Raw genomic sequence first — 285,370 nt, forward strand, 5'->3', positions numbered from 1 at the left:
GTATTTTTTAAGTGCATAAAATTAGCGAAAACTTCTGAAATTCGTGAAAATAACATGCATCGTTAATTTCCTTTATAATATAGATAGGAGTCTACGCGCGCTCTGATTGGCTAAAAACCTATGTTTTATTTATGGGTTAGAGACTGTTGTGAGTGTTTTGTTGACAAATACACGCACGCGCTGGCCGCACAATGAACGAGAAATTTTCAATACTGCACGAGGCGTAGCCGAGTGCAGTATTGAAAATTTCGAGTTCATTGTGAGGCCATCAAGTGCGTGTATTTGTCAACAAAACACGAACGGACAGACTCTAACCCTTTTAATATACAATCTGAGTACACTGCATCGAACTGCAAGCGATCATCGACTTAACGAACTTCAAACAACAAACTTAATGTTTAAAAATAAGAAGTGTAGTAGTACATAATTACACTGGATTACATCAAAAATATAAAAATCACAAATTAGCCGTACAGAAATAAAGCTTAAAATGGTTCATAGAATCGTTCATCAGCTGTGGTCGTTCATAAATACAGTCAGCGAGAAGCTTGTTCAATGCAAGTCGATGGCTTTCACAATCAAGCAACTACAAGCAAGTCAATCGCACACAAAAATGTATTTATTAAGCTGCAGTTTACCTTTGAACATGAAAGCGCTTCAAGTTGTTATCCTCTTTGATTTTGTTTGGTATTGGATCGTTGATAATTTGAGGAATATATTTTTCTTCCACTTCTACAAGCCTTGAAGCTGAAGACATTTTCAATAATGCACGATTTTTGTGCATTATTGTCAATACTGCACTGTCGGAGTTTGCTGACGACAGGTAAAGCAAAATCACGTGATCTATTTTAACCAATTGCGCGCGTGGATTTTGGACAGTGAACGAAGATTGTATATTAACAGAGTATAAAACATAGAAAAATCATGTTTTATTGTTTTTCGTCAGCTTTCCTCGAGTGCTTCGCGCGTCGTTGACTGTTCGTTGGCTATAACCACTCGTATCCAACAAGGGCGAATGGAATAATTGTTTTATTAAATTCCTTTTTAAGTATAAATCCACTGGACATTTCATTTTGATGTAAACGAAGTGAGGCGGAAAAAATTGTGGCGCGGTGTCCACTGCTTGAGTTGAATGAAACTCGCAAGGAAAGCGAGCGAGAGAGTTTTCTTTCGAAGATTTTCTTCGACAATCTCCTCTTAAATCGTCTATTCATGCTGGAACTTGATTGTGACAACAATTAAGGTTTACGGGAATATCCGAAGCAATAGCTTTTCTGGAAATTATACGCCTTGTTCAAGTCGAACGAAGCAAGGGACGGATGTCATCCAGACTACTATATTATGCTGAGACGAAATTCAGCGAAATTGCACTCGGTGCAGTCGGTGAAGTTTATCGAAGTTCAAAAAGACAAGATCAAGATTAAAAGGTAACAAACTTACCTGAAATGCTTAGCCTTAGTTTACGTCGAATACTGAATGAAATTGTGTCAATTTTCTGGTCTTCCCGTAAACTATTTTCTGCTTTTCATCTTTGTTTACTCGCTCTTGTTGTACATATTTTTAATTAAACTTTTCACTCGCGGTGTCTAAAATCTATATCATAAAGCAAAGAAAGAAGCCTAAGCCATATTGTTGAACTGTCTTTTCGTATTCTTAGTTTTGATGCTGCAAACACATTTAGGATTGACCATTTCGCTTTTTTTAACAATGACTTAAGAGTATTTTGTTCCGTTATGCAATAATTTCTGTTGTTTGGAAATGCTAAACTTTCCTAAGCTTGGTGTTCTATGTGGAACAATACTATTATGTCATTCCCTTGTTGATGATAAAATTGAATTATCGCGTGCACACTTAGAATTTGCATATGACACTGTCTTACTAATGATATTTTATTCAACTACAAATACAAAAAATATAAATTTTTAGCAATTTAAAAGGAGGCCATAAGGTTAGCCCTATTTAGGTCCTCTGACTACTTTTCCACATAGCCCCCTTGAATTTCTTTTTTACTGAGTTGGTTTGATTTTCGTTATAAACAAGATTACCTCGACAGTTTTTACCTGAGACCCCGAGTGATTGAAAGCGTAATAGAATGACAAAGCACATTTCTGGGTCAGTCGTGCATAATGCATCAGTCAATTGAAACCCCGGCCCCCCGACCCCCGGGACTTAGCGGGGATTTAACGCGTCCAAAGCCGGGATTTAACGCACTTTTAACGGCGCATTGGCCCCGGCCGGTGGGCGGTGGATTTAACAAAATGTCAGTAGACCGGGGCCGTGGAGCGGTGATTTAACAGCACGCGATCGCCTGAAGCGGGGAATGCAGCCGGGATTTAACATAAAGGACTAAAATGTTTTTTCTCAAAATGTTCGCTCTGAAGAATCCGTTCTAAGAATTAGTCTCCACCCTTCTCCCTTGATAAAGCCTTTCGTGACGCCTGGGTTTGTAATTAATGTGTTCGCACGATAAAAATAGACTCCTTGTACTTGGAATCTGCCAAGAAAGTAGTTTCTGTTTCTGAGATTTCTCGTGAATTATATCGTAGACGGTGAAAGCTGTTTACTTTTAGAAGAAATTCTTCTATTTTGTCTCTTCTTTCGTCCCACATCAGTTGAAAAGACGTCGTCAATAAATCGTTTCCAAAGGATAGGCTTATTGCTGCTTGTCTGAGTATTTCGACTTCTATTTTGGCCATGAAGATGACAGCAGAAGCTGCGGCGATTGTCGTGCCCATGGCCGTTTGATGTGCTTACAGATAATCTTTTCCACTGGAACGAGCGTTCTTGAAAGATCACACTGAGCATCTGTCTTAAAAACCTGTTAGGTACGGGAGGGTTTCCTTGATGAAATTCTTCGTATGCTTTACATACAGTGTTAATGAGACAAGGAACGCCTTTTTAGGCTGTTTAGGTATGGCAGTGTAATCTTCTCAATGAAGTTATTAAAGTCTATCGCACGAAGCCTGTCACTGTGCTATCGGCTGAAGTAGATGGTCAACAAAAGCTGAAATACGTTCTGTAGGGCAATCACACCCCGGTATTATGGGTCTTCCGGTAGGCGTGTTCATAATGGCTACTTTCTGGGTTGAAATTTGACAAATTTGTGTCTCTGACCACGAAAAACGATTTTTGATAGGTTTTTGGCGGAAACAAACTACATCAGGTTTCTTTCCTACCACATAACTATATATGGACAATAAATGAAAGAAATAGATTTTTTAACTTTTGCAACGAAATCAAGATTTTTGTCCGGTTTTTTCCTGAAAGTCGATTCGGATGCCCCCGCTATGCAGGGCTTTTAACAGACGTCTTGGCCCCTAGGGCGGGGAAATAAGCCGGGTTTTAACACTTGGTACATGTTAAATTCCCCGGTAAGTCCCGGGGGTCGGGGGGCCGGGGTTTCAATTGACTGATGCATAACATGCATGTATTAGTTTTTTGTCGAGCCGGCGCAACTACTGAATTCACGGGTCTGCCTTTCCATTCACATACAAGTGGCGGTTAAAAGTGTTTCCCTTAAGAGAAGCATGTTTTCGACGCTACTGATAACGTCCGCATTCTGTGCGCTTTTGCCTTTGGTGAAGTCACTAGCAGTGGTGGAGTCAGTAACAGTGCCCACAAATTATGGAGACATCGAAGGTGTTACGACTCCATACCCTGACGCCACTGGCCAGTTCAAGTCTGTCAGCAAGTTTCTTGGCGTCCCTTTCGCCGCTCCGCCGATTGGAGAGCTCAGACTAAAGCCACCACAACCGCCACAAGAGTGGAAACCGAACGTTCGCCAAGCGAAAACGCATGGGGACGTTTGCTGGCAAGGTGACGACTTTGAATTCTTCCTCAAATTATTCACTCCTGTTTTCTCACATAGCGAGGATTGCTTGTATCTCGATGTCTACACCCCGAACGTCAGCTTGAGTTTACCCGTACTGGTTTATATTCACGGTGGCGGCTACGAGGGCGGTACATCACGAATTTTCCCCAGCGATATCTTGGCTTTGTACGGTGTGGTAGTAGTTGTGATCCAATATCGTCTCGGTCCATTTGGTTTCCTCACAACCGGAGATTCGGCAGCCCCTGGAAATTTCGGGATGCTAGATCAGGTTCAAGCACTGAAATGGGTCAAAGAAAACATTGAACACTTTGGCGGAGACCCCGAGAAGGTGACCATATTTGGAGAAAGCGCTGGCGCAACCAGTGTTACCCTACATCTGTTTTCTCCGCTATCAGATGGACTCTTCCACCAAGTCATTGCAGAGAGCGGTGTAGATTTGACTCCCTTTGCGATTCAACCCGTTTCTTATGGCCTTCGTTTCGCCAAAGAGCTCGCTGAAAAGCTGGATTGTATTGCAAGCGACCACGAAGCAATGGTCGCCTGCATACGCGAGAAAAAAGGCGCGGACATACAGAAAGCTTCTGAGTCAACAAACTATCGGTTCTATGATTATCTTCGCTGGGCGCCAGTTGTGGACAATCACTTTCTTCTTGACACGCCTCATAATCTGCGAAAGAAAGGAGAATTCAAGAAAGTGAAGTTGATGATCAGTTTTAATAGTCATGAGGGTTCAACCACTCTTGGTGTGATGGCAAAATCGTCTTTTGATTTGACAGATAGCGTGGACGATGGAGTGAGCCTTTCTATCTTCAAGAAATTTGTAAAACATCTTGCCTATGCTAGAACCAACTGGACCAACGGGTGAGTTGAAATGATGTTTTTGTGTTTGTCTTAGCCATTTATTTTAAATTGAGGTCATTGGACCTTGTGTGAAAACAAATTCATGCTTATCCTAGGAATCGTGGTTTGAATAATACAATTTAACATATATGTAGCGTAATAAACTGCTACTTGAAAATTCAATGAAGGTGTTGGTATAAATAAGAAGCCACTTATAATGGCATGACATTGCTAAAAATGTACTGTTAAAATCAGTAATCATAAAAAATTGTAATTTCACTTTCAACCTTGATAAAGCCAAATCAAGAGACTTCTACAATCTCTTCATTGATAAAATTCACACCGGAGGTCCGACCGGTCCCAAAAGATGGAGTGAAACACTTTCTTTAAATGATGAACATTGGGCAAAGATATTTAAATTAACACGAAAACTTTGCATGGAAACGAAACTAAAAGAATTTAAATTTAAATTGATTCATAGAATCGTTGTGACAAAGAAAGAACTATTCAAATACGGTATTAAAACAGACGATAGATGCTGCTTTTGTGGGGAAAAGGACTCAATCAACCACACTTTTATTCACTGCTCTTTTACGAAATCATTCATACAAAAAGTCATTCTGTGGTTTAATACAACGTACAATTTACAGATCTCTCCAACAATAGAGCAACTTTTATTTGGAATTACCTCTAACTTATATGAGAAAAGTATGACCAACAAATTCAATTACTTTACACTACTTATGCGCTATTATATCTAAAATTGTAAATTAAATAATTAGCCTATTGTCCTCCATGACTTTGTGAATGCTGCACAACAAAGAGAACTAATTGAAAACACCGTTGATAACTCAGAAACCAATAGAGGGTAAAATATCTCATCTCTCCTTAACGTGTAAGGAGTTATATTGTAAGTAACAAAAAAGAGGAAGAAGATTGTCACCGTAGCTGACTAAGTAACTAAGTAACTGTACATAGAGTAGTTAAGAAAAGTAGGGTAATTTGTAGTTTGTGTTTAAGTCTGCGTAGTATTGTAAGTAATTGTATTGTTGTGTGTTATTAATAAAAAAAATAAAATAAAATAAAAAAATAAAAAAAATAAAAAAAAATTGTTCAAATGTGGTTTGGTTACGGACGGATATGACAGTAGCGGTTTAAAACTTTGAAAACGTCTAGCAGACGTTTTTAAATTCGACATTTATTCCATCTATTCACACCTTTTAGAATGGATTATGCCTTTCTTTGTTGTTCAAAGGCTTTGTTGCTGATCACTAAGTGCACCCTCATAATTCTATCATAGTTAACACTAAAACGTATACGAATTCCCTTGATACTGCCGCTTTAAGCAGCTCTACATTGAGCAGGTGAGCACAATAGAGATGTTTCGCATAGCTCCACTGCCTACGCAAATTAGCCACTGTAGTTGAAAACACCTACTAAATAAGCAAGTTACAAATTAAACAATGAAAGACCGTTTGTTGTCATCAGTTCAACAGCTCTGACAATGTGAATTGTCGATGAGAGTTTGACGAACTCTCGTTCTCGTTTGGCCCTAGTTAGTGATTGTAGATAAGAGTTGACGAAAACTCTCATGAGAGTTGACTCTCATCAACTCTAATCCTTGTTTGGCCCAGGCTTTACTCCAATCCTATCCATTTCTTTCTGCCTTTGCTTACCTTTTGTAACAAAATGGCTTTGTTTCCCGTTCTTTAGAAATAAAACCGGTGACCTCATCGCGGACGCGTTGGAGTTCATGTACACCCCATGGCCTGACAGCAGTGATAAATACGCATTGCCATGACAATGTTTCTTCATGTTGGACTTCTCGTTATTTTGGCGCTGCATGTTCTGAATTTCACATGTAGGACCTCACTAGGATGTTATGACATCCCTAGTTTAAAATTAACGTTGCTTTCTAAAGGCTTTTTAAGGAACTATGTCACGGATTTAACAGATTTTTGAACAGTCAAAACTTATATAAAGGCTGAATGAAACTTATTTTACGGGGTGAAAAGTCTACTGATTAACCGGCCGCACGCTTCTCTTTAGCAGCCAGTTGGTTAGTTCCTAAAACAACAGTCATTGCTAACGTGACGACTCAGTTAGTGTTTTTGTATTGTGTATTAAACTGATTGTTTTATTTACTCAACTGAAACTAACGAAATGGAAGTTTGTGAAACATAAGCTAGAGGAAAGGGGACATTGATAACTGTCATCTCTTGTGAGTCAAAATGTGAATTATCCCCAAGTACATCACTTATGCAGCTAAGCAAAGAATGGTACTCACGCCACACATGATGACAACACGTACCTTATTACATGAAATTTTGGCGACACTTTAATTTCGCGAATTTCGCGATTCCAAAAAAGTCGCGAAATTAAAGTGACGCGAACAATAAGTGTCGCGAACATAACATGACGCGAAAATTAAGTGACTCACATTTTGTCAATAATTAAGAAAAATAAGTTTAGTGCCACTGAAGGATGGAATTACCAATCTAAATGGACGTTGTCGTCAATTGACTCAAGAACAATAACTCATGCACGTACAAGCATAACCTACTTGTAGACATTAGCTGCTCAGCTATTGTCGAGATTTAGTCCCACCCTTGCTTTTTTGTTAATTTTGACGTTATTTTTTCATTAATGAAGTCGTTTTAAAGGAAATGTTAATTGTATCTTACTCAAAAACGCGAAATTAAAGTGATTCAAAATACAAAATTTTCGCAAAATCGCGAAATTTAAGTGTCGCGAAATATGCCCACCTTAAAATCGCGAAATTAACGTGTCGCGAAAATTTCATGTAATAAGGTACTCAGTATTATAAGAATATAACGAAACACCATTTTACGACGCGAACGAAATCTACGCGTTATGAAATGAACGCGAATTTTCGATGTTTACATGGATTTTATTAAAGCAAATTTGATGCTCTATGCGTAATAACGTCTACAGCAACCTTCAATTTTCACAAGACAAAACAATGCCCAACACGTCTAAAGGGGATTATGTGTTGACCGACTTTGATAGAAAGAGGTAGATGGCATGTATCTTTGCTGGAAATAAAGGTGTCTTAAAATATTGATGCTGTTACAAGTAATGGCGTATAATTTTTAAATGCATAAAATTAACGCAAACTTTTGAAATCACGTTAATAACATGCTTCGTTAATTTTCTATAATAAGGTATGACAACATGTTGGTGAACTAGTTGTCCGTATTCTTAGTTTTCATTCTGCAAACACATTCAGGATATTGCTTCGGCAGTGAGAACAAGCAAACTTTTTAAAATCGCTTTTTTCCTTTGAAATAGACGTATTCCTACAGAAAGGACCATGTCTTCAACTTTGACAATCTCGCTATTTTTAAACAATGACTTAAAAGTATTATGTTCTTATGCAATAATTTCTATTGTTTGGAAATGCTAAACTTTTCTTAGCTAGGTGTTCTATGTGGAACTGAGAGGACTCAATGGGGTGGTGGCTTTTACGGTTAACGGTTAAAGTTTTGGCTTTTTACGGCTAAAGATTAATTTATTTACCTAACGGTTTACAGAAGTTAACAGTTAATTTTCATTGTTTTAAAAGTTAAAAATTAATTGCCATTATTGAACAACATATTTTAGGTCTCAGGGCCATTCTGGGACGATGAAGTGAACTAGTTTGGTTTATTTATAATTACTGACCAATTTTTTACGTTTAACATATTTTACGGCTAACGGTTAAAATGTTCCAATTTTTACGGCTAACGGCTACATTTTTGGCCGTTATACCCCATTGAGACCCTCGAACAATACTGTTTTGTCATTCCCTTGTTAATGATGAAATTGAATTATTGCATGCACACTAAGAATTTGCATATGACACTGTTTTACTAATAATACTTTATTCAAATACAAAAACAAAAAATAGTATTTTTTAGTTATTGAAAAGGAGGACCATGAGGTTAGCCCTATTTAGGTCTTCTGACTACTTTTCCACACAACCCCCTTGGATTTTGGCTGTTTGTTTGGCTGGCGATGTGAACAAGATTTTCTCGACAGTTTTTGCCTGAGGCCCGGCCCCGAGTGATTGAAAGCGCAATGCATGCAAAAAATGACAAAGCACATTTTTGGGTCAGTCGTGCATAATAGCATGTATTAGTTTTTTGTCGAGCTTGCAACTACTGAATTCACGGGTCTGCCTTTTCATTCACATATAAGTGGCTGTTAAAAGTGTTTCCCTTAAGAGAAACATGTTTTCGACGCTACTGATAACGTCCGCATTCTGTGCGATTTTGCCTTTGGTGAAGTTAGTAACAGTGCCCACAAATTATGGAGACATCGAAGGTGTTACGACTCCATACCCTGACGCCACTGGCCCGTTCAAGTCGGTCAGCAAGTTTCTTGGCGTTCCTTTCGCCGCTCCGCCGATTGGAGAGCTCAGACTAAAGCCACCACAACCGCCACAAGAGTGGAAGCCAAACGTTCGCCAAGCGAAAACGCATGGGGACGTTTGTTGGCAAGGTGACGACTTTGAATTCTTCATCAAGATATTCACTCCAGTTTTCTCATATAGCGAGGATTGCTTGTATCTCGACGTCTTCAGCCCGAACGTCAACATGACTTTACCCGTGCTGGTTTATATCCACGGTGGCGGCTACGAGGGCGGTACATCAAGAATATTCCCCAGCGATATCTTGGCTTTGCACGGTGTGGTGGTAGTTGTGATCCAATATCGTCTCGGTCCATTTGGTTTCCTCACAACCGGAGATTCTGCAGCCCCTGGAAATTTCGGGATGCTAGATCAGGTTCAAGCACTGAAATGGGTCAAAGAAAACATTGAACATTTTGGCGGGGACCCCGAGAAGGTGACCATATTTGGAGAAAGCGCTGGTGCAACGAGTGTAACCCTACATCTGTTTTCTCCGCTATCAGATGGACTCTTCCACCAAGTCATTGCAGAGAGCGGTGTAGATTTGTCTCCCTTTGCAATTCAACCCGTTTCTTATGGCCTCCGTTTCGCCAAAGAGCTTGCTGAAAAGCTGGATTGTAGCACAAGCGACCACGAAGCAATGGTTGACTGCATACGCGAGAAGAAAGGCGCGGACATACAGAAAGCTTCCGAGTCAATAAACTATCGCTTCTACGATTATCTGCGCTGGTCCCCAGTTGTGGACAAACACTTTCTTCTTGACACGCCTCGAAATCTGCGAAAAAAAGGAGAATTCAAGAAAGTGAAGTTGATGATCAGTTTCAACAGTCATGAGGGTTCAACCACCCTTGGTGTGATGGCAAAATCATCTTTTGATTTGACAGACAGTGTGGACGATGGAGTGAGCCTTTCCATCTTCAAGAAGTTTGTAAAACAGCTTGCCTATGCTAGAACCAACGGAACCAACGAGTGAGTAGCAATGATGCTTTTGTGTTTGACTTTGCCGTTTATTTTAAATTGAGGTCATTGGACCTTGTGTGAAAACAAATTCATGCTTATCCTAGGAATCGTGGTTTGAACAACACAATTTACATAGCGTAATAAACCTGCATTCCAAACTTAATAAAATACCTAATTAAAGGGACAGTGTCACCCTGAGTTAGTGCTACTTGAAAATGCAATGAGGGTGTTGGTCATAATGGCCTAGCTGACATTGCTAAAATGTACTGCACTAATCATGAAAATTGTTCAAAGATGGTTTGGCTACCGACGGATATGACAGTAGCGATTTAAAACTTTTAAGATTGTTTCCGCACAATTTTCGAGCAATACAGGCAAAAATAAAGTTACCAAAAAAGCCCTCTTAGCATGGCAACAGCTTTAGTACAGCTAACAAAAACCTGCCAAAAATTTAGCACTAAAGCTGACCCCGCGAGAGAAAAATGGATTTGAAGTTGTCTTTATTTCAGTTAAAGCGGACGTTTTGCGCCAGTTCAAAACAAAATAGCGCGCGTTTTATACATTTTTCGAGGTTTGACTTTAATTTTCTCGAGAATGCTTTAGAATTTAATTGCGGGGTCACTAAGACAAATGAATTTCGATGAGATCTTTTAAATAGTATACAAAATGTTGCCGTGCAATGAGTAGATTTTTGGTACTTAATTTTCGCACTCATTGCTCGAACTTTGAGCGGAATCCGTCTTAAAACGTCTGACAGACGTTTTCAAATTAAACATTTATTCCATCTATTCACACCTTTTAGAATGGATTATGCTTTTCTTTGTTGTTCAAAGGCTTTGTTGTTGTTTTTTTTTTTAATGTTTTGTTGTTTATCACTAAGTGCGCCCTCATAATTCTATCAAAGTTAACACCAAAACGTAAAAGAATTACCGTAATACTGTCACTTTAAGCAGCTCTATATTGTGCAAGTGAACACAATAGAGTATCTATTTCGCCCGTCTTACTCCAATCCTATCAATTTCTCTATGCCTTTGATTACCTTTTGCAACAAAATGACTTTGTTTCCCGTTCTTTAGAAATAAAACTGGTGACCTTATCGCAGACGCGTTGGAGTTCATGTACACCCCATGGCCTGACAACAGTGATAAATACGCACTAAGAAGCCAACTTGTGGACCTCATCGGTGATTATATCTACTTTGCACCAAGTCACGAGGTCGCCGATATTCACAGCAAAGTCGCTCCGGTGTACATGTACGAGTTCGCCCATCGGCCGAAAAACGCCAGCATTTACCCTGAGTGGATGGGTGTGGTTCATGGCGAAAACGTGGGTTTCGACTTTGGAACTCCGCTTTATTTTCCCAATTATGACGAGGCCGATAAAAATGTCAGTTTGTTTATAATGGCAGCATACGCAAACTTCGCCTGGTTCGGCAATCCAACACAAACGCCAGTCAGCGGTGTCACGTGGGAGAGGTACAGCACGAATACCCAAGCTTACCTGCGAATTGATGCTCATCCCAAGATGGAGACGGCGTTTGCTGCACGTCGAATGGCTTTTTGGAATGACTACTATCCTAAGCTGCAGGAAGTGAAGTTTGACACCGAAAAAGAAGTACCTAAGGCTGGTAGCTCTAATGTTGCCATGACAATGTTTCTTCAGGTTGGACTTCTCGTTATTTTGGCACTGTTCTAAATTTCACATGTAGGACCTCGCTAGGATTTTATGACTTCCTTAGTTTAAAATTAGCGTTCTCAGTTTTATAAAGGGACTATGTCACGGATTTTAACAGATTTTTGAACAGCCAAAATTCATATTTGTGTCATAGGAAACTTAAAAATAATGGTCCATTATTATAAACAATTGATATTTTAGAACACTAAAACTTTTTAAAGACTCGTTTGGCTGCGGATGGCTCGGATGGAAATGTATTGCAATTTGAAAACGTTAGCCCAACGTTTTCAAGTTGTTTCCGCAAATAATCAATATTAATAGCCGAAGTTTGATTTCTATCCCCAAATAAAAATTATATTTTCAGTTAAATGTTCAAAGACAATGTTTTTCATGGGTAAAGTTGCCTACCACTTACATCAGAACAGTTTAGACCAAAAATCTGCGAAGTCTTCGTGACATAGTCCCTTTAAACTGAATTTTTTTTCACGTAAGTCCTAACAAATCAGAACAACGAAGTTGTATTGCGACAAAAAACAAACCAATAGACGATTTGCATGATGACATCAAATGACTACAACTACCAGAATCCTTTTTTTGTTTTGTTTTTTCTCTTGCTAATTAGAGCAATTGTTATTTAAACCTCCAATTAGAGAAAAATGAATTTTGGTAGTTGTTATCAAAAGACGACATCGTGCAAGTGTGCTATTGTACGTCAACTGAGTCACGCGACTTTTCCCGCGCTATTCAGCGAGTGCGCGTTGAAACTTCCGTTAAGTTCTCATTGGTTCATGTTATATTAACTGTGTAGTGATTTTAAAATTGGTTTTGTGATAACTTTAGTTTGAGTTTCACAACAATTTTTCCAGAAGTGCTTCATTGTGTATAGGGTCGATTTCGAACAACTTCGTTCACAATGTCTTTCAGACATTCAATTTCAAAATGCCGGGCACACTGGAAGTGACCGCCATTTTGGAGTAAAATGATTAAAAGATCTTGGGACGAGATTGGATTTCGAAACTGAAGGCACTTGCTTTATTCATTATATTCTATGGTGCTTTATTCATGCAAGTTTTGGGGAATTCGCTTATTTGATTTAAGTATAAGACCATTCTCGTCCCCATAGCCCTTTCGTTTCTCTTAGCCGGCTAGGCCTTGGCACGAGAAAACGAAGGGCTCTGGGGACACAGGAATTCTAGTCCTAGATTCTAGGACTTCCGGTCTTTATATATGTAGTCATGACGTTTTAAAAGAATGTATGAGAGAGTCGTTACGTTTTCGACTTCCGTTTAGGAATTCTTTGTTCCAAACAGCCAATCAAAACAATTCGAATTAATTCAAAAATCCTATGTCCTCAGAGCCCTTCGTTGTCTTGTGCCAAGCCGACTAAGAGAAACGAAAGGGCTATGGGGACGAGAATGGTATAAGACTCAAAGTGTCCCCGGAGGGGAGAATGGGAGGAGTAAGTCTCCCATATGAAAGGTACGCGAATGCTCGTCGGAAAATTTGAATATGAGCTCCTAAAGGGACCAATCAAATGTGGCTCAAGCTTTTTGACCACTGAAAGATTCCACTTTTCATGCCTTATCGGTCTCTGGATAGCTGCCAACACAGTATGACGGCGGAATGAGTCCCTAATTAGATATTGACGGCTTAGATATTCGTGTTCTTTCCTGAACACCTTAGCTAGACCAAAACCCGTAATTTACACCACTTAGCGAGATCACGAGCATCGCCGTCCTTTGTCATTTTCATATGGGAATACTCCTCGAGGAACAAACCCACAAATAAAGTAGCACATATCACAAATCTTGTAAAGGACCGTTACGGACAACGTAGCAATATGTTGTTGCATTTGCATCACGTACAATAAGTGTAGTTTAATAAGACAAATGCAAGGTCAATGCTTATAAACACCAAAGAAAGGTTTTTTCGGGAGTCTGTCAAAGCCAAAAGCCATTTTATTAAGTGTGTTATTAAAATTGTTCCTTGCAGAAATTTTGACTCTTGAATTTTACTGGTTTGTATGTTCCATAAGCTCTCACGGCACGTGACGGATAAGTTTTTTAACCTGTTTAGATCGATGTTTACAGTTTTCTTAGTTTAATGTTTTGGTCTGGACTTTAAAAGGAGCAAGGTCGAAAAGTGAACCAAGATTAACGATGGGTGTGACTAAATTAGCTCTACGCAACTCAATCAACAACATTCTGAAGACACTCGCAAAGGCCCAGGGGGGTACTCCGACTTGTAAATAACGGGATGATCGAATGAAGCCAAAACTCAGGACCCAAAAAAGTCCCTAAGTCTTCCGACATTAACCAAAAAAATCCCTGGCCCAAAAATAACCCCTCCAAAAAATCCCTTTTTCAAATTACCCCTAAATTGCCAGGAGGGGCAATAACGCTCGAGTTTGATTATTCATCATACCATAAATACACCAAGGCCACTTAAGTTTGTTTTTAATACCCAAAAAATCCCCTATTTGAATCAAGTCACCCAAAAAAATACTTGCCAAATCTTCCAACCCAAAAAAAAACCCGCAATCGAAAATTTCAAACCCAAAAAAATCCTTCGATCATCCCCGTCATTTACAAGCCGGAGTACCCCCCCTGGGCGCAAAGGACATTTTGAACTAAACGGTCAAATAGTACCGTCCGCCATGTCGGTCCGATGGCAAGCTACGCACGGACACGTGCAAAACACTTCGCTTTGCTTCGGCTGCTTTGTTCGCCTTGCTTTGGAGGCTGTCGCAATTCTTTTGTGCAAAACTACTATACCCATGCCATACCCTATGATGGTTTGCGCATATGTCACCAAGCAATATCGAATTTCATTGAAGACATTCCTACAAAAAAATCTCTAGCTTGCTCATGAGTTGTATATCTTGCGGGAATGATGACGTCCCATTTCGAACCCATTTCGTGACTCGTAAATAGCAGGAACTATAAGGTTTGGTATCTAAAACTGGTCCTTGGGATGTTTTTTTTTTGCCATTTAGAGAAGTATAGGATCTGATTCAAGTTCAGCTAAATGAAGTAAAGCATCCGAAAACATAATCAGAGAGCTAGTTTCCAGTATGGAAATCGTGGAAATCCAAACAGTCCCGGGAGGGGGGGGGGGGATGACCATCTGAAAACGACAGGGATGCGTGCAGAAAAATTAACCCTCAAGAGAGAACAATCTGGGCGTGGCTTTGTGTTTTTTGGCTGTCGTTACAACAGCTGTAGGGCGATCTTTGCTGACGTCATTGTTTACATTTTGCCTCATTAACATACAACTTTGCGTAAAGAAGGCATCCTGCTATACACAAAGTGACTTCAGATATTTAAAGAGCTTGTGAAACTTAATTATCAGCGAAATTTTCAGCTCTTCGTGTGTAATATGTAAAAACTTTAAAATTTCTGGGTGGCAAAAACGCTTATGAGGCCATACACTCTTTGTAAAATATCAAGTTTTTAATCCTGCGTCACAGAAAAAGTATTTAACAGGCACCGCGGAGGGGGAGGGGCTGGTAGGGCCGCGGTCCCACCACTTTCTGCGTTAAAAAGAAAAATAATTAAAACAAAGAACAAAGAATTGAAACAAGTTTTTCAATATGATAAAATTATTTTCAATTGTCAGCCCACCCACTTTTCAAAATGCTCCGCGGTCCCTGTTTAATACAACGGGGTCAAATTTATAGCGAAAGTTAATCGTACCATGTACTTTCAATTTTCAGATTTGATATTTTTGTAGCTCGATCAGAAAGTGAAGCGCTTATGCTAATGACGCAAATATTGTAAACGAAGATTCCTCTATACAATACCAGTATAGTGCCAATGGTATCAATACAGTACTTTGTACTGTATTGATACAGTACAGTACCAATATAGCGCCTATGGTATCAATACAGTTACGGTATAGTGTCAATGCAGTGAAAATATAGTATTAATACATTGCTCAGTGCAGAACAGGGGTGACTGTTGTGCATTGGGACCCAGATCCTCGTATTTGGAGCGGGTAACGCCTGACTATTGTAGTCAGAGAACACGAGTTCCGATGGTGGAATAAGACGAATAAAAGTTGATCGTTTGGTTCAATCCGGTTTAATCCTCCTTTATTACCGACCAGTTCGGTACACAACAGTGGTAACAATAAATGAAGTCATCAACTGTAGAGTTCAGATTTGTATGGATGAGCTAGACAGAAGGCTAATTAATGTTTGTTGCAAATCTTCAAGGGTTAATTACCCAGGGGGGGTACTCCGGCTTGTAAATGACGGGGATGATCGAAGGATTTTTTTGGGTTTGGAATTTTCGATTCTGGGATTTTTTTGGGTTGGAAAATTTGGCAAGTAAATACGGAGATTTTTTTGGGTATTCAAAACGAACTAAAGTCCGGGGCCTTGGCGTATTTATCGTATGATGAACAAACAAACACGAGCGTTCAATTTTTTTATGGTTTTCTTTGTGTTATATTATTGCCCCTCCTGGCAATTTAGGGGCAATTTGACAAGGGATTTTTGAGGGGGTTATTTTTGGTCCAGGGATTTTTTTGGGTAATGTCGGAAGACTTAAGGATTTTTTTGGGTCCTGAGTTTTGCCTCCATTCGATCATCCCCGTCATTTACAAGTCGGTGTTCCCCCCCCCCCCCCTGGGGTTAATTACAAAGTAATGAACTCCTCTTTCGGAAAACCTCATCGTCTAACACCGTTAATAGTACCACTACAGGGAATCCTTTTCGCATTAATTGCAAATCTTCATATACTTCTAGATGTTTAATTTACTTGTACATAAGCTTACATAGCAAAATGTATATTTTGTAAAAAGCAATACGTAGGTAACAAAACCCAAAAGTTGCGTGACCGCATTACTGGGCAAAGAAACAGCAAGGAGTCCAACCTTAAAATTCATTCAGATTCACATAATTTAAGCTTGTAATATTGAGACATTCTTCTCCTGAGAAGTTAAATGAGTTAGAGTCCACAAGCAAACGAGATTAACTTTAAAAACTGTTCAGCCCAACAGTATTTCAAAACCCATATCGCAATCCGTTTCAGTTTTCTTCACTTTTGGCCATCCGCATGTTCTTTTGTATTTCCTGTTCACCGAATTTGAGGGCCATTTCCTATGCCTTAATTTGGGTAAAATCCGCATTAAAAAAATTCTACACGTGCGTACATTCCTTGGCCGTTCTTTGCGAAACAACAACGTAAATTGAACAAACTGCGTATTTTTGAGGAACGTGAACGACGACGGCCTAATTTTCGAATTTCTCTTTGGGGTTGAACGCACTCTTTACATATTCAGTTGGAGCTAGTTCCTAAACCAAGCGCTGCACTAAATACATCTGGATAACACGCGATATTCTCGAGTCAAAAAATAAATTCACTTTTCACTAGGCGTTCTCCTGGGCGTCGCGGTTGTCATAGCTAAAGCTCCCTAAATAGCTATCAAGAAGTATTCATTTCGTGCTGAGCCCCTGTTTACTTTATTGCCATTTTTGTGGCACTGAAAGACAGGTTGTAACTCGATGAATGGGTCATAAGGTAAAGACGGTGAAATATTGCGTCAATTATAACATCATAAAGACTAAATAAAACGTGATACCTTGCTAGCAGAGGTCGATAGGTCGGGCGGAATAGTTAAAAGCATTTCTTACATGACGTCTTATTGGAAAATCAGCTGCTGATATGAGCAGTTGTGTTTGCAGTTACCTTAAATAGCTTTTCGTTGCAGTTGATCAATGCTTGATTCCGAAACAGACCTAACAAACGTTCAACCAACAACAAAGTATTTAAGAGGCTAGATTATGTGTAAAGATGGAGACAGCATGATCCGTTTATCCTGAAAATCCAATTAAACTGCAATTTAAACCTGTGTTCACAACAAGCCTATCTCGGGAATTCTACTTATGTGGTTAACCCACACGAAGATCTTGAGTGGTTTTCAGTCTGGGATGGAAAGGAGGGGGGGGGGGGGGGGTGGGGGTGAGCTACTTTTACCCTAGTACCCCTCAAAGTTCTACTAGTTTATAGGCATGTATATAGCACTATTGCGCTTTAAGGGTTTGTCCGAAAAGGCATCAAAGATAGGTCGAAAAGCCATTAAGTTCTTAAAATAGATAATTATCAGTTATTTTTAAGACTTCCTTATAACCACAAAGCTTCAACAATACCCGGGCAACAATACTACGACTTACTTTACTGTATGTCAACATGACCCCCTAAAGGCTCAATTATTGGTTGTAACCTTTCCCCCTCCCTTATCTTAGAATTAATGTCTTCAAAATAATTGCTCACATGTCTAAAGTTCATCAGCTTCTTTGACAAAACAAAGCAAGCCACACGCTTCTAAAGTCCACGTTAAATGCTTCAAGCTATCACTACTTAACCCAAGAGATAAAATCTAGCGTGCCTGTATAAGCGCAATCGAACTATTTTGTTTTCACAAGAATGTGGCTGTCAAGTTCGAGAAAAGTAATCACAACTTAATAGTTATTCATTTTATCATGAATGAGATGTTATTTATAGTCGATGATGCTCTGTTCTTGTTTGTATTACGACCATTAAGTCCTCGACTTCCTTAAATAAACGACTACCAACATTTTATCGGGTTATCTACCTAGGGTCAAGTTTTATAGTTCACTACATGCTGAATGAATCCATTAGATGCTTGCGACAAGGTGGAGATGAATTGAAACAATCTGTCGGTAACTTTTCATTTACGAACGGGAATGAACTAAGCTTAAATAACCGGTAATTCGCAGGTGTGAGGTTGCAAATTAATTGACTAAAAAGTCAGTGTTATTTTTTTTGTCCGAGGCCAGACAACGTGGAACGCAAGGCTGTCCACATTACAAGTCAACAACGATGGAATTCTTTAAAATGTCGAATATAGTTTCCTTTTTGATAACCATTGCCCTCCATTTAGTGATATCTCAGGGTGACGAGGTTAAAGTGACTACAACATATGGAACGATACAAGGAAACATTCGTAGTTTCGCAGACATCATCAGGCCTATCAAAGCCGTGGACAAGTTTCTTGGGATTCCTTACGCTGCGCCGCCAGTCGGCGAGTTACGGTTTAAACCACCGCAGCCACCACATGCTTGGAAACCCGCCATTTATAACGCCTCGTACTTCAGAAGCGTCTGTATCCAAGATCCTGAGTACAACAATTTCTTCTGGCCAAATCTGTCGATTTCACAAAGCGAAGACTGCTTGTATCTAAACGTGTATTCGCCTCATCGAAACCCGGACTCAAAAGAGCTCTATCCAGTCATGGTGTACATTCACGGAGGAGGATACGATGCCGGGACTCCCGCTGTAAGCCCCGGGGATGTGATCCCTTTATGGGGTGTCGTACTGGTGACTATCCAATACCGCTTGGGCCCATTTGGATTCATTACTTCGGGTGATTTAGAGGCCCCTGGAAATTATGGCATGCTGGACCAGATCGAGGCTCTGAAGTGGGTCAAAAACAACATAAGGGCCTTTGGAGGTAATTCTTCGGTGGTTACCATATTTGGAGAGAGCGCAGGAGGGTCCAGTGTTGGCCTTCTGCTCTTGTCCCCACTCTCGAAGGGACTTTTTCACCGTGCAATTTCAATCAGCGGAGTGGACCTCTCTCCGTTTGCTATTGGCTCGACGGAAGAAGTGACGAAACAGAGCGAAAAGGTTGCAAAACAAGTCGGCTGTTCCGTGGAAGATAGTAGTAAAATGATCAAGTGTCTTCGTTCCGTTGACGCGTTAAAGTTTCCAGTGAAAGAAGTTAACGTATGGCGACCTATAGTTGATGGGAACTTTCTCGCGGACACTCCAACAAACCTAAGGAACAGTGGAAATTTTCATTATGTACCATATATGGCCGGGTTTACAAGTCGGGAAGGATCCTACTTTTTCCCTGAAGTCCTCGACCATGTGACGCATGACAATTTCCGTTTATATACAGAAACAATATTTTATAACATTGGCAACAAATACGGGCAAATGCTTGATGGAGATCTTCCTAAATCCCTCCTAGACGCGATAACGTTGTTGTACACACCTTGGCCAGACCAAAATGATGACATCAAGACAAAAATTGGAATGGCAGACGAAGTGGGAGATTTTACCATGACGGCTCCAACTCACACAGACCTGGTCCTTCACAGCAAATACGCACCTGTGTTCATGTACGAGTTTGCCTATCGCTCCAAGCTCAACCCCAGCCCCTGTTGGAAAGGAGCCGCTCATAAGGATGATACCCCGTACGAGTTTGGTTTTCCTTTAATGAACTTGACTGTTCTGCAACAGTACAACGATGTTGACCGAAACATTAGCGACATGTTGATCACACTGTTTACGAACTTTGCCAAATATGGAAATCCTACACCACAACCTATGCTTGGTGTATCATGGGAAGGATTTAACTCGAGTCACATGGCATACTTTCGTATCCAAACGCAGCCGGAAATGGCCGCCAAGTACAGGCCAACTAAGATGGCGTTCTGGAATGAGTACTATGAGAGGATGCTGGTGGAGCCACCTTACACATGCGAGTCCACATCCAGTGCTCTTAAAAGTTGCCTGAGTTTTTATTGCCTTGTCGTGTTTTTATGTTTCTTTCTGTTAAACGTTTACGTTGTTCTTACTTAAAAATAACGAGCGTTGCTACAACGTTAGTGTTAGATATGTCAGGTATCTGATAAAGATACAAGAGATTAGGACTCCGTGAGACAAATGTAGCAACAAAAAGACTATTAAAAAATTAGTTCTTTAGGTCAAAACAAACAAACACTAGCGATAAGCAAAAAATATAATAGCAATTTTATTTGAAAAACAAAGTGTTAAATTTTAACTGCGTCTTTTTCTTGAGACATGGAAACCTTAGTTTGAGAATAAAAACAGGAGTAGACTACTAGTGGCATCTTTGCGCCTTGTCCATGTAGTTGAGGCGTGGTATTATTCCCCAGACAATCTGTGTCCGTTAGCAGCGATCTGTGACGTTAACTGGTCGGAATGGTCTCAGAATTAAAGAAGACTGTGCTCATGAAAGCATGTTCTTTGTTTGCCAGTTGTTGCCATGTTTTGTGACGTAGAACTTGGTTCACATTCGAACGCCATCTCAAGGCGGAGATGGGCAATCCTGGACAAAAGTAGTCAGGAGACAAAGGCATTTTCCACAAATTTCGCTAATGTCTTGACTTGCAAGCGGCAAAAATATTTAATCACCATCTCCCATTACCGTGTCTCGTGGGGTTTGCAATTCACCAGACTTTGTTTTCACAACAGAACAATTTTAAAATGGGGTAGGGGGAGGGGGATATTTAAAAAATGAGCTGCGGTACCTGTGTACGTACCTCGACAGTTTTGTACAAGATTTTGTCCATGTACACCGGTTTCTCAATTTTTAGTGCAAATCTCGATCATTTCGTATCTAACGGATTACACACTTGTCCAAAAGTTCACGATTTCTTAACTATTGGTTAAAAACTCCATGTTCCCCTTGATTTTTCTAGCTTTTCAAACGTTTCAAACGTTTTTAAACGCTTAAAGTTTAAGTTTTCGATTTATTTAAACGCAAGGCGCATCACCAACTTTGTGTCGAAAAAGCGTTCAACCAACGCTGGTAAAGTCCTTTTCGTTAATTTGCAAGAGTGGTTAATTTTCTAAGTGTTTCACTTTTCCGCCTACGCAGCACTGAATTGTAATTTTTTCTACATCTTTTTGTGGAGAAGTGACCAAAATATAAAAGAGCACTTGGGAGATTACCATGCTAGTTTCCTTAGCAATTACGCCGTCCATGCATAACCGCGGGCTCAACCGATATTCTTGAAGAGTACGCGCACGAGTGTAGGAGGACGTTATTTTCTGACGACAAACTGAGGAAAGGGTTGAACTGTTGGAAATACTTACTAGACGAAATCCCAAAGTCGAGGAACGAGTAGTTATTTACAGCTGCATTTAGGGTTTGTTGCCTAGTAATCCTTATTAGTCATTTCAGTATGTATTATCTCTGTACATTTTTACGAGTCTTCTTATTTTGTCTCTTAACAATATATACTATTTATCACCTTTCGGTGTATATTATTATTCCCCTTTTTTTTTTTTTGTTATACACACGAGCCTTTAGGGGAGTGTGTATAAAAAAAAAATAAAATAGGATTGGTATTTTATATATAATTTATTTTTTTTTTTTTTTTAAAATAAATAAAAATTTTTTTTTATAAAACCCCCGCGGGGAGATTATAATATTTTTTTTTTTTTTTTTTTATGTATATATAAAAATTATTTATTTTTTTCCACATTTTTTTATCTGGGAGCAGAATAGCCAGATATATTCCAGAATATTCCCAAACGAACGCACCCTTAGTCGATGAGATTCGGAACTTTCTTAGTTGCACAGAGCGATATGACTTTCATTTGCAAGCACACCCCGTAAGCTGTTTCCCCGTTTCAACTAAAAACACCGGGGAATGAAGATAATGTACTTACGGACACGAGTAAAGCACCGTGTATGACATCTTTCCGCCAATTGTATTTTAAGGTCTCTAGTACTTCTCTTATTCTAGAAGGTACATTTATTTTAAATGAAAGAAAGAAAGCAGGAAGAAGGATTGAAGGAAGTTAGAAAGGAAGACAGACAAAGCTCCGTATTTCTTGGGGAAACTCATCCTCAGGGAAGAAAAATATTCTATAGTACCTTTAAAATAATTTTATTAACATGATGGTTTAAAAATTGTCATTAAAACGAACTGCTCGTAAAGGTCTACTACAGTCAACTCTCTCTAAAACGGACACCGACGGAACGGCTCCAACTGTCCGTTTTAGAGAGGTGTCCGTCTTTTAGGGAGTTTAGTAACAGTAAAATGACTGAAAAACGGCAGGGACGGGACCAACACCAGGTGTCCGTCTTACATAGGTGTCCGTTAAGAGAGAGTTGACTGTATACCAATTCAGTTTCATGATAGATGATCATGACGCTACTGATTAAGCATTACCGTACAAATTCTCTACACATTTCTTATAGTACTAGTTGGGAGAATTTGATGTTGTAGTAACGCCGTTAAGCCCGATGTCAACATACAAACTCTCCACACTAGCAAGTTTCCATACATTTGCTATAGTACTTGTTTGGAGCTGATCTGGTAATGTAATAAAACTTAGTATCCCTAACATTGACTTACAAATTCTCCTCACTGTTCTCAATATATTTCTCAATTAGCTTGGTGGGAGAATTTAATGTTGAATACTCAAACCTTTTTTTGGTAAACCGTAGCCTGCGAACAGGCTCCCGAGTGAGGTTTCTGCGAGCGAAGCGAGTGGAGCCTGTTCGCAGGCTAGGCAAACCGTTGTCATCTCATTTATTCTGTTAATTGCATGCGTAGTTTATTGTTATTTTATTGGAGAGGTAAGATGCTGGCAATTTCTTTTGTGCTGAAACTCAAACGTTCTTAACGTTCATTTGTAAACCGCCTTAATCTTTATCAGTCGAAACGATCCTTGTTTATTTTCGGCTTTTTATTTCTCCGTTGGTGTTTTACTTCATTAGAAAACTATCATTTCGATGTTTCCTTGAATTTGAAGGTAATCAGAACAATAACTTAAAATACCGTGAAATAGCTCCTTTAAAACAAAATTTCTCGTCCGAGAAAATTAGAAGGAGAGATCTGGCACAATACTACATGAGTTAGATTACTAAATTACACCGGTGCGGCAAAAAACGGATCAGGCGAATGCATTATATAAGAATTAAAGCTTCAAGTTTTGACAAAGAAGTTCAATGCTTTCAATCAGAGAAGAATTTCCAAACATAATGTAGACTAAGCGTCGAATTTTTACTAACTGGGAAATACGACATGAGTAAACCAAATACCATACACGTAAGATAAATTTGTTTTTATGTATATCCTGACTGGAACTTGAAATGCATAAATTGAGCATTGATGTGCGCGCAGAGTCAAAATAAAATAGACACTTATCCGGACAAACAGCAGGAACTATAATTTTTTTTGATTTTAAAATAAAAAACAACTTTTATGATAATTATAATGGAGATTATTTTGATACCAAGGTGAGGTCGCGCTAATTTTTGGCGATTATTGAGTAAGAAAATAAAAATATTCTTTTACAGATGAAATCTTAACTAAATAACGAATAACGATGAGGTCTGATCATTCTACATATTAAACTTAACTGGGAAATAGAAATGAGGTTTCCTCAATGCTATCCGTATTGTTTTTGGCTTCCTAGTTTTTCTTTTGTGTTTTTACAGTTATCTAGCAGTTGCACTTAATTTTAAGACCTATAGTTGTTTATAACAGAATCGCTTTAGCACTCTAAGCCAGAGTAGCATCTTCTGCTTGACAGAGACTTGTACCCAGGGTCTTCGTTCTCTCTCACAGACCAGTGGTCACAAAGCACTTGACCGCTGGCAACGGAGAATGTAGGCTCTGGGATGTTATTCGCGTTCTAAAAAGTATTCATATACCAGTTGTTCAAAACACGATTAAGATAATCCAGGATGGGGGTGAATTTTTTTTATCTCAGTTTTGTGACCTTTCGGTGAGGTTTTCTGTTTTTGTCAAGTTGTTTTTCCTCCAAATTTTTGGGTCGGATAGCAGCTCTTGAAAGGTCTTGCATAAATAGCTCGCTACCCTTCGAGAGAACAATATAACATATAAACAGAACAGAGAAGTATCTCTTGCGCCCCAAAACAGTAGCAACTGCTACACTAGAAGACCAGTAGAATAACAAGCTTACGAGAACTGCTAAACAACTGCAGTTTTCTTTTTAGCTAATCTCGAACTCTGCAAACATTAGCTTTGATGCCTAAAACCTACCAAATAAATTGTAATCCTGGATAAGAGTTAATCGGCTTTCGAACAACTGGATCCAGATAGTCTAGTTCTAAGGCTGCAATATACCTATAAAAGCCTCGAATCGTGATAATTATTAATACTTCATAAACGACGCTTAAAATAACAAGGACACGCCTACAATGTAAATGAAAACAAACGAAATGATTCCTAATCGCTTGCCTTCTGCTCCTCGACTTGTCCTGGCTACAATGGGACATTTATTCTCCTTTAACAGCTGTTTGTAATACTCACGCCAAAACGCCATTTTGGTTGGCTGGTAGTTGATCGCTATTGTCGGTTGCTCTAGAATCCGAAGATAGGCCAGGTGACTCTGGTTAAATCTCTCCCACAGGGCTCCTCTTACTGGTTCAGGCGTCGGATTACCATATTTGGCAAAGTTCGTGAACAGCGTTATGATCGTGTCGCTAAAGTTTCGGTCGGCTTCGTCGTAGTTTTGAAGAACGGTGAGATTCATCAACGGAAACCCGAACTGGTATGGCGTATCATCTTTGTGTCTTACACCCAGCCATTCGGGCGAAGGGTCCAGTTTTGAGCGATACGCGTACTCATACAGGTAAGCGGGACTCTGCTTGCTGTGGAATGTCAAACTCGCGTGTGCAGGCTCCGCGACGCAGGAGTCAGTGATAACATCCGAAAAGCCACGCTTCAGTTTAAAGAGGTCTTCAGCATACGGCCATGGCGTGTTCAAAAAAACAACCGCGTCTATCAAAGAATCGGGTATCTTTGTTTGGGGTGTCCACGTCTGTCCGTATCTGTGGACGATATAGGTCAACGCAAAGACGACTTGTTTTCTGAATTCTTTAGGCGTGACAGCATTGATTTGGGATGGAAAGAAGTACGCGCCCTCTTGACTTGTGAACCCGGCCATGAGTGAGACGTGGTTGAACCTGCCAGATTTTCTCAGGCTCTCAGGGCTGTCTGGAAGGAAATCACCATCCACCACAGGTCGCCACACATTTGCCGTGTTAAGTAAAAGTTTACGAGCTTCCCTTGAACGAAGACACGCTATTATTGCAGCGCTTTCATCTGTGGGGCATTTAAGCTCTTTTGCCAAATGTTTTGTGTGTTTAACTGCAGTTGTGTTAGAACCAGTTGCATAAGGAGAGAGTTCGACACCACTTATAGCAATAGCCCGGTGAAAAAGACCCTTCGAAAGTGGGGACAGGACGTGAAGTCCAACGCTGGCCCCACCAGCGCTCTCGCCAAATATGGTAACACTTGATGGGTTTCCGCCAAAGGCTTTAATGTTTTCATGAACCCACTTCAAAGCCTCGATCTGGTCCAACATCCCATAATTTCCGGGCGCCGCAGAATCACCAGTTGTAACGAAACCAAACGGGCCCAAACGATATTGTATGGTGACCAGAACAACTCCAAACAGGGGGATCACATCTCCAGGGGATATTACAGGAGTACCAACTTCGTAGCCTCCTCCATGAATGTACACCATGACCGGGTAGGTTTCACCGGCCCCTGAGCTGCCATTCCGGCGAGGTGTGTACACGTTCAAGTACAAGCAGTCCTCGCTGTCTGGGTGGGAGAAGTTCGGCCAGAAGAGTATGTTGTAATCACCGGGTTGTATGCAAATGCTTCGAAAATACGAGGCGTTGTATATAGCTGGTTTCCAAGCGGGGATTGGTTGCGGAGGTTTAAACCGCAATTCGCCGACGGGTGGTGCAGCGTACGGAATCCCAAGAAACTTGTTCACCGCTTTAATGGGTTTGTTGATACGTGTAAAGCGACGGATAACTCCTTGAATTGATCCATATCTTGTGCTAATGACAACTTTGTCATCTGTAGACTGGACAAAATTGGCGTCACCGATTGTAAACACGAGGAAAGCTGCAATCAACATTGCGTAAAATGCCATGGCTCTGTCGACCTTAGTTAGTGCAGATGGCTGCAGCTGGCTGGTTAGATCCACATCCAAGGAAAGAAGACCTTGTCTTGACGATTTCTTAATATTCCGCCTAAGTCCGTTGAAAGATCACTTAATTAAATGAAATTCGAAAGTAAAAAGCCGGTCCGATGACACGGGTCCTTGCAAGGCCTCCGCTCTGTGGAATTATCAGAAAAATGCATGTTTGCGTTATAAGCACCAAGTAGGCGGAGACAATATGTCAGCTTTGATCAGGTTATCCAAGTGCTAACATAGAAGAATTGTAACTTACCTCTGTTGAAAAAACAGCTAAGGCTCCAATCTGTATCCACTTATCAAATGCTAGACGAGCTTAGAGGGAAAAGCACCTTACTCGATGTTTAAGAAAACACCGATTGCTCAGCCAATCCAGTTGGAAAGCCTATGAGAAACGACAAATATGCGTTTATCGGCTCCTTATGATAGGCAAATATATTAAAACAAAGCATGTCGAACAAAAATATACCATTGAAATATTTGGAACACGCTCAAGCATTACGTCTTGGAAAAGCAATGGCTTAAAAGGTCATTTAAATACAGTTACCAAACTGTCAAAACAATCTTGGACAATTTCACTCGCAGACTATTAGGTACCATGTTCAAATTTGATTAAAATAATGATATTCCGAACCGAGAGTTTTTACTTTTAACAGAAAACACAGGGGCGATAATAATTAACATTTTTCGCAGCTAATTTCGGAAGCACTTGATGAAGTATCATATCTTTTCATCAGCAAGAAAATTAATATAGCATTTCATTTACTTCACCAAGAAGCTAGTGCCAAATCTATCACGGACAACAATAGAAACAATGAGCTCTCGCTTTGATCTGCTATGATAACAGAAAACAAAAAGAAAGCTCGTTTCCTGTGACAATTTCTTCTAGATTAGTCATTTATTACTTAATAACAGTCCATAGCCAAAGTCAACAAAGCTTTTCCACGCGCGAAAAGCTAAGAACCCTAGTTATGCAAATAGCCCTTAAGATTGATTGACACAACACTGTGCTACATTTCAGCGGCTGCTTTATAGTATAAGGTCCTCAAAGAATTGATTTGCTTTTAAAAAAATCAATTTGTTATTTTCGAAATTGACTTTGTTGACACCTCACATGGGCTTTAAATAATTAATCTTTCCGAATTCAAGTGCTTCATCAAAACAGCAGCAGTTTTATTCCTAAGGAAATTTACTCTGGAATTAGAACTACGCGCGGTAAAGTGGCTGCGTTCTCTTGCAATACATGCAAAAGACGACAAACTGTTTCAAAAAATTCTTTTTATAATTGAATTCTTTTTCTCTCGTTCATTTCAAGCAACAAACAAGTAATGGATACCCTAACATTTACGAAGCCTGGTGTTTTAGTTTTTGTAAGCTCTTGTTCTAAAAGAGAATAATTTAAACAATTTCACTGTTAATCCCTATTTTCGGAAAACGCAAAAATCGTCGAGCTTGTCTAACTTTCAGATCTTTTCAAACTCTTTTTACTAGCACAACACGTTTACAATCACGCGTATTTAATAACAATTTTTCCCGAGGCAAAGTTTGAAGTCTTTCCATATGTTGCCAGATTAACTTGATCGCAGATAAGCTCCAACTAATCATAAATTTCCAATACTATTCTTCGTGTGGCGTCAACAAGCTTTTCCGGCTTTGCTTCCATACAAAGAGCCAGAAACGTGTCCGTCACAATATTCATTAACAGAAAATATTTGATTCTTTGAGATAACAGCGAAATCACGGAACATGTCTCTACGTAAGTGAATGTGTTTCGCGCTTTGTGTTATGTTGTTGCCCCTTTTAACCCAAGATTTCAAAGATAAAATTTGTATAAGCTTGCAATATCTGTCAATGTAGAAAGATCTGGTCGCAAACAGTTAACTTGCAAGCGCTGAAAACAACCTTATAAAATGTCATTAAAATATGCCGTTGTTCTTAGAAAAGATTATGTCAATTCTTTCGCTTTAAGTCCCTGATTAAGATATATTAAGACTGAAAACAGTGCTATTTAAGATCTGGTTTAGTACGCTCCCAAGAAACAGACATTGAGCAAGAAAGATCTATGAGATCTATGGAAAATATCCAACATGGTTACGTATCATTTTGTAGGTCGAAGACCTTGAGGGGCTTAGCTAATTTTCAAATACAGTTGCGAAACGAATAAAGGATTAAACAGCATATTAGATATCGCAAACGACATAATGTCACATCGGCTTTGATTTTGTTTACTTTTCCTCAAATTATTGGCTAAAACAATCAGAAAATGGAAAAAATTCACGCGTTCACAAAAAACGCCAAACTGTTCACTTTTTATATCACGTACAAGCGACAAACAGCAAATGGCCAAACTAGGGATTTTGTTGTTCGCCGAAAAACAAACGTGATACTATGAATAATATGTTTTAAAACTTTCTTACAATATCGTGATAAATATAGGACCTGTTTAGCTAGTCCGTGAAAGAAATAGTGGGCATATCAGTGTAAAAACCGAGACAAAAATAATATAATTACACCGGCCCGATACCTGAATTGCAACGTTCCTTTCAGTGCCATATATTTAATATTTTAGTATTATACAGGTGTATCTCTTTGAAGTTTAATTGAATCGTAAAATGGCCGTCATAGGTTTAAAGTGGAAGGCATCACGAAATTTTAAGATTTTTTAATGATCTTTAAGATGCTTATAAAGGAGGCAAAAATGATGGGTGATTAGAGGAATTAAAAGAAATAAAGACTAATAATAAATATGAAAAAGTAAAGATTAGTGGAAGATTTAATGTTAAATATTTTGACAGGTTCTAAGACTTAAATTCTATTTATGTACATTTTTCTTATTCTATATCTGTCTTAGTAAACTTTAATCAAAGGGATTCCTAAAAAATTCGCCATTTTATGCTCCTTCAATTGTAGAGAATTAATTTTAACGAGAACAGTTTTCCATGGGCATCGGCCGTTAAGTGTGTCGCGAGTTTAGAATGCATAGAAAACGCCAGTCCATGATATGGATTTTTTCTTTTCAGATCTCAGAAGATAATTCTCCTTGCTGACCATTGGTCATTTGTTTTATGTAAGTTCTGAGAATTTGACGGTTAATCAAGATGGTATTCTTCTCTCTTCACCAGTCCTTCGGGTAATGAGGTCAATGTGGCAAGGAGCATGAACAGAGACAATAGTCCACTCCAATCTTATTTTTCTTTTCTCTTTATCCCCACCCTTTATTACAAAACAGCAAACATTCTGTGCTATTAAAAAGCGCACTTGCGTCTATATCTCAAGGGTTACCAACAAAATATTAGGACACAAATCTGTGGAAGAATTTCCTTGTAAGAAGTGCCTTAGACGGAAATACTTAAGATAAAGATATAAATAAACAAACGCACACGAAAACGTCCTAAGTTTAGGCTGCGGAGATATTGCAAACGTATTTGCAATTTCCCTAACCATTGCTAAAATACTTCATTTGGTTGGTATTACAAAAAAAAATTTTTGTTTTGTTTTGTTTTTCTTCGGCCATCACAGAGAGCAATTCTTTGCCTTGAAGATCCTTTAAAGGTAGGAAATATAAAGTTTTCTTATTCTGGGAAATAAAATGCTTGGTTCTATTATACTGGTTCAAAGCTAAAAAGACACCACTAAATGTCAAACAAGCTTTGCTTCACGCCATTTCGTCTCAAGTTGAGAATGAATATCACCTCTAACCGTGAAAGAATTAATTTTCAACAGTTTGAAATTTAAGGGAATGGATTTTATAGGAGAAAGGAACCAATCCGTCGTCACTTATTAAAAATGAAAGTTAATAAAGTCTCGTTATCCTTGCATTCTTTTGCGGTATCCGTTTCTAATTAATTTTGTGAAGTAACTTTTAAAATATAATGCTAAACGGAAGCTGCGAAGACGCTCGTGCGAAAATCTTCTAACACTGACCACTGTGAGATTATGAGTTACTCATATCAGAAAAGCAAAAAAGGGCCACTGAGGGCCACCAAATTCGTTGCGCTCTATTATACGAGAAACGAATCTTCGTTGCTGGAAATGGCTCCAATTTTTTTGGTCTAAAAATACTGTACTGCGGCAAATAAATCCCTGAAATGCAACTTTCTTTGCCCAATAAAAGTGGATCTATTTAGCAAATTTATTCAAATAGACTGTGTGACGGCTGAGTTATAATAAAATCTATTTTCAGTTTCGACAAACACTTCTGAATACTTGCCATGAAACTTTTGCCTGTCTTTCGTCTAGAAGTCGTGAAACAGGGAAGAAAGAAAAATCGCCTAAAAAAAACTTCAAGATGCAAGACAGGCAAGAGGGCACAGCAATGGAAAACGTAAGTATACTTTGTATATTTACTGAATTTTAAGCATAAATACGGCAAAATCAACCCACTTATAACAAAGCCTTATTCTTGGTTTTCACGTGACGTCATCAAAATTCTAAAATCCAGAATCGCGAGACCCTGCCTTTTTATCCTTCACTGGCTATTTGAAGTCCTTAATATATATCTTATTGAAGGTTTTCAGCTCGATAGCATCCGCCGTCTTTAAAATATAACATTTTGAATTTCGAAGTTTTGCGCCACACGACATCAGAATGGCCGCCTGAAGGCTGTCACGTATGCTTAAAAAGAATGCATCTTCCTGTGATTTTTAACGATCTAAACAATTGAGGTTTTACAAGAAGTGTTTATGTGAATGTTTATGTATTCACGAAGGTGAACTGACCGCTTTTTATAGCAGAAGTGAATACCAGATGTCTTCATTGATTTCCGGCGGCCATCTTGGTGCCCCTTGACACGGACTCCAGCATGGAATTTCCATACTGTGCTCTCTAAATTTGTGTGGAACATTTTAGCGGATAACTCGAGTACGCAATACCGTACAGACCTGAAACTTGGACACGTAGACTATCTAGTAATTTTCTACAACCTGTAATATTCTTGATTTTTTTGACTCAATAGCTTTGGATTTATTTTTTGCAGCGCGTGACAGTATCGTTACTTGCGTGACAGTGAAAACCAGCAATAACATTCTCAACGGTCTTACGGTTACGCAGCATCGATTACCTACCGCCGCTCAAAACGTGAGCTTGGGCTGCCTGTGGGCTGACAGCCACAGAAAAATTGGAAACTTTTTAACTTGTTACATTGATTCCTTATTCTTTTTTTAGAATCTCTCAAGAATTGGAAAAAAGTTATCTATTAAAAAAGAAGGAGTGACTGACCATCAAGAGAGATTTGCAAGCAAAGTAACACAACGGCTATCAGCCCTTAAAAAGTTTAGATTTCTTCCTCGGGAAGTAGAAAACTTACCTAAACCGATGCAAACTTCCTTCAACTTCTGCAGAAAACTTTACCAGACGCAGCCACAAAATGTACGCCGTCTTACAACAATGTGATTGGCAGCCGAACGGGGCTTGTTTATGCAATACTTGATGAGTAATCCTTAGACTTGAAAATCATGACAAATGAGATTTCAGCCAGCAGTGCATGCTCAAACCGTTGAGCACGAATCAAACGTTATTGTCCACGCGTGTCACATGGCGTAGATGCGACTGAAAATTGAGCGCGAGACAATTTTAAAAAATATGGTTCCAGATGTTTTCTCTCTCCTATTTCTCAATTTAAATTGAATTTTCACTCGAAAAGAAGAAACTAAACCCCTGGGACCAGGACATTGTTCCAGCCTCTAGGGGTAACTGAGTGTTCCGAACCACCTTTCCTCGTAGGTCTAGTCTGGGACCCAAAGTCGCCGTAACTTTGGGCGACTTAAGGCGACTTTAGGCGATTTTAGCTCATTTTGTTCAAAATTACGGGCGATTTTGGGCGACTTTAGGCGATTTTGGGCGACTTTAGGCGACTTTGGGCGATTTTGAGCGACTTAAGAGAAATTTTAGGTGACCTTTTAGGCAAATTTAGGTGACCGACCTAAGTACAGTTGTTGTATACATGTACATGGGAATCATCCTGGTACACCATAAAGCATCGTTACAGAAAATATCTATACTTAGAGCGACTTTGGGCGACTTTAGGCGATTTTGGGCGATTTTAGGCGACTTTAGGCGATTTTGGGCGATTTTGGGCGACTTTGCGCGATTTTGGGTCCCAGAGTAGGCCTCCTCGTCTTCACCCTGCTCTCTGATTTTGTTGTTGTCGGAAAGGTTGAAGTGTTCGTAAACGAAAAATCCTACTTCTTGGTAGTAACAGTAAGGGACTGGTCAATAAGTACAGGGGGCAGGGGGGGGGGGGGGTGGGCCGGAGCAGAAAGGGGGTGGGTCATCAGTTTTTGAGCCCTCGAAAAGGGGTGGGTTATGTAGTTTTGATCTACATGTAGGGGGTGGGTCATCTTATTTATTCACTAATTTTTAACTGTTATAGTTCCAAGAAAAGTTGTATTCATCAGTATATAAAATTGATAAATTTCTCCGTGTAAGCAGTTTTAAATGAATTTCTAGCGATTTCAAAAGGCCCAAATATAAAAATTTCCCGGGGGAGCATGCCCCCTGACCCCCCTAGATGGCTTGTAATCATATCATCAATTTTACCTGACTCTCTTCAACCTGCATAGATTCACGCTGGGCTTTAGGCCTTTTAATACCAGTAAACTCTTTTCTCAAGCAATTTGCAAATATGAATGATGGACAGTGGTTGTATTTTATGTTATTAATTTCTGTATAAAAATATGAACTCTTCAATAATTGATTATGAATTAATATCATATACTGATTCAGTTTTTTGCATATGTTTGTGTCTAAATTTCCCTATGGACTTTACACAGAAATATGTGGAAAACTTACAAAGGGCTAGTATGAGAAGTGACAAATTCATCCTTTTTTGGTGTGTCAAGAAATGGAAAAAGACGTACATGGAACAGCAGTGTCAAATGTCTATGTAGGGAATTTCACTTTAAAAGCTGAAGTCAAATAAAAAATCTCCAACCCCTAACAGATGATAAAGAAATGATAGGTCCCTTGATTTTTTTTAGCAAAGGGGGTGGGTCATGTAATTTTCAACCCCCTGTCAGGGGTGGGTTAGTCAGTTTTGAGCCAGACGGAAGGGGTGGGTCACAAATTTTCGAGCCACCACTTTTCCAATTGCTCCGGCCCACCCCCCCTGATACTTATTGACCAGTCCCTAATGGACAATAACGTTTGATTCCGACAGGCAACTCAGTTTTAAAGAAACACAACGTGCATAAGCACATTGCAATCGAAAGTATAGAAAGCTGTGGAACCGGTAGTAAATAACATAGTAAATGGTTCGGAAACCAGCTGGAGTCTAAATTGTTCGTATAGTGTGATCCTCTGGGTGAGAGTAGTTGTAAAAAGAACTGTTGTTAGTGACCGACGATTCCATAACATGAGTGGACGTCATCTTCAGAGTCAAGTTAAAAGTTGTTGTCAGTCGATGATGCTGTAAGTCTGCTTCGTTGAAACTGATTGGCCAGTTAAGCCGTGATGTTATTGGCCGTAAGACTCATGTAAAGCTTGTCAACAGTAATTGGTCAGTTTCGATCTTTCTATTGTTAGTCAAATAAAGTCGTTCTGTTTGAGGTCCGTTTGTCGGTTTTGTTTAAGTTGTGAATAAGTCATTTGTAAAGTGCTGGCAGTTGTTGAAATTTGTTGATAGGCGTTTGGTTTGTTCTAAGTTCAGTGTACGAGCCTTCTAGTGAATAAGACTACAAAGTTTCCTATCGAAATAAAACAAAGTTAGTTTTCAAAAGCAATCCGCTATAACGTGTTACTCCTCTGCTTATCGAGTGTATGAGCAATAAAGAGGAAGTTTTCTACTTGCAGTAATACAGTTTGTAGAAAACCCCTTTGCTGAAGTTAATTCGCATAAATTTTTTCATGAACCCCAATAACAACCAATCAGGGTTGATTCAGACAGTGCCTTATGACAAGCAACCAATCACAGCACGGTTAGGCCTTTCTCGATTATGCTAGCATTTTTTTCGGCATTTTTTGGGAAAACGAGCATTTTTTTCGTTTTCAAAAAAGAATTGCTAGCATTTTCTGTCACTTTTCATGACTGTGATCCAGATTTTCAGCACTCAGAACTCAGAAGGATAAATAATCCTAAAGTTTCACAATTTTGATTACATAATTTGATTGTTTTCTGTCTGTTTCGACTGTTTGTGCGTTGTGTTACTTGTGTACTTGTGTTGTGTTACTGGTGTGTGTGTTTTTTTATTTATTAATTTTTTTTTAAACAAATATATTTTTTTATATATTTTTTTATAAACAAACAATTATTAAGTATCACCTGTTGTTGATATGAGCATGTAATGTGAGAGTTTGTACGTTTTGTTTGAAATAAAACAAAGCATTTTTTGGAATTCAAGTGGCATTTTTCAGTTAAGGAAAACAGGCATTATTTTAGCATTTTTTGGCTTTATGCGAGAATTTCTAGTAGCATTAAATGCCAGTTTTACTAGCATAATCGAGAAAGGCCTAAGCACGGTCCCTGAATGGAACACCATAAACGACGCCGTAGCACGGATGTCCCTTTTCCGACGCAGGAAGAAAATAGGAGACTTTAGCACACAGACCATTTTTCCTTTTTTCTTTTCTTTTTTTAATATTCAGTAGAATTCGACCAACTTATTTTATGTGTACAAAACAATTTACAAAATGAAAATTTTCTTACTAAAGATATTGTGTATAAACGTCTCGTTTGTATGCAAATATATATTCCCAATAATAGTCAATATAATGGAAAAAGTGATTTGTATTATCTTATTCGTATTGAGGGGCCTGAAGGGGTTGAATGGGAACTGGAATTTGGGCAAATTTTTACTGGGAAAATGGAATTTGGGTCACTGGGACTGATAATCACTAACAAATAAACAATAGAACTGGACTGGGATTTAGAAAATCGCGAACGCAATAGGCTGGGAAATGGGATTTTATACCCGCCTTCAGGACCCTCCGTATTCTTTTTTATATTTACGAATTCTGAATGTTTCTTTAAAACAGCATATAAATATTCCAATTCTCACTGTTGCCGTCAACTACGGTAATCACATTTTGCGATATAGAAAAATATTTTCAAATCGAATAACATATAATATACATATATTACTGAATTAAATAAACATGTTTGCTCTCTCTCTCTGAATCCGCTAGTTTGAGAAGGACTGAGAGGCTGTGCAAATTATTTAGTAATCAATAATAATAAAAACAAGGTGCTTAAAAACCCATTTTACAACGTATGAAAGTCTCAATGCTTTTACGGACGGCTGGTTTATTGGAGGGTAATGCACAAGGCTAAAAGATTATTCGAAAAAAAATGAACATTTAGGTAAGAAGCAAGGCTTCGAGAGCAACTGTGATATTTTGAGGACAGTCTTTCACTGGCAGCCAAGGGCATTATCCTACAGTATACCTGCAAGCCAGAAAAAAATGTGTTTTTTTTTTTTTTAATTTTAGTAGCCTCCGATTAATTTTCACACCGCGCTTTATCGCGGATAAAAGTAAAAAAAAAAAAAAAAAAAAAAAAAAAAAAAAAAAAAAAACTACACTGATAATGATGGCGTAAATGCGGGTGAAATAAAGGCAAGTTTATTTGTATACGTGTTTTGTATTATTTCACTGTGATTTGATCAATAAGCTAGACCTGATAGAGAGGTTTTCACTTGAGTGTCGAAAGTAATTCGCGTTTGCATTAGTTTTGGCTTACTACGCTCAGTAATTAGTTTAAAACTCACTCGCCACTTTCTCAGCCAATCAGAAGTAAAACCAAAACCAATCGTGACTCGCTTGCGCACGTTTTCCCGCGCTTCGTGTCGGCAACATGTATTTGCTTCAATTTTTGATTAGTTCACTGGATTGTCTGTGTCCTTTGTGATTAGCCAGAGTGATAACTTTGGTTTTGGTTTGACGACACTCAATTGAAAACTGCTCTAAGGTGGCTATATTGTTTTGTACAATGAAATCGCGCAGAAATTAATCGGCGGTCTATAAAATCAGGTAACTAATCTTGGCAACCAGCTGGTTTCACAACCTTCCACCAATTGTATGGATACAGATGTTTCATAATTTCCATTCCATTCCTTGGAACAGAGATATTAAAAAATCCGAACTTCACTTTGGGCAGCGGTGGCTCCACCAAACTCGAAGGAAACGTGTGATACAGTTTGTAGTTGATTGGCATGAGCCTTGATTCGACACCAGGCCTACTCATCATTCCATTATAATCGTAAAACACAAACAGATCCAGTGTTGGCCAGGGGCGATCTTTTTCTGACATAACAATCAACGAACTCTGCCACAGTCTACTTTCCACCGACAGTCCAAGCGCTACAAACAAAGCTTTAAATTCTTCAAACGCCATTTCACTGAATTGACCGTCACCATTTATGGCAAGATCTACATCGTCATCCCATGGGAGGGGACCCTCTATACCCCGTAGTGGCCCCCATATGGAACCGTACATCAACCAGCTTTCGACTCCCATGCGTTCCAAGATGGAATGTACTTTGTAAGTTAACTGAACAAGTTGTTCTATTTCTTCTTCGGAGTTCTTGCATTTCGGTGCCAGACCCCAGGGTTTGTTTCCGGTGTAACGTCCAGGAGTGGTGAGGTTTATTTGAAGGAACACAACAATTACGATGAATAATACACCAATTCTGAGTACTTTGTAGTGACGCCGTAATGTGGAAAATAGCTTTCTCTTGAGTATCACAGGGAGTCTCGCCAGAAACAGCCTCTTTAGCTCTGACATGTAGCCGCGGAGTATGCTAAGAAGTAGAAAATTAACAAAGGTTTAGTTGACGGAATAATTGTTATAAATTTTAGCAGAATCAATGGGTACGGTTTGTGACTAAGTCTGCTCTTAGCTTGCGCAGAAAACAATCACACCTGCTTACACCTGCTCTTTTAGTCGCCTTTCTCGTTTCTTCTTGTAGTCAACACCTTGATTTCAATCAATGTGCCTTATTCTTCCAAACTATCAGCTAACTTTCTCGAGACTAAAGAGCTGGATCGGAGTTCTAGACTTATTTCGCTTTCGAGCGATCGAATCAGTTTCGAGGTTTCTTCGAAAACCGGTTTTCAGGGATGCACCACTCGTTAGGCTTATACATATGTACGAACCCCACTAAAGCGGGGTTCTCTCGCGAAACGCCAAACCGGCCAGGAGCAAAGAGATTCGCAGGTTAGTTTAATAATACGACATAACAACACTGCTATATTGTTACGTTGTGTTGTTCACAATTGTCACTAGTGTTTTATGCCTGTGCCATAAAACGCCAACGTAAGGTAGTTTTTTCGTTTGCGTGACCTGGGGCACTTCAAGTCACTTCTTAGGTGCGATTCAATTTTAACAGTGCCGTTGCAGGGTTAATTGTATTGGGATGGCACATCACGAGCGCCGGAGGCGCGAGCTTTTAACGGGGTCCGGTGTCATGCTCCCCCGGAGATTTTCAAATCTGGGGTCTCTAAAATAGCATTTCCAGCTTTCTGAGAGCAGTTTGAAGGGAAAATGGGTGCAAGACTCTTGGTGGAAAATGTTAAAAAGAAAGCACTGGGAAAACACTTATTACGCTTAAAGAATCCAACAGTATCCTAACATTATTACTGTTCTACTCTTCATATTTTTGTTTCGTGTTAGCCAACTTTTTTTTTTTTTGGGGGGGGGGGGGGGGCGGACCCTCCGGCCCCTCCCCATGCTACGGCACTGCGTTTAAATATTATATCCTGCAAAGATATCATTAAAGCCAAATCTCCCTTTGGCCAGCAAATATAATAGATAAATAGTGATAAATTCGAATAGTGAATCAGATTCTTTGCTTCGTGAATTTGTTGAAATTAAACCTTTCATAGGATAAAGAAAGTTACTAACTTTGACATAAGATTCCATGTCTCAGCGAAAAACCAAAAGGTCAACCCGCGTAACGCTTTGTGCATATCAACGCTGAAATTATGACGTGTAAACGCAAGAAAAACAAAATGAGTCACACAAAACGTTTGTGTTAATTTGTGATTGGCCGCTTTTGACAAGGGTGGCTAAATGTTCAAACATTTGTTGGTAACGAAAATGATGGATGGAAATGTATTTGATCTAGATTAAAATGCAAAGTCGAAAGAGGCGGCTAAACAATAAAATATGTTCTTCCAAACACGATGCCAGCGATGCTCTTGTTTGATGAGGGTCTATTTAATATACTCTGGCAGTTTGGCGGTCTAAGCCAATTTTAAGGAGCAGGTATTAATTTAGCAGGTTGCAGGTTGAAAAATCAACTTTTGAGTCTACTAAGCACTCAGGTTAGCCTGAATAGCACTCCGGTTGGCCTAAATTAGCTTACATTGCTTGCGTTTAGCCTTTTATATAATGGGTTTTTTTCAACTTCAACTCGAATAAACGGATTGATTAACTTGCAAAAATACCTGCCGAATTTTGAGTGTCGGTTTGCGGGTACATTTGTATTTATCTGGCGGTTTAGGGTCAAGGAATTTTGAGGGTTTCGGTCCTTTAATAGGAGATAATAAAAGCAATTTGCGGTTTTGGAAAACCAAAATATGGCGGTTTGGGGACTGTACGGCCCCCTAGAATAGCCCTCTTCTTTGATCGTTCACCCGTTACTGGTCCGAGTGGATTCGGTCCGATCCGGTCCGAGTTTTGTACCCTATTCAGCCAGAATAAAAAGCTGTAAACAAGCATGCTTTACATGTTTACTTGTCACGAGTTGAAAAGTAATATCTATGATATTTCAACCCCCACGAGAATTACGCGCGAATCCAAGACTTTGTTTGACATCATTTGCAGCAACGAACCCGCGAGAAAATCAACCATGTGAAAGTAATCTCTGCTGGCTTGAGCGATCATGAATTGATCTGCTGTTCTCGCAAAGTAAACAATGTGAAACATCATCCTAGAATCATTACCTGCCGAAATTTTGCAAACTACGATGCAAAATTATTTTGCGAAGAGCTTAATTCCATGAACTTTGTGCAAGTCTTTTCATCGTCCTGTGTCAACACTGCCTGGTGTGTTTTAAAGAACATTTTACAACAGTGTATCGACAAACATGCGCCGCTTATTGAAAAGAAGGTCAAAGGGAGACTCTGCCCATGGTTGACTCAAGAGGTCAAACGGGAGATGAACTTGAGGGATGGTTTACTTAGGAAAGCTCGCAGGACTAACTGTGAATTGGACTGGTCATCGTACAAGCGACAGCGTAACAGAGTAACAGGCCTTATTAAAAAATGCAAGAGCAAATATCATCAAGATATTCTAAGAGATAGTGCCGACTCTCCTGATAAATTCTGGTGTGCCATTAAAAAGCTGTATCCAACGAAACTACCATCAGAACAAGGATCAGCGTTTCAGATAAATGGAACGAAGTCTACCGATAAGAAATTCATCTCAAATGGTTTTTGTGACTTTTTTACTAACGCTGCCATCAATTTGAAAAGAAAGTCGTTTTTGCTTCGTGACTTTGTTTGGTGCAAACCTAACGGAACGAAACCCCCTCTTAGCAAAGAGAAATTCCTTTTCAGAGCTGTGAAAGAAGCAGATATTCTGAGGGAGCTGAAAAAACTTAAACGAAAGAAAGCAACTGGTCTAGATAATCTGCCCCCTGGATTACTTAAAGATGCCGCAGAAGTCATCACAAAGCCTTTAACTTTTATCATTAACTTATCCCTCGCAACTGGAGTTGTTCCAACCGATTGGAAAGTGGCCAAGGTGATCCCTCTGTTCAAGTCTGGTTCTACGGCAGAAATAGACAACTACAGACCAATTTCAATTCTCCCTACTCTGTCAAAGATTTTGGAGAGAGCTGTTTATAAGCAAGTTGTGACACATCTCGAACGCAACGGCCTTATTTCCGAACACCAGTTTGGTTTTAGATCTAATCGCTCAACTGAATTGGCGGTAACTCTGTTTACAGACTTAATCCGGAAAGAAGCAGATGGCGGGAAAGCTACAGGAGCTGTGTTCATTGACTTAACAAAGGCGTTTGACACCATCAGCCACTCAGTTTTATTAGAAAAACTGTCTTGTTATGGCATACAGGACAATGAACTGAACTGGTTTACGGATTATCTGTTTCTCCGGAAGCAGCTCGTCCAATTTAAAGGAGTGCTGTCTGAACCTAATCCTGTTTTCACAGGTGTTCCCCAAGGAAGTATTCTAGGTCCGCTATTGTTCTTGATTCACTTTAATGACGTCCATCAGCCGCTTCGTTACTCCAAAATTATCACCTACGCAGATGACACAGTTATTTTCACCTCCTCGAAAGACTTGGATGCTATACAACATAATCTCGGTGAAGACATCAAAAGTCTCACTGACTGGTTTAGAGACAATGAACTTATCATCAATCTTAAAAAAGGAAAAACTGAAGTTATGTTGTTTGGAACAGCGAAAAGATTAAATTGTTTCGATGGCAAAGAATTAAACTTGACGGTAAACGGATGCCGCATAAACACGACAACAACCTACAAATACCTCGGCGTTCATCTAGATCCCACACTAAATCTTGACACGCACTTTTTCAAAACGTACAAAAAAGCAGCTGGGAGAGTAAACTTATTACGACGAATCCGTTCTAACATTGATGTCTTTAGCGCTGAACGCATCTACAGGACAATGATCATGCCCATTTTCACTTACTGTGGTCAAAGTACGCTTGGTTGGTCAGAAACACGCAAGCGCAAAATCAGAGACCTGGAACAACGAAGTCACAGGACCATTCTGCCAAATACTACATGTCTCACTTGTGAACTCCGCCTACCCACAGTCGAGAACACTCTAATGAGAAAAGCCTGTAATTTTGTTTTTGACTGCCTACAAGGCAACGTTTGCACCCCTTACAAAAACTATTTTAATTTTTTAACTCATAATCGTGATACGAGGAACTGTAGAGCCACTGTTGTTCTACCTAAAGTGAAACTTGAATTTGCACGAAAAAGTTTTTATTTCTCTGGTGCAAATATTTTTAATTCTTTACCTTTAAAAACTAGGCAAACTAGCACCAGGGTTTTATTTAGGCAGTCTTTAAACGAATTACTTTTATAGGTTAGGTAAGCATAATTTAATAGATTTTTAACTTTTTAACTTTTTATCCTTTTATATGATTTATTTTTATATTGTTATATATTTTTCTTTTTACAGGACCCCTTTGATAACAGTACTCATGTACTGAAGGGTCATCCTGTTTAAAAATTCGATATTATTTATTTATTTATTTATTTATTTATAAGATGCTCAAAGCAACATTATCGAAGAGGTAGCTAGTCCCGGCCAGGGCAATTGGTAATCTTGCCAAAGAAACTGAAGAAATCGAGCGAAATATAAAGTCAGGGAAGTGCAGTGAAGTAAAGTTCGAAAGTAACGAACGTTTCGGAAAGACCCGACAAGTTAATGAGTTCGAGTTCGAGTTCGAGTAACGAGTCGGACTTCGTGACCCTATTCGGCGGAATGGCGGAATGACGGAACGGCGATAGTATTGCCCTAAACCAACAAATAAAAGCTTACCACGAACAAAGGTCAGCAAATTGGAGTGAGCCCCGGTGAAGCTAACAAACTGGTGACGGGCGTACCGTCATTCTGCCGTTCTGCATTTCCGCCGAAAAGGATCACCCCCGAAGAAAGCGACTTCAAATGCAAATTGACTTGGTTATGTATGAGAAACAATGAAAATAAACAGGCAACAAGCTGAACCAAAATGCCCGGGGTGGTCTGATATTTGTTTTAAATGACTCGTATTCAAGACCGTTGAAAGCAATGCATGTTATTTTTCAGCAAGTATCCATTTTTTCTCTCTTTCTATTGAAAACATTTTACTTTCACCCGTAAAATTGGTACAGGTTGCCGATAGCGACACAGCGCCGACGAAAACTGCGAAGTATTGAACAGAAGCTTCACCACCACAAGATATAAATGAAGTTTCTCGAAACGTTCAATTATGCCGCTGTCGTTTTGTTAAGGCCTAGCCTGTCAACAGGCTCCAAAGTGGAGTTGGGCATAAAATACTGATACGCGAGCTAAGTGAGCCGTGAAGGGCGAGCGAAGCGAGTTTAGCGTGGCCCCGCTCCGCTCGCTTGGCTCGCCGCGTCCGCTTGCTTCGCTCTTGTATTTGTTCTTTTTTTTTCTTTGCCCTGCCCACTCGGATACACAATCCGGAAAAAAAAATCTTAATTGTGGAGAAGGCCAGATTGTTCTCGCACGCTTAGCTTCCCAGCGTCTAGTCATGAGTTAGATCAAAATTAAAAACGAAAACAAATCAACTGCGTGAGTGCCGTTAAAGAAGTTGATTATTCACACCTATTCAGAAAAGGTATTCTATACATGTTCGTGGGACAGTCGACGGACCGCACAACTGTTTTTACGCAATAAAATTTACGCTACTGATGGACAACAAACCTCAGTCTAGTATGTTTGTTCAGCAAGGTTCTGCTGCGATGCATTCAACGTTTAAGCCTTCTTCGCCGGCAGACCACGTCGTGCATTTCCTTCATGAGATGAAACATTGTGTGACATTTTAAAACAGAATTGGAGCGAAACTCCAAACAAATCAGCCCGCCCACTGGCTATTTATTGTTCGTTTGACGTACGGAACAACTATTCTGGTATATTTAAATAGCCAACATATTTTATTGTAGGCTGCATTCATTATGTATCCTACAGGGGGGGGGGGGGGGCAGAGGATTTTAGGGGGGGTTCTCAAATTTTTAGAGCAAAAAAAGGGGGGATATGAAAATTGTTAAATATCTACTGGGGGGATGCTTATTTTTTGTAAGATTCTGTCTAGCTTTTGTAATAGTTTTAAAAAAGTGAAAGAAAAAAAAAGATAAATACAGCAGCTGCTTTCAAGGATTGTAAGCAACAAGGGTACCTCTATTATTCTGAGAGACTATAGTAGCTATTTGAAGTTTTCAAGTAGTGTACCTGGCCTGTAGATGTAATGTTTCGATACAGCATAGAAAGTAAAACATCAAAAATGGAAACATTTAATGCAACCTCAGTCTAAGCAGTGCAACTTTATTGAATCAATGAATGCAAAAGAAAACAATGTAATTCAGTGCACAGTTTTATGAAATTGAACAACAAATGTGCACTTAAATGTTCAATGAAAGGATATGAACAATATGACTGGAAAACTATCACGTCCACGTTTGAAAATATGAACAAGCTATACGTCGAAGAACTTAACAAATATTGAGACCATCATAAACTTTCTCTCCTTGGGAAGAAAAATTATAAGATAAGGAGAATAATGGCACATGTCGCACTTGAGAGGAATGATGCTGAACGCCGGAAAATTAGGGTGAAGAGGATGGCAACAGCGGAGATGAATCCGTGGATGAGTGTGATAGTGAGAGTGATGATGATGATGAGGTTGTTGCTTTTGTCGACGAGAGTGACAGTCAATACTCCTGGTAGTACTCGTACACGAGCTGGCAGGCTATCTATACCTAATTTGTGCTACTTAGATTGGCTGGCATAGGTACTGACATAAACTGTCAAAACTCTCTCGATGTTGTTGTTATTAAACATGTCTCTGGAAATCTCAAACATATATACCTTATTATAGGAAATTAACAATGCATGTTATTAACGCGAATTTCAAAAATTCGCATTAATTTTATTGATGTTAACTTTTTTACTATAAGGATTTAACCAGAACCTTTCTTGAATTTGCGTTAATTTTATTACGCGTAAATTTTGTTCGCGTTGTTAAAATACTTCATTATATTCCTATAATAAGGTAGTGTACTATTATACAGATATTTATTTTGATATTTCTTGTGAGGGAGGAGGGGGGGGGTATTCATTTTTCGGCTGATTGCATGGGGGGATTATGAAAATTTGTATGGACCTTGGGGGGGGATATAAAAAACGAGCCGCTGAAAAAAAAAAATCCTCTACCCCCCCCCCCCCCCTGTAGCATACATAATGAATGCAGCCGTAGTACGTTCAGTGAAACCCCGTTGTCAGAAGCGTTAGAGATTGCATTAAATTCGATGTTTTGCAAATAAATTGTGACTGTGTACTGATAATATCGTTATATCGGGAGGAATTTACGTTCGGTTCGCTTAATTCTCAACGTTATATCGGGAATATCGCTATATCGAGGATCGTTATATCGGGTTTCCGCTGTAGTAGAAGCTTATTACTCCGACAGCGATCTCGACTCTGAAACTAACCTGCTAACAGGCGTTCTTGTTTTCTTCGCGGCTGGAGGAAAGAACGCTTGATCGCAGGTTACTCTGAAGCGTGAATGCATGCTAACACATGCAAAAGTCACGCGACAACACATTGCATGCAAATATCAACGTGGGACAGCTGACGTACAAGTATTGGCTGCGGTCACATCCAGACTGCTAACTATAGTTTGGACGACGTTAACTATAGTTAGCTATTTCGGTAATGTGACCGCTTCTCTGTTCGTCCTAACTATAGTTAGAAAATTTACGCCTCGCTGATCCATTACACTAACTATAGTTATACCCAAGCAAGGTTCATGGGTTAGTCTTAAGTTTACAAACGAAAAACCAATCAGAATGCGACAATTCTTTTCGCACGTGCGAGATGAACATAAATTTGCAAAACAAAGCGTCAAGGGAAGGAAAACAAGAAAAACAACATGCCAAGAAATTACATAACATCAATGTTAGCAAAAATTAAGCTCGAATTCTTCGGTTTCTAGCATCCTTACTTCATTTTATTCTCTTCAACGCCGAAATGCCGTGCAAAAATTGAAAAAATAGAGGAACAACTGGACACAAATACGTCGTAGATGTGACCGCAGCCATTGATAACAACATTTTCGATTGTTACGGAAAATAAAACCCTTGAGTTCGCGTTGTTGGTGCTGACCAAAATAAAAGCGGGCTCAAGCGCCTTGAAGACAGGACTGGCAGGTCCTGGTACCATTGCTTTTAAAAGCTTACTGTATTTTTTTATTGTTGATTTTTACCAGAAACAGCATGAAAGTCCTAATAAACAATCAATAACCACTGAATTGACTTAATAAATTCTTTTTAAACCGTTATTAAAAGTGTTTCGTCGGTGGTACGATGCTAAATATTTTCAATTTTCCCAAACTTTGCTGGAAAGTACCTATTTTACACTAGAGTAAGATTTTGATGAAGACTCTATGTTAAAATGAACAATATTTTGAATATTTATACGTAAATCAATATTTTGTTTTCATTTTCCCACCTTTCTACCTCTGTATTTTTACTTGTTAACCCGAGTTAATGATGAATTTTAACAGTGAGCCCCAGTGTTCCTGGGCCGGCAATCAAGTGTTCAATGACAGTAGTTTTTGACTGAAGTAAGCGCGATCCTGTCGCGAGCTACAGAGTACGAGCAATGCCTGACGCGCCCAGAGGAGCTACAATATTTATACTTTTTCAGTTTCACAGTGTGATTTCGCATGCTTCTATTCCGTTGTTTGCGAATGTCTGATTCCATAGTTTTGAAAGAAGCGAAATTTAACTGCATTTTTGCTCATAGAAATAAACAATAAAAGTGCTTTTCGTTCACGCAAAAAAGGTTATATGTTGCTTCCTATCGTGACTGTCGAACCCGAGGTCCATTACAGAATTCGAAGTACGGAATAGTGTAGACACTCAAGAAACGTTTTATCGGCGAAATGCAGACATAAACTCGCGGTTATATATAAGCAAATTTCGTTTGCTTCAAAACGTCCCCAAACAACCACCCACACGGAACAGTTTCACGCTTATCTTGGCTGTGGTAGTAATGAAATAAACACCAACCTTTACCTTTTTGTCCGATGATTGAAGACACTAAATCAGTGGTTCAATATAATACAACAATAACGACCACACACGAACTGAATGTATTATTGAATTAAAGGGACTATGTCACGGATTTTACCAGATTTTTGAACAGCCTAAATTTATATTTATGTCGTAGGAAACTTAAAAATAGTGGTCCATTTTTATTAACAATTGCTATGTCAGAGCACTGAAACTGTTTAAAAGCGCGTTGGCTGCGGATGGCTCGGATGGAAATGGATTGCAATTTTAAAACGTTAGCCGAACGTTTTCAAGTTGTTTCCGCGCGCCTTCAAAGCGGTCTTCAAAACAAAATCAACATTTATAGCTGGAGTTGACGGAGTTTGATTTCTAACCCCAACTTAAGGTTATATCTTCAGTTAATTGTTCAAAGATAATGTTTTTCATGGGTAAAATTACCTACCACTTGTTTCTAAACAGTTTAGACCAAAAATCCGGCTGCGAAATCCCCGTGACATACCGTAGAATTCCGGTTATAAGCCCTGGGCTTATACAACTTCGTAAGGGGTTTTGGGTGGGCTTATAAGCGGAGGGGCTTATATTCGGGAGGGCTTATAAGCGGAATGAAAAAAACGTTTCAAAACGAGCCACGGGAGTGTTGAGGGAAATACGTTTTTAAGTTAAAAACACATAATAAAGCAACATTTAGCCCTATTCAGTACTGTTATCTGGTAGAGGGGGCTTATATCCGGGGGGGCTTATAACCGGTTGTATTTTTTTGTTTCCAGGATGATGGGCCTATAACCGGGAGGGCTTATAAGCGGGGGGGCTTATAACCGGAATTCTACGGTAGTCCCTTTAACGCTAATAGCCGTTGAAGGTTATATCATTTTTATTGCATTTTATTTTTAGAACTTGTGGTAGCCACGGGTTAGGAAGTACGAGCCTTGATAGACTGAAGAGCTGTCTTGTGAGCGGTCATGGAAGGAGAAGACTTTGCACGCTTTTGAGATTGGACCAGAAGCAGGATCCAAGCTTACATTTTAAAAGCAAACACTTAATTGGCGATATCTCAAAAAGGCAAAGTTTTAAGTCTTTAGATTTCTTCCTTGGAAAGTAGAAAACTTACTAAACCGATGCAAACTTCCTTCAACTTCTGCAGAAAACTTTACCAGACGCAGCCACAAAATGTACGTCGTCTTACAACAATGTGATTGGCAGCCGAATCGGGCTTGTTTATGCAATATACTTGACGAGTAATCCTTAAACTTGAAAATCGTGACAAATAAGATTTCAAATTGAACTGCAACCAGGGTGAGACATATTAAAAGTGTAAAATAGCGTTCTCTGGTTTAAAAAGTTAAGAAAAAAATATGAGCTTTCGGCTATTTTACTATAGCCTTTGACGAATGTAAAAAAGATAAAGCGCGTGGTTGGAAATATATGCAAGGGAGGGTGTGAAAAGAATTAAAAACTAAAATACAATAGAAGTGTAAAAAGCTAAAAAAAGGACAAAAACAGACAAATTAAGAATTACAATAAGATAGAATATTGTCTTGGTAACGGTTTGGAGTTATTGTCTGCGCCGACAGATTTCAGTCAGCAGTGCATGTTGAGATTCAAATGCTCAGTTGTCCACGCGTATAAAATTGGCGTATAGATGCAACTGAAATTGAGCGCGCGGCAATTTTAAAAAAGGTAAACTTGAAATCCATGTTCAAATGGCCTGGTTCCAGATGTTTTCTCTTTTCTGTTTGTCAATCAAATTTGAAATTTTCGCTTAAGAAGAAGAAAGAAGAAGCGGAAAACCTCTGGACCAGGATAATGTTTAATGTTTAAGGGGTATAAAGCGTTCCGAGCTAAACTCAATCGCCTTTCCTCGCGTTGTCTGCTGGCTGTCTAGCCCTTTGGCTCTCATATCGTTGAGGCTCCCCAGTGGTTTCAGGGAACAATGGAACATGGCCATTAACGTTTTGGGAACATGAAAACAAAAGGAAGATAAAAATGGGATCACTGGAACAAAAGCGTATTTCTGGGAACAGGGATCAACAAAATCGAAGAAATACTTTTAGGGAACACGTGAATACAAAAAAAATTTTTGGAACATGGACTTCTGCACACAACTGCAATACAGACCATTTTTCCTTGTTTCTTTTAATTTTTTTTATTATATTTAGTAGAAATAGACCAAGTTATTATATGTGTACAAAACAATTTACAAAATGTAAATTTTCTTACTAAATATATTATATAAACGTCTTGTTTCTATGCAAATATATATTCCCAATAATTGATAATAATGGAGAAAAGTGATTTGTATTTCCTAATTCGAATTGAGGGGCCTGAAGTGGAAAAATGGGAACAGGGGGACTAGGAACCACAAACAAATAAACAATAGAACTGGGCCTAGGTTTTGGAAAATCGTGAAAGCAATCGACTGGGAAATGGGATTGTGGCGAAATTTGGGCTGGGAAATGGAATTTAATACCCCTTTCAGGACCCTCTGTATTCTTCTAATATTTACGAATTCTGAATGTTTCTTTAAAATACTTGAGCATATAAATATTCTCAAAGTTGCGATATAGAAAATATTTTCTAATCGAATGACATATGCATATATTAATTAAATGAACATATTTTGCCATGTCTCCCTCTGAACCCGCCAGACTGAGAAGGACTTAGAGGTTGTGCAAATTATTTACTAATCATACCCCTTTAGACGGCTGGTTTATTGGAGGGTAATGCACGGGCTAAAAGATTATTCAAAAAATAAACATTTAATTAAGAAGCGAAGCTTCGAGTGCACGTGCAACTGTGATTTTTTGAAGATAGTCTTCTAACCAAGGGCATTATCCTACAAGATACCTGAAAGCCAGAAAAGAAGGTTTTAAAATTAATTACCCTTCGATTAATTTTTACACCGCACTTTATCGCGGTAAAAAGTATAAAAAAACTACACTGATAATGACGGCGTAATTGCGAGTGAATAAATGCACATTTAGGCATAACTACAGAATACATGGCCACTCTTGAAAACAGATATATCTGGTGGCTCGTTTGTGACTGCCGAGCCAAACGAGCCACTAAATCTACACACCGAATACTTCCACTGCCGAGCCAAACGAGCCACTAAATCTACACACCGAGGAGGCAAGCGTGGCCGAGTGGGTTAGGGCGCTGGTGTTGTAATCCGGAGTTCACCGGTTCGAGGCCTGCCCTTGCCACTAGCTGGATTTGTTTCTCGGTTGCCCGAGTTCAAATCCTCGACCACGCTTTGTATATAGCTAACTGGTCTGCCTCCTGCCAGTTGGGATTTTTAACCCTGTTATGTTCATTTATAAATTATTTGTTTCCTCTGTTTCAGTGGCATGCCTGTAAACTAGCTATCTCGTTGAGATATTAAGCTAAGTGCATGACCACTATAAACACATATTTATTTTTTTTATTTTTTTTATTATACTTCCACTGCCGAGCCAAACGAGCCACCAGATACACCGTCTTCAAAAGTGGCCCTGCATTCTGTAGTTGTAGACCTGAAAAGATGGCTTTGTTCATTTTTTTTTTTTTTTTTTTTTTTGCACTCCCCCATAAACTGGGCGAAGGGTATCAAATCGGACGGGGTATATTGCCTGATACCCGCCGTCCGATTTTGCACCACGTGATGTGTTTTGTCCAATGAAACCGCGCGGAAATTAATCGGGGATTTACAAAATTAGTTAACTAATCTTGGCAACCCGCTGGTTTCACAACCTTCCACCAATTGTATGGATACAGATGTTTCATAATTTCCATTCCATTCCTTGGAACAGAGATATTGAAAAAACCGAACTTGACTTTGGGCAGCGGTGGTTCCACCAAAATCGAAGGGAACGTGTGATACAGTTTGTAGTTGATCGGCATCAACCTTGACTCGACACCAGGCCTACCCATCATTCCGTTATAATCGTAAAACACAAACAAATCCAGTGTTGGCCAGGGGCGATCTTTTTCGGAGACAACAATCAACGAACTCTGCCACAGTCTACTTTCCACCGACAGTCCAAGCGCTACAAACAAAGCTTTAAAATCTTCAAACGTCGTTTCACTGAATTTACCTTCGCCATTTATGGCAAGATCCACATCGTCATCCCATGGGAGGGGACCCTCTATACCCCGTAGTGGCCCCCATATGGAACCGTACATCAACCAGCTTTCGACCCCCATGCGTTCCAAGATGGAATGTACTTTGTAAGTTAACTGAACTAGTTGTTCTATTTCTTCTTCGGAGTTCTTGCATTTCGGTGCCAGGCCCCAGGGTTTGTTGCCGGTGTAACGTCCAGGAGTGACGAGGTTTATATGAAGGAACACAACAATTACGATGAATAAAACACCAAATCTGAGTACTTTGTATTGACGCCGTATTGAGGAAAACAACTTTCTCTTGAGTAATACAGGGAGTCTCGCCAGAAACAGCCTCTTTAGCTCTGACATGTAGCCACGGAGCATGCTAAGAAGTAGAATTAAAATTAACAAACGTTTAGTTGACGAATAATTGTTGTAAATTTTCTAGTGTTTTATGCCAGTGGCATAAAACGCCAACGTAAGGTGTTTTTTTCGTTTGCGCGACCTTGTTGTGTCGTTATGTCGCTATTTAAAATATCGCTTATGTGAACAGGGGCACTTCAAGACACTTCTTAGGAGAGACTCAATTTTAACAGTGCCATTGCAGGGTTAATTGTATTGGGGTGGCACATCAGGAACACCGGAGGCGCGAGCTTTTAACGGGGTCCGGTGGCATGGTTCCCCCCGAAGGTTTTAAAATCTGGGGTCTCTAAAATAACATTTCCAGCCTTCTGAGAGCAGTTTAAAGGGGAAATGTACAAGACTCTTGATGGAAGACGTTAAAAAGAAAGCACTGGGAAAACACTTATTACGCTAAAAGAATCCAACAGTATCCTAACATTTATATTACTGTTCTACTTTTGCATATCTATTCCCCACCCGGGGGCAAGGAACTAAGCTCCGGACTTTTGCATATTTCTGTTTTGTGTTTGCCAACGTTTTTGGGGGATGGGGGGACGGACCCCCAGGCCCCTCCACATGCTACGGCACTGCGTTTAAATATAGCCTGCAAAGATATCATTAAAGCCGAACCTCCCTAAGACCAGCAAATATAATAGATATATAGTGATATATTCAAATAGTGAATCAAATTCTTTGCTTCGTGAATTTGATGAAACCTTTCTACTAACTTAACAAGTTACTAACTTTGACATAAGATTACCATTGTCTCCAGCGTCAAAACACTCCGACCAAAGGGTAAACCCGCGAAACGCTTTGTGCATATCAACGCTGAAATTATGACGTGTACACGCAAGAAAAACAAAATAAGCCACACAAAGCGTTTGTGTTAATTTGTGATTGGCCGCTTTTGACAAGGGTGGCTGTTGGTAACGCAAATGATGGATGGAAATGTGTTTAATCAAGATTAAAATGCAAAGTCGAAAGAGGCGGTTAAACAATAAAAGATGTTCTTCCAAACAAGATGCTCTTGTTTGATGAGGGTCTATTTAATTTAATTTTATTTTATTTTTATGTATTTTGTTACAGGTTGCAGGTTGAAAAAGCGACTTTTGAGTCTACTTGGCCCGCCAGTTGGCCTAAATAACACTCTGGTTAGCCTAAATAACACTCTGGTTAGCCTAAATAACACTCTGGTTAGCCTAAATAACACTCTGGTTAGCCTAAATAACACTCCGGTTAGCCTAAATAACACTCCGGTTAGCCTAAATAACACTCTGGTTAGCCTAAATAACACTCCGGTTAGCCTAAATAACACTCTGGTTAGCCTAAATAACACTCCGGTTAGCCTAAATAACACTCTGGTTAGCCTAAATAACACTCCGGTTAGCCTAAATAACACTCTGGTTAGCCTAAATAACACTCTGGTTAGCCTAAATAACACTCCGGTTAGCCTAAATTAGCTTAGGTTGCTTGCAGTTAGCCTTTATATATATTCTCTTTTTTTATTCAACTTTAACTTGAATAAACGGATTGTTTCAACCTGCAATCTTCAACCTGCAAAAATACCTGCCGAATTTTGAGTGTCTGTTTGCGGGTTCATTCCTATTTATCTGGCGGTTTACGGTCAAGACATTATGGTGGTTTCGGTCTTTAGGAGATAACAAAAGCAATTTTCGGTTTGGGAAAACCAAAATATGGCGGTTTGTACGACCCCCACCCTCTTCGATCGTTCATCCGGGACTAAGGAGCTTACTATTACATAGTAAAGCCAAAATAAAAAGCTGTAAACTGACGAGCATCTGGAGCATGTTTTACATGTTTACTTGTCACGAGTTGAAGAGTTAACACGTAGTAACAATATGCTCAAAGCAACACTAAGGAAAGCTATACGTAAAGTTCGAAAGTAACGAACGCCGGACCCGACAAGTTGAGTTCGAGTTCGAGTAACGAGTCGGACTTGGTGACCCTATTCGGCGGAATGACGAAATGACTTAGCGATAGTAATGCCCTTAAATAAAAACTAGCCGCAAACAAAGGTCAGCTAACTGGAGTGAACCCCGGTGAAGCTAACAGCAAGCAAACGAACAAGCTGAACCAAAATGCCCGGGTTGGTCTGATATTTGTTTTAAATGACTCGTATCAGTCCAAGACCGTTGAACGTAATGCATGTTATTTTTCCAGCAAGTATCCATTTTTTAGGCGGTGACGCCTATATGCTGTGGCCCGTGGACGGGCAATGTTACGATTACTCCAACCGAGAAGCACTGGGAACTAGGCACTTTGTTGTTTACTCAGTTTCGGTACGCCATCTTTGATTGTCATGAGTACTGAATCAACTTTAAGAGCATCCATCGGCAAAACGCGTTTGATTTCTAACGTACAGTTAAACAGAGTTTTGGGTTCAGGGGAGAATGATGTACTGGATAATTGTGAGCTCGCTTAAAGAACTTTTCTACCGTTATACGTGTATTCGAAGTCGGCATACGTGATGGCAGACTAACTTGACTGATGTTGAATTTGACGAGTGAAGGCCGGTTAGTGTCATAACTTTTGAAACCTTTCCAAAAGGGAGACCGATGGCAGCAGTATCTTGATTAGATTGCAAAGGTGAGCTATCTGAAATCTTTGTTTGCTTTGACGTGCATTGTTGTCGATAATATTTAAGTTTAAGTTAATTTTCTTTTCTTTTCCCTTCGCGACTCGCCATCTTCATTTTACTGCTTTTGATAATATTTATTCGGGTATTTATCTCAAGCCATTAAAAACAAAACAGTGACGGTATCCGTATTCCTATTTGTACGAGAAGCCAGAATTAAGAAAGAACTTCTACCCTATTGCTGATTTAGCTGATCTAAAATGTTTTGTTTGATAAGTTGCATAAATGCATGAAAGTGATTCTAGTAAGCGGTGTTGACTTCATTACATTTCAGACCATTTCAATACGGAAATGTCACACAATCTTCAGTATCGACTAGGTGTGGAAATCAATCCTGGGCCTTTCTGTTGCTAAATGACGAAGTTCATAATGATTTAATGTATTTATCTTATCATACTGTAGGTTTGTAATGTATTGGAGGTTCGTTTTGTAGTCAAGGCAAATAAAAATTAAAATGAATAAGAAAAATGCAATTTCTGGGATCATTGTAAAGCGTCATCGCCTGTGCATGCATGTATGCGTGCCGGTTATTCTTTCTATCTATTGAAAACATTTTTATTTGTTTTCACCCGTAAAGTTGGTATCCGTAGCCGGTAGAGACACAGCGCCGGTGAAACTGAAAAACTGCGAAGTATTGAACAGAAGCTTCACGACCGCAAGATAATGAAGTTTCTCGGAACGTTCAGTTATGCCGCTGTCGTTTTGTTATCTAACCTGCGCACATGCTCCTAAGTGGAGTTTGGCGTAAAATACTGATTAGCGAGCTAAGCGAGCCGTGAAGGGCGAGCGAAGCGAGTTTAGCGTGGCCCCGCTCCGCTCGCTTGGCTCGCCGCCTCCGCTCGCTTCGCTCGTGTAGTTGTTTTTTTGTTGTTGCCCTGCCCACTCGGATACACAATCAGGAAAAAGATAAACAATCTTGTGGGGAAGGCCAGCTTGTTCTCGCACGCTTCCCAGCGTCTAGTCATGATTTAGATCAAAATTAAAAACGAAAACAAATCATCTGAGTGCCGTTAAAAAAGTCGATCATCCACACCTATTCAGAGAAGGTATTCTATAAATGTTTGTGGGGCAGTCGACGGACCGCACAACTGTTTTTACGCAACAAAATTTACGCTACTGATTTGCAACAAACCTAGTTCCAGAATCTTTGATAAGCAGAGTTTTGCCGCTGGGCATTCAACGTTTAAACCTTCTTCGCCGGCAGACCACGTCGTGCATTTCCTTCGTGAGAGGAAACATTGCGTGACATAAAATCAGCCCTCCCACTGGCTGTTTATTGTTCGTTTGACGTACGGAACAACTATTCTGGAATATTTAAGAGGAGATTTCTAGAAGAATCCGACAACGTTCGGTAATGCTATGAAAAATTGTTCGCTTATCCTCTGCATGAAGGTAGTCCTTATTAAAACTAAAAACGTTATGTTGTTTTTTTCTTCAAATATTTTTATTTTTCTGAGAAAAACGAAATTTTTGATTTGACATCTAGACTCGTCTAGACTCGATTGAGAGGGTACAAATTGGGTTGAAAATTGACCATTTTCAATCGATTCGTATGTCAAAACCATCACGCGCAGAAAAAAATAAATACAACCGGTCTATTGCATGACTCTTCCTTGTCCAAATAAGCATAGTTTCAAGAGTTTTGGTTTAATCTAATTATTTTACGGTAAACAAAACCAGACTATTCTCACGCGAATTGAAAGTCGGTCGGTCAAAAGAATCGTCATTTTTACTATGTGCCTTATCTCAGAATTCCTTGAGATAAATATATTTCAACTGTAGAAGGATGATACTTTCAAAATATTTAAAGTTTTGTCTGGGTAAATGATTAAGCACTTGTCAAAAAATTATTCAAAATCGTACAAAAACGACAAAAAATCACGCAAGCTTTCGAATGCGTGACCAAAAGTATTACCACCGTATTTGTTCTTTAAATCAATTTAGTCGCAACACTAGCAATACCAAGGCATAAATCATAATAAATATGTTCACCTTTGCTTGATTATGATATCCTGTCCCATGCAATACGTTTTTTTTTCCTGTCATTTCTTCAATGGCTTCCCGTTCAGTTCGCATGCCGCTTGTCGAATCCGTCTGCGACTGGTGAATTTGAAGCAACCACCGATACGAGTTTAACCAAATATGTATCGTCATGATTAACGAGCCCTTTTTGTGTCACTTGATTAAGCCATATTTCAGGTTAAAGCCAGCAAAGCGCTTTCAATAAGCCACTTTGCAGCGCCCGTTGGCACCGTGTATTATTCGAAGTGAAGTATAAATTTGCATACTTTCCAGACAAGCGTGACAGTTTTTATACTTAAGGGGGTGGGGTGGGGGTAGGGTCTTAAATTTTTAGCTGAACCGACGGTTTGAAAGCGTTTGGAGATGAATTGTCACAAACTCGTATTTACTACGTGATTTGCTCAAAATGAGAAAAAAAAGAGACAATCACCATCTTTTTTTTTGTTATTGTTGCTGTTTTTTTTAAACAAACGATCAAGGCGCTGTTTCCTTTTTTTTCAGCTAAGGCAACAGATGACACACTAGGTCCCGGTTCTGTCTCCTCTCGATACAAACAGAAAGTTTGGCGTTTGAAATAAAATAATTTTGAGTCGGATATTTCTTTGTAGAATGAAATAATTAGAAATGTCTACTGACCACTGTTCTGTAAGTAATCTTTTTACCGTTTAGTAAACTGCTAACGGAAGGAAGCATCCACAGAACAATAATTCAATTTAAAGCAGTGAAATAAACGAGACACGACTATAAATAATACCGTATTTTACATGGGAATGTAAAAGAATTTCACAACGTCATACCTGACTCCACGGGAACAAGGATACCAGTTTTGGAATATGACATTTGATATTTCTCTTCCTACACCTCTATCTCCTTTAGAAGTCTTCCCTTTACTGTGATAAGCAAAAATCGTGAGGAACTTTGCATGAACTGGAACTTTTTCGCCAATTCCAAGCTCGGATCGATGAAAGGGACAGATAGTAAAAGCGCTAACATCCTGTTGCTTGTTAAAGATACCTGCTCTAAGGAGAATAAGTTCCTGTTCGCCATTAACACCAGCAAAAGACCAGAGGGACTTATGATTTTCTATATCCTTGTTACATGACAGCAAAGGGACCTCGGTTATTAATTTACTTTTATCGCGTCGATCATACGAGCAAGGACTGCCAACTATCGTTTTAAAAGAAAAAGAAACTTCCATGAGTACACCAAGTGCAGCGAGAACATGTGGAGTTTTCCAACAGTTCACCAGACAACTGAAGGAAAAAGCACTTTACGGGGACTGCGTTGTGCCGGTTGCTCCCCAAATGGTTCGTGAGAAAAAAGAAATCATTCAAACATCTATGATCGAGTTTAGTAAATTACATTAGTCTCGTCTCCTAAAAGTAAACAACGTGAATTCTCGCACACACAAGGTCAATTATTTTACTTTGTTGTTTTGGAGAATAACGAAGTACATAACTGAATTATATGAATATACATTTTGGTTTTTATAGAAGGAGCAACTAGCAATTAGTAGATTATAGACTACCACCAAACCGGAAACGAGAAGCAAACGACTTTTAGAAAGTCTAAATTTAATAGATTACAACACTTTTTCCTGACAGCGGCTTTTTGTCAATATTTTACGGTTTTTCTCTCTTTGATTTTGAGCGTAAGCAGAACTTATAAGTAAAGTAAATCACGTAGCAAATACGAGTTTGTGACAATTCATCCCCAAACGTTTTCACACCATTGATTCATTTAAAAATTTAAGACTCTTCCCTCACCCCACCCCCTAAGTATAAAAAACTGTCACGCTTGTCTTGAAAGTATGCAAATTTATACTTCACTTCGAATAATAACGGTGCCAACAGGCATTGCAAAGTGGCTTATCGAAAACGCTTTGCCGGCTATAACCTGAAATACGGCTTAATCAAGTAACACAAAAAGGGCTCGTTAATCATGACGATACATATTTGGTTAAACTCGTATCGGTGGTTGCTTCAAATTCACCAGTCGCAGACGGAATCCTGACAAGCGGCATGCGAACTGAACGGGAAGCCATTGAAGAAATGACAGGAAAAAACGTATTGCATGGGACAGGATATCATAATCAAGCAAAGGTGAACATATTTATTATGATTTATGCCTTGGTATTGCTAGTGTTGCGACTAAATTGATTTAAAGAACAAATACGGTGGTAATACTTTTGGTCACGCATTCGAAAGCTTGCGTGATTTTTTGTCGTTTTTGTACGATTTTGAATAATTTTTTGACAAGTGCTTAATCATTTACCTAGATAAAACTTTAAATATTTTAAACGTATCATCCTTCTACAGCTGAAATATATTTATCTCAAGGAATTCTAAGATAAGGCACATAGTGAAAATGACGATTCTTTTGACCGACCGACTTTCATTTCGTGTGAGAATAGTTTGGTTTTGTTTACCGTAAAATAATTAGATTTAACCAAAACTCTTGAAACTATGCTTATTTGGACAAGGAAGAGTCATGCAATAGACCGGTTGTATTTATTTTTTTCTGCGCGTGATGGTTTTGACATACGAATCGATTGAAAATGGTCAATTTTCAACCCAATTTGTACCCTCTCAATCGAGTCTAGACGAGTCTAGATGTCAAATCGAAAATTTCGTTTTTCTTAGAAAAATAAAACTATTTGAAGAAAAAAACAACATAACGTTTTTAGTTTTAATAAGGACTACCTTCATGCAGAAGATGAGCGAAATCCCTGTATTTTAAGAATTGCCGCAAAAAACAATTTTTGTTCGATTCTTCTACAAACTTGCTCTTAAATGGGCAACATATTTTATTGTAGTACGTACTAGTAGAAGCTTATTACTCCGACAGCGATCTCGACTCTGAAACTAACCTGCGATCAGGCGTTCTTGTTTTCTTCGCGGCTGGAGGAAAGAACGCTTGATCGCAGGCTCTGAACATAAAGCGTGAATTTTTAGTCACAGATATATGTATATTTTTAAAAGCATGCTAAAACATGCAAAAGTCACGCGACAACAGATTGCATGCAAATATCAACGTGGGACTGCTGACGTTCATTCGTTACATTCACGACCATTTTAATAACAACATTTTCGATTGTTTCGGAAAACAAAGCCCAGAGTTCGCGTTTGGTACTGACCACAAAAAAGCGGGCTCAAGAGCTCTGAAGTTGGGGTTGTGATCATTGCTTGATATAGTTCATGATATTTGCAAAAAACAACATGAATCAAATAAAATCTTTTCAAAACATTTTATCTTCAGGAGTATAAGTGATGGAAATGACAAGCCATTTGAAATCCATTTGACAATGAAATCGATCGAGTCCTGCACTCGAGAAAAAAAAATATATAATATAATTAAATTAAAAAGATTTCATTTCTACACTGAAGCCATCATTGCCTTCTTTCTTATCAGTCGAGTCTTCGATAAAAATATATATTCTTTGCCATTTGCTAACTGCGTTGGAGCCTAATGGCCCATCAGGCCGGAGCTTCTCTGATCCCGATTTCACTCCATTATACACCTGGGTTACGAAAGTTACTTTGGGGGTAAAGTGTCTTTTGCCCTAGAAAACAACATAGTGATCAACCTCGTTCCCAGGGTCTCTCTCGTTTTGCTCACTTGGAGTACAATGTCGCCTTTTACCCTGAATTTAACCTCCGCGTTTGGAGATGTGATAACAGTCATACCATGCACTTTCTGTCGTGTTTGATATATTACTTAATAACCACTGAATTGTCTAAAGAAACTCTTTTTAACCGTTTATGTGTTTCTTTGGTGGTACGATGCTAAATGTTTTCAATTTTCCCAAACGTTGCTGGAAAAGTACCATATTTTACACTAGAGTAAGATTTTGATGTTGACTCTACGTTAAAATGAACAATATTTTGAATGTTTATACGTAAATAATTTTTAGCAATGTTAAATTAGCATGCAAATCAATATTTTGTTTTCATTTTCCCACCTTTCTACCTCTGTATTTTTACTTGTTTACCCGAGTTAATGATGAATTTTAACAGTGAGACCCCAGTGTTCCTGGGCCGGCAATCAAGTGTTCAGTGACAATAGTTTTTGACTGAAGTAAGCGCGATTCTGTCGCGAGCTACAGAGAACAAGCAATGCCTGACGCGCCCAGAGGAGCTACAATATTTATATTTTTTCAGTTTCACAGTGCACGTGTGATTTCGCATGCTTCTATTCCGTTGTTTGCGAATGTCCGATTCGTTCGTTTTGAAGGAACCGAAATTTAACTGCATTTTTGCTCATAGAAATAAGCAATTTTAAAGTGCTTTTCTCTCTCAAAAAAGGTTATATGATTTCCTATCGTGACTATCGAACCCGAAGTCCATTACAGAATTCGAAGTACGGAATAGTGTAGACACTCAAGAAACGTTTTATCGGCGAAATGCGGACATAAACTCGGTCTTAAGCAAATTTCTTTTGCTACAAGCGTTCCCAAATTAGCACCCACACGGAACAGTTCCATGCGTATCTTGAATGTGGAAGTAACTGAAATAAACACCTACCTTTACCTTTTTGTCCGATGATTGAAGACACTAAATCAGTGGTTCAATAGAGATGTTTCGCATAAGACCACTCCATATGCTAATCATCTACTATTAGTGGATTTAGTAGAATTACTCAGGAGACCAGTTTTGATTGCAAAGGAACATGCACAAGCCGTTGTTTTTTGTTCAAGACGATCATTTTCTTGTCAATTAAAATAAAGCGTTCTATTTTGCGCAGAAATGCGACGGGCAAAAAAGAAAAGCAACAACAACAACAACAACAACTAACGGCTGGGCCATGACTCGCAGTCTTTGATAAAAAATTCTTGCGAATCGTGATTATGTATGCGCTCATCCATGTTTCGTGTTACCTCACACAAAATCATCTTTATTTCCGAATTCTTTGTCATATTCCCACTGGAATCACGGTTAACTTTTAATGAAAAATATTTTCAAAACATCTTAAGCTTTTTGTAGTTCACTCAACTTTACTTTTGCGGGAATTCGGTTTAAATAGTCTGAATAGCACAACATGCCTCTGCAACGACTTGTACAACGACTGGCCGAAACCACCTAGGACCACCTAGGATGACGCCATAGGTTTCCAACTGCTTGGTTGTTCTTTTATAACGACAATAAATATTCCGCCCAACAAAGTTCTATTCACCTCCTTTAAACAAAGGAAAGGGTAGTCTCCTGGGTATTTCTGCTAAATCCACTAATAGCGGATCATTAGCATATGAAGTGGGCTTATGCGAAACATCTCTAACAATATAAAGCACAACATTAACGACCACACACCGACTGAATGTATTATTGCATTAAGGTGGCTCGATCGGATTTTTGAGTGACTAACCTTTCAACTTTGAGCAACTTGTACGCCACCGTAAACAATCCGACTGAAAATCGATCAATACAGCTGTACTAAAGAAACATGAAATTTTCGAATGAGACAAGTTTCATCGAAATCGGAGTAACCATAGCAACATAATGACGTCATCACCCAATTTACACGAGACCGATTTTCTTGTAATAGAGGGATAATTTTGAAAAAAGGCTTCTAGATCTTGGACTTGACATAGTTTTCTCAAGGTCTGCGAAATTTGAAGAATTTCTATGAGAGCGTTTTCGAGAAAATTTTGGATGAAGTTTTTAGGTGCTAAAATACAACAAAAACAAAGCAGTCTTAAAACATTATTGAGAAAACGTTCACAAGGTTCGAACAAGTAACATTTTGGCCTTAAGTGAATCTTGTACTATCTAATTACCTTGGGAGAAAATCTCAGAGAAATCATTTCATTTGATTTCTTGAAACGTTGGCTTGAATACGAACTGCTATGAAGTGTTCTTTCGCTCTTTTATCGAAAATGGGCCTTCGCTTACTAAAACTATCGCAAAGTAAAAAGCGCTTGATAGAATTTTTTTAAACTTGGCAGTCAAAAAGAAGAATAAGTATGTAATGAAATGTCTGATTTTCAAAATAATTGAAACATTCTAAGGCAGTTAATTTAAAGCCTTAACTCAGGTAAACATTGCGCTGTTTTTCATCCTACATAGGATCGCTGCCTCATTATCTGTCTCCATTGTCTCAAGCCGCGTGCATTTGTAAATTCCAGTAGATCATGAATCACTAATTATTTATTACTGGAGATTTTTGTGACAATTCTGCCTTGGCCTTGAAACTGTTAGGAGACTGAAGATAATACAAGTGCTTTATTAGCCTATTCTTCGTTGTTATTGTATTTTGGCTTGTTTTCTGTACAGTTTTCGGAAAAAGAGCGGCTGTTATACATATTCAAGATGTGCTGAAATTTACAAATGCGCGGGGTACGACACAATAGAGACTTATAATGAGGCAGCGATCCGATGTCGGGTGAAATACAGCGCAATGTTTACCTGAGTTAAGGCTTTAAATTAACTGCCTTAGAATTTTTCAATTATTTTGAAAATCGGACATTTCATTACATACTTGTTCTTCTTTTTGACTTCCAAATTTTAAAAAAATCTATCTAGCGCTTTTTATTTTGCGATCATTTTAGTAAGCGAAGGCCCTTTTTCGATAAAAGAGCGAAATAACACTTCATACCAGTTCATATTCAAGCCGATGTTTCAAGAAATCAAATGAAACGATTTCTCTGAAATTTTCTCCTGAGGTAATTAGATAGTACAAGATTCACTTAAGGCCAAAATGTTACTTGATCGGGCCTTGTGAACGTTTTCTCAATAATGTTTTAAGTTTGCTTTATTTTTGTTGTATTTTAGCACCTAAAAACTTCATCCAAAATTTTCTCGAAAACGCTCTCATAGAAATTCTTCAAATTTCGCAGACCTTGAGAAAACTATGTCAAGTCCAAGATCTATAAGCCTTTTTTCAAAATTATCCCTCTATTACAAGAAAATCGGTCTCGTGTAAAATTGGTGGTGACGTCATTATGTTGCTATGGTTACTCCGATTTCGATGAAACTTATCTCATTCAAAACTTTCATGTTTCTTTAGTACAGCTGTATTGATCGATTTTCAGTCGGATTGTTTACAGTGGCGTACAAGTTGCTCAAAGTTGAAAGGTATCGTCACTCAAAAATCCGATCGAGCCACCTTAAAGGGACTATGTCACGGATTTTACCAGACTTTTGAACAGCACAAAATTTATATTTATGTCGTAGGAAACTTAAATATAGTGGTCCATTTTTATTAACAATCATTTTAGAGCACTAAAACTGTTTACAGGCGCGTTTGGCTACGGATGGCTTGGATGATAATGGATTGCAATTTGAAAACGTTACGTTTTCAAGTTGTTTCCGCGCGCCTTCAAAAAAATCGACATTTATAGCCAGAGTTTGATTTCTATCCCCAAATAAAGGTTATATCTTCAGTTAATTGTTCAAAGATAATGTTCTTCATGGGTACAGTTGCCTGCCACTTATTTCCAAACAGCTTAGACCAAAAATCTGCGAAATCCCCGTGACATAGCTACTTGAACGCTAATAGCCGTTGAAGGTTATTGCATTTTTATGTTATTTTTTTTTAGAACTAGTGGTAACCACAGGTTAGGAAGTGCGCGGGCCTTAATAGACTGAAGAGTTGTCTTGTGAGGGGTCATGGAAGGAGAAGTCTTTCTTGGTTGTTCATGGCTCAGTGTTCCATCTGGGTGAAATAAGGCCCGGTTCAAACGTCGCGCTATCGTCGTGTCGAACTCAATTAAATGAATTAAGTTCGACACTTAACGCGACTGTAGCTCGACGTTTGAATCAACGTCGCGCCAGAGTCGGGTAGGGCGACGAGCTTTGTCGCGCTACCCGACTCTGGCGCGACGTTGATTCAAACGTCGACCTACAGTCGCGCTAAAGTCGAACTTAAAGAATATTAAGTGTAATACTCCATAATTTTCGAGCTTTTTTAAAAGTTCGCGGTCACCGTACCTCACCGATTTCGCTGAAATTTGGCATGCAGTCTTTTTTAGGGTCCTAACTACCAAATGGATATTAAAAAGTTTCAATTCTTTTTATTTTGGAAAATATCGAGAAGGCCGATTTGAAGCGTCCGTGACGGCCCGCCAACATGGCGAATCGAAGTGTTCTTGTTACTTCGACACTGAACCTGCCGTCACAGTTTCTCGATCAACTTGGTATAGTTATAAAGAACTATCTTTCTTCTTTCTATATATCAAAATAGATTCGGCAAATGTTAGTTTGATCATCAACGGCCAAGAAGTTCGAAGGTATGTTAACGATGTTTTGAACAGTCTCAAATTACTACAAAATGAAAGGCTAATAACTCCACTGTTATCTCGATTTAGAACTAGCCATTTACCATGAACAAAGCTTGTTCATTGGTGAATTGATTCCATTAATAAAAAAATTGGGGACATGTAACCGTTAAGACTAAAAAATTATGGAACCTCTAGTAAATTGGCCATTTCAGCGCCATTTCAGCGGATCAGCTCATTTACCAGCAAATAATCGGGAGAAACATGAAAGGGTTACAGTCGTTTATAATAAGCAGTATTCAGGTATTCTTTGCTTATCTTAAACAAATACATGATCTTTGCCAAAGATATGGCGATTTTTGAGCGTACGATCGTTTCTCCAAATTTTTATGTCGGCAACTATTTTTTATTTGTTGTCGAGATTATACGCTGTTGTTATTCAATATTCGTTTCTCAAGAACTTCTGTTGCTCGCATTTCCCAAATCACTGTTTAAGAAATTGCCCATTCCGTAACAGGGTCATTCTTACTTTTTCTTTAAAAATTACTAGGAAAGCAAGAATGTCATAGAACGGTTTTATACTAGTGAAAATACCTGTCAGACATAACTTCAACTGTTTGTGTTATCTGGCTGTTTTCACAAATATGCAAATTAAGGAATTATTAAAGTGCCTATCTTAAACTATTTCACGCTTAAAGATTCCTCTAAATCTTTTCGCCTACCTTTTGGCCAAACGAAGTTTTGTGTCTCCAGGCAGAATGCTCGTTATCAGCAATGAAAGTCGAAGAGATACAGAAGCTCGAGTAAATTCTAACTGCTGTGAAATGAACATCGTTTGAGCTTGACGTGTATTTATAGATTGCGCTCGAGCTCCGTTAATTAAGTTTATTCATTTGGCGATCAGATAAAAATCAATGAATGATCAGAGTTATTAAAGTCCATTTCTAAGCACGAGAGACACGGAAGTTTGTTTCAGAAGCATTTATGCATAGAAATACCGGTTTATTTTTGAGCGGTAAATCTGCATTTATAATAGCTGGGAGTTTGGGGTGTTTTTTGGTGTTTTTTTTTAGGGGGCTCGGGGGGGGGGGAGGGGGTGTGGAAGTGGTGCCTTCGTATCCTCTTTTGTTCTTTTACACAGTGGCCTGAATTTGGAACAGTTCGGGGAATGGATTATCAATTACTCTTCGTTATGCCATGTCAACCCTTAATGTGGGAGCGCCGCGCCTCAATTCACGATAAAAAATTTATGGCCGCCCGGTCCATTTATGTAGTTCTCCGCCAGGTCTCTCAATAGGCAGGTTACGAGCCTAGTGGCCCATCCGGCCGGAGCTCATACCTGTTTCCGCAACGTGAAGTGACAACGAGTATTTTTTACTCCACCCGAATGGGATGCTATTCCATCGCAGGGTTACCTCCCTTCCCGAAAAGCTAAAGATTGACTGGTAATCATTTTTACACCTGGGTAAGGAAAGGGACTCTGGGAGTTGAGAGGCTTTCCAAAGAACTTAACGCATTGTCCCCCAAAAGCTCTATCCAGGACTGTTTGGTCCAGAGTCCAGCGCAGTGACCATTATTAGGCCATCACGCTCCCCCACCGTGTAAGAAAGTGCAAAAATCTGGTTGTATAAGCCCTGGGTTTACAGTTTGGTACGAAATGTGGGCTTTTAAATGTGGTAGGTCTTATATCTGTGGTTGGGGTGCGGTGGCTTAAAGCGAAATTAAAAAACTTCTTGTTCTCTGAAAAACGTTTTTATAAACTGATTTGAATTACATTAATGAATTAAAGGGACAGTGTCACCAAGATTTAATAAAATTTAAAACTCTCAAGACGGTAACCTGGTAGGAAAAAAGTGGCCTTAAACTTTGATAGTTGACTTGGAAGAAATATATGGGCCTTGAATTGGGAGGGCTTATGAGAGAAAAGGATAAAAAGGGGAATTTCACAGAATCTGCTCAACAGCGTACTCTCGAGCAGCTTTCATTTATCTGCCCACTGTCTTTTTCTCTCTCCAGGTTTTAGTAAGGCCAGACCGCTATGAGTGGATTTACAATTCATATTAACACTTTTTAGAGATTTTAAAATCCCGGTTCGAGCTTTTGGGGGATATTGCGTTGAGTTCTTCGGAAAGCCTCTGTACTATCATACCGTATTTACTCGAATAAGCGCCGCCCCCGAATAAGCGCCGCATTTCGGACAAAAAAGTTAATAAGCGCCGCCCCCAGCGCCGCAGTCCCGATGCGGCGCTTATTCAAGGAAATCTGTTTAACTAGAAACAGAACTACAAAGCAACTCTTAAACAAACTTGGACATTTCTTTCCATCAAAAGCGACGTTCTGCAGTTCAAAGTGCTTGTTTTACTGCTCATTTTTCTATTGAACATTCTTCAGTACAATCTTCAGCAAGAGACGACTTTTGGCAATCAGGGGACCCTATTTTAATAAATGTAAAGGATTAGATTCTTTGTGGCGTCAAACTTTTTAATAAGCGCTGCCCTCAAATAAGCGCCGCCCTCGAATAAGCGCCGCACTGGAGGCGTAAAAAATGTAATAAGCGCCGCGGCGCTTATTCGAGTAATTACGGTAGTCCCTTTCTTCACCTAGGTCGGCGATAAGGACATACGTGATGTAAGTCATGACGCATCACGAGAGGTGTCCTTATGGAGAGGTTCGACTTTAATAAAAAAAAAAGTCTGAGATAACAAAAACAGCCAAGTTCTCACCTGCTTTTTTTTTGTAAAAAATCTGAACGAAAAACATTTGTATCTTTTAACTTGCCCTAAAAAGATTTGATTCGAAATTCATTTCAAATCAATGAGGAAAATGTGTTAGCTTCACTGTTATTATGTTGTTCTTGCCGCGAGTAAGCCACCCCTTCTTCGAACACGATAATTACTGATGACACAAACGTAAAGTCATGTTCATTTCAAAATCAGCTCGCATTATGCTTATTAACAGATGAGCTCTTTTTTTCAACATTCAGAACACTGTGTCAGAGATCTAAAAAGGATTCGGAGGCATCACTCCCCCCCCCCCCCTCCCCCCGCCTTCCTACAACAACACCAAAAAAAAACCCAAACTCCCAGCTATTATAAATGCAGATTTACCGCTAGAAGCCGAGTATTTTTTAGCCGCGTCAGTCAATAATAAACCGGTATTTCTATGCATAAATGCTTCTGAAACAAACTTCCGTGTCTCTTGTGCTTAGAAATGGACTTTAATAACTCTGATCATTCATTGATTTTTATCTGATCGCCAAATGAATAAACTTAATTAACACATTTAAAAGTCCACATTTCGTACCAAACTGTACAACCCCAGGGCTTATACAAGCAGATTTTTGCACTTTCTTACACGGTTGGGGAGCGTGATGGCCTAATAATGGTCACTGCGCTGGACTCTGGACCAAACAGTCCTGGATAGAGCTTTTGGGGGACAATGCGTTAAGTTCTTTGGAAAGCCTCTCAACTCCCAGAGTCCCTTTCCTTACCCAGGTGTAAAAATGATTACCAGTCAATCTTTAGCTTTTCGGGAAGGGAGGTAACCCTGCGATGGAATAGCATCCCATTCGGGTGGAGTAAAAAATACTCGTTGTCGCTTCACGTTGCGGAAACCGGTATGAGCTCCGGCCTGATGGGCCACTAGGCTCGTAACCTGCCTATTGAGAGACCTGGCGGAGAACTACATAAATGGACCGGGCGGCCATAAATTTTTTATCGTGAATTAAGGCGCGGCGCTCCCACATTTTAAAAGGGTTGACATGGCATAACGAATAGTAATTGATAATCCATTCCCCGAACTGTTCCAAATTCAGGCCACTGTGTAAAAGAACAAAAAGAGGTTACGAAGGCACCACTTCCACATCCCCCTCCCCCCCCCCCCCCGAGCCCCCTAAAAAAAAAACAACACCAAAAAACACCCCAAGCTCCCAGCTTTTATAAATGCAGATTTACAGCTCAAAAATAAACCGGTATTTCTATGCATAAATGCTTCTGAAACAAACTTCCGTGTCTCTCGTGCTTAGAAATGGATTTAATAACTCTGATCATTCATTGATTTTTATCTGATCGCCAAATGAATAAACTTAATTAACGGAGCTCGAGCGCAATCTATAAATACACGTCAATTTCAAGCTCAAACGATGTTCATTTCACAGCAGTTAAATTTTACTCGAGCTTCTGTATCTCTTCGACTTTCATTGCTGATAACGAGCATTCTGCCTGAGACACAAAACTTCGTTTGGCCAAAAGGTAGGCGAAAAGATTTAGAGGAATCTTTAAGCGTGAAATAGTTAAAGATAGGCACTTTAAGAATTCCTTAATTTGCATATTTGTGAAAACAGCCAGATAACACAAACAGTTAAGTTATGTTGAGTCATAGTTAAAACCGTTCTATGACATTCTTGCTTTCCTAGTAATTTTTAAAGAAAAAGTAAGAATGACCCTGTTACGGAATGGGCAATTCTTAAACAGTGATTTGGGAAAGCGAGCAACAAAGTTCTTAGAAACGAAATTAAAACAAATTACTGACAACAAATAAAATAAAGTTGCCGACATAAAAATTTGGAGAAACGATCGTACGCTCAAAAATCGCCATATCTTTGGCAAAGATCATGTATTTTTTAAGATAAGCAAAGAATACATGAAAACGTTATTTAAACGACTGTAACCCTTTCATGTTTCTCCCGATTATTTGCTGTTAAATGAGCTGATCTCTGAAATGGCGCTGAAATGGCCAATTTACTAGAGGTTCCATAACTTTTTATTCTTAACGGTTACATTTCCCCAATTTTTTTATTAATGGAATCAATTCACCAATGAACAAGCTTTGTTCATGGTAAATGGCAGTTCTAAATCAGATAAAGTGATTATTAGCCTTTCATTTTGTAGTAAATTTGAGACTGTTCAAAACATCGTTAACATACCTTCGAACTTCTTGGCCGTTGATATCCAAACTCAAATTTGCCGAATTATTTTGATATATAGAAAGAAGAAAGATATTCTTTATAACTATACCAAGTATATCGAGAAATGTGACGGCAGGTTCAGTGTCGAAGTAACAAGAACACCTTCGATCCGCCATGTTGGCGGGCCGTCACGGACGCTTCAAATCGGCCTTCTCGATATTTTCCAAAATAAAAAAATTGAAACTTTTTAATATCCATTTGTAGTTAGGACCCTAAAACAAGACTGCATGCCAAATTTCAGCGAAATCGGTGAGGTACGGTGTCTGACCAAAGTTCGAATCTTATAGACTATGACAATTAAGTTCGACGTTGGCACGACGTTTGATTCAAACGTCGTGCAAAATTGAAGTGAAACCTAATGCACGCATTATGATAATGTAGTCCCGAACACTTTCACAGCGTGGTCATCATCATCATCATCATCACCTTTATTTACACACAATGCTTGTGGGGTCGTGTATTATACTTAATTGGTTACGTGAGACGCATGCGTAAATATCAGTTTCAGAATTTGAAAAATGGTTTGGAGAAATAACTGTGCTCATTGCGATGCCAATTTGAATGTGGCAACGCAAGCTTATATTCAGAGTGCGAAGATGAAGACCTATTATCTGATCAACTCGAAATCAGTACTGAGTCGGAATTATCAGAATGTTCAAGCGTATTGTCAGCAAAATCGAATACTACTCTTCACGATAGGCGAGAAAGAAGGCCGTATGGCGGGAAATGAGGAACAAATTTCAGACACGGACATGTGTTGCTGAATACAGGAAAGCCGCTCTAACCCGGCAGATAAACAGCGACTGTTATCAAAATTGCAACAGTTTCAAAAAGAGAAGAACCTCGGAGAATGGTTCAGCCAGCTTTATAGCCCTGTCAAGCCTCTTGATACGTGCACAATTTTTAATACAATTGAGTTCGACGCGACGACAGCGCAACGTTTGAACCAGTCAGCAACTATTAAGTGCGACGTTTGAATCAACTGTCGTGCTGCAATCGCGCTAAAGTCGAACTTAATACAATTCAGTTCGACACGACGATAGCGCGACGTTTCAACCGGGCCTAATTCTTTCCTGATTTGTTGACCTCAAGTTGGCGAGGCGAAAGCGACAAAAAAAACAGTTTGGAGAATGCCGGCGCGAAACAGGGACTTCACAGAATAAAGTTATTCTGCTTCTGGAAATTCAGTGTTTTGGGGGAGTGGGGTGGGAAGCAAGTCGGCTTGTTCCTCATTCTCGTCCCCATAGCCCTTTCGTTTCTCTTAGCCGGCTTGGCACGAGAAAACAGAGGGCTCTGGGACATAGATTTTTGAATAAATTCGAATTTTTTGATTGGCTGTTTGGAACAAAGAATTCCTAAACGGAAGTCGAAAACGTAACGACTCTCTCTTACATTCTTTTGAAACGTCATGACTGCATACATGAAGACCGGAAGTCCTAGAATCTAGGACTGGAAATCCTGTGTCCCCAGAGCCCTTTGTTTCCTCGTGCCAAGGCCCAGCCGGCTAAGAGAAACGAAAGGGCTATGGGGACGAGAATGCTTGTTCCTTTGTTCTCATGCCGGTGCCTGGATACCGTGACGAAATGCAACCTCGTTCTCAGGGTCTATCTCTCCCCCGCTCCCCACAACTCTTGGGAGCTGTGTGTGTGTGAGAGAGAGATCCTATGAACGAGGTTGACGAAAACAAAAAATGACAATGACAATACGTAAATTTTTGTAGATAGAAAGCCATCGATTGAAAGCTTACCCGGCAGACTGCAGAAAATACAAACAAACTGACAGTGATGGAACCACTTAGATATGTTTGTCTCCTTTTTTTCGCTTTTTTTCTAGCAGAAAATGTTTGGTAAAGCAGTATAGCAGAAATGTATTCTCATTTTCACGGATGTCTGTTTCGGGTCAGTCTTACACGCGAGTTGATATTCCCGAGGGATTTTGCTTCTGAAACGGTGAAGGGATTAAGAGAGGGGGTGTTAATTAGTAACATGTAATAGGATTTTCGTACTCGGCTATGTAAGCTAAACGTACAATCAAACAGGTGCTGTTCAAAAGGATATGGTTTTGCAGAAATTTTGGTCTAGTTTTTTTGCCTTTTTTGTTCGAAATAGCAAAATGTTTAATTTCTCTAGCCTTTTATGGTTGTCACTTAAAAATAAAAATCTGCGATTTAAACACGACGCCTGGGAGGGGGGGGGGGGGGATCCCTATAATGGCCTATGCAGGAAAGCTCTGCTCGAAAGGAGTACCTTTTTCATGGTTCAGGTATATAAAAGGGTAGGGATTTCACAAGTTTGGGTATATGAAAGGGTAGGGTTATCGGTCATTAAAGTATTTAAAAGGGCCTTCAATTAAAATATTTCGAACAGACGCACCTTATGGCTGTGTCATTTAAATTTATGAAAAATTGCATCAAGACTTCCTGTTTTAAGCATATGTCATGTCTTTTCGGTATATGAAAGGGGTACCTTTTTTCAGTAAAAGGTATATATATATGAAAGGGGTGCCTTTTCTGTGAAAATGGTATATAAAGGGGTAAGGAGTTGGACCGTCGGGGCAGAGCCTCCCCGTACAAACCTTTTTTTAGTAGCCCACCCCCCTGGGACACGACGTTTCGACTATAGCATGTCGATTTTTTTGGAAGCAGCGATATTTTTAGAAATGCGAGTATGAGGTTATATTTGAATAAACTAAAGGCCCGTTTACACAGGCGATTTTTGTCGCGGAACTCTATGCAATTTTTGTCGCTCCGAAGATGCATCAAGTCGCGGCGATAAAATCGCCATGATCGCCGCGAGTTTCCCGGGGGGGGGGGGGAGGGTACTCCCTATAATGGCCTACACGGGGAGGCTCCGCCCGAAAGGGGTACCTTTTTCAGGCTTACTGGTATATGAAAGGGTAGGGATTTTACAAGTTTTGGTATACGAAAGGGTATGGAAATCTGTTATTTAGGTATTTAAAAGGGCCTTTAATTAAAATATTTCGAACAGACGCAATTTACGGCTGTGTTATTTTAATGTATTAAGCGCCACGTGAAAATGACAAGAAAACGTCCTGTTCTAAGTCTATGCCATGTCTTTTAGGTATATGAAAGGGGTACCCTTTTTTCAGTAAAAGGTATACGAAAGGGGTACAATTTCTGTCACAAATGGTATATAAAAGGGTAAGGGGCCAGAGCTCGGGGCGGAGCCTCCCTGTATAAAACTTTTTTGAGTGCCCCCCCCCCCCCCCGTGCGGGGCGAGTTTGCACGCGTGAAAACGATGTTGCAGAAGTTTCGAACCTGTTCGAAACTTGATGCATTGTCGGCGCGACAAAAATTGCAAAAATCGCCTGTGTAAACGGGCCTTAAGGTGTGGAAACAACAGAATGAGCACTAAGTAAAAAAAAATTGCGGGAATGAGGTCTGACGAAACTTCACTCTTTCATTTTGTTAGTTTGCCGCATTCTCCGATTTCTCAAACCAATTTTCGTTTCACTTTGAGTTTCGAGAAATCGTTATTCCACTGTAGTTGTTCAAATGGTAAATAACGCTTTCCATTGCAGGGCCGTAACCAGACCTTTGCCATAGACGAGGCAAGATCTTGCTAGGGGGCTCAGGGGCCATGCCCCCGAGAAAATTTTGAAATCTAGAAGCTCTTTCAGATACACTTTTCATTACGTTTTTCTTTAGAAAAATCAATCTTGTTCAACAGGGGATTATTTTCCCAACAAAACATATTTGTTTTTAATTTTGGGTTAAAATCTAGATTAGGCAAGTACCTCATCTTGCTTAGCTCTTGCTATTAAGGCTCTGCATTTAATAAAAAATCTATAAATGAAAAGCGTAGTACAAAAGTTCTGAAAGACGTCCCCCTTCTCTGATGTGTGACATGCAAAAAACAAAACCCACTTGCAATGTACTTAAGTAATACTATTTGTTCATAAAACTTTTTTTTTTTTATTGAAGATTTAAAACTATAATAAATTATTTGAAGGAACGTTTTGTATGTTACAGACGTTATTTACCTGCAAACACAAGTTACCCAGTCCGTCGACAGCCCTATACCCTCTATCGCGAGAGAACTGGACGCCACCGTAATACGGGAGGCACGGCATTCTCGTCCTCATTGCCCTTTTCGATTCTGTTAGCTGGCGGGGCCTTGACACGAGAAAAGAAGGTCTCTGGGGGCACAGGATTTTTAAATCAATTTGAATTTTTTGATTGGCTGTTTGGAACAAAGGAAACTTGAACGGAAGTCAAAACACCACGACTCTCTCACACAGTATATAGAAACATCACGACTGGATACATTGAGACCGGAACTCCTAGAATATAGGACTGCTAATCCTGTGCTTCAGTCTAGAGCCCTTTGTTCCTCGTGCCAAGGCCCCTTCAGCTAAGAGAAGCAAAAAAGGCTATGGGGACGAGAATCAAAGCACAAGAGAGGGTGGAGGCGTTGAAAAAAAAAAAGGTTGACTGCAAACTATACTGTTAACATTCTACAAGTTACATAGTACACTGTTTTTTTTAGCTTATTGTGCAACTCAATAAACGCAAAACACAACACAGTGGAAACCCGATGTGTGGTTCCAGAAAATGTCCATACTCCCACCACAGAGGGGATAGAAAATTCCTGTGTATGAAGCTTAGGACCCCTTGTTTTAATTGGAATTTCCAGAAGGGTGAGGGAGTGGTCTTAGGAAAAGTCCCTTCCGTGGGGGAGGTATGAATAATTTATGGAACTACACAATGTAACAAAGTGCCTCTTCAAACCTCCAAGGGAAACGAAAATAATTAGTTTGAGAAATTGGGGAAAAATTGCAGTGTGTGATTGAGTGAAGAAAGTCCAAGGAAAAATAATTACTTTTGGTTTGAGTTGTCGGGAGGTTTGAGAAATCGCGATTCCACTGCATTTCCAAATTCTATCCCTGAAATCGTTCAATTGTCCCTTACTTAAGCCATTCTTTACGTTTTTATACCTTATAAGTATTATTATTTTTAATTTTTTTCGAGTCTTTTTGCACACCACAAAAATCAAGTAAGGCGGGGTTTTACCTGAAGGCCGTTTTCCAGTGCCTAATATGGGTTTAATGGAAATATCTCGTTCACGTTTCAAGGAATTTCGAAAACGCTTCACGCATCCCATATATCTATGTTTTGTGGTACTTAGTAAATTTTTGAGGGATTTTGGGGGATTTTTTCTGAGGAGATAGTTTTTCTTAAAGGGTAAGTAAAATTTAGAGAAATAAGAAATATTGGATTTTAAAATTAGAATATGAAGTTAAAAATTGATAGACGGACACCAGACAGTCCCCCTGACAACCAGGAGAGCTCTTGCGTGGGGGGTGAACTGTCTGGTGGTGTTTAAATTTTTTTTTTCAATCCCTTCTTTAAACCTCTTTAAACTTCATTCAAATTCAGATAGAACCCCACCTTAATGATATGCTCCTTTAAAAAGAAAAAGAATGAAGACCAAATTTATTAATGATGACAACCTGAAATTTCTATAAAATGTCTACTCGCTTGAATTATTTATAAATGTTTAAAACTGAATTATTTATAAATGGAATTTAAAATTCATGTATGCATACACAATCATTCCCCCTTTCAAGAAGGGATGCTTGAAAAACTAAGATTCCAAAAGCATCTAACAAGCAGTTCAATTTGAAACAATCAAAATCTCGAAGTCAGCTGTAACAGCCTGCCGCTCCACTGACAGTATGTAAAACTGTGAACAGTCCCTGTTTTTCAATGCAGGACTGCAGAATCAATAAATTTCATTAAATCACTGTACATTGTATTTTTTTTTCAAATACCAAAGCTGTGCATTTTAGAAGAAAGGGTGGTAGCACAAGCAGTCACTGAAGAAAAGTCAATTTTTTAGAAAGCCACCCTTACATCACTGGCAAAATTAAAACAGATACATGTTAGCTGGGTATTTTCTTTAGCTACTACATGTAGTGTAGATTAATCCAGGATCAAAAGTTACAATGTAACCAAGGTTAATTTTATCCAAAAAAAAGATGTTGAATAACATTGATAAATTTGTTGTAAGGTATTAAAAAAACTGAATTTGAAGTTTCATTTAATCCTTGATAGGTTTAATCGTGTTTTAAACGTAGAGTCCCAGGATTTGAAATGTGGTTTATATCCTGGATTTTCCACAATTTTTTCCAAAGAAAGATCGTCTGCAGAACACCAAAACACAATCTTGGTTGAAACACTGGTGTAAAAACAAGCCCTGTATAGTTAGCAATTCTGGCAATGGGACAGAATTATTAACACAATTTTTTCGATCAAAGAGCAAAAAACATAGGACTGTTCACAGCTCTTGTGATAATTACATGTAGATCTCAATGCTGAAGCCTGCCTGACTCCGGCAAATGCCATATAACCTGAAAAACCAGTCCATGGTCATAGAAATGCACTAGGATTAGCTCTTGGGTCTTTCAGGTGTCGGTATCGAAAGGCCAAGTAAATTCCCACAAACTGAAAAGGAAAAGAGAAAAATAAGCAACATTATTATTTGTACATCAACACTGGGAGATTACTCAGATCTGAAACTTGGGCCTGCTGGTTGTTTATAGGCTAGATAAACATAGAGCTATCCACTGGACACAATATTTTGACAATATAGTGGAAAACACAGTTTGTTATGCTAATATTTTATCAAGAACATGTAGATAGTGGGACTGGAGATATCTGACCTCAAGCAGATTTGGCCTGATTTTTCTGAACAAGCTGTTGGTAGGTCCATCGCTCGGTTAGTTGGTTGATCAGTTGGTCGGTTGGTCTGCCCGTCAGTCAGTCAGACAGTCAGTCAGTCCATCAGTCAGTTGGTCAGTCGGTCCGTCAGTCAGAGTCAGTTAGTCAGTTCAGTTAATTGGTCAGTCAGTAACAGACAGTCAGTTGGCGGTAAGTTGACCGTGTGGTTGATCAGTTCTGTCAGTCCTGCAGGTGGTCAGTCAGTTGGTTCAGTCATTTGGTTGGTTAGTCAGTAAGATCATCTGTTTACAAAATGAAAATTGACCAAGAGTCACCTAACTTGGTATATTTCCGCTAAAATTTAGGGGCATAAACATTTCCAATCACACAACAAGGAATTTTACAACCACTAGTCTAAACAAGACTCACCATTGTTAAACTGAAGAAGAGACCAATACCTCCCACTGCATTCTTTAGAGTGTCCAGACCATTTTCCATTAAATAGTTGTAGCAAGTGGAACAATCATGGCAGGTATAAGCTTTGACTTTGCAACACTCAAGCTGGAAAGATTGAAACAAATAAAGTGTGTGTTACAGCACAATAATACCGTAATGATTCGATATAGCGCCCTCCTTCCGATAAGCATCCCCTTCCGAATAAGTGCCCTCCTTCAAATTTGTTTTTGTCAATAAACGCCCCTATTCCAAAAGCACCCTCCAAATTTGTGTAAGTACCCCATTCTTATAAGCATCCCTATTCTAATAAGCGCCCCTATTGTGGATAACTGCTCCTACCGCCCCGGCATCAACGTTGAACTCATGAACCTTCACCGTACCGCACATGTTTTAGCAGGTGGGGGTGTTTGTTTTTTTTTTTTTTTTTTTCTCCTATACATGTATATATTTACTGCTAAAATGAACTATTCTTTTAAAAGTAACTGAACTTTCAACAATTTGTTACTGTTACAGTTTCTGTTATTGCTAGTTATTTGAATATTTATTTAAGTTTTGTTACATTTGGTTGTTTCTCAAAAAAATTAAATAAGCGCCCTGTCTCAAATAAGCACCCTCCCTTGAGGGGCCAAAAGTAAATAAGCGCCCCAGGCGCTAAATAGGCCATTTCAGAGTAACCCTTTGCCTCTGTTTCAAAACGAGTCTAGTGCAAAACCATTCATATGAAAATGAATTTTACCTTCAGGTCCATTTTCATGCAAATCAAACTCATTAAATTTTTCATTTGAATGGTTTCGCACGTAGACTCGTTTTGAAACAGAGGAATGGGTTACTCGAAAATGGCCTAGCGAATTATTGCGGTAAGTCATCTGATTGATGAAAGTTAGCTTGAGATCATGGCATCATCATCATCATCATTATCATCATCATTGTTAATCATAAAAATACCTTTTCACATGAGGGGTGATCACTGGTGGAGTTCATGTTTTCAAAGCCACAGCAGTTTCCAAGCCTTTGTACGTCTTGTTTTGTTGTGTTACCAATTGACCCCCAGGCCTTCTTTAATAGCGCATGCTGTTGGCTTGACGTTATTGAAAGTGCCGCCACAGACACAGAAAAGAGGATAATAAATATGATAACCATAACTGCCATAAACTGATGGTAGTTAAGGATAAACACTCATTAGTATAAAAAATATTATTACAGATCAAGTGCATGTGGTTTATGATTTTGGTTGAACATTTTCATACCAATTTAAATGTTATTTTCCTTTGTTTGAGACAGTCACAATGTTGCAAAACAAAGGGAAAAGATTTAAAAATTTTAAAATTTTTTTAAAATTGAAATATTGTAAAATTTTTTGGTAAAAAATTTTTGAGCCCCGAAAAATATTTTTCGGCGGAGAGAAACGACAGGCGGAAATACGTCTGCGTTCGCAGGCTATCGTTGCAGCTGTTGGCATCCAGCAAAAGAAAAATTTTATTTCCTCTTTCTTGGAAGAGGCAGGGCTTTTCCAAGGGAAATAATTTGGCCTGAGCTGGATGCCAAAATTGCTACACTGTATGAGTGAAAACTTTCTCTATTGCAGCTTCAAATTAGTGGCCAAATGGCCAAAAATAGCATAGGACAAGTAGTAGTTTTGAAACAGTAGAATGAAACCAAGGGTGCATGATTTGGACTAACTTTTTAACCCTTGTCTTGCAGACATTTGCAGGGTTGGAAACTAAAATTTCGGAGCACTCGCCATCTGGGCCAGTGACCTTCAAATTGCACTCGCCCGGATCAATTTTCACTCGCCCAGTCTCCTCCATTAAAGAAAGGAAAATTTAGCCCCCCTCGCCCCACAAATAATAACATATACAACATCAATTTTATATCACGTTCGATACTCGTTGTGCCACTGTGGTGATCGATGGCGATACAGACTGCAATATATTTCTTCAATGAAAAATCGCCAAAAATAGAGCTACTCCACAATAAAACCATGAGCACACTTACTTCAAAAGTTGAAACACAGTTATTAATTTGATACCTCTTCCCAAATGCCTGTAGTTTGCAAGCAAAGTGTTGAAATTGTACAGAAAAAGAGGCGGGAAAATTCGGTAAATAGCCATCTTGCCGTGTTTCACGGCTCGGTGGGTGAGTTAGTGTATTTATCACTAGAGGTATTACTTAGCACAAGTACATCCATCATAACAATCACCTAACAAAAGCAATTTTTTGTCTGTTTACGAACTCGAACGCAGCTTTTGTTGGAGATTTCAAAATGTTGGTTAACTATTGGCTTGTGGACAATGAAGATTATGTTGAAGTGAAAGTAAAAGTTACGCTTATTTTGAATAAAATGTATATTCTGGATATAAAAATCGTACTCGCCAAGCCGGGCGAGTGATCCGTGATTTGTACTCGCCCGACAGTTTTCACACTTGCCTGGGCGAGTGTGCGAGTGCTAATTTCCCACCCTGCATTTGTTCTTGATGCATTATACTATCCATTTATAGCCACAGCAATGATAACTTTCTATGGATGTTCACTGTAATGTGATCCAACAAGCCTACTTGTTTGGCACAAGAATTCAGAATACAAACTTATGATACAGCACGCAAAGAAGTGCATGTCCGATATCCCAGGGCTAGTGAACTTTGTGTTTGGGCTAATGGATTTTATCATTCACTTGCCTGTGGGTCAGTTTAGGGAAAATTTTTGAGGAAATTTTGCTTATAAGGATTTTTTTGGGCTAGTGAAAATTGACCAGCTTGCCAAAAGGGGAGGTTGGAAAATTGGATTTCTTTGCACCCTGCGATGATTAAAATAAATGTAAGGATACAAAAAACAGAATAATCTGGTGATGCTTTACTGCTCCATAAATTCCAACCATTGCAATCAACATAATAAACACTCCACATGCTATTGTTCCACCTACTATCGGCCAGCTTGTGAAGAGATCAGTTATTTTTGAATACACTGGTGATAAGATCAGAACAAAGCCTACAATCTGCAAAAAAAATAAATAAAACAATCCATAATAAAACAACCAATATCAATTTTTGTTGTCCTTGCACTATACATTTTTGTACAAGTATGCACTTATCTATAGCTTGTAGGTATGTTTCAAAAACACATCCAAGCTTATAATTTTAACATTTGAGACATTCTGAGCATACACGTTATTATGTGCTTGATTTACACACATGTTTAAACTAGTAGATGCTAAGCTATCAGATTACATGTTGCTTCCTCTGCGTCAGTGCCGTGCCAGGAAACAAAGCTAACTGCATCAACACCATAAACAACATTAAAATACATTGTGTGGTTCCAGAAAATGTCCATACTCCCCCCACAGAAGGGATCAGAAATTCCTGGGGGTGGGAGGGGTCTCAAAGGCCAAAAACTTTAAGGAAGGAAATGTACATGTGGGGGAAAGGGGTCTTCGTAAAAATCCCTTCCGTGAGGAAGTAGAGATAATATAGTTATGAAACTACACATTTTACATTGTGACATCTGCTCTACAGCAACAAGAATGCCTGTTTAATTTGCATAAAGTATGTGTAGTTATAAAAATGTCTCAGGCACCAGGCAAGTTTGACTGCTTCTGGCCGCTTTCTCTCTCAAGATGATTCTTTGTTAATTTTTTGTATGATGTAAAGGGAATTCAGGACCATTCCAATTTGCTTTCAACCCCTCTTACCCTTCCTTAGAAGATGCATAAAAAAAGAGGTAACTGTTTTCTTGACCCGTAGAAAATATTCACGGATTCTGATAGTCAGGAGTGTGCTTTCCTCAATAATTAACTAGCATTTCCCTTATCGTGATCGACTGGGGATAAAGCAGCCACAGAAACTGCTTTGAGAAGACTGAAACCCATCTCCCAGGAAACATCTCTACAGGGGGTGGGTTAATGGAATGGCCAACAATGGATCAATGCAATTGTTTGACTGCATGAAGTCAGTGTTTAGTATACAATAAAATTAAATTCCAATCTTTGTCATTGATTAAACGATGGAAGCTGGCTTAAACGAAACGCACAAATGTTGCTTTTTCTAATAAAATGTCAAAATTATGTTCAAAACAACTTCGCTATTAATCTGTGCATGTAGCTAAAATCGTAGCTTAAAATCTAGAATTCATTGAAACTGCAGGCTTGTGCGCGATCTTTAACACCCCAGGTTCAACAGGCATAAATCACAAGATGGGAAGAGTCGTGGTCATTTTCTGGCTGTCTGCTAAAAAGTCTTCATAAGTTGAAAATTAAGCTTGTAGCGACATGCAACTAAAGTCGTACATAAGCTTACGTATCGTCGTATAGAACTTACAGCAAATCCGTTCGACTTACCATGTATATTATGTTAAAGAATATCAGCCCCAGCCTATAGCAGCTGAACGCCATCGAAGAACTCCCCATGTCTCGTTAAAACACGTTTGCAAAATTCCCGGAAGCTTTCTCTCTCGATTCAAGAATGAACTCACATGATAAAATAATCCAAAATGGCGGTCCTCTCTAGGGGATGACGTCATTTCTCACTAACCAATCATTGTTCGTTTTAGAAAGCAGCGATTCGCGCGGTATTTTCAAGATGGTTTGAGTTTCTGCACATTTCTTCTAATCTTGGATATGACATTTCGCCCACGCATTCGCTTTCTTGTGTAGAGTCACGACTAATTTTTACAAGAAAATACAAAGAATTTCAGCGCTTGTAGTAAGCTCTAACGGAGCAGGTAGGATCGGAAGTAGGAGACGTATTCAGGCAGGATAAACAATGTCCGAATCATTCTTTTTTAAAATCTTGTTTTACCTTGAAAAGCTTGATTCGGGTCGGATTTTTTTATTTTTTTTGAAGAGTCTGTGACTTTTTGCCCGTTTTTGTCCCGGGAGGGTACTCGAGATTTTAAGTGACGGGGATGTTCGAAAGGGGGAAAAATCAAGACCCAAAAAATATCCCTTGGGCTTTCAACATAACCCCAAAAAAATCCCTAGATCCAAAATTGGTCTCTCAAAAGTCAACAGCAAAACATGTTTGTTTGTATTTTAATCGCAGAACTACGCAGCCAAGGCACTTACTACCACTGAAGCTTCAGACAGACAAAAAATCAAAAAAATCGCCTGAATCAATTTTCAAACCCCCCAAAAATCCTTCGATCATCCCCGGCCGTCACTTGTTTTAAAATCCCGAGTACCCCCCCCCCCCCCCCTCCACCTTGGGATTTTTGTACATGCATTTTTAGACTTTCGCACCTTGCACAAATACAAAACATACCCACCCCTCCCCGAGAATTATTTGATTGTGTATCGGCCCATTCTCCTTCGCTCTCATAGTCCAGGGTTTTTTATGCTTGTGTTTACTTGCCTTACATTTATTTTGATGATCGTTCTGGACTAGGCATTTAGTGATACATGAAATTTTGGAAAAATAAAATGTTATTGTCCGTTCTTTGTGACAATTTTGTTATTGTCAAAATTTTCCAATAAACATGGCTGGTAGAAAATGTAAACATTGCAGTACAACCATCCAATCAGAGCTCGTGTTAGAATGCAGCCGAGATTCCGTGCGCACAAACAATGGCGCCGTGCGCAGCATTCCCGGATACAACAAGAGAAGACTTGAAACGAGTCACCAAAGTGGTCACTCAAAGAGAGTGAATTGTGTTCTGTTTTTGGCCTCACGGTAACAAAATATACAAGTTAAGAGTTGTTCCTTTGGCGGCTAGAGGAAGGTAAGTCGTACTAGAATTTTAAACTTACTGGCTTGCTTGGGAGCGTTCGGAAGAGGCCGTTGAACATCCGTTAGCGTTCGGTCATGATAAGTTCCGGTAGGCTGCGGGCCCCCTCAACACATGAAGCAAAATATTTTTTTGTCCATTCATACCTTCGTTTAGCAGGTTCAAATTTTGTGGAATACGTGGCTGTTCGGTTGCTCTCTAAATGAGCTTATCTGTAAGCAATTTTCTATTCATTTTTGCTGTATTTTTCTCGCTAAATTGCGTGTGCTGTTGTATGCGCTCGCCGAATTATTCAAGTTTCCTGCATGCAAGTTTAGTGGATGCAAATTAATAAAGTCATCTGAGGCACTCTGTTGTTCCTCGGAACCTCTATTCGCCTGAAAGTGCCCGCTTAAAGCGCACACTTTTCCGCCCACACAGATTCCAAAATACCGAGAAAAAGTCACCGTTTCAAGCTCCTGACAGCGTTTCTTGTCCTAAATAATAATAAGCTAGACCGTTTTTGAATAAAAATTAATTATGTGCGTTTCAAGGTCGATTCAAGTTCTGCGCCTATTTAGCGATTCGAGGGTGTTTTTACAGAATATGTTCAAACAAAGAGAGCTACAGATATTCTCGGGAAATCTTGAAGTTTCACTACTGTAAGGGTGCGATCTACATCGTCGCGGTTAATGTAATAAAAGGTTTATGTTTGTCACATGAGAAAGGTCATACACGAATTCTGCGAGTCATATGCTATGGACAGGTACGAAATTTTACTTGCTACATGTAGGTAACAATTTAATCTTTTAAAACCTATTTAGCCCGGACGTGATTCGAAACGACGACATCTTAATAGGAAAAGATGGTGATACCCGAAACAGCGTTGCAATTTGTTTTATTCAATGATTCTTATTATGTTAGTTAATTTGCATCACCACAAGCATTTGATTTATCATTTCTCAGCAAGCATAGTGTAATTGTTAAAATGCCATGTAAATAAAAGTGTTATGAGGTGAAAGATTTTTGCAGTATCTCAAATGTCCTACAGACTCAGTTGCTAAAAGTATTGTATTGTATTGTATTGTATTGCTCAAAGCACAGATAATTAGCCAGGAATTACCCTATCCAGTGGATTTTTCTCAACACTTGTCCACTGGAGTGATTTACTGCTGTATCTCGCTTGGGGTTGTTCAAAGGGTGGATAACACTATGCACCAGGCTCCGGTTGTTCAAAGAGCGGATAAGTCCTATCCAGCGGATAAGTCGCTATCCAGCGGATAAAATTTATCCGATTGCGTCAGCTCGGTTGTTCGAAGCATGGATAGTGCTATCCAGCCGCTATCCACCGGATAAATTTATCCATGGCAAGGTAGGTAGTATAACTTTTTATCCACTAGATAAATTTAAGAAAAACAAACATGGCGGTCCGCCGTGTTTATCTTGTTCGAAGTAATTTTACAAATTCTTCAAGGAGGGCGAAAACTTTTCGACGGGAATTCGATCCGTTGCAGACATACACGGATTGTGAACTGAGAGCAAGATACCGTTTTGGTCGTGAAGCTATAAATTATATCGTTGACCTTGTGAGAGATGAAATAGCACCTGATACTAATCGAAACCGTGCTGTGTCAGCTGAGATGCAAGTGCTAATAATGCTGAGGTTCTTGGCGTCGGGTTCTTTCCTTCAAGTGATCAGCAACACATTTCACAGCTTCGATAAATCAATTGTAAGCCGAGTAGTTCGTTCTTAATAACGTCGAGGTGCTGCTCCGCCACCTCAAGCAATAACGTACACTCCGCGGCCGTAAAATTCGGTTTTCTTGGCCGTTTTGTGGGAGAGGGATCGATGTTTTCAGCGTTTTCAGCCATTTTGTTGGTTTTTCCCGCAAACAACGCGCGAGCAGGTCACGCAAGCCTAGAATCACCATAGCAACCGGTTGGATAGCGATTTATCTGATGGATAGTTATCGGCAGCGCTATCCAGGGTTTGTGCAACAACTTTTTATCCGCTGGATAGCCGTTCTATCTGCTGGATAGGCTTATCGTGGGCTCTTTGAACAACCAGGCCCTGATAAATCGCTATCCAGTGGATAGTGCTGTATGTTTTGTCAATACTTATCCACTGGATAGCGATTTATCCAGTGGATAGTGTTATTCTCCCTTTGAACAACCGTAGCCAGATAAATTGCTGTCCATTGGATAAGCGATGACAAAACATACTACTCTATCCACTGGATAGTTATTTATATAGTTAAAAGAATTATCCATCCTTTGAACAACCAGCCAGGACCAGATAACGCTTTCCATAAATCACTATCCGGTCGATAACGTAGCATGTTTTGTTAAGACTTATCCACTGGATAGCGATTTATCCGGTGGATAGCGTTATCCACCCTTAGAACAACTGGACCCTGGTGGTTAACCATGATTCAGGGCTGCAAATAATTTTTCTCACTTGAAAGGACATATGTCCTAATAAGACACCATTTTGGTCGGACAAGACAAAATTGTGGTCAGACATCACCAAAAACAAAAAGTTAAATTTTATTTCCTTATATTACCCAGCTATCACTTTCCTAGCAATCTGTTTGCACTTCTGTTAGCAGTTACTTATTATTATTCGTATTGTTGCCATAAAATGATTTATGGTCAAAAAATTAGCCAGATATCATGTCTGACCACACTTGGAATTTCGTCGGACATGAGCAAGTTTTGGTCTGCCAATGACCGACTGTTATTTGCAGCCCTGATGATTATGTTGCAGTTAATTTTTTTTTCTTCAGGTAAATTTTATTCTTTCTTAGCCATAGTAGGTATGGTTACATGTATGTATGATAACGAGTTTAAAACAAAGGAAGAATAAAATTTACCTGAAGAAAAAAAAATTTACTGCAACAATTATTAATATTCTCTCCTGCTTTCAACCCTCCTTTATAAGTTTTTCTGTCATGTTGGCATGTTCTTCAGTCATTCTTATAAAAAAAGGTTCTCTTACATTTTGTATGCATAAACCAAGAGCACATAATGTAACACCAAGTCTGGGAAACTTAATAATTAAAGAGTTGATGATGTGGTAAATAATAACCATTTCATTACATTTTTACAGATATTTCACCCTGGCGGCAGTATCTTGTTGCGAGTCATCTAAGATGTCCTCATCGTCACCGGTAGCTGAGAACTGGTGTTATACTCAGATCAAAGTCATCAAGTTCTCCTACATGTGGACGATAAATAACTTCAGCTTCTGCCGTGAAGAGATGGGGGAAACATTGAAGAGTTCTACATTCTCAGCTGGAGCTAATGATAAAATGAAGTGGTAGGAAATTTGTTAACGTTTATTAGACTATTACAGTCAATACCATTACACATAAGAACATGAAGTGATTTCTGTGGGAGACATGATGGCCTTATGCTGGATTCTGGAATGAGAGGTCTGGGTTTAAAGAATAAAACCCTGTTGGTGTCATTGTTTTGATGTGTTCTTGGGCAAGGCACTTTTCTCTCACAGTGCCTCATTTTAACCAGAAGGGGTAAATGGGTACCGTCAAACTAGTGCTCAAAAAAAAGAGGCATCTGGTCGTCCAAAATAATGTACAGTCATGTATTTTGTTTTTCCTGTTGGACAAGCAAATTTTCATGCTTACTTGTCCAACAGGCAAGGGCCCAAGAAAGTTGCTGACAAGTTTAATCATAAAAAAAGTACAGTCATGTAAGCTTGTACAGTAATTGCCCTGGTAAGCAAGGTTTGACAGTTGCTTTTCTGAAGGGCAAGCTGGAATTGAAGTTTTTTTCAAGCCCTACAAACTGTTATGGCAGCCTTGCCCAGGGGAAGTAAATTTTACTCTTGGGTATTAATGGAAAATGAAAGTTTGGTGTTTGGTGGGCAAGTGAAATTAACCCCAGTAGTCTTGTGAGTCTGAGTGATGGCAAGAAATATTATAGTGGGGGCAATTAAAACAGGGACGGCGGGGGGGGGGCCCCAGAATTTCCAAAAAAATAGAGACTTACTAAGAGAAGAGTCAGCCCCCCCCCCCCCCCACTCAAGTCACTAGTCAGACAGCCCCCCACTTGGAAAAATGCTCCGCCGTCCCTGTAAAAACTGTAATTTACCTCCCACCAGGCAAGTTTATTTCAATTTTTTTAACATGTAAGTGCACAGTTCTTTAGTTCACAAGTCATGGTGTGCATTGCTGACAGTATTATTTGATTTCACCATTATTTAGGTGTTTAAGAGTAAACCCAAGAGGCTTAGATGAAGAAAGCAAGGATTATCTATCATTATACCTCTTATTACTGGCTTGTAACAAGAGTGAAGTCAGAGCAAAATTCAAATTTTCCATTCTCAATGCCAACAGAGAAGAAACGAAGGCTATGGGTATGTACAGTACATATAATAATAATAATAATAATAATAATAATAATAATAATAATAATAATAATTTTTTTATTATTATTTTTTAAAAATTTCACATAATCATTGAAAAATGTACACACATCAATAAAAAAGATACAGAATTGAAAATCAGCTGTAAAAAAGTTAATAAAATGTCTTTGTAATAATAATAATAATAATAATAATAATAATAATAATAATAGATTTATATAGCACCGTATCCATGGCTCATGGCTCTTTACAGTAATATCACTGATACATATATAGACAATTCACTTGTACTAAACTTGAAATGCTATAGAAAAATAGGTAAGTAAACTTTATTTATGTGTCAAATCATCTTGTGTATGGGAAATCCTATGTTAACTGGGGGACACCAAGTATTAACTAAGACTACAAAATATCAATTTGATATGCCTTTATTACCAATTCCTTAAGTTTTAAATAAAAATAATAATCTGTACATCATGTTTGAAGGTGACATACTGCAGTGCAATGAAAGGGTGATATAATGCAACCAAAGAATAACCTGAATAATAATCTGTTATTGTTGTAGCTGTGGGTAAATACCATGAAACACTTGGGATATAATTTGTACATAATTGTACAATAATGTTTATTGAGAATGTCAGCTGTTTATCTACAGCTGATGCATGCATGTACCAGTACATGTACATGTATGTAATGTAACTGAATATTAGTACAAAAATGTAAATATGATAAGTTAACTGTGTAACATCTTTACATCTGTACACATGTACATTAAAATATAAATGGTTTTAGCTGCAGGATTTTTATGAGACCTTTTGCAGTTGAATTTATATTATTGCTCTGTTAATTTTTGTGCATAGAGAGCCAAAGAGCTTATAGATTTGTCCAAGGTAAAGACTGGGGTTTTAAAAAGTTCATAAGAAGAGACTTTCTAATGGATGAAGCTAATGGATTATTACCCAATGATACACTTACATTGTTCTGTGAGGTGAGTTCCACATGTTATAAATCTATAGAACTTTATGTTGCTTGTGGTCATCACTAAGGAATTAGAAATTCACAATCATTTACCTGGAGCTTCAGCTTGGGGGAGAAGACTGACACTGATTGAAGTTTCAGTATAATCACAAATGAAAATTATCCTTGCACATTATTCGACTGTGATGCTACTGTATTTGGCCATACAAGGTCAAGAGAACACTCACAATATAAGACTATTAATTACACTTCTATTAGTATCATAGTTTGACCAGTTTAGAACAGAGTGGATACAAATAGATTTTTTATTGATAGGGATGATAGTTAGATCTAATGAAAAATGACCAAATTTTTGAACAAAAAAGAGATGCTAGAATACAAGAAAATAAACAGCCAGGCTAATAGTAAATCCCTTATTCAGCAGTCTGACACGTGATATGTTTTTTCTGTTTTTCACCAGTTTGATTTTTATTTCCCGTCAGATTGAGAACAAAGACATGAAAAACAAAATCAAACTGGTTAAAAAAATTTAAACTAAATGTAAATTAAACCACAACATGTGCATGACATTTAACCTGTACTAGTTTCTTGCTGGCTGGAAAAAATACTATGCAAGGGATCCACGCACATTACATGTACACGCATCTGTCAAAACAATCCATAAGGTTTACATGGCGATGTACAGTACATGTATGTATATACATGTAACTATATAAACTATTGATACATTCTTCTATCAATAAAAAATAATAGTAATTGTTTTCAGCTATGTTACAGTCACATTATTAAAAGCTGATTTAGTCCGACTGCGAGACTGGGTGTCGTGTTGACGTTACGTGCACCGTGACAGCAACATGAGTGAGTCCGCCAACGCGCCGGCGTGAGCTGAAACGGGAAAGCGCGGCCACGTGCGAAGGATCTGGCGAGAAGAAACAGGAGGCACGGTGCTTGGTGAGGCCACTACAGCAGCCGAGGCGCAGTACGGACTGTAATTCATCTTTAACTGTTTACCTGGTAACCACATACATGAGCAGTTGCATGAAGAGTGTTTTTGGGGCAAGTTACTAACAAATGCTGTGTTTTCAGGTCAGTGTAGAAGGTGATTCAGTTAATGTATCAGGTTCGACTCATACTGCGGCACTCAAAGTCCCAGAGTGTAAGCTACCTAGACACATGGGAACACTTTTAGACAATGGCACATTCAGTGATGTCACACTGTGTACTAGGGGCAGAGAATTTAAGGCACACAAAGCAATATTGGCTGCACGCTCCCCAGTATTTGGGGCCATGTTTGAACATGAAATGGAGGAGAGTAGAAAAGGACGTGTGGAGATTAGCGACATAGATCCTGATGTGTTTCACGAGATGTTAAAGTTTGTTTACACTGGTAGCACATCACAGCTTCAGGGGATGGCAGATGATCTTTTAGCTGCAGCAGACAAGGTAATATAATGCTTTATGAACATGTACTTGTAGATTGTAGAATTTAATAGGCCTTGTGTTCCTGAACGTCTCCCTCCCTTGGGGAATATCCCTCATGCCTCCCTTTTTATTGACCTTTCTGGATTTGATCCCTGGGGCGGGGTCATTGCATTATGTTTCTGGGTTCAAAAATACTATTTTTCACTGTCACAGTGCCTCTCTCCACTCAGGTATAGAAAATTGTCCCCATCGAAATACATTAGGGGGAACCCGGAAAAATTAGGATTGGGAAAAAAAAAAAAATGTAGATTTAGTGGGGAATTTGTTCTCATTTTTCTCAGAAACAAAGTGCTAACCAGCCAAAAAAATTACAAGGAATTGTTTTACTACTAAATTAAAAGGCACATGCAAAAATTTAAGCATTTTTGAAGGAAAAAAATTTCACCCCCAAAAAGTCACTAAGAATAGTTTTGCACCAAGCTATTACAATTAGTGCATTGGACATGCCATCCAGGTGGAGAGTGATACATGTACATTGTAGCCACTTTATGCTACGCAAACTGGAGATAGCATGTAAGGGCTGGCCTAAGAACTACTAGGCTTGAACACAGACTTTTGAATCCTCTTTCCCTCATATCTCCTGTCTGTGGCAGGGTGAGACACTTTCTCACTGGTTTACTGCAGTGGTCAGATTTTCTAGCCAAGTTTTTTCATTAGTCAGGTTTGATTTCACAAGAAGTTGCCGGTTCACAGCTTTGGCAGAGGAATGCAAACCTGGTAGCCAAAACCTTTTAGTAGCCTTGGCTAGTTGGCTACCGTTAGTCTCGAGCCCTGTATGGGAGCACTTTGTTGCTGACAGCATCATTCCTTGGGGAGTATCCATCATGCCTACCTCCCTCAGGAAGTATCCCTCCACCTATCTTTCCTCCCATGTGGATTGTTCATTATTTTCAGTAATTTTTCTCTATCTATATCGTTCTCTTTTTTTTTTGCAGTATGACCTTGATAGACTAAAAGTTATGTGTGAAGAAGCATTATGTTCAAATCTAACAGTAGACAACGTGTGTGACATACTTATATTAGCGGACATGCACAGCGCAACACAACTCAAGGCACAAGCTCTTGACTTCATCAAAAGGTGATTAAAGCTAACATATAAATGTACATGTATTCCCTGTTACAGTGTAGTCATTACTGAGACTAAACCTCGAGTTGTGAAATTGATTATAACATAATGTTGTAGAGGCAGAGATGAGTAAAAATGACCCGCGTATAAGAACCTAGGTTTTTCAAGTTAGCCTAAACAGGTTCTTATATAAATGGTATTTAGTGTAAAATTAGGCTAACTAGGTTCTTAATTAGGTTCTTAACTTTTGTTCAAGAAATAATAATAATATAATAATTATGTTCAAGGAGGACAAGTTTTATGTAAAGTGCTGTAACTATAATGTGTACATACTGTGTTATAAATATATTTTTGAGAAGATTTTTTAATTCTATATTTTTGAGAACATTATTTTTTTCCTTTGATTTTTGAAAATAAGAACCTGTTTAAAAATTTTAGCCTAAAATGGTTCTTATGTGAAGGGTGCGTAAAAATGAAATTTTAGCCTAACAGGTTCTTAAATGTTAGGTTCTTATACGCGGGTTTTTACTGTAGCATCAATTATTTTCTTTAGAGAACCCATTGTTGTCTATCTGCAAAGAAAATGATGTTGTGCAAGTTGCTCTTCAAAGGAAAAAGGACTACTGTATTGTTTTTTGCCTCAAAAATACCTTAAGTTGTAGGAACACAGAAAGGTTTTATATGAGTCAATTTCTAAAAGAAGTACAAAACAATTTTCCATGTTTGCTCAGAGCCAAAGAAACACTAATGAAAGTTTGTGATGATGTGAAACACCTTGAAATGCTTACCCACTTGTATGGCTTGTGGGTCCCTGTACATTGTGTACATGAAGCATGTTTCATATCCTCCCAAACTTCCACTTGCGTTTCTTTAGCTAGATACTGAGTAACATGGAAAAGGTTTTCTGTTTCTTGACTGAAAACCTGCTGTATTGCAATGTAGGTTTTGTAGCGTCCATCCAGATTTATTCTCCCTTGACCCTTCTCACCATAGCCGTGCTACAGACGTGATGGAGTCAAATGGCTGGAAGACACTCATAAGCGACCACACGCATCTTATAGCAGAAGTATTCAAAGCAGTCCTGGCCTCCACACAGACACCTTTGATAGGACCACCAAGAAAAAGGCAAAAGACAACGTAAGCAGCAAAGAAAATATGTATATTATATATTTAGGATAACAATAATTATAAAAAATAATATTATTGGAACAATCAGTTTTCTTTTTCTTTGACTATTCCAAGACTCTATGGCAAAAGATGTTTTCCTTGGATGATTAGGCCTTTATGTCTTTATTCATCTTCCCTCTTTTTTTTCTTTCCTATGTTGTTTTCTGAGAAATTATTTTCCTTCATCCTACTCGTACCACTAAACTAGTCTCCACATCCAACATTTAATGTTCTGTGTTTCTCTTATATTGTTGCATGTAATTATTATTAATACATTTTCAGTTTCATGCCTGTACAGTAACTGTACATGTACATTCCACAAAATTATTTTGATTTTTTTCGCTTTTAACTGTTCTCAGTCAGGCAAGTTGACAATTAAAGGCCTGAAAGCTAAAGAGTGTAAAGGCCATTAGCTTTTATTATGTCATACAGTCGAAGCTCTTTAACGGACACTCCCGTAAGCGGACAGCTCACTTACGGCCGCCTTGTTTGAAACCCCGTTTACGCTCCCATACAAACTCTGTATTTTTACATTCTCGTAAGCTGACATTCCCGAAGCAGCCGCGGACACTCAGAGATACGACTAGACCTTTGTCTAGAGCTACCGTAGCGGACACCCCAAAGAAAATCCTGTTAACAACCCGTACCTTGTTTTCAATCTACTTCACACGCCGTCGCAAAAGAACAGAAACAGAACCATATTCAGTGTTTGTTTGTCAAATCCACGTCCGGTACATTCGAAACACCACTACATGCATATTAGCATTATGTTAGCTGGGCAGCTCCCGAAGCGGCCACAATCCCCACACCCAGTGGCCACACGAGAACCACCGAGCGGCCAGCCCAGGCGGACACCGCGCCCGAGGGGCGTAGGAGAGCTTCGACTGTATGTCATATGACATTCCCCACATTTGTGCTATGTTCCATGTAGCCTCTAGGGGGGAGGTGGGGATAAACTTACTCATACATTGTTCCAATCTGGGGTAACGTCTCTGAGAATTGATTAGGCCTGGGGTTTTCTGGAGTGATTTTGCTAAGATTTAACATAAAACAATCCTGATGCCAGCAAGCTGGTGAGACGTCTTTGGCCTCACAAGTTTGTGTTGTTCCTTATTAGTTATTACTTTGGTGAGAATTTGCCAAAACACCTCAATGCCTGCCTAAAGGGCTATGTTGCTTTATTGCCCTTTCAACGGTTAATATGCTAGGTAACAATTAAGTTCAAAGAGCTATCCTCATTCATGATTCTAGAAAATTGTTTTCCTTCAATTCATTTTATCGTTCTTTTATTTGCCACCTCCATTACAATTGTGGCAGTCGTTTCATTTTGCATCCTGTTTGTCTAAGCCTTCACCTTTTCCTTTCAATGTCTTTTCTGTACATTTATTCACCATCCCTTGAAATTTAAGGTAGGAAAACTGATTGTTCCTTTCCTCGATTTCCTTTAAAAAGGTGTGAATAATTACAAGATTGTAAAAATAACTAAGCAGTTGTATCAGTTAAATGTACATTAATTTTCAATGCAAAGTAATGGAAAGTAGATCTGTAGACTTAAGTGCTGGCCTCATTATTGTAGTTAAAGTACTTGAGGACGTTTCAAAACGACTTTCATACCCCATTCACACCAAAGTGGAGAAAAACGAACAACGTAAAACTGAATTTTCTTTTTCAGTTTTTATGCAGAAAACAATAATTTTAAACTGTGTTTAATTTAAACACATCCATTAAGCTATAAGCATGCTTTGCTGTGAATGGGTTATTATAATGCACATGTGGTTATCGCGCAACTGTTATCGCACTGTACTGTAGTATCTGGGTGTGTGCGTGTGAGTTAACCCGTAAGAATTTTGGGCAGTACATAACAGTTACATGTAGCCTGTGAGGCCATCATTTGTAAAATGTGGTTTTCTTGTAATCCTTAGTCATAGTGGAGTTTAACTTCTATCCAATACCAGTAGATCTGTGGATTAAAGTACAAACAAACTATTGCATGCAATGAATTTGGGAGAGACTTCGGTAATTTCTTGACATTCTCTGTCTTTGCTATTCTTTGAATGCACGATTTTGGAGTTAAAATATTAAAAATATCTTTGTTTACTGCTATAAATTTCGCTGAAATCTCAGCCTCGTCAGGCATGTTCCGCCATCTTGGATTCCAAGATGCAAGATGGCGGAATCCAAGATGGCGGAACATGCCTGACGAGGCTGAGATTTCAGCGAAATTTATAGCAGTAAACAAAGATATTTTTAATATTTTAACTCCAAAATCGTGCGTTCAAAGAATAGCAAAGACAGAGAATGTCAAGAAATTACTGAAGTTTATCTAATTCTTTTATCGCTTCGACGAAAGACCTTTCTGAAGCAAAATTTGGGAGAGGATGGGACAAAATTGTCTGTAGATGGTTAGTTTAGTAGGTGGAACCTTTGTCATTGTGGTCAACTTCAAGGCCTAACTTTAGCTGCTGCTAGATAGAGGTGGCAGCTAAAATGAAGACCAATATTATTTAAAGGGACTATGTCACGGAGATTTGAAGACGCGTGGAAACAATTTGAAAACGTTTGCCTAACGTTTTCAAATTGTATTCCGTTACCACCTGCGCCATCCGCAGCCAAAAATGCTAGGTAACAGTTTCAGTGCTCTAATATAGCAATTTTTAATAAAAATGGACTATTATTTCTAGGTTTCATGCTACACAAATATAAATTTTGGCTGTTCAAACATCTGGTAAAATCCGTGACATAGTCACTTTAAATTATCACAGGGAGGGGGGGGGGTAATTTGGACAAAAACAACTGGTCTCTTGAAGAAGATGACTGTGCAATTGCTACTTCAGGTGACCGTCTAGCAGATGTTCCACGGCACTGACTGGAGTCTAGCGTGACAGTGTCACAAGACATAAGTGTCACACAAACATTAGTATCCGTCACAAAGAATGAGACCATTTAAGGCAACGCCCAGCTTGGCATGAACTTGTCTAGTTTGTAGCCCTCTTATTGTTCTGCAAATGAAAATTTTACTGCTCCAAACTCAGCTGGTTTGAGTTTGTGAGAACAAAATTTAGGACTGTGTGATACTGTGAAGGATTTTGGGCTGGCCCAAGATTCGAGTTTTGTTATTTGACAGTTGTAGTCGCCATTTTGAATTAAATTGAACTTCGGGTCTCAAGGATTAGCTGCAGGTAAATTCACGTTCTCTTGGGAATCCACATTCTCAATGAAATAGGTAGTTTGGCTCTTGACTCTCAAGCCATTCATTCTTTAGTCTTACTAGCTTTAAGAGTTCAGACCAACTTGGGATAGATCCTGCATGCATATAGTCTCCTAGTCATTTACATTATTTGTCAAAATCATCCGAAACGCTGCTTTGAAAGTAGCGTTGTGTGACGGGTGTAACGATTGGGTAGTAGGTATTATTTAGTGAGTGTTACATGAGTGTGTTGCAGAACGAAATGTTCTTGTCTCAACATTGAAACATTGAGAAGGTGAATATTACATTTGGCATGTGTTTCACCGATGGTTTATGGTGGTAAAGTTATACGCATTGATGTGTACTCGCCATTTTGTAAATAGAATTCTTTTGGGTCACAGTAACGTGACAGAGAAGATTGCGTGACGGTATTTCATAATGGGGCTTTCGTGTTTTGCATTTTAATCGATACAAATTGACAAATTATATTTTTTCATTTGAACTGTATTTCATACTGAAAGGGAACAAGAAATTTTTAAGAAACGTGTTTCTTTTTTTAATGAACTCTCATGAAAAGACCTTCAACTCCAAGAAAACAACGTAAAAAAAATTAGAATTTAGGGTTGGGGATTGAGGGTTATTAGAGGAAGCCCCATATGAACACTGTGCACGTTTTATTCGTAGCTGTAAATGTATGTATTTAACAACGAGATGCAGTATGTTACGTAGAATTTAAACTCCTTTCGATATTTATTTTAGAATTGGAATAAAAAATACTGTGCAATTATATGATGTCTGTGTTAAAAAAGAAAGAGCATCGTAAAAGAAAGCCTTGTTTGTTTTGTTTTGTTTTTTTTTTTTTTTCAGGAAATAGATATTGTTATTTCCGGTAGTTTCTTTCTTATTCCCTCTTTGCGGCTCGCGCATTTCTCTTCGTCGACTTAAAAATCGCATCCGGCTTTCCTCTCCGCGTTTTGTCCATATTTGTCCACCCCCTCCTTATTAGCATGCGTAGCAGCCGTTTCTTTTCTAAGTGCGCACAGCGAACGAAGGAAACTGCCCCCCCCCCCCCCCCCCCCCCCCAGGCGCGCTCGTTCGCTCGAAGTTTCCTTCGTTCGCTGCGCCCGCTTGGAAAGGCAACGGCTGCTACAGGCTAACACCCACCCCCTCCAATAATCCCATAAGCGCTTGCACGGAAATACTCTTGGCCCGGAACATCATTCATTTTCAAAGTGAGCTTTACCCAGAGCGGCCTAATCTCTTAGCCGGGAGGAGAAGGGCTTGATTGGCTAGTTTATCAGGGGTTTTATGATCAAAACAATTTACTTTTTTTGGATTTTAAAGCGGTCGCTTTGATTGGCTAGATTTAAATTCCCCTTGTTTAAATCTAGCCAATCAAATGTGTCACCAGAGCCACCTATTCCTCTTGCAAAGGCCCCGCTGGCTGAGAGGTACTGGCAGCTCCCGGGACAAGAATGGCTGCCATCCTATATCCTCACGCGTCGCGCTTGTGTTTTATTATACTCGCGCGTTGAACATGCACGCAATATAATTAACTGTCCTCCGCGTAAACCGCTTATGTTTGTATAAACAAGAAGGATCGTCTTGTAGCAAGTCGGTCTAGTCTAAAGAATGACCCGCCAGCTAAGCGAACACGGAACACGAAGGGATGGAAGCAAAGTGGCGTTTTTTTTTGTTTTTGTTTTTGTTTTTTTTTGCGCGTTCAAGATCAGTGAATAAGAGGGACCGTGAAAAAACTGTTTTAGTCGGATCGGAGTCACCCAACCTCGTTTTATTGATAAATCCAAGATGGCGGTGTCGGAGTAGCCAAACACCAGAGAACACACTCGGGATGACGAGTTGTTCAACTGGAGATTATTTTCACAACAAAACTTTTTTTTTTTTTTTTTTGAAATTGAGGAGGCCCCTAGAAGGCAAGCTTCATTAACTTCTGTGTCCGAAGATTGCATTCTGGAGGGCTTATTTACGGCAGTTTCTCGCAACTATAATTACATCCTTACTTTGATATTTACCTTCTTATAGGAAATCTAACGCTTCGTGAAATTAGCGCGAATTTCGAAAATTCGCGTTAATTTAAGTAGCGTTTGTTTTTGTTAATTAAGTGGAGCGTTAATTTCTATGACCTTAATATTTTGGCCCCAATTTCTCGATACAGTCTAGACGTTCTTGACTCCTAGGAAAAGGCATTATTTCATCTTGGTGGAAATCTGCCGGTATCACTGAAACTGCTAAGAACGCTTGAGGCGGTCAGATTCCTTCGCTTAACCCCCACGTTTAATAAGGATTAAACGCCTAGTGTTGAAATAAATTGTTCCTGTTGTCTCAACAAGTTTTTTATCTTTGATCGTCGCGTTAATTTCCTTCATTTTGAAATGTTACACCCTCTTTCGCGTTAATTTCCTTTATCGGGAAGTAATTTTTCCTTCAATTCTCGTTAATTTTTAATACCTTAATTAACACAAGCGTTAATTTCCTTTAGGTATATACATTACAAATAGGAAACAATCAATAAATAAAGAACGAGCATAAACTTTGTATCTTTTTACAATTAATCCATAAAAAATCCGTCGGAAAGTCCGAAATTTTCCGGAGTTTAATAACTTTTTGACTTGTACTCGAAATCTTTCTTTTTACTCTTTTTACTCTTATTACATCCTGACTTTGATATTTATATACATTACAAATAAGAAACAATCAGTAAATAAAGAACGAACTTAGACTTTGTATCTTTTTACAATCAATTGATCAATGCATAATGCATTAAAAAAACGTTAAAAAGTCCAGAGTTAAAAGGAGCTTCGTCACAGGGATTTCGCAGATTTTTGGTCTAAACTGTTCTGAAATTAGTGATAGGCAACTTAATCTTTGAATTTCTGAAGGAAGATATAACTTTAATATGCTGAAATCAAGTTACGGCTATAAATATCGATTTTTTAATTTGAAGACGCGCGAAAACAACTTGAAACGTTTAGCCCTAATTTGTCAAGTTGCAATCCATTTTCAGCCGAGCAATCCCCAGCCAAGGACGCTCGTTAACAGTTTCAATGTTCTAATATAGCAATTGTTAATAAAAATGAACTATTAATTTTAGCTTTCCTGCGACACAAATATAAATTTTGGCTGTTCAAAAATCTGGTAATATCCGTGACAAAGCCACTTCAATAACTTTTGATCTATAAACGCAGTCTATCTTTTTACTCTGAATTGCCAATACCTAACTAGCCTTTGAAATAAACTCAAAGCTATACAGAGGCTTGAAAATGTCCTGCCACAACTCTAGGGCAGTCTCTTCGTCCAGTGCTTGCAAGTCAACCTTGAACTCGAAATATTTAAATCCTGGCGGCGACTCCATCTGTAATTCTGTAAGACTTTTTCGCTGCCTCCTCACTAACCCATCCATGCTTCTTTGGATGTAGCGTTCAATTGCTCCTTCGCTTACACAGAATTTTTCTTGACGTTCGAGATGTTGGAAGTTCATCTTGTTCATCTGTGGCACAGCTCTCCTTTTCTCTGCGAGTTTTGTTTGATTACTTTGCAAATCACCAAATATTTTTTCATTTTCTTTTCTGTTCACTGGTATTACCATTTTCGTTTTAAATGCTCCCATTTTAAATCAAGAAGCAACAAATCAGTTTTGAAGAAGTCACAGTAAAATTTTTCACTGAATTGACCACAAAATTGCGAAGACCAGACTGATTGATGTACAAGCTCGCCGTATGCTTTATAATGTCACAGAACTCCTTTTTACGCAAGTCACAAAGCAATCAATCAAACAAACTTATTTCAACGAGAGTAACGCGTAATAATTAAAAAGCTAATACATTTGTCGCCCTCTAACAAATTTGTGGATCTCCGCTAACACGTTATAAAAGTAATAGCGTTTTATTGACGCAAAAAAGGTAAAACGACATAAAAACAACAGTTCTTATGCCGCAAAAGGTGCATTACGTCATAAAATCAACAGAGTTTTACAGAAGCAAAAGGAGTATTATATCATAAAAACAACAGAGTTTAGTTTTACTGACGCAAAAGGAGTATTACGTCATGAAAACAACAGAGTCTCACAGACACAAAGAGAATATTACGTCATTAGAACAACAGAGTTTGACATACGCAAAGAGAGTATTAGGTGGTGAAAATAGCAGTTCTACTGACGCAAAAGTAGTATTAAAATCATAAAAAAATAAATATTCGTGCAAGATTTAGTCAATTCTAAAAGCCAAACTACACAGTCATTTATTCCCCCCCCCCCCTTATTTATACTTGAATTTACTCGATGATGCCATTGTCAGGGCTCATGATTTTTTATTCATGTGGTTTTGTGTGACTGTGTATAAACAACAGCAAACGTAATCTATGCGTACGGACGGACGGATGATCACGTGACAACCGATATTTTTCAGCTGGATGGGTTTACCAAATTTTCTTAGATATGGGGCTCCGCTCGGTGCGCTCGGGATCTCTGCTCATACGTCATAAAAATAATACGCAAAAAGAGTATTACGTCATAGAAATAACAGTTCTACTGCCGCGCAAAAGGAGCATTACGTCATAAAAATAACAGAGTTCTACTGGCGCAAAGAGAGTATTTCGTCGTAAAAATAATAATGTAGTATGCAGTACCTAGTGTAATTTAGTAATAAAGTTAAGTACCTGATGTGAGTATGCAAGGGTAGTGAGTTTGTAAGCTTTCTTTTTAAGTTTATGTAACGGTGTTTAAATAAGATTTCTTTTGAGAAAATATAAACATAATAGAGTTCTTCTGACACGAAAAGAGTATTATTGTCATAAAAAATAAACTACTGACGTGAAAGGAGAATTACAGCTCACTGATAAAGCTCTTCTTACGTCAAATTCAGTTCTGCACACGCACTGCATTTCAGTCCATCATCAGTCATTACCATGGTAACGAAACAAACATTGTAATGTTTTTTTAAGCGATAATCGTTTGTGAGTTTTGAATAAACACACTGCATTTCAAGGAGCATGTGCGACAAAAAAGAGCCAATAGAAATAGCTAAGTTAGCACACGTGACTGCGACAAGTTGCGCAAGTTGTGGCAAGTTGCGCAATCGTACTCGGACCTGCGTATTACGCTCGTTTTCACCTGTCAACTGAATTGCTAAATTTGCCTTTTGAGCGAAAAACATACATACACCATGCACAGAGTATTACGTCATAAAAATAATAGAGTTCTTCTGACGCAAAGTGTATTACGTCACAAAAATAACAGTTTCGCTAACGCAAAAGAGGGTTACTGTTACAAAAATACTACGGACGCAAAACTGGCATCAAAATTAAGCTCTACTGACCTCAAAATGTGTTTTACATAAGTGCTGTACTTTAGATAGCCAATAGAAAAAGCTAAATAAGTTCACGTGACCCAGATCCATTACGCGCACTGCCTGTTTGGCAAGTTACGCAATCGTATTCTGAGCTATAAAGCAAACCTCGCTTGGCAAGTTCAGCAATCGTATTCCGAGCTATAAAGCAAACCTCGCTTGGCAAGTTCAGCAATCGTATTCTGAGCTATAAAGTGTACTTCACGCTTTCACCTGTCGCCTTGTCAAAGACCACCTAAATTGCTGGCTGTGATTTCTCGATCCAGAATGGGAGCGCGTTTAACAAAACCAACGGGCAGAAAAGAAAAAAAAGTGAAATCGTTCGGTGATCGGCAGCGAAGTAGCCAGGAGGGAATGGTCGAGAAACAGGAGAAAGGACGCGTGGGGAAGGTGAACATGCTACAACGTCGAAAGCGATCTTGTTCTGTCATAGAGGAGGATAACAGCAACAACGACATGCGATGCAGCGCGGATGGATCAGCCAGAAAGCGCAAGACTCTTCAAGAATTACACATGGACCCGCCTCCTGGATTCAGAAAGTTCGAGACTGAGGTGGACTGGAGAACAATTGACGAGGGAATTGCTATTCAACTGTGGGAGGATGTTTTTAGGCCACTGTACACGTTTTGAGCCCAGGATACAAATAATAAAGACAGTGAATGACTCAGAATATAGCCAGAAAGGTAACTTAGATTGGACTTGAAAAAAGTTTCTTTTTGTAAATAGAAAAGTGTCGTATGTAAACCAAAAGCTATACTCGATGATAATAATTTTCTTAATTTTAATTTATATTTGTCTATCGTTTTTAAGCGCATTCTAAAGAGTATTTATGCTCAGTGTACTTACAAGAAACAGTTAATTAAGAAATAGTTTAAATTGAAACAGTCAGAATATTTCGGGTGCAAATTAATTTTTGTTGTTGTTTACTTCTATTGACAACTATAGCGAATGTAAGCGGACCTGTTAAGTGTTTATACCCTTTCTCGTAGCCATTTAGGATTTCGGGGTAACAAAAGTACTTCCACCTGTGTTTTTGGACCATTACATTCACGTTTGACAATAAACCTTCTCGTAAAACCAATGTCGCTTCGTTGGGATCTCCTGCCACTCTAAATGTTATTTATTATATATCACACTGTTGTAATAGATGAATGGCAAATAAAAGAATTGAATTGAATTGAATTAAAATCGATAAAGGTTGATTTATGAGTCGATGTCGATTACTTTCACCTGCTATCGTTAACGATTTTTGTCTTTTTACAAGTTGCATGACAAAATCATGCATAGACACAATTTTGTCTTCTGGTCTAGGATCCTGAAAAGAGGGGCGGGGGAGGGGGGTATAAAATACCTATTCCCGACCTATTATTTTCCTGATTTTCCAAATCCCATTCAGTATCTGGAGTTTTGAGAAACCAAGGGTACGAGAAATGGGATTCCGTCAACTCTCTCTTAGAAAGGTGTCCGTCGTATAGGAAGTTAAGTTACAGTAAAATGACTGAAAAACGGCAGGGACGGGACGAACACCAAGTGCCCGTCTTTCAGAGGTGTCCGTTCAAGAGACCAAGAGTTGACTGTAAAAGCAAATTGTTTGCAAGGCTAGTACTTCGTAAAGTACCCTTCTTTTGAGCTGTACATATGAACGTTCTTAAACAAAGTTCAAATATTTTCATTTTTATTTTATTACATCGCTCAGCCCTAAATTTGAGCCTCTCTGTGGATACCCGCAGACTTCGTTTTCGTCGCGTGCTTTCTTTAGCAAATCTTCGATTTTTTTAAAGCAGAACTTCGTTTTATAGATTGAAACTGCGTGACAGTGTGGTCCGTGTATTTCACAGCGAGTAAATATGATAAATAGCTGTTTAAATTCATAAAAAGCAGACAGTTACTGAGAAACAGTATATTTTAAAAGAATGGAATTAACTTGCTTGGATTTAATTTGTTGTCGACGTTCATTCTCGTCCCCAGAGCCCACGATCCTTCTGGTCATCGTGGACTCTGGGGACAAGAATGGGGGCCGACGTTGTTCCGTGCAACTTTAGTTAATGATTTATCCAATAAGTGTTTTCGCAACATGCTTTCTTTGGTTCGTCACGCGATCTTTCCTCCGCAACATATCTGCAGTTTCTTTAAATGTTATAAATCGATTCGGAGGGTGTCAGAGACAGTTTTGTTCAGTTCTCTTTTTCAAGATGAGAGTAGCAATTATCGGAGCTGGAGCTAGCGGCCTTACTTGTATAAAATGCTGCAAAGAAGAAGGATTGGAACCGGTGTGTTTCGAACAAGAAGACACTATCGGCGGATTGTGGTATTTCACTGAAGAAGAGCGCCATAGCTCTGTCTACAGGTCAACTGTGATCAACACCAGCAAGGAAATGATGTGTTTTTCGGATTTTCCAATCCCCAAGGAATATCCCCCATTCATGCATCACCACTGGATCATGAAATATCTTCATCTCTACGCGGAAGCGTTCGATTTGTACAAGTTCATTCGATATCGAACGAAAGTGGTTGACCTCAAAAAGGCGCCCGATTTCGAAGAGAGCGGAAAATGGGAGATCCTCTTTCAAAAACTAAACAGTGAGAATCCTGAAGACGTGAAGAAAGAAGTGTACGATGCTGTCATGCTGTGTGTTGGCCATCACTCGGAGCCTTCATGGCCCAGCTTTCCTGGAATGGACGAGTTTTCAGGGCTCAAGATGCACAGTCACGCCTACAAAGACTTCAAACTGTTTGAGAACAAAACCGTGCTGGTGGTGGGTAGGTAATATGTTCTTAAGTTTTACCCCCGACTGTTTAAACTTGTTTCGCAGAGGACCCCACTCTTGATAGAGACCTCAGTGGATCAACAGATTACTGCAGTATTACGATTTTTTTGCTGGGGTGGGATGTGGACTAAGTGGGAAATTAGTTTTGGATTGTCATACAATCCTCTAAAGTGGGGTTAGGGGGAGGGGGTACTTAAAAATATTTCACACAGGGAGGCAGTTCGCCCCGAGGACCAAAGCCTTACCCTTTTATGCAGCATTTTTGGCAGTGCAAGGTAACCCTTCTGTGTGCCTTTGATAGAAAATGGTACCCCTTTTAGGTTCCTGCAGAAGGATAGGCCCGAATTCCAGCCCGCGCTCCTTCCCCTCGAAAACTCTCAGGGAAGAACAAAGACCGCACTCGAGAAGATGGTGGTAATGGAGCCTAGCAGAAGGAATATACTGTTTCTCTTGTCTACATTTTTCATTTGAATAACCCAGTAAAGTACTTAAATGAATCAACCAGTGGATCTGATCTGTTCGAAATAAGTTGAAAGTTCTTTTTAATGTTGATTAAATAATAACTTTTCTTACGCTATTCTATTCTCCAACTCCTGAAATCCTTCCAGCCTGAAAAAGGTTAGACTGTCCACAGCCTCTCGATTTTTCAACGCAAAAAGCAAACGAAGCGAGGCTTCTTCCGTTTTGCGCCGGCGTCCAGTTCTCTTGCCGTTCTCACCACGCGCTCATCGATCGAAAAAACACGAAAAAATAGAGGGCTGTGGACAGTCTAGAAAAAGGTATCCCTTTCGGGTGGAACCACCCCGTAGAGAGTACCCCCACCCCAGGGCTAATGCCATTAAAGCATTGCCTGATGATCCAAGTAGTGGCTGTAATGAAATTCTGTCTCAAGTTGATTGTGAATGTTAACAGTCACTCTATTTATCTGACCATAGTCCACTTCTGTTTATCAGTATTAAATGTACAGGATAAAATAGAAGACTGTAGAGAAAGGTCAAACTGATTAATGTTTTTTTTTTCTTTGTCCGACGCTCGTGTCATACAGTTGTCTTGTAGAATAATTTCTTTACTGATTAATGTTTCTTATTTTATACATGAGTAAGTTTCAAGTAATATATCAAGCACGAGAGACAGTACTAGTGTTTCATCGGGATATCCAAACACCGAGATGAGAGTTGAAAACATGACGCGCGGCCGAGTATTTTTGACGAAATTCTAGGTCAATCGAAACAAAAACAACGGAGTAAACGGAGAAAAAAAAACCGTAAAAATCTATGCTAATTAAGACCGGGTATCCAAACCTCCTTCACGGTTATGATTTTCTTTGTTTTAACATGACGAGTTATTAATGAGTTTGAGAAGAGAACTTTGACATATTTTGCTGAATTTATTTTAATATGTACAGGTATAGGGAACTCTGGAGGTGACATTGCTGTGGAAGTCAGTCGCCACACACCTCAGGTGTTCCTCAGCACTCGCCGGGGTGCATGGATTGCATCTCGACTGGGGAAAGGTGGGCAACCCATTGACCAGCAGGGTAACAGGAGATTCACATTCCTGATACCCAAACAAATCCGCAGCCGGCTTGTGATGAAAGCTTTAAACCGGAGATTTGATCACGAAGCATTTGGTTTACGTCCTCAACATGCATTCCTTAGTCAACATCCAATGGTTAATGACGAGCTTCCTCACCGCATCATTGTTGGAAGTGTCATTGTTAAACCGAACGTCGCCCACTTTACCAAAACTGGCGTTGTCTTCGAAGATGGTTCCAAAGTGGACAATTTAGATGCAGTAATCTTCTGTACGGGGTACAAGATAGGATTCAAGTTTATTGATCAGTCCATTATCCCTGTAACAGATAACATGGTTGAATTGTACAAATATGTGTTTCCCCCGACCCTTACCAAACCAACTCTTGCAGTTCTTGGCTGCATACAGCCTCGTGGCGCTATTTTTCCCTTGTCCGAGCTGCAGGCACGCTGGGCAACACAAGTGTTTTGTGGAAAAAAATCACTTCCTCCAGAAAGCGCCATGATGGAAGACATCAAGAGGAAAAGACTAGAAATGCAACAGAGATATTATGCTTCAAACCGACACACCATACAGGTAACACAACGTGTCAGCTGAGTCGTTTTAGCAGGGGCACCCAACGTGAAAATTTTACAATAGGTATCGGAACACCGTTTCAGTATACGTTATAATTGACCTTTTTGTGCGATTTAAAAGCCTTATTTTTAAATGCTAAGAAAAGTGTAAACTGTGTATCTTTTCGTATACGCTCAGCTAAACTTTCAATCTTCAGAAAATTTTAGGAAGAGAAATATTATTACGCGAATTTACAAGCCGCTGTTGCCTTCTCGAAAATTGAAGCTGGCCTTTTTTCGTACCTAAAACGACATTTTTCTCTCTCCGAAAACTACAGGCATTACTTTCCCTTGTCACGAAAGTTTCAGTGAGCTTAAGAAATCCCTGAGAAATCTCCAGATTTTCATCACACTTAAATGCAAAAATCGTAGGCTATTATAGGTCTTCCGAACAGATATTCATCGAAACGGTCTGTTGGGTGCCCTTGTTTTAGGGAGGCAGCTGCCTCGTACCCAGGCGCCGCGAGAGCTTTTGGCGAAGCATGCAAAGGGTCAAGGGAAGGCGTGAAAAAGCACGCAAAGGGTCAAGGGAAGGCGTAATCGGAGGCGGGGAGCTCCGCTTCTTTCGCCCTTCCCATGGTTCCTTGCGATTCCGTATAAAGCGGTAGCGCCTGGGTACTAGGCATAAATAGATTGTGCTCGGCAACTTTTGAGCAACTTTTAGCTTTTTGAGCAACTTTTTGTAGTACCAGCAACCTAGGGCAACTTTTACCTTCCTTGGCAACTTTTGAGCAACAAATTGATATAAAACCGATCCAAACCGTAAAAGGTAGTTTCATTTCGAAGGATTTTATTAAAACTGGTTTTATTCGCTGCAACATGGAGCCTGCCGACGGCCATCTTGGTATTTGCTGAAGTCCGAGTCACTTATGGCATCGCAATCAGATGAAATTTTAGAGGACGAAAATGGAAATAATTCAGACATTGACCCCATTGAGGTTGCCATAGACGCTGGGGCAAGTCTAATACCTGCAAGCGCTTCAATTTCAAGAAAACGCAAAATTCACGTCAAAACGACTCTAGAGAGCAAGCAACTTTTCTAAATTTTGGTGGCAACTTTTTGGTATTTGAGCAACTTTAGAGCAACTTTTTGGTATATTGTGAAGCAACTTTTGCTGAATTTACTAGCACAATCTATTCATGCCTACTGGGTACGAGCAGGGCGCCCTGGTACGAGGCAGGGGAGGCAGCGTGATCGAGTGGATGGGGCGCTGGAATCCGGAAGTGACGGGTTCAAATCCGGGTCTGACCGCTTGCTGAATTGTCCTCGGCAGTCCCGATTTCAACTCTTCGGCTACGCTTGTGAATAGCCAAATGGCCTGCCTCCAGCCAGTTGGGATATTTTACCATTTTATCGAATTTTATGTTTCTTTAAAATATTTGTTTCGGTGTTTGTTCTGTTTACATTGGCCCTGCAAACCCCCAATCGGGGAGGGGTCAATTCAAATATACTATTATCATAATCTGCCAAAAGAAAAGCGAAGCAAGGATCTCCAATTCCTATCTTGAAAACCTATTTTTCTCCCTGCATCGACTTGCAGGTTGACTATGTTCCCTACGCTGACGAATTAGCCCATGAAGTTGGTTGCAAGCCAAACCTGTACAAGCTCCTTTTCAGTGACCCCGCCTTGGCTCTAAAGTGTTTTTTTGGACCCTGTACACCAGTACAGTATCGTCTCATGGGACCTGGTGCGTGGAAAGGAGCCAAGAAGGCCATTGAGGATGCTCCTGGGAATGTGATTTACGCCACAAAGACACGCGTTTGTCAGCAGACGGAGGACAAAGGGAGCACAGTCGCTATTTATCTTAAGTTTCTGGTTTTGTTAGCTGTGGCAGTTGCTGTCTTTTTGAAATTTATTGCATGAATTTGTATCGATTCAGTAATTTAAAAGTTAATTAGGTTAAATTCAGTGATTTAAAATTACAGTGCTGCGCGCCGTATCAAATTGTTCTGCTCATTAAAGGGACTATGTCACGGATTTTACCAGATTTTTCAACAGCCAAAATTTATATTTGTGTCGCAGGAAACCTAGAATTAATAATCTATTTCTATTAAAAAATGCTATATTAGAGCACTGAAACTGTTAACAAGCATCTTTGGCTGCAAATGACTCGGATGGAAAAGGATTGCAACTCGGAAAAATAAGAGTTACTTTTTCAAATTGTTTCCGCGCGTCTTCAAAAAAAAAATAGATATTGATAGACGTAGCTTGATTTCTATCCGCAAATTAAGGTTTAAATTTCCTTTAGATGTTGTAGAACAGTTTCAGTTAGACCAAAAATCTGCGAAATCCCTGTGACATACCGATGATAGCTCCTGTAAAGTTTTTGTTTTGTTCTTGTTCCAGTTTGTAAACTGTATAGTTAAGTTTTTAGAACGTTTGCTTGAACAAGCGAATGCATATAGAAATGTTACAGTTTGCAACATGTATGTACTGCTCACTTTTTAGGAGCAGTAAACTATCGATTGTAATGAACTAACAAGTCAATTTTTCTAATGTCATTTTTTATTCCATGTTGTAAGTTTTGCTTTAGTAAGCAACAGACTTAAACAAAAACGTGCATTCACATTTCATCGTCGTTTACGCTTTATTTTCTCAATATTACTGGTGTCAGGTTACCTCGACTCTCTATAAGGCGGACATGTCTCTAAGACGGACAGTCTCGAAGGTGTCCGTTTCAGAGAGAGTTGACTGTATACTTGTTTATTAATCTAATTCATCTTTTCCTTTTAATTGACTTGCTTAGAGACACTAGGAAAATTGACTATTTTGTAGTCTACCATCCAGATTTGTTTTGTTTTGTTTGTATTTTTGCCTCGCCGAAAATCGGCAGGACTTGTAAAAGTATGTTCCACACACTGAGAAGTGAAGATGCGACTTTCCTTTCTTAAAGGTTGGGCTGGAGAAGGAGCTCGAGGGGGATTTTTTTTCATCCGGCACTGGAAAGCGACACCAAACAAAATACAGTTTTCAGGTTTTTTCACTCCAGAGAATGGAATGTTATAACGTAAGGAAGAAATATATGTTCACATGGGATAAGGTGAATACACCTTTACTCTTTACAATCCTCTCTTGTTCAAATGTTCCGATTTTAACCACTTTGATCTCTTTTCCGGGAATAACCATACAGATATGAAGAGTAAGAGGATGTATCTGAAGCCAGTGTTGAACACCTTTAATAAAATTCTTCAAATACAGGCGATATGTACAAACGCTCATGGTTAAGTATCTATGTAGAGCTTTAAGATCAGAAAAAAAACTCATTCTAGTTTTTAGACGTTTCAGTGACTGTTCGACATAACCAGTTTTTAGTGACTGTGTTCACCTTACACCTCTTCGACAATATTTCAAACATGTTTCTGTGTTTGCCTGCAACAGCCTCGAATCGTTCACTTTTAAGTTGTTAAAACAGCAACTTTGCTGTTCTTTCTCTGCGTTGTCACGCAGTGTGCAGGGAGGAAGGATTGCGTGACGAGTAAGCGATGAAGACGCTGAAAAGAACAGCCTACGAGGCCAAAAAATATTGAAGTTTTCCTTTCTTTTTTACAAAGACATAAGTTAAACTGGATAATTCTATATTCCTCCTGACTTTTGGAACTTCAGGAAATTGTCAAATAAGTCTTTTTATTGATTCTTCTCCGCTGGCCTCCTCGTCCTCGTTTTCATGACCTTTTACCTGCAAGGAACAAGACAGTCAAGCTTTTACCTCGTTCCCAGATCTAAACCATCATAAGTGGTGGAAGAAGTGAAAGCTTGCGAACGGGGCTTGCGGAAGATCATAGTTAGCTTTTATTTGCACTTTCTTCTCTTAACAGCAACCGAGTGAGCGCAAAACATCTTAATATAGGCTTTTATATTAACGGCGGAATCCGAGCCTTCAGTGACAGAGTCTGAGGCTTATGGCAGAGATGTTGCCTAATGATGTGACGTAATCTGCTGGCGCTCTGCAGACATGCCATCCTTTGCGCTGCTCGCGCTTTTTCAGAAATATTGTCCGCTTTGAGCGGGGCGGGCGGGACGGCTGTACACAGGCTTATGTACAAATTGTTCTTTTTCTAGTTTCCCAAGGGCTTACGGTGTTTTGAAGCCTGTCAGCGATGCATTTAGTCCAATCAAACCAGGCGTTTTAGTTGCGAGAAATAACAAAGAATCTTGATAGAGTGTTACAGTATGACCAGCTGTACTTCATACTCACTTAATACTCACCAACACCGTGCTGACAGTAATAACCAACATATCCCCGGGAACACATGCAAGTGTTTCGTCTTATACACGTGCCGCCATTTCGACAGTTAGGAAAACAGCGCGCTGAAAAAGATGAAAAAAACGCAATCAATAAATCAAGTGCCAGCCTTTTTTACAGTGCAGCAATCGTAGATATCTTGGTCGAGGCTACATATTGCTATTAGAATGATATAACGCCTGTAGTGTACCCCTAGGGTGTGTGCGGAGGGGAGAAATTCCACAATGTTGATGGGCGGGTGTTGTGCTGGGATCCGTGTAGCTCTTATTGTATGAAAGTTCCTCTGGGGGACTGTACCTTTCTCGCAACTTTTTCCATGCCATCCATAAAGGCAAGAACATTTGTCAGGCTGGTAGCATACGCCGCCATTCATACATGGCTGGTTGCACACAGCTGCAACGAAAAAAAGAGGTAAAAATGCAGTTAAAATCATGTAACCCCTGACTTCGTAGTTCTATTGCTTCGTAGAAAAGATTTACTTCGAAGATCTGTCAAGATCTGTATAGTGTTTCTGATTGGTCTTATTTGAGCCTGAACAGCCAATCAAAGGGACTACTATACGTACACCTTTGTCAGCTCTGTAATGCTATGGTCTGTTAAAACCACAGCCTCCCCAGTCCCTAGAGGACTGCCGAATCTTTTGTAGACATCAATCAGTAAACCGCTTGAGATAACAAGTGAAGTATAGCAAACTAATCATCACAGCAAAGGTAAAACCTGGTTTTCATTAGCGACGCAAGCACAAGCGCAAGGATAGCAGCTCTTATTTCTCCGTGAAAAAGGCTTCGACTCAAGCAAAAGCACAGGCGCATTGCATTTGGATGCTTGTGCTTGTGCTTGCGGCAAGAACAAGCACAAGGGTCAAAATTTGTCTTTTTTGCGTGATTGCGCTTGTGCTTGCGTCGCTAGTGAAAACCAAACTTAAAAGAATTGAAACAGAATGAGAAACAAAGTTGCAAACCTCTTCTACTTGCTGCAAGAATCAATTAGTTTCTTAGTCTTATTTTCAATGTTAAAATGGACAATATTTTAAAACCGCATACCTTGTTGGCAATATTCTCCCGTGAAGCCTTTGGCGCAGCGACACTTGTTCGGTCCCACGCAGACGCCACCATTCAGGCAGCGAGGGATACAGGAGGCTGGGGACGAGAGTAGTCGAGAGCGTCAAAATAAGATAACTTTAGGACATTCAAGGGCAGATTTAAAAAAAAAAACTAACTAACCAACATTTTTTAAAAGTCAATAGCTAAAAACGTTTTTCGTTGGAATAGTTCAGATACTCACGTCTACAGTACGGTGCAAGGAATCCTCGAGAACAGTGACAAACATTTGGTCTTAAACATTGTCCGCCATATTGACAAGGTGGACTGCACAATGCTGCAGAAAAAATATTCAACAGTTATATAAAATATTGTTTGTAGTCAAAGTAAATAGGGTTCATCCTTTTCTTAGACCAACACTTCAAGGACATTTCAAAGACCTTTATCCAACCTTTTAAGAACACGTTATGGAAAAAATTGATGTGATGTCATGAAAGTGCCATAGTTACGCTTACTTTTTCTAAACTCTTTAACACTCGTAAGAAAAAGTAGGCATTTAATCAATAATGAAAACGACAAATTTCAAGGATTTTCAGGGCCTTGAGTATCTTGTGAATACTTCGGAACCATATTCACGTGTCTATTACCGAACATTATAAATGTAGTAAGTGTGGCGAGGTCACTGTATTTTTAAATTCTTTTTATTTATTTTATGTCTTTTATTTACTATAGATAATCTCCTCGAATTTCTTATAAACCAATTTTGAAGTCTAAGACCAGAGCAAAGATCAGGTTGAATATAGTGCAGTCTCTGAACTTTCCCTAGCTTCCGCGTGTTAGGGACTAGACTAAAACCAGATCCAAAACCTGGTGTTACTTTTAAGGCCAGTGTTAATAGCATGGCCTAGCCTCACTAATGAATAAGTTGTTACAAATGTATTCCGCTTTCACCTTTCTCACACTGCGTTCCTCCATATCCGGGGGGACAGCTACACTTGTATGGCCCTACACAAGTTCCGCCATTACGACAGTGAATCTTGCATTGCACTGAAAAGGATGATAAAGGTGTTAACAAACTCAAACAGAATGAGTGTTATATTCGGATTTATACATTCGAGCCGAAGGCGAGGGTTTCTGAAGTCTATACAGGACGGCCACTCATTCTTTATTTAACGTAACAAACTTTTAAATGAATAGATTCATTTTTTTTAGTTATTTTTTTTTTCTTGAACGACCTTATTCGCCAGTAAAATCAAGGAAAATCTACCTTATTGTTACTAATTTTCGCGGGCACTTAATTTCGCGAAAATGGAACAGGTATATTTCGCGAGTCTTAATTTTCGCGATTTGGCCAAAAATACGTAATTAGCATAAAAAATACAATAGAAATTGGTTAGAATTAATTTCGCGAAAATTAAGTCCTGCGAAAATAAGTAACAATAAGGTATGTAAATCATGACAAATTCTGTTTCCGGTTTACAGATATTCTTGGATTCGTTTGTTATGGCATTTTCATTGTTTAAACCTTTTTGACAAAGAAATAACTGAAGCTTCCATTTGTCGCGTTTTTTTTTACTCGTTACAACACTACTCTTTGTTGTCTAACAGCCTGTTATCTTGGTTATCACAAACCTCTCTCGCAGGCATCACCATGGTAACCAGGCTGACATCGACAGTGATTGCGGCTGATACAAAATCCTCCGTTTAAACACGGACGATCACATTGCGCTGAAAACCAAATTAAACAAAATTAGTTGACAACACGGTACACCATATTCAAAGCAAGCTAAAAACAATACAAATTAAAGCCGTCAACTGCGGTTTTCGTTGCAAGTATTGCTACTTCCCTTCCCCGAATGCTAGAGCATCAGAAAAAAACTCACTAATCTATTAAGTCTCAATGTTTTTAGCACTACTAATTGTTAGAAATCGAACAGAAACGTGTAAAAATACCAAATTACAGGACGCCGATTAATTGGCTATAAACAATGCGTGGAGGAGTTGAATTCGGGACCACCGAACACAAATCCATCTAGTGGCAGGAAGGAGGATTTCAACCCGAGACCTCCGGACTGCAAGACTAGCGCCCAAACCACTGGGCCCCGCTGCCTCCTTTAAAGGTAGGGAAGGTACAGCCAGCATTTTGCCCTTTCTTAGAAAGTAGACGCACTGTAAAAGTAAGGTGTACGTTTCTATTTCCATACCTGGACAATCTTGTAGAGAACACTCTTTCACATCAACATTTTGCAGAGCCTTTTGACACTCCTCATTCAGCATACCGTTTTCATCCGAGTAGCTGTTTTCCAGGTCACACATCATCACCCGCTTCCTCTGGCCTTTTCCGCATGTTTTGGAGCATTGGGACCACTCGGACCACGAAATTTCGACTATAGAAAAAAAAACACAAAATGCGCGTGAGATAGGAAAGCATTGACTCACTCGCTATTAGTTCTCTATTCAGCTCCGTGTTGGGCAATGGGTGTGAAAAGTAATGATAATGATGATGATATGATGATGACGAGGAAGAGGAGAAGGATAACAATGATAATGATGACGACGACGACAAATAGCCCTTTTGTATGTTTACGTCAGACTGGCTAGTTTTACCACCAAGCGTCGCATTCGAAGTGCAAGCTTGTAAATTTCTTAACGAACGAATTCCAAAAGCAGCAAAGTTGAAAAGAATGCCCACTTAAAAACTGCACGAAGGTGACAAAAGGCTGAGAATAATTCGCGTAAACGAGGCTTGGTGGTGAGTCTTGAGCTTATGACGTTATCATGCATAGGGCCTATTGATGACAATGATGATGGTAAATTGATGATCATGACGACAACGCAAAATACTCTATATTGATTGGCTGAGTGCAAGAGATATTACTGGCTATAAGGCACCTACTAGTCCTACTACACGACTAGGGCAATGACTGCAGAAAACAAAATGTGTTTTCACGCAGTGCGCACAATTGACGATGTCCCTGAACAAACCTTCATTTTCAGGATCGTCAACATAATTTGGCGTACCGGAGCCTTCTTTGTTGTAAATGTCAGGAGCACCACCACCACTGCCTTCAAGTTCATGTTTGACTTGGTGCTGCAAAGTAAGCCAAACAGTTAGGTAAAGTCTGCATACAAGCCTAGTGGCCCATCAGGCTGGAGATTAATCCGGTTTCCGTAGCATAATGCGACTAGGAGTATCCCCCCCCCTGGCATGGATGAGATGCTAGTCCATCGCAGGGTTACACCCCAGCATTAAATTCGCTGGTAGTCATTTATACACCTGGGTGAAGGGAGCCGGCACTATGAGAGGAAAGTATCTTGCGCAAGGACGCAACATAGTGCCCCTGTCAGGGCTAAAAACCGGACTGCTCGATCCGGAGTCCAGCACACTAACCATAAGGCCACCACGTCTGTGCACACAAGTACAAATCACAATACAATTAGCGTGTGACACTAAGAAATGATTCGCGTAGCGTGACTTGCAGTTTAACATCAGCACTAGCGTAAGAAACGCAGAAATTTTACTGCCACGTCGCTACAAACGCTGTGTAAAGTGAAAACTTGATTCTACTGCATAAAATACTTGCTAAAACAAAAACGGTGTGAGACAATGTTTATTCTAGGTGGTGTTACAGTAGACAATTTTTCGTGCAATCTTGTCGCAGGAAAATTGACTTAGAATGGAATTCTCCTAAGGGAAATTATATAAAAAATGAGTGATAAACAGTATGGAGAGTTAAGATGCTAAAAATTACGGAATGACAAGAAATTTAATTTAATTCAGTAAGAACTCACTGGTTTGAACATTGGAGCCTCGCATTGATCTCTGGACGCGCCGGGATCTGGAACGAAGTACAATTCGCTCACCTCAATCTGCAAACCACAGAGATCCAATGAAAAATACTTTAAATACATACACTTTTGCTCCAAGATAACACAACGAAGAGAAAGACATAATAGAAATGTTATAGAGTCATTTAAGAATAAAATGTTAACCAATAATATTTTTAAAGTGAGTTAATTTATTTTTAAAGTAAAATAATTTGTGTTTCTTTGTTTGATTACTTGCTTGTTTTCTCATTAGGTTGTCTCCCTTCTTCTTTGTTGGTTATTTAGTTACAAATTAAGGTTTATTCTCTGTGAGATTTTTTCTAAGATTTGAGCTAGAATCGTTTGCAGAAAGAGACAATGATGCCCCCTCCCCCCCGGGGGGGGGGTACTCCCTATAATGGCCTATACGGGGAGGCTCCGCCCGAAAGGGGTACCTTTTCAGGCTTCAGGTATATAAAAGGGTAGGGATTTCACGAGGTTAGTATACGAAAGGGTATGGACGCAATTTATGGTTGTAATATTTTAATTCATTAAGCACTACATAAAAATGACAAGAAAACGTCCTATTTCAAGTCCACGCCATGTCTTTTAGGTATATGAAAGGGGTACTTTTTTCAGTTAAAGGTATACGAAAGGGGTACAATTTCTGTCAAAATGGTATATAAAAGGGTAAGGGGGTAGAACTTGGGGCGGAGCCTCCCCGTATAAAACTTTTTTGAGTAGCCCCCCCCCGGGCCCCTCCCCCGCTCTCCCTGATCAAGGTTGTCTTAATTTTTGGATCACATTCAAACCTATATGCTACAACTTTGAAACGAGAGGGGAGGGGGTTAAAGGGGAAATGATTTGTTTTGTTTTTTCAGCTAAGGCATATTTCTGGGAGAGGGTCGACTCAACTATTTCGCAAGTAGTACCAATAAAAAATGGGGAACCCCAATCTCCTCTATAACTATTCAATTTTTAACTTACCTCGTATCTTTCGATAGAAGACGCAAGCAGTGGTTTTCCAACGTAAATTTCACCCAAAGAGTCCGGAATAAGAGAAAACTTTTCCTGCAAGTTCTTGGAACCAATCCTCTTGCAGTCCCAAAAGACCGTTACGTTTCGTTCTTGGAGACTGATACCCAAAGTATGCCATTGCTCTTTGCGCACCTTCACAGCGAAGTCCAGCGACCATCCACGATAGTGAAAAGCAGAGTTTTTCTCAAACTCAAAGCTTACCGAATCCGGTGTTATCCTTACTCCTAAGTTTAGAGATTTACGATAATCGTACATCGCCACAAGGTATACGTTTGTGAGTGACATGGCGCGAAATGTAATGAGAATTGAAAAGTCATCGGGGAAATAGTTATAGTATCGAAAAACTTTAGAAACTGGCATGGACGGTGTTCGTCCATTTTCCACTTTAATGTTCTCAGTTTTAGAGACGGGTGGATTTTGTTCCTCTCGAAGGTGTCGCGTTATGTCCTTTAGACCTGAAAAAAAGGTAACATTTTAAGTAAATAAAACTGCGATTATTTTTACCACACATGTTCATTTGTGAGTTGTCTATTGTTTTAAAATCAAGCAAAACTTTCATATGAAAATCAGTTTTATGCACCGATTCCTTAGTAGCGCCAGGCCTCATTCTGAAAACAGAGCTGCCTCGTGTCCAGGCTTCTTTGTTGGAGCGCTGTCCGCGCGGAGTTGTGGGATTGTAGCACTCCCAATATCTCCCATCAAGCCCCGCGATCCATGTTTCCCGCCCTTTACCAAAGGCGAACGGCAACCAGAAAATATCCCTGATACCACTTTACGCAGAGCGAAAGAAAAATCAGCTACTTGTCTTGATCTAGCTAGCATCGATTTCGCCCCCAATTCTACCATATTACCTGCAGGACTATCAGTAGAAGAACTTCTATTTTGAGCTTAACATAGAATGGCCGGGCCCCGAGCAGTTGGGAGTGCTCGTGCTCTTATTTGATTGGACAGCAACAGTCGGAGATCCTTCGGCAGATTCTACGAAGGTTTATCAACGTCGCTATTATCAAAATGAAGAATGTTTTCTTTTGTCACTAAGCACGAAGCCTTCTCCCCGGCGTATCAAATCGAACGTTCGGTTTTCGAACTCAATCGAACGCAATCGAACTTAATCGAACGATTAAATTCGATTTTGTTCGGTCATCGAACGAAATCGAACTCACAAAAAATAAATGCAAATCGAACAAAATCGAACGTTCGATAAAGTCCGATGACGTTCAATTTAGTTCGGTCGTCGAACGACGCCAAAGCGAGCGGCTTACGTCGTATGAAGATATGATCTGAATCGAGCGAATGTTCAGTTTTCCTTCATTTGATGATCACGGGGATAAATTCCCGGGTAAATGCGTCAATCGATGAAGCCATCTTAAGTTATGTTTCCTTTATTTCCATACTTTTTATGTCAAAATGGAGAAATAATTCTGCCACTAACAACAATAAAAATAGTCACTGATCACAACGGCGTGCACCTCATCCCCAGTGCAACATTACGAAAAAGGTGGAGAGAAGGGTAGGACCGTCGGAAGGAAAAAAGAATGCTGTAGTTAAGGGTATAGAATAATGAATCCGTATGCACGATAGGATGATAAAATAAAAATATACTAATGCGTTAGAACTGCGCGTACTAGAGAGACAAGAAAGTGGCGAGAAAAAATGTATCGCATTGTCGCCGCGGCCTAACAGATAAGTTTAAGTTTTTTTCTGGAGGATAGTGAGCTCAAAATGCCTTGTTAAGGTAGAGTCAAGAAGGCCAGCAGAAGAGCGAAGGAAAGAAAAAATTTATTGTGGTGGAAAAAAAGGTGACGAGTACCCGATTTGAAAGAGAACACTCACAAGTTTGAAGTCCGTCTCTAAACGAAGAAGGTGAAGTAGTTCAAAAGAATGGAGAAAATAATGAAAATCTAAGTTTTTTTTTTTAGTTTTTTTTCGTAGGGAGGAAGAGCAGGAAGAAGAGCGCCCTACAGTTAGTAAATTTCTGGTGAAGTTACGAGAGCCCATTTGGGAAAAAGTATGTAATTGCTTTTGATTTTCAAGCGGATTGAAAAAATTATAGTTTGCATCACAGAGTCTCAAGGTTGTAATTTACTCGAGGCAATGATAAAATGGATACATATGAAATGAAACAACGGCACTTTGCATAATTAGCTATGGGGAAAAACTCGTTCCATTTCCTTTTCGGAAAACCTATTTTTTTTAATTTTAGCCACATCGACGAACTTAATCGAACGCTTAATTCGATTTCGTTCGATGGTTCGGAAATCAAACTCACAAAAAAAAATTGTTGTCCGATTTCGTTCGATGACCGAACAAAATCGAATTTAATCGTTCGATTAGATTCGATTTCGTTCGATAGTCGATGAAAAATTTGTTCGATTTTGTTTGATTTGATACGCCGGGCTTCTCCCATGATCACCATCCCCTCTTTCGTTCGCTTTTGTCGCCTTTCACTTGTTTAATGGTCTTAAGCGCACAGTTTGAGGGTTAACAGGCTTCATGTAAAAACAAAAGAGCGTCCCTTACCATAGCACTCGTACTTGTTACATGTTCTTGTTTCTTTGGTCCAGCCATCGCATTCTTTAGCAAAGCACACTCTTGTGCGAGTTTGTTCTCCTTCGCCACAGTTTTTACTGCAGCGACTCCAGCTCGACCACGGTTTCCAACCTGAGGATTTTAAACAAAGTACTGTTGTAAGAGACAATGGTGAATCAGTGTCAGAGGGTACTCCTTGAAATTTTAGGGTAGTGGTGTGTGGAACCGTTCTCATACGCTACCCTAGTTCTGACCAAAATTTGTATTTTTAGACCTGTGTTAGTTGTGGAAAGTTACAAATGACAGGGGCGGATCCACAGAATTAAGAAAGAGGGGCCGAAGAAATTGTCGCGAGAGGGCAAGTCCCCTCGTGTTTGTCTCGAAACACACGCGAGGGCACGCGAGGTCACGCGAGGATACGCGAGACGACGTGGGCGTGTTCAGACTTCAACCGTTTGAAAGAAATCACAGGATACATTGTCAGAATGAACTGAATTAACTTTTAAAACACTGAAAGCAGTTTTGGCATCCCTAAATAAAAAACAGCTTGAACACGTCCGCTTTTGAACGCTCCGGATGTACGTTTTAACAAAGGTTTAAATTGCGTTTAACAAAAAGGAAATTTTAAACTAAACACTTTCGATGTTTTGAAATACCAAGAGTATTGTTTACAGCGTAACAAAAACTAAAATTGACGTCAAACTGAGAGGAGGTCCGGATCCTCGCTCTTGTCCGCAAGACACAAATTTATCGCATAAAAACACATTCTCTATAATGACTTGATGTGGGTACTTAACTGGTTAACCGATGCGTTTACCCTTTTAAATAACAGCTTGAAGACAGGTTTTCATTAGTTTGCGCGAAACATTTTTAAATGCACCGTATTCATCTATGTTACACTGTTTACAGAAAGTCTACACCACATTTGTCAAAATACCGAAAACGATAGTTTTTCGGAAAAAATGACTGAAAGTCACCAGTCGACATTTCTACTTAGCGCTTGTTTCTTAAACTTTTGCCCCTTGTTAATTAGGTTTCATTTTACAAAGTATTCCGGCTATTTCTGTTGCGCAAAACTACTCATGAAAATGCGCTCATTTAATTTCACATCGTTTGAAAACAAACGCAAAAACAAAAGAAATGAACTTAGAACAATCTTCAGTACAGTCAAAGAGAGGCATTTTGGGGAAGAAACCCCTATTTAGCGTTTTTCCGGAAAGCAAATTAGATTATCGACGCTAATTACCTCGCTGGCACGGTATCATGAAATACTCAAATTTCCATCGAACAGATTTTCAACGCAGATTGAAAAACTCACGAGTTTCCAATTAACTTGTGGTGGCCTGCACGCCCACTTAGCCCTGCAGTCTACATATCGCTTATCTCAGATGTTATCAAGTGAAATCATTACCAATTATTCACCGAAGTGAAGGTAAATAACTGCGGTTATTTACTGAGTGCCAAGTGGGCTGGTAAATATCCGGCAATATTTCCCAGCGCTGAAAATAATTACAATTTGTAAGAATGCAATCGTAGACTGCGAAAAAGTGGTTTTCACTTTCAAACTAAAACAATTCAGTGAGGTCCTTTGGCTGTTTAGGGCGAAATCTTGTGTGATCGTTTAGAGGCCTTGTTAGTGATTTTATGACACAAGCAAAGATTGAAAGAAAGGAAATGCGTCCGCTGAGTGTAACATAGAGTAGTTTATTGAAAGAGACGTTGCAATTCTCTGTCAAGCAAAGAATGCAGAATATTTACCGCCAAACCAAGCGAAAAGCAGTGTTAACACTAATTTGGAAAATAAAGATTGATAAGAAAACTAAAAATGCTGCTTTAGGCATTGATGAGATGACGTTTAGCGCAATGTAAAGCTAAACGCCTGTAGTGAATATGCGTGTGTCCATGGTGAGGCATTTTTCATTAAGAGTCAAGATCCGGTTCTCGCAGCAGAAGTAAATCATTCCGTGACAGTAAAACACAACACCTAATCATTTAGGTTCGTCTGCGCAATTAAGGTCGCGGCCAAGACTCGTTGACTAATTAATCGCTGACTTAGGAGATCGCTACACGCGACAGAACGTTTACGCTAAAACGCAATGATTTATACAGAAAGCACTTGTCTGGGTTATTCCTAGGACTATTGAACTAAACGTGTTTCTGATATCTGGTCTTGCCTTTTTCAAAACGGCTTTTTTTGGTTACAGACAACAATCGAACGTGGTTGTAAATACGTAGGGCGTGAACAACAAACAAAAAGGCAAGTTAAATCAACAGTAGTCCGTCAAGAAACTGTTTAGTTCGAATCGCTACAATCTCTTCTTTTTAATGGAAAATGCTTAGGAGCTTGTTGAGTAAACTAAACGACGTGCTAACAAACTGCTTCTGTAGATCGTAAATTGGCACTCGGAATTGTGTAACAGTTCCAAGGCGAGGTCAGATTCCACAAATCTTAGATTCATTTCCTCTGCGACAATTTTTTTCTCGTTTCTTTACAATAATTGGCTTAACCACATGGCGTGTGGGTGTATTAGAACTTTCTTTGGTATTTTGGCTTTGTTGGCACGCTTTCTTGGCCATGTCTTGGGAATTCTCGTAAGTTACGACGCGACGAGAATAATCAAGTAATATCGTTCTAGAAGTTTGATCGAAAAGCCCTCTACTGGTCTTAGAACAACACTGGCAACTGAATTTGCGTGAACATACAAAGGAGTGCAAAGACGATTATCTCTCCCAAATTGAATTTCCGTCATCTGTAAACAATAACAGTGTATCTAATGCAAAACCAAGGTCATTCAAAGACGATATTGTATATGATACCATAATAAAAACTTCAATAATCTCTCCAGCTATTCCAAGGCGATTGACTCGTGTGGAAAAAAAAGCAGCTTTTAACCGAATAGAGGGGGTATTGCCGGTATTTGATCGTTAAAACGGTTCGCGACGGTTTTGTGTTTCTAAACCACTTGGCAATCGCTGATATAATTTGCTCCTTACACCAGGCAGCTCGAATTCCTTTATTGATAAAGAAGAAGCACTTACGATACACTGATAACAAAACCGCCGGTAACAGATTACTAGATTTGTGGAGAGCGTGAATTGATGAATGTGACCCTTATGGTATCCGTGGTTTTCGTGGTTTTGTTGTACCCACCAGTATGAATCTAACAGAAGAAAAGATTGAAATACCTTAGCTATGCATCCGCCCTTACTAAGCAATCGTCACTCCTTAAAGATCGCCACACATTTCTTTTAATATAAGGTCTAATAATTTGTTGCTAGATCAACGCAATGTGTTGTAAGTTGATAATGATTTTCTTACTCTTGTTTTGTACTTTGGCAAGACAATTTGCCACCCCAGTGCCGCTCCTCTCCGCCCAGGTTGCCTAGGCCTGTTCCATGTTAGTGGGGATTTGCGCGAAGAAAGGCGGGGTCTCCGGCTTACCCTGGTTACTCACCGCTTAGTTCGCGCTGCTCCCGAAACATTAGCCTGTGTACAGCCGTCCGCTCCCGTCAAAAAAATGAGGGGAGCGGGGCGGCTGTACACAGGCTTCCGAAACATCTGAACGCCTAGAACAGGCTACCCGGACAACCTGACAAAACGCTGTGGTTGAACCTGTGGTGGACTAGCATCCCATCCATTGGGAGTAAGAAAATTCTAGTCGCTTCATTCTACAGAAACTGGGATATGCTCCGTCGGTGTGAGTCACTTTGGCCTCAGTGAAGACATTACTGGCTTAACTACGGCCCTTCGTTAAAAGCTCGCTTACTAGGCTTCCATTTTCAAAGAAGACTTGTTATAACGGGGTTAAACTTCCTTGGCTTCTAACACTGAGGTTGATGCGTTACTACATAAGAAATATCAGCCGACCGTGGACTCGGCAAACTGTCGTATCTATACAATGGTAAACGTGTCTCTAGTACAAGTCAATTTTGCAGAAAAATATCCCATCTCATTAATTTGTATTAAAATACGCTGAAAACTACCGTGATTTCTACAAATTTCTTTTCTATTGTTTTGGTTTATTCCAAACGCCGACTGCCAACAAGATCTGTGTTGAGTCTGTTTTGAAGAATTGGTTCATGCTTAGCGTGCGTATATTGAGTTATGGGAAGTTTGGAGAGCACGAGAGATGCGTAAGAGTTGCTCGAGGCGTAGCCGAGACCAACTCCAGCTTCTTGAGTGCTCTCGCGTAGATGTCTGAAATCGATCATTTAACCGGGTGATCATGAATTATGGCACTTTTCAGCTTCATGATACCATCAAATAATTGAAGAGGAGATTTCTTCTGCTTGGTTCAAAACTGTTCGGGGAGTTGAACCGGAATTGAGTGGTAGGGATAATCTTAGGTTCTCAAAACTTCTGATACAGTTAGCAATGCATTAAGTGAAACCCTTGACACAAAAACATTTCACTTCAGCTGTCTTGGGAAGCAATATATTTCTTTTAAATAAACAGCAGGTTTTCCAGGTTTTCCTACAAATCTAAAATATTACGAGTAAAAAATACTGACTGGTATCCTGAAGTTTGGCAGCGCAAATATTAAAAGAATTCTACCCTCTCCTAGACCAAAAGGAAAGTGCTGATTTTACCGCTCAGTTAAAATTAAAACAAAAACTTAAAAGTCTATTCAGTTTCGCTTCAAATATTTAGAATAAAGCAGAAAACGCACAGAGTTCAAGATCAAAAATTGGTGGATGAAATTTCCGCACCCTGTTCTAAAAGACAATCCTTACCCAAAACGGGCGCAATGACACTCAATGGGTCTTCATTTTGTACCCTAGGTCATATTAAAAGAGTTCTGCGTCAATATATTCCCTGTTTTTTGATAGCCTTTAACGAGCTTTAGATACCATGTGGGTGCGATTATTTGAAAACTGAAGTGCTAAGAGTTATCCGATACTGATCATGTTTTGGGGTTTAGCCATACATAGATAAGAACATTCTTGAGGTGTTTCACGATAAAAGGCAAATAAACTGCATGTTGGCTTTCAAACATCGTTAAAGAAAATCAGTGTGGCATGATTTCTACCAAGATTCTAGGTGGAACAGGATTGCTTCATCTGCCAGTGCGCATTCTCGAATTAGAAACCGATGTGCCATGTGGATAGCCGCCCATTCAATAAGAGATAAAATCGTTGTAGATATCTCTTGCCATATCGCGCGGAATTACACTCCATAAATTTCTCATTCAGTCAAAGACATTATCCAGCTTTGGTCTATTTTTAATATTTTTAAGCATGGTTTTCCACAAAGGGTGAACGCTCGAAACGTCAGCTATGGAGGCTTATTTATCTTACAACTACTAGTTGGTAATCATCTATACAGTGCTTTACTAGCCCGGGGGCCGCAGAACAAAACGGGGTTTCTTTGGAAACTTAAAATAACTTTGGCATAAAAGGGCTCGACTTTGTTATGCAATCAAGATGTTCTTAACAAGTAATTTTTTTTTTTTTTTTTTTTTTTCCCCCCTGCCCCCCCCCCCCCCCCCCCCCCTTGTTGTAGGCCGAATTAACCTCTAGTTTCAGGAGTGCAGATAGCAACCTTTCCATTTATCAATATATTTTACGCGCCATCACTTGAAACAAATACACCCTTAAAGCGTACTGATGTAAACTAAAGTTTAAAATGGGCACTTTTTTCAATGTAGAGAAACGTATTCCAATTTTGGGCGTTGTCACATCTATAAAGGCGTCATTTTCTACAAGCCTGCTTTTCTCACAAGGTTCGCATTCATTATATCAGATTGCGCTTGTTCATTATGCAACCGAATTTTTGTTCTAAATTCGATTCATCGCGTGTGTAGCAGTAGACAAAAAAAAAACAACTATGAGACAGGTGCATTCATTGATAAGCCAAAAAGATTCTTTTCCGCAAGCTTTCACGTTCCTAGGTCAAACGTCCGGCAAACGTCAAATTCAATGAAAATTTTCAAGGTTACGAAAAATGCTTTACAACTGCAAACGTGCAAGAATGTTACAGTTTAAACTTACATGCTGCTTTTATCACCAGCAATTTGGTGAACAGACTTGCAAAATGCCTAGTTTACGGCCTGACTTATTTAATTTTTGCTCAATCGGTTCTTTCAGCAACTCAAGACAGCCGATGGTCAAGCCCTGAGGCAGACAAAGCCGTCAGCGACCGGGAACTTGTTTCGCTTGGCAAGAATTCTAATCCAATCCATTAAAGTTTTTTCTTTAAAAGGGAGATAATCTCTTGTATTTCACAGTAACTGTGTAAGGAATGCATCACAGCACAACAGCGAGCTATCGATAAGAATTTAAATTTAGAATTTGAGAGCTGAAGTTTTTTAAAATACCCGCAAAGTGAAACTACAAATGAGAATTGAACTACGACTTCTAAACTATTTTAAAGCTAACTTTTGTTTGCATTGTACCTTTATCGAACAAAAAAATCCGCTATTCTCTTGCGCTTATTGTGTCCTTTCAAGAAATCTTTAGTTCACCATAAACTTCGTATAGGCATTGACTAAGAAAACTTTCAAGTTTTAATTAAAAACATGTCGTACACGTTTTTCTACATTTGTAAAGCGATTCCGGTTCCCTGATCTACCGCCCTAGTGACAGTACCGTATTTACTCGATTTAACGCCTCCGGCGTGTATTTTAAACTTAGCATAGTGAGCCCGGCGGATTTAAACTTAGCCTTATAGTGAACCCGGCGTTTATTTGACTCCTGCAGTTTGAGTCCTATGTTCTAAGCAAGGTTTTTTTATTATTTCTGGCAAACATGTCTGGTATCTGGCTGAACATGGCTACAGCTTATTATACGTTAAATAAATACCAGAGGGGACTATTTTCAACTCCACCTTTATAGAGATCCGGCGTTAATTCGGTACCCGGCGTTTAATCTAGAAAATACGGTAATTGGATTTTGTCGCTTTAACACCGTAAAAAGTATGGCGTTGTACTCGATAAACTAATGCAAAATTGCAAGAATGATTATCGGTCCTCACTGAAGGATTTAGAAAAAATCACTTAGCGAAAAATGATCTCGAACATTCTAAATCAGAATGACAGTATTCAGTTCTTTTCGCTTTTGTTGAAAACCGATCATCGCAACGTGTCTTAATCTATTTACTTTGCGCTATTGTAAAATAAACACTCTATTCCCGCGTTCCTGTGTACTAATAAAACCAAACCGCAGGAAAACTGTTCTATTGTCAAAATAAATTTTCATTAATGTATATCAGTAAAACATTTCTCAATGTTCTCAATCATTCACGACGATCGATTTCGCATAATTCGTACAAGTAATTTTGTTTGCAAAATTTGGAGACAAAAACGCCGCAGTGGCCGACGCTTAGTCTGTTAGAAAGATTATGACGCTTAATAATAATTTGCACCTAATTCTATTCGATTAATAAGATTCACAAATGGATTCACAATGTCCCTGGGCAACGCCTTTAACAGCATAAAGTCTGATGCTGCGATTGAAGACCGCGAAATGTTTACGTGCCACGTGTATATTATATGGCCTAAAGTACAATAACTTTCACTTTCAAGACTGTATTGAGTTTATATGTACATAAATAGGTTTAATTTCGTGCTATTTGAGATACAGTCAAAAAAATTCGTACAGACCAACAGACGACTTATACTAACACCTCTGCTAATGCCTCTATACTACGGCAGCACTGCCTTAATATATTTGTATCATCCCATATCGATTTCAAAATTTTTCCGTCTCTTAATTCTAGAGCAGAAAACACTCCTGTATTTCACGGACCACAGCCGCAAAACAGACCGCAACTATGATACTGGCCCTATTGAAACGTCAAAACCACACTCTTTTTAGATGCCAAAATCGCCTCTTGATTTCCCCTAAGGATCGTAGGACGCTAAACAAAAACAGTTCGAGAAAATGTCGTTTATAGGAACAGAAGTTTGCACGCAACAGGCTATTTAAGACCCATTTAAGGAAGCTCGCGTTTTGCGCTTTTCGATGAAATCTGCTCGCTCAACAGCACGATCAACTCGCACGGTTCAACAGTGCAAATACCCGGCGGTATGCAGGCTCGTGCCTCGGCCGACAGAGCGGTCGGTATGTCGCCACGAAGGTGTTACCGGTTCGTATATTTGTTCATCACCTTAGGATTACACTAATGAAGTTTGAGTTAATCCGTTATGTTGTTAAAGAGGAGAGACTCTGTGGCACCACGCGGTATAAAGAAGGATTACAGTTCGCATCGAGCGTGCCACAAGTAATAAATGTAAATACGGCGGTCTGCGAGCCTACAATTATATTATGAAACGCAAATTGAGTTCGTGGAAAGCGCAAAAAAGACAAGGAATTTGAAAGAAAAACAAACAGTAGCTTGAAAACTGCAGAAGAAAGACATTACTTTTATATCAGTAGGTTTTGCGCTGACAAAGTGCAGTGGTTTGTTAAAAGACATGTTGCCAATCTGTTGAGTCGTACGAAAAGCATGTCACAGCTGCTTAGAATTTCTCAATTAAAAGTACCTGGAATGCAGGAAATTGTTTGTAAACTGTATCAGTAATTGTTTCGATACAATTTACACAAGAGTTTTGTATTCAAATTACAGAGAAAACCCAAATTTCTCGAACCCTGATTTCTCGTCCTGATAACTCGGATCAACTTCACTCAGTCGGTAATTTTGCGCTGTTATTTTGCCACGGATTGCTCGAATTTTCCTCGAATTTTCGAGCCAATTTTCGTTTCCCTTGAAGGTTCGAAAAAACGGTATTCCACAGCAAACTGTTTAGAGATAGACGCAAACAGCAGTGCATGCTTTCAGCTCAATTCTATTGTTTTTGCAGACTCTGGAGTGTTTGAGGTGATCAATTTTCCACTCACCGCACATGCACAAGCAAAACATGACAGCGCTCTCCGCCAATCACAATCAAGTGGATTAAAAACAGATCGTTTTCTATAAACCCATCGCTTTTCCTTATCTCTGTCAAACCACCAAAAATAAACTTTACAGAGGACCGGTGGAACAATTGTTACAATTCCGGAAGTCGCTGAAACAAAATAGCTCTGTCATTCGGTAATAAAAAACTTTTCACTCATAATTTTACCAGAACGTGCGAGACGCTGATTACCAAAGCAAAAGAAAACTGCTCGTGCATATAAAGTGGATTGCGCACTGTTGACAGATTCGCGCGGGAGGCCGATTACCACAAATACAAGGAATTGCGGGAGGGCTTTATTTGTCTCTTCTGTTAGACAAGAAGAGGCGTGAAAAATAAGCCCCCCGATAACTGCTTTGATAACTACAACCGAACGTTTTGCGGTCTAAAGTGTTTTGAATTAAGCTTTGACCTGTAGCACGGCCCTGCTGCAAGCAGGTGAAATCTGTCGAATGATATTTTTCTTACAAAAATGCAATTCTAATCGCAGTGGTGGCACATGTGTTTTGCAACCCCACAAGCACAGATGTTGAAACACTTTCGCTGTTCCAGAACGATTTTGACAGGCTAGAAGAGGTTATATATGACACGTCAAAGTTTACTGTCCCCTTGTAGCTGGCTTGATAAGACTGACACGAAATGTCTTTCCGCCTCTGGCGTTTTGTTTCCTTCTGTCAATTTAATTTGGTTTAATGTCACGTTTGTAGCAGTAAATTCTGCCAAACTCTTCCTGCGCGTAATCGCCTACGGAAAATTCCCGGGAAAATTAAACCAAATCTTTCCGATTCGATGCGCCTAGTATTGACGTTTAGGAAGCTTTCATCACCACCGAAATACATTACAAAAGATAAATGTATCCTAAATTATAAAAGCAACATCATATGTTTTCACGCCATTTTAAATCCCTATTCATTTCCTCGGAGGAAAAGGCCGTGCCTCAGATTTGTCTGTTTTTGACGAAATGATATGCATCTGTTTGTTAATGTTGCAACAGGGGTGCCCTCATCTAAATGATAAGCATTCTTTCACAGGATAATTGAACAGGGTCGTAAGAGAAGACGTATAAATGAAATCTTCATGGCATACTTACCCAGCGCCTGCAATACATCGTCTTCGTTGATAGCCGTAGCTGGGGACGTAGCTCCGAATAAGCCTTCGTAGCGCGCCACGAGCGAGCGAGAGTTCGGCTCGTACACCATAAAAACCATGTGAACCTCTCCAGGATTAACCGGCGATAGACATAACCTTTTCTCGCCAAAGCCATACACTTTAACCAGTGGCGACGGGTGCATTTCCAAGACCTCATCGACGATTTTTCTTCCCTTGAGAATTCTCAACACTTCAAAATCAGCGGCGTGTGTTTGCGAGACTTGGTCGTATGTGTAGAGGTTCACAACTTTACCGATGAACACCACTTTGACAAGTTTGGCGCGTTCTCCAACTTTCAAAGGCTTCCAGCCATCGAGTACCTGGATACAAGGTTTTGAAGGCTTGGGTATTGTAAATAAAAACAATAGCAAAACGGCCGTGATCCGTGGAGAAGAGCAGGCCATTTTCTCGTTGAACGCAAGCAATTAAGGAAACGAAACACACATGCGGCCTCTGCCAAAGCCAACGGAAACGACAATAAATCAACTCGGAGTGTCTCAGTTACATCTGTGAAAATTCCGAAACGTTGGCGCCGTGATAACTAGGTTCATTATGTCAGTTTCATTCATTCACTGCCATTCCAAAATGTTTACACGCAGTGCCTACGGTTCATCCGATCGGAGAACTTCATCGTGAGCCCGTGAGATAAACTGGGGAAGCGATCTGTACGAGATAAGAGAGTAAAAGCTACAATTAATCATCAATTAGTAGGATTTGTTAGTGACAGGGAATCGGCAGGCTGCAATTAATCGACTTTGTCCTCAGGTAAAATTCCGCGCATTCGTGTGGCGCGCTGTTTCGTTAGAGATAAACGGCGCAGTTTTCACCTTTTTACCCCCAATTAACTCGAGTTTCACGCCGCTGGTGAAAATCCTGCTTCTCGATATCGCAGCCTTCATTTTGGGCCATTACACGAGTTGTGATACTCTAAATGAAACTCGCAATTAGCGCGTTCCGAAGCCATGCGTGGCAAAACGTCTCTGGTTCAATACTTAACTACACGATGTGGCCAGTGTGGCACGATGTTTCCAATTGTATGTCAAAGTTAGCGTGTAGTTTTATCACCAAAGAATGTCTCGACCCGTGGAAAACCATTAAACAACCGCTTAACTCTAAGACATTCAAAGTAAACAAAGCCATTCACAGATGTCGAGAAACTTCCATTACTTGAGTGGAGAGCACACGCGCCTTTTGTTTACAAAAAAAGTTAAGTTGATGATCGCGCATTTGTGAGCGACGATCGACCGACGCTTATCAGCTTTTGGGTCACGAAAGTTATGCTTGGCACAGCGCGTTCAGGATAGAGTGGTATCCCCTCCCTACCCCGCTAAGTCCTTTTAGTGCCCACGAAGAGGAACTGAAACTAATAAAATGTCGTTTCTTCTTTACTTTCATAATAAATCCTTTCCGGTACGTATAAACTGCGGAAGATGATGTTTGCGGTCGATGAACGACGGCCGGGAACGACGGACGCCCCAGCTTAGAAGATTGTGGCGCAAAAGCGAAAGACAGAAACTCGAGTATCATCGAAACCCTTCTTCTAAGAATACTGCTGTCAAAGCCACAAACCAGAAAATGAATTACTTGTTTATAACTCTGGAATTAATTTTCAAGTTCACAATTCATCTTTGGAACTGCGCCACGAACGCAATTACGCGCGAGTGCGGAAGACGCGCGCGTGAGATTTCAGCACCTGAGAGAAACGCGCGCGGAATAGAGTTACAGACATTATCAAAACTGTGCTCAAGTGAGTTACAGAAATGGGAAAAAATTCTAGCTATGATATCTGTTCAATTAAAAATTCAATTAAATCACTTTTAAGAGACTATATACTGATAATGAGCAATAAGAATTCGAGATATTGCCTTGTGCAGTTTTTGTGTGCCAATATTTCTACCAAAAACATGATCTCAGCAACCTTAACCGCCAATATAAATGAAGTATCGACTTGGGGTCGCCTTCTTTAACTTTTTAATATGCAGCAACAGGGCTAACATCAAACTTCCCTTAGCAATATCACTGCCTTGTGAAGCAAAAACAGATCAGTGAGGGGAAAAAAATGAAGAATTTGGCATGAAGGTACTGCTCTTTAGCTTTGTTTTGAGTGGTCACATGTGAAACTTTTAAGTTAAAATCACATTGTGCAGCAAAATTAACAACTACAAACAGTAATACATAGGACTGAGTACTGCTCTATAGCTTTCATTTGAATGGTATTACACTAAGATTTGATTCAAAAAGTGTAAACACCTAATAATAAACATGTCCACGGAAAGTACTGCTCAGTAGCTTTTACGTAGCTTTTATTTGAGTGGTCTCACACTCGGGGCTTCCTGATCTACTAATTTAACCCCCGTACAGCATAATTAGCAGCAGCACATTGGAGTACTATTCGAAAGCTTTCTATTGAATGGTCACACACTAAGATTTTTTTCCAAAGAGCTTAATAATAAAAGCCTTTGGCAGAATAAAAAACACAGCACCACATGAAAGTCCCACTCGATAACTTTCATTTGAAATAACACACACTGGGGTTCAATGACAAAGACTAAGAGTTAGGAAAAAATTGACCTTGTACAAGCAAAATATAATAAACGGCAATACCAAATGGGTGTTGAACAAGCATTCATTTAAATGGGTACATACCAAAGTTTGATCCACCGATTTCTAAACAGTTGTAAAACCACCTTGTACAGCACGAAGTGAACATTACCACATGAAAGTACTGCTCGGTGCCTTTTATTTACATGGTATGCGATTTGGGGAGCAAAAGATCAACTTTAGATCGTCTGAATCTAAAGAGTATTGGCACCAAATTTACAAGCTTAGTTACAATAATTGACTTGAGAGTTAATAGTTCATAACAAGATATATGAAAGGATTATACACCTAGCGAAATCCTAATTTCAACAAATGAAACCACTGAAAATCGTTATGTAATTTAGCGAATAGACCACCCTAACGGAAAAGCATGCCTTTAGCCACCTCTAGCGGCCAAACAATTACAACGATACATTGCAAGATCTAATGCTTTTAAAAGGACAAACTGTTGCCTAAGAAAGAAAACTAGACTTCCATTTAAACCTCTAGTAGAAATACCCGTTAGTTTATACTGTATACATGACCTTAACTAGCAAATGGCAAGACGAGGCACTTGCCGCCTCGTCTTGTTTTTACCCCAAAATTAAAAAGAAAATATGTTTTCTGGGAAAATAAATCCCAGTTGAACAAGACTGATTTTTTAAGAAAAACCTTATGAGAAATAATGAAGAAAGAGCTTTTTCAGAGCGTATGGTTCTCCAATTTTTCTGGAGGGCATACCCCCAGAACCTCCTAGCAAGATCTTGCCTCGTCTATGCCAAAGGTCTGGTTACGGCCTTGGTATACCGTTTTTACGATTTGCTCTGCGTCCGAATCTAAGAAGAGTTTGTCCCAAAACTTGCAAGCTTAGTCAGCCTAATGTTATTGACTTAAAATTTAATTCTGCGGTGATATAGGGAATTAAACAGTTTGCTAAATCCCAATTTCCACAAACGAAAAACACTTGAATACCGTAATGCAATTTTGGTAATAGACCACCCTGCAGAAAATCATGCCTTTAGCCAAAAAATTACATCGAACGTCTCAAGGTCAAACTTAAACTATAACAAACTATTTGACTGTAATAAACAATGCCACAGAAAAAGAACTACTCAGTCAAAAACTGTCATTTGAATGGTATCACTATAGAATTTCACGTTATTTGTTTGAGTGAAAAAAAATCTTAAGATGTTTTGGTCGGTCCCAAAAATACACGACATAGTTACATTAATTGACTCGAGAGAAGATATGAAAAGACCACTTTAAAACCGTAAAGCAATTTTGTACCGAAAGGACCGCCCGGCAGAAATCGTGCCTTTAGCCACCTCTAGCCGCCAGATTTTCACAACGACCTTGGACTTATTGTTAAAATACCCACATAATAACTCTTGCCGCGGTACACAACACCTTGGTATGAAAATCCCATCACTTGTTTTTGCCTGAGTGAGTTGACAAAACCTCAGAAAAAAAAAATGAAAAAAATAAATCTCATGTAATCTGGCTTTACGTAGGTTTCCCTTGCAAAACATCCGCATAGAGGTAGTAGGATTGTAGAGGATCAACAAGGGAACGGATACTTTTACGGATCTTTCATCTTGGCCGTTTTTCGTCTGGCAACGGGGCCCAGAGTTCATGCCACACCCTTATACCAGAGTATTCTTTGTCTCGAAATGTAAATTCTCCTAGCTTGTTTCAAAACATTTCTCTTAAAGTTGGTTGTGAGAATTTGGTAATGAACTGAAGAAAACATGCCCTAGTTGTTGAGTCTTGTATTAGCTTGGTAATACAGATATATATTGCAATGATTATAAGATACTGATCTGACACTTGGGATTTCAAGTTTTTTTATAATTTTTACTTAGGATACAGGACTTAGATTACAGAAGAGCTTAGCTGTATTGGTACTCAGACAACTCTTAACCAGTTTGATCTAATCAGCAGGAAATGTGTCCTGTTACCAAGGTTATCTTCGATGCACAAGAGTCAGTTAAGTATGAAGGGGTTTGGGGTCAAAATTAAAACCCAGACTATATGAATAATATCCAAGTAATCATAACATAATTTGGGTTCTAAGTTGACCCTTAAACGCTTAATGACAGGGTGTCCTCTTCTCCAAAACAAATAAAGAGCCACTGATATGTTTGTCTATAGAGCAATAGATATCCTGATGCTAGAAGAAGCTTGAAGGTCGCGGGGGACACCTTAGGCTAATCATTATGCATTTATTTAAAGCGTATGCACGAAGTGCAACGACTGACACCGACAACTCTAACAAACTCTACGAGATATTCATGACTGGAAAAAAATATGGGTGCGTGCACGTGATTTTTTTTATAAATTCCTGTTTCTTTAACCAATATAAAACAACACTTGGGGTTATACGTTTATATAGGTTGTAGGAAGTCTATGAGCTAATTTTTATTCAAATTTGAATGTTTTTGCAACTCAGAGTAATCACAATGATATTTTGCATAAATAATCGTGTCCTTCATAAGAACGCATTGTTGTCACCATAAAAGCATGGAATATAATTACCATAATAACATCTCTCCTTTGGAAACTGATCGTGTTTTGGTCGGGACACCTTCGGAAATCTCAAAGTTTAGACTTTTCCGACAATTTTGTGGCAGAGAATACAGCGCGGATACAGACCTTCATGACTTGCCGAACCTCACTGATTACTCATGACCAGAAGACCTCATGACAGACCCATGACGTGCCGACCCACTTGATACTGCTCGCCTGTTTGACACATGTGATAAGGGTGGAAGACTACAACAGCAGAAGATTCACTAGGTTGTGGTCAGATCGAAGGAGAGGCAGCCCAGAAGACGCTGACCAAAAAAGTACACTATGTACATGCCACCGCCCTGCCGAACCTCAAGAGACTCACAATGTGAGGCGCCTCTTGTTCCTACAAGAGGAGCCCGCCTATGTGGCCTTACTTTTTTTTGACCACTTTTTTTTTGAACCGGACTGGGACCTTTGGGGATAATAAAGTCTACTTCTTACTCTTCTTACTTGCCACTGCAGATAGGTATAAAACTATGGATACTGTAGTGTGTCATAACAAAGGCGGAATTTTAAAAGAGCGCTTTTAGAAAGAGATAGAAGGCATTCAACTTGCTGGAAAACTTTAAATTAAAAAATCCGCTTCTGTTATGACACTCTAGAGGTATTGACTGATTAGTTTTTGACAAGATCACAGTGCGCTGTCTCCTACTCGTTCTGCAAACTCTGCCACAAAATCATGTTCTTCCCAATTTGGCAGTAACGTAGCTATAACATAGCCGTTAGGTACAATCTACCAAATAAAAGATGACATACATAATCTTTTATCTATTCTTTATGTCTCTGTAAAATTTGAGCTTAATCGCACTCATAACAGCCGAGAAATAAACGTTTTAAAAGATGCAGGTCAAGCAAAATTTCGTTTCATGAATTTATTCATGCTGCATGTATCCCCCGCGAATATCGTTCTTATTCACCTTAATGCACTGTTAAAAATACGAATTCTCCTAAACGAATATTGGCCTGCTCAGTTTTGGTTCATGTGCTTTCCTTCAAATGAAATGTTTTTGAGTTGCATGAAAAACACAGCCAAATAACTGAGTTTGTGTTATGGAAGATTACTTGCTTGAACAGTCTGAAGAGCTTTATGACAACAAATTGGCTTATTAATCACTGTACTTTGTACCTATAGGTTAAATACCTTATTACATGAAATTTTCGCGACACGTTAATTTCGCGATTTTGAGGTGCACATATTTCGCGACACTTAAATTTTGCGATTTTGCTAAAATTTTGTATTTTTAATCACTTTAATTTCGCGTTTTTGAGTGAGACGCAATTTACATTTTCTTGGCAATATATTTTGATATGCCTTTGAATTATATAAAACGACTTCATCGAAGGAACAATAAAGTCAAAATTAACAAAAACGCAGGGGGGGGGGACTTAATCTCGGCAATAGCAACAACAGAGCAGTTCTCACAATGTCTACAAGTGAGTCAATTGACGACAACATTCATTTACATTGATTACTGATATATGCGAGTCACTTAAACTTCGCGTCATGTTATGTTCGCGACACTTATTGTTCGCGTCACTTTATTTTCGTGATTTTTTTAGAATCGCGAAATTCACGAAATTTAAGTGTCGCGAAAATTTCATGTAATAAGGTAGTAGATAAAATATGGGCGGGAGATCTGTATGGGCGTTTACAATGGCGAGCAGAAAGGCGAGCCAATGTAAATGGCCATACACATCGGATGCGAATATTTTATTCTACTTAAGAATGAAAACAATAACAGTGAATGCATAGTATTGTTGTGCGAATCAATAGAGATCTGTGTCAAACGTTAATGAATACGAATTACTGAGCAGGAGTTTGTATCAAAAGTTAGTTATATTGTTTGATTTGTATTTTAATAATATAAGATAATGCAGAAATATTATATTGTTACTCCTCACTTCAAATTCTTTTCAAATATTTTATCTTAGTGTTGGTTTATTTCAGTGCAATGTACTTTGTACCTATAGTTTGATATAATAATATAAAATAATGCTCAAATCATATATTGTCACTGCTCACTTTAATTTCTTTCCATAGATTTAATCTTTTTTAGATTATTGTGAGATTATTTTAGTGCAATGTACTTTGTACCTTTACTTTAATATAATAATATAAAATAATGCAGGGATATTATATAATTCTTCTCATAGATTTTCAGGCTGCTCATTATAAATTCTTTTCATATATTTTATCTTAGGTTAGTTTATTTTAGTGCAAAGTGTTACAAATATAAATATCATTTTAATAGGGTTGATAGTGTTTAAATCATTCGTAACTTGAATATGGCAATCACTACAGTGACTAACAACTTTCTGAGACAAACGGACATTTTTAATACCTCTAAAAACATATTTGAAAAGTCATTGTTGACCTGACAATTGAATTTACTTCTTGGGGTAAAATTCCCTACAGGAGTAAAGAATTTGGTATAGAAATACATTTTTCTCATTGTTATTGTAAGATAACTGTGTGTGATTGTTTGTAGATTCGTTGGTATGTAGGTTACGTAATCATGCTAGTTTGTCAGTTAGAAGTTCTCATTCGCAGCATTTATGTAGGCTCATTTATGTAGGTTACGTAATCATGCTAGTTTGTCAGTTAGAAGTTCTCATTCGCGGCATCTGTGTTTTTGTTCACTGACTAATTCAGTCTCGGAAATTTACTTAAGTGTAAATTTTTGTGTTACTTTAGTGTCTGATACATACTAGGGTTGTTTATGTCTGATCTATAAACAAGATGCCACTTCCTATACGTCTGTTTTTATTACTTGTACTCAGAAAGAAATTATTCTGTTTTAGTAAATAATAATCTATATTGTATATATTTTAATTAATTTAGATTTTAGTTTTTAATTTCGGAAATAACTGTAAACTAGCCGTAAAGCTAAGATTTCACGCTAATAAATTCTATCTATCTATCTATCTAATAAAGATGTAATTTTTAGCTCGGTTGTTGAGCGCCCAACCGGTATCTGGGAGGCTATGGGTTCGATTCCCGTCGGAGATCAGATTTTTCTTTGTCCCACGCTCGTGTCATGTAGAATAATATTCTTCACTATTTATCACCGAGCTTAAAATCTACCATCTTTATTATTTACTACAAATTTGATGATTTCTACATTGCTGATCCTAGCAGTATGCAGGACGCGTGTCACTTATCAACCTAGTAAATGGCCTAGCTCACAGCGAGTCTCACCTAGCTCAGTTGGTTAGAGCGCCCAACCGGTATCTGGGAGGCCATGGGTTCGATTCCCGTCGGGGACTCAGACTTTTTCTTTGTCCCACGCTCGTGTCATGTAGAATAATATTCTTCACTATTTATCACCGAGCTTAAAATCTACCATCTTTATTATTTACTACAAATTTGATGATTTCGACATTGCTGATCCTAGCAGTATGCAGGACGCGTGTCACTTATCAACCTAGTAAATGGCCTAGCTCACAGCGAGTCTCACGTAGCTCAGTTGGTTAGAGTGCCCAACCGGTATCTGGGAGGCCATGGGTTCGATTCCCGTCGGGGACTCAGATTTTTTCTTTGTCCCACGCTCGTGTCATGTAGAATAATATTCTTCATTATTCTGTTTTAGTTTAACTGCAGAGTGATTAGACAACAAATGACGAGTGACTGCGTTTTTAAGTGAAGTCTCCGTGGACGGTTGCTCACTAGAATATCGACAGACTATAGATATCAGTATAAAACATGTACATGTTTGTGGCGCAACATTAACAAGTATATTAACACAAGACGCAGACTAAAAGAGATAATCAATTGTGAGGGCAGTTGAGAAGAAAAAACAATGATTCAAAAACAAATTCGAACTAAAATCGAGGTGACTCCATTTTGCTAGTCGTTTAAAATTTCTTTGTAATTGTGCACCAGGTGCAAATGGCGCGAGGGTGGAGCGACCCGACGCGTCCGTCCATAATGGCGGGAAAAACAGATCTTTGAAGTTTCGTGTGTGGTCTGTGTGAGAAGTAAACCACAGTTGGCACAAAGCGTTTGCAAAATGTAACAGGACCTTTGAGTATGAAAACCAAAACATTCTGAGACAAGGAATTAGAAATAAAACATGCATAAACTCAGCCACAGGCCCGATCTAGGGGATAGAATAAACAAGGACACGCGTAACTAAACACCCCAATTATGTCTGAGAGTATTAGACTCATGCCGTGTTAGTTCATGGCTGAACTTTCTTCTCTGTCTTTGATAACAGGAAAAAAATTCTTAAACTATTGGGCTCGCATCCATGATGTTCTTTGTATCATTTGACCTTATTTCGTCAAACAAATGTTTCAAAATCGGCTTCTGCCAATCTTACATTGACGAACTAATTGAACTCAGTAATTGGTGAAGCTAAACGAACATGATTTAAACAACACACGATTCTTCTCCAGTAGTTGCAATCAAAGGTCATTGCTGTTGACAGACTTGTTTGCTGCTTACTAAATTGTTACAAGTTTCGAGACGAATTTGGGCGTTGCTTCAAAGCCCAACGGCCTGAGCACGAAGGGAAACAGGGAATATAGTTCTTTTAGCTTCTTTTTACTGCTTCGACACTGATGACTCACCGTATGTTACACTTTACACTGACAAACGCACAACAACTCTTTCTTTGGTGCTAAGAATTAGATTACGAGTTGAATAGATGTTACTCTAACAGGCAAGCTACTAAACCACATCATTGTCTACATTAAATTAGCCTACATCATTAACAGACACGGTACCTGGTGAATCACAGCTCCGACAACTCCGGAATCAACCGTATAAGGGAAAACTAAACCGTGTAGAAATAATCAACTTTAGACTGATTCTATCCTTTAACAGGGATTTTTGCTAATCTTGCTGTTTGTTTTGTGTTATTTTGGTCTCCCCACTGATTTACGAGGATACATCTCTTAATGGGTTCAAAACTAATCTTGAGAAATATTTACACAGTCAGACAAAGCCCTCTTATACAGTTATTAGTATTAGATAAAATAATTCCTTGTTAATTGTGTGGTTGTGCCTTTACAGTCTGTATTTCCAATATTTGCATAACATTTCATTAAGTTTTGAATCTTTTCTATCGAAACTCTTAGCTTTGAATACCTTCAGTCTTCTTCTAGTGATGTATATCAAGTATTGAGCATTTCTGTGCCCGTTCTTGAATAAAGTGAGTAGGTGGGTGTGTTTAAGTACACCTCAGTCATGTTGGTTCGTTCCTACGCCATTAAATGATTTTTCAAGTGCTTAATTGCGGATTTTTGAAATATGCTGTCGCTTACGTTGTATGGAAATCTAAGATCTTTAGTTCCGGTTTAAGTGTTCTTAGCGGAGAAATTAGAAACTCCTTTAGATAGAGATAAATCAGTATGAAATCATGATTAAGGCGATACCGTAGTCAGTTTCCAATATTCGCATAACATTTCAGACAAAGACACTCTTGGTTTTGTATACTTTCAGGTCTTTTTCTAGTGATGTATATCTAGAAGTGATTTTCAGGTGCTTATTTGCTGATTTGAAATTGTGTTGTCGCTTACGTTGAATAGAAATATAAGATTTTTTTGTTTCGGTTCTAGAGTTCTTAGAGAAATGAAATCTCCATGAGGTCGAGATAAAGTAATAAAATCTTGATTAAGGCGATGCCGTAGTATCCAATGTTCGCATAAGTTCTGACTGACTGTTTCGATCAAAATCAGTGCTGGTTTTAAATACTTTCAGTCTTTTTCTAGTGGTGTATATCTAGAATTACATTTCGATGCATTCCTGTGCCGGTTTTTAAATTAAGTGTGAGTGGATGTGCCTCAGTCCACCTCATTGATGTTGGTTCCTACGCCATTAAATGACTTTCAAGTGCTTAATTGCGAATTTGGAAATGTGCTGTCGTTTACGTTGAATTGAAATCTAAGATTTTTCGTTCCGGTTTAAGTGTTCTTAGAAAAATTGAAATCTCCATGAGATAAATGAATAAAATTGATTTAAGTTATATGGTAGTTTCGTCTAGATATCTGGCATTTATGGAAAGAAAAGCTCTTTAATTACTAGCTATCACCTCAACAGGATCCAACAGCGAACGTTTAGTCCCTGCTTAATATTGCGTGCACTTCTCGTTTCGAGGTGTTTAGTGTTTACTGTGCAGTGGCATCTGACGGGTTTTCCATTGGAGATTCTTTTATTATCCCTTTTTTGTTTATAAAATTTTCCCATAGTAATTTTGCAAGGCTTCAAAAAAACATAATACAATGCTTCAGTAGACCTAACACATATTATCTCGCGATATTACCAATCATGCGACAGACACAAAAGCCAAAACGGACCTTTCCCGCCCTTGCCACCCTGTCACAAGCATCAAGTTTGTCCTAACTAGCTAATTGCATTATTTTAGGTCTTGGGTAATTAACCTTGTGATTATTTTCGTTAATGGTTTTACTTAGAATCTTTAAAAATCCTATGCTTTCCCTTCCTGAGCTCATGAGCAAATCATCTAAGAAGAGCAAAGAAATCCATGTAGGATCAAAATTTGGGACTTATTAATTAAAAGGCCGTAGCCTAATCTGAACAATTCTTGCCGTCTCAGTTCCAATGCGAAAACCGTAATTAAATTTTAACGATATCGGCACGCACGAAAACAGTACAGACAGGACAGTTCGTATTAAAAGGGTTTGAAACAGAAAGCTCAACTAAAACGTGTTCAGAAGAACACTTAAAAACATCCTCAATTTTTTTTCGAACTATTATGTCGATTTCTTTCCGGAAGAAGTTTTCGGAAAGATGGGGTTTAGTCACGTCAGGAGAATATGTATTGGTTTAGTGCAGTTGGAGACATGTTGGACTCTCAGTCAAAACTGATAGATGCGCAGGAAAGATGTTGACAACCCTCTCGCCACTAGTATCCGTCCTTTACCCCACCCCCTACCCCCTACCCCCTTCCATGTCGTAACGTATGTAGGCTTTTATAGATTGTGCTAGCATAATTTTTGGCATAATTGGAGCTAAAAAGCATAATTTGTGAAACGAGCACTGCCACGGCATAATTAGCAATTTTTAGCACTTTTTGGAGCATAAATTCATAAAATGTAGTAAATATGGTGTACTTTCTACAGAAATAAATGAAATTTAGGTAGTTTGTTCTTGCAATGCGTGTTTTAGCTATACAATTGTGATTGTTAAGTCGTTGGAGGCATTTTACAAACGGTTTAGAGATGCGAGCAGCTAATTTGGACAGCTGACGGCCGTGATAAACTGCCATAAACACAAATAAATTTACAACAACAGTTTATTTAAAAAACATCATAATTTGGTGTCGTTATTGCGCACCTCTATGTATAGAATCTACGTCATTTTGTGAGCATAATTTCGGAAATTAGAAGCATAATTTGGGAATTCTGGCATAATTTTTGCATAATTTGGCAAAATTTTGAGCACTGCTAGTAGCATAATATGCCACTTTTAGGAGCACAATCTATAAAAGCCTAAACGTATGGCAGGTAAGTTGCCAATTCCAGGAAGTGAGAATACCCAATAAATGCACTTGGACCCAGGCCACGCGCGATACGCCTTTATTTTACATCCAAGATGGCGTCTTCCAGTGCTCCTATTTTCTCAAATTATTCCCACTATAAGGCAATTTTTTTTAGATATGCTCGTAAATGTAGCTACTTTAGTACTTATGCCACTGATGCTAGCAGTGCTTTGTTCTCAAATTCTCAAAAATTTGCTCGTGATCTCTGATAGCGAATTATGGTAAATTATGCTAAGTAATTCTGAAGCCTAACACACCACCCCTCCCCCACCCTTCCACCCCCACCCCACCCCATCCAAAAATCGCATTCTAGGTGGTCAATAATCGTGGCTCAATCGTATGTTTTCATTTCCAAGGAAGTTTTTTCTGCTGTTTAACAGCAGGAGGTCAGCGGTCGGTAAGAATAACAAGTAAGTATTTCATTTATGCCACATTTTTGTGTTCTGCATTTAACCGGCTCTTCCCGTGGAAACGGTTATGTATCATATATGGAGTACTTAGGACGGTGATAGCTTTACTAGTGAAGTCAAACAATGAGCAGGGTCTCAGGGCTATTGTGTGACAGTGAGTCACGTCTTCCTTCTAGCCGAGTAGTTTCGGAATCCGGGTCCAGGTCTTCACTGGTAGCGCGCCGTTGTTTTTTATCACGGAGAGACTGGGCCAGGTCAGGACTGTACGTCATCAGAACATCGCTCCTTCCACGGAATATTTTATTCCAGAAAAAAATCGCGAAGTTGTGATAAAGAGCAGCGTCGACAATTTCCAACATCAGGTTGATAACTTGCACTTCTTTGTACGGTGCTGTTGAGTTTACAGTGTATAACTTGTATGAAATTCGAATGGTGAGCTCAACAAATTTACATGTGTTATCCAACACAAAGATTGATAAGGTCATGTAGTACAGTGCGATGCAGTTAAGTGGAAAACCGTCGGCAGCGCTCGGGGGATACGTGAAGTTGAGTTGGAAAATCATTGTCAATGTGAGTAGCTTGGATAGAATGACTCCTACTTCCACTACCTCCGAGCCACTGACGTGCTTTTGAGACAGAATGATTGCATCGTAGATAACCACGAGAAAGACAATAGCATTCAGGTACCAGAAGTATGGTTTTACAACAAGGGAACGAGCGATGATGGTGATGGAAGCCGGTCGAATTTGTCTGATACGTCTGCTTGCATTTGGAACATGGAGAACGGATAACCCGATCAGACACGTGACCACTGAGCACCCCACCCACATGCCCTTCCAGCAGTACGGCTCACATCCGGGAGTGTTGTAAGTGGTGAAGTTGACGTCACAGTCTACGCTGGTCTGGTTGTGAAACACGCTACACTCCACCATGAATATAGCGAACATCACTAACGTTACAAAGCGAAACACTTGGAACAATAAATAGAACACAGACAGGAAAATCAAACGCATGTTTCGAGGATGCGTCTGCAAAATTGAATTAAAATTCAGATTATAAAGCTGCAATTGACATTCTATAGCACCACATGTATGCGAGTTTCTTTAACGATATATAGAAAACACCGTTTTGGTCGACAGATATAAAGTTGTGATACAGTTTTTTTGGTTCTTGATTTTGTTTTATGAGCTGTTAGAGTTGTTCAAGCAGTCAAAGATGGAAGGTTTTTGTCGATTGTGCAACAGCTTTTTGGTAAAAACGAACAATACGAGCACTTTAGTTTTAATCGTTTCCCTCTTTTTAGCTTCACAGATCTGTCTCAACAAACAAATGAATTTCTTATCCAATTTTCTCACTGTGTATTTTCTTATCCTTTAAATCCGGAAATTCAGGAAAGAACTGATTGGTTCCGAGGGGATATGCCGGAAAGACCGGAAGTTTAGTAACCTGTACCCAGGGTCCCTCCATTTACCCTCAAGATGGCGTCACCCTGGGTTTTAGGGTTGCTAAACTTCCGGTCTTTCTGGCGCGTTACTGAGCGTTTTTTTAATGAGAAAAAAAAATTTATTACAATGCAGGCCCGTAACCAGGATTTTTCACAGGGGGTGCGTATGAGCGCCTCCGGCGCTCATACGCCGGTTATGAGGGCATCCTTTCCCCAGGAAATTTTAAAAAACCAGATTATCTGAGACAGCATTTGGTGCGTTTTGAAGACAGTTTGTAGGGAAACAAGGCAGGTAAAAATGAAGGTAGCAACGACAATAATCTGGTACATTTTGTTAAATCCAGAAACGTATTTTTTTAGAAACAAAACCTTGTAAACGTAATTTACAATGAATAGCTAACAATGACGTCAGTACATAAAAGGAAGGTAGGAAAAAGTTAGGTTTCATTATTTCAGTGTCAAATGGTTATTAAATAAATCAGCCTGAGAGTCGGTTTGTTGATCTTTTAGCACTGTGGCAAGCTCCAACCTTCTTGGGTGCTTCCAAGCCCAACAATTACCCGGTCTCCTCTCTTTTTTTCTAGCGCCTGGGAATATAAATGGAAGTTCGAACGGTTCGACTATTGGAGACTATGAAGGACATTTGGAAGAATGTATAGTTGAAATTAACCTAGAATCACACAATTTGGTCAAAAATATACCACACGAATCTACAAATGGTGGAACTTCAACCCAAAAAGGACCATATTGAATGTAAACAGTCAAAGTACAGGAATACCATTTATTAACCGTACCCGTGCACCCATCGCACCCCCCCCCCCCACCCTTTCCTCCCTACGGGCCCGCAATGATTGTCTTCATTTTTTTTTTAGTTGTTATTTAGTCCCAGTCAGTTACAAAAAGGAGCTGTAAAATTCTACCGTTCTGAGCCAGTACATATTTGGAGATTTGGGCTCTTACTGGTTTAATTTTTCTAGAAGAATAAAATAACAAATTTACTGGCACAATCGACAAACGCCAAATGCATTGAGATTATTTCCGGAAGTTACCATCAAATAAGCCTCTACCCTGGTCAAAATTGCTAGTGTACTTGAACTGGGGACTGAACGTAATGTTAAAAACCTGTAAAAACTAAGCGAAAATTATTACTTTGCGGTAGAACTTCTAGGTGATTTTGTCGTGATTTCTCGAGCTTATAATTCTAGGAAACTCAATCGCATTTTTCAGTTTCATATATAAACTAACATTATTAGTTTAATAAAAAGACATTTTCCTTGACCGTGTCCACATAGAATCAGTTAGAAATTGTGCGAAATGTTCAGAATGTTGGAACATAATGTAAACGGCTGTTAAAAAATTCCAGTTATACAGAAAAGCAAAAGTATTGTCTTTGCACTATCTAGACTATCTAACCAAAACTTATGTATCAGTCAATTCCAAGACCGCCCATTCCCCCCCCCCCCGGGCATACCCCGGGCATTTGACTTGAGGTTAGCTCCGTATAGCCGGGAATTTGACGTAAAACTTCGCCCATCCGGTGGGGCATTTGACCATCGATGAAATAAGGGTCAGCAGTCACATGCTAAAGAATTTTGACATCCGTTCATTCACTGCGACTACGAATGTTCACAGTACTCGTGCTATTCCATGATTTCACCTCTGTTTTTGTTACGGTATCCTTAATACCTTAATCGAAAAACATTTAACTGTGGATTTGTTGTCAGAAGACAATTCTTCACATATCTATAAGGTATTTTCAAGAAACCCCTCGCAGATAACGTATTAGCAGAGCTAGAAAGAGTGATTTCAAGCTACACGAAGCGAAAGTAAACATCGATGTTTTCGTCGTCTTGTTGTATTTTTTTTTTTTCATTTTTGTCTTAAAATCCGAAAAGTGTGGGGAATTTGACGCTCTGTGAAGCCTGACTGGTGGGGCATTTGACCGTCTAAACTGCCAACATAGCTAAAATTTGACCAAATTTTTTTGGAAAAGTCAAATGCCCTGGTGTTTGCCCGGGGGAGGGGGGCATGGGCGGTTTTGGAATTGACTGATACATTACCATTTCACTTTGACCGCTGCCAGAAGCTTTCCTCACTGTATTTGATTCTTTATCTTATTTTCTCCCAGACACAATCGGATACCCTTTATTAAACCTTTGTAGACTGTAGTGATGATTCAAAAGGCGGAAAACAGTTACGTTACTTGCTGCCAGTAAGACCTTGCCGTGACGCAGTGGATCGATGGATGATGGAACTGTGTGACGTGGCGTGTTGTGACGCTTTGTTCAAGTGCCAGTTCGAGGATAATGCAAGCCAGTGAACACTGTTGAATTTTTTGTAGAAAATGCTTCACAAAAAGCTCGAACGACTTCTTTGGGATGCAGTGTTTCAGAGAGCTCCTGAGTTGACTGAACGGCCAGTTATGTGGCTACCGTGATTATAATCTATTATGCAACCGTTGTTGTCTTGTGTCTTTTTTCGCGGAAATCTAAATTTGAACTTCGTCGTTCACTCCTTGAGTTTCTGCTAAATTAGATCTAAGAAGTTTTTTCTCGCTTGCGTAGTACAAGGGGCGAGAAACATGGCATCGTGGTCTCGATTGGTGGGGTGGGGTGGGGTGGACGATATACAGTGGCCGTGCGGTAAGCCATGCTGCATTCAAATCACAGTCCAGTCCCTTAGGACCCCTTAGCTTTATAGTTGTAAGTGTTACGAAGAAGGACGAACTTTTAAAAAAATTAAGCTAAATTTTTCAGATGCGTCATCCGTAGCTTCGTTTTGACTGGCAGGGGAACCACTTCGCAACCACGTGATCAATTTCAGCCATTCAGAAATGAAAGCTGGGCCTACATATCCAACCCACCGGCAACCTTGTTCCCGGGTCCTTTTAGTCTCCCTGCGGCTTGGAGCAAGACCCTGGGAACAAGCCTGAGTATATGACTGATGAATCATGAGAAGCAAACGCAATTGTAAATTCTCAGCACCCATATTAGAAGAGCTGTATGTTAATCAGTAAAGAGAATTGGACTGGGGATTAAAAATTGTAAAGCATAAGAGACAGAAAGACCAATGAATGAGATTTTTTGTCGAAGAAAATTAAAGCAAGGACTTGAGAGGTGGAAATTGTAAAGAAAGAAATAATTGAAGAAAAAAAGTTTACTGGAAAGTCACACAAGTCACACAAGTCACACAAGTCACACAGTAGTTCCAAAGACGGCCATCGCAATTAACATCCTGCAAAGATCGGTTGTAGCACTGAAGGCGGCCACTTCCGACCACTTCCGACTATTTCCGATCGCTCCGACCACTTCCAAGTTTGGAGAAAAACGAGTGACCGAGAAGGAAAGTATTTGTTACATTTTTTTAAAAAAAAATCATTGAATAGTTAAACCATTTGTCAATGTCACCGGGATGGTCTCTTGTTTCAACCCGAAACTTAAACGGAAGAAGTTTTCAATTGACTCTTTTTCATCGATCATATCTTGGATTTGAGCATGTAGTACTTTTAGGCTCAACAGAGGATCGGAGAGTAAACATTCAAACAGCTTATCAAAGACATTTTACATCTCATTCGTAAGATTTTCACGCCATATGGTTATAAAAAAAATGCAGACGTGCGGAGCGAAGTTTTTATAAAGATCGAGTTTCTGTATTGCACAGAAATTCGACAACAACAAAAACAATTTCGTGACCGTAACTAAAGCCAAAGGATTTGATTACGGTGCGTAATATCGAGACGAGACTTTAAAAAAAGTCGAAAATAATCAAGAAAGGTCCTTAAAAGGTTTAATAAATGTCTCGTTGGTAAGTTTTTTCAAAGAAGTCATGTTTTTAAACTATTATACAAACATTGCTTTTTGGGTGGAAAGAGGAATTGGATTTTTGGCATGGTTTATCAAAGCCCCCTACACAGATATCACGCAGTAAATGTATTTCAGTGATTTCTTGAAACACGGAGTCATTTCCTCAAAAAGGGGCACACAAACAGTGATGGATGGAATATCTTTCAATAATTCTTGTTTGTCAACGAGACCCTATATAAAGAATTTGCACCCAGCAAGACTTAAAATAACCCCCTCAAAAAAAACTTTCGCGTCTAACGAAAAACACGACTTAAAAACGATTAAGTTTATTTTGATATTAGAGAGAACAACGGGTCATTTTAAGACAAATGCTTTCACGGCACTTTTGAACGTAGTCACAAAATAGCTACATTTTGTCGGAAAATAGAGCCATGTTTTGATCGCGGAGATTTGGCCAGACTGTGTTCTTTTGGATTACCGCAATAGTGGCCAATTAAAATGGTATTAGCATTCATAATTGCATGAAAACGGTTTAACTTCTTTACGACTTTAAGCCCTTAGAGGGTTTATATTTGGATAGGACGGCATAATCTAGACGAAAATGGGTCGAATTAGCCTCGAGCTGCTACTGAATAGAACCAACAGCTTAAATGTCCCCATAAGTTGATTTAACGATGTTATCCAAATAATTATTTGTTCTCTTGGCTTAGGCTTTTAAGAGAATTATAAAACGTTTACATACCGTATATTTTCAGCAAGATGCGAGGAAGACCGTCCTACAGGAAAGACTCTCGGGGACGATTAGCTGTTGTGGTTGAGTGCATAAACAAGCTCGCACTTCTTTTGGAAATTCCCGTCGTGAATCATTGCGACTCACGCCGCTTTTACAAACATTTACTCCGGGTGTTAACTCGTTTGGTATGACTAAAATGTCGCCAGTTCTTAAGCCTTTTTTTCTTCGCGAAGTAAGAGTTTTATTTTGGCACAGCTTGAATAAAAATTCGAGGTCAATTTCCAGACAAGCTTATGTGACAAGTTAATAGCTATGTGGGTCTATGTTGGATGGAAAATGAAAACCCAGCGAGTCTTGTTTATTCCCGGATACCACTGTTTATTGCATTTCCTTCCTCCATTTTTCTCAAACATCTGCAAGTTGGGAATTTCTGTTCTTCAAGGACACCTTTCTCTAAAGAACAAAACTAAGCTAGCGTGCGCAAGCAAGACAGCTAAAGACCCGTGGCAGTCGACAACAGCTCGAGGAATCGACAGAAACTTCTGCCTCAGAGCTAAATCCGGATAACAAGAGTGCTGTATATAGCCGCTTTTTTTAATTTCTTTACTGATCGTGAGCATAGAAATTGCTTCAATCATTGGTTCGCTATCATGGACTTTCAAGCTTTGTCGATCAAGCTCGAAATATCAACTGATCAATTCCCAATACAAATTTACATACATTTCTCTTGATGTAAGTCATGAGAAATTGGTATTACAACAAAAGAACGTCCTCTGCTTCATCACCTGTCTTCTTGAATTGTATAAGAGTGAGGAGAAAAAAGAAGTTGATCACCGTAGAGTTGAATGTCGATTCTGATTGGCAGGTAAAAGAAATCCCCAGGTGACCTCCCCCCACTCCACCTTCCTGTATGCGGAAAACCTCCCTTACCCGTCGCCTCCACGTGCCCAGATATCCGTACACCCACGGAAAGTTGGAATGCACGTGCGTGCAACATGTCTGATATTTACCTTTAGCTAATAATTGGCATTGTTTTCAGATTAGTATATCCTTTTGTTGTATCAGTACAATTTAAGTCTGGTCTCCTTTATCTTCTGTCTTTGCATCATTACTTATAGCCTTTCTCAGTCATATTTTGATCTCGTGCGTTTTTTAATGTTTTTGTATCTTGACTTTTCGAGAAGCGTTTTTCAGATTCGGTCAGTGACCTCTCCGCTTGACAATGCGTTGGCATTCAGTGTGAGGGCGTCAAATGGTTATCAAATCACTCATGACAATTGAATACGAGTGGTTTTTTCAGTTAGAACTGTCGTAAAGAAAAACAGAAACTAAAGACTCAGTTAAATATTCACATCTGGCCAAACTCTGACCTACTCTGTAAAAAAGGTGTGAAGCACGATGTTCAGACTAAAAAACACGCATAGGCACAGTGCGTCTAATTGGAAGAAAGGTCGTGTTGCACTCATTGGTCAGAACACTTAACGAAAGCACTTTTTAACCAATCGGTGATCAGAGCACAACAAGGAAAAGTTTGCGTCACGTGACCTTCGGAAGTCAGTTTAAACCGAAGACAGCTATGGACTTTGTGGCAGAATTCTAATTAGAAACTCTCAGAAACATCTGAACAGCCCATAAGAATTGACGAAAATTTAATATATTTCTTTTTACAACGAGCATATATTCCATGTAGTTCCCGTACTAAATGATATTGAAATCGCGAGCTTTTTTAAAAAGAAACAACATTAAATGTATCCCAGCCGGGAAATGTATTGGGAAACTTTCTCTTTGCTCGACTAAGCATACAGTACAACTTAACAATCTTTTATCTTTCTTTTTCATTTTTCTTTCTGGGCTGAGTTTTATGCGCCAAACCAGTAAAATACACAAGCAAACGCGCAGATCTGCGTTGACTTACAGCCTTAACCGTTTTACGTAGTTTTCGATTACACTGTAGACACAATACAAATTATCATGCAAGTATTCAATGACATGGCTAAAGAACAATGACGATATCATGTGAAAACAATGTCCGTTATACCTGACGTAGTCTGGGGGAGAAGGGCTGACAAAAGCAATTTTCAAACCCTTCAAACAAATTTTCAGTGTATACTCAATTCTCTCCACTCTCGATTTGGCCGCATAATCGATTCGATTCCAAATTAACACAAGATATCTCTTTAAATCTGTGGCAGACGGACGAATGCCATTTTATTAACCGGTCCTTTTGGCATTTAGTCACTTTGTCTAAGAGGTTTCCGATCGCCTAGATGCCTCCGCTCTTCGCTTAACGTTTCCGCCTCCCAGGTCGTATATAAGGTAGAAATACAAACAGTATTTTTAAGTGTTGTCGTTACCTTACGTTCCTCGTTTTCTGTAACCTGCGATCAGGCATTTTTTTCCCTTGCAGGAGGGTATGATTTCAGGTTACGTTTTCTGTTGCGCAACATGCACAATACTCAACTCAATTTTTCGGCAAATTAATGAAAAGTAAGACGTGAATGTAACACGATCGATGTTGCTTTTAATTTCCTCGGAATTAATTCGCGGCGTTTACTATATAAGTCGCTTGGTCAGGCGGAATTGTCCGTTTTGCAGATACGGCGACCATATTGATTTTGCCCCCAGTTCATCCTGTAATGCTCATTAAAATGGTTAATTCCTTTATTGTGATAATTCTGTAATTACCATAATCAAAAATAAATCATTTTATTAAATATTATAGGATGCCCTGGGGGCAGAATCAACATGGCCGCCGTATCTGCAAAGCGGACTATGGCTAAAACGCCTGAATGCACATAAAATTATAACCATTACATATCTTTACCATTTCTACAATTGTACCTGTCGTCTTGGTTGCATCGATGATTTCTCTCTCTTTATTCCCAAGGTAAAGCGAGCAAACTTATGGAAAATGATTACAGCGATATCATCCTCAAATTTTTGTTAAGACCGGCTGCGTTTTATATTGGCGTTTACTGATTTATTGTATGATCACAAAACTAACCAATCAGTTTTAAGGACCAGAGATTTACTGAAACCCTCGACTGACAAACTGACAAATGTTCACTTGACTTCGTTGCCCTCGATCTTCAAGTTAGACTCTTAGTTTCATTACAGTGTGTCACTTTACTTGTTTGATGCTTGACACGTGTAACTTCTAAATCACCTTGAGTCACATCGCCCCTGACAGGTTTAATAAATCGTTAAAAAAGTATAAACCTTTAAATCGATTCTACGGTCACTGAATTCGTGTTCACAATCAGTCCTTTTAAGACTGTTAGTCGTCAGTTTTTCAAAGAAACAGCACTGTTTTGAAAATATCATCTAATGTGAATTCTTGGGCGGCCGGTTTTTTCCCTAAATCCGATTATATAACCACGTTTCAAAGCGTTTTACGCTGCTATTTTAAGTTACGGTATAACATTGCCCAAATTGAAGTTTAAGAGTTGAACAAAAAATGAGACAAAGTGATTCTGGTAATTTTAGTTATAAAACCGGAATTCGAGTTAATCCTAGATAAGCTTAATCATGCTTTGAATAACCTTACCCTAGAAATAAGCACTAATACAATTTAACAAGAATGAAAATATAACCCTCTTTTTATCGGATAAGCTTTTGAATTATCCATCTAGGGCTTTATTTAAGCCTCAGACGCCTAAAAATACAAATATATAATTTCGTGTGTTTGCATTGAAAACTTGGCTACAATCCCTCTCTCTCCCTACCTTTAATTTAAGTTAAACAAGCAACTTTAGAAAACAGAAAGTACTTTGCATCCACTTTAGGAAAAAAGGAAACAAGGTTCCTTTCCAAGAGAACGAAGTGTCCCATTTAACCGAGGACAGTATATGATGAAGGAATTTCACTAACATTCATTAGCGAAGATGCCGTTTTACTCAAAAGATCTACATTAGTCGCCTTTACCATATTGCGGCAGAATTGATTAAATATCGAAAACTCTGAACGTCTCATTTATTAGCTGAGAATGTTCTTCAGTACGTATTATCCGTTAGCGAATTCTTATTCAGTCAAAACCTAAAGCGGACATTCTGTTTTATTACTTATTTATCGTGTTGGTATCTTTTGCCTATTTGCTCACATTATTCGCAATTTTTTTCGCACCAAATACTTCGAAAATATTAAGCTTTCGTCACTAAGAGGCAATAAAATAACCAGCAGCTAATATCCGTGAGAAATATTGAATAGATATTCGTACACACTTGAACGCTTTTTAAATTTGTTTTTGTTCTTTTTTTTTTTTGTTTGCTGGTGTCTGAAAAAACCTTTTTTTTTCTGGTAACATTGTGGAGACATGTTAATCTTGCAAAAGGGAACATTTTTCAAGAAGGAAAATGTATCATTGATGAATTGACACAAATTGTATCGGCTCTACTGCCGAAACACCTGAACATGAGTTGCTTAAAACAAAACACTATAACGAGGACCTCCTTATATATATGACGGTGATAGATAGGATTATATGTTATACAACAATAATCAAACTTAGCGTTTACCTACCTTGTACTTAAATATAACTGTTAAGGTCTTGGCGTGGCGAAGCCCGGCGGACAGCTCAGGAAACAGCGAATGCTGGCGTTCTGATGTACTTCCAAGTTAAATATTCTTTGCCAGGTCCTCCTGACGCCTTGATTGGAGACAAAATATAAATAAATGATATTGAATCCTGCACGTCCGGCCTACCTGTTAATTTTCACTTTGATATATGACCTTGAAAGAAAACTGAATTAAGCGCAAATGATTTGAGATGAGGACGTCCCGTCACACTAAAAAGACATGACGCCAGATGGATTACTCAGCTTTCAAGTTTTCTTTCGTGAAAAGAAGAAGTCATGGTTTCAAAGCACAGTTTGAAATAAACCTTTTTATCCAGGATTAGTTTTGAAAGGAAATTTACAGTTTGCATACAAACCGGCAATGAATCAAGTGACATTGCGTCCCACACAAGATCAAGAAAATTTAGTAGTATTTTTTCTTTAAATTACAATTTTTTGTCGCTTTTTTATACTGAAAAACGTTTTGAGAATGGCTATTTTAGGAATATCATATTTGAACTTCAAATTGTATGACCAAAAATAATTGAATGCCAACTGAACGTGTCTAAACGGATAGAACAAGTTTGAGAGATTGAAAATTGGCCTGGGCGGCGGACAACGTTGGGTTTAGTCGGTCTTCACGGGGTTAACTTAAAATGACCTTTCACGTACTTACGTTTAATTTTCTGCTGAGGACTGACAAGTTAGAAAACCACGACAAGCAAATTGTATACACAAAACAAAACTGTTTTTATAATGTTCAAGCTTTGCTGCGTAAAGCTATCAGACTGAACATTCAAATGTCAAATGTCGGAAAGCAGTATTCGCCGATATACAGCAAAACTGGCCGAGACATGAATCCTCAATCCTTTCAGTTTATAAAATCCTTATCTTTTAAATGTCTACTGTTATTATCATTCAGTGGTGTTATTGTTACCATTAATCAATTTAATTTTATTGGATTTACATTTTCACGGATTAAACCATGTCATCGGCTAGGATTAAATATAAAGTCTATCAGGACCGACAAAAAAAGAGCTTATTATGATTACTGTCTTGTCTTTTCACGTACACACCCTCAGTCGTTCGCTCGCATGGTTTGTATATTTGTCTTCCAAGAAGATGATCTCGGCGTGATTTGGGGAGAATTCTTCTAGCCAGGATAGCGCTTAATAAGTTGATAAACAAGATTATTAAAAAGTCCAAACACATTACATTCACAAATAAATGATTAGCTCATCCATTTTAGTTAAATTATAGCTATGATCGAGCTTTCAAAAAACTTATATTAGTTTTAAAAAGACTGCGATTGCACAATAAGCGAACAAACGAAGTTTCATATTGTTCTGTATTTTTAAAATGGTCAGTTGAATATTGCTTTTAGAAGATGATTTCGACGTGATTTGGGGAGCTAGACTTCTTCTAGCCAGAATAGCGGTAATAAGTAGATCAACAAGATTAAAAAGTCCACACACTTACATTACCAAAAACAAACGATTAGATCATCCATTTTAGTTAAATTATAGAATATAGAACTATTATCGAGCTTTCAAAAAACTGATATTAAGTTTTAAAAAAGCCTGTGATTGCACAATAAGCGAAAGACAAACGAAGTTTTGTATTGATATATATTTTAAAAATGGTCGTAATTGCAATGATCTTTTCAGACGTTTTGAATCACATAAAGGTTTTTTGTAATATTGAAATCGTAGTTGGAAGGTACGTAGCTAGCATTCCAGCTTCGAATCAACCATTGCAAGTATTTCAATCGCGTTAATTCTTTGAAAAAACTTAACCGCACACTCCCGTATGAGATATAACAGTCGAAAACACCTTAAGGCAACCTAAATTTCAGCTTTCTATGTTCCGCTAACTAGTAAGTATAGTTCGAGACCCTTATACTTACCTCACTGCAAAGCTTTTCCGTGATCCGACAGAGCTGAAGAACTCCTTGCAAATGAGTAAGCGTGGAGTTTTCGCAGCAAAAATACGCCTCGTCGCTGGGGCTGGATGAAATAGGAATTTGCAATTAAATACCCACGTAATTGCAATAAAAATAACTTAGTGGGTTTAATATTAGCATTATAGCATTAGCATTAGTCAGCCAGCTAGCTAAGGGAGTTTGGCATCTTGGACAGAAATTCAGCTTGTGTCTCGCCGTTAATTTTTAATCCGTGGAGACTTCCTTAATATATACCCCGCCTAATAGCAAGGACAGTGGTCCACAATTAAGAAATACGCCATAATTTTTTCCTTCTCTTATTCCGTACAAAACAGTGAAGAGTATACGTATTAAAATTCTAACTACAACTGACAACAAACTTTATTAACTTAAAACTAAACCGGAATCAATACTCTTAAACGTGAACCATTTAACCTGAATTACATGGTCTTTATTGAACACTGAAGCGTTAAGCATTTAGCCTTTCAATCCACGTTTAGAATTTCGCTTTAAACTGCATTATATATATTAAAATGTTAGTTAGTTGAGAATTGGGCGGTATATTACTAAGACAATATAAAACTAGATTTTTATATTATTTCGTCATTGCTTTTCTATACGGAGAGTGTTTTGATATTGCACCGAACAGAGAGAAAGTAGGTCAAAAGGTTTGGATGTTGATCAATTTTGCAGTTAAGAGAGTTACGTAAAACGGATTTGCGACTCGCTATCTTTGAAGTTTCATAGCAAGGTTTTATGCTTCAAAAATATATAGAAGAATGGCGAAGCTTTACAGATTTGATATTATAAGACTTTCAGCTATTGAGACATTTTTTCGAGAAAGCGGTGAGTGGAAACGCCCCTTGGATGATGAAATCATGCTTAAGTAATTCGGACTGAAAAATTGTTTAGCCTTATTAACCATTAAAAGCCCTAAAATAGTGTTTCACGCTGTGTGTTGTCATGTGTGACATCCGATATTTAAAGCCGGAAAAAATTAATATTGCTTCCGGTATAAAACTGAAAAATTGGAAAAACAAAAACAAGCTAAGACTGTTGTGATCATAAGCACTTCATGTTAGAGTTTTAGGATCATTTAATGTAAGTGTTCTGTGAGACAAATCTAAGTCCTATATAGGAGAAATGAGAGCCCTACGTGGGAACTAACTGAAACTCTCTAGCGTCCATTCCTTGTTCCTTGCAACTGAGATTTTTTAAAGAGTCAAATTTTCTTTGCCCTTGTTAAATTTATCGTACTAGGCCGGGTTGTTCAATGTACGATTTTTATAAAATAATCCATGCAGGTCAAGCATGAATCTTGATTTCAGTTTTTAAACTTTTTAGTGATGTTTCTCTCTTCCAGTTTTGATGTCGACTAATCCCGCCGACCGGTTAGCTCAGTTGGTAGAGCGCCGGACTTCTGTGCGGGAGGTCTCGGGCTCGAACCCCAGACCGGACCAACACTCAGGGTCTTAAAATAACTGAGGAGAATGTGCTGCCTTTGTGATGACAACTGCAAATGGTTAGACATTCTAGTCTTCTCGGATAAGGACGATAAACCGTAGGCTCCCGTCTTCTGTATCTTCACGGTTATGGTCAGCAGGGGACGTAAAAGAACCCACACACTTATCGCAAAGAGTAGGGCATGGAGTTCCTGGTGTTGTGGCCTGGTCTTGTTCCGAAATTACATTGGGGGCATCTGTAAAAATAAATCCTCATTCGTTGTAAACTGCTTAATTGCAGTCTGTCTAATTCCCCCGCAAAGTGTTGTAAAGCGCATTGAGCATATGGAAATGCGCTATATAAATACCGTCATTACCATTACCATTATCTCAAACTCCAGAAAACAAAAAGTGATTAGCAACGAAGAAACACTTTTATACAAAAGAAATTCCCCGATCCCTCGATCAAGTTTTAATTCTGGGTTTGTGTTATTCGGCTTTTAAACAACCTGGTCCTGCAGTGAAAGAATATTTTCCTGACCACAATCGCTTTGTATTACACGTCTTTGTTACTGGATTCGTATTTTACGATTTTTTCCGGTGTGTGGTTTGACACTGGACCAAAAGGAAACAAAATGGCCCGCAAGCAATACTTCAGCTGAGCCAACTTGGTATTGAATATTGGCTAGTTATTCATAAGCCACTGAAGTCGGGACACTAGGGGCAGCTCGCCTTAATATTCATCTTTATGTTTTCAATAGTACGTCATCTGCATAGTATGGGCGAAATTGATGAGGCAAAGGGGAGATAAAGTTCAGTTCGTCTTTTGTAGGTTAGTTTTGGAAATTAAAAGTGATTGAACAAGCAAGGTGTCACTAGTTTAGAAAGTTTAAGTAAAAAAAAATAAATAAGATATTCTTCTTTCACCTTATCTCACTCCAGCTCTGGCCCTGTAGAAGACTAGTTGACTAGTCGAAATATCGGCCAAATAAATTGTCCAACACAAGTGTCGTCGTACTAGCCGTGCATTTAAAATTACTGTTTTATACACCTCGAGTGAGTTCTAGAACATGCATCTCCAAGCTACGTGAGATCCGACAAAGAATTGTGCCATAGTCTTCCTAACGTTGTGTGGCCCTCTGCATTTAACCGTCCCACTTAAAAGTACATGTTTATATCGTCTTCAGATTCTTGACAAGAATCATTTCATTTTTGTCGTTTTTGTCGTTTTGTTTGTTGTATTTAGTAGTTAGTATTGTGAGTGAAGGAAAGGCCAGTCTTACCTTATCGGACTGACTCTACTTTAATAATGTCGCTAATGATGGTGTTTATGATGAGGACAATGATGGTCTTCTGATTTGTGTATGTTATGTTAACTCAAAGCTGAGATTTATTGGCTTCGAAAGTTAGTTAGTGATCTTTTCACGGACTGGTGATATCACACCGTAAATAAACGATACGTGTATTGAGAAAGTGCAGGCATGAAAAGCAAAGTTAAATGTCTTGAGAAGAAAAACAACAACAAATAAGGTAGCAGTGTCTGTAGATAAATGATGCCGCAAATGCCTATATCACAAGACCCATCAAAAAAGCCCTTTTAAGGAAAAAAAACAAACATAGGGCCTCAGCATATCCCTTTTGTCTTGAGCTTCGCCCGGAAGGGCGGGAGCTTGACGCGTTTATTAAGACGAAAGGGGAAGTGAAAACAGTACAGTTTGTCAGAATTTTAACACTCAGTTTTTGCAATTTGTCTTATAATTCCACTTTGGCACAACTATCTCAGTTTAAATCTATATTTTTTGCAGTTTCTTATCGATAGACCTGTTCGTACGCGGCGTTGCGCAATGTAACTGCAACTGTGTTGGTCAACTCAACGGCTATTTTTAATATATGTTTTACGAAGAAAGAACTTTTGTCGACGCAAGAAGAAACCTTCAGAACTTTGTTATCATTCTTGATCACCTGTATAAACGTCTGCCATAACGCTAAACAAATTACCAAAACAGATCATCACGCCAAAAATAAACCTAAAAATATTTATAACTGTGAAAAGACTATCTGCCGTGCAATATACATGATTATATGTATAAAGACTGATTCACTGCAAATGAGCAAATAAATATTGTACTAGTAGTAGAACAGATCTAGAAAAATATTTATGGCAATTTTAAGTAGGGTTAGTAAGTTCAAGAAAATTTGAAAATTTCCGAAAATTTAGCTATTTGTTTGGGAGAAAATTAACATTTTTCGCTTTTTCGTCTCCAGGCACGAAGTGGTTGCAAAAATACCACTAACCTAGAAGTACTGGGAACAAGTTCGTCCCAGAATGCATTGCCCTATTCATGAGTTAATCTAGCCGCGCTTAGCATCATGGTCCGGCTTTAAATTTTGTCAAAGTCATTCCAACATGGCGGCCGGTACGGCTGTAATGCATTTGCCTAGCACGAGAAGCACCGTAAAGAAGGAAGAACCTGCTCGTAGAGTCCAGAAAATTAAGGCGGACGAGGTAAGAAGACTGAGCGTGGCGAAACAGTGAAAAGTAGCGTCGGTCGTTTGCGAAAAACTCCAAAAGTTGATCATGTGGTTGTTCATGACGACATCTTTTGATCGAAAACTGTGACTTTTTTGAAAAGCGAATTCGCTTAGCTCTTCAAGTTGCACGCTATCTGTTTTAAGGGACTTCATTATGTTACTTACTTCCGTATTCACTTTTGTTAGTAAAAGTGAGATTTTTAAAGGCTCGGGATTGACATTAATCCATATGGCCATTCGCTTTTGTCGAAGCTTTCGATAAAAACTTGAAGATCCTTGAACTGAGTCTAATGAAACTTGTGTTTGTTAAGCCGTTGATTTTTTTTTTTTATTATTTCAGTCAGTTACATAAACCAGCCTCATAATTTACTAAACGAATGGTGCTCTCAATGAGTTTTTTTAACTGCGTTACTGTACTTGTAATATCGTTCTTTATTTGGGTCCTTTGTTAAGGACTTTACAATTTAAGTTGACTGAAAGTTCTCGTTTCCTTAACTGTTTGCTTGTCTCCTTATGTGTTCAAGATCAGTATTTTAACTTATCTTTGCATACTATTTATGAAATTTTCCCTTAAACATTCAATAATTATTAGTTAAACTTGTTAACAAGTTGAAGCATCAGTTCCACTTAATTGCTGTCCATGTGTATGTACTTGAAGCCCATTTATTTTATATCTCTGTTACTTGTTCGTATGCCAGAACGTTCTTAAAAGGGGGTACCAACAGCCTGTGGAAATGTATGGTGTTTTGGTGTTGACTTGCCGCAAATTCTTCAACTGATTTAACTCACCCTTTTCACTTTAAAGGTGCCCCTAGTTTGAAACTTTCTTAGATATTTAATATCTTGTTCCTTCTTTTAATTCATGTAGATGGAAGTAGAAGAAGAGAAACAGCATGAAGGAATTCAACAATATTACATCACCAAGATAGAGGGTCTCCAGGTATAATACGGCTGTTGATTTATACACATACATGTATAGCAAAGGCTTATAGAGAATAATGGTTTAATACCCAGACTCAAAGATAGGGACCTAAACAGTTTAACCTCTAAAGTGAACACCCTTGAAACCAAAAAGGTTTCCACTTGTGAGAAGTGTCTGCCTACAAGAGCTGTCAGTTGGACGTTCAACTGTACTGTACTGTCCAAAGCTCTCTAGAAACATTCTCTTATGGTTTGAGCTTTCTTTAATTCTATCTTTCTCTCATGTTCTCAAATCCTTGTGTATTATGTTTTGCTTCTTATTTAACAACCAATTTGTGTCCTTGTCACATTGTAAATTAATTTTTTGAATTCCTTTGTTTCTCTTTAGATGGTTGTTACAGAAGAAATCAAGAACTTACGGAGACTTGAAGCACAGAGAAATGAGCTAAATGCTAAAGGTCGGTACACTGTACATGTATGCATTATTCTTTTCTTCACACTTCATGGTTCTTCATGCTACAGGGGTCATGATAGTACACAAGCCACCCCACCACAAGGTAGTGATCCCTTTTTAGCTACATTATGTATAACTGGAACAGATGGATAGGTGCTGGTGGATGTTCTATGCGGCCATTGATGTGGAAAGGATAGATAATGATGACAATGAGGACGATGATGATGTTAATGATGATGATGATGATGATGATGATGGCTGCACTTGTGGGATTTGCAGTCACCGCTGGCCAGGGCTCTTGTGTTGTGTTTCAACATTTATTTTGTACATGTATATGGGCAAGATCAATGTTGCCAACTAGGAGTAAAATTGTTGAATTGCAAAAAAAAAGCCATGAAAAATTTTCACTTCATGAAGTGGAACACTGTTTGATACTACTGTTCCTACTTGGATACTGGACGTGCTCAAGTTTTGAAGTATTTATTGAAGTGAATATGGTCTTTTAACTTTTAATGTAGTGCGGATGTTGAGAGAGGAACTGCAGCTGCTGCAGGAGCAAGGCTCATATGTTGGTGAGGTGGTAAAACCCATGGACAAGAAAAAGGTTTTAGTGAAGGTCAGTCTTCCAGTAATTACTTAAAGGACCCTGCCCTAGTCAGCCTCCGCCAATTTTGATGCCATCAAAATTATGAAAACTGTATGGCAAAGGGAAATCTTATTGCATAGCTGTAAGTTGTGTTACTGGAAGTCTTTTTATTATCTTTAGCAGTTCCACAGTGATATCTTTCGCTTAGACCAGTCCATGTAAAATATAATACCGAAACTCTTGTTTATGTAAACAAAAACAAAGGTGTGTCTGACTAGGGTCCTTAAAGAGGGATTGCCATGCATTGTATACTACATGTATGGGGATAAAAGAACCCAGAAGAAACTTTTAAACTGATACAACTCCAACAAGTTAAAGAAATAAAAGTTTGCTCCAGCTACGTACATGTACAGAACTGTTGTTGATTATTACCGTGGATGATATTAGCGAGTGTTTTTCAATTGCCGCTCTGATATATTGATTGGATTGTTATCCAACCTTACATGGTATCAGTACAATATACACTGTTGTTGCTTGCTGAATACACCCATTCATGATCACTTCAAAAATTTTTAAAGATTTTCACCTTATTTGGTTGGCTAAATTTAGATTTTTTTGTTTATTTTCACCCAGCTATGCAATGCTAGTTATGAAAGCTGTGTACAAACTTTTTCAAAGCTATGTTAGTTATAAAAGCGAAAACTAAAACTTTCTGTGTCTTTGGTGGAAGTGAAAGCCCGCAAAAAACATGAACATCAACTTCTGTTTGCTGTCCATAGTTGAAAAACATCTGTGCCCAAGTTCCCTGTACTAAATATATTTTCAATGTATATTTACTGAGGTACATGTAAATTAGGATTTTCACAGCTGACATTTTGAGTTTGATCATTACGTGGGTTGATGTATTCATGTACATGTACATTTGTACATGTATGTTTTAACAAGGAGCTGTACCATTGACAAAATAAAAAACAGAGCAAGTTTTAAGAATATTCCTGGACAGTCATATTGTTAAGAATCATCAGTTGATCTTGCACAGGAGCGAATGCTTTGTGAAGTTAAAGACAAGACATTTTAAGCCCTTATTCTGCGATTATATTATTAGATAATTACAAGGGTAAAGCGGTTTAAAACTAAAACACAACGAATTTACAATGTTGGTAAACTTGAGTGGAAAGATACGATTAGTAGAATAGTACCTGAAACATTGACACTAGCCCATCAGGCTTGAGCTAAAAAACATCCAAAATTGACCACATGAAATTAAGGGCAAAAAATTGTAAATTACATAAATGTACCTGTAGAATTTGTACTGACAAAAGTTACCGTAAAGTTGTCATACGTTCCTCGATTTGGAAGCTAAATTTTGGAAAAAAAAATATACAGACCATAAAGTTTGAAGTTCAAGTGAGTCTATTTACACAACAAGGGCAAATAAGACGTTTCGAAATACTGACACTGTTGTCGAATTTTACTTAAATCAAGTCCCACGAAAGTAAATTTCACTTGTATACCTCCTTTTTAGTTTGAGTTCCAAAATCGTAAACTCTGGATGCTCTTTCGATATCATTATTTCGAGATTATCACTTCTAAGGTCTTCTAAACACTCATGAAACACTTGTAATTCGTTCGAATCGTTCGCGAATAACGAATGCTGAGTAGCCAAGCTCAGAATTGCAGCTGAGGAGTCACTTGTCACTAAATCCAAAATGGCGGATAGCATTGTTTTGGGAAGATAAGCACGTTTTTATTTCAAGCTTTCTTGGTCACTGTTACCTGCAACAGGATTAAAGTCTTTACGCAGGCCCCAATAAGAGTTTGTTATATCCAGTTAGATTGTATTTCGCTGTGCATAGTATCATACAAGTACTTTAACTGAGGACGTACTGAGTACGTCCATCTTAGCCTTGTGAGTATTATACAGGACGTTTATCTTGAGTACGTCCTCCTAGCAGCGCAGGCGGAAAGACATCATTTTAAGCGACTAGCAGGTTACTAAACAGCTTTGCAGAGGAACGGGTTTGAAATCTAGTGAACACAACAAAGTTTACAGGTTGTTGTATGTTTATTCAATGACGTCTTGAGAAGTTTTTACGATTATTAATTAGTCACCTTGAAACTCCAACTAGAGATGCTTCCGTAGATAAGCAACACCCAAAATTGACCACTTGAATTTAGAGGGAAAAAGTTGTACATCTCATACAATGTACCTGTAGAACTTGTTACTGACAAAAGGTACATTTTTGTAAAAGAAAATTTAACTTCTTCAAGAGGTAATCATGATTATCAAAATCCCTGCATTGCTTCAGAATGAACATTTACAGAGTTTGTTTACACAACATTCCAGCATGTCTGGGACTGGAAGCCCATAATTAAGCTTCCAGCTAGCATCACTGTTTGTGGAAATAATTTTATTATACATACAATGTACATGTATTGTAATTTTTTCAAATGGCCATTTTACAAACCTTTTAAAGCAAATAAAAAATACTTTCAGTTGTGAATTTATGGAACTAAAGCTGGGTCATGCAACATACATGTACCTGTATTTGGCTTTAGCATTATCAGTAACACTGCAGCCATTTACAGTACGAACTCCATACATTATATTTTAAAAATGTTGATTGTTGCTAATTATTATGAAGACGAGTTGAATTATGGCAAACAAAACCAATCATCAAGATTGAAGGTAATTGAAGGTATCAAAAGCACTCCAATAACCTTTGATTACTGGTAATTAATACACATGTATATATAAAAAGAATTCTAGTAATCCCTAAAGTAAAACAATTTGCCTGAGTGTGTTTCTTTGAGAAAAACAACTCTGTTATATGTTGGGTTTTTTAGGTTAACAGTGTTTAGGGACAAACCAACCACTAAGCATCAAGCCAGAACTATACTTTGATAAATCTTCTTTTCTAACTAGTGAGGTATAGATCCTGTGTATGTTATCTTTTAAGTGTTTCATTAATCTCGCATGTATGATTGCGTGAGTATGTGCTCAACAGTACAAGCATTGAATTCTCCTAATTTTTTAAAAAAAAAAAAACGTGAACAAGATACATTGTGTAACACCAACTTACCTGAACTGTGGAAGACTTGATCAAACTGCTGTATACTTTGTAGGGCACGTTCTCTATGGCCTTTTATTGCCATTCGCATGCATGGGATCACGGTTTATATTGGACTCAGTGGTGTCTTTGATTGAAGTTTATTGGTTGCATCCTATTTTTGGAGCTTGCAGCTGAAGTTAAGTACATGTCAAGCATGTAATATCCTTTTTCTTCCCACAGGTTCACCCAGAAGGGAAATTTGTGGTTGATATTGATAAATCAATCGATATGGCTGAGGTAAGTCAATATTAGCTAGAAATCAAGATACTGCTTTACAAGCAAGAAAACTGAGTGTGTGTGGGTTTCCACGAGAATATTTTGCAGCCTTTTAAGGCATGTCAGATCTTGAGGGATTGAACTAAAGAAAGTGTAATATTTATTAAGGTCCTTAGACCTGTGTAACGGAATCATAACGGATATCCTGTAACCATAACAGAAGTCGCAGCGAGTGAAGTCTGATATTGTGTTCTGTTTTATACATACATTTATTTTATAAATCTCCTTTGAAGCTTTGGAATTTTCTTTTTGTGTGTGTGTTAATCAATATCAATTGATGTTTTCCAGTATCAGATCAAGTTTTTGTTACTAAGCATAATTATAATTATGTACATGACTTCTGTATTAATTGTAAATAAAAATTCAGAAAAGGTGGTTAAGAATTTTACTTAATGCTGTTGTCCAAAGTTTTATGTTGTTGTTGCTTGCCAGTATAGCTTTCTATACATTCATTTGTCTGTTGGGCATTTTTTAATTGCAAGCTAACAATGAGCATAGTGTGTACGATGGTATTGTACTTGTAGCATCCAAGTGATATATTAATAGCAGCTATTAAAGATAGAATTGCTATCATAGCAATTCTATTTTTAATGCAGTTAATTTTGTTTTTATACCAGTACACGAAGCTCAACGGACCCCGGCGGCCCCGGCCCTTGTGAACCCCGAATCCCAACAAACTCTGAACACCGAGGACCCGGCGGCCGCGGACACAGAGAACCGACAGACCGGAGCCCCGAGCGGACAGCCCAAGACCACCCGACGGCTCACCACTCGCCGCGCACTGAACAGTAAATCAGTACCAATAGTGTCTCTGTCGTCTCCACGTCCGTCGATGGGGAAGCCCGAGCGGCCCACCCCCCCAGGGCCGCCGAGACCGGCGGCCAGAGACGGACACGCGCCGAGGGGTCCGCTACGAGAGCTTCGACTGTAATTAATTTTTTAAGCCAATTAATCCACAATGCAATTTATCCTTACCAAATGTACAGTTACATGTACATTGCATTATGTCAGTCTTACTGCATTTGTAGCTGAATTGTTTTGTTTTTTTCTTCAAGGTGACTCCAAACTGCAGAGTAGCTCTTAGAAATGACAGTTACACTCTTCACAAGATCTTACCAAACAAGGTTTGAAGTTTGCAAACATTTTCAACAGAGAGTAGTTTACATTATTGTTATTCTGAAAATAATGATAATGTATTTATATAGCAGCAGCAGCTGTGGCCAAGAAAGGGACAGATGGCGAGCAGGCGGCCCCCCCCACCAGGGGGAAGGAACTAAGAGAAGAGATTTATATAGCGCATTTTTCATATGTATGTGTTCAAATGCGCTTTACACATACTGTAATTTTTACTACACAATTGTAAAGGCCAGACCACAACACCGGGAGCTTCGTGCCCTACTCTTTGCGAATAGTGTGTGGGTTCTTTAACGTCCCCTGTTATAAGACTGATGATACAGGAGACGGGACCTACGGTTTATCGTCCTTTTCCGAGAAGACTAGAATGTCTAACCATTTGCAGATGAAATTACAAAGGCAGCACATTCTCCTCAGTTAGAGTCATCACTGTCCACAATTTTTCCAATCTAGCCTCCCTTCACAGGCAATCTTTTGTGTTAACACACAATCTCTCTGAAATCCTTTAAGGGGCATTATAGAGAATGTATGAAAAACAGAAAGGAGAATTTTTATCTTGATCTTCACCTTTCAATGTTCAGGTTGATCCTCTGGTCAGTTTGATGATGGTTGAGAAGGTTCCTGATTCAACTTATGAGATGGTTGGTGGTCTGGACAAACAGATCAAGGAAATCAAAGAGGTCTGTCCTTTTTCTCTCATAAATTTTAAAACAGTAGAATTACAACAGTATTCATTAACCATGCCTTGCTACTTCCTGCTATGGAACATAGAAATACTGTAAGCTTCTCTGGTGTGTGTTTCGCCAGCTCAAGTGCAAAATTTTTGCCTTAAGTAAGACCTTTTTGTAAAGCCTCAAAGCTAAGCTCTAACTCCTACATGTTTAGAGGACTGAAACAGCTTTTAACTAACTTTTTTTAATAATTCATTGATTGTTGTGTTTTGATCAGGTTATTGAGCTACCTGTGAAACATCCTGAGCTTTTTGAAGCCCTTGGAATTGACCAACCAAAGGTAAGATTCGACTTATAATTGATAATTAATTTAACCAAAGGTGGTGTTTTCTGATCAACCTATACTTGTATGTTCCTCCCAGGGAGTGTTACTGTATGGCCCTCCAGGAACTGGTAAGACACTTCTTGCTCGAGCTGTTGCACATCACACAGAGTGCACTTTCATCCGAGTTTCAGGCTCTGAGTTGGTTCAAAAGTTCATTGGTGAAGGTGCTAGGATGGTTAGAGAACTGTTTGTCATGGCAAGGTATATTTAAATCAATTATTGCTCTCAAGCTCTCATGTTCACCTTTGCTTTTTTCTCAGTTTTTATGCTTTTTCTTTATTAATTTTTTAATGTCTTACATTTAACAGGGAACATGCTCCTTCTATCATTTTCATGGATGAAATTGACTCCATTGGATCATCAAGATTAGAAGGCGGATCTGGAGGTAAAAAAATAATCAATTCAACACGCCCCTGTCTGGTTGAAATTCGGTTACTGTTTATGAGTTCCTATATATTATTAAAACTTGGTTACTAGTGCTAAGTTTTGCTAAGGACCATGTTTTCAGAGTTATTGGAATTTAAATTTTGAAACTAACCAATCCAAACGTTCACCTTTTCCTGAGAGTGCCTCAATTATGGATTATTGAATAATTTCTTAAGATGCAACTTGTTTCTTTATACTTTCAAAAACAGCAAGACAATTACATGTAGATGTTTTGGTTTAAATTTACCTTTGGTTTAAATTTTTCAAACCAGTTTGATTTTGATTTTTCATTGTCTCATATTCATTATAAATCATAATCTGAAACAAAGTGAAAAATTTCAAGCTGAACAAATTTAAACTACAACATACATGTAGATGAAAACAATGCACTGTAAACATGTTGGGTGGTGGGACAAACTCAGTGTGACTATCAATGTCTTCGTTATGTGGCACAGGTGACAGTGAAGTTCAAAGGACCATGTTGGAACTGCTAAACCAGCTTGATGGCTTTGAAGCCACTAAGAACATCAAGGTTGTAATGGCAACAAACCGCATAGACATCTTGGATTCAGCTCTCTTGCGACCAGGACGTATTGACAGGAAGATTGAGTTTCCACCCCCTAATGAAGAGGTGAGACAATTGCACACTACTGGTGGCTATGCCAAGCCAGCCACAGCGGTCTGACCTTAATTTACACATATACACTGTAATTATTATGATGCTAATAATGAAAAAGCTGTCAAAAATTACAAGGTGTGCATGATAAGGTGTATCATGTACTAAGTTAACACAGAATACAAAACTGAAATCCTAGGGTGGGTGGGTGAGAAGGCCAGCAATGGCAGATGTAACTAAAACAACTACCCACCCCAGTGGTGTGTGAGAAAAACATTTTCCTCTTGGCCAGTGGAAAGTCACCTGTACTGTTTGCAATATTGCAATCCAATAATTCAGTTTGTTTCTGTGTTTGTTTTGTTTTCTCAACACCTCAATGAGTCAAGATGTCTTTACCATTAATGATTTAACTTTGCTTCACAGGCAAGATTGGATATCCTGAAAATTCACTCCAGAAAGATGAATTTAACAAGAGGTATAAACCTGAGGAAAATTGCTGAACTCATGCCTGGCTCATCAGGAGCTGAAGTGAAGGTAATGTAGTTGATCATAGAGTACATGTACATGTAGCTAGATTAAAGAAAAATGTTTTCTCAGGGACTGATTGTTTTTTCTCCTTTTCCAATGTTATTTTTTCCTTAGGGTGTTTGTACAGAAGCAGGCATGTATGCATTGAGGGAAAGAAGAGTTCATGTCACACAGGAAGATTTTGAAATGGCAGTCACAAAGGTAATCTTAAATTGTTTTACTTGTCAGTGCATATCTGTTATCACTATCACTACTTCAAGCTATGAGGCTAAAATACTTGTACCTGTACATGTGCAAGAAGGCAAAATCAGAAACATCTTTGCACATTTTTTACCTGTACATTGTAAGTACAGTAAAATGCTTAAACACAAAGTAATTTTGGCCTGGGTACCTAAAGACATGAGGTTGTTTCCTCTACATTACTCATTAAAATTTTGTTTTTCTTTTTAAACAAACCTTACTTCACTTTTCTCTTACACATACACAGCATAACCTCCCCTCCCATCTCCATTATGGAAATGATTTACCTTTCAGAAGGTTAAGGTTTATTTGTAAATAAATTCATACCGGTACTTGCTTTGAGTAATACAGTAAAAACCCGCGTATAAGAACCTAACATTTAAGAACCTGTTAGGCTAAAATTTCATTTTTAAGCACCCTTCACATAAGAACCATTTTAGGCTAAAATTCTAAAACAGGTTCTTATTTTCAAAAAAGAAAAAAAAATCTTCTCAAAAATATAGAATTAAAAAATCTTCTCAAAAATATATTTATAACACAGTCTGTACTGTACACATTATAGTTACAGCATAGTTACACGATTTATTGGGAATTATAGTGAAGGTTACAGTATAGTTTTGATTTTAACAGAATCAGATTAAAATAGTATAGTATTTTGCTTACCGAAGCCTCCAAGAATACTGTTATTGGACATTAAAGAGCAGATCATTTAAAAATTCTACTTTATTTCTTGAACAAAAGTTAAGAACCTAATTAAGAACCTAGTGAGCCTAATTTTACACTAAATACCATTTATATAAGAACCTGTTTAGGCTAACTTGAAAAAACCTAGGTTCTTATGTACGCGGGTTTTACTGTAAATTCATTTTCAGTCTTACTGACCTTAACATCATTAATTTTTTGTTGTCTGTTTACTCCCTAGGTCATGCAGAAAGATTCTGAGAAAAACATGTCAATCAAGAAACTTTGGAAGTAAACCAGCTGGACCGAGTACAGATTATAATCTTCAAAGCATTAAAGCAAATTGATTTTCTACTATTAGGTTACAGCTCTTCTTGTTTATTTAACTTGGGATGTCATTCCATCAAGCAATCAGCCATCAACACAAGGAGAATAGACAATTGAAAAACAAACTGTTGAGTATGACGATAAACTCATGCAACAGCCATGTTCAACACTTTTGGAATAGACTTAAGCATGGTTATACAAAGTATTTAAAATAGCTTCTTTTGCACACATCACAAAACTGTGCCACAGGATGGGTACAGTATTGTGTCACAGGGTGGCTACTCCAGACTGTAGGATCTGACACCTTTAGCATGGTTTGGTTTAGGTTAGGTTAGGAATTGCATGGTTTAAGTGTAGCTGCACTAGCAGTTACTTAAGTAACCTTTGGTTTTGAAGTGTTTTGTGTGCATTTAGTAAGAGGGTGCATTACAATTTTTTGCAAAGACGTGCATGAAGCGGAGTCTGGGACTCTAGCAAATTTCATTTTAGTAGGCAATTTGTAGATTTTCATAATCGCTTCGCATTTTGTACATGCAGTGTGATGCAAGACTAATTAAGCATTGGATAATTATCAAAAGAAAAACAAAGTTCTTTAGTCTTAAGCTGCAGCAGCAACATGGCAAACAGTCTATTAGTCAATGAACCTCCCCTGACTTGTTTCAGACATTTATTTTGCCACTATTTTATTTTTCATTGCATGTTTCAACTGGATTGAATCCAACTCTTGTCATTCTTCTATGAAATTTTTTCTTCTGTATCAAACCATATTTGTATAACATGGAATAATTAAAACAATATACAGTAGTCATCAGGAGGTAGTGATAGGCATTTGCCAAGCTATAATGTGCATGGTAAATTTAATGTTTACCCCAACTAAGATGAATTCTTTTAGTATATACCAAACTATTGAGTAGGCAGAGCAAAGAAAAGGTTATAAATCTGGTGTGTGATTTGCAAACAAGTGGTAAGCAGGACTTAGAGAGCCTGTGAGCTGGAGAGTGGAGGGGGAGGAGACCCCCCCCCAGCCGGGCGCCGCCGGCGGGGCACGCGCGTGCGCGAAAACCAAAAACCGCCAGCGCAGGCAGGATTAAAAAAAACGAAGTTTGGTAAATACTAAATTTCTATTATTTATAGATTAAAATTTGCCACATTTCTGTGACAGAAAACCATCTGTATCTATCTTGTGTACTGTATATGAAAGTGCTATTTAGGCCCTTGTTTGAGCAGCGATTATAGGAGGAGTCCAGGGAAAGCCGTGCTCAACAGGAAGAGTTAATCTTTAGCCCTGTGGATAACCTCCCATGCAAAAATAATCGTTTTTAGGGGCAATCCTATTTTACTCCTCCCCGCGAAGTGGGAGAAGTCAAATAAGATGCCAATAACTGCATTCAAACTTCTTTAACATGCTTTGGTAAACCAACTACATTGCCCTTCAGTTTCGTGGTTTGCTTTATTTCGTTTCTTGGATCTGCTCTGACCATTAGCTTTGTTTAACTGCTGTCATCATTTCTTTACAACCTGTTTACTTGTTCTCTTGTTGGTTACCTGTACTTCATAAAGACCAGAATTATAAATAAATCTGACTTTGTTTTACTTGTTTGCAGTTTTAATTGTTTTGATGCTGTTGTTTTTGGTGTTTGGGGAGGGGGGGGGGGGGGGGTGGGTCAATAACCTAGCTGGTACCTTTTGTGGGGTTTCCCTCAGAATTTACGTATTACCTGCCACATCCCCATTACTTCGGTTGTTAGGTGAAAGCTGGTGGTGGCTCAAATCTTCCCACTCGCACTCTCGATAGAATCTGCGCAACCACCTTGGAAAAGCCGGGAGGAGGCGGCATTCGCCACGTCACTTTTGTTCAATAGTTTTGTGAACCTATGAGGCTCCCTGGGTTCCATCCAGGATGGAATTTTCTAACAAAAAGCAAACTTCAAACTGTTTGAAATCCACAGTTGCTTAAGCGATTTCTCTCCTGTGCAGAATTTCTTTTTCTTCAACTAATCGTTCCCACAAAATGAGTCAAAAGAATATCTGCATCAGAATATGGCTGGACTTGCTTTCTGTCAAATTTTTATCATGTAAGTTGCAATAAGGAAATTTAACATTTTCCAGATGCAGTAAGCAATAACCTGCATTTAGGGGAAGTGCAGCTTGGTTTCCTTCCCATAGAAAACCCAAGAAAGGTGACAAAGACTAAATAAATGCCCAATGATGAATACTAACATTTAATACGAAGTTGCTTTACAGATTTAACTGTTGTCTTGACTTCTCTTTATTGATTGACTGCTGTTTGCAGCTTTTCAGACATGGTGACCAATGAGACAATAAAAGAAACTAACAGCCTGTGTGAAAAACTTTAATTTAAAATGTTCAAAACACCTATTATGTATAAACTTTTAATAACTAAACTACTGTATATATTTATATATGTCACCAGAATGATCAAAACAACAAAGCAACATAGCAGGAACAAATATGGCATAAGGATAACTACATAAGGAAAAAAATAATTGTTTCTTTATGCATCTTGAGTTTTTAGTTTTCCAAACAAAACACCAATGATTTTAGCCTTTGGGCAGGGCCGACACTAGCAAGAGGCAAGATAAGGCACTTGCTTCATCAAGATTTTAACCCAGAATTAAAAACAAAATACAAAAATTATTCCTAGTTGAACAGGATTGATTTTTCTGAGTCAATACGTTTCAGAGCTGAAAATAACAAAACCCGAAAAAAGCTTTTTAGAGCAAGCTTCCATTTTGCAAAATTTGCTGCAAGCACTAACAGCAAAATACTTAATTTGATTAGCAAAAGCAAGTTGCAGTCATGACTACAAAGGCATTGTGTTTGCTAGAATAATATGGGTGGATTGATCATTGTTGATGGGCACAGCTACTATAAGCACCATATCATTAGAACTACAAAAATTAAACACCCAAGTGTTGTGGTGATTATTTATACCCAGTACTTGCAGTTCAAGTACAGGGTACACAATATTGTTATCAAATTTCAAACTTGAAAATGTACAATGTATATTAATTATTTTTCTTTACAACAAAATACTTTATAATGAAATTACTAGTAAGAATAATTGATAGTGTTTAGATGTGAAATAATGTGAACTTGATAATTATTATCAAGGTCACAGTACCACAACCTTGCTTAGGGCCTGTTTATATGGAGGAGAGTTGTCCCTGGTAGAAGGGTTACCCTCTTCCCCGAGCCATCTTTTGCCGAGCGTTTAGATGAGAAAGTTGTCCCTGTTGACCGAGCCAAAACTTGGCCCTCTCGGTTCAAAAGACTGGCGAGAGTTGTTTTGAAACATCTATTTTGGCTGCTTTTTCAGGAACGCTGAATCGTCGACCAAGACCATTTTTTGGACTAATTTACTGTCGACTTCGATTTCAATTTATCTGCACTTTTGTTTTTGCTGATTTTAGTGTTAACGCATGCTCCGTATGTGACAACTTGTCCCTGGTAGGCGAGGCAAAAATAACCAAACTGTTTATATGGAAAAAAGTTGGCTCGCTCCCCAGGGTCACCCTCCCTTCAATGCGAATGACCCTCCACCCAGGGTCACCCTGTCCCCCGAGTCAACTTTGCAATCTCTCATATAAACAGTTCGCAGCTATTTACAAAGAAACGTATGAAAAGCTCTCTCACCCGGGGTGGCTCGGTATGGAGGGTAACCCTCCTATCAGGGACAACTCTCCTCCAAAACAGGCCAGGTATAAACAGGCCCTTATATTTCACAACATCACAAATTAGCAAATACCACACAAGTGCTTTTTGCGCACGCTGATTGGTTAACTTGGAGGTGATTAGCAAAGTACTATTCACCTCCGAGCAGCTTAAAGTGCCTATGAAATGAAAACCAAGTTGAACTCATATGAAAGGCCTTTCAAATTGAAGAAAGATGGTGTTTTCCTTTTCCTGATATCTTTTCTTGTTCCAGAGATATTAACGATTTTATATTATGCAAATTAGATAACTGATGACATCATAAGTTTGACAGTAATTGATGTAAAAACACAAAATCAGTAGTATCTCTGTAAATACTAAAGCAAAGTAATTGAAACTTGGCACCAGTATTGTACCCTAAGAAATACACTACATGTTGCATATTTTGGTGTTGCTATGGTGTTTCATTTCATAGGCACTTTAAGAGAAAAAAACTGCCTTCGTGTGTCGCTTTGTTTACCAAAAGTGATGTTTTGGTCGGCTAGTTATTCAACTTGTGTGATATATACTAAAGCAATTATCCACCTCAGTGTAGGTGAATGTGGTGGATGTTTACCTTGCTGCTTCGCAGCTCGGTAAATATCCACCACTATTCACCTCCACTTCAGTGAATAATAATTATTGTTAATTTTAACATTTATTCGATGATAGTTTGTATCAATTTCAAAGTACCTAAGATTGCAATTCCAATTGTAATTAAATATTTTTTATTCCATAAGATTTTAAAAGTATATTTAAATATTTATTTTGGCATTGCAGTTCAATTTGAAGGACTGTAATTTGTGATAAAATTAATTTTGTCAAATCAAACTGATCGGGCTAAGACTTTTGTTTTACTAGATACTCTAAGTACTTTATTAGTTTAAAACATTGAAATTGGCACTTTTAATTATTGTTTTGTACAGAAACAAAATCTAGATCACAATATGATCTATGCATAATTTATAATTTGTTAATAGTAATACTAATATTATTATAAAAGCCAAAACAATACTAGTATCAATGGCTATTTGAGAACCCTTGAGAAGTGGAATATTTCTCTTGTGCTCTCAATGGCCTGTCATGTTTAAAAGCACAGCTTTGCCTGCTTCTTTATTTTGTTAAAGCTTAAGTTCATTCCTATCAAGCCAGTTAAATTACTCCTCAACATCAGCTTTTGCTGGTCCAGAAGACAAATTGTCAAGAACTTCACTTGCAGCCCTCTGTCCAGCTTGTACTGCACCATTCATGTAGCCTCGCCATTCTGTAGCTGACTCAGTTCCTGCCCAGTGAACTCTGGTGAAACAAGTGTACAATGTAAGAACACTGTGACGATGGTGAGGGGATGTTTACAAAAAAAATTGTGGTCTATCAATGCCTGATTCCCTCTATGGCACGTGGCTGCAAGGAATCATGGTAGTTCTTTGCATCATTGCTATATCTCGCACATGGTTTGATGAATACAACTACAATGATTCCCTGCAGGTGTGGGCCATAGAGGGAATAGGACATTAGTTATTGATTACTCATTGATCATCTACAATAATCAATCACTTATCAAGAGACCTTCCAAGGGGGGAACCGTGTCACAATGTTGCATGCTTTAGAAAACCGATGTCACCTAGCCAACAGCTGTAAATGTCCCTATCATTTTTTCCCCTATTGTGTTGCTGTCGCATTGTGTCACTGTCGCATTTCAGTGCTGCAATATAATGATGTCACTTGTCGCTGTTAAAATGTTCCTGTGTCGCCAGTATCAGTACAGGGTCATGTCGCTTGTTGCTTTTACGCCTTGGAAGACGTTAACCAATTCCACATCAATTACTCACTGCTGTCATTGATCTCATTGATATCATCCATTTTATTATGTATCACTGGAAACTATACACATAACATAATTTTAAATGCCACCTTCCCCTGCTTTTTACCAGTACTCACCTTAGAAATGGTTCTCGTAAACAGTCTCCATAATTAACAACAGCTCCAGGGACCATCACATTGACTGGACAGCCACCATTCCACATCTCTTTTGACCAATCCTTAAAAAAAACGTTTCTTAGATGAGACCTTTAAACTCTTATCCCCAAGCCTTTCCATATCGTCACTGATTATCAAGCAGACAGGATTGGGGGCTGCACTGACTTTTTTAATCAACTGACTATTAAATTCATGTGCTCATACAGGCCTACACCCAGCTTTGAACCATGAAAAAGGTATTTAATAAAATAAACCAGTTTCAAGCACCTGGCTATCAGCTTACCTTGACACAAAAATCTAAAGGATGTTCTGCCTCTTGGCCAAAATACAACCTCAAAGCCTTCAGGATGGCTTTCTTTTTCATTTCATCCTGGAAAAAAAGGTACCACATTTTTTAGGTTTGCAGCACACCAGAGTAAGAGAGAATTTAGTGGTTACAAACTAATTAACAAATAGACCTGTAGCAAGCTCAAAGTTTCTATCAGCTGAATTGGTTAGGGGTGTCAAGCCCTGAGCCATTTTATCAAATTAAGCTGATAGATAAGAGAGCGAGCCATCTAATAATTTTAGCATAACCCACAGACTGATCTATTTGATGTAAAGTTTGGAGAAAGTGCTTTATTTATAGCCTGCTTTGTGATTTCAGCAATTTTACTTGCGTGCTAAAACACTTCATTGATTGTCAACTGTAAGTTGGTATAAATCCCCGTAGCAAATGTCAAAATGCTGACGTTCTATACCTGCCAACTTAAATTTCTAAGTCAAAGGCGTGAGATAACCTTCTCCACATTTTCCAAAGATGTTTTGACTATTTCCGAACATTTCCGAAGATGTTCACACTTTTTCTGGAGATTTCCGAAGAGTTCCGAAGATGTTCCAACAATTTCCGGAGATTTCCGAAGATGTTTTGACGATCTTCAAACGTTGCTGAAGTCTGTGAAATTGCAAAAATTGACTCAAACACGAATAACAATGCTCATTTTCTGAGTTATGTTTCAGCAAAATTTAATTAAATGTACATTTAATGGGTTTTAAGAGAAAGAAATCTAAATTTGTCATTCAAGCGCGAGAAACTGGGCTGTATGCGTGAGATCGATATTTGGGTGAATAATGGGGGAAAGTTGGCAGGTCTAACGTTCTGAGTGCAAGCCCTTTGTCAGTGCCAATGCTCATAACAACAGCTTTTCAACATTCCCTATGGCAGTTTATTTACCAATGGACATGGTTTTATCGGTCTAGTCCTCAAGGTCTTTGTAAGTTTTTTATGGTGCATCACAATAAAATTATTGGTCAACAGCCTATCCCAGTATTTTATTAGAGCTTAAACTTGCATTATTGTGAAGTTGAGTTGGAAAACACATGTGGAAATCATCTACAATAGTACCGTTTTTGTGCTCCACTTGGCTGCTGCATACGAAGTAATAAATCCAAGAATAGCTGGACTGTCGTCACTTGTTGTAGCATCAAAAGTGATTGCGATTGGATTACTTTCACAAACACCCTTAGCAGTGCTCCTAGCCATGTCTCCTGAACAACCAGCCTTCCTCCAGAATGCAGTGGCATATGTTGCTACAAACTTTATCAAGTGTGATGGTGGCATGTTTTGTATGAGTCGCTGCTTGCTATATGGTAGAGGTGGACTGAATTCAATCTGGCCTTAGAAAAGAAAACTTCATTGTGAGTAAACTTGAATCTCCCTTTATGTGACAATTCAGATAATTACGTTAAGGTAAGTGTTCTTGCTAGAATCAAGTGGTCTGGGACGTGCCCTGGTCAGGCTCATTGTGTTGTGTTCTTGTGTACTTGCAGTGCCTAGAGGGGCGGTAAGGGGGGGGTCATGCGCACAGTTCACGACTATTAAAAATGGTAAATCACGTTTCACGGAAAATAACATAGACGAGGAAGTCTTGTGCATTTAAGCCTCCATATCGAAGTGCTTTTAGTCTTGCAAGGACGATTTTGCAAAAATGACTGACTACCTGTTCTTAAATATTTAGCCATCACGCAAATTGTGTCCAAAAGTAATCTTCCTTGCACAGCAGGTTGGTTTTTACGGAGAAAGTGCCGAATTCTAGTCAGATATTATGATTACACAACCTTATTTTTTGCTTTCACGTGTCACAACAAGTATGTCATTCACAGTTCACGGACAATATTATTTTATAATTACGGATCACGGAAAATAAAAACGTACAATCACGTTTCACGAGAAACCCCCTAGAGCTCTTCACCCAGGTGTACATAAATGGGTAACAAATTTAGTGTTGGGGTAACTCTGCGATGGACTAGCATCCCATTCAAGGAGGAGTAGAATAATCTTCTGACTTGTTGCTACCAAAACTGGGATAAGCTCTGGCCTGATGGGCCACTAGGCCAAAATGGAGACTTCTTGTGTTTCATACATGAAGTGTCTGAATATGAAAACTTAAAACTATCCGAAAACTCTCCCAGATTATCGAGTCCCCCATGCAAATACAGACTAAATCTCCCAGACTGATGGTCGAATGACCCCAAAACCTGGGGGGGGGCACTCCCATATATGAGCTATATAGGTATGTGCCGCTGTGAAGGGTATGGTTTTCAAGCAGTTTAGTCTGGGATAGGGTATAGAATTCAGCGAGTTTTGGTCTAGAATAGGGTATCATTTGCCGGAAAACTGATCAGTAGTGCGAGGAATTAAGTCCAGAATAGGAATAGAACTCGGAAGAGGAAGAGACCTTCGTAAACGTAAAAAAATTATCGCGGTTACGTTGTTGACAGATGGTTTTCTCTTTAAAACACAAATAGCGACACAGTTCTGAAAACGGCAAGTCTGGGATAGGGTAGCGATTTTCAGGGTTTAGTCTGGTAAAGGGTTGCGAAATCAGCTGAACAGGGTCTAGTATAGGGTAAGGGTTTCGAAGTCCCAGCGGCACACCCCCACCCAAGAATATATAGAGTACCCCCCCCGGGCCCCAAAACAAATTAATTAAAAGAGAAATTCTTAATTGAACTACAACTATGTAGTTTGCCCATTGACTTAACCCTATTTTGTACAATTTTGAGGATAAATTTGGGCCATTTTAAAAACGGCAATTAACTCACCTGCCAGATGAGGTGGAATAGCAAGAATTGCAAACTTGGCTTTGTAACATTGGCCAACAAGGCTGGTCACAAAAACATGTTCATCTTCCTGGAAAAACAACAATCGTCATTAACAGCGTTCTGCACGAACACTTTTACTTTTAGTTCCAAACCCAAATACTAATTCTCCCAGTTGATTCCCACACATTTTAAAATTACTACAAAGTTCTGACACCTTGACTGTACATGACTTGAGACTTTGTGATAAGAAAGATTTTAAAAGATTAAAAGTCCTGATGTTTCAGCTGACACTTCAGCCTTCATCGGGGGAAAGTGATAAGGGGATTACAAAGAACATGTTGTCACGCTCTGTAATTCAAAACATGTACTCTTTGTAATTCTCTTATTACTTTCCCCTGATTAGGAGCTGAAGAGACAGCTGAAACATTGGGACTTTTATTCTATAAAACATTATTTTTTGCAAAATTTTAAACCAGAGTTACTGTAACGTTTTTATTTATCATGAATCCACCAACTGATTACAGGACCATTTTTAAAACAATATTTTTATAGTTTTTATAAGCTGGATCATCATTGTGATCTAGTGCAACATTACGATGCACAAGAACTATATGTACCTTGATCATATAAATCCAACAATGTCAAATGACCGCTGGGAACCCATTGTAGAAAGTGGTGCATCCACCTATCTAACGTATAACTAGTAATATGATTTGTACCTGTTTTATTGATGTGACAGGATGACTCAAAATAACTCTGTCCCTTCCCAATCTGCCAGCAAGAAGCTCTGTTACTTTATGAGCAGTTCCCTGAAAATACCATGCAAGACCACCATCAATGTTTTTGTTTTGTTTGTTTTTTTCATATAAATACTTAAGATTGCATTCACATGCCTACATACACAATGTAAGATTCTACCCTATAATTACAAGTACATGTACACTATATGGTGATTACATAGATAGAACTATGTCCCGTAACATTTAAAGCAGTCAAATCAAGGTTGGCACCTCTCAAAAGGCTCAGTGTTTTTGACCATATAATAATAGTATTTTACAATTCTGGGATTTTCCTCCATTTCAAGGTAGTTTTGCACATGGAAAATTAAATATTGAATATTATCACAAGTGGGGAGCAGGTAGTTAGTTGGTCATTTTTTCTTTGTTCATTCGTCCATTCAATCTTTGGTTTGTTCGTCCATCTGTTACATTCATTTGTTATTTAATTTTTATTTTTCCCTTGTCATATGATCAACCAAGAGAACTAAAGATCATCCTAATACTGTATGTTTTTAATTTTTACCTTAATTCTCCATTCTTGCGCATACCCCTTTAATTCTGAATCCACAATGATCGACCACCCCCCTGCACAGTGTAAGTAGTGCAGGAAATACAGGAGGGACATCTGAGAGGGAGTCACTCCAAACACAATACCAACAACAGTATCCAGGACCTCTTTAACAACTGCCAGCAGACAATAATACATCTGTTAAAATTTCATGCTGTTAAATGCAATTTAACAAAGTTAACAACAAATAATAGCTGTAACTTCCAGTCAGCAGTGTCCATACAAGTATTAGTGTCAGGATTCATACACTTTTTCAGGCCAAAAATTCAAGGACTTTCCAGGACGCTTCTTGGAAATTTCAAGCACTTTTTTTCATGGAATTTACCCCAAATCAACGATTTTCACTCTGTTGTGCCCTTGATGTGCTTGCAATTAATTGCTGAAGAACTAAAAAAAATCGCTTATTTTGGTGGTATTCTTATTGCCTTGAAGCCTTTTGATGTTCAATTAAAAAATCAAGGACTTTCAAGGACCGAAAACCAATTCAAGTACCTTCCAAGGCCTTGAAATCAATCTCCTGAAATTCAAGGGTTTTCAAGACGCGTACGAACCCTGTAGTGTGTTCGAGCGTGGCAGACTCTCCAAAGCATTTGGGTCATAGTTTTTAGCAGCTTTCAGCACAGCTTTGGCCCATTATTCAACTTCTTCCCACCCCACCTCCCTTCCCCTTCTCCACAGTGTGACAGGTGCCTGGATGACTGCATTGGGGCTCATGGCTGGGTTGCGTGGATTGATATATAATTAGCCAATGAGTTCAAAGGCTTTATGTTGGCTAAAATCAGATGATATTCCACAAGTTCAAGTAGGATAATAACTGTTTTTAACACTATTCAACAAATTGTCAATGAAAACAGTTTTACAGCTAAAAATACTGTGGTTATGCAATGCTTTGCAAGACTGAACAAATCTTGGCAACTTACATGTATGTATATCACAGGATATCTGTTACGTATGGATGGTGGATAATTAACAATTAGTCACCGAAGTGGAGGTAAATAGTGGTGGATATTTACCGAGCTGCAAAGCGGCTTAGTAAATATTTTTTTAATTAGTTTTAATGTCGTTTTTAATATTATCCTTATTGTAATGTAATAATGTAGTTTTCATTCTTATAGGGCCTCTATTGATAGCAGTAATTTTGTAATTTATAATTACTGAAAGAGCAACCCTGTTTAAATAAAGGCACTCTTCTTCTTCTTTCGGTAAACAAAGCGACAAAGGCAGTTTGTTTCTCTTTAGCTGCTCGGAGGTGAATGGTACTTTGCTAATCACCTCTGAGTTAACCAATCAGTGCGCGAGAAATGCACTATTCACTTGTGTGGTATATACTAAGAGTAATTAAATTCCCTGACCATCTAATTATACATACAAGCATTATAATGAATTTGTTGAATAATAAATAACAGTATTACCTAATACTGTTATGAATAACATTGTCATAAACAGTGACTTCTTACCAGTAGTCCATATTGTCTGATGTTTCCATGTCTCTAAAGTCATTCCATCCCATTCTGCAGCTTGAGGACAATGACTGGGGTCATCAATGGGAACTTCTTTACACAAGTTTTCAACCTTATGGATAAGTGTAAAAAATTAATGTATTTAGTTATTATTATTGTTGTTAATCAGCTTGGGGAATGGTGCCTTAGGTATGGTGGAGCCACGCATGCTTCTAGCGAATGCGAAGGTATCCATGGCAACCCTGAGAGCGGCAACCACCAGGCACCATCACACTGACTCAGGCAGATGGCCACACAAATAACTGCACGTCTGCACATGGCATGAACAGCAAGCATTATGCTCCCACAGACCTAATCCGCCTGACTGCTGCAATGCACTGCTGACCAGCATTGGTTTGAGTCTAACTTAGTGTCTAACTTTGAGTCTCTGTGTTAAATAAATGTGTAATCTCTTCTCTTAGGGTATTAGAAAGTGGTTTACCAATTTGCTTAGTTATTAATTCTTAATTCAATTAACTTTTGCTATTATCAATTAAAATTAATAAGAGTTTACAACTGGATTCACAATATTCAATAAAATTAATTTCATTGGAAGTTTAAAATAACCAAAGTCCTCCGTTTGTTATAAAAGAAAGTAAAACACACTGAGTAGTAGAGGTGGTAAATGGTCCTTTAATTACAAAATTGCGGGTCTCACAAAATTTTAGCAAACAACAGGGGTCTTGTCATCTCAAATTTTTCTTTGACGCCTTCTTGGAGTCTCGATTTCTTTTGCAAGGCTAAAAAGGACTCGGGCTCACAGGAAAGATATCAGTCTCACCATCTCGCAAAGTCTCGCATTTACCATTCAACGCCCCTAGTGTTATGACTGAGACCTTGTTTTCTTGGTTTGTACTGTATGATGTGGATCCTCAATTTGTTTGTTATCTACTTATACTTTTTGCCTGCACACTCAGACCATAATTGGTGCAAAAAAACTAAAATTGATTATTATACTATTATTTAACAGTTTGGTTGTATATTTGTGAACAATATATTAAGTAGTCATAAACATTGTTGCAGCCTTACTAATGACAACTGAGTTAATGCTGAGAGAACAGAGTAGTTTACCTTGTAAGTAAACCACCACAAGTCAAGAAGTGCTAAATAAGATAGTGGTGGTAACGGACTGGAGTATGTTGTAATAGCATCGTCACTTCCATGCATAATTTTGCTGCCAGTGTACCACTGGTTGTAAATTTCAACATCTAATTCCTCAAGAAGACTCATGACAGCCTTTTGATTCCTGGAAAAACAGAAAGAATGCCATATTTATTTTAAAATTATACTTGGTGAGGCAGCCTATTGGTTAGTGCTGGACTCCAGATCGAGTGGTCCAGGTTTAAGCCCTGGCCAAGGACACTGCAACCCTCCAAGTTAAGACCATTTTAGTCGCCATGGCGACTAAAATTTTGGTGCTGGCGACTAAATTGGAACTGAAGTCGCCAGATTGGCGACCTAAATTGAGAAGAAGGATTTAAAGCGTAAGCTGAATTTAGCGACTAAAATTTTTCACTGGCGACAAAACTTGAGCAGTTGGTGGCGAAATGGCCACTAAAGAAAAAAATAAACTTGGAGGGTTGCACTGTGTTTCGTCCTTGCCTCTCTCCACCCAAGTGTACAAAAGAGCACTGGCAAATTTAATGCTCGTGATAGCAATGCAGCAATAGACTGGCAATTCATCCAGGGGGGGATAGTACTTCTAGTTATTTAATGTTACGCATCTGGGATAAATACCCGGGGAGGGTACTTGGGTCAATTTTTGTTGGGTATGTGCCGCTGGCCTCTCAGAAACCCTACCCCATTATAGTCATATTTTATGGCCAATTATAGACCCCATCTTAGTCACTTTTGGGTAAATGTAATTTTCACGACCCCAACTTAGTCACTTTCTGCTTTTGCGTCTACCGTATAAATCCTTTTCATTTCATAAACTGAATGAAGAACACTTTACTTTACAACTACACTATAAACATTCTGGTTCATTTGCTTACCATAAAGAATTTTCTTACTCTCAAAATCCTGGACTGTGTGACCCCATCCTAGTCACCCTATAAAAAATGCTTGAAAAGGTGACCCCATTATAGTCAGTCCAGTCATGAAAATGCGACCCCATCCAGCGGCACATCCCCATTAGTCCCATTAGCCCATTTATAGGAAGTGTCCCCCCCCCCCGGGGATAAATAATTTAGCACACTGGTAGCTAAGATAAGCTAATATCTCCAAGAGAAGAAGAACAGTTCTATGTGGCCGTAAACAATGTCATTTGCATGATTATTAGTTCAAGTGTTGTATGCAAACGTTTTTCTCCAACTCTATGCACACACCCACAATCTCACACCCATAATTTATGACTATGTTTCTTTATAGTCTTACCTACAAACCCACTGTCCTCCAAGATCCCATCTATCAGATCCCTTAGCAGTTTTTAGCTCTGCACTGTCAAGTCTGCCTCCAACTCTATCTATTTAAACAAGATGAGTAGCAAAAAGCACTCACTGCAGATTATTCTTTGCCAGGGGCAACTTAAAGATGTAATATGTGTTCCACAAATATCCATACCCCTCCCTGAAAGATGTTTTTAGTTTACCCCCCCCCCCCCAATGGAAATTTCCAGTTTAGTTTCATATGGTTGGTATTTTGGAAATACAGTCGAAGCTCTCTTAACGGACACTCTCGTAAGCGGACAGCTCTACATACGGCCACCTTGCCTGAAACCCCGTTTTAACTCCCATACAAACTCTATATTTTTACATTCTCGTAGGCAGACATTCCCGTAAGCGGCCGCGGACACTTTCACAGGTTATGACTAAGACTTTTTCTTTGTTTTAAAGCTCTCGTAAGTGGACACCCCAAAGAAAATCCTAAAAAAAACCCTCTGTATCTTGTTTTTATCAATCAACTTCACATCGCTGTTTGTCACAATGATTTTACAGTAATTGCAGTACCATATCAGTGTTTGTTTTGTCGTCATCTACGCCCGTCCGGTTAGCTGGGCAAGCTCCCGTCAGCGGCCATCTATCTTCTACACCTCTAGTGGCCGCTTACGAGAACCATTCTCATAAGCGGCCAGCTCCAGTTACGGACACTTTTTTCGCGTCCCGAGGGTGTCCGCTTAGAAGTTCCACTGTATAATGGTCGCTTATAAGGTGGTCCCATGGCCGGTTTGACTGTACTTTCCTTTGATAACTTTTGCTTCAACCTCTCTAACCCTCAAAAATTCCAATCACCTTACTTGGGGTGGGTATGGATATTTCCTGGGAAGGCACAATGAACTTTTCATTTATTTTGGTGATTTTGGAATTTTTCTTTTTGAGGGGGAGGGAGGGGTGGCTGGGCATTTTTTGCTGTTATATTCTGATATGGTATTTTCCCCATAAAGAATCATATTCTCCAAAATGAATTCACGGGAAAAAATGGACTCCGAGGAATTCAATAGTTAAACAGCATGGAAGCAACAAAAGATCAGCTGGTGTGCATGTGATCTTGATCTTTTGATGTTTTAAAATATTAAAAGGTCACGCGCCGAATGGATATTTTTATAGCTCCACATAAAATATCAAGTTATTGACTTGTAGTTATTACTTCTGGCTTACCTTTAGCTTCGAGAACGACAAGTTTTGTTTGAGGCCGTTTCTTTAGCAATTCGTACGCGGCTGAAAGACCTGAAATTCCCGCTCCGACGATAATAACATCAACAATCTCCAGTGAAGCTGCCATTTGTAATTTCAGAGGAATCTTTCGTCCGTTTGTCAGAGATTATCCATGGAACACTCTTGAGGAGCGAAGGCTGGATTTTGAAATCGACTGAAATTAAGAAACCATCAGCAACTTACGCAAAAACGCTGGGGAAACACCACATATCATCAATCTGCTCGCTCACTTGTGCATCGCAGCCCGCAACGCTAGAAAATTTTAATGGACGTGAGAAGTCTGGAACTGATATAGGTTTTGATCAGGGAGGAGAGGGGAGGGAAAACAATGTTCTTATTAGCGGAGTGATTTTACAATACCGGGCCACTTATTTACATATCTCTGAACGCTTTAGAACGAAGCAAAGTAGAAACAAAAGGAACCATTCAAATTCAATGAGATGCAAATTAGTGGCCCGGTATTCTACAGACTTTATCCTTCTCTTACCTCATACATTAATTCTGAGAGCTTTTCTTTTATAAAGGATAGGGGTAAGTTTATATTTTAAATTTCGTGATTCTTTGTGTGGGGGGAGGGGGGCGGCGCTTATTTGAGGACGTAATCTTGGTTACAGAGTAATCGGAAAGATTTCCGCACAGCCCCCTACATTAATTATGTATGCAACTATTTCATACTATCACTATACATAAACAGCAATCATGAAAAGAACGAATCAGTCAGAATATTGTATGCATAATTAATGTGGGGGCTGTGCGGAAATCTTGCCGAGTAATCACTCTCTCTTTCTTTCTCGCCCTCGTAACGTTCACTCGTCTTCATTCTTTATTTTCATGGATCAAAAAGTCGATTAATGACAAAAAGATATATTTATTGATCGTATGTTTGGTATATGAACAAAGCTCAAATGTACAAACCTACATTCAGGTTAGATTTTTGTTTGCAGCAACTTAATATATTGGAGTAAACAACCGAAGTATACAAAAATTATACCTGTCAGAGCCACTTTTGAATTACTGTCAAAAAATAAATGTTATGAGTTTTCTTCGGGTTTGCCTTCTGTAACTGGTTTCAAAATCTCGTGTGACTCGTGCCTTGGTATAACCGTGTCATTTTCTTGACCAATAAGAATTAGATACAGATCCATGATATCGTAAATTTTCCACCGTTTGCAAGGATGAAGGTTTATGATTGAACCGTTGCGCTATTTTCGTGCGTAAAGGCCTTGCGGATGGTCAGATGTGATAAGATTATATTATTGGCTTTGACTTTCGAACACGGCCCTGACAGTTAAGCCTGCGAATATAGCCGTCTCTCATCGCTCCGGGCAGGGAGCGCCGACTGTGAGAGGCGGCTGCGTTCACAGGCTATTTGCAGCTCTTGTTAACTTTAAAGTAGCTCTTTCAGTTCTTGATTCATTCAATCGGCAAAGGACTTGTTCAAAAAGTAGCTGGCTCTGTCTGCCTTTACTAACAACATGGACACATTTTCTTCTTGATAATTCCCAATCCAACCTGAGAAAAACAAAACGGAACGGAAGAGAGTTAAATGTTAGTGGTCTATACACAGGAAGTTCTAAATCTCTTGCTCATACAATAACTTGAGCTTATAACCTATGAAAGAAGAAAACGCTAAAAATTAATGGGGTGTAATGGGCATGAATTCCTAGGGATTCCAAACACCCCAACGAGACGGAGTGGAACTCCATCTAAGTTTATTAAGACCCTAATAAATAATGGAACGCTTTTATTCGATTTCCATCCAATAACCCTTAACGTGGTTTCTTCATTTGACCTTGAAATGGTCTCTTATGTTTGATATAACTCAAACATTTTGATCTAAAATTTTGCGTTTTGAACAAGGGTTTGACTGTTTCGCCACATAAGCGAAACGTTCCACAAAGAAGTCACAGTAAAATGTTGTGCAATTGCATGGATCATCCCTGGTGGCCAAATGCCTCCCCACCCCTCTACCCTCACTAAGTCACTATAAAGAAGCCTGGTCGTTCGTAACCAACTAGTGCACTTTGATTCGTGATGTCCTAATTCATAAAGAGCGAAAAAAGAGCAGAATTCGGTGATCTAATTTGCTTCTATTGGCCTACCTTAACTGTGGTACAGATAGATGGCTTGGGAAGACCAGAAGGCAGCTTACGGCGTAAGCAGCAAATAAAAATTGCAAACAGCAAAATTATTAACAAGACGAGACCTGCAATACTGTAAAAAAAAGGACACTAACTCAACAACTAATGAAGATGAAGTATTCAACATGACACGAGCATAGGACAAAGAAAAATTCTAGTCCCTGACGGGAATGGCCCAGCTGACAATGAGTCTCTCGTAGCTCAGTTGTTTAGAGCGCCCAACCGGTATCTGGAAGGCCATGGTTCAGTTCCCGTAGACTCAGAATTCTTTCTTTGTTCCATGCTCGTGCCATGTTGAATACTTCATCTTCATTATTTATTACTGAGCTTAAAATTTACCATCTTTATTATTATTTACAACTCAATAACTGTGGAAAAGATATGTTTAAAGCGGCATTCACACGACAAACTATTGGCTAATCTCGTGTTGGCAAACTCGAGTTGGTGTGTGTGAACGACGTAGCAACGGCAAACAAGTTGGCCAACTGTTGGCAACAAAATAGAACTTGTCTCTATTTTCACCAACAGTTTGCCAACTTGTTTGCCAACTGTTTTTGTGTCGTTCACACGCACCAACTTGAGTTTGCCAACATGAGTTGCCAACTTTAGTTTGTCATGTGAAGGCCGCTTTAGCGAAATCTTTAATCTGAGGTTTTCATTGGATACTCGATTCGAAAAAGATGTATTGTAAAGATGCTTTAATTTTTTAAACAAAATAAGAACATTTGAAGTGTATTTTTCATATCGGGAAGCTATTTTCATTATTGGAGAGGAGCGCGAGAAGAACTGGGTACGAGATTACTAAGTCGACCCCAGTTCTCCCTCAATCAAGCCGTTCTCGTTGAAGAGGTTGCTAAGTAACACAGAGTCATGCCATTTTCCCGATTTTGACATAAATCTGTTTTTAAAAATCGAAAGAATGAGTAATAAATGAGTTAACTAGTTAATTTACTTACGCAATGCCAACAATAGCACCAACACTCAAGCCACTGCCGCCGACATTTGACGCATCAAACCGAACTCCGGCGTCGTCTTTGGCATCAAGCAAACACCTTCCTGGGCATGCGCAAATGCTGTGCAAGGATGTTGACTGTAAAGTTTAAAACAAACAAACATAAGATAAATATTTGAGCGAAATTCTCCAAGAGAAAAGCAATTTTCTGTTCAAACGCGTCTGGGATAGCATGTGTACAGCCGTCCACCTCCCCTCAAAGAAATCGGAAAAATCGGAAAAGGGAATCCCTGTTTTTTTAGGGGAGGGGGACGGCTGTACATAGACTAGTTTGGGAGAAATTCATTAATAATTCGTGCTGTTTTCTGGTATGTTTCTTGTTTCTTTCGCATCGTCACACAATGATCGTTACCGTTACCGTTACCGTTACCGTTATCTCAATCTCGTAGCTCGAGACTTCGTTCTTTACTGCGCAAGCTTGACGAAACGAGCGTCTCTCGAAAGTTCCGTTGCAAGATCGATTTTGATTGGTTTTAAAAACAATAAAAATGGCCGGAAGTAAAACACCAAGAAGTTCGTTGAATCATGCTTTTGAAAGCTAGGCATGCGCAATTCAACCGGAAGTCCGATATTTTCGGGCTTCCAATCAGAATTTTCTAGGAACGCTGTACGCACTAAGTTAGCATAGGAGACAACGTAACCATACCAACTCGACATAACCGTATACTTTGGCCTAAACAAGTAGCAAACGTTTCTGTTACTTGCGCTTTGTAGTGCAGTCACGCAAGCCACGCAAATTGACACCTGTTTTCGAGGCAAACAAAGTCGGGTGGATAAATACTGAACTACATGTTCATTGATACTTACGTAAGACGAAGAATCGGAGTCCATCGGGTCGACCTTTCCAATTTCTTTCTCATTGCACACCAGGGCAATCGACGTTTTACTTGGAACGTAAAAGAAACAAGTTAATTTATTAGTCTTTAGTTCCCTACACGCGTTCTGATCGCTTAAACAACAGGTATTATCACTCCGATGATGGTAGCCTGCAACGCAGACGCATTTTCAGCCGGAAATGCATCTGCGTTCGCAGGTTACAATGATGGAAACTTACTTTTGTAAATGCGAACTTCATTTATAAACTAAAAGGCTCGAGAAATGTTTCGCAAACTGTTTCTTATTTAAGTCAACTCTCGCCTTGCGGACACCCCGCTATTGCAGACACTCGCTATTACGGACAAAATCTAGATCCCGGCGAAAGAGGTTTGACTGGAAATGACTCCCGCTATTACGGACCCTCGCTATAACGGACACTGAACGACGCCCCGAGCGTGTCCGCTATAACAAGAGTTGACTGTAAACGAAACACTCGTGAATGCTTGGAAGAACTGAATATAGTGATAGAAAGAAGACTATTAGCACAGTTTATAGTAGTTACATTTTGTTGTTCCCTGCGACGTCATAAGTCAACAGACATTGTCCGTTCTGCTCATCAAGGACACAGTCTGAGAGTCCCTGTTCTCCAATGTTCACGCGAGAGATTTCAGACGCTGATTTTCGGTTCAATTTACAAACCTGTAGAGAAATCAAAACTTTGAATAAATAAATTGCTAAGCAGTGTTTTCATAATATCTACTTTAACAGCTTTTTAATATTTATTAAAAACTATTTTGAATGGGATTATTTTGTTCATTATACTTTGTCTGCAAATATCAGCAAGTGTGATCTGTCTTGTATTCAATCGTTATCGTCATCGTTGTCGTTATTTTCAACATCGTTATCGTTACCGGCATCGTTACATTCCCCATCGTTATCATTATTGTTATTGTCACCATCACTATTGATACATCATCGTTATTGTCATCGTTATTTCAATCGTTCTCTTCATCGTTCATCGTCACTATCATCGTTATCGTTTATTTCACCATCCTCGTTCCCAGGGCTTTGCCCGTGGTCAAGGGAAAAACCCTGGGAACGACGAGATTGTAATTTCACCTAAAACTGAAAAGGCTCTACCCAAGAAGCGATATTTTTGCAGCTTATGGAAAAATAGGCTGAATTACTCCAGAATTAAATAGGAAAAGAACACCCTTATAGGAAATTCACGTTGCAATAAGTTGAAACAAAACTCGACTTATTTCCAAAGCTTTTGTTGGTCGACTTACCGCAGAATCTTTGCAGGGGCCGCCATCGTCCGTCAATGTGCTGCAAGGATTCCACTGATAATAAGTCTGACCGGCAGAGGAATCTGAAATGTTGAATCTGTTTGATTGGAAAACAAGTGAACATGTTATGTTGGATGTTTTGACACGATTGTTTTAGCAAAAACAGTCTTCAGCAGCCTATGGCTTATCAGTAAAGCTGTCGCTCGCGAAATTAACACTTTGAAACATTGAAGTGCTGGATTTCAAAGAATTAGACTTCGAAAGCAGTAGGTGGGGAGAGCGGGCTTTGGAAATGTTTTGTCCCCTCGCCCATCCGGTTCGCAATATTGTTTTTCTAGCAACTAAATTTAAATTTTAATTTATTGGTGGAAAGATAAGGTTGTATACAAAGACTAGCTGATAAAATACTGGTCGACTGCTAGCCTGCGTAGTTTTTGGGAATTTCAAAGGCGCGAGATTGCAAGAGCGCCACGCGATTGCGCGAAGGAAGAGGGAGAAGGCGCCGCCTTCTCGATTTTTTCCCTCGCGTGGCTGTCTCACGCCTCTCGCATTTCCCAAATGCGCGCCCAAAAAATACACAGGCGCTTGCTACGCAGGCTAGTCGACTTCTGGAATAGCAAGAACAGAGGAGCGAGCCTTCCAATGCGACGGAAGAGAACGCATTCGCAAAGCGAAAAAAGAGCGGGGAAGTGGGGAGAGCGAAAGGGAAAGGGACTCTACTCTCTCCAGTCTTCTCTCTTCTCTCCCTTAACTATGATAACTTAAACCTAACGGAACAAAGGCTATTCACCACGGAAACAAAAAGACACCCTAAAAACTCTTGTCGACCGACCACGTGTATTCTTTGTTCTCGACAAAGCCAACCTGGACTGTTTACCATACTAACCTTATCCACAAGTAAAATAAATAAACAAATAAATAAAATTTTAGAAGATATCTCCTGCCGTATAAACCATAGCCTGCAACGCAAACGAACCCGAAGAAAGTCTGCGTAGGCGAGGCTATAACAAACCAAACATGAATCACGCCTTCCACACTATAAATAAAGCATTTGTGTAAAAAATATGTAATATTTAAATCGATCCTGAGCAGCCAAACCGGCCAGGCTGGGAGCGATAAGAGGCGGCTCTTTTCGTTCCCGATCAACATTATAAGATTTTTGAGGTATTTTATGCTATTAAAGGAATACTTTACCAAAAGACAGAAAATTTTACGTACTACTAAGATCGCGTCAATTTTTTATCGATTGGTCGATATTTCGGAATATTTTAGTACACCGTAATCGATTGTACCCTTGTGTATTTCTTCAAGCCAATAGTCCTTCCCATTACTCTGAATCTGTGCACGCGGACACCGCCTTTCGGGGCATTTTACCCCTGCTGCGAGTTTCCGTAGGTTTATCATTAACACCGTAAACAAGTCAAAGTTCAGGCTGTGTACCACTTGCCTGGTAAGATCGCATGTGCTTTTGCTTTAAACTTCTGTTGATTCACAATAAATGAATTTAAATGAACGTTTGCGCGCACCCCTTTCGTAGCTTTGCATTATAAAATGCGCGCAGCGATGCTACTAGAACATTTCAGAAGCACATTTCGGCGAAGAATATCAATCACATGCTCAAAAATTTGAAATAAAGCGACTCTCCTGGCAATATTACGGATGAATATTCTTTCTCGAAATTAATTGTACAATCCTTTAAACGAAACAAAACCAGCAGCTAAGCTATAGCAAGGTTTCCCTTCTCAGCGAACCTCGTTTGCGGGGATTTAAAAATTCTTGGCTTACCTCGCCCCATTTGGATTCTGTCCGGCAAGGCTCCATATATTTATCTCGCCTTCATCGGTCGAGCAGCGACAAGCATCTATCTTCTCGCATTTCTTTATTCCGTGTACAGGAGCTAAAGTCAATAAAACTAGAGCGAAGGCGGACATGAGCAGCTTCATTTCGAGGAGTGTACAGCGAATGAGTGAATCAAATAAACCCTGGTAAAATGTGGTAATACTACACCATGCGGCCAACACCCGCGCGCCGCTCAGCTCACGTACAAAGCATTATGCAGATTTCAGGGTGCGATGACATACGAACACACGAAGCCGATATCATGTTTTGTTTACATCTATGGGATAACTTGCAATCCTAGGATATTTTCACAAGAATTGTGTTCATAAACAAACTACAAAAGGAGTCGATATTTCTTCCTAAAACTTCAGAAATAGAAAAGCAAAGAAAATGCACATCACCTTCGCATGTCGATCATGGCTCGTCACGCAATACACCAAAGAAAAATTTGCGTGACCGGCTAATGTTTAACATTGAGCGGAGAATATTTTCCTTTTGTTTTTCTTGTAGGAAAACATATAATACGGTTGATATTGGTTAGCTAAGATCTATTTCACCGCCTTTCCATGTAACCAATCATTATCATGGCTGCTTGCAATCAAGCTCAATCTGATCGCAAAATTTGGCGGTGGCTCGCATGCTGAAATATAAAATATTTGCACGTGGTTTTCACGTTTGTATTATAATTTTGAGTTGACAATACCCAGGGTAGGTGTAACTAGGCCTTTCTTGATTACGCTAGCATTTTTTTCGGCATTTTTTGGGAAAACGAGCATTTTTTCGTTTTTTCTTGAAAAAGAATTGCTAGCATTTTCTGTCTTTTTTCATGACTGTGATCCAGATTTCAGCACTCAGAACTTAGAAAGATAAATAATCTTAAAGTTTTACAATTTTGATTAATTAATTTAATTGTTTTCTGTCTGTTTCGACTGTTTGTGCGTTGTGTTACTTGTGTGTGTGTGTTTTTTATTTTTATTTTTTTAAATTTAAATAATTATTTTTTATTTTATTTTTATTTTATAAACAAACAATTATTAAGTATCACCTGTTGTTGATATGAGCTTATAATGGTAGAGTTTGTACGTTTTGTTTGAAATAAAACAAAGCATTCTTTGGAATTCAAGTGGCATTTTTTAAAGAAAAAAAGGCAGGCATTATTTTAGCATTTTTTTGGCTTTATGCGAGAATTTCTAGTAGCATTAAATGCCAGTTTTACTAGCATAATCGAGAAAGGCCTAGGTGTAACTCGATCCATGAAAACGAATTTCTATCCTCTTTGGGCTCGTCACACAATCTGTATCTCTGGCCGGTAGGGGACTAGATGACCGGAGGGTACCACAATCGTGAATTTACATTTTCACGGTTTTTTTGTTTGTTTGTTCTTTTTTGATATCATCTCCGGAAAATGATGGGTGCACTGTTAGAAACGTTGGCTTATTAGAGACGGAGGGATTTTTTTAAATGTTTTAGTGCTATTTAATTTGGTAACACATTTTCACAAAATAAAAAAATTCAAAGAAGATACCAACAATAATAAGTAATGTGGTGGTTGAACTGAATATTCGTTATTCTTGTGCCCTCTTCAGCGGCGACTGTTTTCTTGTTCATAAATTTTGATTACCATCTAGAGTAGGGGGGGAGCGTAATAGAGACGGGGGGGGCTAATTAAACAAATGAACCTCCAGAGAGGGGCGTATTCAAGAGAGGAGGGCTTAAAAGGGATCTTGGGCTTTTACGGGACCACGTTCTTGGGTACATTGGAAATCAATACTCCGGACCTCCTACCCAGCCCCCTCTTAAACGGCTTCCAGAAATTGGCGTATATAGACGAAAGAAATAATGCATTTTGAGAATATAATAATTCCCTTCCCAGTCGACCCTGATTGTTGCATTTGAAATCGATACAAATCCTCAAGCAACATTTGCTCACGACAACGCGTCACGCGTCACGCGACCATGGACAAAGTAATTTATACTTGCGTGACGGGAAAACGACAACCTGCGATCAAAAGAACGCCCGATCGCATGTCAGGGATATGATTAGGCGATTTACTCCCTCAAAATGAAGCTATTTCTCCTCCCTCTTGTAATTGTTTTGGCTTGGCCTCTTGTAAAAGGGATAAAAAAATGTGTCAAGATTGACGAATGCCGCTGTTCAACCGATGAAGGAGAAATCAATCTGTGGAGCCTTGCGGGCGAGGACGACCAGCCCAGGTGAGGATATTAGGAGTGTATCTGTAAACAAATAGAAAGGATATTGCGGTTTGACTTTTAATGGCAAGCCTGACCTATATAACACGTTTCTTAGGGGGTTTATCTTGTCAAGTAACCCTACAAAAGACAAATATTGATGAAGAGAAACGCTTGATCGCCCAGTCGGTCCGGTTGATTACACCACTTGGCTAACATCTGACACTATGCCGTAGAGACCGGAGAGGGCAGAGGATTTCGGTTGATCACTGACCCGGGGGGGGGGCACTTCCTATAAATGGGCTAATGGGGATGTGCCGCTGGATGGGGTCGCATTTTCACGACTGGACTGACTATAATGGGGTCGCCATTTCAAGCATTTTTTATAGGGTGACTAGAATGGGGTCACACTTTTCCGGGATTTTGAGAGTACGAAAATCTGGCAAGTTGTGATTTATGAACGGAAATATTCGCCGAAAAAAATGTTACCGTATTTATTGCTGTTGTTCAATATTTGACAAACGGCTCCCAGAAAGTGACTAAGTTGGGGTCGTAAAAATTAAATTTACCCAAAAGTGACTAAGATGGGATCTATAATTGGCCATAGAATATGACTATAATGGGGTAGGGGTTCTGAGAGGCCGCGGCACATACCCAACAAAAATTTACCCAAGTACCCCCCCCCCCCCCGGATCACTGATCACTGATTTTGCCTATAAAGTCGCTCACAGGGAATAACTTTACATTTTCATTAATAGGAAGCTCATCTAATAAAAAGATTTATGCCTGTTTCCCCGAGCCTAAACAGCCGTGAAAAAGCATCCATAAGGCATTTAGACCCCGGGATTTAGACGCCGTTTGAATGTCTAGTAACTTGGTGGGGTCAGGGTTATACTTAATTAACACTGTTTCGCACGATTCAGAATTTGCATATTCGACTAATCATCGATATGGATAGCTCCTAGATTCACTGAAAACCTTATTTACTTTATAACATACTTGGAATTTGTATGTATGCGAATACAATGTTTCCAATTCACTTTAATATATTCTGAATTAATTTTACGGTAATTTCTTTTGTCTACTCTACTTTGGGTTGTTGTTGTAGCGAAAACGAAGACGCCGGAAAGCGAAGACCTAAGACCTACCACCCGAAAACGAAGACCCGAAAACGAAGACCCGAAAATGAAGACCCGAAAACAAAGACTTGAAAACGAAGACCCCCTTATTTTATTAATTTTTGCCCTTTGTTTATTTTTGTTATCTATGATCACAGTATTAATAATTACCGGCATATTAATTCCTTCGTCTTTGAGTGGTATTTATTACAAGTTTTACCTATAATTTTTTTTTCTATAATTTCAATGAATTTAACAAACATGATAGCGGAAGAATGGATTAGCGTACTCAGTCAATGCTTTATACTTTATCCCATATCCCGAGCTTTCATGTAGACCAGCAGATTTGTTTGCGATGCGATGTACTCCACGCGGGTTACATTATTGACATGTTTGTTGCAAATTCAATAAGTCACGCAAGTCACGCGAAGAACCCTTGTATGCGCGGGTTATTCTAAGGGTGCTTTTCTTTGGGAAAATCCGAATCTGGATTCTTTTATCCGAAAAACAGTACAGTTTTTTAGCAAAAAGTAACGATAAGAAACTGTGTGTCTTATGCTGAAATGATTTTGACTAGGATACTTCCAGCGGAAAAAAAATACGTACGTACTGTACATATAAAAAAAATCCGTTTTCGGATTCTTCGTTTCTTTGGTAGCGAAGTATCTGTGTGATCTGAGATTAAATATACAATCTTGGATTCTCCCAAAGAAACGCACTCTTACTACTAACCGTGTTTCTTGGGTGAGCAAACGAGCGGGACACAAAACAAATCCTTTGTTCTTATGCTGCGCAAAACGGGAAACATTTGTCACGACTTGTTGCGGACACAAAATGTTTCTGATAAGTATCAGAAACATTTATTGTGTCTCGGACACAAATTTTGTGCACGAATTTTTGTGTCGGCAGCAATGTGTCCTGTGGTATGACGTCTCTTAAGCTGCCACCTCCTAAAAGCGACCACAAACAATTGGGTTGTCGCTTGCTAGAAGGTCGACTGTATAACCACAGCCTTTTCAGTGTTAATTTTCTGCTTTAACAGGTTTACTGACATTCCAGAGACACATGGCCCCAACGTTACAGGTCAAACCAAGGACTCTTACCAGTGGAACCCCTGTAATTCGTGGACTGCTAAACTCCCTCCTAACGAAACCACAGAGAATGGTTGCAAAGACGTTGCGGTGAGTTGATTGAACCTGCAGGTTCATGGTCAGTTCGGTTGCGTAGTAACTTGATAGTTCCTCGTCGTTTGCTCACTCCATTTTTAATACAAGTAATATAACCTCAGCGCTGTTTGGTACAATGAGACAATACTCCTAGATACATTGATTTGTTTCTGTATTTCTTATACAGTAGAATCCAAATTTCCTCTAGTGGAAAAAAATATTCCTTCGAGAAATCGGGGGGGGGGGGGGGATTATAGAGGGAATTATTATCCAAAGGAAACGAAAATTGGATCGAGAAATCGGGAGTCTCTAGAAACCGAGGGTTCGAGAAATCTGGATTCTACTGTATTTCTGTCAGCTGTCTTCTTGACAATGCCTTGATATCATGGAGTAAAACACGGTACGTCGATCACTTTTTAACAAGATACTCAGGCGTAATCCCGTCTCGTGCTCTACACTCTTCTGTCGCACTTCACGCTCGCGCTCTAGGGCGCCGTCTGCACGTATTGTGGACCGTGACGCTTCCCGCGATTTGAGTTCCGCACTATTTTTTTTGGAGGGGCGGGAGGAGGGGAAGGGGGCATTATCGTTGCAATAATCAAATTCGTCGACAAAACGTATCGCAAACCAAGGTTTCGCTTCTTTTGCCATTAAATTTCACAAAAGAGTCATGGAAAATTGCACCCGGCACGTGTCATTGGTTATGTTATGTGATTTGCGCATGCTATTCCTAAGTTCTCCTGGGATGGCTTACAGAATAAAATTCTCTCACAGGTATGCAAGATCCAAAAGATAACTGGGTTTGGGACTTTCCACGTGAACATCGGGGAACAGAAAATGGTGGACTGTGTCCTTGAGGATGGACGATGCTTGCTGAAATACGGCGTAGAGGCTAACAAACAAATGTAATTACTTATCTTTATGTCATTTATCAGATGATTATCAATGTGATATATATCATGAAGCGTTGGGTTTTCACGTAGCCCAATTTTTTGCTTAGTGGTTTAAAAGAAAGAAAGACTGCTCGAAGTCATCCACTTTTTGAGCAGTATCAGTAGTCCCTCTGCTGTGAAAACAGTAAGGTGGTTTAGGGGGATGGAGAGGGGAGAAAAACAATTCTGGTCCACTGTAAACTTAAGTTAAAGATTCCCTTCTCGCCATCCTTTTGTGCCATTTGTCGGAACAGCTTTCTTGGACATCTTTATATCAAGGAACGGGTGGATGAGTCGGTGCTTTATTTATAACCATTTTTTCGATGATCGTGATCCAAATATGTTCGAACTGAAGTATTTTCACAACTAAAGTGCTGTTTTCAAATGAGTTTCAAAAGTAATACGGACAATAACCTGCGATCAGGCGTTTTTTCTCCCTTGCAAAGACGAAAGAGGGAGGAATAAGGGCATGATTTCAGGTTATACGGACAGTTGCTCCGGTTTTGCTTTACTAAGATCTATGACTGACTTACAAAACACGCGCCACCTATTTAACCTGTCAGATGCACTCAGAATTGAAACCAGTCATCACGTACGTTTTCCCGCGCTTGGTGCTGATTGCGTGCATTTGCTTCGAGTTGTGATTGGCCCACTGAGTTGCTTTCGTTCGTTCTGATTCGCTCTTGTAATCGCTTGGTTTTGGTTTTACGTCGACACAAGTGCTCTGATCTGGTGCTGTACGTTTAGCTCACTCTTAGTATATTCATGTTAATCGCTATACCAAAGAAAAATCTTATCTCACTATTAATCAACTTTTGCTTTTTCCTTTTTTTGGCAATGACAGAAAAACCTCCGTTGCACTTGTATGTGACGAAACGAAAGAAGGTCGAGTGGAAGCTATGAGCAACTTTGCCTCAAAAATATACGTAAGTACATAATGCCGTGTCAGATCATAATGGCGATGATCACATCCTCCACAAATTTCCCTTGACAGAGGTTGGTTTCAACCAGGGTCTACTAAACTGCGTTCATAGAGCAAGCTCGTTCCCAGGGCTTTTCCCTTGATAATTTGGAACGGGCGGTAATTTCTCGCCCGTTCCAAATTACCAAGGGAAAAGCCCTGGGAACGAGGTTGTTTATAGTTTGCCTGTTAAGGGTCATCTTAAACAATTATCGTGTCATTTTCATACTTGCATCTGTTACTTCCATTGTTGCTCTTAACAAGTCGGGTTCTGGATTGAGGTTGCTGCTTTCGCAGGGTCGTTACTATCAGAAAGTCGTTGCGTTCGGGATGTGCTAAAAATCGTACAACCATCACAAATTTCGGAGGGACACTACTACTTTCAGAGGGAGGGGGGTCGTTACTTTTGAGGGGGGTGGGGGTCGCTATTTTCGGGGGTGGGTTCGCTACTTTCGAGGGGGTAGTGCTCGCTACTTTCGGGGGGACCGTTACTTTCGAAATTTTATTTGTGTTGCAGAAAACGACACTGCACGCCAAGTGCGCATGCCCTGGAAAGTGTAGCGGCTTGAGTACTGGTGCGATCGTAGGCATTGTGTAAGTAGGAATCAACCTTGTTGCCAGGGATTTTTCCAGTCGACAAGGGAAAAGCGCGGTAGTGAAGTCGAGTATGCATGCAAATCTGGTCAAGCAGAAGAGGATGCTTTCTTAAGGCTTGTCGAAATATAATAATGATGGTTCACTTCTATGTAATGTTTAATAAATGAGCAGCAGTGTTTTATCATGTTTAAAACACGAGGCGCAGCCGAGTGTTTTAGACTTGATAAAACACGAATTGCGAATTTATTGAACGGCTTCAAAATCTTCTGATGTAGACCAACTCATTCTTGCACTAATATTTAGATTTGGGGTTATTTTGGCCTAGAAAATTGGACGCAAAGTTGAGCCTTGTCTTTATCAGATATAAACATTAATTTCTTTTGTATTTTCTTTATCAATTATTAATGAGTTTTTGAAGACTGATTTAATATTTTTTTTATGATTTTACCAAAGATGTCAAGTTGGTGTTATAAACCTGGCATAATGTAAAATAGGCTTTATAATTCACTACAAAATCCAAAGAACCGAAGTTTCTAAAAAATGTTGATAATTTACAGAGAGCAAACTTGCAAACAGAATTGCAAAATGATATGCTTCCTTTTAATGTTTCTTTCTACCTGTAACTAGCAGCAAAGCAAAAAACAAATCCACAAACAACAACATGGCCGATCGGTAACGGCCCGTCACGTGATCCATAAGGCGGGAACACTACTATATTTCATGTTAGCGAACTCGTTACAGTTGTAAGGACAACAGCGTAAACGCGAGGCTGAACCTAAAAGCATGTAAAAGCAACAATACTCAATACGTTGGATAACAACATAAGACACTGTGGACATTATAGCTTAGCATTCCTCTCATAATAAGATTTTTACTTTTCCCGCAGTGTTGGATCTGTCGCTGCTTTTCTGTTCTTGGCATTCGCTGTTTTTATTTGTTGTTTGCGTGGCCGGCTTCCAAGTGGAGTTCCCAAACCATCCATGTGTACAACGATTAAGGTGAGAAAGTAAAATATCTGTGAGTAACAGCGGAAAATTACACTCTCTTTCATAGTCGTAATCTAGCTCGTCACGCGATAAGTTAAAGTGTTGCGTGACGATCCACTTCAAGGCGGCAAAGGACGCGGGGAGAAATGATAATGTTGACCTTTAAGTCTTGAAAATGAAAAACGATAGGATGAATACCTACTATAACCCCATCGAGATCCAAAAAGAAAGATCCAATCATCTAATTGCATAACTGAACAAAAAGACGTCTAAGAACTAATGCAGAGGTGAACAGTCGTTGTTCTCGAGCTGAAGGTTCATAGTTAGGGCAGTTCTAAAGATGGGACCTTTGGGCATTTTTTTTCATCTTTCAAGCAATTTGTTTTCTTTTCGAGCAAAGTTCAAGCACCGTTTTGCAATTTTGAGCGACTTTTTGCAATTTCAAAACCGAAGATTTACGAAGATTTGAATTGTTGTTCGAAGACCATGGAGAAAGCTACCGAACAGTTTTTCGAACTTCTCCGAAGATTAACGAAATTTACCAGATTTCCAAACAACAAAACTTTATTTAGCAAAAAATATAGAGAGTTCAGAAGATGTTTTAACTTTCGAATCATTCAGTATTAAAAGCTCGTCAGCAAACATGACGTCATCGGTATCTTCACGATTAATGAAAGTCAAATTTTAGCCTTACAATTATATTTAAATATTTTCTGTTCGGTTAATTGCATGAAAATGTTTAGAAATCTTTCCTTCAAAGGGAAATTAACATATATCTGGAGATTTTTCTTCTTTAAATGCAACGTTTTGGATCTTTTGTAGCAACTTTTAAAGAAATTTTGAGCATTTTTTTGGGAAATTTTGGACATTTTGGGGACAGCCCTAGCCTTATTTTTATCCTTTTTTCGTTATAAACGATCTCTCTCAGCCAGCTTTTTGCAATTGAAGAGTTGTAGGATAGCCTAGAAGGCCCCCGAGTTTGTGTATCAGTGCTACCGGTAGATGAGTCTTGATCTCATCACGAGAGGGTTGTTGCGAAATATATAATGCTAAAGTACGTTACAAATTGCTTTCTATTTCATCTTGAACTCGTTTCAGCCTGAATTTTTGTTATCGTTTCTTTTCAAAATACGAGCGAGTTGAAAAATTTGTAGGCCCGGGCCTACGGGCCTATAGGCTGGCTACGCCCCTGTACTGAAGCCGACCCTATTCCACTAACAACACTGAATTTGTTACCTCTCGCAGGTTGGATTTGGAATGATCATCGCTACATGTTGTCCTTGTTGTAAGAGATTGCAATATTCGACAATTGCTGGATCCTCCGCCGGATCACCCACCGGAACAGAGCCGATTAACACAAAATTTTAACTTATCTTTAACCTTTATAGAAAACTTAAGTTGAAAAATTAAAGAAAATGCATGGCCGTGGTTAATATTACGAAGAAACATCTACCTTTTTTCTTACTAAGTTAGTGTCGTTTGATCTTAGCTTAAAACGTAGCCTGCGCGCACCGGTCTCCCATTTCATTTGTTGCGCGTGGGCCCTTTTTTCCGCGAGTAAATTAGACTGTTCACAATCTCCTATTTTTTCGTGAAGTCGTAGAGATCGATCGTTGAGTGGGACGGGCGGCCATCTTGGTTCATGCATAAACGCGAGCGAAAAATGGGGAGAGTGCAAAAACCCCGTTCTACCCACAGGGTTTTTGCACTCTTCCCACGAAAAAATAGGGGGCTGTTAAACAGTTTACGAAAAAAATAAAAAGGGGATGGCTGCACGCAGGCTTCTTAGAACGTTATACATATAAAGGAGACACAAAACTGACTTAGCAAATAGTTGCTTTAATTTTTCTCGATGGTTGCGCGACTCTGTGCTTTTTATATTGTCGATTTAAACAAACAAGCAAACGGTAGTTCACGAGCAATCGATAACCTTTTAAATATACTAGCAAGAATGGAAATGTTTGGAAATAGCGATGCTCTTAGTTCCTTCCTCGCTTTAGTAAGGAACAGTAAAACCAGGCAAAATTCTTTGCATTATTGCGACGTGCAGAGTGTTACTACAATGTTAGTCACCAAACTATTAGCCACTCAGCCGAAGTTTATAAACCGGGCAGGATACTATTACAAACAAATGAAGTTTATAGAATGTTGATATATAGTTCCTTATATAACTGCAGACAGTACTGTTTCGGCCTTCTGGGCCTCATCAGTGCAGTGCTGATGCTAGGATGGAGGTTAAGCTGTATAGCTACCCCAAATGATCCCACACTTGTGGTATCATCTAAGCCATGCCAGAGTGCTCAAACTAGAAAAACTAGTGAGCATGCGTCTTATATATATATTTTTACCTGGTCATTCTCTGCCTAAATGTGATAAACTTCTTTTTCCCAGCTGCGAGAAGTTGGGAGTGCTCAGTTAGCACTTACTGCCGAAAGATTGATTCTTTATTAAAGATTTTTTTTAATTTGCTGGTTTATCTGTTTTCTTTTTCAATTTGTTGCTTATCACAATTTGTTGGCTAAGGTTAAGTGGCGGGGAGGTAAATTCCCTTATAGGCGGTGCCATTTACAAAAGGTCTACTCGACAGATGACCAGTCAGACTTCGAGAGTAACTTTTTTATCTCCTCTACGATTTCCAATAATATTCATTTCAGCTAAATGTTAAATAAGAAGAACAGAGATGACACTTTTATAATAGTAACACTTAATTTAATTCTGATCATTTCATCTAATCTATTTTACAACTCTTATATATATATTAGTTTTACGAGATACCTTTCCAAGGTGGCTTAATTACAAAAACTGTGTACACAGAAATCAATTGTCAGATAAATGGCATTTACATTTCATATTGCAATATTCAAAATATCTGACTGACTACAAAGACACGCGTAGTTCAAAGTACAAAGATATACTCTTAGATCACAAAACCGACACAATACAGCCGACCAAACAAAGCTTCGGTAGTTTTTATCGGAAGTGTAGTTTGTCCGAAGCTATTGTACGATAGTACCCCGAGCTGTAAGGTGGATTTTCCATTGCCTAGTTCCTGTACGGCTTTTTCCCCAGGCCTTCACGGTATTACTGACGTCACTACTCGTTTCGGTGACGTATCCGGGACGAATGGACGAGTTGACCGCGACTAAAATAGAGGCCTAGGAACTAGGCAAGATTTTCCAAACCCGTGATCAGAAATCGGTATGGCTATACACTGTTGTAACTTTGACATTATCAAGGACGATTTCCCTTGATTTTGATACTGTTACAGATATTGTAAATACGCTCCCAAAAGAGAGCTTCTTTATCTTATTTACTGAGAAACACAAACTTTTTACATTCTAGTTTTCAATATCACAATCGTTCTCAGAATAGTTGGACAAATTTCAATCGCTGGAACTTTAATTACGACATCTTATAAGTAACTTCTGACTGGAAATCGTTTGAAATGACAGTTTACCCGGATTGCCTGGATTGACATCTTTTCAGGCCTGGTCACGTGGGTCTCACAAGCAGGGGGAGACTGGAAAGCTGTTTGGAAGAATAGAAAACAACGCATTGTTAGTATCCGATATACCGCTGAACTGTTTATGACGTGTTTACGAGGGTTACTCAGTGGGTTTACAATAATGGCGACTGTGGAGAGGATGGCTGTATATTGAAAAAACGCGCCTATATTGAAATATCCGCTAGTCTTCTTCTTTACTCAAACCGTAACTTAGCTTGTTCTAGGTGTTTGGTTTGATGGGAAGCGGCGCGAGAAACAAGATTAGTGCTAAGAACGGCGAGCGCATAAAAAGCGAGGGGCTTGGGACGAGGGGTTTATTCAACGAGGAGTTCATTCTCGTCCCCATAGCCCTTACGTTTCTCTTAGCCGGCTGGGCACGAGCAAACGGAGGGCTCTGGGGACATAGGATTTTTGAATTAATTCGAATTTTTTTGATTGGCTGTTTGGAACAAAGAATTCCTAAACGGAAGTCGAAAACGTAACGACTCTCATACATTCTTTTAAAACGTCATGACTGCATACATGAAGACCGGAAGTCCTAGAATCTAGGACTGGAAATCCTGTGTCCCCAGAGCCCTCCGTTTTCTCGTGCCAAGCCGGCTAAGAGAAACGAAAGGGCTATGGGGACGAGAATGCGAGGAGTTTGGGTTTCCCCGACGATCTCGTCTTTTTTTCCATTCGCCGTCCTTCGCGCTGATTTTCAACTGGAACATGGCAACGTCGGTAAATTTGAATGTAGCTATAAAAGCTGTAAAACTGTGCAGAGTTTATATATTAAGATTAAATATTGTGTTTGAACTGTGCATGTGCTGGTGGCAGGGGATAAGGTCCTGGAAGTGGGGGACTTCTATACAGCAGGGCTTACACGTCATTGTGCGCTGTGTGATCAGCGAAACCAGGAAACAGCATTTAAAAACTGACTTACCCTCGTCACACAACTCCTTCTCGCTACCAAACACTGAGTCAGCTAATGTAGTCAGGCGAGTTAATGTATTCTGTAGAACAGGCAGCAAAACGAGGCTGTAAACAGTGACAGGGCGAAACAGTGTTGGGGTCAGCACTCGCCCCAGGTTATCCGCCGTCATGCCATTCACATGACTGTTCTCGCTGATTCTGCAAGAAATAAAATTAGATACAAGAAAACGGTGAGCATTAATTTGATGCGTTAATTTAATCAATGGGAAATTTATGTGGCAACATGCACATGTACGTCACAAACAAACAAACATACGCTAAATAGGATAACGGTAACGATAGGATAACAGTCACGCTAAGTAGGATAACGAAGGTCACCTGTGCAGGAGCTGGATCAGTGATGATGCGCATTTACGGTTTTCTTCTGGCAAACTGCTTACGTATGTTTGTAAATGAACGTCACTTTCATTCATTACACCTATGAAATACAATTAAAAACAGACCAAATAAGGCTGCCCAGAGTTTCGGGGGCTTAAAACTCTCAATATGATAGTTTTATTTGTTTTGCTCTCGCTTGCCTGGGAACTTATTTTTGTTCCTTAATCTCGTAATCTTTTAGACTACGCGTAAAATCTTAGAGAGGCCTGGTAACGATATTTCCATCTTGTTCGCCTTACCTTGGTCACGTGTAAGGTCACGTGCCAGTTGCTCGCCATCCGGCAGCAATGGTTCACTCAGTTCATTCAGTAGTCTCTTAAGAACTCCGCACACTGTATGGACGTCATTAGCAGAAGCGTTCTTTAGCGGGTGCACTCCTGTCGATATAGGATAGAAAAGCAAAGAAAGTTTGCAGAGCTAGAAATAAACTGGTCCTCAGAGCATCATGGATTTGAACGCCAGAGAAGACTTAGGGGGTGATGGTGCTACGTGTCACGTGGGTTGGTTATCCTCTAGGCTTTTATAGATTGTGCTAGCATAATTTTGGCATAATTGGAGCTAAAAAGCATAATTTGCGAAACGAGCACTGCCACGGCATAATTAGCAATTTTTAGCACTTTTTGGAGCATAAATTCATAAAATGTCGTAAATATGGTGTACTTTCTACAGAAATAAATGAAACTTAGGTAGTTTGTTCTTGCAATGCGTGTTTTAGCTATACAATTGTTATTGTTAAGTCGTTGGAGGCATTTATTTACAAACGGTTTAGAGATGCGAGCAGCTAATTTGGACAGCTGACGGCCGTGATAAACTGCCATAAACACAAATAAATTTACAACAGTTTATTTAAAAAACATCATAATTTGGTGTCGTTATTGCGCACCTCTATGTATAGAATCTACGTCATTTTGTGAGCATAATTTCGGAAATAAGAAGCATAATTTGGGAATTCTGGCATAATTTTTGCATAATTTGGCAAAATTTTGAGCACTGCTAGTAGCATAATATGCCACTTTTAGGAGCACAATCTATAAAAGCCTATTATCCTCACACAAAAAAGTTTATTGATTCAAGGCTGAGATCATTGGGGCTGAGACTGAAAAGTGAAAAAAGTTTGTCCGACGCCGAAAAGACCTGTCTTTTTAAAGGAAAGGCGGCGTTTCTTACTCCAAACTAGAGAATGAGAGATCACTTTAATCTCAATGATTGGGTGAAAGGTTGTATATCCTGGCAACCAACCGCTGACCATTGGATAATTTAGGAGAATTTTCCTCTTTCAGGACTCTTTCCTAGTCTACCGAAAGCAAAACTAAGGAATACAAACTGACTGAAAAAAACCGCATAAACGTATATCACAATACAAGAGATGAGATCTGATAAGCTGCTACATGTATCAACAACAGGCGACAAACAAATACTAACCGCGATGAAAGTCCTGTTTAATGTCATTGATCTCTCTCACAGAACCGCAGACCCTGAACACGCCCTCTGTTTCTAAACCTACGAAAATATAACAAAAATAGCTATCAATAAAGTGAATTCACCCCCAAAGGACATTACGGAGTGAAAGTTTTTATACTTCCCTAAAAGTATCATTTATACCATATGTGTGTAATTGGTTGTTTAAAACCAAAATATTAAAATATTCTTTTTTTACTCACCATGTTGTGAAATGAATTCAACACATTCTTCAATCCAGCCAAGGATATCATGATCACTGATCTAAAAGAAGAAATTTTTATTTTTATATCACTCTTTTATTCTAAATTATCATAGTCGCCATCGCAGCAGTTATTTGGGATGTCCCAAAAAAATGTATTCAAACAACAGACCACGTTGCCTGAAATGTCATTCTTCAGTCCTCGTTTCTCCGAGGAGACGACTATTTGACATTTCAGGCATAAGACCATGCAAGACATGTTTGCAAATACGAAAATAGTTGAGAAAGGTACACTAGGTTCGATTTACAGCCGTTTTGGAATTACGCAGGCTCAGAAAACGGCTGGAAATACCTTATTATAGGAAATTAACGCTTCATGTAAATAACGCGAATTTCAAATATTCGCGTTAGTTTAAGTCACGTTAATTTTTGTTAACGTAAATTTCCGCGCCGTTAATTAAGTGGAGCGTTAATTTCCATGACCTTAATTTCCATTATTTTGGCCTCAATTTCTCGATACAGTACAGGCGTTCTTGACTTCTAGAAAAAAGCCGTATTTTATCAGGGCGGAAATCTGCCGGTGTCGGCACTGATACTGTGATGAACCGCTCGTTTGGGAAAAGTACCGCGAACACTGTTTGCGGTTACCGGCCCGGGGGGGGGGGGGGCACTCCCATACATGAGCTATATAGGTATGTGCCGCTATGAAGGGTATGGTTTTGAAGCAGTTTAGTCTGGGATAGGGTATAGAAATCAGAGAGTTTTGGTCTAGAAAAGGGTAGCATTTGCCGGGAAACCGATCGACGGTATGACGAATATAGTCCAGAAACTCGGAAGAGAAAGAGGCTTTCCTAAACGTAAATAAAATCATCGCGGCATCGTTGTTCACAGATGGTTTTCCATTAAAACACTGATAATGATACAGTTCTAACAAAATGCAAGTCTGGGATAGGGCAGAGATTTTCAGTGTCTAGTCTAGTATAGGGTTGCAAAAATCAGCTGAACATGATCTGGTATAGGGTAAGGGCTTCAAATTCCCAGCGGCACACCCCCACCCAAAAATATACCGGGTGCCCCCCCGGGGTTACCGGTAAGATTATACGTCAACAAGTGTGAAATAAACTTGTTCCTGTTGAGTACTTTGCGTTAATTTCCTTCATTTTGATGAGTTTTCCCTACATTACATACCAGAATTCCAGCAGCCTTCTCTAGTTAAAGGTTAGCGACAAGAGGCAAAGGCGAAAATTAATGAATCACGGGCCTAACACACGTGAAAAGTTTCAGTCTAATCACAGGAGCGATTCTATCCCTAAAGAAAATAGTTAAACATACAAACCTGTAGGGCTGGTTTCTCCTCTGGTACAATTTCTGCTTTCTTTTCTCTCTTTTGAAACAAAATAAAAATTATTGGAAATGAAATGAAATTAAACAAAAAAAAGTTTGCCCTTTCTTGGAAAAGCCCGAAACAACTGAAAACTGAGCCGACTCAAAAACTGAATTTGAAACCGAGTTTGAATTTTTGGCAGTCACTTGCAAAGAAAAAATAAATCAACCTTGCTGTTTTTACAGGCTACTTTGTAGAGATCAAAGTATGATACGACTCAGTTTACAAAACGGCACAAACATTTAGTGTCGGCCTAAGAGATCCATAAATAACGAAACCGTTCAATGACTGCAAGTAAACTTTAACTTTTTTTTCTGTAAATGAAAAGTAAATTCTGACGCGAGCCATCAATTAGAAACTGACGCGGACAAATAAGAACGAGGATTCAAACAAAATAACGGTCTATCTCAATCACGCACTAACCTTTTGTTTTGTAACTTTCCCACCCATATTGTGAAAGTTAAAATCGAGAACACAAGAACAATATTATTATCTCTAAACAAGAAAATCCGAGGTGACAGCTAAGCCGTGCTCTTTCTCAAATAGCAAACTATTGTCTGTTTATCTCGGTCTCCGTGGAAACATTTTGTGGACATTATTTCGTCACCAGAATGAAAAGTTTACAGCGCGCGCGCTGGAATACTGAATAACCTAAATAAGGCATATTCTCGTACCCAGAATCCACGATCCTCATGGGGGACGAGAATGAGATAAAGGGAGAAGAGCAATATTAAACTAACTTTATGATCAGTCAATGAACAACTACATGTCACAGTAGTTTCTCTTTTGCCTTGCCTTCCGCCGAGATTTAAACCATTGACAACCAGTAGGCATTTGGAGAAATTTTCCGCCATATTTTGCGGTTAGCCTCCCACGCAGTCGTTCTTAGGGGCGAGTGGTTCTTGGGGAGGAGTGTAACGCGATCGCCCCTAAGAACGACTGCGTGGGAGGCTAGTTCTCATGCTGCGTGCGGACAAAGTCTCCTCAGCCAGTTGTTATAGCACTGGGACTGAAAGCGGGAGGTCGATCTCAGGGCCTGAGTACATGGCGAATTTTACCCCGGTCTGCCGGGCTGGAATTTTGTTACGATTACATGGCGAATTCCAGCCCGGGTCGAACACTTTTAAAACTGAAAACTAATCGGGCAGCCATTTTCTTCCGTTGAAAACCATCCGCTGCGCATCCGTAAGCTCACTTTCAGCCCAGGCTGAAATTTAAACGCGATTATATGAGGTTTTTTAGCTTCTTTGCCCGGGTTGAGATTTCTAAAGTGTTAATTTGCACACGAAAAACAAGCAAATTTTTGGTTTTGACGACAAAAATGAAGATAAAATTTGCAAAAAATGCTAAATTATGCAAGCAATTCTTTTTTTGAAAGAAAGTGTAAAAAAAATGCTCATTAAGCCAAATTATGCCAAAAAAGTGCTAGCATAATCGAGAAATGCCTAAATTCTCAGCCCGGGCAAACGGACTGAAATTAAAAACCTCATGTAATTTGTCCTCATGTAATCATGTTTCGAAAATGAAATTGATGAAAGGTAAGGTGATCGTGTTTATTGGTAGGGATATAATGTCTTTCGTCATATAAATGGCTCGGGTCTCCGTACATGCGGAAAAGTAAAAAAGGTTTTCAAGAACTCAACGTCCTTCGAAATAAGTAGGGGACTGTCCCTGGTAGATCAGACTAATAAAAAACAATTATTCGCCTCCACTTCGGTGAAATTTGTCAATTAGTTAATGCACGGACTGATAGTGATAACAGAACCAGGGTTTAAGGTTATATACAAAATATTTGTACCAACAGCACCAGGGGTAACTGCGTGGGAGGTTACACCAGGGGCTGGGGAAGAACACTCGCAAACTGGGGGCCTGTGAAAACTTCCCCTTCTATTCCCCTCGCCCCCTGAATTATTTCCCCTGAATCGGGAAAGCTGGAGCCCAATGCTCCTGACTTCCTCGGTTGACACGAAATCGAGGGTAACATGGCGGCCCATATGATTCACTTGACGTTACAATGTATCGCCATTTGTTTTTTGTCAAAGTTCGTCATAAGTGTCAAGGAGTGTAAGAAAATAGACCAGTGTCGTTGCTCAACAGATGAAGGGGAAATTAGTCTCAAGAAACTGGCGGGAACGGGCGGAAAACCAAGGTAAGACTGGTATGTGACGGCACGCGCGCAGGTATAAAATTTTCGCTTATTTCTCGCTCTTCTCGTAAAATTCAGTAAATTTTGACAGCATTTTCTATGTTATGTACTACTTTAAAAGGTATTTTTAGACCAGAGGTTTGTCTTGTTTTAAATATAGAGAGTAATTCAAGCAAGATCAGAGCTACTGTATTTTTAGTTTAAGCTTTAATAATCCATACCAGTATAAAAATTAAAATTTTGAAACTTAAGCTTGAATCGAATTCAGTTTAATAAACGAACTAATTTCGTGTGGTCTTTAGTTCATAACTTTCAGGCATAACTAATCGATGATCAATGACATAAAAAATAAATAAAATAAAATAAATAAATAAATGTTGTTTATAGTGGTCATGCACTTATGGGTAATCAGTTGTGCGGAGCTCTACAGCGGCCCGCCGCAGAGCAGAGCCTCATACGCATGAAAGAAGGAACACTATCGAAATGAGTTTTCATGGTCAACATGGATAGCGGCATGGTTCGCGGGCGCGTCCGTACGGCGTACTGCGTACGGAGTCGCACAACATGGCCGCCATAGTTTGATGGTAGCAATAGTGAAGCAAGAAGGCCGTATAAAGGCGGCCTGTAAAATTTAAAGAGGTTTGAAAAGAAAAACAAGAAGCAATGAAACAAAATGTGGCTGAAAATTACGTGTAGAAAGTAATCGACCGCCAAAAAAGTGGACATTGAGAGCCATAATCGATCGATGACTTTCGTGTCTATCTGTAAAGCCAGCATCGTACATGAAGGAGCATTCGCAAGCTAAATCGGGTTGATATAATAAATTAACAAACCATTTTATTGCTACGGGGTAAAAAAAAAAAAGGAAAAAAGAAAAAAAAAACTTGACCCTCTGGGGTTTGAACTCACGACCTCCGGATCCGCAGACTGGCACCTTACCGATTGAGCTAATCCGACAGACTCTGCAATGCGAGTTGAATATATCCTATATCAATGTAATAGATATTGTGGAGTCTACTAAACTGCTGCGAAACTATAACAGGATCGCGAAACTATTTTCTATTGCTAGAAAGCAGATAATTTACTGTACTCTAAAGTAATTTTTTGTGCCATGAGTAATGATTTTGCCCCGCTTTAAGATTATTATTTTTGTCGTACTGCTGACATTCAGTATAACCGTGAGCTATTTAAATTTGTGTCGCACCTATAAACCGCCATAAACATTAGTACTTTGGCCGCTTATTCACTAGAATGAAAACATTGTAAGCTCCAGTGAAAATTAAATAAATGGGGAGCTCCGCTTTTAGGCTTGCCTAAATCTATATATTAATCATTGATTATTGGCGATGAACTTATGAGTAATCGATGAGTAAATATTGAAGACCAAAAATTTTGTGGCCTATAGATTACTCATTATGCATTTTATTAATATGCATTTTCTGGTATTGGAGCTATCTGAAATCCAAATTTTCCTGGGAGGGGGGATTCCCCCAGATCCTCTGGCTGGCTTATATGCATTCATGTTTAAGTCACCCCCCCCCCCCCCCCCGCCCCCCTTAATCTTGCTGCCCTGGCCCGGTATGCTGGGTTCTTAGTTGAACCCATAACCCGTAACACCTGTCACGTCAGTGTCACTGGAAAGTGTTACGGCTGCAAAAGCATTGCAGTACATAGATTTGAGTTACATAGCCTTTGGCCATGTAGTTGCCTGTTACGGGTAAAAACAGCTACTGAAATTTCTATTGAAAACCCCGGTATGGACAATTAGTAGTATTGGCACCTATATATGTTATTTACTGGCTTTAAGGGTTGATCCGTATAGTGAAAAACTGTGACCGAGGTCTTGAAAATGCTGCCCGAGGCCGCATTTTGAAGGTCACAGTTTTTCACTATACGGATTATATAATAATATATATTTTTTTTTTTTTTTTAAATAAAATAAAAAATAAATGACCCTAAGCCAGTAAATAACTTATTTTTTTTCCTACTTTAATGTGTTTGGTTAAAAAAAAACCTACAAAGATTTTTTTGCAAAATGTGTTTGTATTATCCGTGTGCATCCAATGTTGAGTCGATCGCTAAGCTACGGCAAGAGTGACGAATGATCTGTTTGCTATAAGAGCTTACTGCCAAACAAAATGCTATAAGTTCATCAGTAAAAAGAGAAAAGCGTCTGAAATGATAAAAAAGTGCAATGTAGAACCAAAACAGAGCATTAAAAATCAGCGAGTTGCGAAACACTTTTACTCCATTTCGGCTTGTGAGTTCTTAGAGTTAATTAATCCTACTTCTCGGACTGGAAAGCACTTACAACACATATTTTCTAGATCTTTACATTTGTATTTAACAAGTCAATAACCTCTGTGTTGATTCCCACAGTATAAAAAGTTTGCGAAAGTGAAACTGAATGAAGCTGAAATGTGTAGTTTGGTCGCCTGCATACGGCACAATATTACAATAATTAATTTTACTGCTTTTTAATAAAGCATCCCATTTTCTTGAATGACGATAAGCAGTATTTGGTTTTGGAGAAAAGTAGCAGAGAAGGAAGGTGTTTGAAAGCATGAATCGGGTCTGTAAACTGGCGACTTGCAGTTAATCGCAATGGCATATAAATCAGAGCGAATGCACAAACAACGATTGACAAACCACGGCTGTAAAACTATAACTTCATTTTGTCTATAACGAGAATGAGTACCGTATTGGCACGTGTATAGGCCGCACTTTTTTCCCACATAAATTTTATGCAAAATGGGGGTGTGGCCTATACACGGTATAACTTCAATCTTCATATGTTTAATTCAAAAGTTATCCGAAATTTTCACACAATTCTTTGCCCAACACACGTGATAGACTTGGGCCGATGTGTGGCTTTGATATTCTAGTTAATCGCAGTTGAAACGAATGTTTGCAAGCAAGTTTGGAAGCCTGAAAGCGTCGATAAATCATTTGGAGCGGGAATTGATGAAATTACAACTATGCAATTGAAAAAACAACAAATCACTGATAAAAGATGAATTTATTAAATAGAACTGTACATACATGTGACAAAAAATTCACCTGAGTTCAGAATCCCATCGCGTTCTTCTGAAGAAATAAGCGGTTATCCATCATCATGCCAAAAGCTACTCGTTTTCAAACAACAAAAGCTTCAAAGCAAAAGTTGTTGCTGAGGTAGAGACCGTTCAGAACAACTGCGAAATCGCCAGAGAATACGAGATGATTCTGTGAATCCCCGGGAGTGAATCTTAAGTTTGTTCCAAAGTTGCTAGCGAACAGATTAAGCAAGCTGGGTGAACTTCAAATGTCATCAAAACAAAACACAATGTGCTATTGTTTGTTGGACTATCCTGAATCCAATCAAACTCTTCTAAAGTGGTTTCTTTTAGCAGAGAAGTCGTGGCATTAGAAGGTTTTGGTTTTGAACAAAAATATTATATCCAGTTGATTTCTGTCAGATCCTGTTACAATGTTTACCAAACACATCAATCTTGTCCCCAGAGGCTGTGATCCTTCTGGTCTGCGCCAGGGATCGTGACCTCTGGGCTATTCTAAAAAGCCGCTAAAACAATGAAAACACTTCTGATTGGTCGATCTGTAACGCGCCAAAATTTCAACGTGCGTCGGGATGGTTGTCCTGGCCCCTGGGGAATTGAAAGTCTGTGCTTTATGCAAATCACAGATTGTACACGCAATCCTAACATGTGCAGTTTTTGGATGTATTTCTGTTTGGAGACGACATCAACAGTCTCAGAGCAATTCTTTTTCACTTAAATAAGCATGTTTAATATATAACGATGTTTAACAGTAGAGAATGATCCCAAAACAGCATTAATTACAATTACGTGACACGACCTGAATTTGCATAAAACCGCAGACATGTCTAGTCTCCTGTGAATGAATTAACGGTCAAATGACTTTTTAATTATTCAGTGGAACGTGGAGCATGCGCAAAAGAGTCTTGCAATCTCTGGCGCACGCGCACAATCACACCGGAACCAGGATTTCCTGGTTCCGGTTTGGATTCGTCCAGAGCCGTTGAGTTTCCCGGCCCGCTGGTCAAGGGAAACGCAGGCTCTGGGGACGAGATTGCAAACACATGGGAACAACCGCTTCTGATTAGCCAGTCTCTGGTGTCGCGACAACAAGTCGAGTCAAAACAAAGATCAATTTTTTCTAGCTCTTCCAGAGTCGCGTAACTTAGCGGTGATTTCTGCCATAAACTGAACTTCAAAAGGCGAAGGAACAAACACAGTTTCAGGCAGAAATTGTAGAAGAGATTGCGAGGAAATTGTTTAAGACATGCGGGATAGCGTTGGTATTTCATTAAACCAAATCATGTTTTAGGAGCCGCCACTTAAACATGAATTCCAGTCCGTACTGCGCAATCTCGGCTGCAATGTTTATGTGAGCCCACACGAAGGGAATGTTTACAAGCAAAACTAAAAATTCCGCGACAAACTTACCTTTTTCTTCATTATTAACGCCAGATATCCTTGCAGAACAAATATAACGAGTAGAAGAACCTTGACGCTATTTCAAACCGACGTTTCAGCTCATCGGAAACTCTTGAACGAAACGAACTGTAATGGCGGACTAAAAAACGTCATGTATGCTGTCACCGAAGTGTAACGTTTCAACGAATTCAAAACAAAAACGTAAACAAACCCCGAGTCTGCGCAGTGCGGACTGGAAATCAGCTTTAAGTAAAAGGTACAATAAATTTCAGATGCTTGATAATTTTTGTTTGTTAATGATCGCTCGTCCATAAGCCGAATACCCAATTTTGTTGAGTTTTGACCGGTTCTCAGTAAGATTTGGTGAAAAAATCACTTGGCTTATCACCAAATAAATGTGGTATTTACTTTTTCAATGTTTGTTTGATCGATTGCAGTTTTGTCATATAAACAAATCACAATATATTGGCGGTACTCAGCACTCTGAGAAAACTAAGCCAGGCCTAGGCCCTTTTGAGAAAGCATGAAATTACTTTTTTCCAAGAAAATTTGGTCAAAAGTCGGGGTGCGGCTTATACACGAGTGCGGCCTATACAAGTTCGAATACGGTACTCACCTTTTGGAGAACTTCAAGGCCTTTAATTCCACTGCTAATTTTCCCTTTCAAATTTACAACGGTTGGTGTGCAACTACATCGATTTTGGAGAACAAAACTGTCATGGGTTTGTTCGTCTCACCGCGAAATGAAACTCACAAAAGTGTTACCGTGGCCCGTGGGCAGAGATAGGAGAATCTTGCCCATGCTAAGAACCAATCAGATTGCAGGATTTGTTACCGTGCCCTCTTGGAAAAAAATTATTTACTTTATTTTCATTAGATTGAATAATCAACTTCATGAACTTTTTTTCCAGATTTCCACGGATTCCAGATTCTAAAGCAAAAGCATTCACATTCAGCTGGAACCCATGTGACTCATATTCACTTCCTAGTGGATGTGCTGATGTAGCTGTAAGTCCTCACTTGTACCTTAAAGTTACTATTTCTGGCAGCTACTCATTTTAGTGATTTTAGTGAGTTGGGCAAAAATCATTTCATTTAGTACTCGCTAAAATTTGTCTCAGTCAAATTTAAATCTCGTTAAATTTAGGTATCCCCCACCCCACCCCAAAGGTAAACAAAATTAAACTCAAGTCGACTTGAAATTTTTTTAAAATGTGGATGTTGGGAACTTTGCTCTTTCTGGCAATGCAACTGTTACAGTAATTCTAAGGAAGTTTGTTCTTTCACTGAACATTTATTCCATCTTAGCTATAAGTTCATTTAAAACTGGTTTACACTTGGTATGTTTTTACTTGTAAGTGTTTTTTTAAAAAAAATTCTGAAAATCACTACCATTAAATTGAATAGTCGCTAAATCTTGCTCAGAAAAAAAATCACTAAAATTAGGACAATGTTTCCATTAGAACTAACTATGTCAATTGATTTTTGTGCTTTTGATGCAAAGTTATGAAAGATAATTTTATTGCATATAATTTTGTAAAAAAATTGTGCATTTTGATCTTCATCTGACAGGCTTGTTTTGAGCAAACAGTGCTGAAGGAAGTAAAATATTGGAGTGTTGCAAAACAGGACGCAGCTGACTGTGTGCTTACAGAGAATGGGCAATGTGTTTTAATATATACGGGAACAGCACTAACTAGGTTTGTAGTGCAATTTGTTTTATTTTATGCTAGTAATTAACAAAGGAGCTGACAGTTCCCTAGTGTCTAAAAGGACCGCAAAGCAGAGCCCCATGACCATAGAAATAGAGAATCAAGCTTATAAAGCTGGAAGTGCCTGGATTCTTTACAGTGCGACTACTCGAACCGGGGCACCCTGAACAAAATTAACCAATCACAGTGTTAATTGAAAACAAAGGATAAGGACATTTTTTGCAACTGACCAATAACGTTCTAGAATGTAAACAAAACAATGTTACAATTTAATATATGCGGACCTCTCAGGAAACTTGTCTTCTATTTGATTGGTTACTTTCGATCCTTAATTTCAAAGCTCTGTTCATGTTTTTTGTGTAAATGTTTCCAAAATGGCGTTTTATCAAAGTGTTAAAGTTTGATGGTCAGCGACATTCACAATTGTTACGAGAGCGCATTTTGGACGCACATCACTGAAATGAGCCAACGTCAGATAATCGCAGGCAAAGTCAAAAGTAGTCGGCACTTTGTGCAAAACGTTTTGCGGGACTACGATTTGAACATTCATCGATGCATATACAGAGAGCAGCTACACCACGACCAAAAACTGGAAGATGTCATTGAATTTTTAGAAAACGAAAAACTGTGTAAGCCTAGCATTAGTAGCACAGAACTACAGCAAAGGCTACTGCTCGACGGCATCGTTCATCATGTTGACCTTTCAAGACCTTGAAATCATTGTGTTTTCGGTTACATGTAAACAACAGACGTTCAAAGACAGAAAAATTATTCCACGCGTTGCGTTTTATTTTATAGAATAAAAAAGTTCTTGTGAGAGCTAGAGTTTGTCTGTAAATGCGAGGCCAATGAAGGTTTGTTTGAAATGTGTTTTCTGTTTCATGTAAATGACAAACGTTGAAAGACAACTCAAAAATATCAAATCTTGCCAGGAGATCTTGCGTTATTTTATAGCATAAAAAAGTTCTTGTAAGAGCTTAGAAATTGTCTGTAAATGCAAAGCCAATAAAGGTTTGTTTAATTCTTATTGTATACCAACGTTTCCTTTACACTGATCGTGGCGGCGAATATTATTTTAGTTCAAACTCTAACACTTCCATCGAATTTAAAAAAACAAGACTAATTTTGTTAGTTCTTAAAAATTTAGGATCGAAAGTAACCAATCAAATAAAAGGCGAGTTTCCTGAGAGGTCCGCATCTGTTTGTAATGTACTTGTTGACAGTTAGGCTTTTGTACATTATGCTTTTGTTTCCCCACTAAAATGCTCCACCTTAATGCTCCATTTTTCCCACTAAAATGCTCAGTCTCCCCCGAAAAAGTCACTAAAATGCTCGGATAATGCTCACTATACAAACGATTTTTTTTTAATTAATTTCAAAGTTTTTAACATGGTGTTAACTGTTAACACTTACAAAAACGTACAAGTGTTGCAAGTAACAACAACAATGTATACAAGTTCATAAATACACCCAAAAGAACGTGCTCGATTACACTTCCCAAAACGATAAAAACATACATTCCTTGCGTGATGCGTTACTCGGAATAATTGTCTTTTGTCAATTTTATCATTTATTTATCGACACTGCCATCTAAAATTACGCACTCTCATACCAGTACCTTTTCTAAGTTCGTCAAGGCCCGCACTTTCTAACCTGTGGTTACCACTAGTTTACGAGGCTAAGTGCAGAAAGTAGTTGGCAATCTCTGGAAAGTTATTTGTAGTTGAATTTCGAGTTTTAGTCTTCGTTTTCTCCAAAAAATAAATTTCTTTTTTATTTTCTCGGAAAAAAAATCAATTTTCCGGGAAAATGCCACTAAAATGCTCGAATAATGCTCAATGCTTTTGCCCCACTAAAATGCTCGAAAAAATGCTAGCATGATGACTGTACAAAAGCCTATTGACAGTTCTAATTTTGTTGGTAATCTTTTGTTTACGTTCTAGAACGTTATTGGTCCATTGCAAAAAAATGTCCTTATCCTTTGTTTTCAATTAACACTGTGATTGGTTAATTTTGTTCAGGGTGCCCCGGTTCGAGTAGTCGCACTGTAAGACACCCCAACTATAATCCAAATATGTCCCAAGATTTCCAAAAATGTTCCAAAGTTTTCAAAAGACATTCCAAGCAATTCTGGATCAAAGTGTTTCCCCAAAGTCACAGTACTTTTCCCTTCAATTATTTCAGTTATGCATTAGATCAAAGTTAAATTGACTTGCATTAGCTTGAGATTCTTACTAAAGGTGTGAGAGTTGGCAGTTTTTTTTCTGACTGAAAAAAATAAAAATGGAGATTTCATGGCAGTATGGCTTCTATAATAAAATTAATAATGCTTTAATTGATATGCCTTGAGAAACAATGTATACAGTTTATACTTTTGGTAATTAAAACATAATTATAGTAATCAGGGGTACCAGTGTATCTGAAAAACATGTGCCCAGAATATTCCCAAAGGAACACGCTGTAAGATCCCCCTGTGTACCCGGTGTCTGACATTTGCAGAATGCAGAATGCAGAATGCAGAATGTGGAATGCAGAATGCAGAATGCAGAATGCAGAATGCAGACTAAGAGATATTGTGTTACCTTTACCATTATTGAAAGCTAACCGTAAACAGGCTAACCGGAGTGTATAGTAGGCTAACCGGAGTGCGTAGTAGGCTAACCGGAGTGAACTTTTCACTTGGGTTAGCCTACTACACACTGACTACACACTTGGGTTAGCCTGTTTACGGTTAGCTTTCAATAATGGTAAAGGTAACACAATATATTCTCTTAGTCTGCATTCTGCGTTCTGCATTCTGCAAATGTCAGACACCGCTGTATACCATATACCTAAAAACCCTGACTGACCCTGACTACCCGGTAATAGCCTTTAGCTGATGAGAGTGGATGCAGAATCCATTCTACATTTAAACGTGCAGTCGCTTAAATTTTAATGGACACTTCTGAATAGTATATGTTAAAGATGGCTGGCAGAAGCTGTGCTGGGAAGATTTATATTTACAGTCAAAATAGTCAGTGCATGCCACCTAGTATTCCAGAATAGTTTTGATTAACGGCGAACAGATTGCATTTTTCATTTCAAACATTCAAATTCAATTTGAATATTCGAAATCATCAACCGTAAACACGTGAACCTGTCAAAAATTATCGAATTTGATTGGTTAATTTTTGACAGGTTCACGTGTTCACGTGTTTACGGTTGGATGATTTCCAATATTCAAATTGAATTTGAATTTTTGAAACAAATAATGTAATCCGTTCGCCGTTAATCAAAACTATTCTGGAATAATAGGAGGCACACGCTGACTATTTTGACTGTAAGTGAAATATTATACATGTTTGTTCCAAGGGAATCTGTGTTTTCAGTGGCACTGCAATGTAATAAAACAGTGGAAGGTCACATTGATCCTGTGGTTAGTGACATTCTCAAAGATACATATGTAAGTTTCTTGTTGTTTTGTATTTCTTTTGGTTTTGTTTCACTCTTAACTTAACTAGCATGAAATCTACTAACAACCATCCAATTGTCTTTATTTTCAGAAAACTGTTTTGCATTCCAAATATGCCTGCCCTTCTTCCTCTTCTGGTTCTTCTACTGGATTGAGCACAGGAAGCATTTTAGTTATAATGTATGTTCAACAGTACAGGCATGGTCATGTCCTTCTGATGTGATAGACTATCCCTAGACACTTTGAATGGCTGTAATGTGCGGAAATATTCAGCATGAGAGATAGAATGCATGAGTTCTCAAATAAAGAAGGGATTGTACTTTAATACATCACCATGCAGTTTTATGCATGCAATCAAACCTTATTACTTTGAATCAGGAGGGGGTAGGGGAGAGGGCACTGGCAGAAAATGCAAGGTGCAGTATATCCAGACCCACTAAACCTTCACCATAAATTATCATGATGCCATTTTCCCCCAGTGTTTCATCACCTTTCAGGAACAAACAATTAGGGACTGGGGACGAGTCTGGCACATCCACATGTATGAGATTTCAAAGAACAGGGCAGTGTTTCAAAAATTACAAAATAATAATATATTTACAGATAACAAAAGAATTTAATACAGTCATGTTGTGTAACATTTATTTTTCAGATTTTCCTGCCTTGTGATTGCTTACATAGTTTGTGGAATTTTGGTAAACAAATATGCCAGAGAACTTGAGGGAAAAGAGGTTTTTCCAAACTACTCATTTTGGGCAGACGTCCCTTATTTAATAAAGGTATGTTTGTGTTAATATCCCCTAAGCACCTAAATTTGGCGCAAGTACCCCATTGTGCAGAGCTTGAAATTTACCTTTACAAACTTAAAAGATGCAAGTATCTTTTGGACTTTGTGAGCCAGAGACCACTAGCAAACATTTTGCAAGTAAACATTTCTCAATTACATTATGATGAATGAAAAGCAGGAGAAATGTTCTTGGTAACTCAATAATAATGATGATGACGATGATGATATGTACAAAATCAATGCTTGGAGGTCTAACCTTTTTAGGAATGCTATCTTTGTCAGGGTTTGACAAGATTTTGCTTATCCTAGTTGATCAGGGGAACCACTTCTAAAACAGCCGAGACTTTTAGACATCTTTGTACATAAAATACGGCATGAGTAACATACGTGATGCTAGGCGGTGAATCAGAGTGACACTATAGTTAGTGTATTATATACTATGCTAATACCGGTACTTAATTCTGATGTTTGTTTCTGTTAATTTATTTTTAGGATGGCTGTGTGTTTACGCTTCATTCCCTTGGAAGTTTATGTGGAAAAGGTCCGAGTCGGACTGGTTATGCATCAATATAAGAACACTGAATAACCATCATGTTGACAGGTGTTAACCAAGTTATCAGACTTTAGACTAAATTGTTACAAGACACAAAATAATCCTAATTGCCCTATATCAGATATATTTATTATAGAACTTTCATGTATATTTTATATAATTTTGCAAGCTCCTGTTTTACGGGCATAACTAGTACTGGGTACTTTAAAGGGCGTTATTTATTTTCGACATATTTTTTAGAAACCAAACAAAAAAACGCACATATTATACACAGCACAATTTTTGAAAGATTTTCTTACATGGCAGTGTGCTAAAAGCACAAGAATAAATCGAGAGCCTTCTCAGTTATTTCCAGAGCTGTGTAGTTATAAGAAATGGTGGGAACATCCCTTTACAGGCCGACACACTTAGGTTGTACTGTGTTGTAGATGTTCTATTTGTTATTTTGTAAATAAACGAAAAACGAGGTCATTCTGTGTGTTAATAGCAACTTCGCATATCGTTGTTTTTATCTGTGAAACAACCAATGCCACTGTACATGGATTTCAGTAGTCACATCATCAGATGCCTGTTTAAGAGCGAATTTTTTTGTAGACCGCGTGAAAACAAAAATATGCGGTACAAACTTCCAAAGTCATCTACCTTCATTTTTGGCTTAGAGATACCTTATGGTAAGTCGATAAACGTGGTATATTTTTTTCGTTTAAATCTATTTTAATTTTCGAGAAAATATTCAGACACTGTAACGAGTGCCCGGCGACATAAAATGGCCGAAACAAGAGCGACGAACATGGTCACAAGAACTTAGCTCATCAAAAGCGTAAATTGAAGATGACCTTTCTCAAGTTTGTATATTTGTACAGGAGGCATTGACGAATGTTTTGAGTCTAAAATAAGGATAATCAACTGAACTGTGAAATCCAGGCAGGCGTTTAAAAATCGCCATTTTCTCATTGTTTACAGATTTCATTTTGGAGACGTTTTTCACGAAGTACTTTTGCTATGCGGTATAACTCGGATTCGCCTGAAACTTTGGCTTAGATAAGTAGAAATGATGTACTTTTTAATTATATAAAAATTTGCTCTGGGCTTTTGATTTTATCCAAGAAATAGACCGTCCTACTTTGAAGAAATCGCTCGACAGTGACTTATGTAAACAAAGCAAATAATCGAATTACGCAGTACACTTAATATAGCCAAAATTCGAACACAATCTTATCATTTAGCTACACACGAGTTTATTTATTAATATTTTACTCTTACCTTGCAAAAGCAGTGGTAAAACATTGTTTTTCTTCATTCTTGACATTCTTTTACCGGCAAATTGCACGGGCAAGCGGCTATGTTGCTTATGATACAATCAGTCGATATTAGCAAAGGCCTTCGTAAACATGGTATTTCTTGATAATTTTAACCACATTTCAGGTTTCATACAGCCATTCGTGCAAGGGACTTGATAACACGATGAACAGATTCACTTAACGACGTTTTAAGCCTCAAATGAGATGTTGTGAAATTCAAAGAACGGTTACATGTCATTGCTCGTGAACCCTCGTATTTGTCACGCAATGAGTCACGAACTCCCGGGGGGTGGGTGGGTACTTTACATGTTTACAGGGGGATCCCTTCAAAGTCTGCATTTTTCAACTGCCATTTAGATACAGTCGACTCCCGATAACTCGAATTCACGTTTTAAAAGTTTTCTCATGCTCTCTTGTTCGTCCACATGTGCAACCTCTCACTCGGTCATAAAAAAGCCAATTTTTTAAACTCCATTTTCCCTTTTATTTATTCAATACAAAATAATCAAGATGTACAGACTTGAAAAAGCACTGCATCTAGCACCAACGGTACGGTAATTTGTACAGGCTTTTTATTCCTGTTAAAATTATTATACTATTATACGGAACCCCATCTGGGCGTGGTAAAAGCTTTTTAATTTGACCCCGGAGCCGGATACCATTTCTATGTCTTATCAATGATCTGAAGACTGCCAACAAATCACGAGAGTATGTTTTACTTTGAGTGCAGCTCAAAACGGAACCTTTGTGGTTAAACTGACAGGCAGCCTGCCACGTCCTGAACACCCTATATGTGTGACCAAAATCCGTAACTTAACCATAATATGGGAGTTCACCCTTCCCGCTTCCAATACACAGAGGAGTCTGTCATAAACGTTTTTACTTTTATTCATTTTACTTTGGGGGGCTGATCAACTTATCAGTACGAGATAACTAGGAACGTCCCGCACACTTTTAACGGGATCGCAATAATGTTCGACTGCATTCACATAGGCCTGCATAGCAGGCGTCGGAAAGGGGGGGTGGGGGGGAGGGGGAGCTGGGAAGAGGGAGAGAAAGAGGGAAAAAAACGTAGGGGGTTCTTAAGGCAGGCGTTCCCTCTTCCCCGTCTTTATCCCTCCCCTTTTTACGCCTGCCGCGCAGGCTAGCATTCACTCGAATGCGGTGCTGTTTCAGCATATTATTACGTCAGGAAAACGTTACATAATCGACATTTGTTATCAGACGGCGCTAAGCTCGATTTTATATACCTATCCGTCACCACCGTTACCAGAATTTATCAGACTAAAACAGAGAAAAAGAACAAATCACACTGTGTTAGGTTTCTCCTTTTTAAACTTAATAATATCGCATTTTATATAACCACAATATTAAACGGACTGAGAACTGACTTACAATAAACCCATTCTAGCTCGAATTCGATGACGATAACGCTCATTCATGAACATAGCGCACTCGAGGCGTCAAAGTTTCTATCCTTCGAAGTTTCACTTATTAGGTAATTTACGATTCCGATTATAATTACATAGTTTGTGGAGGAAGAAAGTGGCATTTAAATTTTGAAAGAGTTTGGTCTTAAATATAATATTCATGAAAAATTGGAATTCCGGACAATCGGAAATCTGGATAATCGAGGTTCGACTGTACTTTCTATAGAAAATTAACAAAAATCGCAGACTTACCAGACCCAGCAGGGACAAATATGCCCGTACGTCGAAAGATCGTTCTCAAAAGCGCTTTGTTGATTTCCGGGGGGGACTCGCCTATAAAAGTGACGGGGGTATAAATTTTTGATATTTGGTCTCACTTAGGGTCTTCCACAAAATAATAGCAATATTTTCAGCCAAAATGGTCTCGTTCAGGGTTATACACGCAGAAATATACAAATAGCAATTCTATTTTTAGTTTTTTGGAGGTGTCTAGGGGTCAAGAAAAGCTAGAGCCACACTCAGATTGTTCTCTTTTAGGGGTTCTTTTCAAAATTTCTGACGAGCATCCCCGTCCGTTTCATACAGTCCCCCCGGGTGTTGATTCCGCGGGCAGACTTGCGTGATTTCCCTTTTTTGGCATGCCTCGATAATTCTGCGGGAACGCGGCACCGTTGCGAACCTCTTCTCCATCCATTGCCCAGAGAAAACCGATGAGCTGGGCAGATAGTAATTTCCGAAATATTCAAAGGTACATTGAAGATTGATGCCGCGCTAAAATGATATGAACGCAGAGGGAGTATAACAGAACTTCTTTCCGCAGCTCGACTTCGCATATCTTGGAGGCAGTATCCCCCAACTAATCTTTGAAAAGAGTAATTGATTTCCAACTCTGTAAAATTCTCTACTTATTAAAAGCACGAATCAACAAAATAAATTATCAGTTCTTGTTTGCTTTGGAAACTATGGCGCGACGCTCATTATATTGTTAGAGCTGCACCTAATCTAGTTTATTTTTCCTTTCTGATTTTTAAATAGAATCTCTGATATTTAAAAATGCTATTTCCACTTTGTTAAAACAAAAAATATGTGACCCCTTTCTTTAATCCGTGCCAGACCTTGACGTTAAAACCCCTCCCCAAAATAAAACCAAAAAATAAAAAAATAAAAGTTACTTCGAAAAAACAAAACAACCAAAAATACAGCTGCAGTACTCCGTTAAAAATGCAACAACAACGGCAACAGTTACTCAGTGACCTTCCCCGTTTCAGGTTTAATAATTTTTTTCCTATAGTATCTTTATGTGTGTTTTTTTTTAACGTAAAAACGTACTTTCATCTACATATGCCGTGACTTTTTTGAAAGGGTTTTTAGACTTTTTATTACCCCGTTTATGTGCCATTACGTTTATATTAAGCCCCACCAAAACCACTTACGAAGTTGTATAAATCCAAGGATTATAACCGAAAGTTTACGGTATTTCTCAAAGTACATAGCCCACCAAATTTAATTCAATGGGTAACCTCCCCTCAAGTGACATATCATTGCGTGACAGATGTCAAGCCGCCATTTTCGCTCTAGTTGATCTTCTGCAAAAAAACGGCCAAAACGCGGTTTTTAAACTGTGAAGCAAGTTTCTTCTATGAATTGGCCGTTTTCACTAAATGTGGTTGGAACTGTGAAGACCGGAATGCGGTGGGTTTTTTTTCAAGGACCTTCTGGCAAAGTTATTGCTGATTTGAAATTCTCTAAATACTGTGATTTGGTAAACACCGTTCGAGTGCTGGTAACGTATTTGAAACAAAAGTAGGATACAAAGCAATCTTCAACGAATTGTTACGCCAGGTAAGCTAAATATTGAGTTTTGGATCAAATAGGGTGTTTACTAATAAGATTTTGTCGGAATTTTGGCTTTGAGAAGGGAAAGCGTAATTCGAGCCTTATTCGATTATTTGCGGTTGTTGACAAGTCGGTGTTGTGATTTCGTCCAAATTAAAAGGGGAAGTTCTTCGTAGCAATTAAAAGCCCAAGGCTGATTTTTATACCATTAAAAAGAACATCATTTCCACTTATTAAAACCCAAGTCTTAAGTGATTCTGAGTTATACCGCATAGGAAAAGAGTTCTTTGAAAAAATGCTCCAAAATGAGATTTTTAAGCAATCAAATTTTTGTAATTTTTAAACAGGCTCTAAATATTCAAATCGATCTTTGCAATACTGTTCTCAGACTCAAATCATTTGTAAATGCCTCCTTAACAAATACACAAAATCGAGAGAAGTCTGCTTTATTTTGCGCTTGTGAGCAGCATCATTCTTATGCTCTTAATCGTGGTATGAAATTCGACCATTTCATGGCAGTCGGCAGGCGTGACATTTTTTAATTTTTTTTCTGCCAAACAAAGATAGCTCTTAAAGAAAAAATCATAGCACGTTGATCGACTCACCATAAGGTATCTCTGAAAAAAAATTGAGGGTAGGCTTGTTTAAAATTTTGTACCACCTCTCACTCGGTCACGAGAAAAATTCTCTCTTAACACTGCTGATTTACATGTAATACCATTGATGGTTGGGAGAAACATTTCAGGTCAATGTGATCTTGGCGATGTTTTTCTTTTGGAAGCAGAGGTCACCACTATGTTATTTTGTATTTATTTGGTCAGGGAAATTTTATTTTTGTCAGAAAAAAGTCGGGAAATTTTGAAAACTGATGTTTGTGGCAACCATGAATGGGAAAGAATTTGGCACACAGACAGACATCTGTTTACACCTAGACTCATCTTGCATTAAAAATGGCAACTATGCCATGTACCAGTACATCCCTGGGGTGGGGGTACTCCCACATAAAATTGATGGGAGTGATCTTTAGAAATTTTACAGTGATGCACGCTGCATGTTGCCATTGGACAAAGTTTTTGACTAATTTTTCACATTTGATTTTTTATTAGCTTTGTGATGGCTTTATCTGAGCTGGACAATCAAAGTGCAAGAACTCTGAAATGCAGAGTTGACAAGTTTCATGTTCTTTCTACATCAACTGTCAACACCACCCCGACTTCTTCCATAATTTTGATTGCTCCGTTTTGTTTATTTACTTGAAACAGAAGCCATCAGAAAGTTGCAAAATGATAAAACTTTGTCAAGCAGGAAGGGCATTATGAAGGAACTTCTAAGGGAAAGCCTTGTGCCAAGTGGCCCATACTGCCGGAGCTTATCCCGGTTTCTGTAGCTTTAAGCGGCTAGGAATATTTCTACTTCCCCCTAAATGGGATGCTAGCCCATGGCAGGATACCCCCCAGAATTATGTCTCCGGTACCCATTTATATGCTTGGGTGGAGAGAGGCACTATGAGAGTAAAGTGTCTTGCCCAGGAACACGACACAGTGACCCCGGCCAGGGCTCGGACACGGACCGCTTGATCCGGAGTCCGTTGCACTAACCCATTAGTTCACCTCACCTCCCATGAAAGGAAAGGAACTTCTTAAAGGTACAAAAAAACACACTCGGTCATTCTCTGACTTGTATGTTACGAAAGCTCTGTTTAGTTTCAGCACTGCATAACTTACACAAGCAGCTAATTTTTTAATTATAAATTATACTATATTAATTAGAACTTGCAACCTCCAGTAAAAAAACATGAAGGAACTGTTAACATAACAGAAAAATTTGACATAAATAATAAATAATGTCAACTACTGATTGTTGTTGATCTGTCTTGCACAGCAGATCAATTGCCAACTGAAGCAATATTACTGCTTAAAAACTCGCCTTTGTCTATTGACTCAAGTCACACTTTTCTGTTTCTCCATGTTAGGCGATGCACACAAGAACATCCGCATTGAGTTGCTACTAACATTTAGCTTCTGCTATTTAGCACTTTTTTCTGTCTTCATTGCCTCTGTTTCAGTAAGGAAAAGCCACCAGCTTTACACCAGTTACTGAAGAGTTCAGTCGTAAAATTGTTGTCCAGATACATTGATTGGATACACTTTTTATGTATTATTATGAATTATTTTGCTATGGTCAAACTACTTTCACACTGATTAACTGAAACATCGCAACAATCTAGTTTCCTCTGCAGTCCTAATTTGTGTTGCCATGCAACTTCCTCTGGTGAAAAGCTTGCGTGACGACCAAACTAAAGATGCAAAGGAGACAAGTGACCACCAGGTCTGGTGTTTACAGTGAAACACACGGGTAATCGGCGGAGATTCGTGACGAGGCGCTAACAGCAACAATGCCCTCAGCACCACCCCCTGCGACATGGACATTGCTGACTGCGCCATTATCGCCAAACTTTGGTACAAGATCAGCCAAAACCTTTCCAGGATTTCCTTTAGCAAAGAACAAGTTTCCAGAGAGTGTTACGGCACCACTGAACACCATGCTGTTGATTTTGACCAGCACAGGAACACCAAGACCAACCACTGTTCCTGTTATTGTGGTATCTTTGCCGCTGCTGCTGACGGCGACTGTAACAGCACTGGCATAAGGGAGCCCTACTGTGTCAACATGGCTGCAGGATACCTTGTATGAAGAAGAAACAAGGATATGAGTGCAAATATCTGTAGATGACACCTACAACACAGCTACAACGTATAAAGCCCAGGGGAGGTATATTTTTGGGTGGTGGTGTGCCAATGGGACATTGAAACCCTTACCCTATATTAGACCATGTTCAGATGATTTTGCAACTTAATACTAGACTCAGACACTGGAAATTCCTTCCCTATCCTGACCTGCCTTTTATAGAACTGTATCCTTTATACTCTCTGACTTCTATAACATATCCCAGACTAAACTACTTGAAAACCATACCCTTCACAGTGGCACATACCTATATAGCTCATACATGGTAAATAATTTGAAATTTGAAATGTCAGTCTAAACTGTTCAAGAGAAATTTTAAGAATTTTATTTTACCTCAAATCCTTTTTCCTTGGCAATGACAGCAGAGTTCACCAAATTGACGTCATTTCCTCCAATAATTCCTGCTGACACAGCTGCAGTGATGTAGCGACCGGCAGACTTCATTTCAGCACCATGTGTTGTCACTGTTACCTTGGTAACCTTTCCTTGTGCAAGGCATGCGGCAACCCTACCAAGTTTATCTCCTAAGCTTAACCAGGGCTGCGCTTGAGGCTGCAGGGCTTCTGTTAAGAATGCAGCGTTGATCTATGATGGAGAGCAAAAAGAAATCTTACAAGTCCTTATCTACCAATTTATTCTCCTGACAAGTTTTCACAGACTTCTTTTTGAATTATGTGTGATTTCAGAAAATATCCATACCCACGATGCGAGATTATGGTACCATAATTGGAAATTCCAAAGGGGGTGGTGGGTCACAAAAGCCAAAATATTTTGAAGGAAAGTAAGAAGCCAATTAAAACTGGATTTTTCACGGGGGTGGGTTGGGGGAGGAAGGCCGGGAAAACCAAATACCTTTTGTGGGGGAGGTACAGATACTTACAGCATGCAAATTCCTTTTGTTAATCCATCTGTGACATGCATATAAGTTCTTGCATCACAATACATGCAACAGCTGGAAGAAGCAATTACTTTCGTGATTACTCACCACACCAAAGAGTGACTTTCCCTGTACAGCATCTACAAACTGTTCAGCAATCTCTTTTGCAACTCTTGTTTGTGCTTCAACTGTGCTGGCACCAAGATGAGGACAGGCTATTACATGTGGATGCTGCACTAACTGTGCTGATACTCCTGAAAGCAAAAATATCATACATTGAATAAATAAAAGATGTAATGAGAGTACTTGACTTGTAAATTCTTGTGCAATTTCGAAGTTGCTCAGTTCATTCTTGTGTGAACCCCTAAGAGTGATAACTCCAAACCGACTGATACTTATTTTTTTGCCGAAATGGGAGAGGCAAATTTTGGGAGACATTCTTTGGGATTAGGCAGAGAAATGATGTAGAAAGAAACTAATTAAAATTGTGTTGTTCCAGAAACTATCCATCCTTTCACATTTAGGGACTATCATTATGTAATTTGGGGTGTATAGATGAAAATTATTACATTTTTAAATTTCTTTTAGAAGCTGCATTTCTGGATACCAAATACTGTTAATGGGGGTAGGGGTTCATAGAATCATGGAAGTGTCTTTACCCATTCACCCCCACCCCTGGTGCAAAGTAATGGTTCATTAACATGCAGCTATCTCTTACTTGCCTAGAGTACAATAACATTGTTTCCTATAAAGCATGCTGCTTTAATTTTTGCTTTAAAACTCTAAAGTTTGTAAGCTAGCTTACCAGTAGGGGGTTCAGTTTCAAACACATCCAGACCTGCTCCACCGCACTGTCCTGACTCCAAGGCCCTCAGAAGTGACGCCTCATCAATAATACCACCACGGGCACAGTTCACGACGTAAACACCCTTTTTACAGAGTGGGAATGTTTTATCACCAAGAAGACCTGTGTAGAAAACACCAAGTGACACACATATTTGACTGATGAATGATCAGCCTAAAAATGCAGTTTGTACAATTCAAATGTCAACTTTCATCCATAGAAGTGATCTGCAATTTTGTTTTAACAATGAGAGGTATTACAGCTGAATTCGTGAACTAGGGTCACAATTACCGGTAGCAAGTTCACTTATGAATTATAATCTGTAAAATGCAGAAACAACACCACATGATAATTATAATTATAATGTTTTTTTGTTTTTTTTTTTTGTTGGGCGGGGAGCTGGGGGTGAAAGTATTACTTGATAGGCAAATGTTGTTTACTTATAAATAGCACACTTAAGGATTTTTTTCACAATTTACTCAAAAGCTAGAAAAAAACAACTTTTAAGTTGTTTCAAATATTAAAATATTTGACTGAAAGAAATAGCAATTTTCCTATATATCTTGCGCACCTTTTGTCTGAGGAATAAGAGGAGTATGTACTGTAATGTAATCAGCTTTTGGCCACAGCTTGTCAAGCTCCATCCATTCAATGTTATACTTTGCAGCTTCATCAGCAGGAACAAGTGGATCAAAACCAATTGTCTACGAAAAAGAACAACAATTGAAAATGAATTTTTCACCCCAGAAGCTTTGATGCCTTAGACCCTGCGAGTATCAGCTTTCAGCAAAGGGACTTTTGAATGTTTGGATAACCAACAAGATTTATGATTGGTCAGTGGTTGTCACTAGAAACTTAGCCAATCACTCATAGCTCTTGAAGCTTATGTGTGCTGCCTGGCATGGAGGGGGGGAAGGGAAAGGGGGGGCTCCCATATTAAAGTGATGGGAATGCTTGTCAGAAAATTTAATGAAATCCCTACAGGAGACCAATCTGGGTATGATCTAAGCTTTTTTGACCTCTAAAAACAGTGCCGTAGCAAGGGGAGGGGCCGGGGGGGTCCGTGCCCCCTCCAGTTTTTTCCCAAAAAGTAAAAACAGACCTGTATAAAATGTTAAAAATAAAACTTTCTCTCCCGAGAGGGTTTGAAACAATAACATTTGTACTTCTTTTCAATTTTTAACGTACGTAGGGTGATGCACAAAAATATCAAACAGCCAAAAACTAAAACAAACCAGAAATCGTGACAATAATGTGAAAAAATGTCTCAAAATGTCTCAAAATTGTCTCAAAAATGTCAAAATTTGCAATAGGCGTAAATCACAAATAGCTCTTGGAGAATGCTGAAAATAGCATTTCCAAGCTTCTAGATTTCAAAATTTTCAAAATTAACTTGTGATTACTACTTATAGATTTAGTAATCTCACCGTCACTCCGTACGACTGCATACGATGAGCTACTTCTCTGCCGATTCTGCCCAATCCAACAATTGCAAGAGTCTTGCCAAGCAATTCACTTCCCATATACTAAAAACAAGCACAAAATAACAATCAACAACTCCCTCGCACAACAAAATAATGTACAGCCATTACCTTGGCGTTTTATGCCTATCCTGGTTCAAAGCTCAAAATTAAAATATATCTTCTCCTTACTACAGTAAAAACCCGCGTATAAGAACCTAGAAATTAAGAACCTCCTGGCAGAAATTTGCTTCCTTAATACCCCAAAAGGTTCTTATATGTGGGGTTAAACTATTTTATTTATAATACAATAACTGTATTTTATCAAAAAGGATGTCTTTAGAGATCAAGAATTGCACAGGGAAGCTAAAAAATGCCAGTAAGTACCCCAAAATATAAGAACCTGTTTTGCCAAACTCTAAAAAAGCAGGTTCTTATACGCGGGTTTTTACTGTAGTTATCATAGTTTCTTTAAACGTTGGATGTAAGAATGTGCTGTTACATCAATCAAGACAATATCTTCGTGTTAAAGTTTTTCTTTGCTGATTTTCCAGCCTCTACAGTGCAACTATGATTTCTCATAACCTCCAAGGGAAACGGAAATTGGTTTGAGAAATCAGGAGTTTAAAAAATTGAGGGTTAATTAGCAGTTATCCCCCATGGGAAAAACATCATAGTGAGATCGGTCTATAGACCCCGGAATTAGCCATGTTCAAAAGAGCAGGGGACTGGATACGAATATTCAATATCGATTGGATTGAAAAACTGGGCCTGTCATCTGAAAGAGCATCCAAAAATTAGTAGCTCAACCAAATTTGAGAGTTATTGGTTTAAACGCAAAGGCATGGAACTCTTTTAAAAATTGTTAAAATAAGAGAGCTTAGTATGGCTGGATGGACAGCTGTCCCTCCAATCCATACTAAGCTCTCTTATTTTAGCAATTTCTAAAAGTGAACCATACCTATGCGTTTGAATCAATAACTCTCAAATTTGGTTGAGTTACTACATTTTGGATGCTCTTTCAGATGACAGGCCCAGTTTTTCAATCCAATCGATATTGAATATTCGTACCCAGTCCCCCACTCGTTTCGAACATGGCTAATTGAAACATTGCTAAGTTTTTAGAACAATTTTATTTCACCGAGTGAAGCAAATGCAAGGGAAACAAATTTTGGTTTCGAGTTGTCAGGAAATCCGAAATATTGAGGGACCGTTCAAGAAGTCTGAATTCCATGGTATTTTAATTAACATTATAGTGATCTTTACTTTTCTCCCCTGTCAGAGATTTGTAGGTGACATCAAATCCCTCAACTTATGGTCAGGATTAAAATATGTTTGGTAAGATGTGGTACAAGGCAAATGAAATTTTACAGTTATAAGGTCAAGGCATACCTTCTTTCTGTCCCATTTTCCTTCTTTCATGGATGCAGCAGCCTGAGGAATATGTCTACCAGGAAAAGTAACATGTCAAAAATACCATAAAAGATCTGTTAAACCCCTGGTGAGGCCTATTTTTCATTGAGACTTTTCTTAAAGTGTATATGACATGAAAAATATTTTCTGCTTATTTGAAAGGCCTTTCGAAATACAGAAGAATGGCGTCTTTCTTTTCGAAATATCTTTTTTCGTTTCAGAGATATTGACGTTTTTGTATTATGCAAATTAAATCAGTGATGACGTCATAAGATTTGACTCTAAAAAATGGTAAAATACTGAATAAACAATATCTCTATAACTATTGAAGCGGTGTTCTTGAAACTTGGCACCAGAAATGTGCATCACTATCGCATATCTACTAGTGCATCTGCCAAATCTTTAGTCTTTTCCCGTTGTTGCAGCATTCTTTGAACATGAGAAAGGAATGGAAAAAATTTTTCTTCTTTCACGTCTGAAAAACTATGCATTTTGCCAGCGCAAAACACCCAAAGCATCTCCTCGAAAGAAATGTGATAATCACGCAACGGTAGATCGCTGCTTGCTTCTTTAGATAGCCTGTTGACAGCTATCAATATTAAATAATTAATGGAAAGAAAAGTTTTTCGCTCATAACTTTGTGTAGAGTCAATATCTTTTAGTCATGCTCTGATTTAATTTGAATCAGAAAGGTCTTAATGAGATCTACCCGAAAATACCAAAATATATTTTTCTTTAAAATGGTCAATAATTTTTTGGGGTACACTGATACCTTAAGGAGGGGGCTGGGCTAATAGAGGGCCATGGGCTTATAAAAAAAAGCATCAGTTAGGGTGAATATCAGTAAAGGAAATAATGTGGACCCCTTGCTGTTAAGGAACACATATTTACTAACAGCAGCAACAAGCTAGTAAATGTGCCAAATAAAAAACACTAAAAGTATAAAGTTGTCTTGTTTACATGTTCATGTTTTGACATGATTTACTTTTTTTGATGGGCCTTTTTGGGGGGGGGGCGGGGATTGATAGAAAAAGGGGGCTATATTATATTTATACCATGCCATAGAAAATACAGATTAGGGGTTTTTTGCGTTTCCCCTTCCTTTTTTTTTTTTTTTTTTTATATATATAAAGGTCTTTTATGATAACATTACACAGGAACAGTCTTGGTCATAAGTTTACTAACCTTGCTAGGGTACTAATGAGTACACAGGTCTGTTCAGCAGCACTGATTGTGTTGCCACCTGGTGTGCTACAAAAAATAGAAAACATAATTTAAATAAGTGCCTTCTAGGATTTTTACCACAAACATTTAGTGAATATATTGTAACTGGATACCACTGCCACACTGAAAGCAATCAGAAATAATTTTGAAACACTTAATTCTAAGAATAAAACAAGGGCTCATGTCATTTGATATAAAAAACTTTTTATGGGCTTATTTTCCAGGAAAGAAGGTATGACCAATTATTTAAAATAAAGTTTTGTTTTTTCTTTCCTTGAAAAACAGTCAGATGCTTTGAAGAGTTCCCACATGACGTCGTCTCACTGGAAGGGCTTCAATTTTGGATATTAAACATTGTGCCATGAAACAAATTCAAATATTTTTAAGAATCCTTTTTTGCCTCCCAAAGGCTATTTTTCCAGACCTGGTGTAAAGAAAATGTTTTTATAATGGTTATGCTCTTAGCTTAACCTTCGTATTTATTTTTTCCTAAAGGATCCCCAAGGAAATCTGCAAAGTTCAAAGTTTCGTGAAATGTCATGTCGTGATGTGACGAAATTTCACACCTCAGTACTTTTACGAAGCCTTCGTGATTTCACACAATCCTGGAAAGTCACACTATTCAAAGTGAATTGACTGGCCCCTCAAATATTCCCCAATCCACTTTTTAACTTGATTTTTTAAGCTTAGACGCCTAAGAAAGACCAAAGGAAGATCGCTGTGTGCGAATATTTTGGCCTAGCTATTTCAACGGCTTTGTACAAAATTTGTACAAACTCCAGGGAAGGTGTGACACGAATTAGTATGGAGCGATGAAAAATCTAAGTTATTTAATTAACCAGGAAACCATGACATGCTTTGTATATTGAAATAAAATATTTAAGAACTATTTAACTTACTTCATTACAATAATTCCTTGCAGAGAAGCGGCCGGGATGTCGATGTTGTCGACGCCTGTGCCTGCTCGACCGATAATTTTGAGATTTTTTCCAGCTTTGATCACATCTGCAGTCACTTTTGTTGCTGATCGAACGATCAGGCCGTCATAATTCTGAAATAAATTAAGATCAGGGCAGTGAGAACTAAAGAAATATCGAAGCAAGACCACAAAATGCGATTCGTTCCACCGACCAACTTCACTTACCGGTATTTCTGCAAGAAGCTCTTCCTTTGTGAGCTTCGTTTTCAAGTCCACGGCGATGCCATTCGCTTCCAGAATCGTTTTACAGCAGCTATCAACGCTGTCGCTTATTAAAACCCGCTTAAGATCCAAAGAAAACGCCATTTTTGGTCCGTTTATGAGGTTCGTTCTCGATCGCCGAGGTAAGCTTAAAAGAAATTTCCACGTGTACACACTTGCCGAATTATGTACTCGCAGCTGCGAGTTGTGATTGGTTAAAAAGAACCGCCATCACGTGCAGGTATTTTCCCGCCATTATACAAACAATTTTCTGATAACGATCGGCGATCGGCACTGGTCTTTGACAGTTATAAAAAAATTCATTGTGTAGCTGGTTTTAAACTGATCACAAATCAACAGAAGACACACTTTAACAAAGCAGATTTGGGAATACGTCCTCTTTTAAAGTGAAAGTTAACTTATGGATCTCTACAGTTGAACAAAGTCCAAAGTTGAGAAAGTATTTTGCAATCTCAGTATCGGGCTTGAGAACAATGACCTGTTGTCGAGGTCTCTTTGGGGGGCCTGACCGAAGGATGTTTCCCTGGAACTGCAAGCGCCTAGCGAGCCCCCCAGGGGTCTAAGGAAAACATGGAAAGTAAAACTGGGAACACAGGAACTAAAGCATATTTTAGGGAACAGGGAACACAAAAATCGAAGAAAAACCTTTAAATTTTGTTGGGAACAAGGGAATGCCATCTTGGGAGGCCCTTCCTAGCCCTTCTTAGATCCCTTACTTTCCCGACCCATCTCAGTCCAACTAAGTTATAGGGCGCCAGGACTCAAGCTAAAACAAACCAAGGAGGGAAGAAGATTTAATACGTTTAATAGTTAACTGAGGGTCCTACGGTCAAATTATTGATTTCACAGCATGTCTCACACATTGTTGCGGTGGGAACAGGGTAAAAATTTAAAAAAATATACCCTGACTCACTATTTCTGTATTAAACACTCATAAACCAAATCAAGTGAAGTGAACTTTTAGTCTTTTTTTTATTCTTTAAAATTTTTACATTAAGTAATAAATTTCTACCGTCTATAATTTGTTTACAAATAAAACGTCATACAAGTGAAGAGAACTTTTTAGTCTTATTTTTATTTTTTAATTCTTACATTAAGTAATAAATTTCTTTTCGTCTATAAAACATCATACAATTATTTTTTCAAGATGGTATTCTTTTTTCCAGAATATATCTGTATACAATTTTTAGTATAAAAATGTAACCACATAAATACAAGTTAAAAATCAAACCTAGTTTAAAACAGGTTCATTAGGCATAAAATAACTTTGGTCTATGTCAGTTGATTGGATTATTTTAGATTAATGTGATGGATGAGACCAATGGGTCGATCGTGAAATAGCAAAAAATTGCATACAAAGATATGTTACCATCTACGATATATAATTTCTCTTTTTTTTTTATCTTGTAAATTTGTTTGAATCTCCCAGGAAAATCAGGGACTGGTGCAAATTTGGTAACAAAAAAATATTAAATAATTATTTGGGCTCACTTAATAGCCTGATTACAAACAAAGTTCTTTTTTGAATGTCCAATCCTCCTCCCGCTCAATAGACATCTGATATTTAGCCCCAAAAATTCCACACTGAATACATAGTTCCACAGAGATCTCAGAGTGCCGTGTCTGATTGGGTGGTAAAAAATACACAAAACAGAAAACCAAGAAACAACCGAATGAGAAACAGTACACATGTACAGATCTCTGGAGGGTATGACACCTACTAAAAGAAGCCATTAGAGCAACCCTCAAAGTTTATTTTTTTCCTTAGTGGCCACTTTGCCACCAGTTGCCCCCCCCGCCACTCACTGGTCAAGTTTGGTTGCCAGTTAAAAATTTTAGTTGCTAAATTAAGCTCACACTTTCAATCCTTCTTCTCAATTTTAGTCGCCTGAGGCTTGCGACTTCCGTTCCAATTTAGTCACCAGCACCAAAATTCTAGTCGCCATGGCGACTAAAATGGACTTAACTTGGAGGGTTGTAGAGCTGTTGCATCTCCCAAGCTCCAAAGGAAGAAGTAGTATTTAGCACTCTTGTTATTATTCCCAGAGATAAGCCTGAATAGCACTTTGGTAAACTAAGAATCATACTGGTTAGACAGAATAGCTCTAGTACTCAATAAAATAACATAATGTAAGTAATACTCTAGTAATAGTATAACACATTGTACTTAAAAATTTGATAAACTGGCAGCCAATGCACTGATGATGCTGTTTGGACCTGGTTCAACTTCTGTTCAGTTAGGTACTTATTATAATATCATCTTTTTTCCCCTTCTTTTACTTCAAATACAACAGAAATTAAGCTAAGTGTGGGAGACGCTGTCCCTAAATTATGGCATGTACCTACTTTATCACATGAAATGTTTTGGGTTAAAATTCGGATATCTCTCAACTTAAAAAAAGAGATTCAGCATGCAAAAAGAGACTGAGGCTATTGTCATAATCATTATAATAATCATGTCTTTTATATTGACTCATATGAGCTCCGTTTTCTAGAACAAATGTTCTTGCAGCATTGATATGAAAAGACTGCGCCATCCTGCAATGGAAGAGAAATATAATGTGGGTCTAACTGCGTTCTGAGAACTTCATAAAATAAACCCCTCAGGTATTTCCCTGCAAACAAAATGCTGTCTGACATTTGCAGAATGCAGACAAGTTTGCAGACTTTCACTCTGGTTAGCCTACTATTCACTCCGGTAAGAGGGTAGCAAAGGGTGGGTCGTGATCCCGTTGTTGAGAACTTTGCCCCGTTCACTAGGGTTTTCAGGTCAACGAACTAACTAAGACAATCAGTAGAGTCGATTGCGTTTAATCACTTGGCTCACTTTTAATCGTATTCACTCGTTACAACAGTTGTGCAAGAGCTACTCTAAAACATGGAAAAGAGGACGCTTGATTTTATGCTAGTACATTAAATATGATTGGTTGTTGCTAGGCGATAATCAGAAAAAGTCAATCAATTCTACTAGTAAAAGTGTTCATTGTCTCATGAAGTCTAGACCTACTTTTAACATCTGTCACTGTACTGTCACGGAACATGAAGTCTCCGACACCGTTTCACGCACAAATTTTAAACAAATTCACGTGTCACATTAACTTGAAACAGCAGAATTCACTAATCACATGTCTTTTTAAGCTATTTTCACTCATCATGGTCTAACTTTTGCCCTATTTTCATGCGTCACAATCAAATTTTCGCAATTTTCATGTGTCATGCATAAACCCTTTGCTACCCTCCGGTAATAGCCTGAATGGCACTTCAAATGGTTTCCTGTTTACGTTTAGCTCTCAAAAATGGTTATGCTAACACGATATATTCTCTTAGTCTGCAGTCAGCAGTCTGTAAATGTCAGACACTGCAATCAAAACACAGCATGGGTGCTTTGAAAGCTGTCATTTTAACTTAGCATCAAAAGGACAGCATTCCTCACAAATTTTACAATGAAGACATACATTGTACTAGGTTCAGCGGAAATTTTCAAGATCTGGGTTAATGAACAAAAGAGCTGTACTTATTTCAGTTATTATCAATATCTCTTTCCAATTCATTGTTTATTACATCCCGAAATTTGGCACCCTCGACGAAGAACATGTTCAGATAGTCTGGCTCGTCTTATTTAATGGTTTACCTTTTTAAAAGTCATGCAATAAGCCACTTAACCAGTCCACTCTATTTTGGATGGAGCATTTTTTACATGATTGTACATATGGTGTGTTTTCACCCCAGGGGGGTACTCCGGCTTGTAAATGACGGGGATGATCGAATGGAGGCAAAACTCAGGACCCAAAAAAATCCCTTGCCAAAAAATAACCCCCCAAAAAAATCCCTTGTCAAATTACCCCTAAATTGCCAGGAGGGGCAGTAATCTAACGCAAAGAAAACCATAAAAATTGAATGCTCGTGTTTGTTTATTCATCATACCATAAAAACGCCAAGGCCGTGCCAGGGCACTTTAGTTCGTTTTTTAAAACCAAAAAAATCCCCTATATTAATCAAGTCAGCCAAAAAATTACTTGCCAGATTTTCCAACCCAAAAAAATCCCGTAATCGAAAATTTCAAACCCAAAAAAATCCTTCAATCATCCCCGTCATTTACAAGTCGGAGTACCCCCCCTGGGGTTTTCACAAGAGATCTAATTTAGGGGGTTGCTTAACAGAACATTGGAATTTACTGGATTGGTTACACTATCTACACTGTACATGTATGGCTGCATTAGACAACTTACAACTTCTCAACATAATATATGTACACACCTTTACAAGTAAAGGAAAGTCAGCCCAAAAGCTAACATTAGGAATAACTTCTTTTCCAGTAGCTCCTTTATGAAACTTATTGAAAAGAATTCCAGCTACAAGGTACACAACTAGCAAGGAAATAAAACTGCAAAAAAAAAAAATTAATTATATATTTGTTTTTATGATAATTAAACACAAGTATTATTTGGCAACTTGACTTGAAAAATACGTATCATTAACCAAGCAGGAGGGCCGTACTGAAAAAATATTGCCCTGAGGCCTCAACAGTCTGGACCACACATAGCAGGGTTTATACAGAAAAGACTGAGGGCCAAGAATTCCCCAACAGTCCTAACGTTGCGTTTCACAAACCAATAAAAAGTATGAAAGGGTTTTTCAGGCAAACCAAGTTCATGTTTTTGCTTTTGTAAGAGCCAATACAGTTAATTCTCTTTAAGATGGACACCGTCGAGACCAGCTCCAACTGTCTGTCTTAGGGAAATGAATAAAAAATGGCACAGATGGGACCAACACCAGGTGTCTGTCTCAAAGAGGTGTTCGTCTTATACAGGTGTCTGTTAAGAGAGAGTTGACTTTATCATCAGTATGAAATGTTTTCCGATTAAATCTCAGAGATTTCTTGAGCTGAGGTAAAATTAGCACAAGACGGCAGATACTGTTCAGTTAGTCTCTTAAGACTAGTTAAAGTTCATGCTGTCAGTCAAATGAACATTCCACTCACACTATAATTAGGATGCTTCCTGTGCTCAACCCAGATTTTACTGGACAAGCATACTTGGAACGTAGAGTCAATGGCTGAAAACAAAGAAATTTAAAAATTTATTAGGCTATGTTGTAGGTTACATTGGTTTTCAGATTGATTAATTAATATAAAAATAATTGATTAATCTTGCTTGTGAAAAAAAATTTCCAGGCAAGTGAATTTAAAATGACTAAATTTTGGTTAGTTTACAGCTTGCGCTTAAAATTAAGGCAAGCTAAAAAATTAATCTTTGCACCCAAAAACTACAATGCAGATTTTCCCAGAATGCAATGGTTATTGCTAAATTGCTATTAATGAGAGGTTAAGAGACATTTTAACCACCTGGGATAGCCTCTTTCGCAGACATTCTTTGGACTCAAAAATGTGACAAGCCCAAAGAACATCTGCGAAGGAGGCTACACTTGGAGGAATGCATGGTAAAAGTCTCTTTGGGGCTTTGTGCTTGTTGCAAAAATACTTGTCTGAATGTTTGTTAAAGGGTCCCTCTCAACTCGTTTCCACTGCAGCTGTTTGCTATTGGTATAAACTGGGAAACTCTTAAAGTATATTTTATCATACTGCGCAAGAGCTGGGCATGAGAGATTTTGCAATGTTGATCACTTTAATGCTTGGGCAGCAAGCACAGAAAACCTTTTAAAGTATACAAAGGAAAGCCAAAATTTTACATTTTAAATCCTTGAGCACAACCACGGTGAATAAATGGTTCTTCGCAACAAATATTTTGTTATTTTAGATTTAAGATCACTGGTGAGAGGGATTTCAATTCTGGAAACAAATCTCCTTCACAGTTTATCGTATTTCCAATACAGCTCTTACATACATTTTTTTAAGCAAATGCGAACGATTGCCAACACTGACTAGAAATACAACTTCTCAGTCTCACTTGCAAGAACCTATTAATTTTTTGCAGGCACTTAAAATTGCAACCAATTGCTTCTGAGTATGCAATTGAATACATAATGGCTAAGAAGGACTCTTCTTAAAGTCTGAGCCACATCTTCTGACTTCACTGATACTCAGGAAGGACTGCAAAGCTGTGCTCTTGGAATAATTGCAGGGTGCCCGAAGGCTCTTATGTAACAAATCTTGGATACCCAGCTCTTAAAAGCTTTTATGATAGCAAAGTTATCTAAGTCGCCCAAAGGCAAAAGTAAGTCGCCTGTGGCACCCGGCCCTGCTAGGGCACAGCCCTGGACTGTCCAGTAGTTTACCTTCAAGAAAGGTTTGACCTTGCAGAACTGGTTGATTTCTTTATGATTGAAATACCTGTCACAGAATAAGTGGATCACCCTGAGGAACTTACCATTTGAAAGAGGTCGTCTTGTTGAATTGGATCAGTGACAGACTCTAATTTGCCCTCTTCGTGCGGGTCACATTGCAAAATAACATCAGTTGATGAGCTGGTGAGAAAAGAAACAGCAATGCAAATGCAAATTAGTAGTTGTAGCTTGGAAGGTAGGTGGGCTGGCAAGTATGTAGGAAGGTAAATAAATTGCATAATTTGGTAAGTTGGTAGGTAGGTAGGTTGGTTAAGGTAGGTGGGTAGGTAGGTAGGAGCGGGGGAAAAGGGATGGCGCAGTGGTGAGGGCACTCGCCTCTCACCAATGTGGCCTGAGTTTGATTCCCGGACCCAGCATTATATGTGGGTTGAGTTCATTGTTGGATCTTGTCCTTGCTTCAAGGGTTCTTTATTCCAATTCAATCAGGAATCTGAGGGCCACATGTTTGTCAGTCGCGAGACTATTAAGAATGCCGGTCGCTAGAATCAACATTGAAGAGGATGGCTTCGATTTCTTTCATACTTTTATGTTAGATAGGCTATACTTAATCACTTATATTCCGATATCCTTTTATTTTAAAGAAAAATGCAAATAACAAAAATCCGTAATCGTATTGAGCGCAAAGACACATTGAGAGCCCGACCCTACCTACACTAAAAACAATAAATAGAAATTAAAAATATCCAACCCAATAGTATTCACCTCCCAATCCTTCCACATTACCTCCCTCTCCTAGACAATCCCCCCCAAGCCTCCGTCCCGCCCTTTTGTCTTCCTTCGCGGGTCCGTCTCGGTCGGTTTTCGTTCGCCGCGTCTTTCCTTTAGCCCGCCCCCCCCCCCGCCTTGTTCCCCCTGTTTTTTTTTTGCTTTGGTCTCCCCGCCTCCCCTTTGGGCCGGTGGCGTACGTCTTTTTTTGATTTGCGCTTTTCGTTCGGTGTTGATTTTTTTGCTGCGCATGTGTTTTTGTTTTTAGCGGTTTTTCTCCTTAGCGGTTCCCCTGCCGCTAGATTGTCTGATTCTTAGAGACCGGCATTCTTAAGTGTAACCCTTGTAAAACTAATAAAGTCGATTATTTTTTTAAATTTCAACTGGTAGGTAGGTTGGCAGGAAGGTAGGTATATATAATTGAAGGGCTCGCTGCAAAAAGGGTGGGAAGTGATTTTGGCTCAAAATGAACATATGACAAAACAACTCGGCATTTCGCATGTGGGCTTGTTTTTATGAATGTGAAACATTGTACTGTATTTCTCCTGGTTTTTGCTTTGTTTTAAAGAAATAACATATGCAAAACGCTTGGCGTTTTTAGAAGTTTCTTTGTTCCATTCAAACAAGGACGCTAACTTAAGATGCCGACTGGAAAAACCTAGTTTTTTGCACATGCTTTTTCTCAGATATGGAGCAAACGACGGTGAAAATAAATTCATTACAATGTTTCACTTATGTAAACAAACCCGCATGTGAATTTTCGAGTTATTTTGGCAATGTTAAGCAAAAATCACTACTGCCCTTTTTGCAGCGAGCCCTTCAATTATGTTTTAATTCAAGCAACCTGAATTAACTCATTTTGCCTAAAAACCTTCAATACAACACAGAAAGAATTAGGAAATTTATATTGTTTCATCCCTAAGTTGAAAATAAAAAAGGGGGTTGGCTGGTAGTGCATTCAGTGTTATAGTCCGTTCACAACACCACGGTAGACTTCAAATATTATTATATGATACGACAAACAGGATGGATAACTGAACATTCCAAGCTTTTTAATACTCCTTTACAATGGTATTATGTACAACACAATCTCGAGACGATAATAATTATCGCTAAGCTAGAGCTCAAGGTATATAATGTCTCAAATGACTAATAAATATTCCAGTAGTTATGTGAAAGGCAAACATGTCGACGCAGTAGCGAAAGGTATCTTTAACACTTAGTATGTTTTTCTTGTCAAACAAAAGCAGCTGAAAGTGCAAAGGAGTTTAATACCTTTGCTAGGTCAGGTAGCATCCTTATTGAGCCACTTATCTGAGACCTGTCTCTTAACTGAACACTCAACCACACCCTAAATTCTGTGCAGCAAAAACAGGGAAAACACTTCATTCACACAGAATGCTTGCTGTGCAGGCTAGTCAAGCGGCGGAATAGAAAAACGGTCCTTAGCAATGACTCTACAATGGAGGTCAAAAATACTTGGGACACTTATGGAGGCGATCTCTTAATCATACCAAATAACCTTTTTGTACGTCAAAAAATGGTTTTGCCACGGTTCTTGTTCATTTCTTAACCCCCCTCCCCCCAAGCAATGTTGACAAACATACATGTATATGGCAGCCCTGATCGTTCATCTGGCCCAGACTTGTGCTAAGTGTCCCAACATCAATGCCCCACATTGTAGGCTAACCTCCATGTAATATATTAATAAATAAATAAAAATGGAAGAAATGTCAAACCTTGACTCTGTTCCCCCAGGGATTGCCTTTCCTTTAAAGGACAAAACACAAGTTCCACTTGTTGAACTATAGCTAAAATCTGCCGTCTCCTGTTCACCAATGTCAGCAAGCACAAATCTAGCCACATTATAGCAAACCTGTCAATCAAATCAGAAAATTATTAAGTGGCACATTCATGTACACATACATACACTTCATTAAAGTGTCAAATCTTCCAGCATGCCTAAAGAGGCCCACTGACCGGGAAACACTAAATGTACAGTTATGGTCTAATATTCCACTGCTTTCCAAGCAGTAGAGATCTAGATTACCATAGCAACAATTTTGGCATTATCTAGAGGCTACAAACAAGGCTGATTTTCTCAAGATCTTAAAGCTGATTTCCAGTCCGTACTGCGCAGACTCGGGATTTGTTTTCATTTTTGTTTTGCATTCGTTGAAACGTTACACTTCGGTGACAGCATACATGAAGTTTTTTAGTCCGCCATTACAGTCCGTTTCGTTCAAGAATTTCCGATGAGCTGAAACGTCGGTTTGAAATAGCGTCAAGGTTCCTCTACTCGTTATTATTTGTTCTGCAAGGATATCTGGCGTTAATTATGAAGAAAAAGGTAAGTTTGTCGCGGAATTTTTAGTTTTGCTTGTAAACATTCCTTCGTGTGGGCTCACATAAACATTGCAGCCGAGATTGCGCAGTACGGACTGGAATTAATCTTTAAGTCAGAAACACTACTGAAATCTTTTTTTTTAAATATTTATAATTAGGGCTGAAAGAATGATACATATATCTCAATACAGGCGCCACAATATGATACATTATTATATTCATCTAACGAGTGGCATAATTAATTTTTTACTAAACTGTGGCTGCAACTCAGTTTTTTCCACCTTGTAGTTGACAACTAATTGGAACTATGCATATGTTTATATTGCATCTTGAAGAATAGGTGATAAGAAGCAAAGCAAGAATTGAACTTTCTTGTTCTTCTGTTTAATAAAAATAATGGCTACAGTTTACAATGTAAAGGGCTTGGGGGTAAGGGGTCATTAAAAACTGTAAAACTTTCAGAACGTTAATGATTATGTTTCACAATACTGCGATATTAATTTTGTTCAAATACTGTATTAATACTGGTATCACGACAAAAAATATCGCAGCTATGGAGTCTAAGTGAAGTGTTGATGGAGTATCAGTCTACTATAAGTGAAGTATCGTGAAGTAATTTAACCCTCCAAGTTAACTTTTTTCCTTAGTGGCCATTTGGCGACTAACTTTTAAGGTTAAGTTGCCAATGGAAAATTTTGGTCGCCAAAATATATAATTATTTGTAATTAACCTACGCACCAAAAAGCTTAAATGAAACAAAATTTTACTATGATTGTTCTCCCAGGAAAGTAACTTAAACAACAGAAATAAAAAGAATATAGACAGCAAACAAAACCCAGAAAATTTGTGATACTTTTTCCCAGTAGGTTTTAATTGCAGGACTAATAATTTGGCGGGCTGGCTGGCTGGCTAGGTTCTCTGTGTAACCACTCTTGGTATGAAACAAGAAGGGACTCTGGTATCTTTTGTTGCACTACTATGTAAAACACAGAAACTCCAATTAGCTCCTGATGCTGGTCATTATCCTCAAGCTTAGCCACAATGTCAGTTAATCAATCTGAAAAAATCTCTAACTCTTTTAGATTAGCTTCTTCAACCGGTGAAAAAAAAAATTCTTCAACCAGTGAAGCCCATAAGATGGCCTCGAGATGACATTGCATCAATTGCTTTACTCCTCTGTATTTCTGGTCAAGTTTAATTTCGCCAAGGCAGTTTGATATTATCTACCGGTAGGTGTGTAGCCCAAGCACTCAACAACTCGAAGAAGTTTGCCAAATGGGGAATTTTTTAATTTTTGGTTTTAGCTGGAACTTTCATCTGATCCACAAATATTTCAAACTGTGCTTTCCAATCATGATAAAAGATTTTGTCTTCGCTGAACACGGTCAATGCGGGTTTTTAATTCCTTCAAACATTTTGTCAACATCTTTCAAATTGAATTCTTTGTCTTCTTAGCTCTCTGTTTCCTCCGAATCAGAGGTCCTCTTGCTATCTTTTTGAGAAGGTTTCTCAGATTTCTTTACTTTGGAACCCGCACATTTTGACAATAATTTGGCTTCCATCTTCAATCGTTCGACCTTGTCTTCTTCTTTGAATCTTAATTTGCGCTGCTTTTTCTTGTAATTTCAATTCTTCTTTCAATCTTTTTTTTCTCTTGTTTCGCCTTTGAAGCAGCTATCTCCACCTTTGCAAGCTTCTCTTCTGCACTGGAGGCTAGCGAACCATCAGATACCTCAAAAGGCTGACTGGGTTAGTCGTTAACATCGCTCAATCAAAAACTGATGGAGATTCATCTGCACGATGTTCTAAGAACTCGTCAATTGTGTTGACGATATCCTTGAATTCGCTGCGTAATTGATCCAACCACTCTTCCGCTTCAACTCACCGATGTACATTATCACCTTGCAAGGCAATAATATCTTGTGTTGTTTGATAAGCGTTTTGGAATGCTTAAGACACACGTTCCTTTATGCATCAAATAGCTGTTCTACTGCCATTCCTGGCAGTGATATTCTTGGCTTTCTTGGTGTTTTTTGTCATCACTCCTTTGAAAGCTGCTCTCCTTTGATGAAGATACTCAATTTGTTGCGATGTCCATGACTGGATGTCATCTGCCTTCTTGATTCCAACAGACATGTTTTCTCCGTCAGCGACTCCGTCTTTGTCGGTCATCCAACATCGACAAACATTAGAGCATTTTAATCTGGCTCGAAGGACCAATTAATTTTGTGTTACAACGACTCCGATTGAGTAAATGAATATCGAAAAAAGGAAACGATACGATGTCTACTATTCGAATGACTAGCAAAAAACTGTTAACTAGCCAAAAACGTCAATACTTAAAGATGAATTCCAGTCCGTACTGCGCAATCTCGGCTGCAATGTTTATGTGAGCCCACATGAAGGAATGTTTACAAGCAAAACTAAAAATTACGCGACAAACTTACCTTTTTCTTCATAATTAACGCCAGATATATAATCCTTGCAGAACAAATAATAACGAGTAGAGGAACCTTGACGCTATTTCAAACCGACGTTTCAGCTCATCGGAAATTCTTGAACGAAACGAACTGTAATGGCGGACTAAAAAACTTCATGTATGCTGTCACCGAAGTGTAACGTTTCAACGAATTCAAAACAAAAACGAAAACAAACCCCGAGTCTGCGCAGTACGGACTGGAAATCAGCTTTAAGTCTCCCAATTTAACATGAATACTAGCATACTAATGAGTAATAACTAGTTAACCCCTATGGGGCCCGGCTGACAAACAAACACACAACGCAACAATTATTAATAATAATAATAATAATAATAATAATAATAATTTTTATTATTATGACGATTACCATTACCATTATTGTTACTATTATTATTATTATTATTATTATTATTATTATTTTAACTATTTTTAATAGTAAACAGGATCTAACTTCCGAACATTATGGTACCATGGCTATGTGTACTGACCATGGTTATGAACAATGCAAAACAACTGTACATGACAGCTTCGGGACGGACAAAGTGTGTAATTCATTAAATATGCATGAACCCCACTCAGGTGGGGTTCGTGCATATTTATGAGCCTAACGACTGGCGTATTCGTGAGAACCGGTTTTCGAAAACCGACTCTAAACTGACTCGATTGCTCAGAAGCGATATATAAGTCTGAATAGAGCTGAAGCTTTCTAGTTTCGAAAAAAGTTGACTGGTAGTTTGGAAGAATGAGGCAACGGCATTCTTCGAAATCACATTGGTTATGATGGCGAAAGAATACAACAAAAGGTTTTGTTTGTTTCACGGGCCGACAAAGCTTCGACATAGCTAGCATGATTTCACAAGGTTTAAAGTTTCCGCTTCTACAAGTTTACGAAGACGTTAAAAACAGCAAAACCTCTATTAATAGTTAATAAAACAATTCACAATTTAGATTGAATCGATGCGCCAGTTTATAATAATATGTTGCAATATTTTTGTGAGCGGAATTTTTTTGTTTGATCCAGCCGGTCCAATTCAGCCGGTCGAATCAACACGCGCCGATCAGATTTTATCTTCCGATCTTTCACTAAAGTCGCAGCAAGAATTAAATCTCCGCTTAAACAAAGTTTACAAAGCCGTAACAGTGAAAAACTCTGTAGTCAAGGAACGAAAATAATTTTAAAATGATGCACCGAGTATGCTTTTTACATTTTTTGCGAGCGATTGTTTTTTTTTTTGATCTACCGGTAGCGAGTGTCAACACACGCCGACCAGATTTTATCATTCGATGATTCAATAACTTCGCAGCAAGAAGAAAAATCAAAGAAAGTGAAATCAAAACAGGATATTACGAGAGTATAGAGATATTAATCTTTCGTCAGGACCCATGGAATATTGTTGTGTTAGTTATAAAGTTATCGAAACGATTCGCAACGTTTATGAAACGTGAGGCAGAGCGGGACAAAGTTATTTAAAACAGGTTTAAAACTGGATGCTTGCTTGGCAAGTTCCGCATTTAGTTGCTTGGATACCAGGTAGTACAGGGTGTCCCTTGATAATTCTTCAGCTCCATTGCACATGTGTATAAAAATTACTGAATACCTAATGAATTACACCTTTTGTCCGTCCTGAAGTCCTAATGAATAATTCACAGAACTTTGTAAAAATAAACTTACAGCTATGTCTGTGCATGTATTTTTTTGGGTGACTCCTGGTATATCTGCTTGGCTCCACTTGTTACAAGGATTCCAGCTAACTTTTAAATGTAGTTTCTCTCCTCCTTTAACAGTTACATTCTTGAACCTTGAAGACACAAGAAAAACCATATCATTCCAAAGATCCCATGTTTACGCAGTGATGACTGCGATTGTCAAAACTGGACATGACAAATGTTGTCCTTTGTTCCACTTCTGGTGTCATCACCTTTGCCCAATGCAAATAAGTGATTGTAAGGCAACTGTTGACCAGTTACCTCAGTTAGAAAAGTGCCAGACTACCGCGCAGGAGGTCTCGGGTTTGAGTCCTAGACTGGACCAACACTCAGGATCTTAAAATAACTGAGGAGAATATCCTGCCTTTGCAATGACATCTGCAAATGATTAGATATTCTAGTCTTCTCAGATAAGGACGATAAACCATATAGGCCCAGTCAGCAGGGGACATAAAAGAACCCATACACTTATTGTAAAGGGTAGGGCATGGAGTTCCTGGTGTTGTGGTCTGGTCTTTTCCCATTAATTGTACTGTGCGTACTGTTGAAATGCATGGAAGTATTAGCTGTATAAGCTACTCTTCAAATCAAAGGGTAAATAAAAGTGATGTACTATGTATCGTGAATGCATACTTTTTAAAACCTCTACAAAGAAAGAGATCTTTCATGTTTCACTGTGCTGCACTGTGCCTTTCATGCAAAAACTAGTTGTACACAGCCGACTTCCAGGCTAAGTTCTAAGCTCTGTGAGCTTGTTAAATCAAATACAGGTGTACCATAATGATTCGATTTAGCGCCCTCCTTCCAATAAGCGCCCCCTTCCAAATAAGCGCCCCCCTTTGAATGTGTTTTTGTCCATTAGCGCCCCTATTCCAATAAGCGCCCCCATTCTAATAAGCGCCCCAATTTTAATAAGCGCCCCTATTCTAATAAGCGCCCCTATTGTGGATAATTGCCCGTACTGAAGTCATCGGCGTCGAATAGATGAACTCATGAACATTCAGCATACCGTATATGTATGTATTTACTGCTAAAACGAACAATACTTTTTCAAGTAACTGAACTTCTAAAAATTTGTTACTGTTACAGTTCCTGTTATTGTTAGTTTATATTTTTAATATTTATGAAAGTTTTGTTTCGAACATTTTGTTGTTTCTTAAAAAAATAAATAAGCGCCCTGTCCCGAACTATCATGCTATGATTTGATTAAAGGAAATGTGCGAAACAGGATTTCAGGTTTAAGGCACTCGGATGCAATAGAAACTACCGGCATATATACCTGGGCACATCGCTTCCTGTAGCAGCCAAACTCGTCAAATCAATAGTTCCTTCATCAGTCGAGCATTTACACACATCTACTTTGGTGCATTTGCTTAATGTCTGCACCACAGTCGGGGTATAAACAACAATAATGTAAATCCAATAGCAATAGTTTTCCCGCAAGTGTTTAGCAACCATTTTCTTGCACTGGCCTTGTCGATAAGGATGGGCCGATACTCTATACCAAATTTTCGATATATCTATTTTTTTAAATTTTTAAAAATTATCTATATTTTCAAAAAATTTCCCTTTTTTTTTTCTTTTTTTTTTCCCCCCCTTCCCTCCCCCGGCTTTTTTTGTCCTCTTTGCTTTTTAAAAAATATATTTTTTTTAAAAAATTTTTTTTTTTTTTTTTATTTATTTTTTTTTTTTTTTTTTTTTTTTTTCCCCACATTTCTGAAACAAAAAAGAAAAAAAAAAAAAAAAAAAATTTTTATTTTTTTATTTTTTTTTTTTTTTGTTACAAACAAAACAAATAAAAAAGAAAGAAAAAATAAAATAATATATATATATATAAAAAAAAAAAAAAAATTTTAAAAAACCCCCCTTGTCGACGATGCCGTGGAGAGAAACTGGGTACCAACCGAGTACCAAGCCTTTCTCGTTTTTCCAATCGACTTCCGGTTCGATGATGATCGGATCGTAATCGAATCGAACTTTAGCATATCCTGACGGCTGACGAACATATTTCTGTGGAACGAATTATCCTTTTTTCAGGTGTTTTCTTGTCCGTTTTTGGTAAAATTTCTTCCCGGTTTTCAAAGTGAGAATTGACAGAATTAACTTCCGTGATGCTTCGGTAGTCACCTGTGTCACGCAACAGCACGCAAGCGCGCTCGAAGCCTCGATTCCAACCAGAGCGCCAACATTCTGTTCAGGGTCAGACGACCAACGATGAGTTTGTGAGCAGGTAAAATGTTTTCATTCTGGTTCACCTGTATCCCTGAATGTATAAAATATCTAGGTTGAACTTGTTTTTATATTATTTAAGTTTAACTTACTTCTTTGTACGATAAAATATATAAATACTACTTCGCCCACGAGTTAACTCGCCAACTGGGCTTTTATATACATGTACCTCGGTGTAAGAACATGTGAAATTTTTCTGTCTTGGCCGAGCTACATATATATATATATGTCAGCTATTGTTCTCCTCCTGTTTCGAGGTTCTTTGTTGTCTTGGTCGTTCTTTGTTCTTACACCAAGACTGAGCTCGCTAACTCATCTTCATGTACACAATACTGTTGTTTTTTCTTTTTTTTTTATAGAACGTGAAATAAGCTTACTAAAATACATGTTAAGCTTAATTATTCTATTAACTTAATACCTTCCTGGTAACAGGGATTTTAACAGATTTTTCAACAGCCAAAACATTTATAAACCATTTGAATTACAAATTGAAAAATTGAGGCTAAACCGTTTGAAGTTGTTTCTGTGTGTCTCCAAAAATTGATTTTTATAGCCATGGTTAAATTTCTCTCTGAAAAATAAGGTCATATCTTCCTTTAGATGTTCAAAGATAATATTTTTTTCAGAGGGTAGCAAAGGGTTTATGCATGACATGTGAAAAGGGCAAAAATTAGTCAGTGACATGACACGTGACAATAGGGCAAAAATTACTGGTATACTGGGACACATGAAAATAGCTGTAAAAGACACGTGATTCGTGAATTCTGCTGTTTTAAGTATACATGACGCATGAATTTGGTAAAAATTTGTGTGTAAAACGGGATCAGGACACCCCCTTTGCTGCCCTCTTTCATGGGATAAGTTGCCAACCACTAGTTTCAGAATACTTTAGACCAAACTTCCGTGAAATTCCCGTGACGTAGCTCTATTAACCTGGGTAGTTTCAAATTAAATACACTGAAGAAACTTAATACTTCATTCAAGATGTTTATCTTGTCTTAGCACCAGAACATTGTAAGTCATTGTATTGCCAGCTGTTCTGATGCTTTAAATACAAAACAAATAAATTTTATCTTTTACCCGGGGGGGGGGGGGTACTCCCTAAAATGGCCTATACGGGGGAGGCTCCGCCCCGAAAGGGGTACCTTTTTCAGGCTTCAGGTATATAAAAGGGTAGGGATTTCACGAATATATGAAAGGGTATGGAAATCTGTCATTTGGCTATTTAAAAGGGCCTTTAATTAAAATATTTCGAACAGACGCAATTTATGGCTGTATTATTTTAATTTATTGAGCGCTCCATAAAAATGACAAGAAAACGTCCTATTTTAAGTCCACGCCATGGCTCTTAGGTATATGAAAGGGGTACCTTTTTTCAGTTAAAGGTATACGAAAGGGGTACAATTTCTGTCAAAAATGGTATATAAAAGGGTAAGGGGTTAGAACTTGGGGCGGAGCCTCCCCGTATAAAACTTTTTTGAGTACCCCCCCCCCCCCCGGGATCTTTTAGTTTTACGGAGAAACAACTAGTTGCTTAAGCTTGTTACTTTCACTTTAGATCTTCATGTTTGCAATAATATTATTTCCAGCAGCTCCTAAAACATGGAGAAAGAGGATCAAGATGAAAGGAACTCAACATCATTTAAAATCAACTGGCCCTCTACAAACTTTGATTCCAACTTACTGGTGAACACTGCAATACCCTCAACTGTAGGCCACAGTTACTCACAACAGACTGTGCTAGAACATGGGCGGCAGTTCTCAAAGAAAATTTTACCATCTCGATTAAGACTTCGAGCACAGTCTTCAAATAAGTGTTCCCCACTAGGGCATGATTATTTGGCTGAGAAAAAACTTAGAGATGCAGTTCACCAATCTAATACAGACACTTTATTTGCGCTCATCAACCAAGGTGTTAATGTCTGCAGTGCTGACTCAAAGAGAAGGACTGCACTACATTTTGCTGCAGCACAAGGAAATGATCGCACTTTAAGAGTACTGCTTGAGAATGGAGCAAACCCAAATGCAAAGGATTTAAATGGAAATACTCCGCTTCATCTTGCAGCTTGTACGAACCAGCTTAAAATAGTGACTCTTCTCTTGCAAGCAGGTAGTGATGTAAACGCTGCCGATTTCACTGGCAAAACACCTCTTGACCTTGCATACTCCAGGTTAAGGGTTCTTCAGGGTGATCAGAACATTAGGGAAAAGCCGTCAATTTATTGTGAGGAAGTTAAACAAGTTATAGACATGATCAAGGCATACATGTCAAGGCTTGGGAACACAAAGGCAGAGGAGACACTTGATCAATTTTCTAGCATGCTTGGCGATTCTGCCACAACAGAACAGGTTTGTTAAGAGCCAGTTCAGGCTGGTTTTCATTGTAATCAAAAGTGTAGGGTGCTACGATCCAGTAAAAACCAAACCAACAAAACCGCAAGGAGAGCTTTGATTCCGGGTAGGACTGGTTTGCTATGATCCAGTGTAAACTAAGCTATGGGAGTTGCAAGCAGAAAGGAAATACTCAGAAGGCCAGGGAGCTAGCATTGTGATTGGTTTGTTCTTCCACTTCTGCTTGCAACTCTGTCAGTCTAGTTTTCACTGGATCATAAGCATCAAAGTCATAAGGTGGAATCAGAAGAAAATGGAAGTACTGGGATTCTGATTCTTTTAACTCTGATTCATGACTCTGCTTCTCAGGGGGGGGGGGTACTCCAGCTTGTAAATGACGGGGATGATCGAATGAAGGCAAAACTCAGGACCCAAAAAAATCCCAGGCCTAAGTCTTCTGACATTACCCAAAAAAATCCCTAGACCAAAAATAACCCCCCCCCCCCCCCAAAAAAAAAAATCCCTTGTCAAATTACCCCTAAATTGCCAGGAGGGGCAATAATATAACACAAAGAAAACCATTAAAAATTGAACGCTTGTGTTTGTTTATTCATCATAACATAAATACGCCAAGGCACTTAAGTTGTTTTTAATACCCAAAAAATCCCCTATATTAATCAAGTTACCCAAAAAAATACTTGCCAAATTTTCCAACCCAAAAAAATCCTTCGATCATCCCCGTCATTTACAAGCCGGAGTACCCCCCTGGGCTCTGCTTACCACTCCGACTTTTAATTCACTAGGTTGTAAGCACTCTTGCAACTCTGATTTTGACTCTGACAATGGCTCTGTTGGTATAGTGAAAATCAGCCTTTCTACTTAAACATTAATTTTACATTACTGTTTTGATCTACTGGTACAAGTCAACTCTAAGTCACTTCTTATTGATGTCATTGTCTGTTCCAATCCTCGGGGGGCGGGGGGGTACTCAGGTATGTTTATGTGCCACTCGGGTCTCCAAAGTACCCTGTTTTAGAAAAAAAAGCGTTAAAAATGATACACCGTTCTAGAAACAGGTCATTTTTTTTGCACCTTGTTTTGGTTTCTGATAGCTTAAAACTTTGAATTCGTGCGTTCAAAATATCATACCCTGGATTTTAATCACAACTGATGAATTATTCCAGTTGCTGTATCATGAAGCTAAGTAATCATTGCTAGATTACACACATCCCATTTCATCCGATTTCCTAGCACCCTTGTAAATCACTCACTTGACAGATACACTGCAGCTATCTCCGAGTTGATCAGATCCTGAATTCTCAAAAGCTGCTTTTAAAAATAAATTTTGTAAAAAGGTAAGAAATCATGATTTGATCACTTTAGTGAGGATACCATGTTTCAATTCTTTTTTCTTGCAGGTGGATGAAGTTCACACCTTACTGGCAAGCTTTACTGCAATGAACCTATCACAACATAGTGGTAAAGATTCCACATAAATTATCATTATTCTGTAATTTTCATTACTCTGTAATTACTGCAGATAAAAATTGTCCAGCATTCAATTCCCTTTCCTTGTTAAAACACAATTTTCAGCCAAGCCAGTTGTACTCTGTCGCACCACATGCATATGCAGGCCCTAATGGAATGTGAGACATTTGTCTTAATTTGCTCTGCTTTTCATGTACATGTTATTTAGGAACTTTTTTCAGTGGCTGTAGACTAATGTACTGCATGTTCTGTCTAACTGTTGCATTATTTAAGCAAGTAGCTTTCTCAGCACAATATGTTTATAGCGTTTTCAATTACTTTTGTGTAATTTTGCAATTTTGTTCACATGAATAAAATTGAATCCTTGAGACCTATACTAGTGGCTCAACTGCTTGTTAATGGATTAACTCCCTGATGTAATTTGTTATTACAAACCACTTTTTTCTCATTGTGTTGGTCAAGAAAATATCCCTACCCCTCCATAGAAGGTTTTTTCGGTTTGAATCCTCCCACCCCTCTGGCAGTTCCAGTTACTGTAAGCCCCATACTTTCCTTTAAAAAGTTTGGATTTTGAGACCCCCTCCCCCTCGGAATTTCCAATGACCTTCCATGGGGTGGGAATGGATATTAATTTTTCTGCAACTGCACATTTTTCTTTTCAAACCTTTAGTGCCAGGGTTAGAATGTTAATTCTCCTTACTGATCTGTGATGAATTTCTTGTGTTTACAGTGAGAATTTTGTAATACATAATACATAATTTATATAACTGAATCAAGCACCATATTAAGCAATTATTGGATGAGGTTGAGCATGATATCGTGAATTATCAAAACCGAGGTCTGTGTTATCTGCCGAAGACGAAGGCTGAGGCGGATAACACAGACACGAGGTTTTGATAGTTCACGATATCATGCGAAAACCGAATTCAATAATTGTTTTATTATACGTTTTCAAACAATTTGCCATCACTTTTTCTAGCGCCGACGTAAAACTGGTCAGAACATTGGCCAAAGCGGTTTTATCTTGTGGTTCCTCCAGGTTCTTCTCCCTCAAATAATCATTCAGAATTTTTACACTTGTTTTTTTGTTCTCTTTGTGTTTTAAGAATCTTTATTCTCGATCAAAACTTTCAATTCCTCTTCGGAAACGGAGGCGAATCGCTCGAGCTCAGCCATAATTTCAAAAGTTTGACAGCACTGCACGGACAAGGGGCTTGGAAACTAGGCGGACTTTGAACTCGACATGATAACCCAATATCTGCTGTTATCATGTCAAGTTCACATGCTTCTGTGTATTGTCTGAATGCTCTCGACCAATCACATGTTTCGAAGTAGTTCTAATGTAGAATAATTATCATTATTGGATGACCGGTATGAGTCAATTTGCAGATTGCCAGTAGATTGACTACTTTGGGCTGGGTGGTGGTGGGAAGGTGGAGAGGGGGGGGGGGTGAGACACCCATATGAAAGGGACAGGGCTGCTTATCTTCTCACTTAGGGGTATGAATTACAGATTTTGGTCTCACTTAGGGTGTTCAATTTAACAGAGTGCCAATATTATTAGCCGTTGAAATATTATTTGGAAGAAAAAAGCGGTCATATTGGGTTGGCAGTCTAGACTGATCAAAATAATGGAAAATGGTTCGAAAAATGACATCTTTCGAATGTCAAAAAGATTGGTCTCCATTATTTGATACAATCATGCATCCTTTATCAGAAGAAATGATAAAGGAATCACTGATTTATACTTTTAATTTAGCAGTACAACCTATGTACGCCCAAAAGCAACATTTAACTCTAATCTGACAACCTTTAAACTGAACAGTAATGACCATGACATTAATATTGTTTTGAAAATTTTATTCAACAGTGTTTCTTCCCTTGTGAAAGTAGTAATAACATTGTTTAAAGCCACACATGATAGAATTGTCCATTGGTACATCTTTCCAGTCTGTCTTTGTTATTTATTCAAAATTCAGATCAATAGTAATAAACCCACTCTCCTCTCCACTGCTGCAATCCCCTGCAGCAATCCCACATGATTGACGTCTCTGCTTCCTCATTTTGTCCTTGAGGTATTCTTTTGGATCAACTGAAGTAGGAGGACCACTTTCTCCCTCATCACTGCTGCGGTCCCCTGCAGCAAACCCCTGTGATTGACGTCTCTGCTTCCTCATTTTATCCTTAAGGAGATCTTTTGGGTCAGCTGCACTGGCAAGACCCCTCCCCTCCCCCTTACTGCTGCTGCCTGCACCCTTGGCAGCCCCCCTCGATTGACGCTTCTGTTTCCTCACTTTATCCTTGGGGGATTCCTTTGGAATGGACACTTTACCATTGTCGTCATCATCAGAACTAGTAGAAGTGTCAGCGGCAGGGATTCCTTTGGACATGCGTCGTCTCTTTTTCATGCTGTCAAAGAATTCTTTTCTGTTGTCGATCTTTCCAGATTCCATCATGTCCACTTGATTACTTTTTACCTCTGATTTCCAAAGCTTCCTGCCCAAAAAAATGTACAGTGACAATAACTACATTGTACACTTGAGCGGATTAATTTAGTGTAGAAAGGCTGAAACAACTGGATTGTTAGTACTAACGTCATTCATCAAAACAAACAATTTGCTCAGATTGAGATTCTAAAAGGTTAATGCTCAAAATGCTGGCTCCTTATAACTAAATGGCAGTTTTTGTTCAACTGTGTGGTTCCAAAAAATATCTACACCAACCGCATGGAAGGTTACTGAAAATTACGAGGCAGTTGGGATCTCAACGGCAGAGAGCAAATTTGCGCTTTTGAACACACATTTTTGTCACTTAACCTTCGATTTCGGTATACTCGTCATTAACCCGTATAGGGCAAATACTTCCTTTTAAGCATAGAGTATCCCTTTCAAGGAAAGTGTGAAGCTAAACTGGAATAAATTTCACATACAGTAAAAATCCGCGAGTAAGAAACTAACATTTAAGAACCTGTTAGGCGAAAATTTGCAAATTCGATACCATTTCTATAAGAACCCATTTAGCCTAAAATTTGAAAACAGGTTCTTTATTTCTAAAATTGATTTAAGTCAATATTCTGAATCCTCTTTGGAGATACCTAGAAGCCTTTAGTTATTACCCCAGTTGCAATGTAATGCCATGTTCTGAATGTTTTAGTGCTTGTACAAGAAAAAGGACGAATACCACTAAAATCTCAATAACAACATTGAATTTTTTTCTTCAGAAATTAAGAACCTAATTAGCCTAAATTTGTGTTAATAACTCTTTATGTAAGAACCAGTTTAGGCTAACCTGAAAAATAATAGGTTCTTACTCGCGGGTTGCTACTGTATGGGTGGGAAAGTTCAACCAAGTAGGAAGAGGGAAAGGTTATTTTCTGGAACAATCCATTACAATATAAGAGCAGTTTTCAATTAATTGTCGTAAAACCAAACGCAAAGTAATTGTGAGTTAATATTACTCTGACCAATCACAAAGTACACAGACAATTCAGTGAGCCAATCAAAACTCGAAGCAAGTACATGTCGCAGGCACAAAGCGCAGGAAAACGTGCGTGAGCGAGTCACGATCAGTCTTGGTTTTAGTTCTGATTGGTTTAGAAAGTGGCGCGAGATTTCTAAACCAATCTTTAAGCGTAGCAAAGCAAAACAAAGGCAAATGCTAATTACTTTCGACACTCAAGTGAAAACCGCTCTAAAGACATAATAAATGTTTTATTAATTAAAAAAAATTGTGACTCTGGAGTTCTAGACACTCACATGATCCAATGGTGTATTTCATCTTTGAACACCCAGGCAACTCTGCAGATTACTGCTAACAGCAACACCGCCATAAATATAACAAGAGCTATCAATCCACCGCGGGAGTCTGGTTTGGAATCACCTTTGTTTTCTTTATTCACATGATAAACTCTGACTGTTGCTAAAGAGAAAAAGAAACGTTCTCTGTTAGAGACTACTTGCAGGACCGTAACCGACCTTTGCGATAGACGAGGCAAGATCTTGCTAGTGGGCCCTGGGGGCATGCCTTCCAGAAACTTTTTAAATCTAGAAGCTATAAATCTCTTTTTTTAGAGATATTTTTATGAGGTATTTTTAAGAAAAATGGATGTTGTTCAACTGGGGATTATTTTGCCAACAAAACATATTTTGTTTTTATTTTTGGGTAAAAATTTAGACGAGGCAAGTGCCTCGTCTTGCCTCTTCCTAGTAGCGGCCCTGACGTGTTGGAATGACTTGCAGTCTGGAAGGAGGAGGGCATAGGAATCTTTCCATATAAAAGTGATGCAGTGATTATTGTGTTGCCTTTTAGGGCTTAGAGGAGGGGGAGGAACAGAATAGGGAGGAGGGAGAAATGGTCCAAGAAAGTAGGGTAAGAGAGAAGGTAGAAAACGAGACGAAAACAATGTAGGGAGGAGGAAGATTTATCCTCTTGTTGTTTCCCCCTCTGAAATGACGACTTTTATAGTTATCCCATTTCTTTGCAGGGTGTATTACGTGGTAGATAAACTTTGTTTGGGAGGCTAGTGGCCTAATGGTTAGGGACGGACCATTATTTTCTTGGAGGGGGGGGGGATGAAAAATTTTCCTCTGCAAACTTTTTTTTTTAGTTTATGCACCTCTGCAATCATTTTTTTTTCGAAATTCTTACTATTTTTTGTTATACATATCGTGTTTGCAAACAATTTATTTTGTCTTTCCAGGCCCTGCAAACAATTTTTTTCAATATTTTTCATCCCCCCCCCCCCCCCTACAAAAAAATAATGTTCCGTCCCTTAGTGCGCCAGCCTCCGGGTCCAGCGGTCCAGGTTCGAGGCCTGGCCAGGGTCATTGTGTTGCGTTCTTGGGCAAGACACTTTATTCTCATAGTGCCTCTTTCCACCTAGGTGTATGAATGGGGGGGGGGGGGGACCCAGCGATAGACTAGCATCCCATTCAGGAGGAAGTAGAAATATAATCCAAGCCGCTTAATGCGACAAAAACAGGGATAGGCTGCGGCTGTATGGGCCACTTGGCTCGGCCTTACTTTACCCTTCCCTCTCTTTAGGTTATTGGCACCGCATAGGGTAGTAAAATCTGAAATGACGCCTTTTAGAGTTATCCCATTTCTTTGCAGGGTGTATGGCAAATATTTATGGCAATTAAGCTAATATTTTGAAGAACTTAGGAACATTTAGATCTTAGTGAAGACAAGACACCCAACCCACAAAGCAAGATTCTGGCCCGTGTTTGTCTTATGAACCCACACGCCACTTAAATGTATAGCTTTTTTTATGTCAAATCTTGTTAGGGACAGACCATTATTTTCTTGGAGGGGGGAGGGGGATGAAAAATTTTCCTCTGCAAACTTTTTTTTTTAGTTTATGCACCTCTGCAATCATTTTTTTTCGAAATTCTTACTATTTTTTGTTATACATATCGTGTTTGCAAACAATTTATTTTGTCTTTCCAGGCCCTGCAAACAATTTTGTCAATATTTTTCATCCCCCCCCCCCCTCCAAAAAAATAATGGTCCGTCCCTTAGTAAAATAAAATGTTCCTACAATTAATCATCAGAAGAGGCCTCTTTCCTTTCATGTCTGGTGGATCAGCACACTTTATTTTGCCTCCATCAAAGTTGTCAAGATGCCAGTTCTTATCGACAAGAGCAATCAACTCCATCTGTAAGACGTGAAACGTTGACGAGTCACATGACCAAGGATTATCGTCAATAAACCTAGAATAAAACCAAATAAAACCAATCACGAAATTAAGTTTGCAGACATATTTAGCTTTGTAACAAGTTTAGGTTGTTTGATTGCAATGGCCTTATTTTTTACTCAAGTTAATTGGGGAATTTCCGTGCAGTAAATTAAGTGGAGCGTTAGTTTCCGCGACCTTAATTTCCATTATTTTGCATTGGCCCTAATTTTTCAATACAGTTCAACGTTCTTGACTCCTAGAAAAGTGATTTTGTGTAGGTTACGTTAATTTCCTTCAGTTCATTTTTAAAATGCTGCCCTTTCTTTCGCGTTAATTTCCTTTATTGCAAAGTGATTTTTCGTCCATTTTCTTTATTTTAAGTCGCGTTAATTTTAAATACCTTATTAAACACAAGCATTTAATTATTTCCTGTAATAAGGTAGATATATTTCGATATTTTGTGGAACAACAAAATAAGTATGACAAAATTATTTAGTTGTCCTTAATTTTTTTTAATAAACTGCCGCTCACAATTCCCTCAAGGTTTCCATCTCGCTGAATAATCCTGGTGCGATACTTTTCATATCGTTATGTCTTATATCCCTGCAAGTTAAATAAAACACTCATACTAAAACTACACTTGCCATTGGTCATTCCTTATGATATATAATTTAGTAGATGCTAGCATTAAGCTTGTACGAGTTTATATATAATATATATAATATTATATACAAAAGCGAGGGAGCTCCTTCTTAACCGGCCTTTCAGAAAAAAGCCAATTTTTTTCTAATCCCTTAGAACTATTCAAAGGGGGTGCCGACGAAGCAACCACCTCGGAAATGACTTTCGAAGCCCCTTCAAAAGTCTAATCCACAAAGGGCAGAGGAGAGGGGGTTTAAAATGGAATGAATGCAAGCTGATTTGGGCAAAATATTTTAGCTTTATATGCCACAATGATCTCTATAAGTATATACTGTGCATATTGATATAGCATATTACTTACAAACGTTCTAAGTTCTGGTATGCCTTCAGATTGTTCCTGTTTATGTAAGTGATATGGCCTCGAGATAAGTCCCTGCCAACAAGTTAAAACAATTTTAACACTCAAACATCAAAGGATGTTAAAGTAGTATTTGATTCATCAAGTAGATGGTAGATCGTTAATAACCACTTAAATCAGGGTCCCCTATACCTCTCTGCGAAATGGAATCACGTAAAAATATTTGGCTTTTCACACGTCACGAATAATTCTAAAAATGTTTTCACGTTCATGCAAAAATCATGGCGATCCCTGTTTAGACTGTTACGCTCGGGGGGGGGAAGGTGTAAGACCGGATATTGTGCCTGTCAAGATCACACACGCGGCAAAATAGCTGACAAAAGTCCCAATTCCTACCGCAAAGCTAAAACAAAGATGTACGCTCACTAGAACTACCTAAAGAATCAGAAATAAAGTCACGAAAAAGAACTGATTCACGATTCACGTCTACTTTAATTATATAACTCTTCGTTCACGGGTCACGTTTAAGCTAAAAATTGCGTTCACGCGCATGCAAAAAGATCTTTAAATTGGGAATCACGAATCACGAAAAATAAAAGCCCAAACCACGTTTCACGGCAAATAAATAGCCTCAATCACGCTTCACGTAAAAAGTATGGGGGACCCTGTTAAATGTGTATTCTTCTAGCTCGGAATAAGTAATGAAAAAAATACTGTCATAATTGAAACATCACTTTGGCAGGAAAATTGCGCACCCATCATGCATGTTCGAGCTGGGTATCCTTTTGAAGGTTTGATAATAACCTTATTCTGTTATGGGAAGGAAAATATTTTCCTTTGCATTTTCATACACGGAGAGCAAAAATTGTCCTGATTTGTAAATCTGCATGCTCCACTGAGTTCTACAAGATTTCTTTCCTTGTTGAATAAATACTGATCAGGGAATAATTTCAGGAGGGTCTTGAAGGAGGATATAAACTACCATTTCCCAGCAAATTTTGTCCAAATCCTATTTCCCAGCCCATTGTTTTCCCGATTTTTACAAATCCCACTCCCAGTCCTATTGTTTAGTTGTTTGTGATTCCCAGTCCCAGTGACCCTAATCTCATTTCCCCAGTGAAAATAAGTTCCCAGTTCCAAGTTCACCCCTTCAGGCCGCTCTTTCAGTAAAAGAAACACTTAAGAACCGTGGAAATATTCACTGAGTATTTCATTTTTTCCTTGTCTAACCATCCTTCCACTTCCAAATAACGTGTCTTGAAGTGATCTCAGCTAATTTCTGCTGGACTTTGCAAAAGCTTTTGCGCTCGATTTTGACACAGTTACTACTAACTACTACTAACTATGATTTTGACCGCTTCATGGACGGCGGATGTACTTGATTCTAAAGACTACTAAAGATGCCATCTCGCGTCCGATTTTTTAACAACTTTAATGTAATCATCATCGACGAAAAACGAAACTGCTGGTTCCTGTCCGGAACCTTTAGTCCTCACTTTAAAACAAAACGTAACGCCCATCTTTTTCAACCTCCGCCAGCTATCTCCGCGTTCTGCGCCTGTCCTTAGGCCTTGGCGGATTGTGTTAGCATAACTTTTGGCATAATTGGAGCAAAAAAGCATAATTTTTTAAACGAGCTCTGCCACGGCATAATTAGCAAATTTTAGCACTTTTTGGAGTGTTTTAGCTATGCTAATACCGTAATGATTCGATTTAGCGCCCTCCTTCAAATAAGCGCCCCCTTCCGAATAAACGCCCCCCTTCGAATGTGTTTTTGTAAATAAGCGCCCCTATTCCAATAAGCGCCCCCATTCTAATTAAAGCCCCCGTTCTTATAAGCACCCCTATTCTAATAAGTGCCCCTATTGTGGATAACTGCCCATACTGAAGTCATTGACGTCAACTAGATAAACTCCTGACCGTTCGCCGTACAGTTCATGTATATATTTACTGCTAAAATGAACAATTATTTTAAAAGTAACTGAACTTTAAACAATTTCTAACTGTTACAGTTTCTGTTATTGTTAGATACATTTGGTTGTTTCTCAAGAAATTAAATAAGCGCCCTGTCCCGAATAAGCGCCCTCCCTCGAGGTGCCAAAAGTAAATAAGCGCCCCGGGCGCTAAATCGAATCATTACGGTAGTAGTATTGACAGCTGACGGCCAAGACAAACTGCCATAAAACACAAATAAAATTACAACAATAGTATATTAGAAAAACTTCATAATGGCATAATTTGGCAAAATTTCGAGCACTGCTAGTAGCATAATATGCCACTTTTAGGAGCACAATCCGCCAATGCCTGCCTGTTCTTCTTTGCAAGGTAAACCAATGAAAGGCGCACATTACTCATGATCGTTCGTGCGAAACGACATTTCAAACTTTGATTGACGGAAATCTTCGAAACGTTCCGCAGGTGTTTTCATTTCTAAAGTCGCGCAACAAAGCAAACGGTGGTAAATTCCTAAAATGCCGAGGTTTCCAGCACCGGACAAAATCGTACCCCAACTCCATATTTAGTTTTCGTACGTAAAAAAAAATAACAATAAACAAACAAACAAACCAAAACTGCAAAAGTCTTGCTTTCTAGTTGCCACAAGAAAAGCTTGTCAAATTAAGAAAATAACCAGAAAATACATGTAAAAACAAAACTTTTTAAAGCAATTTTCGATACTTACAGCGATCGTACACTTGCTGCGAAATCGAAGACAGGAAACTCATCCATACCGGGGCATTTGATCGCAATAAAACCAGTGCTACAATGACAGTTGCTTGGACAGTGAAATTCTTCAGCTTGAATGGGTATTACAGCGGTAAAGATTGCTCCGAAAAGAAGACACAGTACAGCGTGGTCCACACGCATCTTGGATCACCGAAAGTTTCACAGAAATAAATCGCACGTCACAATCGCCGGCTTCTTTAATTTCACGAGTTCCACGCGCGCGCGTGAAAACTTTCGACAACTCAAGACTTGGTTATCACCAGCAATTGCTGGAGTTTAAGTTGATTCCGATGATTCAAAAAAAGAAAGAAAGAAAGAATTATGTTATGAGCATTACAAAAAATGTAATAAAAAATGGTGATCACCGCGTTAGTTTTTGTGCAAAAGGAATAGCCGTTATATGTAAGTCTTAGAACTAGCTATGGTTTGACGGTTGCAATTCCTGAATTTTGATTGGTTAACATGCAATGGTATATGAGCTCATATACCATGGACCACAAAACATGTTAGGTGTACGCCTCAACAAGATCAGCCGGGGAGCTCAAATATTGTAATTCTTTGAAACAATGTTGGATAAGAGGTGGTTATAGCCAACTCGGCGCAACGCGTCTCATATCCAACGCGCGCTCGTGGAATAATTAACAACTATTCACCGAAGTGGAGGTGGCTAGTGGTGGTTATTTACCGAGCCGCGGACACTAACCACTGACACTGAGGTAAATAGTTGTTTTGGTATATACTTATTAAAAACATTCAGATATAAATATAACCCAAAAAGATGATTTTTGACTACAGTTGAATCCCGATAATTCGAACCCTCAGTAACTCGTTACTCCCGCTAACTGGAACCTTTTTTAATCCCCCCTTCAGGACATTTTCTTACTAATTTTGCCCTCGATAACTCGAACCCCCGAACTTTTTCCAATTTTCCTTGAAGGATCAAGTTATCGGTATTTAACTGTTTATTCCTGTCAACGATTACAATTTTCTCGCGCGCGTTGCTCGGAGGTGAATAGCAAAGGATATCTGGAGTTTGAGTAGCCAATCAGAGCGCGCCAACAACGCTATCCACTGTTTTAGCATATTTTTATTTAACAATTATGCTGCGAAATCGCGCGGAATATCGCCTGATACTTAGCCTGTTAAATAAACGACCCGCCATAGTTAGGTATACTGGGAACCATAGTAATCTGAATAGGGAACTATATTTTTTTAGAAAAAACACTTGCATTAAAATATTAATGCAGTTCAACAAACATTGGCGAAACCATTGGCTTACATTGGTGAAACAAAACGTAATTTCACAGTGCGAAAAGCAGAGCACGAGAATAAGACCCATAACTCGGAGCCAGCCCGCCACCTCTCAAAAAATCCAGATCACCTATACACATGAAACATCGCGTTCACGGCAAAAAAAAACTTTTCGACGTAAAATAATGGAAGGCCTGTTGATTGCTTGCGAGAAACCAACTTTGAATAAACAGGTGCACTGTTTTATCGCCAAACTGTTCCCCTCGGGAATTACATAACAACACAAAACTAAGTTGAATGCAACTGTTCATTTCACACTGATGATGACCTTAGAGTCGAAAACGTTTTGTTTTTAAGAACTTTAATAACTTTTTATCCCTTTTTAGCCTTTTTGAAATTATTTTATTGAGCAACATTATGACAACAAAATAGAGTTTGATCTTACATTATAAACTTTTAAGATTGAACAAGAATTAATATTTTGAAAGAAATAGAAATTTTGCTGCGTGCGCACAAAAAAAGGACTGTAGACCTAAATACGTGTTTCAGTTTACAGTATTCAAATAAAAAATCTAAAAGTAGAATTTTAAACTTTTTTTTATCGTGATATATTGTAGTCAACGTATGACATCATGCTCGTTTAGAAGAAAACGACCATTTATTTCCCTGCCGAGGGTGAGTGCAGAATCTTTGTTAAACACTTATGGTGACTTACGGAGGTTTTATTGGAGCCCAGTTTCTCTCTCGCAGGCATTGGCGATGGTCGATAGTCGGAAAGACCGGCTAGACTTGCACCAAGTCGCCTGAAGCGACGACCGCGAGTGACGAAGTCGCGACGTGACATACTTAAACCGCGCGTCGAAGGACTTTGAGAAAGTCTAGAAAGACCCTGGCACCCAGAAAAAAGGTCTCAATTCTGGGTGAGGTGTGCAATGAAGTATGAAAAAACCCCGTGCATTTTGACTGAGATATTAAAATGTTGTTATTCACCGGAAATATTTTTATTAAAATTATGATAATTATTACAACTTAAAGCTGATTTCCAGTCCGTACTGCGCAGACCCGGGGTTTGTTTTCGTTTTTGTTTTGAATTCGTTGAAACGTTACACTTCGGTGACAGCATACATGAAGTTTTTTAGTTCGCCATTACAGTTCGTTTCGTTCAAGAATTTCCGATGAGCTGAAACGTCGGTTTGAAATAGCGTCAAGGTTCCTCTACTCGTTATTATTTGTTCTGCAAGGATATCTGGCGTTAATTATGAAGAAAAAGGTAAGTTTGTCGCGGAATTTTTAGTTTTGCTTGTAAACATTCCTTCGTGTGTGGGCTCACATAAACATTGCAGCCGAGATTGCGCAGTACAGACTGGAATTCATCTTTAATGGCAAATTGACAAAATGATGTAACATATCACAACAGAAAGATGCCATAAGGATGGTCCATAAAGAGTCTAAGTCCCCATCCTCAGACAGACCACCTAACTAAATATACCAGTATATAAATTCTCAACCTCGGATATTGCATTTCTAGCTTTCTGATTGGTTCACTGAATCCCGGTTATCAGCTCATATACCTATGTTTGACCTTATATGGGAAATGAGTTCGGCACGTGCCGCTCAGCGTAAAATTTTTCTGCGGGAAGCGACAGTTCCATCAGAAAAATGGCCGAAAAGAGCAAATTTGGCGAGCTTTATGAACAAGAAATAATCAGCGGTGCCTACAAAAACCACAAAAATGCCACTAGTAAAATCAACTACGTAAAACAAAAGGATTGATGCGAAAACTTTTATTAATAATACTTGGATATAATAATATAAGATATAATAGATAATAAAATGTAATAAAAATATGATAATATAAGATATAATAGATATAAGCACCTCCGTTTATAAGCCCACCCAAAACCCCTTACGAAGTTGTATAAGCCCAGGGCTTATAACCGGAATTTTACGGTATACGCCCCACCCCACCCTATTATTCTTGAGAAAAACATTTATATCCTTACAGAATATATTGTTTTGAAATTGACAATAAGTGAATACGTTTAGGTCAAAAAGAGATCTACCAGTAATCCTTACCTTTGAATTGTCCCTGAACCTTAACTGGAATACTATTGTAGGATGCCTCTTTTTCACTCTTTCCTTGTGATTTTTTTTGGACATTTTCCACATGAAGGTAGACAAATGTGTGCCACATAATAATCACTCATAATCATTTAGGGACGGACCATTATTTTTTGGAGGGGGGATGAAAATTCTTTAAAAAAATAGCAGAGCCTAGAAAGACAAAATAAGTTGTTTGAAACACGATATGTATAACAAAGAATACCTTATTACAGGAATATAACGAAGCATTTTAACAACGCGAACAAAATGTACGCGTAATAAAATTAACGCGAATTGTCGAAAAGTTATGTTAACATGCATTTAATTAACGCGAATTCTCGTGTGGTGTGTGCTTACATGCAGTTAATTAACGCGAATTTGATGCGTAGTAATTTTTATTGCAACCTGCGCTATTCAAAAGACAAAACAACAACGTCCAAAAACAGAACTTGAGGTTTAATTCTGATAAACCATATACAACAAAGATATGTAAATGGACGAAATAGTGACTAATATTCAGTGAATGGGTCCAGGGATGGAATACATCCCGTCCTGGCTCTTTCCACTGCCTCTATTATTCCTGCGGCTTTGACGGAGAAGTAGATCACGTGTAAACATAACTTTGCAGAAAATAAATGTCTCTTAAAATAACAATGCTGTAAAATAGTGTGATTTAAATTAACAATGACATAAATTAAGGTACATAAAATTAACGCGAATTTTTGAAATTCGCGTTAATTACATGTATCGTTAATTTTCTATAATAAGTTAGTTTGAATTTCGAAAAAATGTTTGCAGAGCCCTAGGTGCATAAACTAAAAAAAGAGTTGGCGGAGGAAAATTTTTCATACTCCCCTCTAAGAAATAATGGTCCCTCCCTTATAGAATTTCGGGAATTTCTTTGAATACCAATTAGGCTGGAGTCACATACACTTATTAAAATTATGATAATTATTACAACTTAATGGCAAATTGACAAAATGATGTAACATATCACAACAGAAAGATGCCATAAGGATGGTCCATAAAGAGTCGAAGTCCCCATCCTCAGACAGACCACCTAACTAAATAAACCAGTTTATAAATTCTCAACCTCGGATATTGCATTTCTAGCTTTCTGATTGGTTCACTGAATCCCGGTTATCAGCTCATATACCTATGTTTGACCTTATATGGGAAATGAGTTCGGCACGTGCCGCTCAGCGTAAAATTTTTCTGCGGGAAGCGACAGTTCCATCAGAAAAATGGCCGAAAAGAGCAAATTTGGCGAGCTTTATGAACAAGAAATAATCAGCGATACCTACAAAAACCACAGAAATGCCCCTAGTAAAATCAACTACGTAAAACAAAAGGATTGATGCGAAAAGTTTTATTAATAATTACTTGTAAACGCACAACAAGTTTTAACAAGATGCAATGAATTGTGGCAATTCAATTAACAAGAGAAAGAATGTCAGTATAAAAAATTACAGGGTGCACCACTGTTTCTCCAGTCAATTAACAAGAAATAAGCTGATTCTAAACAGTACAGCTCAAACAAATACATGTACACTCTATCGAGTACTTAGTTTGCTTTAAATCTGAATGAGAGGAAGTGTTTAACAGACAACTAATGGACGCTTAACACGATTGCCAGTTTAACAGATTTAGATTTTGTATCTTGAATAGTACTGAATTCCTGATGTTTTTACTGTGTTAAAAGATGTGTCAATAAATAAATAAGTAAATGAATAAATTTATAAATAAATTAATTAATTAATAACTGTTCAACCTAGGGGTACTCTCCTGAACGCCTTTACAGGTATGTGCCACCCAACAGGGTTGAAATTTTGCCACTCCTGATCTAGAACGTGGTATCCATTTTTAGAGCCAATTCCAATCCTAGAATGGGGTATGATATTTTGAACACATGAAAGCTTCAACTTAACAACAGCAACAATGGGGTATTAAAAATTGACCTATTTCTAGAACAGCGTCTTATTTACAAATTCATTCTAAAACATGGTGCTGATTTCGATGCCCAGGCTGCACATACCCACCCAAAACTTACCAGAGTACCCCTCTAATTTTCTGGCTAATTATTTAGTCCAATTTCATATGATTGTCATAGTGGTCAGCAAGTAGAGCCTCACTACTTAGTTCTTCCTGGCAAATCCAGCAGACAAATCCAGAATCACACTGCTTGTATTCATGAGATAACTCTCCAACATGCTCCTTATTAGGTGTCTGCAAATTTTCTTTCTGGGCAAAACAGTTGCCATTCTGCTTAACACAACAAGGTTTCTTTCCAGTATGGACACTTTTATGTTTCCTAAGACTTTCTGTTTTACTGAAACAGTTGTCACTCTGTTTGCATTTATTGCGCTTTTTTTCTGTGTGTGTCCTGTCATGCCTTCGCAAGTCTCTTTGTGCGCCAAAACACTTTTCACACTTTTTGCATTTGTACGGCTTTTTTCCTGTGTGGACGAATTTATGTTGCTGCAAATTTCCTCTATGGGCAAAACATCTTCCACATTGCTGGCATTTAAAAGGCTTCTCTCCAGTGTGCAATCTTTCATGTGTCTTCAGATTTTCTTTTAAGCTGAAACACTTTCTACATTGCTCGCATTCATATGGTTTCTCTCCAGTGTGGGTTCTTAAATGCAACTTTACATATCCTTGTGAGGAAAAACACTTACCACATTGCTTGCATTTATAAGGTTTTTCTCCTGTATGGGATCTCTTATGTGACTTTAAGCTTTCTGGCTGTCTAAAACACTTATCACACTGTTTGCATTTAAAAGGCATCTCTCCTGTGTGTGTTCTATTATGTCTTCGTAACTTAGAAGTTGTGGTAAAACACTTGCCACAGGTTTTGCATTTATGAGGCTTCTCTCCAGTGTGTATCATTTCATGTTGCCGTAAATCTCCTGCTAACCTAAACCACTTGTCACAGTGTTTGCATTTATAAGGCTTTTCTCCTGTGTGTATCCGTTCATGACTCTTAAGATTCCCCAATACGCTAAAGCACTTATCACAGGTCTTGCATTTATAAGGCTTTTCTCCAGTATGTGTTCTATTATGCCGCCGCAAACTTGAACTCGAGATGAAACACTTTTTACATGTTTTGCATTCATGAGGTTTCTCTCCAGTGTGTCGCATTTCATGTATTCGTAAAATTCCTGCTTGCGTAAAACACTTGTTACAAGTTTTGCATTTATAAGGCTTTTCTTCAGAAAGCTTCTGCAAATCTTTTGCTTGCCTCTCCTCTGTCTCTAAATGTCCCCCTTGAGACTTAACTTGCTGTTTGAACTCATTGTGCACCTTTTCTTTCTGTGTTTTCTTTAGTGTTGGCAAATTTCTTGCAAAGCTGACTTGTTTGTTTCTTTTATGGAACCTTTCAGTCATATTGCTGTTTTGTTGTCTGCTTTGTCTGTATTCCTTGAAAAGAAATGAAAGCGAAATTAATAAATAGAGGAATTCCCAATTTAGGAATACTGCCTGAATGATTCCAAAATAATTACCGGTATTATTGCACATTACGGCCCTCAGAAATGGCATTACAACAACAATAATTTCCAAAAATTTCAGTTAACTTTGTCTTTAACAATTGGATTTGCAAATATTCAAAACAGAAAAAATATGCTGCAAAATTGGACTGATTCGATCACGCACGGGAAGAGAAAATGAAAAAAAAAATACCGGTAACTTCTAACATTCGAATTTTGCTCATTTTTTGTCAATTGGTAGAGATCAACCCAAAAGGTTATTATCCCGAAAAAAATGGGGGTCACCGACCGTTTAAGAGAGGAAACTGCAAGCAAAACTACTCACCCTGTATGTGTTTGGAAAGTTTTCTCAGCATGCGCTCGCATGCATGTGGCGTGACCTTGTGACATGAACTACGTGCGCAGTAAGGATGCGCATTAACAATTAGCGTGAACGTCCTTAAGACAGGGCTGTCATTAAGGGCCGACCATAGTTGGGGAAATTTTTAAAAAAGGAAAAAAAACCCTTAAGATGTAGAAGATGTGCAGATAATTGAAGAGCTCCGGGGAAGAACGGCCCCTGGACTTTCTGGCTAAATCGAACGTTATCAAAACAGCTCCAAATTGCGCATGCAGGTTTGTTTACGTGTGCTTAACACTGTCCTTTGTTTAATTTTGCTGGTCTTTCGTTCGTTTTCGAAAAATAACATATGCAAAAGAAAAGGTTTTTCGCTGGCGGCGTCTTAAGGACTTTGTTTCTTTCACAAACGATAAACAAAGGAAACCTTTTGTTCTGCAAAACAATGAAACCAGCTAAAGTTTTGGGATTACAGGCCTAGCCCTAACCCCTAAGCTTAACCCTAGTGAAAAAAGCTTAACCCTAACCCCATTTCAACGCTAGGGTTTCCTTTCAAATTTAGGGCTAAAAAGCTAAACCCAAGTTAAAGGGTTAGGGTTAGCGTTTCAAGCGGCTAGCTTTCACTGCAGTCTGCTTGCGGTTAGCTGCTTTTTGTTGTTTCGGGCAAGACTATTGTCATCTGTTACCATTAGCTGTAATTTGAGGTGAAAGTGAAATAAAGACTGATTGTTGATTGACTACGTTTGCTCATGTTGTCACATCATACTAGTTTTGCTTTCAGTTAAGTGCCGACGGCTTGCTCTCACTTCTATCTCCACTCCTTACATCATCATACATCTACAAAATCCTGCGAAAACAAGATAAACTTCTGAGGTTTTCGTTCGCACGAATCGATAAATTGATTGATGAATATTTAATGAGGCACAGAAAAAATTTTGTGAACGGAACGTGCCCTGCCAAACATCTAAAGAATTTTTTAAAGTCTAAAACCAGTTCGCTTCTCGGCAACTTTGTCGCTGCAGCACCCAAGGGGACACTGCAAAACTCACGCTGACATTGTTCCCAACAAGAGATCTGCCTTTTTAGACTTTATTTATCACTTGGCTCCGCTGGCCTTTGTCGAACAACTTTTCTCTTGAGCGCTAAACAGCACTATTGTACAAAACAAAGGCCAAACATCTCTCATTTCTTCGAGAAATGCTGTGAGACTTACGGGTTTTCAGACTTAATGATGTCCTTCAACCGCCAAGTGGACGCACTTGGACTCAAACGAACCAGTAGTTTATTTTCTCAAGAAATGCGCCATTTTTGTTCTCTGTACTTGAATCCCTAACATGTGACTTAAGACGTCACAATAGAATAGCGAGTCCCAGTCCCTCGCTGCTACCGCCTGTGAGCAAATTTAATAATGGCGGCCGGTCAGCAAAGTTGGTTTGTGAAACGCTGTTTTTACATCCCGGACGACTGTAATAAAGTTCCTTGAGGCAAGATTTGAACATGCGATGTGTGGAAAAATATCTAGTGCTGGATTACTGTGGACAATATAAGCTACAAAATATTTTTTTTTGCATATGTTATTTTTCGAAAACGAACGAAAGACCAGCAAAATGAAACGCAGGACAGTGTTTAGCACATGTAAACAAACCTGCATGCCCAATTTGGAGCTGTTTTGATAATGTTTGATTTAGCCAGAAAGTCCAGGGGCCGTTCTTCTCCGGAGCTCTTCAACTTATTTCTATTTCTTTGAACATGAGATTAAAAAAATAAATTAAGTGTTCTTTGACTCCTGAAGTTCCGTCACATCTGTTTTCAATCGCATGTAACACATAAACTGCTTTAACAGTTCAATAATAAACTTCGGTAATTTTTTGAGATTCTCTGTCTTTGTTATTCTTTGAACGCACGATTTTGGAGTTAAAATATTAAAAATATCTTTGTTTACTGCTATAAATTTCGCTGACATCTCAGCCTCGTCAGGCATGTTCCGCCATCTTGGATTCTAGATGCCCTGGTACTCAGTGTATGATACACTTAGTGTCTTGGACAGTCCACCGACTTCATGTAAGGCCTCACACAGAGTGCCACATCACAATTCACCATCGTCAAGCACTACTCTAGGGAGTTTTAAGTCGGTGGACTGTCCAAGACACTTGGTGTATCATACACTGAGTACCAAAACATCTAGAATCCAAGATGGCGGAACATGCCTGACGAGGCTGAGATTTCAGCGAAATTTATAGCAGTAAAGAAAGATATTTTTTAATATTTTAACTCCAAAATTGTGCGTGCAAAGAATAACAAAGACAGACAATGTCAAGAAAATACCGAAGTTTATCTAATTCTTTTATCGCTTCGACGAAAGAACTTTCTGAAGCAGTTCAATAATAAATATCAGGAAAATTTGAAAATCGGGCAGCTCAGGAAAAAATGATTAGAACTTGCTTCATACTTTTAGCAAACTATGCTTCAGGCTACAGTTCTTTGTTCACCTTCGAGTGTTTCAAAAACTCAATCTCCAAATCCAGTATAAAGGTCTGTGGACACAATATATTTTTAGACTGGAAGTCACTCTTAAACTCAACCAGTCAGGACATAGTTTAGTGTTGCCCTTTGTTTCCTGACCAATAAGAAAAAAGTCCAGATTCTTAAAAGTCTTAAAATTCGAGTCTTAAAATTCATGATTTTTTGAAAATCGTGAAAAATCGCGAAAATTAAGTCCCGCGGGTCTACTCCCACAGCACCCTCTCAGACTCATGACAACTCACCAAACAGCTGGTTTGAACAAACACTGTGTGTTACTCTAGATGTCTGGTAGACGGACAGGAGGCATAAAGTGCACCCTGTCCTACAGTCCAATAATTCTAGCAAATTCAAGGAATTTAAAGGCACTTTTCTTATCCAAACTGTTCTAAATGAATCTGAAGAGCTCTATTGACAATCAATATCATGCAATCACATGAGATCGACGTTGCACGGAAGAAAGGCTAATTTTTCATCACAAGACTCTGCATCCAAACGGGATGAACATTGACTTTGCTTTTCTGTGCCATTACAAGCAAGCGCTTATGTATGTCGAAGATGCACTTTAACTTTTATTTAAATATATGAGCGCATGCTATCAGTGAACGGCATTTCTACACTGATGAAGAGACAGAAGTCTCAAACCGTCCGAGAAATTTTGTATTTCAGCGCATCAACAAAAAATTTTTGTTTTATTTTTGTCATATCATACATACGCTACACAGGTTTTTTCCTGATTTGTATTCTGACTGCTGGTCATTAAGCAGATTTAGCCTATTTATTTGCTTCAATGTTCGCCAGATGGACACGGAGTATTTTATGACTCCTGTCCAGCTGCCAGACATGTAGACACTTTGTTGAACTAATGGATGCACCCTCACCCTCGATGTGATAATGTTTGGAATCCGTCTGTTGATAAGAAAATCATGCAGGACTAATCAGGGGAACGGTGCAAAATGTCCGCGATGTAAACAAACAGAAGTTCAGTAATCGAACCTTCAATTGAGTACGATTGTCGACCATTCAGTAACTGAACGTTCGATTTTGTTCGATTATCGACTGTTCGGTAATCGAACGTTCGATTTTGTTCGATTGACCAAATTTTATTGTGAGTTCGATTATGTTCGATTACTGAACCCAATCGAACGATTGGTGTTCGATTGGGTTCGATTACCGAACGTTCGATTGGATACGCCTGGATAATATTGACGCCACCATTTTGACCGAGTTGTTAAAGCGTGAGCCTGGACCCCCTGTGTTCAAGATCATTCAATCTTCAGTTTGATAACTGCCTGTAAACAATTAAGCTTATATAATAAATGGCACGCGATGCATGCAGAAGCGATGGCATTTCACAAGGGGTCTTACATAATTTTGAGGAAAAACTTAAAGTAAATAAAAGTGGCTGACACCTTGTGTGTGAAAAAAACTGTTATCCAACTGCAGCTTACATTTTTTAAACATAAGAAGCTTGTTAGTGATTGTATAGCTGTTATGAATTCACAGACCAAGGATGCAAACAATACATTTTCTTCATAAATTTTCTCAATTGAACAACAGTAATATTTTATTTTATATTTTTATACTTTTTTTAGATTTCCCTATGTTGTCTCAACAAATATTGCGTTATAATGTAGTGTGATATGATCATATCACAGATAAACGACATACGATACGCGCGAGCAAGCTTTTAAGCTGCGAGAAAGGTCAAACGGTCTCTTGCTCACAGTGTCTCATTGTATTATAAGAATTAGAAATTTCTGTCAACTAAATCAAATAGACCCCATCATATATAATTAATCTCTTTCGTTTATACATTGTAGTGTTCCATTCTAACTGCACGGAAGTATTTTGCTTTTGTGTTTACGCGGCGATTTCTTGTTAAGTTAAACTTGATTTTCTGTTCGATCGGGCCAAACAGACAAAACGAACCGATCGTTCGATGGCATAAAGCGATGTCACGCCATCACTTAAAAAGCGGGGGCAACCACAGCTATAGTCATAGTGAGAATTAAATTTTACTGGTCGAAGCGATTGCAGAATACCCCTCCACTTCATTTACATGTGTCAGAACGCTTTAAGAACGAGGTATAACACAATAGGCACTTTTGTTATTCACTAAGATGCAAAAAAGTGGCGGGGTATTCTGCAATCTAGCCGAACTCAAGATCCTGCGCTAATTCAATCATAACTAAAATTCTCTGTCAACATTGAACCTACAATCCGCTACATTGGCTCACATGATACTCGGTTGCGTTAAAAAGGAAGGAAAACTTATCTTACCTTAACAAAAAGAATTCCTTACGATTAACGGACGCCAACAACTTTTAACTTTTGCGCCGAAACACACTGTGTTCGCTGTGAAGGGAGCAGTAACGCAAGCTAAGACTGGGACCTAGTTTCACGATTGCCGAGTTTATCTTCGTGAATTTTCGTGCAGCTTTCGGGAAAACAAGATGGCAGTCGTACCGCTTTATATTTCTTTAAATTAGGCATTTAAATTATGAAGAACCTATCCAGGTCGGTAAAACAAGCAAGGTAGATTATTAAATGCTTGCTTGTGTTGTTTTGGTTTGCTTCTTTAAGGAAAAGGGCCCTCTGATTCGACTCTGATGTTTCGTGACCGTGAACGTGAACATGACGTGAAGTTCCGTAAGCATAAAGCCCGCAATTTTTTTGGTCAGCACCAAGAACGGGAAGAAGACGTGGTGTAACATTCATGTAGTGGTGTTTACTCGAGGCTCTTTGTTTACCTTTGTCGATTCAAGTGCATCCAGCCATTGTTTGTTCGAGCTTCAGTTAATGAAACTGCTTTGGGTTTTTCTGGAGCATTTCTTCATTTAGAGGTAAGACCTGTTGAATAATTACTCTAAGCACTCAGTGAAGGATAGATCGCCTTTCCATGCATGTTTTATACGGCTGATCGCGAAAAAATGAAATGTTAGCGACAAAACTTGTAATGTGGTTAAAACGTTATCTTAGCTTGGTAAGATCGTAAATCGGTCGCTCAATCCACAAGTTTATTCTACCAGGAAAGTAGAGTTGATTTTAGTTTTACTTACTTTCCAGGTGAGAAAGATTTTTGAACTAATTTATTACAACTTGTTTGGTAGAAATGTTTGAAAACGACTCCATTGAAATTAGGTCTTTTTGTGTCTTGTGTCTTTCGTTGTCGCTATTTATATTTGAGCGCCCAACCGGTATCTGGGAGGCCATGGGTTCGATTCCCGTCGGGGACTCAGATTTTTTCTTTGTCCCATGCTCGTGTCATTTTGATTACTTCATCTTCACTATTTATTTACCGAGCTTAAAAATTTACCATCTTTATTATTTACTACAAACTTGATGATTTCGACATTGCTGATCCTATCAGTATGCAGGACGCGTGTCACATATCAACCTAGTAAATGGCCCAGCTCACAACGAGTCTCTCGTAGCTCAGTTGGGGAGGCCATGGGTTCGATTCCCGTCAGGGACTCAGATTTTTTCTTTGTCCCATGCTCGTGTCATGTTGATTACTGAACATCTTCACTATTTATTTTTTTTCTTTGTTCGTGAGCGGGCGGTATTCTACAAATCCTGCAATCTGATTGGTTCCGGGAGTGGGCGGTATTCTCCAATCCGGCCCGCTCACAGCAGGCGGTATCTGTTGCGAGATGAATCGTCGAGTGAATTTTTCCGCGCAAAATCATTTTGCAGCGTTGTACGAACGAACGCATGAATGATTTGCTCTGCAAAATCGAAACAGCTTCTCACAGGGTTGGAAATTAGCGCTCGCCCGCTCGCCCCGGCGAGTGTGAAAACTGTCGGGCGAGTACAAATCACGGATCACTCGCCCGGTTTGGCGAGTACGATTGTCATATCCAGAATATATTATTCAGAAAAAGCGAAACTTTTACTTCCCACTTTAAAATAATCTACACTGTCCACAAGCCGATAGCTTACCAACATTTTGAAATCTCAAACAAAGCTGTGTTCGCGTTCGTAAACAGACAAAAATGGCTTCCATTTTGGGGCATGTTACATGACGGACGTACTTGTACAAAGTAATACCTCTGGTCAAAAATTCACTAACTCATCCACCGAGCCACGAAACGCAGCAAGATGGCAGCAAGATGGTCATTTCTCACCTCTTTTCCTGTATAATTTCGCTTGCAAACAACAAGAATTTGGAAATACGTATCAATTAAAACTGCGTTTCAACTTTTGAAGTAAGTGTGCTCTTGTTTTTATTGTGGAGTAAGGTCTCTATTTGGCAATTTTTCATTGAAGAAATAGATTGCAGTCTGCGTTGCGATCGACCACCAAAGTGGCACAGTGAGTATCAACGTGATTAGAAATTCGTAGGGGGAGGGGGCCTAAATTTTTCTTTTTTAATGAAAGAAGACTGGGCGAGTGAAAATTGATCTGGGCGAGTGCAATTTGAAGGTCACTCGCCCGGATGGCGAGTGCTCCGAAATTTTAGTTTCCAACCCTGTTCTCACCAACCGCTGTAAATGTGAAAAGACAAAATAGAAGTGGAATTAAAGGCCTCAAAGTTCTTCTAAAGGCGAGTATTCATTTCTTGATCGACAAAATCGAGTTCTAGTTTCGTAGTTTGTGTTTGTTTGTCATTTCGCAATCATAATCACGCCATTACGGTACGGGCTGCACTTTTTATCAGCCACTTTTTGCCAAAACAAAACTTTAGTTGCTATCATTCAAGAAAATGAGATTCTTAATTGCAAAACAGCCAAAATAATTCTTGCAATATTGTGCCGTACGTCCAAACTACGCATTTCATTCAGTTTCACTTTCGCACTGTTTATCACAAAGAAATTCTGCTGGGAATCAACGCAGAGTTTATTAATTCGTTAAAAACAAGTATGTATAGCTGTACCGAAACTGTCTTTCAGTCAGATAATATTTTTTAGTCCGAGAATTACTATCCTATGAACACAGTTCCTTTCAAAACATTCATTGGGAAGCCGAAATCGATTTAAAAGTGTTCAGTTTTGTCAATGATATAAATGCTTTGGCTTGATTTTACATTTACATGAATGCAATATTTACTACTTTAATTTTTTGTTGTTGAATCTCTTCAGTGTCAATTTAATATGCTAAACCTTTCTGTTAGTTCGGTTCATTTAAGCGAGGCTATTTTAATCCGAATTAAATAACAAACATTCAGCATTTTACACTCTTGCTATTCCGTCGATCGACACAACATTGAAATGACGCGCGTATACAAACAAAGATTTTGTGACACAATCTTCCTAGGTTTCTTTTAAAAACAAATAAAGTAGGAAAAAATAAAAACGTTATTCACCAGCCTTGGTCGGTCCGTATTGGGAAAAACTGTGCCCTCGGTCTTGGAACCGCCCGAGGCCTGCGGCCTCGGGCGGTATCCAAGACCTCGGGCACAGTTTTTCCCAATACGGACCTCCCGGCTGGTGAATAACCTATATTTATTTACCGAGCTTAAAAAATTTACCATCTTTATTATTTACTACAAAAAAATAAATTTTTTTGGAAGCAAATATTGTGCAAAAAAGTGACCCCGTGGGCTGCCATACACAAGAAGCTCAACCCATGATGCAAACCATCCCAACATGACAATCACCCAGTATCACCCTTAAGCACCCCATAAATGGAAAAAATAACTCCTGCACGCTTAGTGTGCCTATGTTTGATTACACCAACAAATTAATTTCAAATAAATAAATACTGCTACTTATATAAGTATGCATGTCACAGTACTTTAATACGTCACTTTCTTATTCAGGCATCCTGTTTCTTTTATATATTATTTTATTTTATCTATCAGGCTGAATTGGTTCTAATTTATGGTGCTTTATTGGCTTACTTTCAGACTGATGTTCTTAGGCAAGGCCAAACGTCCAACTTCACATGAGTCGAACCTTATGCAAATGACCAAAAACAATAGGTTTTGCTCATTTGCATTAGGTTCGACCCATGTGGAGTTCAACGTTTGGCCCGGGCCTTAAGGCCATTGCTCGAAATAGAACTCAGTGAGCATAGATTTCAATCAAAATTTGCCTAACGGCTTGTTGATTTCCTCAAGGGAACTTGAATTTCGAAAAAAAAGGTGGGTTCCCTTAATTTTATGTAAATTTTAAATTTTGTCAAATATTCACTATGAAACTAAATGTTCGCAAAGAAATTAATTCTATAACTCTAAATGACAAAACCATCATTTCATTGTAGCCAAATGGGTCTCCCAGGCGTTTTAAGTTACAAGCAGACAAGATTAACTTTGAAGACTGTTCTGCCAGACTATATTTCAAAAACCAATATCACAATCTGTTTCAATCTTCGACACTTTTGGCCAACTAGCAAATGTAGAAACAAAGGCTGCCCGAAATGCAAATGATACATGTATTTCAAATCCAGTAGCGAAAAGTGAGGTGTATATTCTGTAGGATTCACTCCAAACCATATTTTCTTGGTGTTATTTTGGGTCTTTCAATCATAGAACCTCCAGATCATCCAGCCCAAGAGAAGAGTTTGGCCAAATAATTGAAACAGTTATTTTAATGGAAGTAAATGATGGCAGCTATTTAGACATAAACAATTGTAATGATGATTGTTATTATTAAGACTATAACTGTTGTTATTGTTATTTTTATTATTTTATATACATGTAAGTTTAATTCAACTGTGTTTAGCTGCTCATAGTCTTGTTGTCAAAATTCATTGCTTGGGTAATCAAAACTCAAAACTGTTGAAATATGGTCATTTATATAGTTGATATACAGTTGTAGAGGGAAATGCAGTCCATCAGTTTGAAATAAATTTCTTTTGTTTTTGTTCTGTGCATTTCCAGTGTTATATTTTTTTTTATTAATAAATGTATGTGATATGTGGCAACAAAAGATGTGTGGAAATTGTATTAGAGTTTGGCAAATCCCCATTTGCACGTGCATAAATCTACTGCATTGAACAATTCCACTCTAAAGTAAATCATTGCACCTATCACATTTCATGAGACACATCTTGTTTCTTGCAAGAAAGATACTGCAGAAAAAAGGTGGAAGTGTCAAGATTTTTTCCTGTTAAATTCACTGAACAGTTTACTTACACTGGGTTAATAAATTGATGGAAGTAAAGGAAACACTATACTGAAGGTTAAAAAATTTATAGCTATAATTAACTTAATTAAATATTTTGCTGTTCAGTGTGCTGTTGATGTTGTAACCCAAGCAAAAGTGTTATACCCACCCACCTCTTGAGGTGTGGACTGTTGTGCAAAGAGAAAATTTTCTCAACAGGCTTTTCCAAACAGCCATGCAAAGGAGAGAGAAATTTACCTTGTAACATGTAATTGAAATGCCACAATATAATAAATAGACTTTGGTTATGTTTCTACGCAACTACCGGTATAATGTAAGGATACTTTGTTGTCATTTAAAAAGCCTGAATTATATATTTCCTCCCAAGGGACTAAGAGATTCTTTTGAGAGATGTACCATCAAACCTCGGCTTATTTGCTTCAGCCATCAAACGAAAGTGAAATGTCACTGAACATACTGTAATGACTTATATTAAAACACACTCCCAAAAGAGTGCTTTGTTATTGAAGAACATCGTATTTTAACCTATTCTGACGGGCTTTTTTGGATCTTTTTCTTAACCTGTGTCAGCCACATTTTTTTGTTTCCGTGAAGCAAAATTTGTTTCCGCAAAATATGTTTCCCGAGTGGCTTAACTGGAAAACATTTGTGTCTGCAACAGTGTTGCCTAGCTTAGCCAGGTGTTTTGGTTTACCTCATTTGCAATCCCCACGTGGGTTGAAAATCGTGGTACAATCATTTGCATTTTAGCCCTAAAAAGTTGCACAACATCACAAAATTCTGCGTTTTTATAACTACACAAAGATGACGAAATTTTCGGATAAAAACAGTGAATTAGATTTTTTAAGTAAAGATAGTTGTGATCTCTTTTCAATTATTGAATCCACAGCATCGTAGTCATGGTTGCTATTAGGCCTTTCTCGATTATGCTAGCATTTTTTTCGGCATTTTTTGGGAAAACGAGCATTTTTTTTCGTTTTTTCTTGAAAAAAGAATTTCTAGCATTTTCTGTCATTTTTCATGACAGTGATCCAGATTTCAGCACTCAGAAGGAGAAATAATCCTAAAGTTTCACAATTTTGATTACTTAATTTGATTGTTTTCTGTCTGTTTCGACTGTTTGTGCGTTGTGTTACTTGTGTACTTGTGTTGTGTTACTTGTGTGTGTGTTTTTTTAGTTTTTTGAAAAATATATATTTTTTATTTTTTTTAAAAAAGTTTATTTTATTTTATTTTATTTTATATTTTTTTTTTTATAAACAAACAATTATTAAGTATCACCTGTTGTTGATATGAGCATATAATGTAAGAGTTTGTACGTTTTGTTTGAAATAAAATAAAGCATTCTTTGGAATTCAAGTGGCATTTTTTAAAGAAATCAGGCATTATTTTAGCATTTTTTTGGCTTTATGCGAGAATTTCTAGTAGCATTAAATTCCAGTTTTACTAGCATAATCGAGAAAGGCCTAGTTGCTATTCCATTTTGCAGAAAAAGGATGGCCTGCTGCGTCATTGTCCAAAAACCGCTAACGTGAGCGTGAATTGATCGCATTGCAAGTTGTGAGCATCACTTTTCGGTCCCAGACCTTGTTTCTTTCCCCCTGCTTATAGGATATGATATTTGTCTTGTGGGATAATGACGTCACATCACGTGACAATAATATCATGATGTCAAAACAGCCGCCATCTTGGATTTGCCATCGTGGATCAGTAAACTGCCCAAAATTACTAAGAAGTACTGAAAATCAATAAAACGGTGCAAAAAAAACTAAAAGAGGTGAAAATAATTGCATTACAGGTAATTTTCATTAACAGGGACATGAAAATTACAAATTTGGGAAAACACGTATGACAAAATTCCTTGCCATGGCAACGTCAAGTTCCTGACACAACATCATATCCTACAAAATTATTTCCAGATAAATTTTAGATAGACTCGCAAAGTTGGCAGTGTTTGGTTGAATCTTGAAAAAAAATAATTATAAGCGTTCAAAGTCAGCGCGGGCATTTTCCGCCACCCCCGGGACTAGATAGGGTCAAGGTGAGCGCATGAGCTTGTCTTCAAAAGGGTGCAATATTTGATTTTTTGGTTCTGGGATTTGGGAATTAATGATTGTATTATTTCCTTATTGGGGGTGGGTAAAATGGTGGGTTCAAATGATAATTTATGCCGTCTAAAAGTCTGTGGCTTGTCATGCTGCCAACTTGTAAACTGAATTTGTAACATGAAGGAATAAGACTAACCTTACCGCCCTGGATGGGATGCTAGGCATTCTCAGGAACCCCACAGCATTTTTTTTTCAAGCTGTCCTGGTTATTTGCTGGCGCTCGTTTAGCTCCAGAGAAAGTCCCATTTTCAAAGCAGACAGCTACAAACATCAGTAATCCAGTCCACTTTTTTGGTCATCCCTATCATCGGTATGGAGAGGTTTATGTTACTAATCAAAATAATCCTGAAGTCGGTATTCAAATAGGTGTATGGCGCGACCTTTTACGCACTAAATAACGAATGACTATACATCAATGTTATGTTGCATACATCGATGTTGTGTGAACTAAAAGATGTTCGATACAACTAAAAGATGTTCGATACAACTAAAAGATGTTCGATACAACTAAAAGATGTTCGATATAAACTAAAAGATGTTCGATACAACTAAAAGATATTTGATACAACTAAAAGATGTTCATTACAACTAAAAGATACAAAGTATTTGATACAACTAAAAGATGTTTGTTACAACTAAAAGATATTCGATCCAACTAAGAGATGTTTGTTTCAAATAAAAGATGAGGAAGCGGAAATGAATTTTGAAAACAGGAAGTGACATTTTACCCAGGTTCTAAGCGATCCAACGCACAAACAAAATGGCTTTTGGTGGAGCTGCGATATGGCTGCCAGATACAGAAAGGTTTTTTCCATTTTATTTTAACAGGCTAATAACAAGTGCACAGCAACAACGAAACAACAAAGCCACTCAATTCGATTCTTCGAAGTTCTTCATTCGTAGACTGAACATACGCACAGGAAGCTTTATCACTACTAGATATATATCCTAGGCGAGCTATGAAGTCACTTCGAGAGAATCGCCGAAGTCGGTCACCTACATGTAATGTTTCCAACTGCTATTGGATGGTCTTCACACTTCACCGTTCCTTTTTACCAATGCAATAGACTGACTAAGTAACCGACTCTTCGAATGGATCAAGATTCCTTTTGGATTCTTCGGCGATTCTCTCGAAGTGACTTCAGTCGTAGCTCGCCTAGGATACCTAGTAGTTGGTGTAAGTACCCGATTAAGCAAGTTTCCTGTGCGTATGACTCTTCTATTCTTACAGTTAGAACATTTAAAGTTCTTTCCTATTCGTCCAGTCTACGAATGAAGAACTCCGAAGAATCGAATTGAGTGGCTGCACTTGTTATTAGCCTGCTTAAATCCAAAAAAAAAACTCTTTCTGTATCTAGTGAATCTGGCAGCCATATCGCAGCTCCACCAAAAGCCATTTTGTATGTGCGTTGGATCGCTTGGAACCTGGGTAAAATGTCACTTTCTGTTTTCAAAATTCATTTCCGCTTCCTCATCTTTTATTTGAAACAAACATCTTTTAGTTGGATCGAATATCTTTTAGTTGTAACAAACATCTTTTAGTTGTATCAAATACTTTTATTTTTTAGTTGTAACGAACATCTTTTAGTTGTATCAAATATCTTTTAGTTGTATCGAACATCTTTTAGTTGTATCGAACATCTTTTAGTTCACACAACATCGATGTATGCAACATAACATTGATGTATAGTCATTCGTTATTTAGTCCGTAAAAGGCCGCCATATAGGTGTCTTAAAGAACCTCAAAAGTGATGATATGTTAAATATAACGTGAAATTTCGAGTTTAAGTAGGTGTTTTTTTAACTCTTTCTTGCAGGTGTCAGACAAAAAGATATTTGTATGTCAAGTCGGAAAAGATCCCACCACGGGGAGAAGCCATTTAATGCAAAACCTGTGACAAGTGTTTTAGTCAAGCAGAAAATTTGTGGACCCATGAAAGATCCCATACTGGAAGGAAGCCTTTTGAATGTAAAGCCTGTGACAAGTGTTTTATACCACAGAAGAGGAATTGCGAGTACATGAAAGATCCCACAGTGGCGTTGAGAGATATCAATGCACAACCTGTTACAAGAGTTTTAGTAAGGCCGGAAATATGCAGAGACTTGAAAGATCCCACACTGGGGTAAAGCCATATCAATGCAAGAGCTGTGACAAGTATCTAACTACAGCAGGGGAATTGCGGGTACATAAACGATTCCATACTGGTGCAAAGCAATATCAGTGCACGACCTGCGACAAGTGTTGTACTTCAGCATATGTGTTACTGGTACACGAAAAATCCCATACTGGGGAAAAGCCATATCAGTGCAAAACCTGTGATAAGTGTTTCAGTAGAGCCGGAAATTTGCGGGTACATGAAAGATCCCATACTGGCGAAAAGCCATATCAATGCAAAACCTGTGAAAAGTTTTTCAGTCAAGCAGGAAAGTTGCGGGTACATGAAAGATCCCATACTGGTGTTAAGCCATACCAATGCAAAACCTGTGACAAGTGTTTTAGTCAGTCAGGACATTTGCGGATCCATGAAAGATCCCATACAGGAGAGAAGCCGTTTAAATGTAAAGCCTGTGACAAGTGTTTTACTACATCAGGAACATTGCGGGAACATGAAAGATCCCACACTGGAGTAAAGCCGTATCAGTGCAAAACATGTGATAAGTGTTTTAGTATATCAGGCCTTTTGCGACGACATAATAGATCACATACAGGAGAAAGGCCTTTTAATTGTAAAGCCTGTGACAGATGTTTTATTACAGCATGGGGTATTGCGGGAGCATGAAAGAACTCATACTGGGGTAAAGCCGTATCAGTGCAAAACCTGGGACAAATGTTTTCCTCGAGCAGCAACTTTGTGGAGTCATGAAAGATCCCATACTGGCGTTTAGCCATATGAATGCAAAACCGGTGTCAAGTGTTCTATTACAGCAGGAAATTTGCGGGTACATAGAAAATCCCATACTGGCGTTAAACCATATCAATACAAAGCCTATGTCAAGTGTTTTAGTCAATCAGGAAGTTTGCGGAGACATGAAAGATCCCACACTGGCGTAAAGCCATATCAATGCTGAAACACTATGACGATCATATGAAATGATGCTTTCACAAAAGGAACCGTTGGTCGTTACTTTTTTCACATTTCATTTCCTTAACCAAACTGCAATAAGACACGTAAGGATGATTGTGAATTGGTGCTTGCTTTTTTAATAGAAACTAACTGAGGAAGAGTTGCAGGAGCAGTGAACAGGGAAGTAATTTTTTTTTTCTGTTTTAAGTGATCGTTTTCATGCATCGACATCACTTTAACCAGATCCTCTTTAAGCGATGACTTAGCAGTGCTTCCTTACTTGGTGGACTCTGTGAAGATCATATGAAATAACATGTAATAAGCTGTTAGACGTTCTGTTAATGCATGTATGTAGTATTTTAATTCTGATGTGTAAGGTTGGGTTAGTTAATATTTCTTGACGAAACTGTGGAAAGTAAGGACGATTCTGAATTGGTAATTGTTTTAACGGCCTGTATTGTAGAAACTAACTAAAAACTAAACATTGCAAGCGTTAACTACAACGATAAAACATAGAACTAGAAGTTTCTCATTGAATGCAAGTGCCATGTTTTGTGTTCGACGTTAGGAGAGCACAACCTTGGTTTGTGGTACTAGAATGGTCCCCCGAAGCATTTTTATATTAAAACAAAAACTAGCAAAATAAGTTTAGAACAACGTTTTGCTGTCTTCATGACAGCATTTTCAAGTTCAGTGTGAATGTCAAGCGCGATGATTATTTATGAATATGATTTTATAATAGAGCGTTAAGAATGTAGTAAAATAATTTGAATGTAATTAGAGGTACAGAGAAAATTAGGAACGCATTGTTTTATGTGAAAATTTTTGCACGGATTGAGTCAGGTTGAGTGTTAAGATCCGGTTTAAGTTCTGTTAACATCTCATAAATGAGGCAGTCCAGTTTACTTTGACAAGTGCTTCAGATCAAGGGTGTTGGCTGCCAGGTTGTGTTTCTGCTGCAGATGTCTACCAATGGCTGATCGTTCAGTGTGCTCTTCTACGCGCTGGTTGAGAAGTCGGCGCGTGTAGCCGACATAGCCTGCATCACACATATCACATTTATAGCTGTAAACAACGCATTGCCGGTTTATGATTGCTGGTTTTGGCCCGTGCAGCTTAAAATTCTTCACGCTCTATTATAAAATCATATGGTTTTGGTTTACCAAAAGGTGACGTGCAGTTTCCGAGGTTTTACAGATATTTAAATGTTCAGTTATTCACATGAACATTCTCCTTCGTAAATACAGAATGTGGGTGTAGGACTTGTGAAAGTTTTGGTCCTTAAGACTGACTTAACTTTTGATTTGTCTAGTTTGCCACAGAATTATGAAAATATCCTTTAAATTAGTGAAAGAGTTCAGCTCAAACCGACGCCAAAAAACATTCCTCCCTACGCCAACTATCGAACGCCTAACGTGTAGAGTCATAAATCATTTGTTGATTAAGGTGCTCCGTAGTTATTCCGGGCGTATTTATCATTGACATACTTTGCGTCATAACTTTTTCGGCTTTAACGCGAAGGCTTTGAAACTTTGGGAAGACTTTCAGTGACAAGTGAATGAATGGAAACTCTGTTCTCAGTGGCCTCAACATTAAGAGGATGTGAGTTGACAGAAGCCCATTACCTGGAACATAATGTTTTGTTAATTATTAGGCATGCACATAATGAATTAGTGTTCTTGTAGCTTTTTCGCAATCTTGTCCCCAGAGCCCATGAGCCAATGATTCTTGGTGCTGACAAATAAAATTGTCGCCTCTGGGGACAAGAAAAGAGCATTATAGAGTAAAAATGAACAAGTTTCACAGTTTTACCCTTATAGTTGCAACAAATATTTATTGAACTCTGTTAAAAAACTGTACAAATAATAATTTACTAAATTAAATAGATTGGTGTCATGTTGTGTGGGTGAGTGAAAAGGGACAAAAATTGACATTGACATTGTGAGGAACTCTGCATTGTCTTATCAATTCCATTGGATAATGTACATGTCGCACATGCAAATAAAAATAATCAAGCCAACATGTATAATACAAATTGTAAAAATTTATCAATAACATTTTTGTCAGAAGCAGGACACAAAATAACAGTACTTGGCAAGAAAAAATAATTTAACAGACTGTATAACAGTGCGACCTTGACTGTCAATTCACTTCCAAGAATAAGTTCCTTTCAGTTGTTTAGTTATTATGACTGATTACTCTACATGTGGCATCAATTTTACGTTGGTGACATGTCAGTAGAATGTCAGAATTTTTCTGAAGCAATGCATCTTCTT

The 285,370-nt window shown here is 38.7% G+C and overlaps 23 protein-coding genes across 39 annotated transcripts in view; 11 read left to right on the plus strand and 12 right to left on the minus strand.

Moving 5' to 3' along the window:
* LOC144661394 (neuroligin-4, X-linked-like) overlaps nt 1-69 on the plus strand; it is a 4,065-nt gene extending 3,996 nt beyond the window's left edge. Inside the window, exon 2 of the mRNA XM_078522139.1 lies at nt 1-69. This exon is cut by the window's left edge and continues 2,191 nt beyond it. The gene's annotated coding sequence lies outside the window, so the exon portion shown is untranslated.
* A 3,383-nt stretch (nt 70-3,452) lies between these two features.
* On the plus strand, nt 3,453-6,473 carry LOC144661152 (neuroligin-4, Y-linked-like). The gene is made up of 2 exons (XM_078521856.1): nt 3,453-4,693; nt 6,386-6,473. Exons 1-2 carry the CDS (start codon nt 3,528-3,530, stop codon nt 6,471-6,473), a joined length of 1,254 nt encoding a protein of 417 aa, XP_078377982.1. The 5' UTR covers nt 3,453-3,527.
* Nucleotides 6,474-8,579: 2,106 nt separating this feature from the next.
* On the plus strand, nt 8,580-13,756 carry LOC144659521 (neuroligin-4, Y-linked-like). Its single transcript, XM_078519978.1, has 2 exons — nt 8,580-10,052; nt 11,120-13,756. Exons 1-2 carry the CDS (start codon nt 8,905-8,907, stop codon nt 11,736-11,738), a joined length of 1,767 nt encoding a protein of 588 aa, XP_078376104.1. The 5' UTR covers nt 8,580-8,904; the 3' UTR covers nt 11,739-13,756.
* A 4,592-nt stretch (nt 13,757-18,348) lies between these two features.
* Nucleotides 18,349-20,731, plus strand: LOC144660365 (neuroligin-4, X-linked-like). Its single transcript, XM_078520969.1, has one exon. It carries the CDS (start codon nt 18,566-18,568, stop codon nt 20,330-20,332), a length of 1,767 nt encoding a protein of 588 aa, XP_078377095.1. The 5' UTR covers nt 18,349-18,565; the 3' UTR covers nt 20,333-20,731.
* Nucleotides 20,732-22,376: 1,645 nt separating this feature from the next.
* LOC144661386 (neuroligin-4, X-linked-like) lies at nt 22,377-31,928 on the minus strand. 4 transcript variants are annotated; one of them, XM_078522132.1, is made up of 3 exons: nt 31,779-31,928; nt 26,730-26,779; nt 22,377-26,528 (listed from the first exon to the last, which is right to left on the minus strand). In XM_078522132.1, the coding sequence occupies exon 3, from the start codon at nt 26,426-26,428 to the stop codon at nt 24,653-24,655; it is 1,776 nt and encodes a 591-aa protein (XP_078378258.1). In that variant the 5' UTR covers nt 26,429-26,528; nt 26,730-26,779; nt 31,779-31,928; the 3' UTR covers nt 22,377-24,652. The 4 variants fall into 4 exon arrangements, with proteins under 4 accessions (XP_078378258.1, XP_078378256.1, XP_078378257.1 ...); XM_078522130.1 differs by having other exon boundaries at nt 22,377-26,615; XM_078522131.1 differs by having other exon boundaries at nt 26,730-26,858.
* Nucleotides 31,929-35,026: 3,098 nt separating this feature from the next.
* Nucleotides 35,027-46,232, minus strand: LOC144661427 (uncharacterized). 2 transcript variants are annotated; one of them, XM_078522190.1, is made up of 2 exons: nt 46,202-46,232; nt 35,027-37,206 (listed from the first exon to the last, which is right to left on the minus strand). In XM_078522190.1, the coding sequence occupies exon 2, from the start codon at nt 37,188-37,190 to the stop codon at nt 36,441-36,443; it is 750 nt and encodes a 249-aa protein (XP_078378316.1). In that variant the 5' UTR covers nt 37,191-37,206; nt 46,202-46,232; the 3' UTR covers nt 35,027-36,440. The 2 variants fall into 2 exon arrangements, with proteins under 2 accessions (XP_078378316.1, XP_078378315.1); XM_078522189.1 differs by lacking the exon at nt 46,202-46,232 and adding an exon at nt 37,328-38,100.
* Nucleotides 44,818-182,087, minus strand: LOC144661404 (putative flavin-containing monoamine oxidase A). Of its 2 annotated transcripts, XR_013572268.1 has the most exons (12): nt 181,713-182,087; nt 180,493-180,580; nt 179,188-179,362; nt 178,075-178,189; nt 176,573-176,733; nt 175,990-176,079; nt 175,271-175,358; nt 173,571-173,842; nt 172,470-172,556; nt 172,148-172,248; nt 169,644-171,505; nt 44,818-44,908 (listed from the first exon to the last, which is right to left on the minus strand). XR_013572268.1 is itself a non-coding variant. In XM_078522150.1 (11 exons), exons 1-11 carry the CDS (start codon nt 181,834-181,836, stop codon nt 171,367-171,369), a joined length of 1,440 nt encoding a protein of 479 aa, XP_078378276.1. In that variant the 5' UTR covers nt 181,837-182,087; the 3' UTR covers nt 168,890-171,366. The 2 variants fall into 2 exon arrangements, 1 of the variants encoding a protein (XP_078378276.1); XM_078522150.1 differs by lacking the exon at nt 44,818-44,908 and having other exon boundaries at nt 168,890-171,505.
* Nucleotides 48,347-59,937, minus strand: LOC144661421 (uncharacterized). Of its 4 annotated transcripts, none has more exons than XM_078522181.1 (2): nt 59,888-59,937; nt 48,347-50,669 (listed from the first exon to the last, which is right to left on the minus strand). In XM_078522181.1, the coding sequence occupies exon 2, from the start codon at nt 50,666-50,668 to the stop codon at nt 49,904-49,906; it is 765 nt and encodes a 254-aa protein (XP_078378307.1). In that variant the 5' UTR covers nt 50,669; nt 59,888-59,937; the 3' UTR covers nt 48,347-49,903. The 4 variants fall into 4 exon arrangements, with proteins under 4 accessions (XP_078378307.1, XP_078378306.1, XP_078378305.1 ...); XM_078522180.1 differs by lacking the exon at nt 59,888-59,937 and adding an exon at nt 55,335-55,574; XM_078522179.1 differs by lacking the exon at nt 59,888-59,937 and adding an exon at nt 54,475-54,570.
* LOC144660056 (tetraspanin-31-B-like) lies at nt 74,536-80,173 on the minus strand. The gene is made up of 5 exons (XM_078520616.1): nt 80,012-80,173; nt 78,506-78,673; nt 76,627-76,833; nt 75,655-75,786; nt 74,536-75,009 (listed from the first exon to the last, which is right to left on the minus strand). The coding sequence occupies exons 1-5, from the start codon at nt 80,078-80,080 to the stop codon at nt 74,935-74,937; spliced, it is 651 nt and encodes a 216-aa protein (XP_078376742.1). The 5' UTR covers nt 80,081-80,173; the 3' UTR covers nt 74,536-74,934.
* On the plus strand, nt 81,236-90,879 carry LOC144661488 (speckle-type POZ protein B-like). 2 transcript variants are annotated; one of them, XM_078522267.1, is made up of 7 exons: nt 81,236-81,390; nt 84,485-84,694; nt 85,602-85,753; nt 86,623-86,750; nt 87,827-88,183; nt 89,158-89,300; nt 90,231-90,879. In XM_078522267.1, exons 2-7 carry the CDS (start codon nt 84,528-84,530, stop codon nt 90,427-90,429), a joined length of 1,146 nt encoding a protein of 381 aa, XP_078378393.1. In that variant the 5' UTR covers nt 81,236-81,390; nt 84,485-84,527; the 3' UTR covers nt 90,430-90,879. The 2 variants fall into 2 exon arrangements, with proteins under 2 accessions (XP_078378393.1, XP_078378394.1); XM_078522268.1 differs by having other exon boundaries at nt 90,282-90,879.
* Nucleotides 101,087-107,089, plus strand: LOC144661400 (flavin-containing monooxygenase 5-like). Its single transcript, XM_078522146.1, has 3 exons — nt 101,087-101,765; nt 103,179-103,882; nt 105,462-107,089. The coding sequence occupies exons 1-3, from the start codon at nt 101,198-101,200 to the stop codon at nt 105,783-105,785; spliced, it is 1,596 nt and encodes a 531-aa protein (XP_078378272.1). The 5' UTR covers nt 101,087-101,197; the 3' UTR covers nt 105,786-107,089.
* On the minus strand, nt 107,083-152,227 carry LOC144661381 (uncharacterized). Of its 6 annotated transcripts, XM_078522121.1 has the most exons (15): nt 152,128-152,227; nt 150,187-150,313; nt 126,564-127,285; nt 116,571-116,711; nt 114,000-114,505; nt 112,998-113,075; nt 112,191-112,296; nt 111,410-111,592; nt 110,838-110,933; nt 110,157-110,252; nt 109,450-109,542; nt 109,209-109,304; nt 108,463-108,558; nt 108,129-108,230; nt 107,083-107,598 (listed from the first exon to the last, which is right to left on the minus strand). In XM_078522121.1, exons 3-15 carry the CDS (start codon nt 127,024-127,026, stop codon nt 107,585-107,587), a joined length of 2,070 nt encoding a protein of 689 aa, XP_078378247.1. In that variant the 5' UTR covers nt 127,027-127,285; nt 150,187-150,313; nt 152,128-152,227; the 3' UTR covers nt 107,083-107,584. The 6 variants fall into 6 exon arrangements, with proteins under 6 accessions (XP_078378247.1, XP_078378249.1, XP_078378248.1 ...); XM_078522123.1 differs by lacking the exons at nt 150,187-150,313; nt 152,128-152,227 and adding an exon at nt 145,678-145,696; XM_078522122.1 differs by lacking the exons at nt 150,187-150,313; nt 152,128-152,227 and adding an exon at nt 136,502-136,521.
* On the plus strand, nt 155,995-167,478 carry LOC144661409 (26S proteasome regulatory subunit 8). Its single transcript, XM_078522158.1, has 14 exons — nt 155,995-156,111; nt 157,006-157,077; nt 157,447-157,516; nt 158,031-158,128; nt 161,392-161,448; nt 162,543-162,611; nt 163,203-163,301; nt 163,570-163,632; nt 163,715-163,878; nt 163,986-164,062; nt 164,559-164,734; nt 165,143-165,253; nt 165,362-165,448; nt 166,410-167,478. The coding sequence occupies exons 1-14, from the start codon at nt 156,013-156,015 to the stop codon at nt 166,461-166,463; spliced, it is 1,296 nt and encodes a 431-aa protein (XP_078378284.1). The 5' UTR covers nt 155,995-156,012; the 3' UTR covers nt 166,464-167,478.
* Nucleotides 182,088-182,600: 513 nt separating the features above from the next.
* On the minus strand, nt 182,601-189,416 carry LOC144659868 (uncharacterized). The gene is made up of 7 exons (XM_078520390.1): nt 188,813-189,416; nt 187,028-187,124; nt 186,301-186,437; nt 185,730-185,808; nt 184,867-185,000; nt 183,872-183,983; nt 182,601-183,281 (listed from the first exon to the last, which is right to left on the minus strand). Exons 1-7 carry the CDS (start codon nt 188,968-188,970, stop codon nt 183,237-183,239), a joined length of 762 nt encoding a protein of 253 aa, XP_078376516.1. The 5' UTR covers nt 188,971-189,416; the 3' UTR covers nt 182,601-183,236.
* Nucleotides 189,417-190,796: 1,380 nt separating this feature from the next.
* LOC144661425 (uncharacterized) lies at nt 190,797-198,929 on the plus strand. Its single transcript, XM_078522185.1, has 7 exons — nt 190,797-191,080; nt 193,217-193,355; nt 194,115-194,245; nt 195,117-195,198; nt 195,751-195,827; nt 196,717-196,828; nt 198,062-198,929. The coding sequence occupies exons 1-7, from the start codon at nt 190,929-190,931 to the stop codon at nt 198,182-198,184; spliced, it is 816 nt and encodes a 271-aa protein (XP_078378311.1). The 5' UTR covers nt 190,797-190,928; the 3' UTR covers nt 198,185-198,929.
* Nucleotides 198,930-200,087: 1,158 nt separating this feature from the next.
* LOC144660826 (rho GTPase-activating protein 22-like) lies at nt 200,088-219,411 on the minus strand. 2 transcript variants are annotated; one of them, XM_078521551.1, is made up of 8 exons: nt 219,088-219,411; nt 204,671-204,718; nt 203,336-203,396; nt 203,097-203,174; nt 201,914-202,051; nt 201,615-201,714; nt 201,247-201,434; nt 200,088-200,344 (listed from the first exon to the last, which is right to left on the minus strand). In XM_078521551.1, the coding sequence occupies exons 1-8, from the start codon at nt 219,109-219,111 to the stop codon at nt 200,229-200,231; spliced, it is 753 nt and encodes a 250-aa protein (XP_078377677.1). In that variant the 5' UTR covers nt 219,112-219,411; the 3' UTR covers nt 200,088-200,228. The 2 variants fall into 2 exon arrangements, with proteins under 2 accessions (XP_078377677.1, XP_078377676.1); XM_078521550.1 differs by lacking the exon at nt 219,088-219,411 and adding an exon at nt 205,142-205,380.
* On the plus strand, nt 206,652-218,289 carry LOC144659586 (uncharacterized). Its single transcript, XM_078520054.1, has 7 exons — nt 206,652-206,867; nt 212,233-212,329; nt 212,894-213,021; nt 216,385-216,475; nt 216,576-216,664; nt 217,137-217,263; nt 217,764-218,289. Exons 1-7 carry the CDS (start codon nt 206,701-206,703, stop codon nt 217,842-217,844), a joined length of 780 nt encoding a protein of 259 aa, XP_078376180.1. The 5' UTR covers nt 206,652-206,700; the 3' UTR covers nt 217,845-218,289.
* A 5,127-nt stretch (nt 219,412-224,538) lies between the features above and the next one.
* On the minus strand, nt 224,539-232,390 carry LOC144661401 (D-3-phosphoglycerate dehydrogenase-like). The gene is made up of 10 exons (XM_078522147.1): nt 232,102-232,390; nt 231,857-232,008; nt 230,919-230,984; nt 229,713-229,767; nt 228,288-228,386; nt 227,432-227,564; nt 226,822-226,983; nt 226,125-226,270; nt 225,473-225,724; nt 224,539-225,076 (listed from the first exon to the last, which is right to left on the minus strand). The coding sequence occupies exons 1-10, from the start codon at nt 232,240-232,242 to the stop codon at nt 224,729-224,731; spliced, it is 1,554 nt and encodes a 517-aa protein (XP_078378273.1). The 5' UTR covers nt 232,243-232,390; the 3' UTR covers nt 224,539-224,728.
* A 557-nt stretch (nt 232,391-232,947) lies between these two features.
* LOC144661424 (uncharacterized) lies at nt 232,948-247,173 on the minus strand. Its single transcript, XM_078522184.1, has 7 exons — nt 246,979-247,173; nt 245,665-245,791; nt 240,906-241,042; nt 238,485-238,581; nt 237,140-237,213; nt 236,416-236,542; nt 232,948-234,696 (listed from the first exon to the last, which is right to left on the minus strand). Exons 1-7 carry the CDS (start codon nt 247,155-247,157, stop codon nt 234,622-234,624), a joined length of 816 nt encoding a protein of 271 aa, XP_078378310.1. The 5' UTR covers nt 247,158-247,173; the 3' UTR covers nt 232,948-234,621.
* A 506-nt stretch (nt 247,174-247,679) lies between these two features.
* On the plus strand, nt 247,680-252,121 carry LOC144661422 (ankyrin repeat domain-containing protein 54-like). 2 transcript variants are annotated; one of them, XM_078522183.1, is made up of 3 exons: nt 247,680-247,929; nt 249,521-250,277; nt 251,678-252,121. In XM_078522183.1, the coding sequence occupies exons 2-3, from the start codon at nt 249,531-249,533 to the stop codon at nt 251,753-251,755; spliced, it is 825 nt and encodes a 274-aa protein (XP_078378309.1). In that variant the 5' UTR covers nt 247,680-247,929; nt 249,521-249,530; the 3' UTR covers nt 251,756-252,121. The 2 variants fall into 2 exon arrangements, with proteins under 2 accessions (XP_078378309.1, XP_078378308.1); XM_078522182.1 differs by having other exon boundaries at nt 247,681-247,929; nt 249,518-250,277.
* Nucleotides 252,122-253,595: 1,474 nt separating this feature from the next.
* LOC144661413 (uncharacterized) lies at nt 253,596-261,304 on the minus strand. The gene is made up of 6 exons (XM_078522164.1): nt 261,106-261,304; nt 258,429-258,500; nt 257,957-258,028; nt 257,287-257,459; nt 255,503-255,665; nt 253,596-254,243 (listed from the first exon to the last, which is right to left on the minus strand). The coding sequence occupies exons 1-6, from the start codon at nt 261,288-261,290 to the stop codon at nt 253,712-253,714; spliced, it is 1,197 nt and encodes a 398-aa protein (XP_078378290.1). The 5' UTR covers nt 261,291-261,304; the 3' UTR covers nt 253,596-253,711.
* A 3,424-nt stretch (nt 261,305-264,728) lies between these two features.
* LOC144661407 (uncharacterized) lies at nt 264,729-273,199 on the minus strand. The gene is made up of 2 exons (XM_078522154.1): nt 273,132-273,199; nt 264,729-267,923 (listed from the first exon to the last, which is right to left on the minus strand). The coding sequence occupies exon 2, from the start codon at nt 267,888-267,890 to the stop codon at nt 266,586-266,588; it is 1,305 nt and encodes a 434-aa protein (XP_078378280.1). The 5' UTR covers nt 267,891-267,923; nt 273,132-273,199; the 3' UTR covers nt 264,729-266,585.
* A 470-nt stretch (nt 273,200-273,669) lies between these two features.
* The window catches only part of LOC144661408 (uncharacterized), a 44,932-nt gene continuing 33,231 nt past the window's right edge, over nt 273,670-285,370 (plus strand). The window contains exon 1 of the mRNA XM_078522155.1: nt 273,670-273,694. The gene's annotated coding sequence lies outside the window, so the exon portion shown is untranslated. The remainder of the gene's footprint in view (nt 273,695-285,370) is intronic.

Source organism: Oculina patagonica, chromosome 7 (genome assembly GCF_052425735.1).
Source record: "Oculina patagonica isolate OP01 chromosome 7, crgOcupat, whole genome shotgun sequence".
In the NCBI taxonomy this organism is placed as follows: Eukaryota; Metazoa; Cnidaria; class Anthozoa; order Scleractinia; family Oculinidae; genus Oculina; species Oculina patagonica.

Excerpts from the sequence above, each read along its gene's own strand:
- LOC144661152 (XM_078521856.1), top strand. The coding sequence starts at position 3,528 with ATGTTTTCGACGCTACTGATAACGTCCGCATTCTGTGCGCTTTTGCCT. Across the intron at positions 4,694-6,385 it reads AGAACCAACTGGACCAACGG|AAATAAAACCGGTGACCTCA; the intron begins GTGAGTTGAAAT and ends CCCGTTCTTTAG.
- LOC144659521 (XM_078519978.1), top strand. The coding sequence starts at position 8,905 with ATGTTTTCGACGCTACTGATAACGTCCGCATTCTGTGCGATTTTGCCT. Across the intron at positions 10,053-11,119 it reads AGAACCAACGGAACCAACGA|AAATAAAACTGGTGACCTTA; the intron begins GTGAGTAGCAAT and ends CCCGTTCTTTAG.
- LOC144660365 (XM_078520969.1), top strand. The coding sequence starts at position 18,566 with ATGGAATTCTTTAAAATGTCGAATATAGTTTCCTTTTTGATAACCATT.
- LOC144661386 (XM_078522132.1), bottom strand. The coding sequence starts at position 26,428 with ATGGCATTTTACGCAATGTTGATTGCAGCTTTCCTCGTGTTTACAATC.
- LOC144661427 (XM_078522190.1), bottom strand. The coding sequence starts at position 37,190 with ATGTCAGAGCTAAAGAGGCTGTTTCTGGCGAGACTCCCTGTGATACTC.
- LOC144661421 (XM_078522178.1), bottom strand. The coding sequence starts at position 51,507 with ATGCACAAAGCGTTTCGCGGGTTTACCCTTTGGTCGGAGTGTTTTGAC. Across the intron at positions 50,670-51,430 it reads AATGGTAATCTTATGTCAAA|CATGCTCCGTGGCTACATGT; the intron begins GTTAGTAACTTG and ends TCTACTTCTTAG.
- LOC144660056 (XM_078520616.1), bottom strand. The coding sequence starts at position 80,080 with ATGGGGAGTTCTTCGATGGCGTTCAGCTGCTATAGGCTGGGGCTGATA. Across the intron at positions 76,834-78,505 it reads ACCAGATTATTCTGTTTTTT|TTTATGGCAGTTATGGTTAT; the intron begins GTATCCTTACAT and ends AACTACCATCAG. Across the intron at positions 75,010-75,654 it reads TCTTCTTCAGTTTAACAATG|TTTGTGGGAATTTACTTGGC; the intron begins GTGAGTCTTGTT and ends TTTCCTTTTCAG.
- LOC144661488 (XM_078522267.1), top strand. The coding sequence starts at position 84,528 with ATGTCCTCATCGTCACCGGTAGCTGAGAACTGGTGTTATACTCAGATC. Across the intron at positions 85,754-86,622 it reads AGAAGAAACGAAGGCTATGG|AGAGCCAAAGAGCTTATAGA; the intron begins GTATGTACAGTA and ends TTTTGTGCATAG. Across the intron at positions 88,184-89,157 it reads TTTTAGCTGCAGCAGACAAG|TATGACCTTGATAGACTAAA; the intron begins GTAATATAATGC and ends TTTTTTTTGCAG.
- LOC144661400 (XM_078522146.1), top strand. The coding sequence starts at position 101,198 with ATGAGAGTAGCAATTATCGGAGCTGGAGCTAGCGGCCTTACTTGTATA. Across the intron at positions 101,766-103,178 it reads CAAAACCGTGCTGGTGGTGG|GTATAGGGAACTCTGGAGGT; the intron begins GTAGGTAATATG and ends TAATATGTACAG. Across the intron at positions 103,883-105,461 it reads CAAACCGACACACCATACAG|GTTGACTATGTTCCCTACGC; the intron begins GTAACACAACGT and ends ATCGACTTGCAG.
- LOC144661381 (XM_078522121.1), bottom strand. The coding sequence starts at position 127,026 with ATGGCCTGCTCTTCTCCACGGATCACGGCCGTTTTGCTATTGTTTTTA. Across the intron at positions 116,712-126,563 it reads CGATGTATTGCAGGCGCTGG|GTTGGAAACCGTGGTCGAGC; the intron begins GTAAGTATGCCA and ends TAAAATCCTCAG. Across the intron at positions 112,297-112,997 it reads AGGCTCCAATGTTCAAACCA|CACCAAGTCAAACATGAACT; the intron begins GTGAGTTCTTAC and ends CTTACTTTGCAG.
- LOC144661409 (XM_078522158.1), top strand. The coding sequence starts at position 156,013 with ATGGCGGCCGGTACGGCTGTAATGCATTTGCCTAGCACGAGAAGCACC. Across the intron at positions 163,302-163,569 it reads AGATCAAGGAAATCAAAGAG|GTTATTGAGCTACCTGTGAA; the intron begins GTCTGTCCTTTT and ends TGTTTTGATCAG. Across the intron at positions 165,449-166,409 it reads TTGAAATGGCAGTCACAAAG|GTCATGCAGAAAGATTCTGA; the intron begins GTAATCTTAAAT and ends TTTACTCCCTAG.
- LOC144661404 (XM_078522150.1), bottom strand. The coding sequence starts at position 181,836 with ATGGCAGCTTCACTGGAGATTGTTGATGTTATTATCGTCGGAGCGGGA. Across the intron at positions 178,190-179,187 it reads TGTGGTGGTTTACTTACAAG|GTTGAAAACTTGTGTAAAGA; the intron begins GTAAACTACTCT and ends CTTATCCATAAG. Across the intron at positions 176,080-176,572 it reads CGCAAGAATGGAGAATTAAG|GGAACTGCTCATAAAGTAAC; the intron begins GTAAAAATTAAA and ends TGGTATTTTCAG.
- LOC144659868 (XM_078520390.1), bottom strand. The coding sequence starts at position 188,970 with ATGAAGCTGCTCATGTCCGCCTTCGCTCTAGTTTTATTGACTTTAGCT. Across the intron at positions 186,438-187,027 it reads GCCCCTGCAAAGATTCTGCG|GTTTGTAAATTGAACCGAAA; the intron begins GTAAGTCGACCA and ends ATTTCTCTACAG. Across the intron at positions 183,984-184,866 it reads GGTGCTATTGTTGGCATTGC|TATTGCAGGTCTCGTCTTGT; the intron begins GTAAGTAAATTA and ends TTTTTTTTACAG.
- LOC144661425 (XM_078522185.1), top strand. The coding sequence starts at position 190,929 with ATGAAGCTATTTCTCCTCCCTCTTGTAATTGTTTTGGCTTGGCCTCTT. Across the intron at positions 195,828-196,716 it reads GGTGCGATCGTAGGCATTGT|TGTTGGATCTGTCGCTGCTT; the intron begins GTAAGTAGGAAT and ends CTTTTCCCGCAG. Across the intron at positions 196,829-198,061 it reads CCATGTGTACAACGATTAAG|GTTGGATTTGGAATGATCAT; the intron begins GTGAGAAAGTAA and ends TACCTCTCGCAG.
- LOC144660826 (XM_078521550.1), bottom strand. The coding sequence starts at position 205,168 with ATGGGTGGGAAAGTTACAAAACAAAAG. Across the intron at positions 201,715-201,913 it reads TGACCTTACACGTGACCAAG|GTGTAATGAATGAAAGTGAC; the intron begins GTAAGGCGAACA and ends TGTATTTCATAG. Across the intron at positions 200,345-201,246 it reads GAAGGAGTTGTGTGACGAGG|CTTTCCAGTCTCCCCCTGCT; the intron begins GTAAGTCAGTTT and ends TCTTCCAAACAG.
- LOC144659586 (XM_078520054.1), top strand. The coding sequence starts at position 206,701 with ATGGCGGCCCATATGATTCACTTGACGTTACAATGTATCGCCATTTGT. Across the intron at positions 212,330-212,893 it reads GTGGATGTGCTGATGTAGCT|GCTTGTTTTGAGCAAACAGT; the intron begins GTAAGTCCTCAC and ends TTCATCTGACAG. Across the intron at positions 217,264-217,763 it reads ACGTCCCTTATTTAATAAAG|GATGGCTGTGTGTTTACGCT; the intron begins GTATGTTTGTGT and ends ATTTATTTTTAG.
- LOC144661401 (XM_078522147.1), bottom strand. The coding sequence starts at position 232,242 with ATGGCGTTTTCTTTGGATCTTAAGCGGGTTTTAATAAGCGACAGCGTT. Across the intron at positions 229,768-230,918 it reads CTCATTAGTACCCTAGCAAG|ACATATTCCTCAGGCTGCTG; the intron begins GTTAGTAAACTT and ends TTTTCCTGGTAG. Across the intron at positions 225,077-225,472 it reads CCAAGGAAAAAGGATTTGAG|GTATCCTGCAGCCATGTTGA; the intron begins GTAAAATAAAAT and ends TCTTCATACAAG.
- LOC144661424 (XM_078522184.1), bottom strand. The coding sequence starts at position 247,157 with ATGGTTGCTAAACACTTGCGGGAAAACTATTGCTATTGGATTTACATT. Across the intron at positions 237,214-238,484 it reads AAGACGACCTCTTTCAAATG|CCATTGACTCTACGTTCCAA; the intron begins GTAAGTTCCTCA and ends CTTTGTTTTCAG. Across the intron at positions 236,543-237,139 it reads GGAAGCATCCTAATTATAGT|TTTTATTTCCTTGCTAGTTG; the intron begins GTGAGTGGAATG and ends TTTTTTTTGCAG.
- LOC144661422 (XM_078522183.1), top strand. The coding sequence starts at position 249,531 with ATGGAGAAAGAGGATCAAGATGAAAGGAACTCAACATCATTTAAAATC. Across the intron at positions 250,278-251,677 it reads ATTCTGCCACAACAGAACAG|GTGGATGAAGTTCACACCTT; the intron begins GTTTGTTAAGAG and ends TTTTTCTTGCAG.
- LOC144661413 (XM_078522164.1), bottom strand. The coding sequence starts at position 261,290 with ATGCGTGTGGACCACGCTGTACTGTGTCTTCTTTTCGGAGCAATCTTT. Across the intron at positions 258,501-261,105 it reads GCAGCAAGTGTACGATCGCT|GGACTTATCTCGAGGCCATA; the intron begins GTAAGTATCGAA and ends ACTTGTTGGCAG. Across the intron at positions 255,666-257,286 it reads GCCTCTTCTGATGATTAATT|CAACAGTCAGAGTTTATCAT; the intron begins GTAGGAACATTT and ends TTTTCTCTTTAG.
- LOC144661407 (XM_078522154.1), bottom strand. The coding sequence starts at position 267,890 with ATGACTGAAAGGTTCCATAAAAGAAACAAACAAGTCAGCTTTGCAAGA.